Source organism: Schistocerca americana, chromosome 9 (assembly GCF_021461395.2).
Source record: "Schistocerca americana isolate TAMUIC-IGC-003095 chromosome 9, iqSchAmer2.1, whole genome shotgun sequence".
In the NCBI taxonomy this organism is placed as follows: domain Eukaryota; kingdom Metazoa; phylum Arthropoda; class Insecta; order Orthoptera; family Acrididae; genus Schistocerca; species Schistocerca americana.
In genome coordinates, this window is record NC_060127.1 from 73,356,425 (window position 1) to 73,644,782 (window position 288,358).

General features: G+C 44.7%; 1 protein-coding gene across 1 annotated transcript; it reads right to left on the reverse strand.

Moving 5' to 3' along the window:
• Positions 1-10,010: 10,010 nt before the first annotated feature.
• Positions 10,011-151,111, reverse strand: LOC124550663 (histone-lysine N-methyltransferase SETD1B-like). Its single transcript, XM_047125387.1, has 3 exons — positions 150,703-151,111; positions 10,385-12,839; positions 10,011-10,115 (listed from the first exon to the last, which is right to left on the reverse strand). The coding sequence occupies exons 2-3, from the start codon at positions 11,786-11,788 to the stop codon at positions 10,011-10,013; spliced, it is 1,509 nt and encodes a 502-aa protein (XP_046981343.1). The 5' UTR covers positions 11,789-12,839; positions 150,703-151,111.
• Between the last annotated feature and the right edge of the window lie 137,247 nt (positions 151,112-288,358).

Below are 288,358 nucleotides of genomic sequence, written 5' to 3' on the forward strand. Positions count from 1 at the left end.
CGAACTCGGTACAACTTACTCACTTTACTACCTGATTTTAGTTCAATTCACGAACTCTTCTAGAAAGACTGAGCACTGAAATGAGGCCTATTGAATTTTGATATTATATGTGCAACTGCAAAAAGGTGGGAATTTAAGGAGATGGGACCTGGATAAACTGACTAAACCAGAGGTTGTGGAGAGTTTCAGGGAGAGCGTAAGGGAACAATTGGCAGGAATGGGGGAAAGAAATACAGGAGAAGAAGAATGGGTAGTTCTGAGGGATGAAGTAGTGAAGGCAGCAGACGATCAAGTAGGTAAAATGACGAGGGCTGCTATAAATCCTTGGGTAACAGAGGAAATTTGAATTTAATTGATGAAAGGAGAAAATATAAAAATGCAGTAAATGAAGCAGGCAAAAAGAAATACAAAGGTCTAAAAAATGAGATCGACTGGACGTGCAAAACTGTTAAGCAGGGATGGCTAGAGGACAAATGTAAGGCTGTAGAGGCTTATGTCACTAGGGGTAAGATAGATACTGCCTACAGGAAAATTAAAGAGACCTTTGGAGAAAAGAGAACCACTTGCATAAACATCAAGAGCTCAGACGGAAACCCAGTTCTAATCAAAGAAGGGAAAGCAGAAAGGTGGAAGGAGTATATAGAGGGTCTATATAAGGGTGATGTACTTGAGGACAATATTATGGAAATGGAAGAAGATGTAGATGAAGATGAAATGGGAGATACGATACTGCGTGAAGAGTTTGACAGAGCACTGAAATATCTGAGTCGAAACAAGGCCCCTGGAGTAGATAACATTTCATTAGAACTACTGACAGCCTTGGGAGAGCCAGTCCTGCAAAACCCTACTATCTGGAGCAAGATGTATGAGACAGGCGAAATACCCATAGACTGCAAGAAGAATATAATAATTCGAATCCCAAAGAAAGCAGGTGTTGACAGATGTGAAAATTACCGAACTATCAGTTTAATAAGTCACAGCTGCAAAATCTGGGTGGACAGATAATTCGCTCGCATTGTCCAGAAAGTTCTTTAAACCAATCGCGAACAGCTGTGACCCGGAGACATGTCGCATTGTCATCTATGAAAATTTCGTCGTTGTTTGGGAACGTCCATGAATGGCTGCAATTTGCCCCCAAGTACCAAAAGACAATAATTTTCAGTCAACGATCCATGTGACCGCAATCGACACAATCATGGAGACACTATGAGCTTGCACAGTGGGTTATCGACAACTTGAGTGTACGGGTTTGTGTCGTCTGCACCATACTCGAACCGTACCACCAGCTCCGCGGTCGCGTGGTTCCAGACTGTAGCGCCTAGAAGAAATGACGTCCGACGCTGTATTAGGAGGTACACTACAAGGGACACGACACAGTGCATATCCAATGGCAGCGGTGACGGCGTCCGAAGTAAGAAGGCGCGGCCGTAATGATAGCAGTCCCTGTGGCCGTGAGCCCTTGTTTAGCGCTTAGCGCGACCTACTTGCTAACTGACGGCGCAAGCTCGAGTCCTAGGCCCTCGGCCCTGGGGCATCACGCGCCACAGCCCAGTTCCTACCAACAAAGCGAGCAGCTGTAGCAAGAAAGAGACAGAGAAAGAGAGAGAGACAGAGACTGCCCTCGCACTAGGTGCGTTTTAAACAGTGACAGAATTCATCAGGGCTCTGTAGCGGGACATTTGCTAGTTTTCATATTCATCCCAGTACACATACACTGAAGAACCAAATACCGCTGCGAGCACGCAGAAGTGCCGCAACACGACGTGGTATAGACTCGTCTAATGTCTGTGGAGGGAACTGACACCATGGATCCTGCAGGGCTGTCCATAACTCTGTAAGAGTGCGAGGGGATGGAGACCTCTTTTGAACAGCACGTTGCAAGGCATCCCACATGTGTTCAATAGTGTTCATGTCTGGGGAGTCTGGTGGAAAGCGGAAGTGTTTCAACTCAGAAGAGTGCTCTTGGAGCCACTCCGTAGCAATTCTGGACGTGTGGGGTGTCGCATTGTCATGATGGAATTGCCCAAGTCCGTCAGAATCCACAATGGACATGAATGGATGCAGGTGATCAAACAGGATTCTTACGTACACGTCACCTGACGCATCAGGGGTCCCATATCAATCCAACGGCACACGCCCCGCATCATTACAGAGCCTCCACCAGCTTGAACAGTCCCCTGCTGATATGCAGGGTCCGTGGATTCATGAGATTGTCTCCATACCCGTACACGTCCATGCGCTCGATACAATTTGAAACGAGACTGTTCAAATGTGTATGAATTCCTAACGGACCAAACAGCTGAGGCTATCGGTGCCTAAGCTTACACACTACTTAAACTAACTTATGCCAAGGACAATACACACATCCACGCCCGAGGGCGGACTCGAACATCCGGCGGGAGAGGCCGCGCAATTCGTGACATGGCGCCTCAAACCGCGCGGCCACTTCACGCGGCCTGAAACGGCACTCGTCCGACCAGGCAACACGTTTCCAGTCATCGACAGTCCAATGTCGGTTTTGACGGGGACAGTCGAGGCGTAAAGCCTCGTGTTGTGCAGTCATCAAGGGCACACGAGTAGTCCTTCGGCTCCGAAAGCCCATATCGATGATGTTTCGTCGAATGGTTCGCACGCTGACACCTGTCGATGGGCCAACATTGAAATCTGCAGCAAAATGAGGAAGCCTTGCACTTCTGTTCACGTTGAACGATTATCCCATTGTTGCAGGACCTTTTTGCAGCCGCAGTGATGTCGGAGATTTGATGTTTTACCGGAATCCTGATATTCACGGTACACGCGTGAAATGATCGTATGGGAAAATCTCTACTTCATCGCTATCTCGGAGAAGCCGTGTCCCATCGCTCGTGCTCCGACTATGACACCACGCTCAAAACTCACTTAATTCTTGATGACCTGTCACTGTAGCAGCAGTAACTTATGTAACAACTGCGCCAGACATCTGTTGTCTCATATAGGCGTTGCCGACCGTACCACCGTACTCTGCCTGTTGGCATATCTTTGTATTTGAATACGCGTGCCTATAGTAGTTTCTTTGGAGGAGGAGGAGGAGATTAGTGTTTAACGTCCCGTCGACAACGAGGTCATTAGAGACGGAGCGCAAGCTCGGATGAGGGAAGGATGGGGAAGGAAGTCGGCCGTGCCCTTTCAAAGGAACCATCCCGGCATTTGCCTGAAGCGATTTAGGGAAATCACGGGAAACCTAAATCAGGATGGCCGGAGACGCGATTGAACCGTCGTCCTCCCGAATGCGAGTCCAGTGTGCTAACCACTGCGCCACCTCGCTCGGTTTTCTTTGGCGCTTCAGTGCAATTTGTTGTCAGACTTACATTGTAACGTCAGCGCAGAAGTACCCACAGAATATCCAGTTTGTTCTCTAGTGTGTGTCAGATACCACCAGGACTAAATAATAAGTTGCGGGCTAGTATTTCATTTGGTTAAAAAAAAAGCGTTTGATGTATGGCAGAATAGTTTAGTAGAAATTGAAACATCTACATGCACATCTATAATCCGCAAGGCACTTTACCAAATACGAGTGTCGTCTGGTACAAACTTTTAATCTGCCAGTAAATTTCATCATCCCAGCAGTTTGACAGCTTGTAACGTATTATTATCTTTACGACGTTTGTCATCGAGCCATATACGTTATCTCGCATTTCTCGCTGCTTCTCTCACACAAATAATGATAAAAATTCAGAAATTCAGGGTCGCCACCAGCCCAAGCCCTTCCCAACCATTTAGAAAAAAAGGAGCTGGAAAATTATTAGTTTAATTACTTTAATAATTTAATTACAAGTATGCAAATTTCTTTAAGTAGCCAGATATATAACACTCCATGTCGTGCATGAAGCAAATTGATTAATTCAGGATTGGAAATCGGAGTAAGTGGGTAAGATCAACACCACAGAATTTATCTTTCACGTAGATTATTTATTGTAACGAAGTATTTGGTTGCACATCCTAACTAACATAACTGGTGCCTGACTAGAAATATTTAAGTAAGAATTACGTGAAAATGTAACAGAGAACAATTTAACTACAGCAAGAAGAAACACAGAAAACGGGGGTGGGAGACAATGATACTATCATCTCCTTTGCATTCATACCATAAAAATATCTCAGTGAGATTCACATTACGATTCTACGCATGCACTGTTCTGGACAGAGGTTTAACCAATGCACGAGGCTTTGCGATAATTATCCAACATACTAACTGCGTCTGCTGCTTGCAAACGGCCGAACTAGAGCACGTGGTGCATTCCGAATCAAACCGTTGTGTTGCTTTGTAGGAAGCACACGAAAGAACAGATATTCTTGCAGAAATTATAGCTCATTAAAGAAGCAAACTGTTAAACAAAGCCTATTGCGGTGCCGTGGTGGACCATAAGGGTCATTGATTACCAAACACGTGGCACAAAATCGACACACAAAGACAAAAGCAACTTCCAAAAAATATAAGATTAAAATCATTAAAAATCATACGCGCTTCACACGCTTCAGTTAATCTGAATTTCTTAAGTATTTCAACAGTTAAACATAACGAAGTACTAACTCAGCCTGCTTCCTATCACCTGAAACCCCCCTTAAGAGCTATGATCCGTACTTACCGAAGAGTGCCGCTTTCTCTTTCGAGATTACCTAGCTCCCCGTGCAGCGGAAGCTACCAGAGGGGTAGCACTCCGTCACCAACCTCACACACAAAAACAGCCTTCGACTAAGATGGGTAAACCTCTCTGTTCATGTATGGGAAACCTAAGTTGGTCATCCTGTGCCCTCCTTCGAACGAGAAGTAACATCGTCTGCTCGCAGAAGACGATGACCAACTCAGCGTTTCCCACAAATCAAAACCGAAACCCCACATTAAAACACACATATAATATTCAATAGGCCTTATTTGAGTGCTCAGTCTTTCTGGAAGAGTTCGTGAATTCAGCTAAAATCAGGTTGTTGTTGTTGTGGTCTTGAATCCTGAGACTGGTTTGATGCAGCTCTCCATGCTACTCTATCCTGTGCAAGCTTCTTCATCTCCCAGTACGTACTGCAGCCTACACCCTTCTGAATCTGCTTAGTGTATTCATCTTTTGCTCTCCCTCTACGATTTTTACCCTCCACGCTGCCCTCCAATACTAAATTGATGATCCCTTGATGCCTCAGAACATGTCCTACCAACCGATCCCTTCTTGTACTCAAGTTGTGCCACAAACTCTTCTTCTCCCCAATCCTATTCAGTACCTCCTCATTAGTTATGTGGTCTAACCATCTGATCTTCAGCATTCTTCTGTAGCACCACATTTCAAAAGCTTCTATTCTCTTCTTATCCAAACTTTTTATCGTCCATGTTTCACTTCCATACATGGCTACACTCCATACAAATACGGGTCTATACAAGGGCGATGTACTTGAGGACAATATTATGGAAATGGAAGAGGATGTAGATGAAGATGAAATGGGAGATATAATACTGCGTGAAGAGTTTCACAGAGCACTGAAAGGCCTGAGTCGAAACAAGGCCCCGGGAGTAGACAACATTCCATTAGAACTACCGACAGCCTTGGAAGAGCCAGCCCTGACGAAACTCTACCATCTGGTGAGCAAGATGTATGAGACAGGCGAAATACCCTCAGACTTCAAGAAGAATATAATAATCCCAATCCCAAAGAAAGCAGGTGTTGACAGATGTGAAAATTACCGAACTATCAGTTTAATAAGTCACGGCTGCAAAATACTAACGCGGATTCTTTAAAGACGAATGTGAAAACTAGTAGAAGCCGACCTCGGGGAAGATCAGTTTGGATTCCGTAGAAATGTTGGGACACGTGAGGCAATACTGACCCTACGACTTATCTTAGAAGCTAGATTAAGAAAAGGCAAACCTACGTTTCTAGCATTTGTAGACTTGGAGAAAGCTTTTGACAATGTTAACTGGAATACGCTCTTTCAAATTCTGAAGGTGACAGGGGTAAAATACAGGGAGCGAAAGGCTATTTACAATTTGTACAGAAACCAGATGGCAGTTATAAGAGTCGAGGGACATGAAAGGGAAGCAGTGGTTGGGAAAGGAGTGAGAGATGGTTGTAGCCTCTCCCCGATGTTATTCAATCTGTATATTGAGCAAGCAGTGAAGGAAGCAAAAGAAAAATTCGGACTAGGTATTAAAATCCATGGAGTAGAAATAAAAACTTTGAGCTTCACCGATGACATTGTAATTATGTCAGAGACAGCAAAGGACTTGGAAGAGCAGTTGAACGGAATGGATAGTGTCTTGAAAGGAGGATATAAGACGAACATCAACAAAAGCAAAACAAGGATAATGGAATGTAATCAAATTAAGTCCGGTGACGCTGAGGGAATTAGTTTAGGAAATGAGACACTTAAAGTAGTAAAGGAGTTTTGCTATTTGGGGAGCAAAATAACTGATGATGGTCGAAGTAGAGAAGATATAAAATGTAGGCTGGGAATGGCAAGGAAAGCATTTCTGAAGAAGAGAAATTTGTTAACATCGAGTATTGATTTAAGTGTCAGGAAGTCGTTTCTGAAAGTATTTGTGTGGAGTGTAGCCATGCATGGAAGTGTAACGTGGACGATAAATAGTTTGGACAGCAAGAGAAGAGAAGCTTTCGAAATGTGGTGCTACAGAAGAATGCTAAAGATTAAATGGGTAGATCACATAACTAATGAGGAGGTATTGAATAGAATTGGGGAGAAGAGGAGCTTGTGGCACAACTTGACTAGAAGAAGGGATCGGTTGGTAGGACATGTTCTGAGACATCGAGGGATCACCAATTTAGTATTGGAGGGAAGCGTGGAGGGTAAAAATCGTAGAGGGAGAACAAGAGATGAACACACTAAACAGATTCAGAAGGATGTAGGTTGCAGTAGGTACTGGGAGATTAAGAAGCTAGCACAGAATAGAGTAGCATGGAGAGCTGCATCAAACCAGTCTGTGGACTGAAGACCACAACAACAACACGACCGCCATCTGGATATGTGCATATCGCTATTCCATTACATTTGTCACCACTGTGTACGTTCCAGGGGAGTTGAGTGACGGTAGGTGAGGCCGTATTTTTTCCAGTGTTTTCATTTTACTAATATCTAAGCAATTAAGTAAACTATGTAACTGTGTTCACGTCATCTGTTTCATGGTGCTGAGCAAGGGCACAGGAGACGAGCAACGGGCCTGAAGGCGCCGGTCACAGGAGAGCTAAAGGGGTTGGACAAAAATATGTGAGCACCACGAGAAATGTACCACTGAACATAAATACAAATGTCAGCCAAACCTGCAGCTCCCGCTGCTGTATTGGATCTGTGATCACAAACAGCACGAGTGCAATTTTCTCAGTACTGTTTCTCGTAGTCAGGACAGAGTTCTGTGTTGTTCCGACTTCGTTATGTTGCAGCCAGGTGAATTCGAACGAGGGCAGATATTTGGTGCAAGTTATGTGAGTGCTTCCGCGTTCAAGGCAGCCGACGTGATTGCTGTTTCGAGAGACACAGTATCGGAGATCCATACCGCATTCAGAGAAAGCGGAGAAATGTCACCCGTTGAGTCACAACGCATACGAAAGCGTGTTTTGAGTTATCGTGGCAGAAGAGGATTTTTACGATAAATAAGAGGACGACAGTTGAAAAAGTTACTTCAAAACTGACTGCCGCATTCGCAAACACTGTCAGCTCAAAAAAAAAAACAGACCTGAGATTTGCAGGGAAATCGGCAATTCCAAAAGCACTCATCAGTGATGCAAATACCCGGAACAAGAAAACGTGGTGGCAAAGCCATAAAACCTGGACTGAGTAACTTCTGGCCGATTGTACGTCCCAGGAATTCAACATGGCGAGGGTTCGGTGATGATTATGGTAAGAATATAAGATGGTTCAAATGGCTCTAAGCATCATGGGACTCAACATCTGAGGTCATCAGTCCCCTAGATTTAGAACTACTTAAACCTAACTAACCTAAGGACATCACACACATCCATGCCCGAGGCAGGATTCGAACCTGCGACCGCAGCAGCAGTGCGGTTCCGGACTGAGGCGCCTAGAACCGCTCGTCCACAGCGGCCGGCGGCAAGAATATACTGGTGTCCCGTGGGTTCCACGGTTACTCTGCAAGTTCGCATTACTGACAACGAGTATGTGATCATTTTCGCTGATCACATCGTGGTACGAAGTTTGTTCCCCAGTCGTGATGCTGTGTTCCCAGACCGCAGGGTCCCTGCCCACACAGCTCGCATCCTTCGGTCACCAGGGCTACCAAATCTCAATATTGTTGTGCCTTTGTGGCCTATTTTGGAGAGGTGCGTGATCGCTACCCGTCATCATTACCTGAGCTTGTCTCTATTTTCCAGGATAAATGGTGCAAGATGCCCTGGAAAACAACACAGGATCTGTAGTTACACATCCCGAGAAGAATGGAAGCTATTTTTAGTGCTCTCGTATGGCGACGGCGCGAAAAACGTAATGCAGCCAGCAACTTTGACGAACATGATCGTTTTGATAGTGTGGGTGTTACTGTGTGGGGAGGCATAACGTTGTAATGTTACAAGTCATTCTTTTTTTGGTCATCAGTCTTCTGACTGGTTTGACGTGGCCCGCCACGAATTTCTCTCCTGTGCCAACCTCTTAATCTCACACTAGCACTTGCAAGCTATTTGCTCGATGTATTCGAATCCCTGTCTTCCTCTGCAGCTTTTACCCTCTACAGTTTTCTCTAGTACCGTAGAAGTCATTCCCTGATGTTTTAACAGGTGTCCTGTCATCGTGTCCCTTTTCCTTATCAGTGTTTTCCACATATTCCTTTCCTCTCGGATTCGGCGCAGAACCTCCTCATTCCTTACCTTATCAGTCCACCTAATTTTCAACATTCGTCTGTAGCACCACATCTCAAATGCTTCGATCCTCTGCTTTCCGGTTTTTCCACACTCCATGTTTCACTATCATGCTGTGCTCCAAAACTTGGTTCTTAGAAGTTTCTTCCTTACAGTAACGCCTATGTTTGATACTAGTAGACTTCTCTTGGCCAGGAATGTCCTTTTTGTCTGTGCTAGTCTGCTTTTGATGTCCTCCTTGCTCCGTCCGTCATTGGTTATTTCACTGCCTAGATAGCTGAATTCCTTAACTTCATCTACTTCGTGACCATCAATCTTGGTGTTAAGTTTCTCGCTATTCTCATTTCTGCTACTTCTCATTACTTTCGTCTTTCTTCGATTTACTCTCAATCCATATTCTGTACTCATTAGACAGTCCATTCCCCTCGGCAGATCATGTAATTCTTCTTCACTTTAAGTCAGCATAGCAATGTCATCAGCGAATAGTAGCATTGATACCCCTTCACCATGAAGTGCGTGGATGGGTCACTATCGATGTCCACTGATTGCTGTTGGCAAGTAGGGTGCACTCAGCCCTTGTGAGTCTAACTGAAGAGCTACTTGACTGGGAAGTAGCGGCTCCAGTCATGAAAGCCGACAACGTCTGACAGAGGAATGTGCTGATAATATGCCCCTCCACATCTGCGTTCAGTGATGCCTATCAGCAGAGGATGACAAGCTGTTGTTCCATACTTTTAGGCCTTACAAGGCCTGTTTAGTCAGAGAGACAGAGAGAGAGAGAATAGATGTCTGAATACTTTTGCTCAGATACTATAGATTACTATCCAGCATACAATTTTTCAGTGTACTCCTCATATATCTCGTACGGGCAAGAGGCAAATCTTTATGAGCCACATTGCATTATATTTGAGACCAATGTATTCTGAGCAATATTTACACAGTTTAGTCAAAGATACATGTACTATACAAAAAAACTACACAGCGCAACCATGTTCATAGGACCCTATGATGCTGATCAGTGCCCCTGTCATCTTGTATCGTATAGCATCATTTGGATGCGGTCTGGGGGGGAGGGGGGGGGGGGGGAATGGAGCCTGAACACTCCTCTGTCAGCCCCTGTCAGCTTTTCGAAGCTTCGAGCTGCCACTCCACTCAAGTACCTCCTCAGTTGGCCTCATGAATCTGCGTGGGGCCCATTTCTATCCCCTCCACCAGCGTAATGGTAATGGATCTTGAAACCTTATCCTTTGCAGTGCAGTGACTACCAATCTGCAGATGAGGACACATAATCAGTGTTATACTTCAGCGTCAATAAGCAATTTTGGGTCTAGTAATGGTTATGTCCGTTGAAAAGCCTTAAAATTTGATATTCGACCTGATACAGAGACTTACCATTCTTCCTGTGCACCACTCATGAGTGGAACTGGAGATGGGAAAAGTGACAACAGCACAGTTCTCCATCACACACCAAAGGTTTCTTGTGGAATATGGAGATAACGGTGGACTCAGATTTGTGAGGTATGAAGATCGTGACTTACCTTTGTTCCCTGGGCATCGGCAGCAGTCGAATCCGTCAGCGGCGTGTCTGAATCCCACTCCGAGCTGAGGTCGTCACTGGAGGCTTCACCGTAGTCGTGTGGACAGGGCACACCCAGCAGTGACTGCTGGTACATAGTGTAACCGGGCAGCCCACCCCCGATATAGACTGTGTTCTGCTCCTCCGTCTCCCAGGGTGGAGGCGGATCGTCTGGGGGTGGCGGCTCTACAGTCGGTGGAGGGGGCGACGGTTTGGAGCGTCCACAGGTGGGGAACACGTCGTCGTCCTCAGGTTCCGGGGGTGGGCGGGGCAGGCGCAGCTCGCGGGGCGGTCGGAGGCCCATCCGTGGTGCCTGGTTATTCTGGTGGCGGTGGCTGTGCCGCCGTTCTGGATGAAGTCGATGGTGACCACTGTCAGCACTAGCGACTGTTGAAGTCGATTCGCCGTCCACACTACGTTTGACTGGTCGTGCCTTCACCACTTCACTGTCCACAGAAGGAGACCTGGCTCCACTGTCAAGGGTGTCGTCACTGGCTGACTGGTACCTCGGGATTGCCATAGGCCGCTGCGATCGCTGCTCGACTTGAGCCGCTGTTTCCTCCCCAGATTCTGAACTATCACCCTTCTTGAGCTGTGCAGTCTTGGCGAGTTTGTAGCGATTCAGCTGCTCCACACCAAAGACAGGAGGGTCCCTGACGGAGGCCACTGGGGAGTCGTCACTGCCTTCCACTTCGTTCCCATCTTTGCTCCTGGACGAGGCTTCCTCCTTGTCACTGGAGCTGGAACTGTCATCAGCTGACGCCATCCTGTGCTTGAGCAGCTGTTTCCTCAGCTGCTGATGGCGGGGTAGTGAGTCTTCAAAACTCTCCGTGTCACCCTCGTCGAGGTCTTCGGTATTTTCTGGAATGGCGAGGGTGATCCTCGGGGGCGACGGTGGATCGTCACTGTGTTTCTTCTCCTCGTCATTTGCCTCAGTACTGTCCATCTGACCTCCCTGAAGCTTCTCACAATCTAGTACACCAGAAACCTGTGAACTATGTGAAGGATTTCCTGGAGCTTCGTGCTTTGACGATGGATCTCCTGTGAAATCAGAAGCAACCAGAGGCTCCTTGTCCTCTCTCGCCCCACTGAGTAGCATTTTCTCCTGTTCACTCTGCTCATCACAAGTCCTCTCTGTGGTCCCCACATCCGCGATTGCGGGTAAACCCTTAGTGGGTGAGACCCGCTGGTACGGAATGCAGCAGCAGCATCTGACGTCAGCCTCAGTATCAGTGGCTGCCACAGTCCGTGGTTCCATGGTGTTGGCTGAAGACCCTGGCTTCACTGCAGAGTGTGGTGGGGTCATTATCACATCGTCCAACAGGATCCTCGGTTGTCGATCACGGGCTCTCAGTGATTCCTCCATGTTCGCTCAACCACCTGGGGTTGGTGCCCATGGCGCTATCTGCAACACTTCTGCACGTTATGTACTAATATTCATAGCACACATCCTCTCTTCTCTCTACTATTTCGACAGGCTGTTAAAAAGGTGCAGATAATCTGTACGTTTGCGGCAAACAGATTCCTGCCACATATGATTCTAAGAAATAGCTGGCCGATTTCTTTTACTGCCTCTGCTAAAATCTCTTTTCCCATTCACTGATAATTCGAATGTATGTCACTTGAGATTTTTGGCAATCGCTTAAGCCGCTGGTTATTCACTGGAAATTTAAATGAAACAATAAAACTTTCAGTCAAAAAAAGTCCTGTATGTCACCATAATATACAATGAAGATGGATATTTATCCTCAAATGTTGTACACTGCTTACAATCTCAGATTCTCCTCCGTGCTACAACATATTTATGTCTCTCAAGAATCGAGCACTTCACGTTATTGGATATCCCTATTGCATCTCATCCTGTAGGGTGCTTTCGACGGAAGGCAGCAAGATATAATGTGGCACCTGTCAAGTTATCAGCTAGAAACAAGTCATGCACACTGCACAGTTATTTCCAGACTGCTGGCAGCGGCAAGCGCATCAATTTCGCACAAGGCTGATATGCAGTATTTATCACACTGAAGACGTACACGTAAACACACTTCTGTACACAAACACACTTGTACACGCCCGTCGGCAGAATGTCACTCCAGTGCGACGCACACTGTCTCACTGGCCGCTGGCAACGGCGCTCGGGTAGCGGTGGACAGAGACGTTGTTGCAGCCGAGTCAGCGTCCAGAGATTACCTACCATCCACGGCCAACGTCGCACCTGTGGCGCCAGTACAGCTGAGCTGGCGACGCACTGGCGCGCGGCGGAGACCGGGGGAAAGGGGTCACTCCGCCGGCAACAGGTGTTCTGCCCACGCCAATGTCACGGCTGAGCTCCTCGCCTCGCTGGCAGTCGGTGTACCGCGGTGACGTCACAGCCGTGCGGCAACAGGTTGGTGGGCGCCCCTCTGCCCGAAATCCACTCTCTGAAAACGCGCACGCGTCACCAACACACACACAAGGGGTCTACACAACCGTGCTGCACGATTTATGGCCTATACCGCGCAACGACCAAAGTAAACAATGCCGAAATTTCAATGTTTCATCAGCTACATGTTATACAGGGTGGTCCATTGACCGTGACCGGGCCAAATATCTCACGAAATAAGCGTCAAACGAAATAACTACAAAGAACGAAACTTGTCTAGCTTGAAGGGGGAAACCAGACGGCGCTATGGTTGGCCCGCTAGATGGCGCTGCCATACGTCAAACGGATATCAACTACGTTTTTTTAAAGTGCCTATACTTCTACAAATAAATTCATAAAACTTTGTCAGCATGACCAGGAAGGATTCAGGATTCACACTCATAGCAGTGGAAGTTCAAAAACATAACAAAATAATTTTCTTTTACACGTGAAATTTCATCATTTTTTCACTTACTATTGACTGCATTTGTTGCTATAGGTACATTTTTCTTCACAAGTAAGAGAGAATTTTTTTATGAATTTATTTGTAAAAGTATAGGCACTGGAAATTAAAATGTCCTGTGGTGCCTCTCCTGCTCCAAGTCGGCCCGTTTGAAGTCCTACCCCCCCTTAAATAGGAACCCCCATTTTTATTACATATTCGTATAGTACGTAAAGAAATATGAATGTTTTAGTTGGACCACTTTTTTCGCTTTGTGATAGAAGGCGCTGTAATAGTCACAAACGTATGAGTACGTGGTATCACGTAACATTCCGCCAGTGCGGACGGTATTTGCTTCGTGATACATTACCCGTGTTAAAATGGACCGTTTATCAATTGCGGAAAAGGTCGATATCGTGTTGATGTGTGATCAAAATGCCCAACGGGCGTGTGCTATGTATGATGCTCGGTATCCTGGACGACGTCATCCGAGTGTCCGGATCGTTTGCCGGATAGTTACGTTATTTAAGGAAACAGGAAGTGTTCAGCCACTTGTGAAACGTAAACCACGACCTGCAACAAATGATGACGCCCAAGTAGGCGTTTTAGCTGCTGTCGCGGCTAATCCGCACATCATTAGCAGACAAATTTCGCGAAAATCGGGAATCTCAAAAACGTCGGTGTTGAGAATGCTACATCAACATCGATTGCATCCGTACCATATTTCTATGCACCAGGGATTGCATGGCGACGACTTTGCACGTCGTGTACGGTTCTGCCACTGGGCACAAGTGAAATTACGGGACGATGACAGATTTTTTGCACGCGTTCTATTTAGCGAGGAAGCGTCATTCACCAACAGCGCTAACGTAAACCGGCATAATATGCACTATTGGGCAACGGAAGATCCACGATGGCTGCGACAAGTGGAACATCAGCGACCTTGGCGGGTTAATGTATGGTGCGGCATTATGGGAGGAAGGATAATTGGCCCCCATTTTATCGATGGCAATCTAAATGGTGCAATGTATGCTGATTTCCTATGTAATGTTCTACCGATGTTACTACAAGATGTTTCACTGCATGACAGAATGGCGATGCACTTCCAACATGATGGATGTCCGGCACATAGCTCTCATGCGGTTGAAGCGGTATCGAATAGCATATTTTATGATAGGTGGATTGGTCGTCGAAGCACCATACCATGGCCCGCACGTTCACCGGATCTGACGTCCCCGGATTTCTTTCTGTGGGGAAAGTTGAAGGATATTTGCTATCGTGATCCACCGACAACGCCTGACAACATGCCTCAGCGCATTGTTAATGCCTGTGCGAACATTACGGAAGGCGAACTACTCGCTGTTGAGAGGAATGTCGTTACACGTATTGCCAAATGCATTGAGGTTGACGGACATTATTTTGAGGATTTATTGCATTAATGTGGTATTTACAGGTAATCACGCTGTAACAGCATGCGTTCTGAGAAATGATAAGTTCACAAAGGTACATGTATCACATAGGAACAATCGAAATAAAATGTTCAAACGTACCTACGTGCTGTATTTTGATTTTAAAAAATCTGCCTGTTACCAACTGTTCGTCTAAAATTTTGAGCCATATGTTTGTGACTATTACAGCGCCATCTATCATAAAGCGAAGAAGGTGGTCCAACTAAAAAATTCATATCTCTTTACGTACTACATGAATATGTAATAAAAAATGGGGGTTCCTATTTTAAAAAAAACGCAGTTGATATCCGTTTGACCTATGGCAGCGCCATCTAGCGGGCCAACCGTGGCGCTGTCTGGTTTCCCCCTTCAAGCTAGACAAGTTTCGTTCTTTGTAGTGTTCTTGTTTGACTCTTATTTTGTGAGATATTTGTCCCGGTCACGATCAATGGACGACCCTGTACATAAATTTTATTTTCTTGGTGCTTGATATTGATTCTTCCATGAAACGCAGGAAAAATTAAAAGCCAAACTGCACACTATTGTATTATTCGTCTTAATGTGTCGACTCTACATGGAAAACGTTATTATTTTTTTATACATCACATATGACTAGTCGCGAAAGTTGCCAATCAGATCCACACGATGTCAAACATGTGACACAATCTTACGACAGTGATGTGCTTTGCTTGTAGGTGGTTACAGCCAGGTGCGCCATTTGACTGTCAGTGTACTGTGTTTAGCTTTTAACTTACATGTGGTTACAGCAGGATGCTCCATTTGACACCCACATTACCATGCTTACATTACAAGTGGTTACAGGCAGACGCTTCATTAACTATCATAGTACTGTGCTTATTTTATAAGTGTTAACAGCCAGGTGCGCAAATTTACTGTCACAGTAATGTAATTAGGTTATTGATGTTTACTGTCAGGCACTGCTGATGCTGATGAAAGTACCATGCTTAACCTGTAGGTGGTTACAGTCAGGTGCTCAATTTGACTATCACAGTACCCTGATTAGATAACAGGTGTTTCCTGTCAGTGCAACAGCTGACTGTGACAGTACCGTTGTACATTTTACAGGTGTTTACAGTCATGTGTTCTACCTGACTGTCACACTACTATGCTTCTCCTATATATATGGTTATATACAGGTGTTCCACTTGAGTGTAACGTATGCACCATTATAAGAGAGTCTACTAGAGCACCTGGTTATAACCGGTCCTAAGCTAACCACAGCACTGTGATAGTCACGTGAAGAACGCGACTGCAAACACCTGTAACGCCTGCTGTGATTACGTTGCATCACATGTTTCACGCCGTGATGATCTGTTTGCCAAAACTAGCCAGGTGTGAAGTACAAAAAAGTTAAATTATTTGCTACCAATAATCAACACGTTAACAAATGTGCTGAAATTATCATTTCCGCTTATGTAGACCTTACGTCTTCTTCCGTTACGTGTAGTATTTCCTGACAAAAAGAAACGTCTCACTGGAAACTCAGGTATTGAACAAGCTGCTGAAACATTTAATGTTCTGAATGTGCGTGTTGCTCGTTGAAACTGGCAAGAGCATAGGATTACCTGGTGACTGTGTTGGCGAGTAAATATTTTTTGAAAAATTGTTAATCTTTGCTTTAATTTCAATCTATATTTCGGTATGATCCACATTTAGTTCGTACAGTGCTAAGTTCTACTGTTGCACAAACAGTCCAGGGACTACAGTCTGCTGCTTCAATTATTTGGCATCCTTACCTCAGCAATTTTCCATGTGGTTTTCCACAATCATTAACTACATATTTCGAAATCCTAAATGGAATTTGCAAGATATGAAATACAGAAAATATGTACTTGTGAAGCTGTTTATAATCTCTAAACAGACTTCGGAATTTAGATGCAAGGAACTGTTCAACCCCGTGTTCACTAGGCTGACCAGACGTTCCCGTTTTGCCGGCGCAATTTCGGTTATCACGTAAATGTCCTGGTGTCTCGAGAAAATCCTTCGCGACACACAATTGTCCCGGATTTTCACTGAGAAAAAATGTGCATGCAATAATCTCAATTAAATAAACATTTTTGAATACACATGTTTCCTAGGAGTAGAATGTTACAGAAATATATATTTTCGCAATATATTAGCTCTCCGCATTGGGTTTAACTAGTCTTATGCCAAGACAAAGAGTAAGAGAATATGTTGAAAAGAAAAGTGGGCACGGTATTAGCTACCCCCGTCTCTAACTTGCCGACCTTCCACTTTATGGCCCTCGAAACATGTAAAACCAAAGCCAAAGGGGGTATAAAGGAGCATCACTTAAACCATCTCTCCTAATGGGACTGCAGCCATATGGAAGTTAATTTTGTGAATAATGTGACCGATGCGGCGTGTGTTAGCAGTGCTTATTGAATACTGTTTGGCATGTGTGCATGTTTGCCCAAACAATCTGCAGTCAAACGGAATCATTAACGATAGTGTGAAACGTATATTTTGTATCTGCTTACTGATTACTAATACTACACCAAATTTAGGGCTATAAAAGTGTACCTAGTTACCTAGTAAGTGACTAAACATTCCAGAAAATATATCCAGCCCATTACTCTAAAAAAAGTATGTATTAGTCGTTTTTATTTCTGAACAAAATAATTTTGTTTATGTGTGATGCACCTACATATTCCTTTCCAATGCACCAAATGGAGATATATTCTTCCTGTTTCTTCCTGTTGGTCTTTCAGCTGCTGCTTCGCCATTGACGTAATATCGATTTCAAAATATCACGATAACTGACGAGAAAGGTAAGCATTAGTATTCTGATAAAGTTAAGTCTACTAAAGTACAAACAGAAATGTCCCGGTGTTTTTCTTTTTTTTTTTTTTTTGTCTTTGAAATATGGTCAGCCTAGTGTTCACGCATGTAAACGACCTGCAGTTATCTGTTTCCCAATACAACGAGTTTTTCGAGCTCTACTACATCTACAATCACGAAATTATCGTCTATGTTCGGTTAAAGCGGATGACTGACATCGGTTTCTTTGGCACGAAGATGTTCCTTGCTGTTCGAAACGTGTTGTTGTAAATGCAGTGGAATATAGCGGTTTTTAACCTGCCTCTTAATGTTCTTTATGTATTGAAAATTAAATACTCAAATGATGCAACAGAGAACGGTATGCTTGAAAATAACATTCTCTTGGTGTACAAGCAGATATTCTGTGCTACGTTCACTCCACTCTTTACAGAACATTCAATTTCATAAATCCTGCAGCAAACGGTATGGTATGGCGATGTAATACAAAAAGTAGGAAGTGACTTCATTCTTGGATAATCATGGGACGCAGGTAGTTTTTTTCATTTCGGGGAGAAAAAAAGAAAAATCTGAAGATGTTACAAAAAAAAAAAAAAAAAAAGAGTTAAAAGCCCTTCGTGACATATGGAACATTATTTGAAAATGACTCAGCGCTTCTGCCAAACTTACATGCCCGTTTCTTGCGACGCCGATTGCAAAGTCGTGTTTCCCGCTCCACTGCCGACTGTGTTTCACTATTTAGCAGAACTGCTCTAACCACTTGTAGCTGTCATATAAGTTTATTTTTGAAGAATATATGGCTCGAAATCGAACCATTAAAAGGTGAGATAAGTTATCAGCTCCGTTTACAACCAGTTAACAACTCATGTTTCGTATGTACCGCTTAAGAGCTGTTCATGATTAAAGTTTTCCATTAGCTTACCACTTATCTGGATATCGGTGACAGGCAACATATGACTGAATGGGGATAAATTTGGGTCTCGTTCTCTAAAATGGGATTTTTCTGACCTTGGGCGCTGAGTGAAATCTCCAGTCGTTAGCTAGGACACGAAAATAGTGTCTGAGAAAAAGTGGATCATAAACCTGTACCGACCATTCTGATTTAGGTGAACGTGGTTTTCTTAAGTCAGGCGTAATTCCCTCCACAACACCGTAGCTAGACCACTTTTTCTAGCTGGGCTAGTGACGCGTCAGTAATGACTTTGATGTCGACGGGACATTAAAGTCTAATTTTACCTTCATTTGATTTTTTCTGATCTCTTGTCGCTGGGATGTTGGAATTTGTGGGTAATGAGAATTGTTGTCACAGGAGGGTACGGCTACATGAATTTTGTTCTCCCGTGTCTGACCAAAACTGAGAATTTCTCTCAGATCTTGTAAATAGCGTTATCAGGAAATTAAGCAACACGTGTAAACGTAAATATTAACGAAGTTCGTTTGCTACTTTTATGTAAGTTGTTATCAATGAAGGTGCAAATGTTTCCGCACTTTCTAAAAATTAAAAATATGTAGAATGAGAATGGAATTGGACTACAGAAAATGACAGTATAACAACCGCGAGTGGTATGCAGAACTTGTGGTGCTATAAAACGAAGGCCTCTACGGAGTAGCAGATGGTAGTTAAGAAAATTTTTACAAAATGGTATAGCAAATTATAAACTGTGACAAATATTAACGCGAATGTGCAAATGGTTCAAATGGCTCTGAGCACTATGGGACTTAACATCTGAGGTGATGAAAAAAAATGGTTCAAATGACTCTGAGCACTATGGGACTTAACATCTGAGGTCATCAGTCCCCTAGAACTTAGAACTACTTAAACCTAACTAACCTAAGGACATCACACACGTCCATGCCCGAGGCAAGATTCGAGCCTGCGACCGTAGCGGTCGCGCGGTTCCAGACTGTAGCGCCTAGAACCGCTTGGCCACCCCGGCCGGCATAGGTGACTTGTTCTCAGTGGGAATTCTATGGTGCACTAACGGTGTAGCAGGCAATCGTTCAGGAAGGCTCACCAGTTCCGTGTATTCCTAATATTCTCTCCATGTCCACTTTATCACATTTGTTCAGATACGACGCTCTTTTCCTTAGAGAAGTTAAAGCGACAAACTGTCCTGGCTTTATGTAGCCTACATTGAAATCCCTGTTCAACTCATCTTCCTCTAAGACTTCAAAGTCAGCTATCAGTGCAATTTTTATAGCCTTACCTCTTCGAAACTATAGTTACATTACAACATTACAACAAATAAATTTCTCTCGCCGCTTCTTCCACTGTTCGAGACATAAACTGTAGTGATCTTTAGAAACGGTTGGGAGTCCCTCTCTCGTTTTTCTTGACTTCGTCAATGTTGTCAACTCGTTGCCCTTTCATTCCCCTTTTCATGTGTGAAAATAAGAAAAAGTGGCACGGAGCCAGGTCAGGCCGGTAAGATGAGTGGGGCAGCAAAAAAAGCCATTTTTAGCAAAAAACTAATAGACATGGCAGTGAGTTCAGGTGCGTTTTCGTGGTTGAAGAACCATTCTCCTATCGGCCCAAATCTTCCGTTGAAATTCGTAGAACCGAGCTCCAAAATACGAGGTGCGTTTGAAAAGTCCGTGCAAAGTCCGAGAGATGGCACCACCGGCACGTATCGAGGTCATGTTTAGTTCAAATGGTTCAAATGGCTCTGAGCACTATGGGACTCAACTGCTGAGGTCATTAGTCCCCTAGAACTTAGAACTAGTTAAACCTAACTAACCTAAGGACATCACAAACATCCATGCCCGAGGCAGGATTCGAACCTGCGACCGTAGCGGTCTTGCGGTTCCAGACTGCAGCGCCTTTAACCGCACGGCCACTTCGGCCGGCTCATGTTTAGTTAATAGCATCTTTGGAAAGAACACACACCAAATTTTTAGCAGTATTGGTCTATTTCTTTCCGTCTGGCATTCGTGTGAATCAAAGCAGTCGAGTAATTGTCAAAAAATGGACGAAAAAGAATTTCGTGTGGTGATTAAACATTACTTTATGAAAGGCAAAAACGCGCCAGGAGACTAAAGAAAAGCTTGACAAACGTTACGGTGACTCTGCACCTTCGATTAGAACAGTTTATAAGTGGTATCAAAATTTTCGGAGGGGCCGTATGGGCACAAGTGATGCTGAACGTTCTGGATGCCCTGTGCAGGTTACGACTCCAGCAATCATTGATAACATCCATGATGTGGTGATGGACGGCAGAAAAGTTAAGGTGCGTGAGATTGCTACTACTGTAGGCATCTCAAATGAACGGGTACATAATATTTTGCATAAACATTTGGACATGAGAAAGCTATCCGCAAGATGGGTTCTCCGAGTGCTCACGCTTGACCAAAAATCGAATCGTGTGAAGTGTTGCAAGGATGGTTTGCGGCTGTTCAGGAAGAATCCGCAGGACTTTAAGCCTCTTTTCGTCTCTGTGGATGAAACATGGATACATTACTATACTCCTGAGACCAAACAACAATGTAAACAATGGGTTACCAAGGGAGAATCTGCACCAAAAAACGCGAAGACCATTCCTTCGGCCGGAAAGGTTATGGCGACTGTCTTTTGGGATTCGCAAGGGATAATCCTCATCGACTATCTGGAAAAGGGTAAAACCATTATAGGTGCATGTTATTAATCGTTATTGGACCTTTTGAAAACCGAGGTGCAAGAGAAACGTCGGCGATTCGAGCGCAAAAATATCCTTTTCCATCACTACAATGCACCAGCACACACCTCAGCAGTTGTGGTCGTAAAATTAATGGGAACAGGATTCCAACTCGTTTCACATCCCCCCTATTCTCCAGACTTGGCCCCCTCGGACTACTATTTGTTCCCCAATTCGAAGAAATGGCTGTCAGACAAAGATTTTGTTGAAACGAGGAGGTGATTGCAGCAACTAATAGCTGTTTTGCAGACTTGTACAATTCCTATTATTCGGAAGGGATCAACAAATTAGAACAGCGTTGAACGAAGTGTATAAGTCTAAGAGGTTTACCCATAACACGTAAGTACTTTTTATTTTTGCACGGACTTTTCAAATGCCCCTCGTAACCCATTAATCTCTGACAGTTGACCAACTGTCTGTCCACGGTCTGTGAGCACAAGCTCTCGAATTGTTTCAATATTTTCGTCGATTTCGGCAGTTGATGGATGTCCAGAACGACGTTTGTCATCAGTCGACATGCGCCATGTTTAAATCGAGCAAACTACTCGAACACTTGAGTTTTTCCCACAGCGTCATCTTGGTAAACTGTTTTCAACATTAAAACAGTTTTAGAAGCAGTTTTACCGAGAAGAAAATAAAATTTCACAGCTGCACGTTGTTCGCTCAAACTTGCCATCCTAAAAAACGAAACAACAAAAAAACGGGGCTAGGAGAAACAATGACTGCGGATGAACAGAACAAGCAGGGTTGACAAAACAGGCGGTACATGCTTCAGACATTAGTGTTTCAGAGCCGCGCGGGGTAGCCGTGCGGCATAAGGCGCATTGTCACGGTTCGGAAGGTCACTGTTCGCGCGGCTGCCCCCGTCGGACATTCGAGTCCTCCCTCGGGCATGGGTGTGTTGTCCTTAGTTCAAGTTAGATTAAGTATTGCGTAACTCTAGGGACCGATGACCTCAGCAGTTTGATCCCACAGTCCTTACCACAAATTTCCAAAAAAATTACTGTTTCAGAGAATGGGTTAGGGGGTTTCTTTGACTAAGAACTGAATGCGTATCTAAAGGAGAAAATGAAACAAGTACAACAGAATACCTCCAGTGGTCACAGACTCCATCCTCTGTCGCATTACATCACATTTAGACCGTCATTTGTTGTAAACAAAAAAATGGTTCAAATGGGTCTGTGCACTTTGGGACTTAACATCTGAGGTAGTCAGTCGCCTAGAACTTAGAACTACTTAAACCTAACTAACCTAAGGACATCACACACATCCATGCCAGACGCAGGATTCGAACTTGCGACCGTAGCGGTCGCGCGGTTCCAGACTGAAGCGCCTAGAACCGCTCGGCCACAACGGCCGGCTGTTGTAAACAAGGATGGCGTCTGGCGACTACTAGGTCCAAAGAACATATAGCAAAAGAGAAACATTATCCACCAGACCGTGCCATAGGTTACCCCAGAATCGTAACACAACACACACATATGTCATACTAACACATGTAAATCCACCTGATGATGGAGGTTTAAACCTTCGAGATGCGTTGTGAATATAAACTATCAGTGACGCAAAAGCTAACTTGTTGTTCCATTCGGACACTGATACTACTAAACAGTACGTACAGGAGCACTGTTCACCACCGTTAACGATCAACTGATGGCGAATGTTCCTTGGAACAGATGACTCATACGCCGACGGGACAATTCACTATCAGAAGTCACTGAACACAGCGCTGGTACACCTCTGGAACTCAATACGGCAACCATTCTGTCTTGAATGGATTCGACGGGTCCTCGGCAGATTCCAGAAGTGTATGGCACCAGCCACCTACCCACAGGTCACATGATACCCGTGAATTACGGACAGGTGGTTTGTGAGCGCAGATGTTGATGTGTTGGTAAATGTGCCAACACCTTGTAGATAGAGGAGGCCGAAATCTAACGCAGACGGGCGTGAATTCTGGAACAGGATAAGTAGTGAATTCTAATAAGAAAAGTATGCATCTCCTCGAATACTTAACTTTATTCTATCCTTGTGGTACATCGCTCTTGATAATAGAAATAAGACTATCTTCAGATACGGTTAATGGCGCCTTGCTAGGTCGTAGCCATGGACTTAGCTGAAGGCTATTCTAACTGTCTCTCGGCAAATGAGAGAAAGGCTTCGTCAGTGTAGTCGCTAGCAAAGTCGTCGTACAACTGGGGCGAGTGCCTGTCCGTATCTCGAGACCTGCCTTGTGGTGGCGCTCGGTCTGCGATCACACAGTGGCGACACGCGGGTCCGACATGTACCAAATGGACCGCGGCCGATTTAAGCTACCACCTAGCAAGTGTGGTGTCTGGCGGTGACACCACAGATGTCTCCCGTTCGCTTCAGCTCAGGAGACTTTGGTGCTCGAGACGTCAACGTAAGTTCACCATAAGGAGCACGCAAATTAAATAAAGTACACTACTGGCCATTAAAATTGCTACTCCACGAAGGCCGGCCGAAGTGGCCGTGCGGTTAAAGGCGCTGCAGTCTGGAACCGCAAGATCGCTATGGTCGCAGGTTCGAATCCTGCCTCGGGCATGGATGTTTGTGATGTCCTTAGGCTAGATAGGTTTAACTAGTTCTAAGTTCTAGGGGACTAATGACCTCAGCAGTCCCATAGTGCTAAGAGCCATTTGAACCATTTTTTGAACACCACGAAGATGTGCTACAGACATGAAAATTGACCGACAGGAAGAACATGTCGTGATACGCAAATGATTAGCTTTTCAGAGCATTCACACAAGGTTGGCGCCGGTGGCGACACCTACAATGTGCTAGTATGAGGAAAGTTTCCAATCCATTTCTCATACACAACCAGCAGTTGACCGACGCTGCCTGATGAAACGTTGTTGTGATGCCTCGTGTAAGGAGGAGAAATGCGTACCATCCCGTTTCAGTCTTTGATAAAGGTCGGATTGTAGCCTATCGCGATTGCGGTTTATCGTATCGCGACATTGCCGCTCGCGTTGGTCGAGATCCAATGACTGTTAGCAGCATATGGAATCGGTGGGTTCAGGAGGGTAATACGGAACGCCGTGCTGGATCCCAACGGCCTCGTATCACCAGCAGTCGAGGTGACAGGCATCTTATCCGCATGGCTGTAACGGATCTTGCAGCCACGTCTCGATCCCTGAGTCAACAGATGGGAACGTTTGCAAGACAACAACCATCTGCACGAATAGTTCGACGACGTTTGCAGCAGCATGGACTATCAGCTCGGAGACCGTGGCTGCGGTTACCCTTCACACTGCATCACAGACAGGAGCGCCTGCGATGGTGTACTCGACGACGAACCTGGGTGCACGAATAGCAAAACGTCATTTTTTCGGATGAATTCAGGTTCTGTTTACAGTATCATGACGGTCGCATCCGTGTTTGGCGACATCGCGGTGAACGCACATTGGAAGCGTGTATTCGTCATCGCCATACTGCCGCATCATCTGGCGTGATGGTAGGGGTGCCATTGGTTATAAGTCTCGGTCACCTCTCGTTCGCATTGACGGCACACTGAACAGTGGACGTTACATTTCATATGTGTTACGACTCGTGGCTCTACCCTTCATTCGATCCCTGCGAAACCCTACATTTCAGCAGGATAATGCACGACCTCATGTTGCAGGTCCTTTACGGGCATTTATGGATACAGAAAATTTTCGACTGCTGCCCTGGCCAGCACATTCTCGAGATCTCTCACCAATAAAAAACGTCTGGTCAATGGTGGCCGAGCAACTGGCTCGTCACAATACACCAGTCACTACTCTTGATGAACTGTGGTATCGTGTTGAAGTTGCATGGGCAGCTGTACCTGTACACGCCATCCGGGCCCAGGCGTATCAAGGCCGTTATTACGGCCAGAGGTGGTTGTTCTGGGTACTGATTTCTCAGGATCTATGCACCCAAATTGCGTGAAAATGTAATTACATATCAGTTCTAGTATAATATATTTGTCCAATGAATACCCGTTTATCATCTGCATTTCTTCTTGGTGTAGCAATTTTAATGGCCAGTAGTGTAAAAATAACATTAATAGAAAATCGCGCTTTTTCCCGCGGACGTAACCGTCACAGGAGGCCGCTATCAATTGTTCCGGTGACTGCGAGCGCTGGAGTCGCGTCACCACATATTGTTTACTAAGCAGTAGCTTCAACCCCCCGCCTCCCCCCCCCCCCGCCCCCCTTGCTGAACCACTGTCCCGGATACGCTACTTCGGGACGATGCAGTTTACCCCAGACAGAGATTTTTCTCTCCTATTTTCGGCGGCTTCGAAATAGATCCGATAGCAGTGGGTGTAAGCTGTGAACAGAGGCGCGCAAAATTTATCGCGCGCTTTCGCGGTTGTTGCCTCAGCTGCCAAACATCGACGGGACACCCCGGGGAGATTGTGTGTGTGTGTGTGTGTGTGTGTGTGTGTGTGTGTGTGGACACAGAGTAACGGCTCGGTTTACAAAGCTAGCAGACTCCAACTATAGGCTGGCAACGTGCCTAGGAATAATTTTCTTTTCCCTCTGCACTCTTACCGCCATGTTTCATGCCCACTAGAAAACCGACATTCTTTGCTTTGGGGGTGTCAGCAATTTTACAGTATTCTGATAATGGTCACAAACATTTATTTGTGCATACGAAACTCTTTCCTGGCCGCTCACAACTTTAATAAAGGGGTAATAAAGGGCATTTTTTTACTCTAGTGTTGTAGATATCTCTATCACTATTCCTCTTAAACAGAGGTGAATTACTTATGACTAAATTCATTAGCAGATATACAGGGTTATTACAAATGATTGAAGCGATTTGATGGCTCTACAATAACTTTATTATTTGAGATATTTTCACAATGCTTTACACACACATACAAAAACTCAAAAAGTTTTTTTAGGTATTCACAAAAACGTTCGATATGTGCCCGTTTAGTGATTCGGCAGGCATCAAGCCGACAATCAAGTTCCTCCCACACTCGGCGCAGCATGTCCCCATCAATGAGTTCGAAAGCATCGTTGATGCGAGCTCGCAGTTCTGGCACGTTTCTTGGTAGAGGAGGTTTAAACACTGAATCTTTCACATAACCCCACAGAAAGAAATCGTATGGGGTTAAGTCGGGAGAGCGTGGAGGCCATGACATGAATTGCTGATCATGATCTCCACCACGACCGATCCATCGGTTTTCCAATCTCCTGTTTAAGAAATGCCGAACATCATGATAGAAGTGCGGTGGAGCACCATCCTGTTGAAAGATGAAAATAGCTCCCTGCTTGCTTTATTCGTCGAATTCCGCGGGCGACGCGTGAAACTTGCCCGCACGCGTTGAACCGTTTCTTCGCTCACTGCAGGCCGACCCGTTGATTTCCCCTGACAGAGGCATCCAGAAGCTTTAAACTGCGCTTACCATCGCCGAATGGAGTTAGCACTTGGTGGATCTTTGATGAACTTCGTACTGAAGTGTCGTTGCACTGTTATGACTGACTGATGTGAGTGCATTTCAAGCGAGACATACGCTTTCTCGGCTCCTGTCGCCATTTTGTCTCACTGTGCTCTCGAGCGCTCTGGCGGCAGAAACCTGAAGAGCGGCTTCAGCCGAACAAAACTTTATGAGTTTTTCTACGTATCTGTAGTGTGTCGTGATCATATTTCAATGAATGGAACTACAGTGAATTTATGAAATCGCTTCAGTCATTTGTAATAGCCCTGTACATATTTTCATGGTGCACAACTCCTTGAAGATATATCTACATAACGACCACACGCGCGACACGACATATTATTCTTACTGCTCGCTTTGGTGCACTCAGTACTTTCTTTCTAACTGGTGAGTTACCACGGAAAATTAGTCAGCCAGTCAGTCACGCAGCAGTAGTCGACTGAGACAAACGCAGCAACAGGGAAGTAACCGCTTTTGTGTCATTTACGAGTTCCTAACCCGGAGAGAATTTTATTGTATCATCTGTGTGCTTTAATATACTACTGGCTATTAAAATTGCTACACCAAGAAGAAATGGAGGTGATAAATGAGTATTCATTGGACAAATATATTATACTAGAACTGACATGTCATTCCATTTTCACGCAGTTTGGGTGCATAGATCGTGAGAAATCAGTACCCGGAACAACCACCTCTGGCCGTAATAACGGCCTTGATACGCCTGGACATTGTCTCAAACAGAGCTTGGATAGCGTGTACAGGTACAGCCGCCCATGCAGCTTCAACACGATACCACAGTTCATCATGAGTAGTGACCGGCGTATTGTGACGAGCCAGTTGCTCGGCCGCCATTGACCAGACGATTTCAATTGGTGAGAGATCTCGAGAATGTGCTAGCCAGTGCAGCAGTCGAACATTTTCTGTATCCAGAAAGGCCCGTACAGGACCTGCAACATACGGTCGTGCATTATCCTGCTGAAATGTAGGGTTTCGCAGGGATCGAATGAATGGTAGAGCCACGGGTCGTAACCCATCTGAAATGTAACGTCCACTGCTCAAAGTGACGTCAATGCGAACAAGAGGTGACCGAGACGTGTAACCAATGGCACCCCATACCACCACGCCGGGTGATACGCCAGTATGGCGATGACGAATACACGCTTCCAATGTGCGTTCACTGCGATGTCGCCAAACACGGATGCGACCATCATGATGCTGTAAACAGAACCTGGATTAATCCGAAAAAATGACGTTTTGCCATTCGTGCACCCAGGTTCGTCGTTGAGTACACCATCGCAGGCGCTCCTGTCTGTGATGTAGCGTCAAGGGTAACCGAACCCATGGTCTGCGAGCTGATAGTCCATGCTGCTGCAAACATCGTCGAACTGTTCGTACAGATGGTTGTTGTCTTGCAAACGATCCCACGTGTTGACTCAGGGATCGAGACGTGACTGCATGATCCGTTACAGCCATGCGGATAAGATGCCTGTCATCTCGACTGCTAGTGATACAAGGCCGTTGGGATCCAGCACGGCGTTCCGTATTGCCCTCCTGAACCGACCGATTCCATATTCTGCTAACAGTCATCGGAACTCGACCAACGCTGGCAGCAATGTCGCGATACGGTAAACCGCAATCGCGATAGGCTACAATCCGACGTTTATCAAAGTCTGAAACGGGATGGTACGCATTTCTCCTCCTTACACGAGGCATCACAACAACGTTTCATCAGGCAACGCCGGTCAACTGCTGTTTGTGTATGAGAAATCGATTGGAAACTTCCCTCATGTCAGCACATTGTAGGTGTCGCCACCGGCGCCAACCTTGTGTGAATGCTCTGAAAAGCTATTCATTTGCTTATCACGGCATGTTCTTCCTGTCGGTCAAATTTCGCGTCTGTAGCACGTCATCTTTGTGGTGTAGCAATTTTAAGGGCCAGTAGTGTAGTTTAGTTTCTTGAGTTTGTGCGTGTAAATTTAATATCTAATAGCCACAAGTCTGTTAATTCGCATCGTGCGGGCAATATGATGTCAGAAATGTTTTCGCAGGAATCAGCTGAGAGGAAATGAGAGCTCCGGGAACGCACTGTCGTCTTATACACTGTGCACGCGATACTACCGCCATATGTATATGTGCAAATCGCTATGCCGTGACTTTTGTAACCTCAGTGTGTGCTGACCTGCCGAGTACAGCTGTATATGTACACTCCTGGAAATTGAAATAAGAACACCGTGATTTCATTGTCCTAGGAAGGGGAAACTTTATTGACACATTCCTGGGGTCAGATACATCACATGATCACACTGACAGAACCACAGGCACATAGACACAGGCAACAGAGCAAGCACAATGTCGGCACTAGTACAGTGTATATCCACCTTTCGCAGCAATGCAGGCTGCTATTCTCCCATGGAGACGATCGTAGAGATGCTGGATGTAGTCCTGTGGAACGGCTTGCCATGCCATTTCCACCTGGCGCCTCAGTTGGACCAGCGTTCGTGCTGGACGTGCAGACCGCGTGAGACGACGCTTCATCCAGTCCCAAACATGCTCAATGGGGGATAGATCCGGAGATCTTGCTGGCCAGGGTAGTTGACTTACACCTTCTAGAGCACGTTGGGTGGCACGGGATACATGCGGACGTGCATTGTCCTGTTGGAACAGCAAGTTCCCTTGCCGGTCTAGGAATGGTAGAACGATGGGTTCGATGACGGTTTGAATGTACCGTGCACTATTCAGTGTCCCCTCGACGATCACCAGTGGTGTACGGCCAGTGTAGGAGATCTCTCCCCACACCATGATGCCGGGTGTTGGCCCTGTGTGCCTCGGTCGTATGCAGTCCTGATTGTGGCGCTCACCTGCACGGCGCCAAACACGCATACGACCATCAATGGCAGCAAGGCAGAAGCGACTCTCATCGCTGAAGACGACACGTCTCCATTCGTCCCTCCATTCTCGCCTGTCGCAACACCACTGGAGGCGGGCTGCACGATGTTGGGGCGTGAGCGGAAGACGGCCTAACGGTGTGCGGGACCGTAGCCCAGCTTCATGGAGACGGTTGCGAATGGTCCTCGCCGATACCCCAGGAGCAACAGTGTCCCTAATTTGCTGGGAAGTGGCGGTGCGGTCCCCTACGGCACTGCGTAGTATCCTACGGTCTTGGCGTGCATCCGTGCGTCGCTGCGGTCCGGTCCCAGGTCGACGGGCACGTGCACCTTCCGCCGACCACTGGCGACAACATCGATGTACTGTGGAGACCTCACGCCCCACGTGTTGAGCAATTCGGCGGTACGTCCACCCGGCCTCCCGCATGCCCACTATACGCCCTCGCTCAAAGTCCGTCAACTGCACATACGGTTCACGTCCACGGTGTCGCGGCATGCTACCAGTGTTAAAGACTGCGATGGAGCTCCGTATGCCACGGCAAACTGGCTGACACTGACGGCGGCGGTGCACAAATGCTGCGCAGCTAGCGCCATTCGACGGCCGACACCGCGGTTCCTGGTGTGCCCGCTGTGCCGTGCGTGTGATCATTGCTTGTACAGCCCTCTCGCAGTGTCCGGAGCAAGTATGGTGGGTCTGACACACCGGTGTCAATGTGTTCTTTTTTTCCATTTCCAGGAGTGTAGTTGCACGTCAGCGTTGACGTCGCTTGACAGGCCGTGTCAACCGAGCTTTTGAACCGAAACGCGCCGTGGCTGCAAGCGAGCACGTAGCCGCGCCACAGCGGTGCCGGAACACAATGCGGCCAGGTTATTTGGCATGCGAGCCGACTCGTCGCTCATCCGCAAAGGCTCGCACCTGCACGACGGTAATGGTACGGCACGTTGCGACACTTAGGGGCCTCGCGGACGCGAATGGGCGCCCGACAAAAGCTTTGGCCAGCGCCTGTCGCCGAGACATTCGCGTCTACGGCTCATTCGTCTTCTGCTAACGTTTACCCTTTCGTGGGGTAATCGCAAGGACGCGAGAGTGGGCAGAGTGTCTAACAACCCTACCACAACAAAGGTCAAAATTTAACAATGATTGTGGTGTTGCTCACGCTGTTAAATACTGCATTTTCGGGCAACAACAAAGTTATTGTGTGGCAGGTGTCATTGGAGCACAGTTAATAAAGTCATTTCATGTAATAATGAATGAACTAGGCACTCATCTTTTCGTTGTAAAATCGTGGCTCAATCGTCGAAAATCTAGGTGATGATTCCAAGCTCGGATGCAAAGAGGCCTAGGTTTTATTCTGCGATATTCAAAAGTTTTATAGATGTGTTTCACAAACCAATCTTGAAGATTACACTTTTGCAGAACAATGGCGATGTAAAAAAGTAATCTGCACTCCGAATTTAAGTTACACTTCTTATTTATTACTTTTGTTGCAACAGCACGTAACACACAAAACATCACTTCACTATACAAAACATACTTGAAAACATCTTTCTCACTGTTTAAGTTCACATTTTATAAAAATGGCTCTGAGCACTATGGGTCTCAACATCTGAGGTCATCAGTCCCCTAGAACTTAGAACTACTTAAACCTAACTAACCTAAAGACATCACACACATCCATGCCCGAGGCAGGATTCGAACCTGCGACCGTAGCAGTCACGCGGTTCCGGACTGAAGCGCCTAGAACCGCACGGCCACCGCGGCCGACTCACATTTTATAAGCTGACTACAATATGCGTCTTTCCAACATGACGTCCAAGACTTGACTTTCTCAAGGTCCGACTCTCTAATAATCGCTTTCGCGACCAAAAATCAAGAGTTACAAGTACGTCAAAGATCATAGTGACGAAAGAAAGAATACACATAAGAATAATATCATTGCAATACAAACATATCGATGTATCAAAGTACCTCTACATTAATGAAATCAAATCTGAATGTTGTCTCAGAAATATGTTAACTACTTTACAGAAACACAGTAGAATATTGCTGGTATCGAGAGGTCCAAGTGAGGTGGTTGCGTAATTCAAGTACCATTACAAGTGGTTCGGACGGCGTCGTCAGTGCAAGTAATAGACTGGAGAGCCAAAGAAACTGGTACACATGGCAAATACCGCGTAGGCTCCCGCCAGCATGCAGAAATGCCGCAACACGACGCGGCACGGACTCGTGTCTGAAGTAGTGCTGGAGGGAACTGACACCAGGAATCCTGCAGGGCTGTCCATAGATCCGTAAAGGTACGAGTGGGTGGAGATCCGTTCTGAACAGCACGTTGCAAGGCATCCCAGATATGCTCAATAATGATCTTGGCTGGGGACTTTTGTGGCCAGCGAAAGTGTCTGAACTCAGAAGAGTTCAAAAAATGGTTCAAATGGCTCTGAGCACTATGGGACTCAACTTCTGAGGTCATTAGTCCCCTAGAACTTAGAAGCAGTTAAACCTAACTAACCTAAGGACATCACACACATCCATGCCCGAGGCAGGATTCGAACCAGCGACCGTAGCGCTCTCGCGGTTCCAGACTGCAGCATCTAGAACCGCACGGCCACTTCGGCCGGCCTCAGAAGAGTGCTCCTGGAGTCATTCTGTAGCAATTATAGACGTGTAGGGTGTCGCATTGTCCTGCTAGAATTGTCCACGTCCGTCGGAATGCACAATGGACATGAATGGATGCAGGTGATGAGGCAGGATTATTACGCACAAGTCACCTGTCAGGATCGCATCTAGACGAATCACAAGTCCCATATCACCAAATGCACATGCCCACATCACTACAGAGCTTCCACCAGCTTGTACAGTCTCCTGATGACATGCTGGGTCCATGAATTCATGAGGTTGTCTCCATACCCGTACACGTCCATCCTCTCGATACAATTTGAAACGAGACTCGTCCGACCAGGCAACATGTCTCCAGTCATCAACAGTCCAATGTCGATGTTGACGGTCCCAGGCGAGGCGGAAAGCTTTGTGTCGTGCAGTCATCAAGGGTACAGGAGTAGGCCTTCGGCTCGAAAAGCCCATATCCATGATGTTTCGTTGAAGGGTTCGCCCACTGACACTTGTTGTTGACCCAGCATTGAAATCTGCAGCAAATTGAGGAAGGGTTGCACTTCTGTACGTTGAACCACTCTCTTCAGTCGTCCTTGGTCCCGTTCTTGCAGGACCTTTTTCCGGTCGCAGCGATGTCGGAGATCTGACGGGAAAATCCCAACTTCATCGTTGCCTCGGAGATGTTGTGTCCCATTGCTCGTGCGCCTCCAATACCACCACGTTCAAACTCAGTTAGATCTTGATAACCTTCCATTGTGGCAGCAGTAACCGATCTAACAATTGCGCCAGAAAGTTGTTGTCTTATACCGGCTTTGCCGACCGCAGCGCCGTTTTCTGCCAGTTTACATATTTCTGCATATGAATACGTATGTCGATACCAGTTTCTCTGGCGCTTCAGTGTACCTTGGTCCGCACAAATTCGTGCGTTCCTGGTGGAAGAGGCTATTCTAAATGTCGAATCTGTGGTCAACACACAGCTCGCATGTCGTATGCAGTTGCTCTTGATCGCCATGACCGCTCCCATTGCATCCACAATTTGGAACTGGGCTTCTTATTTTGGATCGACCTCTTCCGCAATGAAAAGAAAACTCGGCCGATTCAGGATATGAATGTCAGCGGGAAAGGTGGATAAAGTGCGTGTTTCAGTTCAAGAATCCTCCAAGCGTTCTGTTTGTAAGCACGCCGATTCACTTGTATGTCTGCCACTAGTTTAAGAAGAATTCTCCATGGAGACCTTAAATTGCACGCATACAAGATGCAGATAGTGGAAGAATTTAATGAAAGAGACTTAGAAACGCGAACGAATTTGTGCTGCGACAATCTCCAGAGTATTCCTAGCACTGCTGTTTTGATCTGTAGTGACCAGGCCAATTTTTACTTGGCCAGAACTGTTAACTAAACAAAATTTAAGATACTGGACTGACAATAACCACGAGAATCTTCACTATCGACCATCCCAGAACCCTCGAGTGACAGTGTGGTCCACTGTATCAGATTTTGGTGTCTGGGCACCTACTTCATCCAAGAAGATGGTCAGGTCGTAACAGTGATTTCTGCTCGGTGCTAATGCATGTTTGAAAATTTTCTGCAACTGAAACTGGATGAATTATTGCAAGGCCACGACAAGGAAAACGTCTGGTTCGAACAAGATGGTGCCACAGTTCATATATCGCATCGTTGAACGAAATTCTAAGACGAATGTTTCCAGATCAGCTCCTATGTTTGCCATGTAACACTGGGAGGCCACCAAGATCATTTGATTTAATCCCATTGTTTTATTTTTCTTTCCACTTACCCCAAGAAAAAGGTGTATGCATATCGCCCCGAAATATCGATGTACTGAAGGCTGCCATCCCTGGAATATGACTCGCATACAGTGATGATAAACATCCGGTAAAGGCTGCGTTAGTGTGTGGACAATGGATGTGGGCATTTACAAGAACTTTTATTTTCAAAACGAAGTAAATTAAAACCGCATTCTGTGTGCTTCCTGGTAATAAAATAATTTTCAAATAACTTGCTGGAATGCAGTCGAGTAACGTCGTCGATAACCGCCGATATTTCGAGAAGGGACCGCCATGTCGTTCTCGAGGCAAAACTGCATGAAGTAAGCTCCGGACGGTTGCTACACAAAGTTTTGATAAGCAACCCAGCTCCGGATGTGTGCCATTTGGATAAAAAATAATTTTCAGTACTGCATTACTTAAAAATCTCCCTCTTCACGGTGCGCATACAATCTGAGAAGAGGTTTCTGTTGTAATTATGACGTCACACGGCGTTTTCGCATGGTTACAACAGCGGCTGAGAGAAACAATACGTTCGCAACGTGCAGGATTGGCTGTGGTTCCCCACGGATGCATCGCTCTCTTCAACTTTAAAAGAGGACTCCTTCGTCACGTAGAGCACAGCCTGATGAAGATGAATGCTCGAAATATTGCCCGGAGCTCAGGCCTGCACTGTGTGCGTACCGTGAAGCTGGAGATTTGAAACTGATCCGATCTTCAAACCTATACTGTATCCAGATGGTACATTTCCGAACATGGGTCCCCTCTACATCCTGTAGAGGTCCGTAACAGGAATTATGAAACACGCTTCCAGAGATGTGACTCCCAACTTCTTCCTTTGACTAATCTCTGTTTACGATTGACTGCAGTTCTCCTTCACTTGTGACTCTAGTCCTGTAAGATTAGTTTGTTCACAAGATGCGCCACGTAAACAAACAGTTCTTACAGCAAAGTCATCAGAATGGTCGCAGTATACATTAGAAGCTATTGCCACATCAACATTATACAGCATTCAGTTAATTGAAAACCAAATGTGGAAAGAGAGAGAGATTTCTACGTGAATATGTTGCGAACTTTCTTCAGTGTAGTGGCAGTGGGTCTCCTAACGTATGACGAAATGAGAGGAAACATACACTTTGACAGCCGCTTCAGTCCGGAACCGCGCGACTGCTACGGTCGCAGGATCGAATCCTGCCTCGGGCATGGATGTGTGTGATGTCCTTAGCTTACTTAGGTTTAAGTAGTTCTAAGTTCTAGGGGACAGATGACCTCAGATGTTAAGTCCCATAGCGCTCAGAGCCATTTGAACCATACACTTTGACAGAAAACACAAGTAACAGCGTAAACATTTTATTTATACAAAAAATATGGCATGAACTGGTTCGAATCGTATGTAAATACAAAACTGCGTATCTCAAAATAAAAAAAAAGAAAGAAAGAAAAAAAAAGAAAGCAAGTCCCCTCGAGCTACAAATCATGATTCTTAATCAATACACAACGCATTGTTTTCTTCCTCGCAGTCGAATGTAACGAAAAACCTGTATGCTGGGAGAGCTGTATTTATGGCTAATCGGCTTGTGATTAGAATAGTACTTCAGAATTGCGGTCGTCCGAAACAGTGTAAATCCTAGACATTCGCAGATGGAAACTATCTGGAAACTGTCATTGAAGCTGCTATTCTCAGAGATCCAACAGCTGCAGAGGTCTTTCTCGTATCCTATACAACACTGATCTCATCTGTCTTACTCATTCATTTAAGCGACTTTATTCCCCATCAAGGTTTCGTTTGCAAAAACAGTAAACAAATAAACATAGTTCAACGTCAGACAGAGGGAGAAAAGAAAATATCGCCAGTGAGAGAGAGAGCTAGTGGGAGAGGGCGGGGGTGGGGTTAGAGAAACAGACATACAATGGAGGCGGGGGGGCCGACTTGTAGCAGGAGAGGCACCACAGGACATTTTAATTTGCACTGTCTATACTTTTACAAGTAAATTCATAAAACTTTGTCAGCATGACCAGGAAGGATTCAGGATTCACACTCGTAGCAGCGGAAGTTCAAAAACATAACAAAATAATTTCTTTTAGATGTGAAATGTCATCATTTTTTCACTTACTATTTGCTGCATTTGTTGCTATAGGTACACTTTTCTTCATAAGTAAGAGAGACTGTTCGATGAATTTTGCACAGCATACAAACCATACTTACAGGTGACTGAAATTCTAGAATCTATTTAATTTATGAAAAAATGAATGAGCTGTTCCTTTTTAAACTTTATGTTTGAAAAAAAAACAAATTTTGTAGTTAATTATCTCAATTTTTACCACAGTTTTTAATAGATTTGGAAAATTCTAGAGTTTCATACACCTGTAAGTATGGTTTGTCTGCAGTGCAAAATTCATCAAAGAACCTCTCTTGCCTGTGAAGAAAAATGTACGTATAGCAACAAATGCAGCCAATAGTAAGTGAAAAAATGATGAAACTTCACATGTAAAAAAAAATATTTTGTTATGTTTTTGAACTTCCACTGCTATGAGTGTGAATCCTGAATCCTTCCTGGTCATGCTGACAAAGTTTTATGAATTTATTTGTAAAAGTATAGACAGTGGAAATTAAAATGTCCTGTGGTGCCTCTCCTGTTCCAAGTCGGCCTGTTTGACGTCCTACCCCCCTTAAATGGTATATGACTATCTGTCAGACTTTTGATGCTATCATCGGGTCATCCAGAATCTCACTATTCGTCTGCGCCACGTCATCTCCAATGATGAGAGGCATATCGAACATGTCAGGAAGTAAATTCCGAATACCTGTAGTGACGTTTACATGTAGTACGCCGTAGATTTTTTTTCATATAGTTCAATAATTGTCGCCCTGTATCGCCCGATCTCCCTCTCCTTTTTCAACTTGCGTTACCAAGTGTCGCTTGCTGGCCGCTTGGGGCGCTGCTATCGCTGTAACAAGGCGTGGCGGAGTGTCGCGACTGTTCTGTCAGACTGTGGTATAGCGCGTCGTTCTGCAGAGAGGACGGGCTCTTTGTTCCTCCGTGGAGGGAGGAGGAGGCGACCCTCTGAGGCTGGGAAAGCGGCCACGCATCCGGCATCCGCAGCGCCTCACACGTCACACCTCCTACTGCCACTGCCGGCTCCCAAGTCCAAAGGGCTCCCGCATCAAGGACAGAGTGCGGCGGCGCCCTCCCACTGTACAGAGCGTGGGATACCCGCACAGTGAGAGCCGTGTCTCGGTGTTACTCACGCGCCACACTCAGGCTGTGACGGCACCGCAGGGTAAACTCCACTGCGGTGGCAAAACTAATGCGATACCTCCTAATATTGTATCGGACATCCTTTCGCCCTGCATAGTGCAGCAACCCAATGTAGCATGGTTTCAGCAAGCCGCTGGAAGTCCTCTACAGAAACAGAGAGCCACGTTGCCTCTAAAGCCGTCCACAACTGCGACAGCGTTCCCGGTGCAGAATTTCGTCCACACCTCAACTCTCGATTGTAATTGTTGTTGTGGTCTTCAGTCCAGAGGACTGCTCGAGTGTTTGGGATCCATACCAGGTCTAATTAAAGGAAACAGTTCAGAGACGGGCTACTGGACTTGTTACCGGTGGATTCGAACATCACGTAAGTGGTACGGAGATGCTTCAGGAACTCAAAAGGGAATCCCTGGAGGGAAGGCAACGTTCTTTCTGAGAAACACTATTGAGGAAATTTAGACAATCGACATTTGAAGCTGGCTGCCAAGCGATCCGACTGCCGCTAACACACATTGCGCGTAAGGACCGCGAAGATGAGATGCGAGAAATTAGGGCTCATACGGAGGCGCACAGACAGTCGTATTTCCCTCGCTCTATTTACGAATGGAAGAGGAAAGGAAATGACATGTAGTGGTACAAGGTACGCACCGTACGGTGGCTTGCGGCGGATCTGTGAAGATGTAGCTATACCTTTAAAAATTGCTCCAAAAATCTTTTCCATTAATAAAGAGAATGAAATATCTTTGTTGTTGTTGTTGTGGTCTTTAGTCCAGAGACTGGTTTGATGGACCTCTCCATGCTACTCTATGCTGTGCAAGCCTCTTCATCCCCCAGTACCTACCGCAACCTACATCCCTCTGAATCTGTTTAGTGTAGTCATCTCTTGGTCTCCCTCTACGATTTTTACCCTCCACGCTGCCCTCCAGTACTAAATTGGTGATCCCTTGATGCCTCAGAACATCTCCTACCAACCGATCCCTTCTTCTAGTCAAGTTGTGCCACAAATTTTCCTTCTCCCCAACTCTATTCAATACCTCCTCATTAGTTATGTGATCTACCCATCTAATCTTCAGCATTCTTCTGTAGCAACACATTTCGAAAACTTCTATTCTCTTGTCCAAACTATTTATCATCCATGTTTCACTTCCATACATGGCTACATACAAATACTTTCAGAAACGACTTCCTGACACTGACAATCAATACTCGAATTTAACAAATTTCTCTTCTTCAGAAACGCTTTCCTTGCCATTGCCAGTCTACATTTCATATCCTCTCTACTTCGACCATCATCAGTTATTTTGCTCCCCAAGTAGCAAAACTCCTTTACTACTTTAAGTGCCTCATTTCCTAATCTAATTCCCTCAGCATCACCCGAGTTAACTCGAGTACATTCCATTATCCTCGTTTTGCTTTTGTTGATGTTCATCTTATACCCTCCTTTCAAGACACTGTCCATTCCGTTCAACTGCGCTTCCAATTTCTTTGCTGTCTCTGACAGAATTACAATGTCATCGGCGAACCTCAAAGTTTTTATTTCTTCTCCATCGATTTTAATTCCTACTCCAAATTTTACTTTTGTTCCCTTTACTGCTTGCTCAATATACACATTGAATAACATCGGGGAGAGGCTACAACCCTGTCTCACTCCCTTGCCAACCGCTGCTTCTCTTTCAAGCGACTCTTATAACTGCCATCTGGTTTCTGTACAAAATGTAAACTGTAAATAATTGTAAATTTACATCTCTCGATTATGTCCCATAAATGTTTGATGGGATTCATGTCGGGCGATATGGGTGGCCAAACCATTCGCTCGAATCGTCCTGAATGTTCTTCATACCACCCGCGAATAGGTATGGCCTGGTGACATATTTGGGAACATGTAGTCCATGAATGGCTCCAAGTGGTTGAACACAACCATCTCCGATCAATGATCGGTTCAGTTTGACCAGAGGAAGCAGTACATTCCATGTAAACACAGCCCACACCATTATGGAGCCACCAGCAGCTCGGACAGTGCCTTGTTGACAACTTGGGTCTGTGGCTTCAAATGGCTCTCAGCACTATGGGACTTAACATCTGAGTCATCAGTCCCCTGGATTTAGAACTACTTAAACCTAACTAACCTAAGAACATCACACACATCCATGGCCGAGGCAGGATTCGAACCTCAGACCGTAGCGGTCACGCGGTTCCAGACTGAAGCGCCTAGAGCCGCACGGCCACACCGGCCGGCTTACAGTTGGAAGAAAGCAATTAGACCTTTGCTCGAAGTAACCGAAGGAGTAACTCGTCGTTCACAGCAACGACGACGACACCTCTGTTAATGTCTTCAGAAATCAACGCGGGTGGAGTTTGTTTATTTGTTCGCGCTGACTCAGGGCTGGTCTAGCAGCCGCCCGTCGCTGGTGCTGAAGAACGCGTCCAGTCACCGGCCAAGAGGCGGGGAGTGCGTGTGGGCTGACTCAGAACGAGAGCGAACGTTGCGTCGCACGCGTAGCTTATCGCTACGCACTTCGAGGTGGAGAGTTGGATCGCTTAAAAGAGATAACGCGTGTGTCGAAACCGCAGTTGTGCGAGAAGAAGTAATCGTCGCCGGCGTACGTGGTTGCCCAACCAGCTACCGCCTTCGATACTCACTTTATCCGGCTATTGTGGAGATGGATACACCTTTCACAACGTCTCGTTGCTGTGTCGTGGTCCGCAGTTCGAGGACTGGTCTGAGATAATTCTCCACACTGGCCTATCCTGTCCGATGCCCTTCGTCTCTGCGCAACTATTCCAAAGTACAGGGTGAAAAGTATTTAAACCGACAAACTCTGGGAGGTTGTAGAAGACATCAAAACAAATATTTTTTCCTAATGTCGTTTTTTCCTATGAGAAGTGTTTAATCCAGTAGAGGAAGATTTCTCTGGCGGCGAATTAATTAAACCAACATACACTTTTCCACTTTTTATGACCAAGAGACAACACATTAACACAATCCAATTTCAATTACAGTAGATTTTCAAAAATGCCTCCATTGACACGTAAACAGAGGTTACACAGTCGGATCATGTTTTGTCTGACACGGGCAAAAACCCCAGGCGTATCCTGAATTGTTCCTGCTGCTGCTACTATCCGGGCAACCAGATCCTCTTCTGATGCAACAGGAGTTGCGTAAGCAAGGTTGCGCATCTCTCCCCACACAAAAAAGTCTAGAGGGGACATATCTGGGGATCTAGCAGACCATGCTACAGGACCACCTCTGCCAATCCATGTTTCCGGGAACCGTCGGTCCAGGAATCGACGCACACGACAACTGAAATGTGCCGGCGCCCCTTCATCTTGGAACCACATGCGTTGTCTTGTAGGTAGCGGGACGTCTTCCAGCAATTCTGGCAATACTCTGGCGAGAAAATTGTAATAGTGCCAGACATTTAATGGCCTAGGTAGCAGATACGGCCCAATTAAACAGTCCCCAACAACACCGACCCACACATTAACGAAGAACCGCTTTTGATGAGCGCTAGTAACTGTGGCATGTGGGTTATCCTCACTCCAGACATGCGAATTGTGCATGTTCAAGACACCATCACGCCCGAACGTTGCTTCATCGCTAAACAATACAGAGGATGGAAATGTAGGATGCATTTCATACTGTTCCAGGTACCACTGCGAAAACTGTCCACTGGGTGGGTAATCAACTGGTTCCAGGTTGTTGAAACGCTGTAAGTGAAATGGACATAAGAATTGCTCTCGAATGACTGTTGTTACATTCGCTGATTCGTCCCCATGTTAAGTGCAATTGCACGAGTGCTGATGAAGGACCCCGCTCCACATGTTGCAAGACAGCTTCCTCAAATTGCAGCGTTCTGACCGTACGACGGCGTCCCTGTCCAGGTAATCTGCTAAATGACCCGGTCTCACGCAGACGTTGGTACACAACAGCAAAGGTCGTATGATGCGGGATACGGCGATTAGGATATTGTTGTTGATAAACCCGTAATGCAGCTCGTCCGTTGTGGTGCGCTACGTAGTACGCACCAACCGTATCAGTGTACTCACTCCAGGTGTATCGCTCTATTAGTAAACAGAGACAATGCACTACTACACTGGTGGACAGCAGTTGCCTACAACTGAAGATCGTAATACGGCCTCTAACAACAGAAGAGCGTAATACGCCCTCTACCGGGTTTAATAATCCTCATAGGAAAAAATGACATTAGGGAAAAATATTTGTTTTGATGTCCCCTACAACCTCCCAGAGTTTGTCGGTTTAAATACTTTTCATCCTGTACAGTCTGATTAAAATTACTTGTCACTCCAGCGTTGCCACATCGGCTGCCAGCTACCGCCCTGTTATAGGCGTCAGATAAACACGGAAAGTCACTTCACAAATGCTGTTAATGAATAACACAGAACAACGTTGAAAGCGGCCGGAGCGGGATATGACAGAAGTCAGAGATACCACTGTCAACAGCTGATTTTAAATGACCAATGACCGAACAGCGGCAGACGACGCGTTTTTTAGGCCTCAATATAAACTCGTGTCCCAACATAACCATTATCTTATGATGTGTACTGTATCCAGGAAAGCGGCAGTCAACAGTCTGCAGCAGAACTAAAATCACAATCGCGTTGTTCGTTACGATTAAACTTAACATCTACGAGCAAACTCCAGACAGAAAAAATTCAGTTTTAGTGCTAAAAGCAGATTCTAATTTCTCGCCATCAAGGGTTACCTGAAACTATCCTCGCACTGCCTACGCGAGCTGCTGCGTTACCAATCGATGAGCAGTGCTGGTTGGCACTTGGTTGCAGACTGTAGGCGACACAAGTAGAAGGTGGGGCACGAAATGTGTTACCAATCGTTTCTTTCACAATTTACGACGCACATTAGATATCTCGCTGGGATCTCTACAGCAGTACCAGCAGAGCTTGGAAAAACAAATGAGTTACAAAATGACGTGTAATTCACGATACTGCCGCTAGGAGACTAGTAAGCAGCAATGGCTGACAATGGAAGACTGACGACGCAGCAACGATCGGCAATTGTGTTACTTTTTCATGAAACGAAAAGCCTTGTTGTGGCTCAGAGGCGCTTTCGACAACAGTTTAATACACGATGTGTCTCTTGCACGAAGACCATCCACAGGTTGTACGATAAATTTGTACAGGAAAGAACAGTATTGGAAGCGAAGCGACCTCAGCCTAAGCCTGTTTGTTCGCCGGAGAATATTGAAGCTGTACGAGTTGCTGTACAGAGAAGTCCCGGGAAATCGTGTAGAAAGGCAGCAGTGCAACTGGGAATATCCAGACGCTTCGTTCAACGCATTCTTAAAAGTGACCTCCATATGTACCCATACAAGATGGCCTGTGTACAGAAGCTCACTGAAGAACACAAGCAGCAGAGACTCAGTGGGCGGAGGATAGGGAAGAAACTCTCAACAACGTTTGGTTTTCAGACGAGGCGCATTTTCATTTAGGCGGAGTGGTTAACAAACAAAATGTACGCTTTTGGGCCACTGAAAACCCACAAGTGCTTCATGAACGACAGAAATATGCTCCGAGGATTACAGCGTGGGCAGCAATTTCCAGTCACGGACTTATTGGACCCTTTTTCTTTGAAGAAACTGTGAACAGCGAGCGTTATTCGAGCATGCTCCGCAATAGCTTCATTCCACAGCTTCTTGCTACTGCCTTGCCCTTCACGTTTCGGCATGCGGATCATTTTACTCAGGTTTCCAGGTCGCTTCAATGACGGACAAAATTGCCCCCCCCCCTCCCCCCCCCCCCAATAGTCCAGACCTCAATCCATGTGACTCTATTCTTTGGGGGTACTTAAAGGAAAAAATTTTCCCGAAACGTCCACGTGATTTAATGGACGTCAGAAGACTTATTCTTCAAGCTTGCAGTGAAATTACGGAAGACATGTGCCGTAGGGTAATCACTAACTTCAGTGTTCGTTTGAAGGAAGTTAGGAAACGAAATGGTGGACATATTGAGCATGTGCTGAGTTAGAACAAATCTTCATGGACGGCTCTTCATTGTAGTATAGTTCCTTTCAGATTGTATTGACAATAAAGTTTACATTCAAAAACAAAATGGTAACACATTTCGTGCGCCACCCTGTATATTACAAACGAAAAAGCAATGCTAAGAAGAGCAATGATACAATAATGAAAAAGATGCGACGAAGTATTAGAAATAGGAAATATTACGTTTGAACCAATTAATTGAATAAAAATAATACCGCCATTGTCGCGTGGATCCAGCAACAATGCAAACCCCTCCCTTCTCTCAAACTGCACGGACCGCCATCGTTCGTGGATCGGAATATGATTGCTTGAAATGAATTTTATCACTTTGTTTTTAACACTTCCAGCACGCAAAACTACCTTACGTTAAATTCACACCACTCTTTAATCTGTTGACATAGTCGTATCATATGCGTGGATTATGAGCAAGATAGTAGTTACGCATGTAGGGGAAGTACAGCATGCTGTCGACGTCTACGTCATTAGAGACAGGGCTGTAGTTCATTTTGAAGAGTAAAGAATGGGCAATCGTTGCGCTACAAGCAAACTGGTAGTGCTGCGAAGTAGTCAAAAGCAAATTTGAAAAATGTAATATCAAAATATTACTTAAAACTCATAAACATAAATGTTGGTCCGTTAATATAGGTAGGTAACAATGAAAAATCCGTCATTGTTCTTTGCGTCTGCACGTGGATTCTCCACATAGATTGCCATCTGACGGCATCATCTCAATGCCACAATATAATGCCTTTTTTTCTTTACCTCTTGGTACCAGTAACGCTATTGGAATTTTCTGCCATTATCTATCTTACATCCTTTACTTATGGCTGCATCCAGTATTGCGCAACTGAATACTTCTGCGAGCGTATTGTACAATACGTTCCAGTGACTGAAAGTATACATGACACACGACAACAGGCAAATGGGAATGTTCTCTCTGTATTAGAGAGTTTTGCTCTCTTCTCCTCCCCCCCCCCCCCCCGCCCCCCCCTCCTCCCCCGCCCACGGTGTCGAAACGAGTGTCGTTGTCCACATTGGAGGTACAGGCAGAACGTTCCCATTTGCCTCGTGTGTTCTCACGTGTGCTAACAATCATTGGAACCTACACTGTTAAAGATCTTTTTTCTGCACCTTCAAGTCGGTGTACCTCCCTTGGAACGCATTTTCGGTCATATGTCCGTATGACCTTTTTCGCTCCTTATTCTGTCAGTAGTAGTTCCCAGCGATTTCTTCTCATTTAGGAAAATCACCTTGTATATACAGGGTGGTCAGAAAAGGTCTGAAAAGCTTGCAAGTGTATTATAGGACAGGCTGTGCGGAGAAATAACTCTTAAGAAAAAAAAAAATAAATACGCTACGTTGCACCATTTTTCCGAGTTAATTAGCATCGAAATTAACCAATCAGGCTGATGCTCGCGAAAAATCGAGACAATGTCAACAAACGTAACCTACATTTGGTTTCCTAAAAGCGAACAAGAGAGCGATACAAAAATTGGACCTGGGACGGTATCAAGGGTCGAACCCGTGCCAAAGGCTGACTAGTGCTGAGCCCTATCACCAAAGCCACGGGTTCTCAAACTTCCTCCGTAGCACCCCCCACCCGAACCATAAGTTTTTTTTTTTTTTTTTACAGTTGCAGTGTGCGCATACACGTGCTTTGCGTTTGATGAAAGCGCATACCCTGCGAATTACGTTGGGCTGGGTTGTTGTTGGGGGAGGAGACAAAACAGCGAGGTCATCGGCCTCATCGGATTAGGGAAGGGCGGGGAAAGAAGTCGGCCGTGACCTTTCAAAGGAACTATCCCGGCATTTGCCTGGAACGATTTACGCAAATCACGGAAAACCTAAATCAGGATGGCTGAACGCGGGTTTGAACCGTCGTCCTCCCGAATACGAGTCCAGTGTGCTAACCTAGCTCGGTCGAATTACGTCTCTCGCTTTCTCGTGTAGAATTTGTCCCTCACCACCACCATCGGCCATGACAACTCGCAGCAAATGAAGTAAAAATTCACTGAATAACTCGCTACGATCGCGTGTAATGCTCGCACTGTGTACACAGTTCACGGCAGGGCGTTCGGAACACTACTGAATAGACTTGGCCACTGTTTCTATGTTTCGGTACAGTGTATCAATACGAGGAACTGTTTCAGTGTTTCAGAACGGCTATAGTTCACTGTTTCGAAACAGTAGTGTTTCATGCCGCCCCTGTCTCGGATAACCGGACCAGATTCGATCCAGAGCCAGACACAGAAACTGTATCGTGGTTTCAAAATAAGACCGTTTCAGTCCACCTGTGCTTGGAACGGACTAATTGTATCGAAACAGTGATTTTTCATTCCGCTCTGTGTCGGACGAGATTCGAGCTCGGCACAGGTAGTGAAACACATTTAACATGAAACACTTTCAAGAGTGTCGAAATCTTTTTGACAAGCAATAGCATGAAGCTTAAGCTCTCCGAAAATAAAGCTTCCTTTCTAGCTGACTGCCCTATTCCGAAATGGCGTAACATCTGCTTTATAAACATTAAGTTGTGTAGAGGCAGATCTGCCATGAGGTAGGTATCACAAGGGCATTGCACTGAATGAATTGTTTTAAATTTTAGTCTGGATTTTATACTTTAGGAAACATACCGATCTCTGCATTTCAGTCGCCTTGAAATATTTTAACATGTTTTCCAGTTCTATCGAGTGTACATATTAAGAGCTGTATTCAGCTGACTTGTGAATGTTTGATGAAAAACTGCCATACTTGACCACTGCGTTATATGCTCCAGTCTGTTACGGTAATGTTTTGATCTGTGTGCATCAGTCGCTTTGCAGGCCTGCTCTGTGTGGCGAACAAAGGAAAATTTAACGGTAAGAAAAGTGTGAGTGGTAAACGCATATATGTTAATTCAGTGCCTCGCTTCCCAGAATGCTATCTCAAGAAATTACATCTCACGATATGCCTTTTCAAGAGCATATACGCATTTTCACTCATAAAACCTATCAAAATTAGGAGCTAGAATACAGGGAAACGAGTTTGGCAAAATCTATTATGTCAAACATACATACTCTGTCCTCAGCCATTTTAAAATTATGGAAGTCACACGACACGAAAGCAGCGCATTTGCTGCAGGAAATACGAAACTGCCAAGACACCTAAATGAAAGTTTCATATTTTCTGCCATATGATTAGCGCTCTCGCACCTCATTTGTGTTTACATGGACACACTTATACAGTAGACATTCAAGATGATAAAATGTGCAGTCTATTCCATTACGAAATAGAAACTGTTTCACTGTTTCGAAACAACGTATCGAAACATTACATTGTCCTGTTTCATTTGTTTCGAAACAGTTACGTGTTTCAGTTTGCCCATCTCTACTACTGAACGCTCGTTGGATGTCGGAGAATGCGTGACGTAGGTACTCAGAAGCTAAAGTCGACCGCCACCGTTGGTGACTCCGACTATGGTTCTGGGCGACATTTTTTGCCTGGCGCAGTCAGCTCTGTAGCCTCGACAACGAGCTAATTACGGCCCGACAACACTGAGATAAGACGACCAGCATTTAGGATATAAGCTGGAGACCCTACCCACTCGCCCATTGTTCTGCTGCCATGGACAGCACTCGCTCAAAACATATCGCTTTTATGACTCGAGTGTGTGTGTGTGTGTGTGTGTGTGAAAGCGCGCTTAACTAGTGGTTAGGGCAATTCTTCGCGTTCAGGAAACTCTCGCTAAAGCCTGTTACCAGCTAGTGATTTCCGTCCAAGGACGCCACGAAACGCATAGCTGTTAGTGAAAGCTTCTAAAAATTTGTGACAGCATACAGTCCATAGGATAAAATAATTAAATATTACTTATCCACTAAATAAATGTCTGGATATCGGTGTATCAATATCAACAGTTCAGATGTCAAGCCAGTACTACGCAAAGAAGGGAAAACTGAAAGGTGCAAAAAAGAAACAGAAGGGCTATGCAAGGGAAATGATTTTGGAGTGAATACTGTAGAAAGGAAAAAGGAAATAGATGAAGATGAGACGAGATGGGAGATATGATGTTACGAAAAGAATCTGACGGTCACTGAAAAATGGAAGTAGAAACTACGTTCCTGGAGGAGGCGGCATTCCCTCACAACTATTGACGCTCTTGGGAGAGCCATCCGTGAGAAAACAGGTCTATCTGGTATGCAGGATACATGAGACATGTGAAATAGTCTCAGACTTCAAGAAAGAATGACATAACCTCAATGCGAAAGAAAGCAGGTCCTGACTGCTAGAGGTCTAGCTCGGGGGACATCACATTGGATTCTGGAGAAACATTAGGACAATGTGAGGCAACACTGACTCTTCAACCTCTCTTACAAGATACACTCCTGGAAATTGAAATAAGAACACCGTGAATTCATTGTCCCAGGAAGGGGAAACTTTATTGACACATTCCTGGGGTCAGATACATCACATGATCACACTGACAGAACCACAGGCACATAGACACAGGCAACAGAGCATGCACAATGTCGGCACTAGTACAGTGTATATCCACCTTTCGCAGCAATGCAGGCTGCTATTCTCCCATGGAGACGATCGTAGAGATGCTGGATGTAGTCCTGTGGAACGGCTTGCCATGCCATTTCCACCTGGCGCCTCAGTTGGACCAGCGTTCGTGCTGGACGTGCAGACCGCGTGAGACGACGCTTCATCCAGTCCCAAACATGCTCAATGGGCGACAGATCCGGAGATCTTGCTGGCCAGGGTAGTTGACTTACACCTTCTAGAGCACGTTCGGTGGCACGGGATACATGCGGACGTGCATTGTCCTGTTGGAACAGCAAGTTCCCTTGCCGGTCTAGGAATGGTAGAACGATGGTTTGGATGTACCGTGCACTATTCAGTGTCCCCTCGACGATCACCAGTGGTGTACGGCCAGTGTAGGAGATCGCTCCCCACACCATGATGCCGGGTGTTGGCCCTGCGTGCCTCGGTCGTATGCAGTCCTGATTGTGGCGCTCACCTGCACGGCGCCAAACACGCATACGACCATCATTGGCACCAAGGCAGAAGCGACTCTCATCGCTGAAGACGACACGTCTCCATTCGTCCCTCCATTCACGCCTGTCGCGACACCACTGTAGGCGGGCTGCACGATGTTGGGGCGTGAGCGGAAGACGGCCTAACGGTGTGCGGGACCGTAGCCCAGCTTCATGGAGACGGTTGCGAATGGTCCTCGCCGATACCCCAGGAGCAACAGTGTCCCTAATTTGCTGGGAAGTGGCGGTGCGGTCCCCTACGGCACTGCGTAGGATCCTACGGTCTTGGCGTGCATCCGTGCGTCGCTGCGGTCCGGTCCCAGGTCGACGGGCACGTGCACCTTCCGCCGACCACTGGCGACAACATCGATGTACTGTGGAGACCTCACGCCCCACGTGTTGAGCAATTCGGCGGTACGTCCACCCGGCCTCCCGCATGCCCACTATACGCCCTCGCTCAAAGTCCGTCAACTGCACATACGGTTCACGTCCACGCTGTCGCGGCATGCTACCAGTGTTAAAGACTGCGATGGAGCTCCGTATGCCACGGCAAACTGGCTGACACTGACGGCGGCGGTGCACAAATGCTGCGCAGCTAGCGCCATTCGACGGCCAACACCGCTGTTCCTGGTGTGTCCGCTGTGCCGTGCGTGTGATCATTGCTTGTACAGCCCTCTCGCAGTGTCCGGAGCAAGTATGGTGGGTCTGACACACCGGTGTCAATGTGTTCTTTTTTCCATTTCCAGGAGTGTAGGTCGAAGAAAGATAATGTTACGTCCGTAGCATTACCAGATTTACAGAAAGATTTCGACAAAATTGACATGAATACACTTTGAAACTTTGAAGACTGCTGCGATAAAATAGAGGGAGCGAAAGGTTAGATACAGCATGTACAGAAATCAGACGACAGTTACAGGAGTTGCGGGGCACGAAAGGGAAGCCATAAATATTTCCCAGACGTTATTCCATCTTTACATTCAGCAAGGAGTAAACCAAATCACGGAGAAATTTGAAAATGGAATTAAAATTAAAATAAAAAGAAACAAACGAAACTTCGAGGTTTGGCAGTGTTAGTGTAATTCTATCAAGGACGAAAAAAACGTGAAAGACCAGCTGAACGGAACGGATAGTGTCTTGAAGATGAACACCAACTAAATTAAAACAATGTTAACGGAAACACGGTCGAAATAAATCAATTGATACCGAGGAAATTAGATTAGGAAATGAGACATAGAAGGAAGTAGATGTCAGTTGTGTCTCGGTATTTCATCAGCAAAATAACTGACGGCACTGGAAGTAGAGAAAATATAAAATGCATATTAGCAATAACACAAAAGGCACTTATGGAAAAGAGGAATTTGATAGCACCAAACATAAAAATGTTAGGAAGTGTTTTCTGGAGTTAATTTTACTGTAGAATTGGTCGGAAGTGAAATGTGACTGACAGGCAGTTCAGACGGAGAGAATGAACACTTTATAAGAATGTGGAAGATTAGATGGATAGTTGTGCATAGGAAGCACTGCATCGATTTCGGAAGAAAAGAAATTTATGAGACAACCGGACTTAAAGACGTGATCTATTTACACAACATGTCCTTGGACGTCAACGAATCGGCAGCTTCGCGTATGTGTGTGGGTTTGTGTGTGTATGTGTGTGTGTGTGGGGGGGGGGGGGGGGGATAGAGTACAAATTGTAGAGGGAGAATACATTAAGATTGGCTCAAATACACACTGTCGCTCTAGCTATGCGGAGAAGACGCTTGCACAGGATAGAGTAGCATGGAGGGCTGCAACAGACCAGTCTTCGGCCTGAATAGCAAAACAACAACAAAAAAATGGCTCTGAGCACTATGGGACTTAACATCTATGGTCATCAGTCCCCTAGAACTTAGAACTACTTAAACCTAACTAACCTAACGACATCACACAACACCCAGTCATCACGAGGCAGAGAAAATCCCCGACCCCGCCGGGAATCGAACCCGGGAACCCGGGCGTGGGAAGCGAGAACTCTACCGCACGACCACGAGCTGCGGACAAAACAGCAACAGCACGACAAAATGAAAGAGCACTAGTTATCCACTGAATAAATGTTTGGATATGTTCAGATCTGCTGTTGTCATATTTATGGCTAGTTTTTTTTTTTTCTAAAGAATGAGTTATTTGTCACCTATGTACTTGGGATGATTCCGTTATCGCAACATTAGGCAAAGGTTTGTTTGGGGGGAAATAAGCTAGATACAGAGTGTTTTTAAAAGCTTCATCAGATTTGTCAATAGTAAATCTTCTACATTACTGAAGAAAGAAACTTGGGCTGGATTTTAAGTTACGCATGGAAACTAAGAATTTACATTGGAGGCAGTTGCGAGATGCAAATTCAAGTGGTCACTGCTAGGGTGAAACTAACTCACTCTGTTGTTCGCACGTTCATCTGGCCTTTTCGACAACTGTCAGAACAATTTCTGTTGACCCATCGTGGATACGGAACAGCGGCCGGTCAGATCTTTACCAAAGAAAAATCGCCGAACAGCCGTAAGTTTTCAGAAGTTGTTTTACTTAGCCGACTAGTTTCGGCGCCACTTGAATGCCATCTTCAGCTCCTATGAACTCCATGTACAGACAACCAGACACATCGATGCATGCATAACTGGTGCCGTCTATATCTAGACTACATCAATTTTTTTTTTTTTGCCAAGTACGTATTTCGAAGACTTGTAGTTGCTGTTGAGCCTTCTAAGTGCTCACCCCACAACAAATTCTTAGAATACAGATATTGATGGCACCAGTTATGCATGCATCGATGTACCATGATTGTCTATACATGAAGTTCATAGGGGCCTGAAGATTGCGTTAATGAGATGCCGAAACTGATCGTCAAAATAAAATAAAGGCTGTTGGTGATTTTTCTTTGGTGAAAACTGTGAGAACATGCCGAAAATTTCATTTTTTTGAGGAAGACGCACCAGCGCTCTAGCATCTGCATGTAAGAGCTTTCCTTAAGTCGTGGTTGTCAGTGAGGCGATAGGATATTCAGTGCTACTAGTGATACGACGTAGAGGCAAGCTCTTTCGGTACAGCACGAATGGCTCTGAGCACTGTGGGACTTAACGCCTAAGGTCATCAGTCCCCTAGAACTTAGAACTACTTAAACCTAACTAACCTAAGGACATCACACACATCCATGCCCGAGGCAGGATTCGAACCTGCGACCGTAGACTGTAGCGCCTAGCACCGCTCGGCCACCCCGGCCGGCAGCTGAAGCGACTTATGTGGTTCACAGTGGGACGAAACTACACTGACAGAATCCTCTGTCGTATCGCCCAGTGCAATACAGGGTGCCAGTAGCCAACGCAACTATACTGTATACGATACACGGGGAGGAAAGTTACAAATAATTTGGTGTGTCTAAAGAAAATTGTTTTGTACGTATGAAGCAAAGCTACGTTGTCCCTGTAATTAATTTCTCAGTAAGTCTTTGACTTATCGTGTAAAAAATTAAAACCCACTGTCTTCGGATTCTCTCCTGTTCTTCACTGTGCACTCTTCCTCATTCGATTTACACCGGACTATGTGGTAACGAAAAATTGGTTTTTGATAAGTTCAGCCATACGAATAGTCAGGGCTAAAGGGTGTAAACTGACTTAGAAGAACTCTGTTTTTCGTTTTAATTTGTCTGTTTTCAAGGGCTAGAAGCAGAGAACAACATGTTCTTTAGACACAGGCAGCAGATCAGCCACTCTGTTTTTATTGTATACTATGAATGAATCGTTAAGTTTTTAATTTATTTCTATTACCATGCATGCCCATGCATGGTATGAGGAGGATAATGGAATGTAGTCGAATTAAGTCGGGTGATGCTGAAGGAATTAGATTAGGAAATGAGATACTTAAAGTAGTAAAGTAGTTTTGTAATTTGGGGAGCAAAATAACTGATGATGGTCGAAGTAGAGAGGATATAAAATGTAGACTGGCAATGGCAAGGAAAGCGTTTCTGAAGAAGATAAATTTGTTAACATCGAGTATTGATTTAAGTGTCAGGAAGTCGTTTCTCAAAGTATTTGTATGGAGTGTAGCCATGTATGGAAGTGAAACATGGACGATAAATAGTTTAGACAAGAAGAGAATAGAAGTTTTCGAAATGCGCTACAGAAGAATGCTGAAGATTAGATGGATGTATCACATAACTAATGAGGAGGTATTGAATAGAATTGGGGAGAAGAGAAATTTGTGGCACAACTTGACTAGAAGAAGGGATCGGTTGGTAGGACATGTTCTGAGACATCGAGGGATGACCAATTTATTACTGGAGGGCAGCGTGGAGGGTAAAAAATCGTAGAGGGAGACCAATAGATGAATACACTAAGCAGATTCAGAAGGATGTAGGCTGCAGTAGGTACTGGGAGATGAAGAAGCTTGCACAGGATAGAGTAGCATGGAGAGCTGCATCAAACCAGTCTCAGGACTGAAGACAATAACAACAACACTGTTACCATGATTTCCTTCCTTTTTTATTGTTTCACAGAAATGGCAGACAAATCTTCATTCTTCAACGTAAAAGAAGCATCGTACTTCATTGCCACATCAGTTCGTAAAATATTGCCAGATTAGTGTTGGTGCCGCGCGGGATTAGCCGAGCGGTCTTAGGCGCTGCAGTCATGGATTGTGCGGCTGATGCCGGCGGAGGTTCGAGTCCTCCCTCGGGCATGGGTGTGTGTGTTTGTCCTTAGGATAATTTAGGTTAAGTAGTGTGTAAGTTTAAGGACTGATGACCTTAGCAGTTAAGTCCCATAAGATTTCACACACATTTGAACATTTTTTTTAGTGTTGGTGCCATTCTGCAACATAACGGATGTCCAGGGACGACAGCGAAACACTGGCGTATAGACCAGGTTGGGGCAAGTCCCGCACAGTGCACATACACGCGCACCGTAAGCCACGACACACGGCAACAGGGGCATTATTGTCTCAGCAATGCTGTACACATTCTTTTGCCAAGTTCCTGTTGCCAGTTTCCGGCGGCACTGTTGTTAAAATACTACTGATCTCTTTTCTCATTAAAAACAACAATATTAGAAATTGAGTCCATCTCGATGCAAAACACCTTGTTGTTTGTTTACTTGTTTATTTTCCCAAACTAGTTGTGTTTGTGTAAGCATGCTATTTTCTGCATGTTTTAGATTAAAAGAAACCACTGATGATGGTGATATTTGACGACGAAACTAGTTTGGAAAAATAAACAAGTAAACAAACGACAAGGTGTTTTGCATAAAGGCGGACTCAGTTTCTGATATGGTTGTTTTTCTACGCAAACACGCACCAAATGGAAGAGTTCCAAGATAAAGTTATTGCTTTGCTTATTTTCTATTATGACGCAATACTTCAAATCAACGTAAATTTCACGAATAAAAATTACTCGTTTTTAAAAATGGCTCTGAGCACTATGGGACTCAACTGCTGTGGTCATAAGTCCCCTAGAACTTAGAACTACTTAAACCTAACTAACCTAAGGACAGCACACAACACCCAGCCATCACGAGGCAGAGAAAATTCCTGACCCCGCCGGGAATCGAACCCGGGAACCCGGGCGTGGGAAGCGAGAACGCTACCGCACGACCACGAGATGCGGGCGTTTTTAAAAGTGTCTTTTTGAAAACGAAAACTTTTTGCACTGCTGTAACGGCTAATGTCGGTTTTTTTTACCCAGTTATTAGTAAAAAAGAAAACGGCCTGTTATAACCGAGACGAAATAAAGACCGAAAAATACCGGTTATTGAGAACTAAAACAGCGGTATCGGTTTTAACTGGTCGGTTTTTCCCGTGCCTATATGGAACACACCTTTGACCAGGTGCCCACAGATCTCAGGCCAATCATTTACGGAGAGGGCGTGACGTGCGCCGGGACACCTGTTGCCACACACCTCCGAAAAGCCAGCAGCCACTTGTCGAATCCCTGCCACGCGCAATGGCTGCTGCGCCGCGTTCCAGAACGCTATTAACCCTCCGGTACTCGTGCGATAATTCCTCATATGGTTACCCGTGCGAATGACGGGTGTCACGCTTTCAACGGTGTGTATGAATGATTTTAGGAGTATTTCGTTTAAATCTAGATATAAAACACTTGATACGCAAGTGCAGTAAGGTATACACTCTTGACAGTTGTTTGGAAATAGCAACCTGTCAATATCTCTGTGAACACGTCTCTCAAGGATACATTCAAACCTCAGGTATGTGAAGTACAAACTGAAGCTACTTCACTCATGCATAAAAAATATGATCCACGATTAAAACTGTGTGCCCGACCGAGACTCGAACTCGGGACCTTTGCCTCTCGCGGGCAAGTGCTCTACCTTCTGAGCTACCGAAGCACGACTCACGCCCGGTACTCACAGCTTTACTTCTGCCAGTACCTCGTCTCCTACCTTCCAAACTCTACAGAAGCTCTCCTGCGAACCTTGCAGAACTAGCACTCCTGAAAGAAAGGATAGTTCTGCAAGGTTCGCAGGAGAGCTTCTGTAAAGTTTGGAAGGTAGGAGACGAGGTACTGGCAGAAGTAAAGCTGTGAGGACCGGGCGTGAGTCGTGCTTCGGTAGCTCAGATGGTAGAGCACTTGCCCGCGAAAGGCAAAGGTCCCGAGTTCGAGTCTCGGTCGGGCACACAGTTTTAATCTGCCAGGAAGTTTCATATCAGCGCACACTCCGCTGCAGAGTGAAAATCTCATTCTGGAATATGATCCACATCCGTTATCCTATGAGTTATCCCACAACTCTTGAGACGTAGCTCCGTATACCGATTCTGCCTTGAAGGTGGTTAAGTGGGAGATGTGTCTCAGAGCTGGATAGTGACAGATGGTGACGCGAGACTGGACGCGCACGTAGTTTATGTATTAGCCGATAGAGGACAGTATTCGATAGGGGACTGTGATTTAGTTTCGATTGTGCCCACTAGAGTGCACTAAAGTAATTGAATGTTTTTCATAAACTGCTCTAGTATTTTCATAAAGTGTTATTATGTCTTTTTGTGTATGTAAAATGTTATAAATGTGTTTTAGCAGTATGAATGATGCGTGGGTGTGATTTAAGGTTAATATGAAGGTTATTGTTTAACGAGTTATGTAGTGGGATTTAGTGTGGGAACATTTCGAAGAAGTATGGCTGTGGACAAAGGGGATTTTTGTGGATTTGTAAAGTAAGTTTATGGTAAAGGGAAAGTTAATTCAACTATAAATAACAATAGTAAATAACTTTATGCATAAACAAAACTTCAGCATTTAGATAATTACGTCGGTAAAAGTGCAGTCATTAGGTTTACTATTTTGCAATTGGTTATGGATGAAAAGCGCGGACTGACGCGGGAGAATGTTGTTTTGCTATTGGCTGTTGAGTAAACTGACCAATGGTAAAGCAATATTCTTCTCGCGCCTTTCTCTTCCGGTAGAGAAGACTGAGAGTATTCTAGAGAAGAGTGGAAGCCTAGCCATGAAACAGTTCGGACGTGTGTAGGAGTAGTTCCGATGGAAACAATAAGTTGCCGGATCTAGCAGTGTTTCATACATCAAAAGTGTTGTAAAGTGACGGCATAATTATTCCGATGGGTGTGTACAAATTTCGGAATTTTTAAGCCAATTTTGTGACGAGAAAAGACAAATTCCTCGTGGCGTATTGAGCAGACCGGTGGCTAAAAACTGTGACTGCATTAGGTACGGACAGACCCAATATTTGTCAAGCATTCTCAATCAAAAACAATCCGTATTTTTGTAGCTATTATGCTTTCGGGAAATGCAACACCATAAACTTGCTACCGTGAGTGAAAGGGATTGTGAGTGACTGTGTTAAGACTAGCACGGGCTTGGCAGTGATACTTGTTCACCCAAGTTTCAAAATATATTCATTAAGGACAAAATTTCCAACCTTTCATTTCGTGTGAAAACTTTCTCTCGAAACGTAGATTAGTGACTTTATTGCAGCCTGGTTCACGTCGGCGTACAGTAGGTCTCGCTTGGCTTCCCTAGTGATGATATGCTTAGACAATGTTCACAGGTAGGTGCAGGTCTGTCGTAAAGTGACGGAAGGAACGGCGCCGACGCACTCTGACAAACTCTTTTTAGAATGACCCAGAGATCCACGCAGATATTACAAACTAAGGGAAGCTCTGATTCTATAATATCTGTTTCTTTAGTATTCCTTTCCATAGAAAAACTACCACGAAGTTCATTGATGTAAATATTGCCCGCATCTCGTGGTCGTGCGGTAGCGTTCTCGCTTCCCACGCCCGGGTTCCCGGGTTCGATTCCCGGCGGGGTCAGGGATTTTCTCTGCCTCGTGATGGCTGGGTGTTGTGTGATGTCCTTAGGTTAGTTAGGTTTAACTAGTTCTAAGTTCTAGGGGACTGATGACCATAGATGTTAAGTCCCATAGTGCTCAGAGCCATTTGAACCATTTGATGTAAATATTAGTAGATGTTGCAATAATGGGTATTATATTTTCGTCCACAAATAACTTCGCAATATCAATTTCTGTCTTTGTTATACGAGCTTCAATTTTGTGTCCAGGTAAATTCGTAATAATATCACGAGATCCTTTTTCTAACATTGGTAGGATATTTACTTTTCCTCCATTTAGCTATTCCGCCTTTTCCTAAGAGAAATACGCCCTTTTGAATTACTCCCTCCTGTGATGGGTTCTAGGCGGTTCAGTCCGGAATCGCGCTGCTGCTACGGTTGCAGGTTCGATTCCTGCCTCGTTCATGGATGTGTGTGATGCCCTTAGGTTAGTTAGCTTTAAGTAGTTCTACGTCTAGGGGACTGATGACCTCAGACGTTAAGTCCCATAGTGCTTAGAGCCATTTCAACCATTTGTGCGTTTGGTATTCAGCATTTTCTAACACTTCTTGGTCCGTTCGCGAATCCTCACAGGTTTCATGCACATAATCCTCGTACTAGGAGTCAGCTCATTGTACCAATCTAGCTATACGCCGGAAGCTCTGCTAAACTCTGTCCTAGGTTTTTCTTTTTTTTTTTTTTTTTTACATTTCTTCCGCAAACTACTAAAAGCACTGAGAATTCAATATCCAAAACGAAATACGAAAGTTATGTTTTTCTGTGTATGAAAGAAGCTGTAAGGCGTCCAACGAACTCGCAAATGACATTATGTATTCCGAGAAAAAAGGAAACAGAAAAACACAGAAAATATGCCGCAAACAACGACAACAATCTTAAACCATGTTGTGACGTATAGTAAATAACAATTAAGGAACTCACTCATGATGGGGATATTTGTCTCTGAAACTAATCTGCGGAATAAATAATAAATAACAAAAGTGTTTTGCATCAAGACGGACCCACAATTCCCATATTGCTGTCTTTTTTTAAAAAAAATTACGCAGATGAAAGTTAGATTGAACTTAGGAAAGCAGTGAAGTAACATACGCTTTGTTTCAGATTGTAATAATAGTGCTCACGCGGATGACCACTGTCCTCCAAGCTATAATAATATTTCATAAACGACGCAACTATGCGTAACTGAAACCAATGATGGCTGAAACTAATGGATGGAGAGTTAACGGAAAGGCACCGAAAATGGCCCGAACTCAGTCTAACCCAGTCCAGAGCTGGTTCAAACCTGTCTTAAGACAACGACAGAAAGCGTAAAGATGTAAAAGTACCTTTAACATCCAGTCAGTTACGTGTAGGAAGGACTGAAGGTTCAAATCTAATTTCACATCTACATCACAATCATTAGGGTCTGAGCGATAGCTAGCGTGGAGCAGTTTACAAGAGAATATTTCGCCGGAATGAAAACACTATATTGCGAATTACAGCCGACAGGAAGCGAATCAGGTTACAGATAACGTGTTGCGCGGCTGCAAATTGGAAAATGACGGAAGTGTAGCCGCAGTGTGGTTTCCGGACCGTTTAGCCGGTACACGTGTCGTTGATTCCAGAAATAACCACGCAACCTATGAAACCACAAACCGCGAGTGTAGAACTCGAAGATGTGGAAACCAAAACACTGACCCGCTTGCATCAGCAGCAAGTGAATAAAAAAAATGCCTCCATACCTCCAACTGTGTACTACGAAATAATGGAGGTTTTGTATCTGCATCTTAACAATACTGTTTGTTACACAGTAACAAAAATTAAAACTAAGACAGATTCGTATTAAAGGCACGGTCAATTCAGATTGTATATACCGTTTAGAAACAACCACGTGGTACTATTTAATGTATACCGGAGCATCGATTGGAAGTACACATAATATAAAAATGTTCAATTTTTTTAAAAACTTTATAGGGTTGGTAGATAGCTACCCTTGGTCTCACGAACGACACCTCCATTTCATGCCATACATTCGCAAGTTTACGTCGAGTCATTAACACCGGCAAATTAGAAATGCGCACCATGAGATTCGAAGTGTTTTCAGCAAACAAGGCACATACAGCAGATCTTTCATACAACCCTCCAAAAAGAAATCCGTGGAGATTTAGATGGTCAAGGGCAGAAAACAGTGTCATCTTGTCCAGTACGATTGGTTCAACGGTTTAGGTAGTGACAGAATGAAGGCTTTCACGACCGCATGACATTGCCGCTGGTAAACATTTCTCGTTATAAGGTCCTGGCCAACGAAACTCTTCTGTTCCTAGCGTTTCGTCCTGAACTGCGCTGGACATCTTGAAAGGCGTTGCTCCTCCGTTAATAGTTGCTGATCGGATGGCTGGATGGTGTTGTTTTAAAAATCCAAACTCCAATCTACGGGCGGGTCTTGAATATTCGTGAAATATATAATCCCTGGAATCCATATCAAACTGTTGCTCAAGTATGTCGAGTTACATGTGTGCTGAAACACTTGGTTCAGTGAAGAAAAATGGGGCGTACAGTTTTTGTGCTTACATCGCACAGAACGCTTTAACTTTTGGTGAGCCAAGTTCTTGTTAAACTGCATACAAAGATTTTCCCGCATACGATGTAGCAATGTTGTGCCGTTAACTCTTACCACTTATGCGAAAGATTGCCGCGTCGTTAAAAATGAAACGATGTAACAAATGTTTCTTCTTCAATGGCTTCCAGAACTGCCGTGTCATAATTCGTACGCCTGACATAGTGTCTTACGTTTGGTATCATTTACAGCTACGTTTTGAGAACACGCCAAACCTTTGTTTTATCTACATCTACATGATTATTCTGCAAATTACACTTAAGTGCCTGGCGGAGGGTTCATCGAACCACCTTCACACTAATTCTCTATTATTACACTCTCGAACAGCTCGCGGAAAAACTAACATCTATATATTCCCGTGCGAGCTCTGTTTTCCCTAATTTTATTATGATGATCGTTTCTAGCTATGTAGGTGTGTGCCAACAACATATTTTCGCATTCTGCAGAAAAAACTGATGTTGAAATTTCGAGAGAAGATCCCGCCGCACGAGAAACACCTTTGTATTAAGGTTGTCCTTTATCATGTCGATGACACTCTCTCACCTATTTCTCGATAATAGAGAACGTGTTGCTCTTCTTAGATCTTTCTCGATGTACTCCGTCAGTCCTACCTGGTAAGGATCCCACAGCGCGCAGCGATACTCCAAAAGAGGACGGGCAAGAGTACTGTAGGCAGTCTCTTTAATAGATCAGTTGCGTCTTCTAAGCGTTCTGCCAATAAATCGCCTTCTCCACAACATTTTCTGTGTGTTCTTTCCATTTTAAGTTGCTCGTAATAGCAATTCCTATGCATTTAGCTGAATTTACGGCCTTTAGGTTTGACTTATTTATCGCATAACCGAAGTTTAACGAATTCCTTTTAGTACTCATGTGGATGACCTCGTACTTTTCGTTATTTACAGTCAAGTGCCAATTTTCGCACCATTCAGATATCTTTTCTAAGTCGTTTCGTAATTTGTTTTGATCTTCTGATGACTTTATTAGTAGATAAACAAAAGCGTCATCTGCAAACAACCTAAGACGGCTGCTCTGATTGTTCCCCAAATCGTTTATATAGATAAGGAACAGCAAAGGGCCTATAACACTACCTTGGGGAACGCCAGAAATCACTTCTGTTTTACTGATGACTTTCCGTCAATTACTACAAACTGTGACGTCTGACAGGAAGTCACAAATTCAGTCACATAACTGAGACGATATTCCATAAGCACGCAGCTTCACTACAAGCCGCTTGTGTGGTACAGTGTCGAAAGCCTTTCGGAAACCAAAAAATACGGAATCGATCTGAAATCCCTTGTCAATACCACTCAACACTGCATGGGAATAAAGAGCTAGTTGTGTTTGACAAGAATGATGTTTTCTAAATCTATGTTGAATGTGTATCAATAGACCGCTTTCTTCGATGTAATTCATAATGTTCGAATACAGTATATGTTCCAGAATCCTGCTGCATATCGACGTTAACGATATGGGCCTGTAATTTAGTGGATTACTCCTACTACCTTTCTTGAATATTGGTGTGGTCTGTGCAACTTTCCAGTCTTTGGGTTCGCAACTTTCGTCGAGTGAACGGTTGTATATGATTGTTAAGTATGAAGCTAGTGCATCACCATATTCCGAAAGCAACCTAATTGGTGTACAGTCTCTACCAGAAGACTTGCTTTTGTTAAGTGATTTAAGTTGCTTCGCTACTCCGAGGATATTTACTTCTACGTTACTCATGTTGGCAGCTGTCCTCTATTCGAATTCTACTTTATTTTTCGAAGCGAACTGTGGGCGCCGGCCGGTGTGGCCGAGCGGTTCTAGGCGCTTCAGTCTGGAACCGCGCGACCGCTACGGTCGCAGGCTCGAATCCTGGCTCGGGCATGGGTGTGTGTGATGTCCTTAGGTTAGTTAGGTTTAAGTAGTTCTAAGTTCTAGGGGACTGACGATCTCAGATGTTAAGTCCCATAGTGCTCAGAGCCATTTGAACCATCTGAACTGTGGGCTGACTACGCTTTCCTTTATTTGCCTGTTTGACTTAATATTTCGTTGCTGTGTGTCTCAAAACTGAAGGAGTCAAAACTTTTCCAACTTTTTCGATTTCTATGTTTATTACAGGAAATAAAAGGAACAAAAAACCGAAAAACCGATCATTTCAGAAACGGATTATTTAGAGTTCAGGTCAAGCTGGCGTTGAAAAAAAAAAAAAAAGATATAACCGAAAACCGGTTGTTTCAGAGATAACCGCCATTCTTAGTTCGTAACACCCACGAGGGTAGAGGAAAGATGCGTAGGAAAGTGATTAATTCTAAAATGTAGACTTTCACAGCCGGAAAGATCATGGTCAAGCTGGCGTTGGAAAAAAAAAAGAAAAAAAAAAAGATATAACCGAAAACCGGTTGTTTCAGAGATAACCGCCATTCTTAGTTCGTACACCCACGAGGATACAGGAAAGATCCGTAGGAAAGTGATTAATTCTAAAATGTAGACTTTCACAGCCGGAAATATCATGTCCAATATAATTATCCGCGCTGTTATGCCGTGGTCGGTTGGTGAATTCTGCGTCAATTCCCAACGTTTCGTCTCCAACTGCGAGAGATATCTTCAAGGGGGTCCGTCGCTCGATTGAAGGTCCAACACACCCACTGCCTCGCTACTGACAGTCAGTAGCAAGCCAGTGGTGTGTTGGACCTTCAATCGAGCGACGGACCCCCTTGAAGATGTCTCCCACAGTCGGAGACGAAACGTTGGGAATTGACACAGAATTGATCAACCGACCACGGCATGACAGCTCGGATTATTATAATGGAAGTGATTAATTCACACGGATTCAGAACGCTGCTAATCCAGTCAAGCCACTCAGTACCCTCTGTTCACAGCTCGGCGTCCGATTAGTATGCCGACTGCCGACCTTTGCCGGGTGTAATTACAGGTATCCGCTTTCACGTCCTGGTCCAGTGACTGATTCTCGTGCGAGCGACGTACATCACCGTCCCGGATTCCTGCTCCGCGTTACGGCGCCGCAGGTGGAACAGTGCGACGTGAGAAAGTCAGCCGACGCCAGCCTCTGTTGTCCGGCCGTCCGTAGCCAAGAGGCCGCAACCTTGGCATTCGCGCTCGCGGAACAATACCCACACCCAGCGACTGCTGAAGCCTTACCAGATGCACGCGGCCAGTTGTGCACTGCCACCAACACCAGGTGTGTTTCATGCTGCCAAAGGCACAGTCGGATGAAGTATTGTATTGTACAATACTGGCCATTAAAATTGCTACACCAGGAAGATATGCAGATAATAAACGGGTATTCATTGGACAAATATATTATACTAGAACTGACATGTGATTGCATTTTCACGCAATTTGGGTGCATAGATCCTGGGCACTGAGTCAAACAGAGCTTGGATGGCGTGTACAGGTACAGCTGCCCATGCAGCTTCAACACGATACCACAGTTCATCAAGAGTAGTGACTGGCGTATTGTGACGAGCCAATTGCTCGCCATTGACCAGACGTTTTCAGTTGGTGAGAGATCTGCAGAATGTGCTGGCCAGGGCAGCAGTCGAACATTTTCTGTATCCAGAAAGGCAATTACAGGACCTGCAACATGCGGTCGTGCATTATCCTGCTGAAATGTAGGGTTTCGCAGGGATCCAATGAAGGGCAGAACCGCGAGTCGTAACACACATCTGAAATGTAACGTCCACTGTTGAAAGTGCCGTCAATGCGAACAAGAGGTGACCGAGACGTGTAACCAATCGCACCCCATACCGTCGTGCCGGCTGATACGCCAGTATGGCGATGACGAATACACGCTTCCAATGTGCGTTCACCGCGATGTCACCAAACTCGGATGCGACCATCATGATGCTGTAAACAGAACCTGTATTCATCCGAAAAAATTACGCTTTGCCATTTGTGCACCCAGGTTCGTCGTTGAGTACACAGTCGCAGGCGCTCCTCTCTGTGATGCGGCGTCAAGGGTAAGCGCAGCCGTGGTCTCCGAGCTGATAGTCCATGCTGCTGCAAACAAACGTCGAATTGTTCGTGCAGATGGTTGTTGTCTTGCAGATGTCCCCATCTATTGACTCAGGGATCGAGACGTGGCTGCACGATCCGTTACAGCCATGCGGATAAGATGCCTGTCATTTCGACTGCTAGTGATACGAGGCCATTGAGATCCAGCACGGCGATCCATACTACCCTCCTGAACGCACCGATTCTATATTCTGTCAACAGTCATTGGATCTCGGCCAAGTCGAGCAGAAATGTCGCGATACGATAAACCGCAATCCCGATAGGCTACAATCTGAAACGTGATGGTACCTCCTCCATACACGAGGCATCACAACAACGTTTCACCAGGTAACGCCGGTCAACTGCTGTTTGTGTATGAGAAATCAGTTGGAAACATTCATGTCAGCACGTTGTAGGTGTCGCCACCGGCGCCAACATTGTGTGAATGCTCTGAAAATCTAATCATTTGCACATCACAGCATCTTCTTCCTGTCTGTTAAATTTCGCGTCTGTAGCACGTCACCTTCATGGTGTAGCAATTTTAATGGCCAGTAGTGAATGTTAACCGGGCCTAGAAACGACAACCGGCTCCGTCTCTGCCGCAGCCGCAGTGGTCCACAACTCCACGACGAGTACCGCAGTCCACTTCACCCCTCCGCCGCCCCACACTGAACCACTCTGTCAGGGTTATTGTGCGGTTCGGCCACCGGTGGACCCCTCAGGGAACGTCTCACACCAGACGAGTGTAACCCCAATGTTTGCGTGGTAGAGTAATGGTGGTGTACGCGTACATGGAGAACTTGTTTGCACAGCAATCGCCGACGCTGAGGCGGAAGAAGGGGAACCAGCCCGCATTCGCCGAAACAGATGGGAAACCGCCTGAAAACCATCCACAGACTGGCTGGCTCACCGGGCGGATTCGTGCTGGGGGCCGGAGGATGTGTTACTCGAGGAACATTATTTTACATGATGAGTCTTAGAGAGTAGCTTACGTGCACGAATCAGCGTGATTTCAGCAAGCATCGCTCATGCGAAACTCAGATTGCCGCTTTCTCACATGATATACTGTGAATTATGGATGAAGGGTAACAGGCCATATTTCTAGATTTTAGGATGGCTTCTGACATGGTTGCCAACTGCAGAGTGTCAACGAAGTTACAAGCATATGGAGTAAATTCACAGGTACGTGAGTGGCTAGAGGACATCTTAGGCAATAGAACCCAGTATATTGTTCTAGACGGCGAGTGCTCATCAGAGACAAGGGTATCGCTAGGACTGCCCCAGGGAAATGAGATAGGACTGTTGTGGTTTTCTTCCTTTCTTTCTTTCGCTTACGCCATAGTCCCGCAGCGATCGCAGGGTCTTTGTAGTTACAACGGATTTGGCAATGTTAGGGATGGCCGGATGCCCTTCCTGCCGCCACCCCGCACCCCCGAGGACGAAATCAGTGTACCCAACCTGTCTGCGTCTAGTGTAAATCGTGAAATAGTGCGGACGTGTTTCAAATGTCTGAGACGCGTGTAACTGAGGCGGAACGTGGGGACTAGCCCAGTATTCATCTAGCGGGATGTGGAAAACCCCCTAAAAACCACATCCAGGCTGGCCGGATCATCGGCCCTCGTCGTTTATTCGCCGGGCGAATTCCATCAGGGGCCCGCACGCCTACCCGAGTCCAGGAAGCAGCGCGGTAGCGCTCTCGGCTACCCTGGAAGGTCGTGGGGTTCTCTACGTACATAAGTGGTTTGGCAGACAAGGTGGGCAACAATCTGCGGTTGTTTGCCGATGATACCGTGGTGTGCGTAAGGTGTCGAAGTTGACTGACTATAGAAGATACAAGACAACTTAAACAAATTATCTGGTTGGGTTAATGATTGACAGCTATCCCTAAATGTAGAAAAATGTAAGTTAATGGCAAAACATTTTTTCAGATGTATCCAGGTTCTGTTTACAGCATCATGATAGTCGCATCCGTGTTGGCGACATTGCGGTGAACCCACATTGGAAGCGTGCATTCGTCATCGCCATACTGGCGTATCACCCGGCGTGATGGTATGGGGTGCCATTGGTTACACGTCTCGGTCACCTCTTCTTCACATTGACGGCACTTTGAACAGTGGACGCTACCATTTGAGATGTATTACGATCCGTGGCTCTACCCTTCATTCGATCCCTGCGGAACCCCACATTTCAGCAGGGTAATGCACGACCGCGTGTTGCAGGTCCTGCAAGGGCCTTTCTGGATACAGAAAATGTTCGACTGCTGCCCTGGCCAGCACATTCTCCAGATCTCTCACCAACTGAAAGCGTCTGGTTAATGGTGGCCGAGCAACTGGCTCGTCACAATACGCCAGTCACTACTCTTGATGAACTGTGGCATCGTGTTGAAGCTGCACGGGCAGCTGTACCTGTACACGCCATCCAAACTGTGTTTGACTCAATGCCCAGGCGTATCAAGGCCGTTATTACGGCTAGAGATGTTTGTTCTGGGTACTGATTTCTCAGGACCTATGTACCCGAAGTGCGTGAAAATGTAATCAAATGTCAGATCTAGCATAATATCTTCGTCTAATGAATACCCGTTTATAATCTGCATTTCTTCTTGGTGTAGCAATTTTAAAGGCCAGTAGTGTACTTAACGTAAAAATGAAGATTTGGCCCTGTCTGACTACTCCCTGAAGCACATCTTAGGATCTCTGAATGGTGATATCATCTCCTTCCTCTCGCTCTTTAACATATAAATTACAACATAAATGAATAATTAAGGGAACTAGTAACTACAAATGATAAATACTGATTCTGCTTATACATTTATTGTGCATTAAAACCCCTTTATATACACTCCTGGAAATTGAAATAAGAACACCGTGAATTCATTGTCCCAGAAAGGGGAAACTTTATTGACACATTCCTGGGGTCAGATACATCACATGATCACACTGACAGAACCACAGGCACATAGACACAGGCAACAGAGCATGCACAATGTCGGCATTAGTACAGTGTATATCCACCTTTCGCAGCAATGCAGGCTGCTATTCTCCCATGGAGACGATCGTAGAGATGCTGGATGTAGTCCTGTGGAACGGCTTGCCATGCCATTTCCACCTGGCGCCTCAGTTGGACCAGCGTTCGTGCTGGACGTGCAGACCGCGTGAGACGACGCTTCATCCAGTCCCAAACATGCTCAATGGGGGACAGATCCGGAGATCTTGCTGGCCCCAGGGTAGTTGACTTACACCTTCTAGAGCACGTTGGGTGGCACGGGATACATGCGGACGTGCATTGTCCTGTTGGAACAGCAAGTTCCCTTGCCGGTCTAGGAATGGTAGAACGATGGGTTCGATGACGGTTTGGATGTACCGTGCACTATTCAGTGTCCCCTCGACGATCACCGGTGGTGTACGGCCAGTGTAGGAGATCGCTCCCCATACCATGATGCCGGGTGTTGGCACTGTGTGCCTCGGTCGTATGCAGTCCTGATTGTGGCGCTCACCTGCACGGCGCCAAACACGCGTATGACCATCATTGGCACCAAGGCAGAAGCGACTCTCATCGCTGAAGACGACACGTCTCCATTCGTCCCTCCATTCACGCCTGTCGCGACACCACTGGAGGCGGGCTGCACGATGTTGGGGCATGAGCGGAAGACGGCCTAACGGTGTGCGGGACCGTAGCCCAGCTTCATGGAGACGGTTGCGAATGGTCCTCGCCGATACCCCAGGAGCAACAGTGTCCCTAATTTGCTGGGAAGTGGCGGTGCGGTCCCCCACGGCACTGCGTAGGATCCTACGGTCTTGGCGTGCATCCGTGCCTCGCTGCGGTCCGGTCCCAGGTCGACGGGCACGTGCACCTTCCGCCGACCACTGGCGACAACATCGATGTACTGTGGAGACCTCACGCCCCACGTGTTGAGCAATTCGGCGGTACGTCCACCCTGCCTCCTGCATGCCCACTATACGCCCTCGCTCAAAGTCCGTCAACTGCACAACGGTTCGCGTCCACGCTGTCGCGGCATGCTACCAGTGTTAAAGACTGCGATGGAGCTCCGTATGCCACGGCAAACTGGCTGACACTGACGGCGGCGGTGCACAAATGCTGCGCAGCTAGCGCCATTCGACGGCCAACACCGCGGTTCCTGGTGTGTCCGCTGTGCCGTGCGTGTGATCATTGCTTGTACAGCCCTCTCGCAGTGTCCGGAACAAGTATGGTGGGTCTGACACACCGGTGTCAATGTGTTCTTTTTTCCATTTCCAGGAGTGTATTACAGATGTTTATATACCAATGTCCAGTAATCATAAAGAGATAGAAATGGATTTGCTAACCAATATTATTGATCAATTGCACAAATTTGCCCCTTTTATGGCTACGCGATCTAATATAAATAAAGCGAATGACTGACATCACCTACGTACCAAACACTAGAAGACGCCGGCCGGAGTGGCCAAGCGGTTCTAGGCGCTTCAGTCTGGAACCGCGCGACCGCTACGATCGCTGGTTCGAATCCTGCCTCGGGCATGGATGTGTGTGATGTCCTTAGGTTAGTTAGGTTTAAGTAGTTCTAAGTTCTAGGGGACTGATGACCTCAGATGTTAAGCCCCGTAATGCTCAGACCCATTTGAAGCATTTGAAGTCTAACCGTATTCGCAATTGAGGATACGTTTATGCTATTTCGTACAGCTATAAATCGTAGCAGTGGGTACAGTACACCGTAAAACAAAAGACACTGTAAGCCAGTAACTGCAGCAGTGTGGGAGTCGTGTGCCGCAGTGTGGACGCGTGAGGCGCACACCGAATGTGCGACCACCTGTACCGGCCCATTAAAGCCCAACACCTCGCCGCCTCCCAAAAGAAAGATGGCCGTTTCTCTACAGGACAGGCCCCACCGCCCTCGGGCTGGCGTGCAAGTCCGGTTCTCCAGATCTGGAGAAAGCCGGTCCAGGGCGCGCCATCTGTTCTGCTGGAGCGGCGCTATTAGAAGCCCCTTCGTTAGCGCGGCACGTCTGCCGAACAGCGATAAGGAACCGATTTCGGTTCCGCATTTCAGTCACGGAAGCATGTACAAGGTTGAAGATAGCCCCAAGACTCTGACTGGTTCAGAATGGGATGTAGTGTATGAATACGTGATGTCTGTTCTCTTGGACACCACGCAGAATCCGCAGCTGCGAAACATTATAGGTATATTGAAGGTCATCACTGCTGTCAGCTGCTGCGGGATTTTACACTCAATCAGGGCAAGCAGCGAAAATGTGTACCGGCCCGGGATTCGAACACGGAATCTCCTGCTTACTAGGAAGGTGCGTTAACAACTGCGCTATCTGCGACACAATACGAGGTATGTTCCGTTTGGTTATAAAAAAACAAACGTGTACAGATACAGAAAAAATATTTATTGTACAAAAATCTACAACTGTTAAAGTAATTTTCTACATAGCTTCCGAAACTTTGTAGGCACTTGTCGTAGCGTGGCACAAGTTTTTGTATGCCTGCTTCATACAAGGATGCCGCCTGTGTATACAACCATGTGGTTCAAATGGTTCAAACGGCTCTGAGCACTATGGGACTCAACTGCTGTGTTCATCAGTCCCCTAGAACTTAGAACTACTTAAACCTAACCAACCTAAGGACATCACACACACCCATGCCCGAAGCAGGATTCGAACCTCCGACCGTAGCAGCAGCGCGGCTCCGGACTGGAGCGCCTAGAACCGCATAGCCACCGCGGCCGGCTCAACCATGTGGTAACATGTACTTTCCGCTCGTCACCATAGCTGAGGTGTTGACCACCAAGGACAGATTTTAGGTGTAAGAAGAGATGACATGGGCTAGGAGCGAGGTCCGGGTTGTACGGACGATGATCAACGCGTCCCAGTGAAATTCCCGTAAGAGTTGTTTGGTCATGTGAGGTCGGGCATTATCGTGGAAAAAAACAGCACCATTTGACAGTAATCCTCGGCGCTTGTTCTGTATTACGCGGCGCAATTTCTTAATGGTCTCGCAGTAACCATGTGCATTGATAGTTTGGCCTCGTGGTAAGAAATCAATCAGCAAAATGCCTTTTCTGTCCCTAAAAACGGTGCACATGACTTTTCGAGGTGTCAAGATTTGCTTAGGCTTAACCTTCTTTGGGGATGAAGTGAGGCTCCATTCCATTGATTGCCGTTTTGTTTCAGGGATGTCGCACGATACCCAAGTTTCATCCTCTATGACTATCCGAGAAAGAAAACCATCGATTTCTTCATTGTACTGCGCAACGCTGCGCGCTGTTCACATCCCACTGCCCAACACTACACAAGCAAATATTCCAACAATGAGTCCAACCAGCCACAGACTGCACACAGCGCAGTCAGCGATTTTCATACACAGCACTATGTGGCGTTACCAACGTAAAAACCTAAACAGCCTACTTCAAGACCTTCATCCGAGTTGATTGCAGGTTTCTTGAGCTTTCTATCTAGTTCATCCAGTAAATGAGAGAAGTTAGAATCTGACGACTGAAGTGATATGTGGAATAACTTTGAGACAGTTACGAAGAAGAAATTCTTTGCAAGGCATGATTTATGCTTCGGGTTGTGATCATTTGACTTTGCTTTACCACAGCACAATTTTTCAGATTCTGGCGGAAGAGGGCTTCGGCGTAAAAGCCGAAACCCGCGGTAGGTTACAATAAAGAACTTTTTGGCACTACGTACAGCCAGTTCGGTTTGCCGCGCCGGTTCGAGTTTGCAGCTACTATCTGAGACTTTATAGCCTCTGATAATGTGTCCAGTATTTGGAGAGGTGACGTTAGTCACAGAAACCTGCCTCAGACAACCGCCTGATGCAAGTAAAACAGAAAAGTGTGAATACCGGCCACGAAAAACTTCGATTATCAACCAGCAACTTTGAAGTAGACTGCGTGAGAATATTCACGCCAGCTGGGGCTTAGTGCGTTGAAGTACATTTCACGTGGTAATCCTCTTTGAAAGCTTAAAAAAACCTATTTTTTTGGTTAAAACCTTGTCTGGGATGTCTAATTTACTGTAATGTTCATCTCAAGTTCGTGAGAAACTCCGTTATCTAGTTACAAGGCGATTTGTAAAATAGTCTCTCCGGAAACCATTCACTGCGAGGAAAGAAACAATCGACATCGCAGTGAATGTGGCAGCGTGTAATTACAGTGGCGGCGTAACAGGCGTTATGGAAATTACGAAAGTGCTCGAACTTAAGATCGGATCAGCCTGTTACAATATCTATACAAAAGCGCACGAAAAGCATTCAGAATGAGCAGAGCAACGGATAACAGAAGCTGCTCAAGAGGTGGAGGAGCTTGTTAGGGAACTGCAAGCATTACTGTATGGACCAGGGAGCACTGGCCAGAGCGTGTTTAAAGTAACGACAAAAAATGTACCCCAAAAGTTTTTCTCGAAACTCTATTTTCCAAATAGGCTCAAAAATGGTTCAAATGGCTCTATGCACTACGGGAGTTAACATCTGAGGTCATCAGTCCCCTAGAACTTAGAACTACTTAAACCTAACTAACCTAAGGAGATCACACACATCCATGCCCGAGGCAGGATTCGAACCTGCGACCGTAGCAGCAGCGCGGTTCCGGACTGAAGCGCCTACAACCGCTCGGTCACAGCGGCCGGCTCCAAATTGTCGAGAAACATAAATTCAGAACGGATCATATGATTTTGATCGGAATTTAATGCCGGTATTCTAAACTGAATTCTCTATCAGCGTACCCAGGCGTCTTGCAATAGCTGGTGGAAACTTTTTTCTCGATGTTTTGGGCGAAGAAAATGACATTTGTTTCAACACGACACTATTTTGTTAGGACTTACTATTTGTGAATCATCCTACCTAAGGTGATAGAAAATATGCTGAAGATGAATTACACAAAATTATTGTTTCGTTACAGTTACAATAGGAGGGCTTCGGGAATTCCCATCGATGACCGGTTGCAAGCGGATCTCCCGCCTGGTGCAATGTTTACAAGGAGCGTCCTCAGTGCCGCAGAGACTAAGACTCTCTGAATCCGTTACGGATTGGCAAATCACACCAATGATCTTTCTTGGTGGTATCTGGCGCCGTCTGTGAACTATTCAGTAAGTAATATGATCCACATACCTCGTCACGACGAATAGAAAAATATTCAAATCATTTCCAGTAGTCACAGCATACGTCACGTGCCTCCTAGCTGCTTTTAAATTTTACCAAAATTTGAAAGCGATTGTCCTTGACACGGCGTGACGCGCATGTGCGAGCTGTGTAGGTTGGCTTAGGATCTTCTTACGACCACTGCTCTTACGCTGTGTTACGTGGCTCTGAGTGGAACATCTTTTCTCGTAGATACTTTGGGCAGTTCATGTTCATTGGGTTATTCCATTCACGGTCTGCTCATGGCCATGTCCAAATACGATAGTCCTTTATGCCATTCTGTCACCCATCTCCGTATACTGATTCCATACACCTGCCTGACACATGCAGAGCACTTCACTAACATGACTTCCGTCAATGGTCGGCCGTCACATCAACGCCTGGTTCCAGATCTACAACTACCTGCAACGCTCCACAGGCACCAGTACGCTCAATTAAAGCGGTGACTAATGCGGCCGAAGATCCGAAAGTAACGCACAGTAATCTTATTACCAAAAGGTGTTAATAGGTAACAAAACAGAAAAAAACGCAAATGAACTTACATCTTTTACCTACTTTGCTGCATAGTCGCCAAGGTTCTCAACCCATTTCTCCCACCGTGGTACTAGTTTCAGGATACCAGATTCGTAGATGTCCGTTATGTTGGAATATAGCCATCTGTGGACTGCTAATTTGACTTCCACATCTTCCGCAAACTGTTGGCCGGCCAGGATTTTCTTCGTGGAACCACAGAAGTGAAAGTCCAATGGTTCAAGGTCCGGACTATATTGTGGGTTATGGAGCACCTCCCACCCGAATTTGGCGATTTTCTCACGAACACAAGCAGCAACATGGAGGCGAGCACTGTCATGAAGAAGTCTGACACCGTCAGCATTAATGTTGTGGCGTTTGTCACAAAGGGCACGACGCAAACTAACCAAAGTTTTAATGTAGGCTGTGTTGTGGATTGGCCAGAGCGCCAACCCACAATGAGAGGAAGCCGAAAGGCACGCGTTTAGCTCACGCAGGCTGGCGTGAGGTCTGGAAAATGACAAGGTATTGAGACTAGCAAAAAAGGTACGTAGCTTCTGGAATACTTAACTTTAATCCATAATTGGTGAACATCGGCCTGACGGTACATGCATCACAAGATAAATAGCAATTGATAATGGCGCCTTGTTAGGTCGTAGCAAATGACGTAGCTGAACGCTATGCTAACTATCGTCTCGGCAAATGAGAGCGTAATTTGCCAGTGAACCATCGCTAGCAAAGTCGGCTGTACAACTGGGGCGAGTGCTAGTAAGTCTCTCTAGACCTGCCGTGTGGCGGCGCTCGGTCTGCAATCACTGACAGTGGCGACACGCGGGTCCGACATATACCAACGGACCGCGGCCGATTTAAAGGCTACCACCCAGCAAGTGTGGTGTCTGGCGGTGACACCACAGGCTGCATCATTCACTTTGGTCCCGTGTTCAGGAAAGTCCACCAATAACACACCATGCATATCCCAGGACACTTGTCACCAGCTCTTTTCTATCAGACTGAGTCACTCTGAATATTTATTTATTTATTTATTTATTTTATTTTTATTTTTTTTTTCGTATTGAGGAACCAGCATGTTTCCATTCCACAGAGGCTAGCGCGGTTTCGCGTGTGGAATGATGCCCCCACCTCATCACCAGTGACGATTCCATTCAAAAAGTGCCGGCCGCTGCGACCGAGTGGATCTAGACGCTTCAGTCCGGAACCGTGCTGCTGCTACGGTCGCAGGTTCGAATCCAGCCTCGGGTATGGATGTGTGTGATGTACTTAGGTTAGTTAGGTATAAGTAGTTCTAAGTCTAGGGGACTGATGACCTCAGATGTTAAGTCCTATAGTGCTTACGGCCATTTGAACCATTCAAAAAGTCGCATCTTGTGGAGCGAAACGCGTTAAGTGATCCAATCCTGTAATCATTCGTTGGCCCTTACGGTTGTCTGTCGGGTCCTAACTTTACGAAATTTGAGCGATTCATAAACGTTATCGTACACCGCAGTATAGGAAATGTTGAGATGCGAGAGGCCGGCATTTTCACACATCGGTCGTTCAAAATTGCTGCCTCAATGGCCCCGACATCCTGCGGGATCGCAGCTGTTGCCGACCGCCCGGAGCCTGGCGAATTACTAAGGTTCACACGGCCTTTCTGGCCGGCCGTTCTGGTCGAGCGGTTCTAGGCACTTCAGTCCGGAACCGCGCTGCTGCTACGGTCGCAGGTTCGAATCCTGCCTCGGGCATGGATGTGTGTGATGTCCTTAGGTTAGTTAGGTTTACGTAGTTCTAAGTCTAGCGGACTGATGACATCAGATGTTAAGTCCCATAGTGCTCAGAGCCATTTGAACCATTTGTTGAACGGCCTTTGTGGAAGATTGTTACGAACCACACACGTCACTCATGTCGCTGTGAATTTCACTCCGTTTGTGCCCCTTGGCCTACAAATACCGACTACACTACACTGCTCTTCGCAAGTTGACGACAATAACATGAGCGCCATTTTTGTTTCGTAGTTGAGGCTTATCTCGCCAGAGCAGCACACGGAATATATATATATATTCTTGAACTTACATCTTTTACCTACTTTTCTGCATAGTCGCCAAGGTTCTCAACCCATTTCTCCCACCGTGGTACCAGTTTCAGGATACCAAATTCGTAGACGTCCGTTATGTTGGAATATAGCCATCTGTGGACTGCTAATTTCACTTCCACATCTTGCCTCTGTAGCGCAAACTTCAAATTCCAACATTTCGGCTACAATACCAGGAAAGAAAAAAATTATCGTGCATCACTATCCCGATTCTTCCATGCATTTTATTTGGCGAGCTTAGCGCAAAAAGAAAAAAAATTCGCGAAGTAGTAAATTTAGTTGGAAGTATTTACACAGATTGTGTGAAATGTTGATATTAATGGCCTGTATAATGGTAGTATATTTGTATGTAATCTTGTTACGTCCGTCTCGATACAGGCATTGTGATCATTATATGCGACCAACACGTTTAGATTTGCCAGAGAGCAGTAAAAGAAAAATCAGTTATGTCTAGTTAGGGGGGAAGATGGAGAGCGGTTGGGAGGAAAGGGACTGGAATGCAGACCGTCCGGATTAACAGCGGCAGCTTCCTGGCGACACCACCCGACTGCAGCCAGACATGGATTAATGGCCCGCCGGAACGGCCATTTAAAAGGACGCGAACTCGCCTTTAACGGTAGCGCAGAGTGGGCACCCTGTTGCCAAACTAGTTTTATCATCGCCACTGCAGCGAGTGGTCCCATTACTCAGGGCGCAGACAGCTCTTCGGAGGACGATACTGCTAATGACCCACCAGAGACCCGCCTTATTGGGCACCGAAGGCGAAGGCCCAGGCGTGGGAAGCCAAGCAGGTCTGGGAGCCGCCGACTCAACGCCGGCGCTGGTCGGAAGTCCGTTTGACTGTACGGCCTGGTGAAACTACACTGAGGCGACAAAATATCTTCAGGAATATGTGGATAATATTTTTCCGAAACTCTGATGGTATCTTACAATGCTCCCGACACTGTATGAAATTGATGGTATAGGAAACCAACGGATGTTGTACCTAACCAAAAGAATGCCGGGAGTTTTACTCATTAACCAATTTAAGCAGGTTGATGTATCAGACGACGGACACTAGAATACACGGCAAGGATCGGATGGCGAGGCAAATGCGCGGTAGCAAGCTTCACTGCTGACGTCACAGTGAACCCAACCAGCGTGTGACGGCCGGTGTGGCCGAGCGGTTATTCTCTAGGGAATGCTGGTCATTTCCCACGCCGGACATTTGCCACACTTGCCCCTCCGCCAGTTAGCGAAATACAGAGCTTCTTTTCCGAAATCGAAATATTTATATATTTTGGGAAACGAAAGCAATTCCGACGATTATGTCAGTATGTAATTAGTTCTGCCAACTATAAATATAGATCTGTCTGTACGGCAGCTTCCTTTCACGCTTACTGATTACGATAGAAACAGTCCATCGCCATGGGAGCAACAAGAAAGGAACGATGTAAAGAGAATGCGAATGTACACTAATCATTTCTTTTTGATCGCTGCATTTGTGCCTACTTTAATTACTACAATTACGTGCCCAACAGACAGTAAGGAAAGAAGAAATGGGTATGTGAATGTTTGAAAAGAAGAACGACATACTCCATGTTAATTTACTCTCTAAAATCCGATATCTCTTGCGGCGAAACATTAGCTAATAAAGTGTAGCGGGACAATGTTCAAAACATGACTAAAAGTACGTTCATAAACAGAGATAAGAACATCGATGATTGACGTGTCATCAAAAGTCGAAGTACAATTTTAAAATGTTAGAAATAAGGAAATGAAGTAATTCAGAATGCTATACTTGTAACGTACATTGCTGTTCTACATTGTTTAGCTCTGGTATTTACAGGGTCACAGAGAAAGCATCCTTGGTTTTGGAGGGAAAAGCCGTAATTGTAATGATCTCCATTAAAACAGAAACAAGAAGCGCAACTTAAGGAAAAATAATGTAATGTGTGTTCCAGCTCACAAGCGACATTGAAGCAGATAGTTCCTGTGACTTAGTATGGGTAGAGGTTATATTCGACAACCGGAATAAATTAATAACTGGCTCCTCTTACTGACCCCTGGTCTCAGATGAAACAGTTGCTGAACATCTCAAAGAAAACTCCAGTCTCATCACAAATAGGTACGCTACTCATACAATTACAGTTGGCAGTGACCTCACTCTACCTTCTGTATGTTGACAAAAATACATTTTCAGACCATACTGTAGATAAAAAAAACTTCCATAATTGTTCTAAATGCTTTTCATAAGATTATTTTGATCAATTAGTTCATGAGGCCATTCAAATTGTAAATGGTTACGAAAACACACTTGACCTCTTAGCCACAAATAATCCTGAGCATCACGACGGATACAGGAATTAGTGAACACACAGTCGTAGCGAGGCTCAATTCTGTGACAAAAAAATTCACCAAAACTAAATGCGAAATATTAATATTTATAAAAGCGACTGAAAATTCAGTTGACGTCTTTCTAAGAGACACTCTCCAATCCTTCCAAATTATGTAAGTGAAGACCATATGTGGCTTAAGTTCAAAGAAATAGTATCAACAGCACTCAAGAGATTCATACCAAATAAATTAATATCAGACGGAACTCATCCCCGATGGTACACAAAACACGTCAGAAAGCTACTGCAGGTGCACCGAAAAAGGCACGTATAATTTAGACGAGCGCAAAATCTCCAAGATTGGCGAAGTTTTACTGTGGCTCGAAATTTGGTGCGGATTTCGATGCGAGATGCATTTAATAGTTTCCGCAACGAAACTCTGTCTAGAAATGTGGCGAAAAATCCATCGAGATTCTGGTCCTATGTTAAGAAAATCAGTAGAAAGGCTCAGTGAGTACCTTTACTGCAGGTCGGGCGGTGAGTGAAGAGGAGGAGGAGGAGGAGGAGGAGGAGGGGGGGGGGGGGAGAAAAGGGACCCAACCCTTCGGGGCAGGTAAAATCGTGGCAAATGTCCGCCGTGGGAAATGTCCGCACACCGCTGATACAACGCCGGCGCTGGTAGGAAGTCTGTTTGACTGTACGGCCTGGTGAAACTACACTGAGGCGACAAAATATCTTCAGGAATACGTGGATAATATTTTTCCGAAACTCTGGTGGTATCTTACAATGCTCACGACACTGTATGAAATTGATGGTATAGGAAACCAACAGATGTTGTACCTAACCAAAAGAATGCCGGGAGTCGTACTCATTAACCAATTTAAGCAGGGTTGGTGTATCTGACAACGGACACTAGAATACACGGCAGGGATCGGATCACGAGGCATATCCGCAGTAGCAAGCTGCGCCGCTGACGTCACAGTGAACACAACCGGCGTGTAATAGCAACACCTACTCTATAGAAGGCCCTAGCGCTACATCATCAGTCGTTAGTGACGTCACAACGCCTAGGCATGCCACATGGCGTATGATCGTCGTGTTGGTTGTGCAGTGCCGTTCTTTTTGTGTTACTTATTGTATTTTTTCGACTACAGGAGTTATAGTGAGAGTTTTCACCATGGTGTACAAGTGTTGTGTTCCTCGCTGTAACGGGAATTGTCCAAATGGACCTAAGGTCCAAGTGTTTTCGTTTCCTAACGACGAAGACCTTCGTCGCAAGTGGATTGCCGCCATTCACAGGGATGCATTTTCACCAACCAAATATTCCAAAGTAAGTAAATCTGATACTGTTCCATGTATTCAGTTTTTGTAGTTCTTTATTCTTTATTCATACCTTTTGAAGACCTGTACGATATTGTACCCAGGTACCACTACTGGTTTTGTGTCGTCAGGCTTACGTAGTAAACAAATTTTGACCAGTCAGTTCAGCAACTAGTATTCACACCTGAATAGACGAAATCGCGTTTTCTACATTATTTTTTTATTTACTCGAAGGAACTATTTATTTGACCTGCATGTAGGCAAAGACTGCTTTTCAGAGTAAAGATCATACAGTTAGCTGTGTTGTGACAAGTCAGGTTTTAGCAAAGATTTCCACTGAAAATAATAGTACGATGTGTAAATTCGAAGTTATGAGCTCTAATACAAACAAATTAGTGTACAACTTCAGTCATTATTTTCGAAATTATTTTCAGGTATGTGAACTACATTTTCCAAAAGAGAATTCAGTAATACAGAACTATGATCTTCATTTGTAGCTCTACGATACTAAGAAAATCTTTCATCTAAATAAAATTGCTGAATCCAAAACAATAACAAACATTTTGTCCAAAAATAAGAGATTTATAGTGATAAGCACGCCCAGGCGTTTCTGCCTGCAACAGACCTGGCGTTCGCCGTGCCTAGCTGACGTGACGTCACGAACAAGCGCCAAGGCCTTCCCTTGAGTCGGTGTTGGTAATAGCCCGCAACTGTCATAACCTACTGTGTTGTAATTGCGTTTACGAATGAAAACAAGGTTCTATACGAAAGTGTAAATTTTTATTAGTGACTGGCGATTGAGTACAGAGAGACGCGATAAGTAACAGTGTATTGAGGTTTTTATTTAGAGTGGGTCTTGAAGTGAAAAAATAGTTTACTGTGTGATTGCCAGTTGTAATTATCACAGCAGACAAATAAACAAGTCAGCAATCAAGTTTCACATATTTCCTAATAACAACGACACAAAACGAAAATAAGGATTCGTTCTCAGCTGAAAACGCTCGTGTCTAATTGAAAATGCTCAAGTCCGCTCAAATTATTTTACTCATTTGGATTATGGAAGGCATTTGAAAATCACACTGTTGAACACTCATTCGAAATGGAAGTTGACGATTGATGCTGTTTCAACTCTAAATTTACGATCCTTCGGTGCAATGAGACAAATAATTAATCACAAAAACGAAGCAAGAAGAAAGAACATAGAAGTAGAAGATATTTCATTTTTATATTTTTTAATATTTTTTTATTTTTATGTTTTATATTTTTTTTATTTTATGAACTACTGAAGGCATTACTACTAGACAAAACGTAAACTGTGAATGTGACAATGCGTGCTTACGCCAACAGTTATGGAAACAAAAATAAAAGGAAAAATTTTGGAAATTTGTGGTAAGGTCTTATGGGACCAAACCGCTGATGTCATCGGTCCCTAAGCCTATACACTACTTAACCCAACTTAAACTAACGTACGCTATGGACAACACACACACACCCATGTCCGAGGGAGGACTCGAACCTCCGACATGGGGAGCCGCACGGACCGTGACAAGACGCCTCAGACTGCGCGGCTACCCTACGCGGCTTAAAAAAAAAAAAAAACACTTTTGGCAAAACAACGCAGATTTACAGGATTGTCTTCCTGATTGTAGTGAGGAGTTACTGAAATTAAAATGTGTTCAAAACGTGCGTCGCGGCTCTTTTTCTGTCAACAGGTGGTGGTTATGGGAGGATGGAGTACTAACTGGTCATATGAAGATATTTGTAAAGGCTGCGCCCTTACATTGCCTATCTTATAAAGAAAACCTGTTAAAACAGTCAAAGAATTTAAAATAACATTATTCGAGGCTTGTCCGTACACAGGTCTATGAGGCGTATGCCTGTGTGAGTCTATTCTCCCAGAAAAAAAAGAAACTGTGCCTCCTTGATGGTGAAAGAGGTTGATGTCCTTCGGAGTCTTCATACTAGCAATTCCCTGACTGTAGTAAATATAGTCTGACTGATGTGAAAATGTTAACAACACTAAATACGCTAAAGCCCGGAAAATGTCGATAACATTCATACATGCATATCAAAGACGTGTGCCAATAAGTTCCAATGCAGGGCGGTGTGGCGAGAGGGTTCACGGTGACGTCACAGCTCACAGCCAGCCACAGCGTCAACAATACCGCTTATTTTGGTATCCGTGTATTTGAGTGAGGAGAGATGTCATATATGGTGTACCACAAGATTCAATTCCTGATCCACTATTGTTTCTAATACACCGAAGAGCCAAAGAAATTGATGCATCTGCCTAATATCGTGTAGGTCCCCAGCGAGCTCGCAGAAGTGCGGCAACATGACGTGACATGGACTCTACTAATGTCTGAATTAGTGCTGCAGGAAACTGACACCATCAATCCTGGAGGGCTGTCCATAAATCGGTAAGACTAGGAGGGGTGGAGATCTCTTCTGAACAGCACGTTGCAAGGCATCCCAGATATGCTCAATAATGTTCATGTCTGCGGAGTTTGGTGGCCAGCGGAAGTGTTTAAACTCAGAAGAGCGTTCCTGAAGCCGCTCTGTAGCAATTCTGCAGGTGTGGGGTGTCGCATTGTCCTGCTGGAATTGCCCAAGTCCGTCGGAATGCACAATGGCCATAAATGGATGCGGGTGACGTACGTGTCACCTGTCAGAGGCGTACCTAGTTGTATCAGGGGCCCCATATTACTCCAACTACACATGCCCCATACCATCACAGAGCATCCACCAGCTTGAACACTTACCCCCTGACATACAGGGTCCATGGATTCATAGGGTTCCTCCATAACCGAACACGTTCATCAGCTCGATACAATTTGAAACGAGCCTCGTCCGACCAGGCAACATCTTTCCAGTCATCAATGGTCCCAGGCGGGGCGTAAGGCTTTGTGTCGTGCAGTCATCAAGGGTACACGGGTGGGCCTTCGGCTCCGAAAGCCCATACCGATGATGTTTCGTTGAATGGTTCGCACTCAGGCACTTGCTGATGGCGCAGCATTGAAATTTGCAGCAATTTAGGAAAGGATTGCACTTCTGTCACGTTCAAAGATTCTCTTCAGTCGTCGTTGGTCCCGTTGTTGCAGGAGCTTTTCCAGCTGCAGCGATGTCGGAGATTCGATGTTTCAGCGGATTCCTTATATTCACGGTACACTCGTGAAATCGTCGTTCGAGAAAATCCCCACTTCATCGCTACCTCGGAGATGTTCTGTCCCATCGGTCGTGCGCTGACTATAGCACCGAGTTCAAACTCACTTAAATCTTGGTAACCTGCTATTGTAGCAGCAGTAACCGATCTAACAACAGCACTAGACACTTGTGTTACGTAGGCGTTGTCGACTGCGGCGCCGTGTTCTGCCTGTTTACATATCTCTATATTTGAATACGCATGCCTATACCAGTTTATTTAGCGCTTCAGCGTAATATATTATATAAACGACCTTTCATCTACAATACTGGCCATTACAATGGCTACACAACGAAGATGACGTGCTACAGACGCGAAATTTAACCGACAGGAAGACGATGCTGTGATATGCAAATGATTAGTAGCTTTTCAGAGCATTCACACAAGGTTGGCGCCGGTGGCGACACCTACGACGTGCTGACATGAGAAAAGTTTCCCACCGATTTCTCATACATAAACAGCAGTTGACCGGCGTTGCCTGGTGAAAAGTTGTTGTGATGCCTCGTGTAAGGAGGAGAAATGCGTGCCATCACGTTTCCGACTTTGATAAAGGTCAGATTGTAGCCTATCGCGATTGCGGTTTATCGTATCGCGACATTGCTGCTCGCGTCGGTCGAGATCCAATGACTGTTAGCAGAACATGGAATCGGTGGGTTCAGGAGGGTAATAAGGAACGCCATGCTCCATCCCAACGGCCTTATCCGCATGGCTCTAACGGATAGTGCAGCCACGTCTCGATCCCTGAGTCAACAGATGGGGACGTTTGCAAGACAACAAGCATCTGCACGAACAGTTGGACGACGTTTGCAACAGCATGGACTATCAGCTCGGAGACCATGGCTGCGGTTACCATTGACGCTGCATCACAGACAGGATCGCCTGCGATGGTGTACTCGACGACGAACCTGGGTGCACGAATGGCAAAACGTCATTTTTTCGGATTAATCCAGGTTCTGTTTACAGCATCATGATGGTCGCATCCGTGTTTGGTGACACCGCGGTGAACGCACATTGGAAACGTGTATTCCTCATCGCCGTACTGGCGTATTACCCGGTGTGATGGTATGGGATACCATTGGTTACACGTCTCGGTCACCTCTTGTTCGCACTGACGGAACTTTGAACAGTGGACGTTACATTTCAGATGTGTTACGACCCGTAGCTCTACCCTTCATTCGATCCCTGCGAAAACCTACATTTCAGCAGTATGATGCACGACCACATGTTGCAGGTCCTGTACGGGCCTGTTAGAATACAGAAAATGTTCGACTTCTGCGCTGGCCAGCACATTCTCCATATCTCTGACCAACTGAAAACGTCTGGTCAATGGTGGCCGAGCAACTGGCTCGTCACAATACGCCAGTCACTACTCTTGATGAACTGTGGTATCGTGTTGAAGCTGCATGGGCAACTGTACCTGTACACGCCATCCAAGACTCAATGCCCAGGCGTATCAAGGCCGTTATTACGGCCAGAGGTGGTTGTTCTGGGTACTGATTTCTCAGGATCTATGCACCCAAATTGCGTGAAAATGTAATCACATGTGAGTTGTAGTATAATATATTTGTCCAATGAATACCCGTTTATCATCTGCTTTTTAGTGTAGCAATTTTAATGGCAAGTAGTGTATTATGTAAACGACCGTTCATTTGATATTAGGCAGTAGAATTAGTTGTGTAGCTGACACTAGTAGTGTAATGGGTACAAAAATACGTACAGTGATAGAAGAAATGGTAAACAATGTCGTTAAACGTGGTACTGAACCTTGCTACTGTGCAGCGCCGTTGGTGGTCCCGCAGGTTAAGGCAGACAGACAGACAGAAAGACAGACAGACGGCAATCACGGCCGCGTGCTGTCCACGGCTGCTTTCGCCAGTGTGCGGTGCAGCCGGCTTCGGCCCTTTGATGGCGCCGCGGCTCCCTGTATGGCGGAGCGCCGTCGCGGTCGCGGTTTCCCAACCGCACAGTGAGTGCCATTGCCGCACGGCTCACATTGACTGAATAACAGGCCAGTCTCTCTGACGGCTGCACACGTCGCGGCATCCCACAGCGTATTCTAAACTACAGTTTCATCCTGTTGATGGAGTGTTCTTTACTTCAGGAATGCATTCTTGGGTCCTCTGCTGTTCTTAATATATATTAATGACTTCTACATCTACATCCATACTCCGCAAGCCACCTGACGGTGTGTGGCGGAGGGTACCTTGAGTACCTCTATCGGTTCTCCCTTCTATTCCAGTCTCGTATTGTTCGTGGAAAGAAGGATTGTCGGTATGCTTTTGTGTGGGCTCTAATCTCTCTGATTTTATCCTCATGGTCTCTTCGCGAGATATACGTAGGAGGGAGCAATACATTGCTTGACTCTTCGGTGAAGGTATGTTCTCGAAACTTTAACAAAAGCACGTACCGAGCTACTGAGCGTCTCTCCTGCAGAGTCTTCCACTGGAGTTTATCTATCATCCCCGTAACGCTTTCGCGATTACTAAATGATCCTGTAACGAAGCGCGCTGCTCTCCGTTGGATCTTCTCTATCTCTTCTATCAACCCTATGTGGTACGGATCCCACACTGCTGAGCAGTATTCAAGCAGTGGGCGCACAAGCGTAGTGTAACCTACTTCCTTTGTTTTCGGATTGCATTTCCTTAGGATTCTTCCAATGAATCTCAGTCTGGCATGTGCTTTACCGACGATCAACTTTATATGATCATTCCATTTTAAATCACTCCTAATGCGTACTCCCAGATAATTTATGGAATTAACTGCTTCCAGTTGCTGACGTAGCTAAATGATAAGGGATCTTTCTTTCTATGTATTCGCAGCACATCACACTTGTCTACATTGAGACTCAATTGCCATTCCCTGCACCATGCGTCAATTCGCTGCAGATCCTCCTGCATTTCAGTACCATTTTCCATTGTTACAACCTCTCGATACACCACAGCATCATCTGCAAAAAGCCTCAGTGAATTTCCGATGTCATCCACCAGATCATTTATGTATATTGTGAACAGTAATGGTCCTATGACACTCCCCTGCAGGACACCTGAAATCACTCTTACTTCGGAAGACTTCTCTCCATTGAGAATGACATGCTGCGTTCTGTCATCTAGGAACTCTTCAATCCAATCAGACAATTGGTCTGATAGTCCATATGCTCTTACTTCGTTCATTAAACGACTGTGGGGAACTGTATCCAACGCCTTGCGGAAGTCAAGAAACACGGCCTCTACCTGTGAACCCGTGTCTTGCCATTCTATGTTCACGAAGATGCAAAGCTGGCACTTTTTGCCGATGATACAAGATAGCCATCACACCCGACAGACAAGAATTAACTGGTGAAATTGTAAACGATGTTTTTCAGAAAAACATTAAGTGGTTCTCTGCAAATGGGCGCTCTCATTAAACTTTGACAAAACACAGTACATACAGTTCCACACAGCAAATGGAATGACCCCATTAATAAATATAGACTTGGATCAAAAATTGGTAGCTAAGGTAGAATATTCAAAATTTCCAGGTGTATGCATTGATGAGGGGTTGAATTGGAAAAAACACACTGAGGATCTGCTGAAACGTTTGAGTTCAGCTTCTTATGCTATTAGGGTCATTGCAAATTTTGGCGATATACATCTGAGTAAATTAGCTTACCACGCCTATTTTCATTCTGTACTTTCGTTTGGCATCATATTCTGGGATAACTCATCATTGAGTAAAAGAGTGTTCATTGCACAAAAGCGTGTAATCAGAATAATTGCTGGAGCTCATCCAAGATCATCCTGCAGACACTTATTTAAAGAGCTAGAAACCTTCACTGTAGGCTCACAATATATATATTCAGTTATGAAATTTGTTATTAACGATCCGAACGAATTCAAAAGTAATAGCAGTGTACATGGCTACAACACTAGGAGAAAGGATGATCTTCACTGCTCAAGGTTAAATCTAACTTTGGCTCAGAAGGGGGTAAATTATGCTGCCACAAAAGTCTTTGGTCACTTACCCAATAGCATCAAAAGTTTGACAGATAGCCATATAGCATTTAAAAGGAAGCTAAAAGAATTTCGTAATGGCAACTGCTTCTACTCATTAGATGAATTTTTGGATATAGTAAGTGGGTAATTTTCCAACCCCCCCACAAAATAAATAAATAAATAAATAAAATTTAAAAAATTAAAAATATTGAGTGTCATGTAATATTTTGTCTAATGTAATATCTTGTATAGACACATTTTATTAACCTGACACGTTCCACATCATTATGAAGTGTCGTATTCATGATCTATGGAACAAGTACTAATCTAATCTAATACAGCTTCGGGCTGTTGTTCATTGAACAAAATACGACGTTACCGAGCACTGATTCAGGATTTCTTTGCACGGACACTGACCTGGCAAATGTCATGGGATAGGCGCATTCGGCCTGCTCTTGTGTTGGGGACGGCTGTGAGACGCCGCGGCAGTGAGTCTAAAAGTCCCTGGTACTCCTCTGGAAGCAGCTGACACCAAACCGTTTGCAGACCGATAGGCAATTCTGGTCTGTTTGTGGGTGCAGGATCCTGTGGTCCGTGACATCCCAGATGTGCTCGATGGGGTACAAATCTGGCGCCTAGGTGGCCTTCTCAGTCTTTGAACCTCCCCTGCATGTTCCTGGAACCATTCTCGGGGATGGGGGAGCGATGTGCCGGCGCAGCATCAGCTTGAAACACCGCAGAACCGTCAACGTGTCGGAAGGTAAAAAATGGGCAGAGATAATCCGCAACATACCGGTGTTGAAACATGTAAAAATTACCGAACTATCAGTTTAATAAGTCACGGCTGCAAAATATTAACGCGAATTCCTTACAAACGAATGGAAAAACTGGTAGAAGCCGACCTCGGGGAAGATCAGTTTGGATTCTGTAGAAATGTTGGAACACGAGAGGCAATACTTATCTTAGAAGAAAGATTAAGGAAAGGCAAACCTACGTTTCTAGCATTTGTAGACTTAGAGAAAGCTTTTGACAATGTTGACTGGAATACTCTCTTTCAAATTCTAAAGGTGGTAGGGGTAAAATACAGGGAGCGAAAGGCTATTTACAATTTGTACAGAAATCAGATGGCAGTTATAAGAGTCGAGAGACATGAAAGGGAAGCAGTTGTTGGGAAGGGAGTGAGACAGGGTTGTAGCCTCTCCCCGATGCTATTCAATCTGTATAGTATTCAAATCCATGGAGAAGAAATAAAAACTTTGAGGTTCGCCGATGACATTGTAATTCTGTCAGAGACAGCAAAGGACTTGGAAGAGCAGTTGAACAGAATGGACAGTGTCTTGAAAGGAGGGTATAAGATGAACACCAACAAAAGCAAAACGAGGATAATGGAATGTAGTCGAATTATGTCGGGTGATGCTGAGGGAATTAGATTAGGAAATGAGACACTTAAAGTAGTAAAGAAGTTTTGCTATTTGGGGAGCAAAATAACTGATGATGGTCGAAGTAGAGAGGATATAAAATGTAGACTGGCAATGCCAAGGAAAGCGTTTCTGAAGAAGAGAAATTTGGTAATATCGAGTATAGATTTAAGTGTCAGGAAGTCGTTTCCGAAGGTATTTGTATGGAGTGTAGCCGTATATGGAAGTGAAACATGGACGATAAATAGTTTAGATAAGAAGAGAATAGAAGCTTTCGAAATGTGGTGCTACAGAAGAATGTTGAAGATTAGATGGATAGATCACATAACTAATGAGGAGGTATTGAATAGGATTGGGGAGAAGTTTGTGGCACAACTTGACTAGAAGAAGGGATCGGTTGGTACGACATGTTCTGAGGCATCAAGGGATCACCAATTTAGTACTGGAGGGCAGCGTGGAGGGTAAAAATAGTAGAGGGAGACCAAGAGATGAATACACTAAGCAGATTCAGAAGGATGTAGGCTGCGGTAGGTACTGGGAGATGAAAAAGCTTGCGCAGGATAGAGTAGCATGGAGAGCTGCATCAAACCAGTCTCAGGACTGAAGACCACAACAACAACAACAACCGTGAACCATTCAAGAACAACTAGGGTGCCCATTACTTATCAGGAAAATGTACCCAAGACTATAGCAGAGACACCACCGCCCTGGACCACACCTTCTTGGCAGGCGGGACCCGTCGATTCGTTGGTCAGTGCCACACGCAGTGCCTCTCATCGGCACAATGCAGACCGTGATTACGTTACGCCATTGTTCCAGTGTCCATCCCGGGTGACTGACGACAAATGCAAGCCGTTGTTCCCGATGACGTCGGCGTAACAGTAGCAAATGAGTGGGGCGTTGGCTCCCGTACCCCATGGAACCCGTGTTCCGATGGATTGTCCACTGGCAGACGTGTCTAGTACGAATTGTGTTGAACTAAAAAACTCCTCCCGAACAGGCAATGAAGGCCCAACGGTACCGACCGGCCGCCGTGTCATCCTCCGCCCACAGGCGTCACTGGATCCGGGTAGGGAGTGACATATGCTCAGCACACCTCTCTCCCGGCTGTACGTCAGTTTCCGAGACCGGAGCCGCTACTTCTCAATCAAGTACCTCCTCAGTTTTCCTCACAAGGGCTGAGTGCGCCCCACTTGTAACAGCGCTAGGCACATCGGATGGTCACCCATCCAACTGCTAGCCCAGCCCGACAGCGCTTAGCTGCGGTGTTCTGGAACAAACCGGTGCTACCACTGAACCGTGATTTGTTGCACTTTAGCCCTTGTGTCACTGTTGACAATCCGTCTCAGAAATCGCCGATCACTTTCTTCGTTGGCGACTGGTAGTTAGTCTGTTGTGGACTGTGGCACCCTCATTCAGCCACTCACGATACACCCTGAACATGGTTGAACATGTGAAGGCGAATTCATGTACCACTGCCGAAATCGAAATTCCTGTTCATCGGTCACCGACCACTATACCCCGTTCGAACGCCGTCAGCTCACGATGACGTTGCGTGTTACACAAATCACCTCCACTACTACTTCTCAGAAGGTCTCCTGGACAACTGCAACTGGCATAAGGGGAGTGTGGGGCGCATACAACACACCTGCACCATCACTGTGTCCTATAGTAAGACATTTTCTAAGTCAGTGGAGAACCCACCTACCATTCATAGAGATACAATACACAGACATATCAAGCTACTTACAAGAGCGCCCCAACGAAGTGTCACCCGACCCTTATTGTTTACAATATGTACAGGGTGAGGCAGAACACATCCAACGAACCTTCAGAGGTGATACTATGGACCAAAACAATATATATATATATATATATATATATATATATATATATACGCACTAAGCGCATACCTTAAGCCGGCGGCTGTGGCCGAGCGGTTCTAGGCGCTTCAGTCAGGAACAGCGCGACCGCTACGGTCGCAGGTTCGAATCCTGCCTCGGGCATGAATGTGTGTGATGTACTTACGTTAGTTAGGTCTAAGTAGTTGTAAGTTCGAGGGGACTGATGACCTCAGATGTTAAGTCCCATAATGCTCAGAGCCATTTCAACCATTTTTGGCATACCTTAAGAGTTACGTGCATTTGTTCATCTTCGGTACTGTAAAACGTACGTCTTCACATGCAGTCTCTACATCCACTTCTGCATCTATATATATACTCTACCAGTGTACGGTAGGGGATACGTCCCATTGTACCAGTTATCAGGATTTCTTCCCATTCCATTCACATGCGCAGCGCGGAAGGAACAGCTGCTGAAAAATTCCTGTGCATTCGGCAATGAATGTAATTTTGTTCTTTTGATAATAGAGGTTGCAATATATACCTTGAGTCGTTATTTAAAGCAGATTCTAGAAACTTTGTAAGCAGGCTTTCTCGCAATAGTTTTCGCCTGCCTTCAAGAGTCTGTCAGTTTCTTCAGTATCACTGTAATACTCTTCCACGCATCAAACAAACCTGTCACCATTCGTGCTGCCCTTCTCTGTATTCAATATCCCCTGCTATTCCTATTTGGTACAGGTTCCGCACACATGAGCAATATTCTAAGACTGGTCGCACGAGAGATTTGTTAGCAATCTCCTTTGAAGACTGAATGCATTTCTCCAGTATTATACCAATAAACCCGTCTGTCAACTGCTCTACACATGACTGCATCAACGTTATTGTTTCATTTGATATTCCTACAAAGTGTTACATCCAGGAGTTTGTATGAGTTAACCACTTCCATTTGTGCCCTATTGATATTATAGTCAAAGGATACTACGTTTTTTCGTTTTGTGAGGTGCAGAATTTTACATTTCTGATCATTTAAAGCAAGTTGCCAATCTTTGCACCACTTTGAAATCTCGTCAAGATCTGGCTGAATATTTATACCACTTCTTCCATACTTCATGTAGGTAATTACATTATCTGCAATGAATCTGAAGCTACTATTAATATGGTCCCTATTAACATTGTCCGCAAAATTATTAATGTATTACATGAATAGTAGCGGTACAACACACTTCCCTGGGCACACCCAAAGTTACTTCCACATATTCTGTCGATGAATCTGCAGCCAAGATAAAGTTTCTGCGCCGTCCCTACCAAAAAATTCTCAATGTGGTCAAAGATTTGACTTGATAGCACAGGTGTTCGCATTATTGACAATAAAAGTATGTATGGTACTGAGTTAAAGCTCTTCGGAAATCTCTACTTGACTACATCGATTTAGATTTTCAATAGGTCATTTGAAAAATACCCGATTGTATGTTTATGCTGCATCTATGCTTTCAGTGTTTTGGGAGGATGTAGTTTGGATCAAAACAGGAACAAAATGTTCAGTGAGCGAGGGCTCTGTAACACATATCTTAAGAGCTATATAACTCTTATTCAGTATAAAATATGTGACGCACAGCAATGAAGATGAGCAAGTGGTCGTAGCTCTTAATTTATGCATTTTAGAGCCCATCTTTACTATACATTTTTTCCTTGTTTTGGTCCATACTAGCCCCTCTGGATGTTTATCGACGGCGTTCTAGTTCGCCCAGAATATAGCGTGATTAAACTAAATCTGTTCAGCTCAAACATTCTCTGAGCCTTTTAATGTAGCGTAATTCCATTTTCACCCAAATGAATTGTGAGGAAGTCCTCGCCAAATGAGGTACAGCCTCCTTTCATATTTATATTAATTACAGCTCGCGGTCTTGCGGTAGCGTTCTCGCTTCCTGCGCACAGGGTCCTGGGTACGATTCCCGGCGGGGTCAGGGATATTCCCTGCCTCGAGATGACTGGGTATTGATGTGTTGTCTTCATCATCATCATTCATCCCCATTACGGTCGGAGGAAGGCAATGGCAAAAAACGGCCTTAATACGCCCAGGCATTCAGTCAAACAGAGCTTGGATGGCGTGTACAGGTACAGCTGCCCATGCAGCTTCAACACGATACCACAGTTCATCAAGAGCAGTGACTGGGGTATTGTGAGAAACCAGTTGCTCGGCGACCATTGACCAGACGTTTTCAATTAGGGAGAGATCTGGAGAATGTGCTGGCCAGGGCAGCAGTCGAACATTTTCTGTATCCAGAAAGGCCCGTACAGGACCTGCAACATGCAGTCGTGCATTATCCTGCTGAAATGTAGGGTTTCGCAAGGATCGAATGAAGGGTAGAGCCACGGGTCGTAGCACATCTGAAATGTACCGTCCACTGTTCAAAGTGCCGCCAATGCGTACAAGAGGTGACCGAGACGTGTAACCGATGGCACCACATACTATCACGCCGGGTGATACGCCAGTATGGCCATGACGAATACACGCTTCCAATACGTGTTCACCGCGATGTCGCCAAACACGGATGAGACCATCACGATGCTGTAAACAGAACCTGGATTAATCCGAAAAAATGACGTTTTGCCATTCGTGCACCCAGGTTCGTCGTTAAGTACACCATCGCAGGCACTCCTGTCTGTGATGCAGCGCCAAGGGTAACCGCAGCCACGGTCTCCGACCTGATAGTCCGAGCTGCTGCAAACGTCGTCGAACTGTTCGTGCAGTTGTTTGTCGTCTTGCAAACGTCCCCATCTGTTGACTCAGGGATCGAGACGTGGCTGCACGATCCGTTACAGCCATGCGGATAAGATGCCTGTCATCTCGACTGCTTGTGATACGAGGCCGTTGGGATCCAGCACGGCGTTCCGTATTGCCCTCCTGAACCCACCGATTCCATATTCTGCTAACTGTCATTGGATCTCGACTAACGCGAGCAATAATGTCGCGATACGATAAACCGCAATCGCGATAGGCTACAATCCGACCTTACAAGAGGCATCACAACAACGTTTCACCAGGCAACGCCGGTCAACTGTTGGTGTGTATGAGAAATCGGATGGAAACTTTCCCTCATGTCACCACGTTGTAGGTGTCGCCACCGGCGCTAACCTTGTGTGAATGCTCTGAAAAGCTAATCATTTGCATATCATAGCATCTTCTTCCTGTCGGTTAAATTTCGCGTCTGTAGCGTGTCATCTTCGTGGTGTAGCAATTTTAAGTGTCAGTAGTGGAGATAATTCTCCCATTGATCTGCTCGTGCTGTCTTCTGGTCTGTATGGATGAGATTCTAAACGATAATCAGAGTAATAATATTCTAATGAGCTGTAAACGAAATGGATACACACAGAATTTTTACATCTGAACACCACATCTCCGTCCGGGAATACCTTTGCGCAATCGTACGTATAGAATATCAGTTTATGTGCACCTAATGGACCAGTCCGACAACGTTCTAGAACGATTACTGGAGCCGTGGCACAGTATAATGAGGTGTCTGGTATTCTTCCACTCCGGCCTCACAACACAGTAAAGCTGTCGTGGACACATCACTGCTTCTTGTGCTACTCTCCTTCATCTACAGCCTGGTCCTATTCGAGGCAGGTGTCCCCAAACACTACAACTGGTAGCGAAAACTGACATGACTGGAAATACGTGATAAAAGAAGCGAAAATGTTCCAGTAAACTCTCGTCCTCTAGCCAGCCGCTGCGAGTGTATGGCTTTGACCCGCTGCATACATCAGTACGAAGTACTGTCATGGTACAAAATGTAATTGAAGTTGAAGTTTTTTCAGGATAAATTCCAGTCATTAGTTGCATATACATTTTTATTATCTTTACTGGTCTCGGCAACTTAATTTGTCATGTTCAGAAGCGTACAAAATTAGGCATATTATAAATTTGTACAACTTGGCTATACATTTAGGTGAAGTAAAAAAGGATTTTATAAAAACTTTGTTTAGCAGACAGTTAATATCTTCTTCATAGGAGGATGATATGTTTAGAAATTTACATATTGTACTCGTATATGAACATATTAAACACTGTTTGACAGTTTACAACAAATGAATCACACCTATGTATTTGCTGAAGTGCAAGCTTTCTCATATAGTTCGCACGTAGTATCAATCTTGAGAATTTATTTATTATAGCCTGGACAGAAAGTTACAAAAATAATTTAAACAATGCCCTCGTTAACTACAAGATATTGTTCTTTGCTCCTAACTTAAAGAATGGAACTTCTGAGAAAAACAAACATGCTACACTTAATTTTCTAAACATCTGTGATTTCGTACTATCTATCATTGACTGTATAAACTGTCCACTGTTACAAACCATGTCCCTCAACATGAAGATATGTACTTGTCTAAGTTTAAGGAAATGTTCCATATTCTAGTTCTCACATCACTATTTTCCGGCATTACAACATAACTCCTCCACGCCTTTCATCACACTTTCCATGACTTCACATTCTGCACTTCATGCATCCGATTATTTTATTCATTCAGTCGTCCTTGAACAAATAACAGTACCCCTCTTCTCTATACTGTCTGCAAGACACTTCCTTTTCACAGGTGAAGTAGTTGTTCTAGATATTGTCTCCTTTGCAAGTAAGACTAAATGCTATTCATTTGTACCGCACTTTCCACAACGGCTTTTTCCGGCCGTACTGCAGCAAAAATAATTACTTAATTAATGACTAAGGATAAAGAACGCATTAGAAAATTCACCACACCCTTTCTAAACTTTATATAGCACTAATAACACTTAACACATTTTTAAAGTAAAGTACGAGCAGGTTTCTTAAATTGTACTGGTACAGTATCGGAAACTTACAGCGGTACGTTATAGGCAACTTTCTCTTTGTCAGTTCCCTACAAACGACTCACAACGATAATAGATTCATGACTGTGTGAAACGTAAGGTTACTTCATGTATATCACCAGTAAATGAAACATTGTGTTGCCACTTACCTATAAAAATAAGTCTGATCTCCAAAGACACAAAAAGTTACATGTAAGTTAGACACAAATCGACTTTGTCTTCAGACGATCTGTTCCCAAGGCTACACAGCTCACATCTGACAATACGACTCCAAGAAGCAGATGTGACCCGAAAATACATTTTCATTAAAAATCTTCTGTGCAACGCTTATATCAGTAAAGTACACCAACTCCAGTACGTAAAGCAGTTCTAGGAATGAATTTTTTAAAGGAATGCTCCTTGGAAGAGTTAAGACTTAAATGAATAAAAAAATGGCCTGAACTGTTGCTTCCTTTCGATAAATCCAAGTCAGATCAGTAATGTGCCATGACAGGTGAAGGAAATACATACTTCTTCCTTTCGTGTTTCGCTGTCTTGCTTTACTGTTGTTCTATGCTCCAAAATAAATAGAGTATCACTATTAACAGAGAAAGCTGACCTCACTATATGTCAGATCTGCTCCCCAAGACACAGAACACACCAGAAAATGTCAGATACTAGAAGAAGTACGAATTTTATGGTGGTGATGCAAATCAAGAGACGGTACAAAGAGGCAACTTTCGTCTAACTGAGCTCATCTTTCACCCATGTCTTACCTTCACAAGAAGTACAATAATGTCTCAGCAGGTGACAAGTTAGGATGTGCTGTTCGCCACTATCTGTTAAAGGATGTGTTGCCGCGCGGGATTAGCCGAGCGGTCTCAGGCGCTGCAGTCATGGACTGTGCGGCTGGTCCTGGCGGAGGTTCGATTCCTCCCTCGGGTATGGGTGTGTGTGTTTGTTCTTAGGATAATTTAGGTTAAATAGTGTGTAAGCTTTGGGACTGATGGCCATAGCAGTTAAGTCCATAAGATTTCACACACATTTGAACATTTTTTGAAGGATGTGTTCCTCGTTTACCCCTGCGTTTGGTGCAATACTGAGCTCGCTTCTGGGGTGATTTAAGAATTTGTCCAAACTTCCCCGTATAGTCTCGTAATCTGTAGGACTGTACGATTCGCTGTTATCGACGGGATTACGGTACAATGGGCTTTTCAGATGACTCCAAACAGAAAAATCTGGAAGGGCTATCGTCAGATGCTCTTGTACGCCAAGGTACCGTCTCTGCTCTAGGCTATCCGTCTTGAACCATACTGGCGTATAGGATGTCACCTTACATCAACGGTAGAATGTCCCGATACACCATCACGCATCTACAACCATCGACCATGGTTGACATCTCAGCCAGAATTAAACAGGAACTTGATTAAAAAGTTTACGTTACAGATCAATATGTACTAATTTGAGCCACATTTAGTTCTGAACTGGAAGACAGCTGGTAGCAATCCTCAATTACCGCGCAATCGGATGACCTTCCGAACCCTTTTCCCATGGAACGGTTTTGCTTCTGTTTCTCTGTTGCCGGCCGCAGTGGCCGAGCAGTTCTAGGCGCTTCAGTCCGGAACCGCGCGGCTGCTACAGTCGCAGGTTCGAATGCTGCCTCGGGCATGGATGTGTGTGATGTTCTTTGGTTAGTCAGGTTTAAGTAGTTCTAAGTTCTAGGGGACTAATGACCTCAGATGTTGAGTCCCATAGCGCTCAGAGCCATTTTTTTGAGCTTTCTCTGTTAATTGTGTACATACCGTATTGTGGCGCATAGAATAACTTTAAAGGAAGATCGCGACACACGAAAGAAGTGCGTAACTTCCTTCACCTGTCACAGCACGTTAATAATTTGACTTGGATCTCTTGGTAGGAAGCAACAGTTTTAGAGTTTTTTTTTGTTTAAGTGTTAACTTATACATTCCTTTTAAAAAATCATTTATAGATCTACTTTGCATATTGGAGCTGGTGTACTTTGCTAACATAACATTGCACAGACGAGTTTTAATTAAAAAGTATTTTCAAGTTACATTACTTATCAAGATTACGATCGTATGGCATATGAAACAAAATTGCAACAGGATTGGGTATTTTTTTAGTATGGAAAATGCACCAGGTTATTTTGGTTCCAGAGTCATTGACAGATGTAGGAATAACTTCGGGTGTACCCCAGGGAAGTGTGTTGGAAAGTGGAAATCTTTGGTAAGGACTATGGGACCAAACTGCTGACATCACCGGTCCCTAGGGTTAGGCACTACTTAATCTACTTAAACTAACTTGCGCTAAGGACAACACACACACCCATGCCCGAGGGAAGACTCGAACCTCCGACGGGGGGAGCCGCGCGAACCGTGACAAGACGTCCCAGATCGCACGGCTACCCCGCGCGGTGAGGTGTGTTGGGTCCCTTGCTGTGCGAGTTGTATATCAATGACCTTGCCGACAATATTAATAGTAATCACAGCTTTTTCGCAGATCATTCAGCTATGTGAAATGCAGTCTCAAAAGACCTGCACACATCCGCACTCAGATCGTGATAACGTAACCTGCTTTAAATGCTCAGAAATATAAAACTGTACACTTCACAAAACGATAAAACGTAGTAGCCGAGGACTATAATATCAGTGGGTCACAGTTGGAATAGATCAACACTTTGCAGGGATATGAAATAGAATGATCACACCAGCTCAGATATGAGTTAAGCAGGTAGCAGATTCTACATCTACATCTACATCTACATTTATACTCCGCAAGCCACCCAACGGTGTGTGGCGGAGGGCACTTTGGTGCTACTGTCATTACCTCCGTTTCCTGTTCCAGTCGTGTATGGTTCGCGGGAAGAACGACTGCCGGAAAGCCTCCGTGCGCGCTCGAATCTCTCTAATTTTACATTCGTGGTCTCCTCGGGAGGTATAAGTAGGGGGAAGCAATATATTCGATACCTCATCCAGAAACGCACCCTCTCGAAACCTGGCGAGCAAGCTACACCGCGATGCAGAGCGCCTCTCTTGCAGAGTCTGCCACTCGAGTTTGTTATACATCTCCGTAACGCTATCACGCTTACCAAATAACCCTGTGACGAAACGCGCCGCTCTTCTTTGGATCTCCTCTATCTCCTCTGTCAACCCGACCTGGTACGGATCCCACACTGATGAGCAATACTCAAGTATAGGTCGAACGAGTATTTTGTAAGCCACCTCCTTTGTTGATGGACTACATTTTCTAAGGAGTCTCTCAAAGAATCTCAACCTGGCACCCGCCTTACCAACACTTAATTTTATATGATCATTCCACTTCAAATCGTTCCGTACGCATACTCCCAAATATTTTACAGAAGTAAGTGCTACCAGTGTTTGTTCCGCTATCATATAATCATACAATAAAGGATCCTTCTTTCTATGTTTTCGCAATACATTACATTTGTCTATGTTGTCAGTTGCCACTCCCTGCACCAAGTGCGTATCCGCTGCAGACCTTCCTGCGTTTCGCTACAATTTTCTAATGCTGCAACTTCTCTGTATACTACAGCATCATCCGCGTAAAGCCGCATGGAACTTCCGACACTATCTACTAGGTCATTTATATATACTGTGAAAAGTAATGGCCCCATAACACCCCCCTGTGGCACGCCAGAGGTTACTTTAAGGTCTGTAGACGCCTCTCCATTGAGAACAACATGCTGTATTGTTATTGCTAGAATACTGGGCAAATACAATCAGTCTACAAAGAAGACTGCTTACAAAATGGTTCAAATGGCTCTGAGCACTATGGGACTTAACATCTGAGGTCCTCAGTCCCCTAGAACTTAGAACTACTTAAGCCTAACTAACCTAAGGACATCACACACATCCATGCCCGAGGCAGGATTCGAACCTGCGACCGTAGCGGTCACGCGGTTCCAGACTGAAGCGCCTTTAACCGCACGGCCACACCGGCCGGCCAAGACTGCTTACAAATCACTCATGCGACACTTTCTAGAATACTGCTCAAGTGTGTGGAACTCGTACGAAATCGGAATAACAGGGGATTCCGAACGTATCCGGAGAACGGCAGCACGAATGGACGCAGGTTTGTTTTGTTCGCTCACAGAGATGCTGAAAGGACTTAACTGGCAGATTCTTGAAGATAGACGTAAACTATCTCGATAAATCTACTAATAAAGTGTCAAGAACCGGCTTCAAAGGGTGACTCTACACGAAAGTGTCCATTGGGATCGTGAGGACTACATTAGATGCGTTTAAGCAGTCAAATGGCTCAAAATGGCTCTGAGCACTATGGGACTTAACATCTGAGGTCATCAGTTCCCGTAGAACTTAGAACTACTTAAACCTAACTAAGTATATCACGCACATCCATGCCCGAGACAGGATTGGAACTTGCGACCGTAGCGGTCGCGCGGTTTCAGATTGATGCGCCTAGAATTCTCGGCCACACCGGCCGGCCTTTAAGCAGTCATTCTCCGCGCGCTGCATACGTGAATGGAACGGCGAAAGCCATAATAACTGGTACAACGGGATGAATCCTCTGCCATGCACTTTACAGTGGTTTGCTGAATATGGATGTATATGTAAATGCAGAGTACCTGCTATAGTCATTATGATTCAGAAGAAGTTCAGAATTATATCAGAATCAGCTGCTGGGTAACTCTGTACTGAAGCTTCAAAAATAATGTAACCACGCATTTCTATTAACTATCGAACTTCTTTCGCTTACCTATAATGTCCATAATTAATGTGTTGGTCTTAGCAAATCACTCATCTTGTACGTTGCTTGCAAAGTAATTTATCTTCCGGTGACGAGTAAGAAGTGCTGCAGCTTCTAAACAAGAGGAGGGGGTCCTTTACCCGTGTCATGATTAACGGGGAGAATTATTACCCAATTTGTACCACGTGACGGAAACTCATTTTGTCTTTCATTAACGGTTAGACCGGTTACTGTGTTAATGCAACCTCCTGCTCATGGCCGGGAGACAGTATAAATAAATTATATAGCTAAGGGGCTACAAACCTGTTCCGGTATTGAGCTTACTCCGTCCTAAACAAACGCTGGACCACTTAAGAAGCACTGCGTGTAAACGAAGAACCGCGGTGTACCCGAACATCACAGCAATGGATAATTTTTTGTGGAGTGTGCTTATTAATCCTTTCGTGATTAAAATTCATTTTCCTCATGTCTGAAAAATAACTGTTCGAAAACTGTCTTGCTTCATGGTCGATATTACGCTTTCAGTGACAATTTTTTTAAAGCTAGCTTTAAAAAAGGTTTTTAAGGTCAGTGTGGTGGGAACATCGTGTTCCATGAAAGTAAACTGATGAATGTTTTGATCTCAGCCTAACATCTTCATAGTTAATTTTTTTATGGAGAGACTTTCACGATGGTATGTAAGCAGAAGTGTGACAAGCCAGCACCAATACACGTTTATTACCATGAAAATGGAAAACATGAATTATTGTGCAAAAAATTTCAAGATAAAATTTGAAGTTGCGTTTGATGTATCACGTACTGATGCCATTTTTTTATTTCATTTTGTAAAGTTCACTGGGTCATACACGTCCAACTAAATGCAAATGATGCTCAAATCAGGACATTTACTGAGGAATGTAGTAATGTTTCAAAATAATGTCTATAAGTATTTTTTTATGTTTTCTGTTTGATAGTTACATCTATTTATTATTCTTTGAGATGTGGTCTGCAATTGTAATAAAGGCGCTCTAGTTTGTGTCATATTTGTTAGGTTGGTGCATAAGTTCTTAGTGTTTTTGTTTTGCATGTTGGCATTCCGGCTGCTATGAGTTTATTTACAGATTGTCATTTTTTATTTGTTATCGGAGCTGTGGATGCTAGGAAATTGAGTGACAAGTGGAGAAATCGGAATATTTACGACATATTCTTCTGTCAGAGTGACAGAAGCTGAGTGAGGCAGCCAGAAAAATTTGAGGCGTTATGGGGAATGATGCCATTGGACAGATGAACGGCAAGAAAATGGTTTTTTCGTTTTAAAGAGGATCGTTTTGACATTAGAGACTCTCCACGTTCAGGAAGACATTTGGGATTTGATGAAGATCGTTTAAACGCAAAAATCCACAATCATCCACGCCAGGGTACTCGAGAACTGGCAAATGTGATGAACTGTGATCATTCCGCCACTGTGTGACGTTTGCATGCAAAGGGGAAGGTTCAAAAATTGTATGTACGATTTCCCCAAGATCACAAAAATCAGCAGGTAGCCATATGTGCATCTCTGCTTGCTCGTTATCAACTGGCTCGTGAACAACACCGACCATTCCCGTATTGTATCGTTACTGGTGATGGGAAATGGTGTCTTAATCCTAACGGAAGGAAAAGAGATGAATCGTTGTGCCCAAACAAAGCAGCAAGTTTCCATACAAACACTTGCGCGCATCCACAAAAGATAATATTGTGCATCTGATGGAATAGCGACGTTGTGGTGTATTACGAACTGCTTCCTCGAGGTGTAACAATCACTGGTGATATTTACTGTCGACAACCGAGACGTCTTGCAGACGCAGTCCAAGAACAGCGAGTGGGAAGACTGCGTGAAGTGGTGCTATTACACGGTCGCGCCGGCTCCATTCTACTCTAAAGCAGTTGGGTTGGGAAGTCATTCCGCACCAACCTTATTTACGTCATGTTGGGCAAGATCGTTTAAACGCAAAGACTTTCAAGGAACTTCCTTTGCAATGAAAATGTGCTCCGAACATGGATCGACGAGTTCTTCGCCTTAAAAATACGTGATTTCTACAGTCGCGGAATCTAAAAGTTACTCACTGTTGGCAGACTGTTTTAAACTTATTTATTTGATGTTGGTCAAGATCGTTTAAACGCAAAACCTTTCAAGAAACTTCCTTTCCAATGAAAACGTGCTCCGAAGATGACTCGCCGAGTTCTTCGCGTTAAAACCACGTGACTTCCACGTTACCCAGCGTTGGCAGACTGTTTTAAGTAGTGAAGGAGAATACCAGTACATTATTGGTGACTAAAGTCTCCATTGTGTGTAGCCTACCTGTTGTGTCTATTAAATTTGTGGAAAGACGCTACGAGCCCATTTTTCGCGTCTTTTTGTTTATGAACAATCTTCAATGGCGATTTTATAATTTTGTTATTCCATATGTCTCGTCTTGGGGTTGCAGGCCTACTTAGTTGTCCTGCGTGCACTAGGATGTCCGATTTAAGGCGTTTTCGGTCACATTTCACTTCAATACTTCACTTTCGCAAAAAAAAAAGTCGTGTGACTACGGTCTCCCGTCGGGTAGACCGTTCGCCGGGTGCAAGTCTTTCGATTTGACGCCAGCGTCGATGGGGATGAAATGATGATGATTAGGACAACACAACACCCAGTCCCTGAGAGGAGAAAATCTCCGACCCACCCGGGAATCGAACCCGGGCCCTTAGGAGTGACATTCTGTCGCGCTGACCACTTTTTAAAAAAAAAATCTCATTTTGTTCGCTTTCGTTCGTTGCATCTGCTCGGGGCGGGCGTCATAAGACATCCGTTTAAGTTCGTTGTTGATCGATTAACTCAGTTTTTTACTACAGAGGGCTGCTAATCCTCTGACTAAACACGCTGACCACTCAGCTACCGGGGTTGGACTTCACTTTCGCTGTGTGTTCGTTGTGTGTTTTCGTTGTGTATCTTTATACAGGAGATGCATAGACCGACCGCGGCTCTAATAATAATAATATATTAAGTCGAATGTCTTTCTACAAGTACACACAGCAAGTAAATGAGCTATTAAAACGATGCAATGCTGTCTTACAGGTACAGCGGCCCCCATAGTCCATTTATGTTGTTCATGTTTAGTGTTGTTTCCAGACCAGGTGGGGTATCTAAGGGACGTCAATAGCGTCGGATGTTTAGTGATTACTTTTAAATACACAGAGATGACACACTCGGTGAGACAGATCAGCAGAGTTTGAGTGCGGCCTTATTGCGTGCCTCCATATAATCTACAAGAAAATACCATTACTGCGTTCACACCTGAAACTTCCTGGCAGATTAAAACTGTGCACACAGTTTTAATCTGCCAGGAAGTTTCATATCAGAGGCCACTCCGCTGTAGAGTGAAAATTTCATTCTAGAAACATCCCCCAGGCTGTGGCTAAGCCATGTCTCCGCAATATCCTTTCTTTCAGGAGTGCTAGTTCTGCAAGGTTCGCAGGAGAGCTTCTGTAAAGTTTGGTCGAATCCGCCTGGCGGATTAACTACGAGGGCCGATGTGCCGGCCAGCCTGGGTGTGGTTTTTAGGCGGTTTTCCACATCCCGCTAGGTGAATACAGGGCTGGTCCCCATGTTCCACCTCAGTTACATGGTCCACACGGGGTTAGCCGAGCGGTCTCAGGCGCTGCAGTCATGGACTGAGCGGCTGGTCCGAGCGGAGGTTTGAGTCCTCCCTTGGGCATGGGTGTGTGTGTTTGTCCTTAGGATAATTTAGGTTAAGTAGTGTGTAAGCTTAGGGACTGATGACCTTAGCAGTTAAGTCCCATAAGATTTCACACACATCTGAACATTTTTTTAAATTCCTATTATTATTATTACACGGCTCTCAGACATCTGAACACTTCCACAATATTCCATGGATTACACTCGACGCAGACAATTGGGGTACACTAATTCCGTCCTAGGGGGTACGGGGTGGCGGCAGGAAGGGCATCCGGCCACCCCTTAAACATTAACGTGCCAAATACGATTAACGATGGCTGACCCCGCGTAACTGCAGAACAAGGCTCAAGCAATACATAGATACATAGTATAAAAACCAATAGCATTCTGAAACTCCCATAAGAGCGGGTGGAACGAACAACGGAATACCACTGGAGTGAAAGTGACTTTCGGACCCAGGTAGAGCAGCACTAGAGATACTGGCCGGTGGGCCACTCAGACAGGGAGAAGCAGCCTGAATTACCAAACAGAAAAATTGGCGTCAGTTGGAATCGCCTAAGCCAGTGTGTGAGTCAGACGAGGTATTTCTGTTCCTAGCCTCGCAGAAGGCAGGAAATGGATGCCGCCTGTCTCGGTGTGGCTGAGCTGCTGTCCGAAACCAAACAGCGGCTACTTTGAGGCGGTGCTCTGTCGCAACAGGAGGACTCAGCGCTGGCTGCGGTGGCGGCCCATTCGAGGTTCCGCTGATGGGATCGCCCCGAAGTACACGGCGGCCGCTGTTTCGTAACTCTCTGACACTCAGACTGAAGGGGCCTGGCTGTTCACGAGCGCGCGTGTGTAGGGGCCGCCCGACACTTACGCAGCCACTTGCCAACAAATTCGTTTCCTCAAAGTTCTGTGTTTATACAGGGTGGTCCATTGATAGTGACCGGGCCAAATATCTCACGAAATAAGCATCAAACGAAAAAACTACAAAGAACGAAACTCGTCTAGCTTGAAGGGGGAAACCAGATGGCGCTATGGTTGGCCACCTAGATGGCGCTGCCATTGGTCAAACTGATATCAACTGCGTTTTTTTTAAAAATAGGAACTCCCATTTTTTATTACGTATTCGTGTAGTACGAATGTTTTAGTTGGACCACTTTTTTCGCTTCGTGATAGATGGCGCTTTAATAGTCACAAACGTATAAGTACGCGGTATCACGTTACATTCCGCCAGTGCGGACGGTATTTGCTTCGTGTTACGTTACCCGTGTTAAAATGGACCGTTCACCAATTGCGGAAAAGGTCGATATCGTGTTGATGTATGGCTATTGCGATCAAAATGCCCAACGGGCGTGTGCTATGTATGCTGCTCGGTATCCTGGACGACATCATCCAAGTGTCCGGACCGTTCGCCGGATAGTTACGTTATTTAAGGAAATAGGAAGTGTTCAGCCACATGCGAAACGTCAACCACGACCTGCAACAAATGATGATGCCCAAGTAGGTGTTTTAGCTGCTGTCGCGGCTAATCCGCACATCAGTAGCAGACAAATTGCGCGAAATCGGGAATCTCAAAAACGTCGGTGTTGAGAATGCTACATCAACACCGATTGCACCCGTACCATATTTCTATGCACCAGGAATTGCATGGCGACGACTTTGAACGTCGTGTAGTTCTGCCACCGGGCACAAGAGAAATTACGGGACATGACAGATTTTTTGCACGCGTTCTATTTAGCGACGAAGCGTCCTTCACCAACAACGGTAACGTAAACCGGCATAATATGCTCTATTGGACAATGCAAATTCCACAATGGCTGCGGTAAGTGTAACATCAGCGAGCTTGACAGTTTTATGTATGGTGCGGCATTATGGGACGAAGGACAATTGGCCCCCATTTTATCGATGGCAATCTAAATGGTGCAATGTATGCTGATTTCCTACGTAATGTTCTACCGATGTTACTACAAGATGTTTCACTGCATGACAGAATGGCGATGTACTTCCAACATGATGGATGTCCGGCACATATCTCGCATCAAACGTCGGTAAAGCAGATGCCAGACTGAGACTCACTGGAAGAATCCTAAGGAAATGCAGTCCGAAAACAAAGGAAGTAGGTTACAGTACACTTGTTCCCCCACTGCTTGAATACTCAGTAGTTCGGTACGGGCTTTTGTTGAAGTTTCGAGAACATACCTTCACCGAGGAGTCAAGCAGTATATTGCTCCCTCCTACGTATATCTCGCGAAGAGACCATGAGGATAAAATCAGAGAGATTAGAGCCCACACAGAGGCATACCGACAATCTTTCTTTCCACGAACAATACGAAACTGGTATAGAAGGGAAAACCGATAGAGGTACCCTCCGCCACACACCATCAGGTGACTTGCGGAGGATGGATGTAGATGTAGAAGTAGTGTGTAAGCTTAGGGACCGATGACGCCAGCAGTTTGGTCCCTTAAGATCTTACCACAAATTTCCAATATTTCTGATTTCTCTTATTTTGTTGGTTGGTTGTTTCGGGGAAGGAGACCAGACAGCGAGGTCATCGGTCTCATCGGATTAGGGAAGGACGGGGAGGGAAGTCGGCCGTGCCCTTTGAAAGGAACCATCCCGGCATTTGCCTGGAGCGATTTAGGGAAATCACGGAAAACCTAAATCAGGATGGCCGGACGCGGGATTGAACCGTCGTCCTCCCGAATGCGAGTCCAGTGTCTAACCACTGCGCCACCTCGCTCGGTCTTATTTTATTATGATGATCATTCCTCCCTATGCAGGTGAGCGCTAACGCAATATTTTCATATTCCGAGGAGAAAGTTTTTGATTGAAATTTCGGAGAAGGTCCTGCCGCAGCGAAAAGCGCTTACGTTTTAATGACTTCCACCCCAATTCGTCTATCATATCCATTGCACTGTCCCGCCTACTTCGCGTTAATACAAAACGGGCTGCCATTCTCTGAACTTTCTCGATGTGCTTCGTCAATCCTGTATGCTGCGGATCCCACACCGCACAGCAATACTCTAAACGATGGAGAAGAAGAGTAGTGTAAGCAGTCTCTTCAGTAAATCTGTTACATTTTCTAAGAGTTCTGCCGCCAAGTCGGAATCTTTGGTTTGCTTTCTCCACAACGTCATCTATGTGATCGTTCCAATTTATGTTATTCGGAACTGTCATTCCTAAGTCTTTAGTTGAATTTACAACCTTTAGATTTGTGTGATTTATCCTGTAACTAAAATTTGGCGGATTCTTTTTAGCGCTCACGCGAATGACTTCACAATTTTCGTGATTTAGAGTCAAGTGTTTGTATCATACAGATATTACAATTCGTTTTGATTATTTGATGACAATACATGACGGTAAATGACAGACTCATCTGCAAACAGTCAAAGGGGACTGCTCGCATTGTCTTCTAAATCGTTTACGTAGATCAGGAACAGCAGAGGGCCTCTAACTCTTTCTTCGGGAACTCCAGATATTACTTCTGTTTTACTCAATGATTCTCCGTCAATTATTAAGAACTGTGCTCTTTCTGAGAGGAAATCACGAATCCAGTCACACAACTGAGGCGATACTCCGCAAGTACACAGTTCAATAAGAAGACGCTTGTGGGGAACGGTCTCAAAAGTCTTTTGGAAACCTAAGAATTAGGTGTCAGTTTGATGTCCTCTGTCGATAGCACTCATTACTTCGTGCGAATAAAGAGTCCCACAAGAACGATATTCCCTGAATCCTTGTTGGCTCCGGCCTCGGGCATGGATGTGTCTGATGTCCTTAGGTTAGTTAGGTTTAAGTAGTTCTAAGTTCTAGGGGACTGATGACCTCAGCAGTTAAGTCCCATAGTGCTCAGAGCCATTTGAACCATTTGCACCTTGTTGGCTATTTGTCAATAAATCCTTTTCTTCGAGGTAATTTATAATATTGACGCACAGTATATGTTCCAGAATCCTACTACAAATCGATGTTAGTGACATAGGTCTGTAATTAAGCGGATAGCTCCTATTCTTTTCTTGGATATTGGCGTGACTTGCGCCAAAACATGAAGAGAACAAATAAATTTAATTATTTCAAATGGTTGAAATGACTCTAAGCACTATGGGACTTAACATCTGACGTCACCAGTCCCTTAGGCATAGAACTACGTAAACCTAACTAATCTACGGACATTACAAACATCCGTGCCCGAGGCAGGTTTCGAACCTGCGACAGTAGCAGCCGCGTGGTTCCGGACTAGAGCGCCTAGAACCGCTCAGCCACAGCGGTCGGCTAGTCCTCTAGACTTAGAACTACTTAAACCTAACTAACCTAAGGACATGACACACATCCATGCCCGAGGTAGGATTCGAACCTGCGACCGTAGCAGCAGCGCAGTTCTGGATTGTAGCGCCTAGAACCGCTCGGCCACAACGGCCTGCTTTATTTATTTAAAAATTGTGCGGTGAACATCACGTTGGAGAGGGGGGGGGGGGGGGTGGGAGGTCCTACCACATCTCTGCAACTCTCACCAAGAGAGAACAAAATAAAAAAAAAAAGCACATACCACTCCGAAATTATAGGACGCCCCTGCGACTATCGACGTCAGTTTCTATTTGCCCTAAAATCTCCCCAGGCGCTCCGACATATCCGCTCACCCTATCCATCCATCACCTCTCTGCCTCTCTCTTTCTTCTCCGAATCTAATGGCTAGCGTTGCTACCTCTGGATCACGGGGTTGTTGTTGTTGTTGTGGTCTTCAGTCCTGAGACTGGTTTGATGCAGCTCTCCATGCTACTCTATCCTGTGCAAGCTTCTTCATATCCCAGTACCTACTGCAGCCTATATCCTTCTGAATCTGATTAGTGTATTCATGTCTTGGTCTCCCACTACGATTTTTCCTCTCCACGCTGCCCTCCATTGCTAAATTGGTGCTCCCTTGATGCCTCAGAACATGTCCTACCAACCGATCCCTTCGTCTAGTCAAGTTGTACCACAAACTCCTCTTCTCCCCAATCGTATTCAATACCTCCTCATTAGTTGTGTGATCTACCCATCTAATCTTCAGCATTCTTCTGTAGCACCACATTTCGAAAGCGTCTGTTCTCATCTTGTCTAAACTATTTATCGTCCATGTTTCACTTTCATACATGGCCACACTATTTACAAATACCAGGTTCGATTCTCGGCTGGATTGGGGATTTTCTCTGACCGGGGACTGGGTATTTGTGTTGTTCTCATCTTTCCATCATCATTCATGAAAAGTGGCGAGATTGTGCTGCGTTCAGATTGGGAAACTGTAGGGCGCTAATGACCGCGCAGTTGAGCGCCCCACAAACCAAACATCATCATCATCATCATCTTCTCCGACAGCTGACCAGCGGCTGGTAGACGTACTGGTATTGTGTAGGTTTAGACGGCGAAGTCGGCGAGCTGACGCTCAGCAGTAACTCGCTCGCGGTACGAGAGGCCAGGCTGAGCGGCTTATGTCACGCGAGACAGAGGCGGGCGGCGTGACGTCATAACCAGTGTGCGTGGCTGAGGTTACTGAGGCCAGCGGGAAGTGGCGGCGGCCCGAGTGGGCGGCCTCGGCCGCACAGTCCGCTCCTCCTCCTGGACTGGAGGCAGCCGTCCAGCGGCCGTGTCTACGTCTGTACTGCGCGCGTCACCTTACGGTGTGTGGCGGAGGGTACTTTGCTAACCACAGCCAGTTTCTCCCCTTTCCTGTCGCAGTCGCGAGTGCTCTGCGAGAAGAGTCGTTTGTTGGTAGGCCACGATGTGCGTTGCTTAATTCCTTTGGCCCCTATGGGGGCATAGGGCATCCAGGAGAACTCGCCATCCGTCTCTGTCTTTTGCCATTTGCCTCAATTCTGCCCAGGTCTGTCCAACTCTTTTTGCTTCCCCTTCCACTGTCCTCTTCCATGTGCCCCTAGGTCCTCTCTTCCTTGTTCCCTGGGGATTCCATTCCAATGCATTTTTCTCGATGCCTCCATTCGGTTTTCTCAAGGTGTGCCCCAACCAACCCCACTTTCGTATCTGGTCTTCTGTAGGTATTTGATTTGTTATTGGCCAGAGCTCTTCATTACATTTTTTTTTTTTTTTTTTTTGGCCACCAGATATTCAAGATGCGTCGAAGACATCTATTTATGTAGCTTTGTAACTGGGATGTTATCTTTTTATCCATTTTCCAGCTTTCACTGGCGTACGGAAGGACAGCCTTCACATTTGTATTGAAAAGCCACCGTGTGACCTCGAGTTTTTTTACATGTTACCTTCACAACCATTGCGCCGACGCAATGTATTTGTTGACTCTTCTAGGAAAGCACGATGCCGAAATTTTAACTTATAAAGCGTGAATCACCTAAAACTTGCACTGCAATTATTGCGGAAATGGAAAGTGATACTGAAGTGCGGTTCTCACAGAACACATTGGTAGTCAGGGGCTCATACTGATAGCCAATAAGGAGATTGTAATCATAATTATAACGGAGATGTCTTGTGCAAACACACACTTTTTTGAGTGGAACAATACCTGTTGATATCTACAAACCAAAAGTAGCGTAAATTACAATGTCAGTGGTGTTAGGTGCAGGATTCTAGTGCCAGTTGTTTACGAGGTATGGTATTTTGAAAAATTTCCACATCGAGACTTGTTGGTGCCATTCAACCTGCATAGTTGCTACGTACGATACTGTTTGCTTACTGTGTGGTTATGAGTTCTTTGAGGACACTGCAACTTACTAATCAGTTAGTGTCTGATAGTCTAAGTAGTAAGCCTGCATCTACATATCTACATATATACTCCGCTACCCACCAGGCGGTGTGTGGCGGAGGGCACAATTGGCGCGAAAGTCATATTGGCCCCCCCCCCCCCCCCCCCCCCCCCCCCGCCGCCATCTGTTCCACTCGTGGATCGCGCGAGGGATAAACGACTGTCCGAACGCCTCACTACAAGCTCTAATTTCCCTTATCTTTGAATCGTGATCATTGCGTGATTTGAAAGTTGGTGGTAATAATACATGCTCTACATCCTCGGTAAAGATCGGAATTCGGAATTTAGTGAGCAGCCCCTTCTGTTTAGTGCGCCGTCTATCTGCAAGTGTGTCCCACTTCAAACTTTCTATGGTTCAAATGGCTCTGAGCACTATGGGACTTAACTTCTGTGGTCATCAGTCCCCTAGAACTTAGAACTACTTAAACCTAACCTCAGGACATCACACACATCCATGCCCGAGGCAGGATTCGAACCTGCGACCGTAGCGGTCACGCGGTTCCAGACTGAAGCGCCTAGAACCGCACGGCCACACCGGCCGGCAAACTTTCTATGAGATCTGTAACGCTCTCGCGATGGCCGCTCTTCTTGCCGCTCTTCTTTGGACCTTCTCAATCTCTTGAATCAGACCCAACTGGTAAGGGTCCCATACAGACGAACAATACTCCAAGACTGGACGAACCAACGTATTGTAAGCTATTTCCTTTGTTGAAGGACTGCATCGCTTCAGGATTCTACCAATAAGCCGCAATCTAGAGTTCACCTTATCTGTTACTTGTGTAATCTGATCATTAAAAAAAAAAAATGTTCAAATGTGTGTGAAATCTTATGGGACTTAACTGCCAAGGTCATCAGTCCCTAAGCTTACACACTACTTAACCTAAATTATCCTAAGGACAAACACACACAGCCTTGCCCGAGGGAAGACTCGAACCTCCTCCGGGACCAGCCCCACACTCCATGACTGTAGCGCCTGAGACCGCTCGGCTAATCCCGCGCGGCCTGATCATTCCATTTGAGATCATTTAGAATAGTCACACCCAGATACTTGACGGACGTTACCGCTTCCAAAGACTGGGCTTTTATTTTGTACTCGTACTTTAATAGGGATTTTCGCCTTGTTATACGCAGTAGGCTACACTTATTAATATTGAGAGGTAACAGCCAGTCTTTACACCACGCATTTATTTTCTGTAAATCCTCATTGATGTGTTCACAACTTTCGTGTGATACTACTTTCCTGTAGACTACAGCATCATCGGCCAACAGTCTAAGGGCGCTGTCAGTACCATCAACCAGATCGTATATGTGAATCGTAAAAAGCAGCGGACCTATTGCGCAGCCCTGGGGTACACCTGAAATTATGCTTGTTTCTGTTCACAACGTAGGTCGTAGGTCATAAGTAGACGATGGGAAACCCTGCATGCTCATGATGTATAGAGAGGTTAGGAAGAATGCATTTCGTCCTTGTACGGAGTGTGCAACAAGATATCCCAATATACGTGAACCATCTCTTCAGTTATTTCTCACCCTCTTCAATCAGTTTCGTGAAAGTGGTAGTTTAACACCTAGCCAAGGTAACAGAAGGAAACAAGTGACGACAGAAGAGTGAAGTGCCACGAGCGAGGCAAATGTGCTAGGCATTCTCCATTCCCATAGGTTCCATCCCTATCCCATCTCTCAATCACGAGCTAGATGGAGACGATTATGAGAATCGTGTTGACTTCTCTACATGGGCATTGAGACAAGATACTGCAGATGTGTCGTGTATCTTCTTCAGTGAAGAAGCCACATTTACCAATCACGGCAAGGTAAACCGCCGAAACGTGCACTATTGGCCTGTTGACAATCGCCGTTGGCTTCGTCAGGTGGAACGCCAGCGTCCATGGAGTGTAAACGTGAAGTGTGGGATAGTGCACCATCAGCTCTTAGGTGTGTGTTCCATAGCTGTAACATTACACGCGCTCAAGTATCACAGTCTCCTAGCAGACCGTCTTCCGCGGTTGCTGGAAAACCTCTCTGAGCATCTCGTTGACGTTTTTTCGCTTGTCTGCTCTGGATATTCTCCAATATTCTCTATTTTAACGTGTTTCGGTGAGATCGTTTTCTTGTCTGACTCTTCGGTACAAACTTAGCAATTAATTTCAAACTAACTTCCCGATGAGCTTTAGATTCCGAACGTCCACCATAGCTCAGAACTTTACGACACTGCAATATTAACTCGCTTTCGTGTCTGATGAATGGCAGAGGGTACTTCGTTTTTCACTCTGTTTGTCTATTCGGTACAAATGTTGCAAATGATTTTACACTAACTTCTCGAAGAGCTATATACTTGCAACTTTCTACATAGCTCATAACTGGATGACAACGCAATGTTAACTCGCTTTCTTGTCTGGTGTGTGGCTGGGGGTACATTGTGCACCACTGCTATTTTGTGCTTTTCCTGTTCGAACCGCGAATGGTTCGTGGCAAAAACGATTGCTGGTTAGTCTCCGTGACAGATCGATTCTCTTTACTTTTTGGCTTCAGAGCCTTTCCGAGCGACGTACGTTCCAAGAAGCAATTTATGTCTTGACTTAAATAAACCTAAAATGTATCACGTATCACTCTTGTAATTTTATCAAAATGTTTGAAATCGATTGAAAAATGTCGCATACATAAGACTAAAAAGCAGAGAATAGTTATTTAAATATAAATTTTTCCGAGATAACACGTTTTTAAAAGGGTCTGAAAATTTAAAATAATGTCTCCTAACCCCATACAAAAAGTCCTGAAACTTCGTGTTTGCAAAATTGTAATAGCTGTGACAAATATAACGAAAATTTAAAATCGAAAAAGTGGGGCGCACGGAGTAAATAATAGTAGGGAATGTAGACAGTAGCTGTCATTGAGAAAAATCACACAATAGCAGTGCAACAAAATTTTTACTGACTTGGGATAGTGAACCATAGGCCCGATTTCCATAGACTGAACGCGCCCAACTAGCGAAGCCTCCTGACAGAGGCTCTTCCACGGAAGCTAGAAGACATTCCACTGCAGACTAGTAGGCCCCTTTGGTACCAACAGGATGACTGTCCAGCCCATAGTGCACGAAGCATGTACGTAACATGTCTGCGCGAGTCGTTTCCTAATCGTTGGATTGGACTCGGAGGACATATACATTCGTCTGTCCGTTCACAGGTTTTGACGCACGTAGACTATTTTTGTGTGGGGACAGCTAAATGAAGCTGCCTAAAAGGACATACTAATTACAACCGATGATGGACAGCAGCTCGGAAATCTCCGGTGAATTACTTGCACATGTGCAGCAGCCGTTCCATACCAGACTGGAAGCTGACTTTGCCGCTGCCCTTGGTCATTTTGAACACATCTTGCGATGGTCAGTGTTTCCGAAACACTCGTGTGATGATCAAACCTACCAGTAACAAATCTAGCAGCCCACCTCTGAATTGCTTCTATGTCCTCCCTCAATCCGACCTGATAGGGATCCCAAACGTTCGATCAGTACTCAAGAATAGGTCGTATTAGTGTTTTATAAGCGGTCTCCTTTACAGATGAACCACATCTTCTCAAAATTCTACCAATGAACCAAGACGATTATCCGCCTTCCCCACAACTGCCACTACATGCTTGTCTCACTTCATATCGCTCTGCACTGTTACGCCCAAATATTTAATCGACGTGACTGTGTCAAGCGCCACACTACTAATGGAGTACTCAAGCATTACAGGATTCTTTTCCTATTCATCTGCATTAATTTACATTTATCTTATTTAGAGTTAGCTGCCACTCATTACACCAATCACAAATCCTGTCCAAGTCATCTTGTATACCCCTACAGGCACTCAACGACGACACCTTCCCGTACATCACAGCATCATCAGCAAACAGCCGCACATTGCTATCCACCCTATCCAGAAGATCATTTATGTAGATAGAAAACAACAGCGGACCTACCACACTTCCCTGGGGCACTCCAGATGACACCCTCACCTCCGATGAACACTCACCATCGAGGACAACGTACTGGGCTCTATTACTTAAGAAGTCTTCGCGCCACTCACACACTTGGCAACCAATCCCATATGCTCGTACCTTAGGAGTCTGCAGTGGGACACCGAGTCAAACGCTTTCCAGAGGTCAAGAAATATGGCATCCGTCTGATACCCTTCATCCATGGTTCGCAAGATATCATGTGAAAAAAAGGGCGATGCTTTCTGAAGCCGTGCTGATGCATGGACAGCAACTTCTCTGTCTCAAGGAAATTCATTATATTCGAACTGAGAATATGTTCGAGAATCCTGCAACAAACCGATGTTAAGGATATTGGTTTGTAATTTTGAGGATCCGTCCTTCTACCCTTCTTATATACATGCGTCACCTGCTCTTTTTTCCAGTCGCTCGGGACTTTACGTTGGGCAAGAGATTCGCGATAAATGCAAGCTAAGTAAGGAGCCAATGCAGTAGAGTACTCTCTGTAAAACCGAATTGGAATCCCATCAGGACCTGGCGATTTATTTATTTTCAACCCATTCAGCTGCTTCACAACCCCAGCGATGTCTATCACTATGTCCTCCACACGGGAATCTGTACGAGACTCAAACGGCGGTATCTCTGTACGATCCTCAATGCTAAATTTAAAATTTCAGCTTTCGTTTTGCTGTCTTCCGTTGCCAGGTCAGACTGGTCAGTGAGTGACTGGATGGAAGCCTTCGACCCGCTTACCGACTTTACGTAAGACCAGAATTTCCTTGGGTTTTCAGCAAGATCTTTTGCTAAGGTATGACGGTGGTAGTGGTTGTATGCTACGCGCATCGCTCTTTTTACAGCAGCACGAATCTCTACTAACTTTTGCCTGTCCTCATTCTCCCGATCTTTCTTGTAGCGCGAGTGCAACTGTCTTTGCTTCCTAAGCATTCTCCGAATTGCGCTGTTCAACCAAGGTGGGTCTTTTCCGTCCGTTACCAACTTTTTCGGCACATACTTGTCCAACGCGTGATTTACAATGTGTTTAAAATTTGCCCATAATTTTTCCACGCCCATCGTACAGGAAGTAAATGAAGTCGATTCATTTACTAAGTGGGATGCTAACAACTGCTTATCTGCTCTTTCTAGTAAGAATACTCTCCTAGCCTTCTTGACAGACTTTTTAACTTTCGTAACCATAGTCGTAATGACAACATCATGATCACTAATCCCTGTTTCAACACTGACACCGTCGCTGATGTCTGGTCTGCTCGTGGCTACCAGATCTAAAATATTTCCATTACGCGTTGGCTGTCGATTTAGCTGCTCAAGACAGTTTTCGGATAATGTGTTCAAAAGTAATTCACACGACGAGTTGTCTGTGCCACCTGTAATGAATCCATAGACATCCCAGTCTATACTAGGTAGGCTGAAGTCGCCTCCGACTAATATAGCATGGTTCGGGTACTTCTGCGATACAGAATGTAGACTCCCTTTGAATTATTCTAGAACTGTCCCGGCGGAACCTGGTGGCCGGTAATAACACCCAACAACTAACTTTATTTCCCCTAGCCCTGTTAAACGTGTCCATATAACTTCACAATCACACTCTACTTCGACCTCAGCAGACACAATATTTTTGTCAACTGCAATGAAGACACCACCTCCTACGGTGTCTAATCTGTCTTTCCGATACACGCTCCAACCCTCACTAAATATTTCAGAACTTCCTATCTCAGGGTTCAGCCAGGTCTCAGTCCCGAGAATATTTTGCGCGCCACACGCTTCCTGGAGGGCAGTAAATTCAGGAACTTTATTCCGAACACTCTGAAAATTTACTGCTAATATCTTGATAGCTGAAGTGTCTTTACACTGAGCGCGTCCTGATTTCTCTGCCTGCACGTCGAGTGGCGAGTGTTCATTAGAACACCTCGCACTATTGCCTAACCTAAAAAAGACCCATGTTCACGCCACAAGTACTCTGCTACCGGAGTAGCCGCTTCCTTATTTTGTACAGTCAACGGCGACTATGATGTCTCTTAAGAAATACACTCCTGGAAATGGAAAAAAGAACACATTGACACCGGTGTGTCAGACCCACCATACTTGCTCCGGACACTGCGAGAGGGCTGTACAAGCAATGATCACACGCACGGCACAGCGGACACACCAGGAACCGCGGTGTTGGCCGTCGAATGGCGCTAGCTGCGCAGCATTTGTGCACCGCCGCCGTCAGTGTCAGCCAGTTTGCCGTGGCATACGGAGCTCCATCGCAGTCTTTAACACTGGTAGCATGCCGCGACAGCGTGGACGTGAACCGTATGTGCAGTTGACGGACTTTGAGCGAGGGCTTATAGTGGGCATGCGGGAGGCCGGGTGGACGTACCGCCGAATTGCTCAACACGTGGGGCGTGAGGTCTCCACAGTACATCGATGTTGTCGCCAGTGGTCGGCGGAAGGTGCACGTGCCCGTCGACCCGGGACCGGACCGCAGCGATGCAGGGATGCACGCCAAGACCGTAGGATCCTACGCAGTGCCATAGGGGACCGCACCGCCACTTCCCAGCAAATTAGGGACACTGTTGCTCCTGGGGTATCGGCGAGGACCATTCGCAACCGTCTCCATGAAGCTGGGCTACGGTCCCGCACACCGTTAGGCCGTCTTCCGCTCACGCCCCAACATCGTGCAGCACGCCTCCAGTGGTGTCGCGACAGGCGTGAATGGAGGGACGAATGGAGACGTGTCGTCTTCAGCGATGAGAGTCGCTTCTGCCTTGGTGCCAATGATGGTCGTATGCGTGTTTGGCGCCGTGCAGGTGAGCGCCACAATCAGGACTGCATACGACCGAGGCACACAGGGCCAACACCCGGCATCATGGTGTGGGGAGCGATCTCCTACACTGGCCGTACACCACTGGTGATCGTCGAGGGGACACTGAATAGTGCACGGTACATCCAAACCGTCATCGAACCCATCGTTCTACCATTCCTAGACCGGTAAGGGAACTTGCTGTTCCAACAGGACAATGCACGTCCGCATGTATCCCGTGCCACCCAACGTGCTCTAGAAGGTGTAAGTCAACTACCCTGGCCAGCAAGATCTCCGTATCTGTCCCCCATTGAGCATGTTTGGGACTGGATGAAGCGTCGTCTCACGCGGTCTGCACGTCCAGCACGAACGCTGGTCCAACTGAGGCGCCAGGTGGAAATGGCATGGCAAGCCGTTCCACAGGACTACATCCAGCATCTCTACGATCGTCTCCATGGGAGAATAGCAGCCTGCATTGCTGCGAAAGGTGGATATACACTGTACTAGTGCCGACATTGTGCATGCTCTGTTGCCTGTGTCTATGTGCCTGTGGTTCTGTCAGTGTGATCATGTGATGTATCTGACCCCAGGAATGTGTCAATAAAGTTTCCCCTTCCTGGGACAATGAATTCACGGTGTTCTTATTTCAATTTCCAGGAGTGTATTATATGACTGTGAATCCCAACCATGAGAAGTTAATCAAATGTATGGTTACAATCTGTTGCTTGGCTAAAATACGTGCCCCTTGGCACCAATCCATCCTGTGAAAACCGAATATCAGTAGCAGTTTACGCTTCCTCAGTATTTACGGTGCAAGTTTCAGGTGATTCACCCTGTATGAATATCGCGCCATAAGAATATCTTCTGTGCTTAGTTACGGGCGGGATTGAGAAGTTTTTATAAGACTGCACTTGGAGAGAGAAGACGTCAGCGTGCATGCAGTGCGTCAGCGGGAGGCACTTGGCGTCTCGCCTTACGTTACGTTACACACTGGGGAGCCGTGGTGAACGTCTCGCGTCAGGTAGCCGCGTGCTGGTGACGTCAGCAGACCGCCGCTGTCGTGGTGGACCCGGCGCTGTGGGCGTATCCACACCTCACACTCCGCACACATTGGAACAATATTCCAGGATAGGTCGCACGAGTGTTTTGCGAGCAATCTCCTTTGTATACTGAATGAATTTCCCTATTATACCGCCTGCTTTCACTGCAACTAAATCTTCGTGATTGGTTCAAATGGTTCAAATGGCTCTGAGCACTATGGGACTTAACTTCTAAGGTCATCAGTCCCCTAGAACTTAGAACTACTTAAACCTAACTAACCTAAGGACATCACACACATCCATGCCCGAGGCAGGATTCGAACCTGCGACCGTAGCGGTCGCGCGGTTCCAGACTGTAGCGCCTTTAACCGCTTGGCCACCACGGCCGGCTCTTCGTGATTGTTCCACTTCACATCTCCAAAAAAATTTCGCATCTCGTATTTGGGTACCAGTCGACCGATTCCAGCAATGACTGACATTTCTCAACATCTAAAGTAAGTTGTCGTGCACGGCACCACTTTGAAACCTCAAGGTCTGACTACATATTTTTGGAGGTTTTGTTCAGGCTTTAGGGTAAGGTGTCCTATTTTCGGATGGTGGCTAGTTCCGGATGGGTGAATATTTGATCACTGGTCAGCGCTGACGATGCAGAAACTAGCGTAAATGCTTGTGCTTGCGCCATATTAATGTCCTGCTATCTACCAAGAGCATCAGACGCATTCTGTGCTCGCCGACGATTTTTTCTTAATATTTCAGCTGCGTGGTAAGTAGTTTGATATTTTAGTTTCATTTAATAGTGATGTATTGTACTCAGTGATACTTGTGAGCAGCTTTTAAATGGAATAATTCATTACAGCCGGCCGCAGTGGCCGAGTTGTTCTAGTCGCTACAGTTTGGAACCACGCGACTGCTACGGTCGCAGGTTCGAATCCTGCCTCGGGCATGGATGTGCGTGATGTCCTTAGGTTAGTTAGGTCTAAGTAGTTCTAAGTTCTAGGGGACTAATGACCAAAGAAGTTAAGTCCCATAGTGCTTAGAGCCATTTGAACCATTTGAATTCATTACATATTTGGATAGTTCAGCCATGTTTGTCAAATGGTACAGGTGCCTAATTTCCGATACTGCCAGTGTGCCTAATTTTGATCATCTGACAATTGCGCCCCTTTATAGGTTTCGGTTTTTATTTATTTTCAAGAGGTGCTCGGGAAGAAAAAAAAGTATTGGGCAGAGGAAAACATGAGAAAGGCAATGGAAGGCATTAGAAATAAATAAGTGGCCTTCTTAAAGGCGTCCAAAGTGTCTCAACTGCCTAATCCTACACTTTGAGATTGCGTAAAGGCAGGGAACTTGCACGAGAAACTAAGCTCTAGGATAGGCAAAAATGTGCCCTCTACTCAAGCTAAAATTCAAGGGGGCAATTTTAGAAAAAGTAGGAGAATCTTCAAAGAGGGGAAAACGTTAAATGGTTCAAATGGCTCTGAGCACTATGGGACTTAACATCTTTGGTCATCAGTCCCCTAGAACGTAGAACTACTTAAACCTAACTAACCTAAGGACATCACACACATCCATGCCCGAAGCAGGATTCGAACCTGCGACCGTAGCGGTCACGAGGTTCCAGACTGAAGCGCCTACAACCGCACGGCCACAGCGGCCGGCGGGAAAACAACAAAGCACGCGAAAGGCCAGCCAGAAGAACATAAAGATGGGTAAAATGATTAGGGGACAAAGAAAATCTATATGTGGGTTGTCTTCGTCTGAAGATTCCGAAAGTTCTGTTTCCCTCGACACGACAGATGATGAAGACAGCAGACGAGGAATACATCTATTGTTCTGTCCCATACCGGGAAGATAAATCTGAAGAAGACTGGGTAAGGTGTCTAGGGTATCTGCGTTGGCATATGAACTGTGTGTTGCGACTGAAAAACACAGATGAAGACGTACAAATGTGAAAATTGCAAATGATAGTCTCAACGCAGTTAAAAGTGTATAATTTTTGCAAATCAAACTGGAATATCTAAACGTTACTTTTTGTAATAGAATATAATCCATTAGGCATGCAATCTTCATTTTTACTTATGAAATAACACTATTCGAAACTAAGAACCACACTACCTGAAATTGCGCAACCTTTTAGTACACTCTGCGAAATACACAAATATATCTGAGATGTAATATGAAATTTAATCTGTTGACTTGCGCTATAAAAGGTTATATACCGCCATAATTTATTATGTTTTACATACGTCACTTATTTTCTGGAGCTTTCAGCTGATTGTCAACCACCATATGCTTAAATTTCCTTAGCTATCCGAAAAATAGGGCACCTTACCCTACTTTATTATACAGGGTGTCGCAGTTGGACTGGTCGGTGTTGAGCGATATGACACGAGCGATCATTGGAGACAAAAAGGTGTAGTAAACATGCGATCTAAAAGCTATGAGCACTTTCATCTTCGCTACTGTGAAAGACATCTCTTCTACTGAACAAATGCTCGTACCTCTTAATGTAGGCATTTTTCTTGTTTCGGTCCATACTTCCTCTTCCCAAAATATGGAAAGCGAAGAGCTCGCAATGGAAGGGATGTGTTTTCAGTATCGAAGACGAAGAAATGTTCATAGCTCCTAAGGTACGCATTTTAAAGTCCATGTTGACGAGACTTTCTTCCTTCGAATGATCGTTCTTGTCACATCCCTGAATACTGACCATTACTCCTGGGACAACCTGTACAGGGTTGCCAACAAATTAAACCTACTGAATTTTCGAGTGTTTAGAGGAGATATAAATTAAAAAATACCTTTTTGTGCGACAAAAATCCGCAACAAGTTTCTTATAAATGAAGGAACGCTTACACATTCTGGAAAGTCGCTAACCGCACCTCGCATCCATCATCAGGGTTCGAACTTGCTAGTTCAGTGCTGAGCGTGGTTGAGGGTTGTTTGCTGCAAAAACTAGCGCACGCAAGGGACTGTAAACATGTAAAAACAGTCATTTTGTACACGTATTACATCGTTTAATTATTTTATCTGAAATGGCGTATACAATAGTTTCGATGACCTCGGTTAGTTTTTCTTATTCTTCCAAGTCGATTAAGTCGTCTTCTGGAGTCCCAGAATTTTCCTTTCCTTCTTTTCAAGTTCTTCAAACTGTCCCTTTTTCTTCAGTATGAGACGCTCCAAAGCACAGAGTCCTTCCGGTTTTGTAAATGAATTATAGTGTCTGATTTTCGCCTTGTAGTACGTCGCTCGGTTTTTGCACCTGTTCTGTGTTTATCTGTAAGCAGGATATCTTTCTGGCTCTTCCTTTGATTGCCTCTTTATCCAGTCAGTTGGGCTGGATACATTCTCCTAAGTACTTGAATTCATCTGTCCTTTTATTCTCCCCATATTTTACCACAAACTATTTCTCCCCTTGATGGCTGCGCTCCATATATACAATTTCCATACGAGACTTGGTGTCAGGTTTTTTCAGCGATTCCTTGCGAGACTTCCAGTATTCTTTGCATATCCTTCCGGTTTCTGGCTAAAAGGTCACTGGCAAAAATTTAACGTCATATTTACAGGCTGATTCCTTTCTTCCCAAGGAGTATCCCACTTATTCTTTCCATCTTGAGAGCTTCTGTTCAGATTTCCATTATTTTCTCCAGCTAGATACTGAAGAGAACTGAGGTACCCCGTCTCCTAGCCTGACTCCTCTCTTTATCTCAAAGAGCTCATAGATTTCTCCAGAATATTTAATTTTCGAGATGGTGTCTGTCAAGATTTGTCTGTCAGTCTGCATCTTGAAATAATACACTGCGCCATAACGAAAAGCATTACTTCCACACATGTAGAATACGTGCGCTTAAAAATGTAACGAACCATGCCTAATATAATAAAAGCAGATTGTTATCTTCGAGAGATACTAAAAAAATCATCTGCGCGTCGTTGAACAGAACTGGAAACTTGGTGCGAACTAGGACACGGTACTGGCTAAGTCGTCATGCCAGTGGCTCTGCTGTTCACAATAAACTGGGCCACAAAAACCATGTTTGTGTCGTAAACCCGTTATTTGTTGCTACTGACCAACGTACAGTTATACAAAATGCACGTAAGTAGAGAACTGCAGTGAGGTAAAAACTATTCTCGGTTTAGAAAGCGTGTAAGTTTCCAGAGTAATAAAATGGAATTCATTAAAAACGCAAATGAAATTAAATTTTAAAATGATTAAAGTTAAAATTTGTAATCCTCGTATCTATGTTTCAGAGATGAAAGTTAGCACGTCTTTCATTTCTTTTAAAAGATCTGAAGATGTCCGGAATTTGAATGAACTTGGTAATAGTTATTAACACAAATAGCCTGCGTAAAAATTATTACAATAAAAAACGTGTCTATTTTAGATTATCAGCGTTTTTCGGTTTCTCGGGTCTGCGGGTCTGTATTAACCCAGGATACAGGGATACGTGGGTTCGAGTTCCGGTCGGGGCACAAATTTTCAGCTGTCCCCATGACACCTGTCGGCAGCTGAGGGTTTCAATTAATTATCATTTATTTGATATTTAGTTTTTTTTTTACCTGGTTATTGGTAAAAATTAAAAAAGCACCTGTTATAAGTGAGACCAAACAAGTACCGATAAATACGGGTTATTCAGAACTAAAATACCGGTTTTTCCCACCACTAGCCAGGGGCAGGGGAGGGTTTAGGAATAGGGCCGTGCCAAGTTGAGGCGTAGCGCCTTCGCATCGCTCCGGTCACTTGTTAGGACGATATCGTTATAGGGATGAGTCATCGACAGATGTCACCAGCTGACATGGACCTGAGTTACAGAGCTGCACGTAGTTGTACTAGTAGGCGACAGAGGTCACCAGTTGACGGACAGTGCTAGCAGTCGTAGTCAAAACAATGTTGTAAAGTTATGTTTGACTAATATTTAATGTATTTGCATAATTATAATTGTTTTATATGTGTAATAATTAGCAGTGTGAGTGTTGTATGAGTGAAGAAGAACAGAAGTAAATGAAAATTGTTTTGTTGATTCACGAAGTACCAGTTAAACTAAACAGGGGATTTGCTATAGTTAAATGTGCAGTCAGTTTATGGTACTAATAAATCGTGAGTAGAACACAAATTAATCGGTAATTTCAGAAGGAGTAATTTTATATCTGATACTTTTCTAAATTTATTTATTTAGCAATTGCCATAGAAAGAAATGTTTTACTATGATTGGTCATTGAAGTAAAGCGCGGGTTGGCGCGGGATAATACTGCAACCTGATTTGCTGTTTGTGATATCAGCCAATCAGAAAAATGCAGGCTCGGGCCAATCTATGCTGGGACCAAAGCCTCTGGTGTGATCTAGGAGTCAGTCGGGGCTGAGGGTTCGAACTTGAAACATCTCACCGAAAGTAGCTCCGACGAAAGTACTGTAAAATCGCGGAAAAATGCTAATTACGAGTTCGCGAAGTAGAAGAAAGTGTATTTAAGCGAACAGTATAGTTGAAGTCGTGTGGAATTTTGGACGGAATATCAAAATTATTGCTTTTGACAGTTAGTTAAAACCGCGTGACGTGTTGTGCGATCTAAGACTGGAACAGGTGTTACGTGTAGAGCAGAGTGCACAACATTTGAGCGAGCATTTTCATAACTAAACGATCCGCTGAACTCTATTAACTTCGGTAACGGGTGTAAATACCATAAACTGGCTACATGTATGATTGTGGTGTGTGCGTGTGAACTTTACATTGTGTTTCCACTTAGTACGGACTTGGCAGTATTAAGTGTGATCTCTATCGTAAAAATACACCTGAAAATTTACATTGCCAAGTTAAAACTTTTATTTCAGTAGCGAGCCACATCCCGTTTACCGGACAATTCTAACAAGGGAACATCCCCATCGCACCCCCCTCAGATTTAGTTATAAGTTGGCATAGTGGATAGGCCTTGAAAAACTGAACATAGATCAATCGAGAAAACAGGAAGAAGTTGTGTGGAACTATGAAAAAATAAACAAAATATACAAACTGTGTAGTCCATGCCGGCATAGGCAATATTGAGGACACTGTGTGCTTAGGAGCGCCGTGGTCCCGTGATTAGCATGAGCAGCTGCGGAACGACACGTCGTTAGTTCAAATCTTCCCTCGACTGAAAATTTTACTTTCTTTGTTTTCGCTAAGTTATGATCTGTCCGTTCGTTCATTGACGTCTCTGTTCACTGTAATAAGTTTAGTGTCTGTGTTTTGCGACCGCACCGCAAAACCGTGCGATTAGAAGACGAAAGGACGTGCCTCTCCAATGGGAACCGAAAACATTTGATCGCAAGGTCATAGGTCAACCGATTCCTCCACAGGAAAATACGTCTGATATATTCTATACGACACTGGTGACGGCATATGCGTCACATGACAGGAATATGTTGTCGACCCACCTAACTAGTACACTTGGCGAATGGGTAAAAACATTCTTCTACCTTTCCCGATTTATGTTTTCTTGTGGATGTGATAATCACTCCCAAAAAAGTGATGAAAACATAAGAGTTTGTCACATAAAGTGAAAATAAAAAGTTAAAACTTTTCTCTTGAGGGAAGACTTGAACCAAGGACCTCAAGTTCCGCAGCTGGTCACGCTAACCACGGGACCACGGCGCTCGTGAACACGCACTGCCCTTGTTATTGCCTATACTCCACATGGACTACTCAGTTTGTATATTTTGCTTATTTTTTCATAGTTCCACACAACTTCTTCCTGTTTTCTCGATCGATCTGTGTTCAGTTTTTCAAGGCCTATCCACTGTGCCAACTTATAACTAAATCTGAGGGGGGTGCGATGGGGATGTTCCCTTGTAAGTATGTTACGACCTGCAATAGACAGTAGTGGTCTAGTATTTTCTACTACAGCTTTTAGCTAGACAAATAAACATTGCAGGGCGGTAAAAAAGTAGCGTGCCGCGCCGCAAAGTGAAGCACAGTACTGTCGCAAGCAAGCTTCTAGATTTACTTTTCGCCTAGCGACGTATATTTAGGAACAGGATGTCGCCCTGTGGGACGTAACAGCGCGATAAATACTGGTGGAAGAGGGCGTAGCAGTGTTCGCAGCCTGCTCCGCTGCCAGAGCGCCGGTCATTAGTGTCCGGGTTTGTGGAAACGAACGCCGCCCTGGCACCGATTCCCCAGCCGCTGTTTCGCCACCTCTGGCAGCAGCAGCTACTGTGGCGGGCCCCACGGCGAAGCCAGGGAAGCGTGGCAGAGAACGTATCGTGTCCTCAGTATACAGTGGTACGCAAACTTAACGACGAAAGTAAATGTCGCATAACGTTTCACTGCTAAGTAACATAGCTCGATGCAACTCTGACCACACGATCACGATCGACAACGCTGGACTTTGAAAACAAGTGTCACCAGCTGTTTTTCTAAGTTATCTGTCTTCAGCTGTCTGCAGCTTATTGCAGTCAGCTCAAGACAGATAACGAATAATAACAGATTCAATCGATTCCGCTTGGTATAATCCTGCATAATTGTATAGGGCATATGTAGGGAGACAGGCCGGCCGTTGTGGCCGAGCGGTTCTAGGCGCTTCAGTCTGGTTCAAAAATGGTTCAAATGGCTCTGAGCACTATGGGACTCAACTGCTGAGGTCATAAGTCCCCTAGAACTTAGAACTACTTAAACCTAGCTAACCTAAGGACATCACACACATCCATGCCCGAGGCAGGATTCGAACCTACGACCGTAGCGGTCGCGCGGTTCCAAACTGTAGCGCCCAGAACCGCTCGGCCACTCCGGTCGGCGCTTCAGTCTGGAACCGCGCGACCGCTACGGTCGCAGGTTCGAATCCTGCCTCGGGCATGGATGTGTGTGTCGTCCTTAGGTTGGTTAGGTTTAAGTAGTTCTAAGTTCTAGGGGACTGATGACCTCAGAAGTTCAGTCCCATAGTGCTGAGAGCCATTTTTTAGGGAGGCAGACATTTCTTGTTATACAGAGATTGAGAAACTTCTTTGTAACCATGACTACATGAGGCAGCTACCGGCGTTGCATTAATCCACTCAGCACAATGTGGGGTTGTCCAATGTAAGGGTCCTAATGAAGTGTCTACGATGACCAGGTGTTTGATGATTATATAGTACGATTGTATTGGTTTGCTTCGGGGATGCAATTGGGTTTTAACAAACTCTTTTATGCTTTTTATCGTTAATACTGCGGCAGCTGTTTGTCGTAGCACACATAATACGACCTAGACTACACATAAGTAACCTTGTATTCTGACATGGTTGTCACATTTTCTCGTATTTTAATTTATTTTATTGTTATTTATATTAGTTAATTATTATTAAAAAATTCTTCCACTCTTCCACTGGACATACGAATGTATGCAGTACATCTGATGTGTTGCATGGCCTGTTACAACTGTGTGTTACGGTTTTATGAATAATAGCGTACACATGTGTTCATATATCATGCGTTATTTGAGTAAAACAGGGAAAACTATTAACAACAGCATGACATAGGCAGAAGCATATGTGCCCTAATGTTACATATAGTTGTAATGACATACAACATATCTCTTTGAGCCACTTACATGGTTAACATGATACCTGTCAATTGTTAACGTATGTTCTATATTTTTTATAATAGTACATTTCATCCACTCATTGTACAGGGGCCTGAAGATGGCATCAGTGTAATGCCGAAACTGGTAGCACATAGAAGTTCATAAAATAAAATAAATTTCTACAATACATACGGCTGTTGGTACATTATTGCATTAAGAAAGAAAAAATATATAATAGCAGATGCTGCAGAAGATGGCCACACAAACAAACATAAAATGTTACCAGTTCCGGATGGAATATCAGTTTGGCTTTTCAAAGAACACTCTTACAGCATTGTTTCCTTACCTAGTTTGCATTTATCGCGAATCTCTCGCCCAGCGCAAAGTCCCTAGCGGATGGAAAAAAGTGCAGGTGACTCCTGTACGTCAGAAGAGTAACACCATGGACACGAAAAAATACAGACCTAGTATTCCTAAGTCCGCAGCTCGTCGTCTTGAGGTAGCGTTCTCGCTTCTGCGCGCGGGGTCCCGGGTTCGATTCCCGGCGGGGGCAGGGATTTTTCCTGCCTCGAGATGACTGGGTGTTGTTGTGTTGTCTTCATCATCATCATTCATCCCCATTACGGTCGGAGGAAGGCAATGGCAAACCACCTCCTTTACGACCTTGCCTAGTCGGCGGTGCGGGTCTCCCGCATCGTTTCCTACGCCCCTCGAAGTATGGGACCTCATCATCAGTATATGCTTCCTGCAGAATCCCTAAATGCATTCTTATTTCGAATATAATAAATTTTCTTGAGACCGAGAATTTTATGTCCACGAATTAGCATGGTTGCAGAAAGCATCGCTCGTGCGAAAATCAACGTGTCTTTTTCTCACATGATACACTGCGAATTACGGATGAAGGGCAAGAGGCAGACTCCATTCTTCTAGATTTCCGCAAAGCATTTTGACGCGGTGCCCCATTGCAGGCTACTTACGAAGGTAGGAGCACATGGAATACGTTCACAGATATCTGACTGGTTCGAAGACTTCTTAAGTAATAGAACTGAGTATGTTGTTCAAATGGTTCAAATGGCTCTGAGCACTATGGGACTCAACTGCTGTGGTCATAAGTCCCCTAGAACTTAGAACTACTTAAACCTAACTAACCTAAGGACATCACACACATCCATGCCCGAGGCAGGATTCGAACCTGCGACCGTAGCGGTCGTGCGGTTCTAGACTGTAGCGCCTTTAACCGCTCGGCCACTCCGGCCGGCTGAGTATGTTGTCCTCGATGGCGAGTGTTCATCAGAGGCACGGGATTTGTCAGGAGTGCCCCAGGGAAGTGTGATAGGATGGTTCAAATCGTTCAAATGGCTCTAAGCACTATGCGATTCAACACCTGAGGTCATCAGTTCCCTAGACTTAGAACTACATAAACCTACCTAACCTAAGGACATCACACACATCCATGCCCGAGGCAGGATTCGAACCTGCGACTGTAGCGGTCGCGTGCTTCCGGACTGGGGCGCCTACAACCGCTCGGTCACAGCGGTCGGCGTGCGATAGGACTGCTATTATTCTGTTTATACGTAGATGATTTGGTGGACAGGGTTGGCAGCTACTTGCGGTTGTTTTCTGATGGTACTGTGGTGTACGGTAAGGTGTCGAAGTTGCATGACTGAACAAGCATACAGGATGACTTACATAAAATCACTAGTTGGTCTGACGAATGGCAGCTAGCTCTAAATGAAGAAAAAAAAGTAAGTTAATGGAGATGAGTAGGAAAAACAAACGCATAATGTTCGGATACAGCATTAGCAGCATCCTGCTTGACACCATCACGTCGTTTAAATATAAGAAATGGAACAAGCATGTGAGGATTGTAGTGGAGAAGCCGAATGGCAGAATTGAGAGACTTCTAGGAAAGTGTGGTTCACCTGTAAAGGAGACCACACGTACGACGCTGGTGCAACCTATTCTTGAGTACTGCTCGACTGTTTGGGATCCGTACCAGATCGGATTAAAGGAAGATATCGAAGAAATTCAGAGGCGGACTGCTAGATTTGGTACTGGTAGGTTCAAACAACACGCAATTGTTACGGACATGCTGGGGGAACTCAAATGTGAATCCCTACAGGGAAAGCGACATTCTCGTCGAGGAAAGATACTGAGAAAGTTTCGAGTACAAACATGTGAAGCTGATTGCAGAACGACTCTGCTGCCCCCAGCATACATTGAGCGCAAGGATCATGAGGATAAGGTACCAGAAATTAGGGTTCATATGGAGGCGTACAGACAGCCGTGTTTCCCTCGCTGTATGTGCGAGTGGAACAGGGAAAGGGAATGGGGTATCTTCTGCCAGGCACCGTATGGTGGCTTGCGGAATGATTATGTAGGTCTAGATGTTGCTGTAACGTCATATGGCGAAAGGAGGGAGCATGTACTGTGCCCAGTAATACTGTCGAACGTGATGGTTTCGATGGTCCATGTGTTACAGTGTGGGGAGACATAATGTTGTATGGTCGTTACTGACCCTCAAATCTTTGAACACGGTACACTCATGTCGGTCTCTGTTACTGTGACACTATCCTCATTCCACGTGTGCATCTCCTCAGGGGTACATTCGACCCCTTGTATTGTATTGTATGGAACCGGGGACCTTGAAACGACAGAGAGGCTTCGTCCCCGCCGCAGCTCTCAGTGGTTCACAACCCCACAACAGGCTACAGCAGTCCACTCACCCCACCGCCGCCCCACACCGAATCCAGGGTTATTGCGCGGTTTGGCCCCCAGTGGGACACCCCGGGAACTTCTCACAGCAGACGAGTGTAACCCCAATGTTTGCGTGGTAGAGTAATTATGGTGTACGCGTATGTGGTGAAAGTGTTTGGGCAGCAATCGCCGACATAGTATAACTGAGGCGGAATAAGAGGAACCAGCCCGCATCCGCCGAGGCAGATGGAAAACCGCCAGAAAAACCATCGACAGACTGGCCGTCACACCGGACCTCGACACTAATCCGCCGGTCGGATTCGTGCCAGGGGCCGGCACGCCTTCCCGTCCGGAAAGGCTTGTGTTAGACCAAACGGTTAACCGGGCGGGCTGCATTCGACCCTTGCTTAATTTTTACGGATGACAATGCGCGACCGCATCGAGCAGTGCAGGTAGAGGTGCTCTCTGAAGGGAAGGAGCTACAGCCAGTGCACTGGCCTGACCATTCGATCACGCATGGGCTGCGTTGAGGAGAGGATTGGACATGCACAAACACCAGCGACCATCTAGCAGGACTCAACCGCGTTGGTGGAGGAATAGAACGCCCTACCACAAGAGCTCCTTACCAACGGAGTGGCCAACTTGGGGCACGTTCCAGAGAATACATTGCCATCCGCAGCGATCATACACGCTGTTAAGAACCATGTCCCGCCTCTTCTGACGTACAGAGGACCATTAGAACAACGCAGTGACTTCAGTACAATTGTATCACCTTTGGATACAAAGTCTCATTTCTGTCCATTGCAGTGCCAATTTCTAGCAGTTATCTTCCTTCTATACTATACTGTACCAGTGCTTTCCATGTATGATTCAAGTGTCATAGAGTTATCTCTCTTGCTAGTATACCCCCGTCAGAGGTTCGAATCCTCCCTTGGGTATGGGTCTGTGTGTCGTCGTTAGCGTTAGTTAGTCTAAGTTAGATTAAGTAGTGTGTAAGCCTAGGGACCAATGACCTCAGCAGTTTGGTCCCATAAGACCTTAGCACAAATTTCCAAATTTCTTGCCAATAACACATCATGCTAAAATTACTTTCGTCCTTAAGTTTTGCACACAGATGTACTTAAACGAATTAAGAGATAACAAGTTTCTTCTGCTCGCCACTTTTGCAGTAGCTGTATATAAATTATGGCAGTTAAAAAAACGCCTTTTGCACGTTGCACATTAAGTTTCGTATTTATCTTGTGCACCCAGAAGCGTTTCGCCTTAGTTACGATGCATCTTCAGTGGGTGTCCTGAAATACTATACGAATTTTCGTTTGCACATATAGGTTATCGTGTGTACGTTGAAACGTCCCCACGTCCCCTTTGGAAAATTATGAATTACTTTGCTGGTAAACCTCTTACGTTATTTGATTTTCAAACAGCTGAGCAAAGCTGAACGTACTCAAACAGTTTTCACTTTACTTATTCTGATCATTAGTAAACTGACACACAATATTTTTAGCGCAATGCAATATGACTTTCAATAATCCCTACAAAAGAATGGCCCTGACTAACAATAACCTATACCTTTCATGAATCACTAACCTCACAAAAATGTTCGTTACTCGAACTACTGCAATTCAGCGAGCGCCAATACTGCCACCTACATAAAATATTCTAACTACTGAAGGCACTAACTACTGATAGGTATAGTTAGCAAATGAAAGATTTTGATGGAGAACGAACAGTTAATTTAGGTTAATAATGTTCAAAAGTCATCATATATATCAATTCATGACCTCCATCTGTACAAATTTGCTTTTTTTGGTGGACACACGTCCAGATGTTCCGCTTATAGCAACCTCTCAAAACTCTGGCATCTCTCTCTCCCACCACTGCTGGCGCCGAGCGAGGTGGCGCAGTGGTTAGACACTGGACTTGCATTCGGGAGGACGACGGTTCAATCCCGCGTCCGGCCATCCTGATTTAGGTTTTCCGTGATTTCCCTAAATCACTCCAGGCAAATGCCGGGATGGTTCCTCTGAAAGGGCACGGTCGACTTCCTTCCCTAATCCTATGAGACCAATGACTACGCTGTCTGGTCTCCTCCCCCAAAACAACCAACCAACCACTGCTGGCGGCCCACCTCCAACTGCGCAACGCTACGCGCTGTTCACATCCAACTGCCCAACACTACACAAGCGAATATTCCAACAATGAGTCCAACCAGCCACAGACTGCACACAGCACGGTCAGTGATTTTCATACAGGGCGCTACGTGGCGTTACCAACATAAAAACCTAAACAGCCTGCTTAGAACGTATAGGATATAGACTTAAAACAGTTCGTTGACGTGTTTATAATAAAATAGAGAAGTACTTACAAATAAGCGTCTCATTCATCATCTTTAAGTCACACAGGTTTCTCTCAGGTGGCATACTGGTCGAAAGTCGGCAGTTTCCCTTTTTGTCACTGTTTCCAACTCGCAATTTCCAAATTGCAAACTTTGAACCACTATGCCACCTGAGTGAAACCTGTTTGGCTTAAAAATAATGAATTAGAAAATGGCTCTGAGCACTATGGGACTTCACATCTGTGGTCATCAGTCCCCTAGAACTTAGAACTACTTAAACCTAACTAACCTAAGGACAGCACACAACACCCAGTCATCACGAGGCAGAGAAAATCCCTGACCCCGCCGGGAATCGAACCCGGGAACCCGGGCAATGAATTAGACTCTGATCTGTAAGTACTTCTCTATTTTATTATAAAAACCTCAACCAACTGTTTTGAATCTATATCCTCTCCCTGTAAACAATAATTCGTGTTGAATTTCAGGACGCCCATTGAAGATGCCTCGTAACTAGGGTGAAACGCCTCTGGGTGTAGGAGAAGAAATAAAAATCGTAATGTGCAGATTGCAAAAGCCGTTTTTCTTTTGAGCGTCTGTAATTTATGTATCAGACGGATTCGAACTTGCGACCGTAGCAGCAGCGCGGTTCCGGACTGAAGCGCCGAGAACCGCTCGACCACAGCGGCCGGCTGGCCCAATAACAGCTAAAGCAGTGATGAGCAATACAATAGCAGAAGAAGTCAGACATTTTACTTACTGGGATGTGATATTGTCACGTCGTAATCAGAATTAAGTCAAAATCCGAAAACAGGGTCGTCAATAAAGTCCGCACTTACTACTGAAAGCACATTTATTAAGAACACCAGTGCAGGGTCAGAATAGAACATAGCTTCTGGAGGTAGAGAGCTGCTATTCAGAAAAATATATCAGCAACCTAAGAAATTTCGCGAAGTTTTGAGAAATAGTAAATACTCAGCAAGAAATAACTTTTTGTCGAGTGTGAAGCGGCGATCCGCATACGCCGCCAGAACATTAACCGCTACGTCACACTGCACACGCCGCAACTAACGCCAGTATCACGAAGTATTTAGGGATGAATGCCGACTAAATCACAATTACACTACATCGGAGGTCACACGTCACTTACACCTAAATAGAAATTTTTCCGGTATTCTTCTCCCAGGACTGGAGAGAACTCCCCCCTCTTTTCTCTGTATCTGCGTCAGTTTTCTTGTTTACTGATCCGCAGTTTCCTTCCCCCCCCCCCCCCCCCCTCCCCTATTCTTTATTATTTTAGTGTCTGCATCATGCACTGGACGTTGCATTCAACAGGTCTAGTGTATTGTAGACACGTGGTGGATTGTGCCGTATACGAAACGTAGCACTGACGTGTATTCCCTCTTCACCTTTTATCCCTCTACCCAAGTTCTGTCTCCCTTACTTGACTGCTTCTTCGACGTAGGACGCAAGCAACGACAGTAATAACACTGCACACAATCGTATCAACAGCGCGCCGCTCTTGACATTCCACGTCAATTGAACTTGCCTTTTTTGCGGGCGAGCGAAGCGCATTTGTGTTTGCAGCGTAGTTTGCCGTGAAGGACGATGACGTCATACTGCCACGCGTAGCCTGCGTGGGAATGCGACGATTTCGTACACGGAGTCAACTCCGCGACCGGTCAACTACAAAGGGCGAATTCCAGTTGAGACGTATTAAGCCAGTTATGTAGGACAACTGGAAATGTCTCCTTACAACTACAAAAAATGCTTTTGGTTTTACTAATTCACGTTGTTGTTGTTGTGGTCTTCAGTCCTGAGACTGGTTTGATGCAGCTCTCCATGCTACTCTATCCTGTGCAAGCTTCTTGATCTCCCAGTACCTACTGCAGCCTACATCCTTCTGAATCTGCTTACTGTATTCATCTATTGGTCTCCCTCTACGATTTTTACCCTCCACGCTGCCCCCCCCCCCCAGTAATAAATTGGTCATCCCTCGATGTCTCAGAACATGTCCTACCAACCGATACCTTCTTCTAGTCAAGTTGTGCCACAAAATTTCTCTTCTCCCCAATCCTATTCAATACCTCCTCATTAGTTACGTGATCTACCCACCTTATCTTCAGCATTCTTCTGTAGCGCATTTCGAAAACTTCTATTCTCTTCTTGTCCAAACTATTTATCGTCCATGTTTCACTTCCATACATGGCTACACTCAATACAAATACTTTGAGAAACGACTTCCTGACACTTAAATCAATACTCGATGTTAACAAATTTCTCTTCTTCAGAAACGCTTTCCTTGCCATTGCCAGTCTACATTTTATATCCTCTCTACTTCGACCATCATCAGTTATTTTGCTCCCCAAATAGCAAAACTCCTTTACTACTTTAAGTGTCTCATTTCCTAATCTAATTCCCTCAGCATCACCCGATTTAATTCGACTACATTCCATTATCCTCGTTTTGCTTTTGTTGATGTTCATCTTATATCCTCCTTTCAAGACACTGTCCATTCCGTTCAGCTGCTCTTCCAAGTCCTTTGCTGTCTCTGACAGAATTACAATGACATCGGCGAACCTCAAAGTTTTTACTTCTTCTCCATGAATTTTAATACCTACTCCGAATTTTTCTTTTGTTTCCTTTACTGCTTGCTCAATATACAGATTGAACAACATCGGGGAGAGGCTACAACCCTGTCTCACTCCTTTCCCAACCACTGCTTCCCTTTCATGCCCCTCGACTCTTTTAACTGCCATCCGGTTTCTGTACAAATTGTAAATAGCCGTTCGCTCCCTGTATTTTACCCCTGCCACCTTCAGAATGTGAAAGAGAGTATTCCAGTCAACATTGTCAAAAGCTTTCTCTAAGTCTACAAATGCTAGAAACGTAGGTTTGCCTTTTCTTAATCTTTCTTCTAAGATAAGTCGTAAGGTTAGTATTGCCTCCCGTGTTCCAACATTTCTACGAAATCCAAACTGATCTTTCCCGAGGGCCGCTTCTACCAGTTTTTCCATTCGTCTGTAAAGAATTCGCGTTAGTATTTTGCAGCTGTGACTTATTAAACTGATAGTTCGGTAATTTTCACATCTGTCAACACCTGTTTTCTTTGGGATTGGAATTATTATATTCTTCTTGAAGTCTGAGGGTATTTCACCTGTCTCATACATCTTGCTCACCAGATGGTAGAGTTTTGTCAGGACTGGCTCTCCCAAGGCCGTCAGTAGTTCTAATGGAATGTTGTCTACTCCCGGGGCCTTGTTTCGACTCAGGTCTTTCAGTGCTCTGTCAAACTCTTCACGCAGTATCGTATCTCCCATTTCATCTTCATCTACATCCTCTTCCATTTCCATAATATTGTCCTCAAGTACATCGCCCTTGTATAAACCCTCTATATACTCCTTCCACCTTTCAGCCTTCCCTTCTTTGCTTAGAACTGGGTTGCCATCTGAGCTCTTGATATTCATACAAGTGGTTCTCTTCTCTCCAAAGGTCTCTTTAATTTTCCTGTAGGCAGTATCTATCTTACCCCTAGTGAGACAAGCCTCTACATCCTTACATTTGTCCTCTAGCCATCCCTGCTTAGCCATTTTGCACTTCCTGTCGATCTCATTTTTGAGACGTTTGTATTCCTTTTTGCCTGCTTCATTTACTGCATTTTTGTATTTCCTCCTTTCATCAATTAAATTCAATTATTCTTCTGTTACCCAAGGATTTCTATTAGCCCTCGTCTTTGTACCTACTTGATCGTCTGCTGCTTTCACTACATCATCCCTCAGAGCCACCCATTCTTCTTCTACTGTATTTCTTTCCCCCATTCTTGTCAATTGTTCCCTTATGCTCTCCCTGAAACTCTCTACAACCTCTCGTTCTTTCAGTTTATCCAGGTCCCATCTCCTTAAATTCCCACCTTTTTGCAGTTTCTTCAGTTTCAATCTGCAGTTCATAACCAAGAGATTGTGGTACTAATTCATACCAATCACCAATACACGCACGTATTCCAGGTATTTAGGAAGAAATATATATACACCAACAAAATTTCGGAAGTTGTTCGTGAACGCTTTCTCAGTATTTTTGTATGATGGGTCAGTTGTTTCTTCTGGCTCGTTGCCGAGTAATCGCATTTCGCTTGATTTTTCACCATTATTTATCTTTGTACTGACATTGCACTGATAATATCTGCCGGCCGCGGTGGCCGAGCGGTTCTAGGCGCTTCAGTCCGGAACCGAGCGTGTGCTACGGTCGCAGGTTCGAATCCTGCCTCGGGCATGGATGTGCGCAATGTTCTTAGGTTAGTTAGGTTTAAGTAGTTCTAAGTTCTAGGGAACTGATGACATCCGATGTTAAGTCCCATAGTGCTCAGAGCCATTTTGGTAATATCTCTAAAACAGTGTAAATATGGGCGGTATGCGCTATGTGGCTCGTTTGGAAACAAGATTGTCCCATTTAGTCACGGCCCTTGCGGCTGACAACAGTAATTGCCACTTTACCCTCAAGTTTTCTACATCTACATACATACCCCGAAAGGTGCCACTACTATTCATTTCCTTTCCTGTCCCACCGGCAAACAGAAAGCAGGAAAAACCACTTTCAATATACCTCCGTATGAGTCCTAATTTCTCGAATCTTTCATTCGTGGTCCTTACGCGCAATGTATGTTGGTGGCAATAGAATCGTTCGGCAGCCTGCTTCAAATGCCGATTCTCTATATTTTCTTAACAGTGTTTCTCGAAAACAACGTTTCCTTCCCTCCAGGGATTCACATTTGAATTCTCAAAGCATATACGTAACACTGTCCGCAGCTCGGGGTCTTGCGGTAGCGTTCTCGCTTCTCTGCATGAGGTCCCGTGTTCGATTCCCGGCGGGGAGCAGGGGTTTTTCCTGCCTCGACATGACTGGGTGTTGTTGTGTCGTCTTCATCATCATCATTATTGATCCCCATTACGGTAGGAGGAAGGCAATGGGACCTCTCCTAGTACAGCAGTGCGGGTCTCCCGCATCGTCCCCTACACTCTTCAGAGTATGGGACATCATCATCATCATCATCATCATCATCATACCTACGTGTTGGTCTCTCAACTGCCTCGGTGTCCTGCCGCAGTTGACCTAATACGGATCCCAAACACTCGAGCAGTAATCAGGAATAGGTCGCTCCAGCGTCCTATATGCAGTCTCCTTCTACAGGCGAACCACTCTTTCCTAATATTCTCCCAATAAACCGAAGCCGACCTTTGGCTTTCCCTACCAAAATCCTCAGATGTTCGTTCCACTTCAATCGCTTTGCGACGTTACGTCCATGAGTCATCTTGTATCTCCCTGAAGAAGTCACTCAACTTCGACACCTTACCGCACACCACAACATCATCAGGGAACAGCAGATTGCTGCCCAGCCTGTCCGCCAAATCATTTACGTATACAGAGAACAAGAACGGCCCTATCACACTTCCCTAGTGCACTCCTGATCATACCCTTCTCTCTGATGAACTCTCACCGTCTAGGACAATTTACTGGATTCCATTACGTAAGAAGTCTTCCAGCCACTCACATACATTTGAACTAACTCCATTTACTGGTACTTTCGTTAATAGCCTGGAATGGGGCACCGTGTCAAATGCTTTGCGGAAATCTAGAAGTATGGAATCTGTCTGTTGCCCTTCATCCATAGTTCGCAGTATATCCTGTGAGAAAAGGGCAAGCTCAGTTTCGCACGAGCGATGCTTTCCAAAACCATGATGATTCGTGGACATAAGCTTCTCAGTGTTAAGAAAGTTTATTATATTCGAGTTTACAATATGTTCAAGGATTCTGCAGCTAACCGAAGTCGGGGATATTGGTCTCTTATTTTGCGGGTCCACTCCCTTACCCTTCGTATATGCTGAAGTCACCTGCGCTTTTTTCCAGTCGCCTAGGAGATTCACGATAAATACAAGCTAGGTAAGTGGCCAATGCCGTAGAGTACTCTTTGAAAAACCCAACTCGGATTCCATCCTGACCTGATGACTTATTTGTTTTCAAATCTTTCAGTTGTTTCTCTACGCCAGGGACACTGAAAGGAGTATACTGGGACACACTTGTGTGTGGCAGCAGAATAAGATAAGAATATTAATAAATTTAAACTAGCGTACTGTAAACAATGAATGATAATGTGGATCGCTGATTGCGTGCGACCAGAGAGCCAAAGATACTGTACTGTTGGGGGCTCAGTTGCAGGTAGCTGTCTGTGAGGCTCAAATGGTTCAAATGGCTCTGAGCACTATGGGACAAGACGTCTGAAGATGGATGTTACGTTATGTTATGTTAACCGGGGACCTAGAAACGATGGAGAGGCTTCGTCCCCGCCGCAGCCGCAGTGGTCCACAACCCCACGACGACTACCGGAGTCCACTTGACCCCTCCGACGCCCCACACCGAACCTAGGGTTATTGTTCAGTTCGGCCCCCGGTGGACCCCCCAGGGAACGTCTCACACCAGACGAGTGTAACGCTTATGTTTGCGTGGTAGAGTAATGGTGGTGTACGCGTACCTGGAGAACTTGTTTGCACAGCAATCGTCGACATAGTGTAGCTGAGGCGGAATAAGGGGAACCAGACCGCATTTGCCGAGGCAGATGGAAAACCGCCTAAAAACCATCCACAGACTGGCCGGCTCGCAGGCGGATTCGTGGCGGGGACCAGGCGCTCCTTCCCGCGTGGAAAGCCGTCCGTTAGACCACACGGCTAACCGGGCGGGTCTGAAGATGGATACTTAAATTCCAAACACGTTCGATAATAAAGTAAACCTCAATCCGATTCTAGCTGGTTGCTGCAGCGAGCTATAACCGTTCTATATCCAAATTAGATAACTGAAACGGAAACGGCAGTCTTAGAGATTAAGACATTCAGACGGCAAGGAAAATAAACATAATGGTCTCTCATAAGTGCAAAGAAAAAAAAATGAAGACGATAAAGACATGACGACTTAGTTGCAACGAATGCTTAAGAACGTTTCATAAATGGAGCAAAAGGTAGTTACTATCTCATGTACAGGGCTATTACAAATGATTGAAGCGATTTCATAAATTCACTGTAGCTCCATTCATTGACATATGGTCACGACACACTACAGATACGTAGAAAAACTCATAAAGTTTTGTTCGGCTGAAGCCGCACTTCAGGTTTCTGCCCCCAGAGCGCTCGAGAGCGCAGTGAGACAAAATGGCGACAGGAGCCGAGAAAGCGTATGTCGTGCTTGAAATGCACCCACATCCGTCAGTCATAACAGTGCAACGACACTTCAGGACGAAGTTCAACAAAGATCCACCAACTGCTAACTCCATTCGGCGATGGTATGCGCAGTTTAAAGCTTCTGGATGCCTCTGTAAGGGGAAATCAACGGGTCGGCCTGCAGTGAGCGAAGAAACGGTTGAACGCGTGCGGGCAAGTTTCACGCATAGTGATGTGAAAGATTCAATGTTTAAACCTCCTCTACCAAGAAACGTGCCAGAACTGCGAGCTTGCATCAACAATGCTTTCGAATTCATTGATGGGGACATGCTGCGCCGAGTGTGGGAGGAACTTGATTTATCGGCTTGATGTCTGCCGAATCACTAAAGGGCCACATATCGAACATTTGTGAATGCCTAAAAAAACTTCTTGAGTTTTTGTATGTGTGTGCAAAGCATTGTGAAAATATCTCAAATAATAAAATTATTGTAGAGCTGTGAAATCGCTTCAATCATTTGTAATAACCCTGTAACTCACAAGCAGCAAAGTGGTAACTACGAGTACCACATCACGTCAGTAAAAACGTGTTTTTAATAAGCAGTATTTTGATTATAAGTGTTTCCCCAACCCTAGGGAGAATTCTGATAATAACGTTTTGCTTTAAATTACAAGAAAAATCAGTGGTCACATTCTCCATTTACATCGCTAGAATGTGTTCTCCCAAACAATGGAGTTCATTTAGTACACATAATTACAAGTAAATCTACATCGTTGCATTGTTCTGATATAGAATGTTTCTAAACACATACAGTAGACTGGAAACAAAATGATGAAGAAAAAAGAGCACTTTGCTGCTCGGCTTAAGTCGGTGTTTACATTTAAACAGGATACATCTTCAGCTAATTACTCGCTCGAGTTGCGGCGACAGACGTAAGGTAACAAAAGCAAATGAATGCATGTAATCTGTGGAACCAAGGTGCCGCTCCACGTCGTTACTTCGATTACACAGGCACTTAAAAATACGTACTCGGTTCACGTGGCGGAAAGAAACTGAAATAGGCTATTGTGTCCGTTAATAGCCGTGAAGCGACACGCAATACTCGATAGGGGAGGGGAAAAAAAAGCCTAGCGTTATTTTGCTTCAGCTAACATTATGTTCTCCTTCAAACGCACGTCAGTACACACAATACGTTTCCCATTAAAGCGGCTGACAGGTAAAATGCAGCGCGAGTGAATTCTAACAGCCGAGTTACGTGCCAGTCCCTGTGACTCAGGTATTACCGACCAAACGTCAGACCGCGGTAGAGAAGGCTTATCTACAGCTGTGAAGATAACTCCGATAGCGAAACGCCGCTTCTGAGCGTTTGCACTGCCGGACACATCTGAGGAGTGAATCGCTTAATATGATGCACAATGATATTAAGAAAGATTCTGGGCAGTAGGGAATGAATGAAGTCACTTCCTAATAAAAAGCATTTAAGATAAAATGGGTGCAAGAAGCACAACAAAAAAGACAATACAACAAGGAATTACAAGTAATGTAAACCAGAGCGACCATCTCCAACAGCTGATGTACTCGAATTCTCACAGCATTATGTACCGTATTTTAATCTACTTATGCGAGCCGTATTCATAAAGTTACAATTACCACCACGAAAAACATAGTTAGGTGTCGTAAAAGTGGGCAACTTTGTGACGGCCTTATCTTTTTTTGTGTCATAACCATATCAAAATACGTGCTGCAGAATTTATGTTGTAAATTTATGGAATTTTATAACATTTATCCGTTAACGTTGCTAGAACTAAAGTTCAATGAGGTATCCGGAATATTACGCAGTGAAAATGATTGGACTATATGAAAAAAACGTAAATTAGTTACAAACTACGGCATTTTATTCAACATATAAACGTCACTGATGATGGTCGAAGTAGAGAGGATATAATATGTAGACTGGCAATGGCAAGGAAAGCGTTTCTCAAGAAGAGAAATTTGTTAACATCGAGTATAGATTAAAGTGTCAGGAAGTCGTTTCTGAAAGTATTTGTATGGAGTGTAGCCATGTATGGAAGTGAAACATGGACGATAACCAGTTTGGACAAGAAGAGAATAGAAGCTTTCGAAATGTGGTGCTACAGAAGAATGCTGAAGATTAGATGGGTAGATCACATAAATAATGAGGAAGTATTGAACAGGATTGGGGAGAAGAGAAGTTTGTGGCACAACTTAACCAGAAGAAGGGATCGGTTGGTAGGACATGTTTTGAGGCATCAAGGGATCACAAATTTAGCATTGGAGGGCAGCGTGGAGGGTAAAAATCGTAGAGGGAGACCAAGAGATCAATACACTAAGCAAATTCAGAAGTATGTAGGTTGCAGTAGGTACTGGGAGATGAAGAAGCTTGCACAGGATAGAGTAGCATGGAGAGCTGCATCATACCAGTCTCAGGACTGAAGACCACAACAACAACAACATAAACGTCACTACAGATATTCGGATTTAGGATGTTCGATATGCCTGCCATCATTGGTGATGATGTGGCGCAGACGAATAACGACATTCTGCATGACCCGATGAAGTGTTGGGGCATCGATCCAGTGGATGACATCCTGAATGGCTGTTTTCAGCTTAGCAATGGTCTTGGAGTTATTGCCGTACATCTTGTCTTTAATATAGCCCCACAAAAAGGAGTGGCATGTGTTCAGATCCGGAGAACATGGCGGCCATTTGAGACCCATGCCCGAGACCTCTGGGTACTCCAAAGCCAGAATGCGGTCCCCAAAGTGCTCCTCCAAGACATCAAACACTCTCCTGCTTCGATAGGGTCGAGCTCCGTCTTGCATGAACCACGTCCTGTTCAAATCAGGGCCGCTCTGGACAATGTGGATGAAATCATCTTCCAAAACCTTCACGTACCGTTCGGTAGTCACCGTGCCATCAAGGAATATCGCACCGATTATTCCTTGACTGTAGATTGCACACCACACAGTCACCTGCTGAGGGCGAAGAGGCTTCTCGATCGGGAAATGCGGATTCTCAGTCCCCCAAATGCGCCAATTTTGCTTACTGACGAACCCATCCAAATGAAAGTGGACTTCGTCGCTAAACCAAACCATGCATGAGCACGCTGATTCCCATCATGCCCCCTGGTCAACCGTGCCGTTTGGACGCTCTAATGCAAACCGTTCAGAAGTTATGACGATTTTATTTCGTATAGTTCAACAATTGTCACCCTTAAATGTCAAAAAGATACTTCCCAGCGCAAGACATCATTGTGACATGAAGCCTGACCCAGGCAAAATAGAATTAATTCTTCTGTCGCATCTCTGGGTTTACCTAGTGTCCCTTTATGACACATGGTTATAACTTTGTTACAAGTTTGCCCAGTTGTGTGAGTTCTCCTACACCCATACACAGACAAACATTTGTCATAAAATTTGCCAATTGGCAGGTGAATAAGACAGACAACGATTTGGAATCAATGGTGGTATTCAATTAACCTTACCGTTTTTTTTTCCTCGTGTGGTTTCACTTAACAGACGCGTGAACCAGTGTGTGCAACTTTGGTTTAATTACCGTGCTTAATGGAGTTTTCTTCGTTTTTCACTATTATTATTTTATTTTAATGATGGCAAGTCTATAGTTACCCCGATTTTAAGAAAGTCTGAAGGATAAATCTCACCAAATTGGCAAATGTTTTGAACATGGCTTCACTTCAGCAACAGTTACAGGATAGCAAGTGAATAAGGCAGCCAACAACAGTCAACAAGATGCAGTATATGGTGGTATTCAATTAACGTTAACCATGGTTTCAACGGATTTAAACCTGACTTCCTCAGAAGGACAAGAAACCTGCATAATTGCGACATAAATCACAATCAAAACATCATGGACCAGCATCACTTGTCGTACAGAAACTACTACCTACAACACAGTGCGACACGTAATACTGGTTCATGATGTTTTGACCGTAATTTAATGTATGCAGGTTTCTTGTCTTTCTGAAGAAGACGGGGTTAAATCCGTTGAAACCATGGTTAAGGTTAATGGAGTGCCACCCTTTATTGCAACGGGTTGGCTGTCTTATTCACCTGCTGTTCTGTAACCGTTGCTGAAGTAAAGTCACGTCAAAAATAGATTCGGTAGGATTTATCTTTCTAAATTTCTTCAAATCCCAGTACCGATAGCTTTAAATGAATAATGATGAATAAAGAAGCAGACTGCATTAATCACGGTAATGAAACAAAACTTACGGACACTTATTTACGCGTCTGTTCAGTGGAACCACATGAGGAAAATCAGGAAAGGTCACAACATTTACATTTAGCCCAATATTTTCTAAGCAAGGTTCCAACTGTTACACACTAACATCCTGGGTCAATGGTATATAATAAAACAATGTCATAACGCCTTGAATACAATATTATGCGTAATGGCTTGTTATCTTTAGAAACAAAGTTATAACGCGAAATAAAATTTTGTGTATTTATAAAATATTCACGGATGTCTCTAATTCCACTAAAGAGACTTGTTTTCTGCAATGCCAACCGCTACACTCGCTTCTTCAGGAGTGTGTTGTGTTACAAAGTTACCCCTATAACATACGGAAATAAAAGTATCGCTTTCTAACGACTGAAGAAAATTTTTGTAAAATTCGGCTCTTTTATAGTATGATCTGTACATATAACTTATTTATATCGACTTACGGCCCGTTAGTCAGTTCTTCAAAGTTATTGGCAGTAACATAAAGTTTCCGAGAAGTCTGCAAACGCTTTTTCACAACGGGCAACAAATTGGCTTTGTGACCGCGTCCTTGCAGTTTAAATTAGTAGTGGTAACAACACACTGCAGCAGGGCTATATGTTGAATGTAGACGCAAGTTACAGCATTTAAGAATAAAAAGTTTGTCGTCGTTGTTGTCGAAAAGTAATACCTCGGTCCCAAAGTTGTCCACTTTTACGGCAGTTAACTTTTTGTTTGTTTGCTGATACATGTCATCTTTAAAAAGAAAATAATGCAAGGACATAAAAATGCGTGAAACCATTCGTAGACATTTTTATAATTAATTTTGCGCTCCACGAATATTTCTAAGCTTTACAATCTGCAATAACTAGTCATCTGGTGGTGCAATACAGAAAATATTTTATATGTCATTAACTACGTTATATGACGGAAAATGGTGTATTGGAAAAGTTTTACATTACTCATAATTCCTTCGAAACATGTAAATTGATAGATTATACTTATTAACTACGAATATGCATAAACATTAAAATGACAATACTGTGGAAAACTTAAGAATAAAATCTTTCTACTTTGTTTTGAGTAGCAGCTTCACTTCTCCAGTGTACATTTCGAAGCCACACAGCTCCATCATGTGGCTTCAGCTGTTTTTTAAGAACCTTTACTGCGATGCCGAGTCACCATAAAAGCGTATGAACCGACTTCCAAATTTTGATTATAACACCGTAAACAGCAAGTCCAAATTACCTCATTGTGGTGTCATACACTCCTGGAAATTGAAATAAGAACACCGTGAATTCATTGTCCCAAGAAGGGGAAACTTTATTGACACATTCCTGGGGTCAGATACATCACATGATCACACTGACAGAACCACAGGCACATAGACACAGGCAACAGAGCATGCACAATGTCGGCACTAGTACAGTGTATATCCACCTTTCGCAGCAATGCAGGCTGCTATTCTCCCATGGAGACGATCGTAGAGATGCTGGATGTAGTCCTGTGGAACGGCTTGCCATGCCATTTCCACCTGGCGCCTCAGTTGGACCAGCGTTCGTGCTGGACGTGCAGACCGCGTGAGACGACGCTTCATCCAGTCCCAAACATGCTCAATGGGGGACAGATCCGGAGATCTTGCTGGCCAGGGTAGTTGACTTACACCTTCTAGAGCACGTTGGGTGGCACGGGATACATGCGGACGTGCATTGTCCTGTTGGAACAGCAAGTTCCCTTGCCGGTCTAGGAATGGTAGAACGATGGGTTCGATGACGGTTTGGATGTACCGTGCACTATTCAGTGTCCCCTCGACGATCACCAGTGGTGTACGGCCAGTGTAGGAGATCGCTCCCCACACCATGATGCCGGGTGTTGGCCCTGTGTGCCTCGGTCGTATGCAGTCCTGATTGTGGCGCTCACCTGCAAGGCGCCAAACACGCATACGACCATCATTGGCACCAAGGCAGAAGCGACTCTCATCGCTGAAGACGACACGTCTCCATTCGTCCCTCCATTCACGCCTGTCGCGACACCACTGGAGGCGGGCTGCACGATGTTGGGGCGTGAGCGGAAGACGGCCTAACGGTGTGCGGGACCGTAGCCCAGCTTCATGGAGACGGTTGTGAATGGTCCTCGCCGATACCCCAGGAGCAACAGTGTCCCTAATTTGCTGGGAAGTGGCGGTGCGGTCCCCTACGGCACTGCGTAGGATCCTACGGTCTTGGCGTGCATCCGTGCGTCGCTGCGGTCCGGTCCCAGGTCGACGGGCACGTGCACCTTCCGCCGACCACTGGCGACAACATCGATGTACTGTGGAGACCTCACGCCCCACGTGTTGAGCAATTCGGCGGTACGTCCACCCGGCCTCCCGCATGCCCACTATACGCCCTCGCTCAAAGTCCGTCAACTGCACATACGGTTCACGTCCACGCTGTCGCGGCATGCTACTAGTGTTAAAGACTGCGATGGAGCTCCGTATGCCACGGCAAACTGGCTGACACTGACGGCGGCGGTGCACAAATGCTGCGCAGCTAGCGCCATTCGACGGCCAACACCGCGGTTCCTGGTGTGTCCGCTGTGCCGTGCGTGTGATCATTGCTTGTACAGCCCTCTCGCAGTGTCCGGAGCAAGTATGGTGGGTCTGACACACCGGTGTCAATGTGTTCTTTTTTCCATTTCCAGGAGTGTATAAGCAAGAAATCAGTACATTTCGCTAATACGTGTTTCTACCGTGTTGACATCACGCATAAGGTCCTTACACAACAACAGAAATCTCCGACGAGGCAGCTGTGGCTTCGAAATGTACACTAGCATAGAAAATATACTATAAAGACAGTGGACGAAATTTATTTTTGAGTTTTCTATTCATTTCAGAGCACCTCATCTCTGTCAAGAGTTATCTCTATGGACAGCACGAAAAACAGGAGGCTGCTACCCTTGGCTAAACAGAATAAATTAATTTTTTTCAGTTATGAATGACTGCCAACATATACGCTCGACGCATTTCGACAGAAGGTTGCATTTGCCTGATGTTTCTCATTTTTGTGTCTCGCTGACGTGCAGTGCGGCGCAAGCAACGGAAGTGCACTGTTTGAAGACTGTAGGACTATTATACAATGGCGCTGTCTGAGGGTCACAGAAAGTCGAACGTATTTCCCCTCCTACAGGTATTGACGGAAGCAGATGTGTTGCTGATAGAAGCTGGCAGTTATCGGGTTATTCCAGGGCGTGGTCTTGCTGATACCGCAGTGTCGTCAGTTAAAAGCGTTCGCTCTCTTAGCGTCACTCAGACTTGCGGTGATACCGTGAGAGAGAGAGAGCACCAGCAATCGCTTAAAGAAAGATGCGCTGACCACGTGGTAAGGCTAGAAGGGTGTTCAAAGGTTGCTTCAACTACAGTGGTTTGTATGGGCTCTTTCGAAATACTGTAATCTGACACACTTGTTTTCTCATTTTTACCCACGCATTTTGACCTTGCGCTTTGCTAAATAACTATGGGTTAGAACAAACTTAAAAAGTTACAGTAGCAATAACATACTGTAAAAACTCACAGGCGCGCTCAAGATTACTCAAATCAATTGGACAAAGCCATTCTTTTATATGCATGAAGACCAAATTACCATAACGTCTTAAACAGCGTGGAATTTTCTCATAAAATTGTCGAAAAGAGTGGTGAAAGTAATGTGTGACAGTTCAGATGTTACAGAATTGCTACCAGACAATGGTTACGAACTTAGTTCTACATATCAGATTTCTATAAAATGTTTGTTACTTTAGGCTTTCTCAGATTCTGTTTAATATCAATTTTATATTCGGCACTTACTTCTTTCTCGTCTACGTATTACAGCAAGATTTCGGATGTTTTCATAAGGATATTTGAATTATTGCCTCCGACGGAACTAGACTGGATTGAAAAAAAAAAAAAAATTCAGATGTGGATAATGGAACGTGAAATACTGAAGCACAAATGCACAAGTGTGCCTTTTTTATATTATTATACACTGAAACGCCAAAGTAACTGGTATTCAAATACATAGACATGCAAACAGGTAGAATATGGCGCTGGGGTCGGCAACGCCTATACAGGGTGTAAATTTTAAGTTGACAAACCAGAATAACTCGAAAAATAAGCTTTACGAAAAAATGTGTAGAATCCAAAGTTGATGATTTTCGAGGTGGACATCTGCTAGTGCTAAAAATCAGCCCGCCACCCCAGCCCCCTGGGGGTGGGGAGGGAGGCAAATTTAAAATTTCAAATGGGAACAAACATTTTTTATTGCAGAATCAGATTCTACATAAAAAACAACGTACATTTTGTCTCAAACATTTGTTTTGATTCTTGCTAGTGGGCGCTGTAATTCAAGAAAATCCACGTTCTCATTTTTGCGTGGAAAATGGTTACGGGTGAATAAAAAATACTTATTTACTTCGTAAATTTTGATTCGCTGAAACTAAAACTCTCCCTCTCTCCCCATAGGGTGGGGTTTGAGAGAGAGGAATTAGAGTTTTACAAATGTTGACCCAAATATGGACCCTGCACGTCATCAGGGAACTGTTCAAGCTGGTGGAGGCTCTGTAATGGTGTGGGGCGTGTACAATTGGAGTGATATGGGACCCCTGAACCGTCTAGATATGACTCTGGCAGATGACAAGTACGTAAGCATTTAATCTGGCCTCCTGTATTCATTCATGTCTATTGTGCATTCCGACGGACTTGGGCAATTCCAGCAGGACAATGCGACACCACACATGTCCAAAATTGCAAAAGAGTGGCTCCAGGAACACCCTTCTGGGTTTAAACACTTCCGCTGGCCACCAATCTCCCCAGACATGCGAAATTATTGAGCATATCAGGGATATCTTGTAACGTACTGTTCAGAAGAAATCTACTCTTACGGATTTACGGACATCCCTGCGGGATTAATGATGGCAATTCCCTCCAGCACTAGTTCAGACATTAGTCGAGTCCATACCACGTCGTGTTGCGGCACTTCTGCGTGCTCGCAGGGGCCTACACGATATTCGGCAGGTTTACCAGTTTCTTTGGCTCTTCAGTGTATATGCTTGAATAAAGCTTTTGTTATGAAGAGGAATATGCCTTGTTATGAAACTTGCTGGTAAATTAAATCTGTGTGTCTGACTTAGTACACGAACCAGCAACCCTGTCTTTCACGTGCAATGACTTTATCAACTGAACTATCTAGACACAAAGACAGCTTCAGTTTTGCCAGTACTTCTCAGCTACATCTCGAAATGAAGCTATGAATGTGAGTTGTGTGTCGTGAGAGGGTAACTTAGGCGGCAACAGCAGGTGTGAAACTGAGAACTCATTCTAGCATAAATACGTCGGTACATAAAAACATTAGAATCAACATTGCTATGTACTAAATTACTGGCCTTCCTTGTAACTTAATCCAGCAGAAAATATTGTCGCGATATTTTCAAAAATCCTGGAAAGAACGAAGTTAACATCCTGAATGATCCATCGCTGATAGTTCATACTAACTTTGCAACCAATAAATGTCATTCTCTTGTACGATAAAATAGAAGAAATCTAATGTTCACTCGATGGCGATAGAGTGCTTTCCCACACTGATATGATTACGGAAAAATCCCTTGCCGATCACTGCTGTTAACAAATGTGCAAGGAGAAAAGATCAGGAAACATTTTCGAGCTGTACCCGCGCCTAGAAGTTGGGTTGTAAATATAAACATCCTGCATCTTTCGCATTTCGAAAGCGGAAATTTATATCTCTGGGTTCGAAAAGTACGCTCCCAGCTGGTAACAAACAAAGAAAATATGTGATGTAATGGGGGTCGGGGCATGGCATATGTCTGTTCTACAATTAGACCGTGGCTCGTAGTAAACACGCTTGGAGATAAGGTATCCCAAGTATCAAACTTCACTCCCAGCGAACTCACTTCTTCATCAAAGCCAACAAACAGTACAAATCTGTGGTAGAAACGTCCACCAGAGCACAAGTCGCTGTACTGTGTTACGCAGACAGAGTGAAATGAAGGGAACAAGTTACAAATAATGTGTACACAGTCGAAATGTTTTGAGCGCATATGTAAGGCAGTCGCTGTTGCTTTTTGCGTAACTGTCAGAAGACTAATGTTACGCTGTGGTTCTGTCTTTAAGGTAACATTTGTTTATTCGATTACTTACCGTGGTCCGACCAGTTTCCTATGATGGTGAAATTAAAGGAAAAAATGCGCGTATTATGAAACACGTCTTTCAATTACTCTATTTAGTACACGTGAGGAGTGGTTTTTATTTGGAGTGTGAGAACTGTGTACCGTGCCTAACCTAGGAAATACATGTGTCCCAGTTCATACAAACGAGAAACTTAGCACATGAATTTGTAGGAATTTCAGTGAGGTAGAGCGAATCTCACATGAAAGTAAAAGCTGCGGTAGACAGGGACGTAGAAGCTGAATGGTCCCATGGGTGTAACTTAATTCTAACAATCAACTGATGCTTTCGATCCTTTTCACTGTTTTGTGACACAGAGAAAAAAACTACTGAGGGCAATTTTTCAGAAACCGATCACTGTATAGGTTTTCAAATTAACTTTGTTATCCTTGTTAGATTCCGAATGCTCTCACATCCGCCTTCGGCAAATTCATATTGTGTGTAATGGTGTAAAAAGCTAGTAGAGCTGAAACCGGCATATATAATAGACCTTTTTAACGTTACTGATCATCATGGTCTTTATAGACAGCTCACGTTCACGTTTAATGCGGTGTATTCATTTTTTTTAACTTACAAGTCGCTGTAAACGTCTTAACAAACAATACTGGAGAATGATATACGATTATAACGTGTGACTTACAGAAATAGCGGGCGTACGAATTGTACTTATTACGCATTGCCATACGAATTGCATAGTCACTCTAACAGAAAGAATGAATAATTCTCGAGTAAAGCGAGAAAAGTACATCAAGGTGGTTGTATGTGTATAAGATATACCTAGGACACTGAGGGAGTTCTTGACAAAATGAGACACTGAAGATAGCAGATGAGTTTTGTTATTTGGGCAGCAAAATCACCGATAATGGTCGAAGCAGAGAGGATATAAAACGCAGACTGACCATAGAAGAAAATAGTTATGAAAAAGAGGATATTGTCAATATCAGGTAGAAATGTAAGGTTAGAAAGTGAATATTTTTGTTTGAAGTGCAGCCTTGGACGTGGACGATAAACAGTTCAGATAAGAAGAGAGCAGAAGCTCTTGAAATGCGGTGCTGCAGGACAATGCTGAAGATTAGATGGCTAGATAGAATGAGTATTGACAAGTTACTGAAACGAAATGGGACGAGAAGAAGTTATGGCGGAGCACAACTAAATGAAGGGATCGGTCGTTATGATGCATTCTGAGGCATCAGGATAGTCAGTTTGCTAATAGAGGAAAGTGTGTGTGTTTGTGTGTGTGTGTGTGTGTGTGTGGAGGGGGGAGGGGGGATATTTTAGAGAGGGAGACCACAGCAAGCGGGTTCAAATGTATGTATGGTGCAGCAGTTATGCAAAATGAAGAGAGTCGTACAGGATAGAATACTGTGGAAAACCGTAACAAACAAGTCTTCTGACTGAAGATAATAATAACAACGTGAGAAAAATACAATCAGGTTCTTACGTGTTGTGTGTAGTATTTATGTAAGTCTCGCAAGTCCCAGATGGATACTAAGATATCCGGAACAATTTAATGGTAATAACAACCTGAATTTAGAAACGGAAATTGCACCTGTTTTGCTGTAGATGCTTCATCAACAGTATATTTCACAGCCATCTGTTATTGGATAATCCGTCAGGGCGAATGAAGAATAGAGAGGATAGAGATTGGGGTGTGATTTGGTGGGGGGGGGGGGGGGGGGGGGGAGAGGGCACGAGGAAATAAAAGCGTTGTTATGCAGAAAAATGTTGGTTTCAGAAAAGTCGGCTACTGGCTTATGATAGCAGGTCTCTTTTTGAATAGAGGTACTGTTTTGCAAATGTAATTCTGACTTCCCCAATCAATGAAGCACTATGTGTCTTGCCTGTGTTGAGTAATAATAGATAACGCAATTATTTCCGCCATGTGATGAGAGAGAGAGCAAGAATCGCTAACACATAAAGACTGCATGAATGGTGGTCATTCAACTGTGCACTTACAAACTCATTGGTAAGGATTACGTTACGCTGACGTAATAGTATGTAGCAGAAGAAGGCGGCAGTGTGCTGTCAAAACACACACGTACATATACGGGAAACAGTGTGAACAGTGCAGATGGGAAGCAAAGTGAATAAAAGGGCAGGCCGCAACTAGTATGGTGTGAAGAGAGAATTGAGGCAGAGTAGGAAATTGAATTTATACAAGTAGTTTGTTGAATAGTCAAGGCCTCAACAGAACAGGTACAGAAATTTAATATTTTCATCAAATGAAAATGAATAAAATGTTTTTGCTCGTACGATGTAGATCGCCCTTTGTAACGATGATAATGACACGCTTCTGCTTGTGTTAAAAAACCTAGCTTGCTGTACAGTTACCCTTTTATTTACTTTTTCAAAGTCATTGTTTACATGTATAAAATATTTTCTGTCTTGACAGGCACTAACAGCGTTTTACATATTTTGAAGTCTCACTGATGTTTCGTCTCAGAAAGTGTTGGCAGCAGAAATCACGGTCAAAAGCTCGGTGTAAATAATATGGCACCTACTACACGTTTTACACTCAAGTATGGTGTTTACTTATATACCGGTATATATTACGTTTTATTTTATTTTTTTATTGTTAGACGCACACTGTAGCCATGGGAAACTATTTTCAGCTGTCCACCCTTCACACAATATCATGTTTTGTCATGCTAATAGGTTTTCTGTTAGTAGACTGTGTAGTACTTTTGTAGGTATGGATTTAATTTCTACATATTGCAACTTATTTTATGTTTGGACATGTACTTCAGCCATGTGAAACCATTTTAATTAACGACTAGAGATATTCAGTTCTAAGTTACTGTGTCTATGAAGCTGATTAATTACGTATCCTGAGGCTCAAACATAAGTATAGGCCACTTTCAGGGCATCACAAATACTTGTTATGCATCTGTGTGAGCAGCAAATTTGACGTTGATTCTTGTATCACAACGGTATGTGATGGCTGGCTGCCTCGTTATCTTTTTTATGAATTCTTAGATCTTCTGTATATCTGGCCTTCAGCCAATCTGAGTCACTGTTTTGTCACTTTGGCGTTTTTGTATTTTTGTGACACATCTCGTAATGGCAGTATGCCGAAATCGTTCTCGAGAATTATATACAGTAGTCAGTCATACGAGAGCGAGAATAAAGTTCCAAACAGGATCAAAGATCTGTTTGCAGCCTTCATGTCTTCAATTGATAAAGCCGCACCGCGCGGAATGGGTGCGCGGTTTGAGGCGCCATGTCACGGATTGCGCGGCCGCTCCCGCCGGAGGTTCGAATCCTCCGTCGGGCATGGGTGTGTGTATCGTTCTTAGCGTAAGTTAATTTAAGTAGTGTGTAAGTCTAGGGACCGATGACCTCAGCAGTTTGGTCCCTTACGAATTCACACACATTTGAACGTTTGATAAAGCCGTCTTATCTAGTGATCAAAACGATCTACTGAAACTTCTGTATGTCCATCCTTTATTTTTTGTCACGATCTACTGAAAAGGTTTGTCATAGCAAAACTTCTACGATGCAGTGTTGTTTGATTCGTTCTTAATATATGAAAATTTTGCTTCGAAGCTGAGTTAGTGGTGTGGCTTGCAAAACAGTACACGCCTGCAAAGACGAGACGCATTGAGAACTTAATGGAACAAATATGTATGGGAACAATATTATTACGTGAGGAGTAATTGTTGTTTATAGCAAAGAAAAATGCAAATTCGGTATTTACGTTAAAGGCAGAACCACTGCGAAACATTAGCTTGGAACAGCCGATATTTTAATTAGGTAAGGATAATTATATTAAATCACCTTTGACAGGAAGGTAGATGGTAGATTCAGGCCAGATATGTCGTAACGACGATCTTAGGAATGTGGCGGGCTCTTCCCGGTAAACACAAGCCAGAGAGAAGCAGAGGTGACGTCATCGGACGGTGTCTTCCCAGAAAAGAGAATCACTTGTTACAGCCTGCAGACACCTATCGCAGCAACCTTGCGATGCACACTCGCATAATTCCACGCACACCACAGACGCACATAGAAGCTCGCACTGGTTGGCGACCGCGAACGACCCAATTGCCGGATGCCCGCAGCCCGCTTTCTCGCTGACGGCCGGCAGCAATTCAAATCACACGCGTGTAAACACGCACTCACACACACACACTCGCTCACTCACCGACGCCACGCGTGTTACACAAAACGGCGTTACGTCCAGTCGGCCGCTATCTCAGCACCGAGCGAGAAGCAACAAGTGCCTTCGGGCCGCGCCGGCTTTCTGCGCATGCGCCGTGGGTCCACACACACACACACACACACACACACACACAAAAGGGGCCCGATGCGGCCGCCGTAAAACTCGCAGCAAGAGTCGGCGACGATTGCGTCTCTGCGCATGCGCCGCGGGCACACACACACACACACACACACACACACACACACAAACACACACACACACACACACAAACGCTCGGGCGGCACGCGGCACGTGGAGCGACGGAGACAGAGAGACGCAGGCGCACCGCAATTACGTCTATCTGACGTCATGTGCGACGTCATTACTGAGGGCGTGGACTGGTTTGTCCGGCTGCGGAACCGCGTCGCTGTCGCCGGCGAGTTCGAACGACCGCTGCACTGCTGAACGTGCGTGTACAGCATTTTATAACAACACTCCGAGAAACCAGACTCTGTCTACGGAAGCACGCGATCTGATATTCACAAGTGTTTTTATTTGTAGTGTTGCAGAACAGGGACCGTCACACGGACATTCCTAACTGCGCGATTTAAAGGCGAGCCACGCAGATCCACGAGCAAGAATGCCCGTGTGAACGCAGTCCCAAAGCAAGCACGCAGACGCGGCCGCAAGTCGCTGGTGAGGTTGCGAGGGTGCTGGGGTGGAGAAGAGTTTGTTCCTCTTTAATACAGACGAATTTTGCATGAGGACTGGACATGCACTCGACCCCATCCTTACATACCACCTAATTATGTGCTCATCGGCAACGGAAGAAAATAATGGTGCACCCTGCTAGTTGGTAAAATAAGGAGTGCACACTCACAATAATTTAATAAAAATCGTAATCTACTCAGAAAAAAAGACTATCATAATAAACAACAGGAAATGGGATTCTGCATATATCTACGAAGCGGATTAAATATTACAATGAGATTTATTATACAACAGAACATAAATGTACATGATTATCGACACAAACACTGGGGTTAAAGGACAGGGTATACTGAAATATTATGAGAATAAGAGTTGGCTCGAAAACAAGGGGCTCCTACTCTCTATATCTACATCTACGTCTACATGACTACTCTGCAATTCACATTTAAGTGCTTGGCAGAGGGTTCATCGAACCACACTCATACTATCTCTCTACCATTCCACTCCCGAACAGCGCGCGGGAAAAACGATCACCTAAACCTTTCTGTTCGAGCTCTGATTTCTCTAATTTTATTTTGATGATAATTCCTACCTATGTAGGTCGGGCTCAACAAAATATTTTCGCATTCGGAAGAGAAAGTTGGTGACTGAAATTCCGTAAATAGATCTCGCCGCGACGAAAAACGTCTTTGCTTTAATGACTTCCGTCCCAACTCGCGTATCATATCTGCCACACTATCTCCCCTATTACGTGATAATACAAAACGAGCTGCCCTTTTTTGCACCCTTTCGATGTCCTCCGTCAATCCCACCTGGTAAGGATCCCACACCGCACAGCAATATTCTAACAGAGGTCGAACGAGTGTAGTGTAAGCTGTCTCTTTAGTGGACTTGTTGCGTCTTCTAAGTGTCCTGCCAATGAAACGCAACCTTTGGCTCGCCTTTCCCAAAATATAATCTATGTGGTCTTCCCAACTGAAGTTGTTCGTAATTTTAACACCCTGGTACTTAGTTGAATTGACAGCCTTGAGAATTGTACTATTTATCGAGTAATCGTATTCCAACGGATTTCTTTTCGAACTCATGTGGATCACCTCACACTTTTCGTTATTTAGCGTCAACTGCCACCTGCCGCACCATACAGCAATCTTTTCTAAATCGCTTTGCAACTGATACTGGTCTTCGGATGACCTTACTAGACGGTAAATTACAGCATCATCTGCGAACAACCTAAGAGAACTGCTCAGATTGTCACCCAGGTCATTTATATAGATCAGGAACAGCAGAGCTCCCAAGACGCTTCCCTGGGAACACCTGATATCACTTCAGTTTTACTCGATGATTTGCCGTCTATTACTACGAACTGCGACCTTCCTGACAGGAAATCACAAATCCAGTCGCACAACTGAGACGATATCCCATAGGCCCGCAGCTTGATTAGAAGTCGCTTGTGAGGAACGGTGTCAAAAGCTTTCCGGAGATCGAGAAATACGGAATCAACCTGAGATCCCCTGTCGATAGCGGCCATTACTTCGTGCGAATAAAGAGCTAGCTGCGTTGCACAAGAACGATGTTTTCTGAAACCATGCTGATTACGTATCAATAGATCGATCCCTTCGAGGTGATTCATAATGTTTGAATACAGTATATGCTCCAAAACCCTACTGCAAACCGACATCAATGATATAGGTCTGTAGTTCGATTTCTCCTACTATCCTTCTTAAACACTGGTGCGACCTGCTCAATTTTCCAATCTGTAGGTACAGATCTACCGGTGAGCGAGCGGTTGTATATGATTTCTAAGTATGGAGCTATTGTATCAGCGTAATCTGAAAGGAACCTAATCGGTATACAATCTGGACCTAAAGACTAGCCCGTATCAAGCGATTTGAGTTGCTTCGCAACCCCTAAGGTATCTACTTCTAAGAAACTCATGCTAGCAGCTGTCCGTGTTTCAAATTCTGGAATATTCCATTCGTCTTCCCTGGTGAATGAATTTCGGAAAACTGAGTTCAATAACACCGTTTTAGCGGCACAGTCGTCGGTAACAGTACCATCGGCACTGCGCAGCGAAGATATTGACTGCGTCTTGCCGTCTGTGATGCAAACGATTGACGATAATGACTGGAGGTCCTAATGAATCAAATATAGCAGTATCGCAATTAGTAGTGAGAACTCAAATGGGATCACATGGAGAAACAAGCAAAATGGACTTGTAGCAAAGGGAGCGCGCGTGCTGCTGAGGGATTCAGTACAAACTTTATAAGGTCCTACAATGCCGGAGCCGCAAACTACTGTACCAGGAGTTATATCTGCAGCGCGTCGTCGGTAGACAGCGTCCTGATGACGTAGGTGCCGACTTCTGCCGTGCAGCAACTGTGTGTCAACCCCTGGCCGCGAAGGCTGTCCGAGAATTCTAAGTTCTTCCGAAAACGAGCGACCAAGTCGCAAGACCGACTCCGAGGAAGATCAGATCCCGAATCCCTTCTGTGATCCGATGCAAGAGCGAAGCCAGCATTGCTCAACTCCCTACTCTCCTCGAAAACTGTGGATCAGCATTCAGTTCTGATTCCAAAATTCCCCCACACTGTCTCAGAACATCAGTCGCGCCAATAGCGACCGTTCCCTCCAATTTCGAGGCTTTATGACGTCAACTAGCCTCAGTTTAAGTTGACCAGTCATGTCTCTGCTATTCAGCTGAGGGCACTGAAGCTGCCGTCTCACTGGCCACGAAAACAACCTGCCTAGACCACCGGCCATCGGGTGCCAGACAGTCGCAGCGCACGGTCCACAAGTATGCTCAGAATCAAGAGGACAATGCAGTCAGTCAGTGCCAGGAATCTTCGTTCCGGACGCACCGGAACGGTAAACACATAAACTCAGGCGTCTCGCAGGTCGTTTCGCCCTGCATACAACAGGCGAAATTCGACCGACGTCTGTCGTTCCGCCAGGTGCTTAAGGGGCTCCGGAACGCCCTATACTTGCAATGTTAAAATAACGCTTATAAATTACATCTTTCCTCACAAAGTATTTGAGGTAGGAAGTTGAACATTTTACAGATTATTTATTGGAATATGGGCTACAACTTACCACAGAGATTTTACAAAATTTTAGTTCAGTTATTAAAGATGATTTTTTTTCAATTGTAATGAAAATTCACAACTTTTTTTGCAATTTTTTATTTATATATTCAAAAATATACAGTTTTTTGGAAAAAGGCTGTGTTAAATTATGCAGAAGGTACTGTGTAGCATTTACTGAAAGTTTGAAACAAATATGTTTGGAAGATCCTTAGAAAACATGTAATTAGTATGAGAAAATAAAAGTTTTGGGAATCGAGCGACGAAGATTGGATTAACTTTTTAGTGCATTCCAGGTCCATAGGATGGATTATCTTCATCCTCTGCAAACTCCTCCTCCAGCTTCCTCTTGTTCCTCCTCCTGTTTACTCTTGCTTGTATTTCTAGACTCTTTACAGCCCTGTCTGCAGCCCGAAGGCGTTCCTTGTCTAAAGCAAGCATCGCTCGTTGTTGTGTTCGTAGATTTTGCTACCATTTTCTTCAGTTGCAGTTACTGCAACACTGTTCCAAAAGGTGGTCATGTATGAACACTTATCACATTTCAGTTGTATTTCACTAGCAAGTCCTACGTGCTTTATTATGGAGAGTTCCAGACCAACTTCACTACAATGAATACATCTTACACAGTTTGAAAAAATTCCTTTGAGAACCGACATATCAAATATTTCATTCACATCCGATTCGCCCATAAAACATTCATAGTTTTCACTCATTGAACCAAGCTGCTTCTGTGAAGTACTTTCTTTCCCACTTTGACTGCTATGGGCAGGTGTACTTGAGAGGTTAGGTTCACTCACTTGGTTATCGTCTTTATTGTTTACAGTAATAACACATACCTTTGGCTTTCCAACATTTCTCCTTTTCTTAAAAGCCTTCAGAGGATTTCTAATAACTTTACTTTTACTCATTATTATACTTCAACAAAACAGAGACTCAAGAAACAGAATAATTTGACGAGATAGCGACAGAGTAAATAAACATGAAACAATCGACAATCACACCAGCGATATATATTGAACCATCACAGGTTAGCCACAACACATACTTTATCTCACATCACTAAAATGTACCTGATGAACACGGACGTTAACAATAACACCATTTGACAGCAGTTTAATAGCGCCACAGTGGGTCACGCCCATGTAGAACACATTTCAAAAAAAATTTAAAAATAGTTGTAGTCTTCGGAATTGAATAAATTATATATCTATTAAAAGGTAATAGTCTGCAGATTCAGAAAACGCAAAAAAGTAAAAATTGAACTTTTCATGATTTTGAGCCATTCCGGAGCCCCTTAAGTCTGTTGTACGATCCCCTCAGAATTAAGGGATTTGCAGCACCCAACCGGAAACGCAGTGAGCCGCGTCCTCCGATGGTCGCCTTGCACAGGCCACCCAGGGAAGTAACCCAACATGTTTAGGAATCAAGTGAAAAGTTCCTTTTGAGCTCTCAGTACAAATCCTCTGATTACAATAACCTTATTCGGTCTGTTACTTCCGTGCAATGACGTAGAACATTAATAAAATTGACGAAAACGAGAGGATACATGCAAAAGAGGGCATGCAACCTCTCAAGATGCGCCGCGTACCTGCTCGCTAGCACATTTAAGACGTACATGGAAGGCACGTGGCATTGTCACCCGTACTGTTGTACGCTCTGTCCCAGATTTTTTCTGTCACTTGCCTACAATATGCGACTGGATAGTTGTGTACTAGTTTGCAGATTCTTATCAGTAACTTAGCACGCGACACGATCATGGCGGATTTCCGTTGCTATACCAAGGGCTTTCTGATGGAATTAATAAATATGTTGTAAGAGCAACAGCAGTTCCGATCCAAACGCTATACAAATAAGAACATAAACACTGAAGCTTATGACAAACTGACTGCATTTTGAAAACTAGTTACTTTGTCCAAAAATAAATAAATAAATAAATAGAAAGCTTGTTGTTGTTGTGGTCTTCAGTTCAGAGAATGGTTTAATGCAGCTCTCCGTGCTACTCTATCCTGTGCAAGTTTCTTCATCTCCCAGTACCTACTGCAACCTACATCCTTCTGAATCTGCTTAGTGTATTCATCTCTTGGTCTCCCTCTACGATTTTTACCCTCCATGCTACCCTCCAATACTAAATTGGTGATCCCTTGATGCCTCAGAACATGTCCTACCAACCGATCCCTTCTTCTAGTCAAGTTGTGCCACAAACTCCTCTTCTCCTCTATTCTGTTCAATACCTCCTCATTAGTTATGTGATCTACCCATCTAATCTTCAGCATTCTTCTGTAGCACCACATTTCAAAAGCTTGTATTCTTTTCTTGTCTAAACTATTTATCGTCCACGTTTCACTTCGACACAAATACTTTCAGAAACGACTTCTTGACACTTAAATCTATACTCGAATTTAACAAATTTCTCTTCTTCAGAAACGCTTTCCTTGCCATTGCCAGTCTACGTTTTATATCCTCTCTACTTCGACCATCATCAGTTATTTTGCTCCCCAAATAGCAAAGCTCATTTCTTACTCTAAGCGTCTCATTTCCTAATCTAATTCCCGCAGCTTCACCCCATTTAATTCGACTACATTCCATTATCCTCGTTTTGCTTTTGTTGATGTTCATCTTATACCCTCCTTTAAAGACACTCTTCATTCCCTTCAGCTGCTCTTCCAGGTCCTTTGCTGTCTCTGACAGAATTACAATGTCATCGACGAACCTCAAAGTTTTTATTTCTTCTCCATGGATTTTAATGCCCACTCCGAATTATTCTTTTGTTTCCTTTACTGCTTATAAGGTTCATTTAGAATGTAAATGAAGAAAATTTGTGATCGTAACCGTAGTGGCAGGTCTCTTCAATTTCAAATGGCTCTGAGCACTATGGGACTTAATATCTAAGGTCATCAGTCCCCTAGAACTTAGAACTATTGAAACCTAACTAATCTAATAACATCACACACATCCATGCCCGAGGCAGGATTCGAGCAGGTCTCTTGATTACATTTATATACATACATTGTGGTACTGGGAATTGCTTTTATTTACTATGTATCAAAATCTGCCAAGGGCTGTTGAAAATGTTGACTACACATACCGAACTGTGTGACAAGAGTATTGATGGTAGGCAATGAAAACCTCGTAAACCCATCTGCCTGTGAAAACTCGTAATTACTGAAACTAGTAAGTCAATAATAAAAGATCTGAACATGCATGGATTTGTCTAATACACAGCTACACATGTGGCAACTTTCTGTATTGCTTTATACTGTTTTTTAAGAAACCGTTATTGCTTCATCTGCAAGATTTAACAAAATGGAGTCAAGAGGTTTTCATTGTTCACCATCGTTATATGGAAATCCAGGCTGTTACCAGCACTTTTCCATGCTTCCACACTCTTTCTCCTTAGTCTCCTTGTGCATCTGTAGGGTCTCAGATTAATTCTGTACCATACCAAGGTACGATGTACCTTAAGAAATTTTATGACATGTATTGTAATGGGAATACTGGAAACGAGCGTTTGGCGTCATTGGCCGTGAGACCCCTTACTGGGCAGGTCCGGCGGCCTTGGTGCACGTCTTATTACATTCGACAGCACACTGGGCGACCTGCGCTCCGGATGGGGATGAATTGATGATGAAGACAACACAACAGACAGTCCCTGAGCGGAGAAAATCCCCGACCCTTGCCGGGAATCGAACCCGGGCCCGTAGGACGGCCATCCGTCACGCCGACCACTCAGCTATCGGGGCGGACATATTGTAATTATACGACCACAAATAGTGGAGAGGTTTAAACTTGTTTTGAAGCAGTAACATCATTAAACACTTGTCGGAAGTTCCATGCGGCTTTTTGCGGATGATGCTGTAGTACACAGAGAAGTTGCAGCATTAGAAAATTGTAGTGAAATGCAGGAAGATCTGCAGCGGATAGGCACTTGGTGCAGGCAGTGGCAACTGACCCTTAACAAAGACAAATGTGATGTATTGCGAATACATAGAAAGAAGGATCCTTTATTGTATGATTATATGATAGCAGAACAAACACTGGTAGCAGTTACTTATGTAAAATATCTGGGAATATGCGAGCGGAGCGATTTGAAGTGGAATGATCATGTAAAATTAATTGCTGGTAAGGCAGGTACCAGGTTGAGATTCATTGGGAGAGTCCTTAGAAAATGTAGCCCATCAACAAAGGAGGTGGCTTACAAAACACTCGTTCGACCTATACTTGAGTATTGCTCATCAGTGTGGGATCCGTACCAGGTCGGGTTGACAGAGGAGATAGAGAAGATCCAAAGAGCGGCGTGTTTCGTCACAGGGTTATTTGGTAAGCGTGATAGCGTTACGGAGATGTTTAGCAAACTCAATTGGCAGACTCTGCAAGAGAGGCGCTCTGCATCACGGTGTAGCTTGCTGTCCAGGTTTCGAGAGGGTGCGTTTCTGGATGAGGTATCGAATATATTGCTTCCCGCTACTTATACCTCCCGAGCAGATCACGAATGTAAAATTAGAGAGATTCGAACCCGCAGGGAGGCTTTCCGGCAGTCGTTCTTCTCGCGAACCATACGCGACTGGAACAAAATGGTTCAAATGGCTCTGAGCACTATGGGACTCAACTGCTGAGGTCATTAGTCCCCTAGAACTTAGAACTAGTTAAACCTAACTAACCTAAGGACAACACAAACATCCATGCCCGAGGCAGGATTCGAACCTGCGACCGTAGCGGTCTTGCGGTTCCAGACTGCAGCGCCTTTAACCGCACGGCCACTTCGGCCGGCGACTGGAACAGGAAAGGGAGGTAATGACAGTGGCACGTAAAGTGCCCTCCGCCACACACCGTTCGGTGGCTTGCGGAGTATAAATGTAGATGTAGATGTAGATATCAGTCTGAATTTTCTTATGCAATTTTCAGTAATATCTTAAATAAAAATAACAGTACAATAACCAACACTTTTGGCCGAGCGGTTCTAGGCGCTTTAGCCCGAAACCGCGCTGCTGCTGCGTCGCAGGTTCGAATCCTGCTTCGGGCATGGATGTGTGTGATGTCCTTAGGTTAGTTAGGTTTAAGTACTTCTAAGTCTAGGGGCCTGATGACCTCAGATGGTAAGTCTCATAGCGCTTAGAGTCATTTGAACCATAACCAACACTTTTCATTGTTACCTTCATGACCTTCACCCGCATGCATTCTAAAGCACTTTGGACGTCTTTGGAATTATGTTACACTGCGACGACGTGGAAACGGCTGAGGGACATTTGAAGTGTTTCGAGGGAGTGATCCGTCGCTAAAAACCTGAGAGCAGCTCTATAGAAATGCTTCGTTTGTAATTCCAACTAATTTCGTCCTTGACGAGGTCCGGCAACATATTATTCTTAAATACGCTACTGGCCATTAAAATTGTTACACCAAGAAGAAATGCAGATGATAAACGGGTATTCATTGGACATATATATTATACTAGAACTGACATGTGATTACAATTTCACGCAATTTGGGTGCATACATCCTGAGAAATCAGTATCCAGAACAACCACCTCTGGCCGTAATAGCGGCCTTGATACGCCTGGGCATTGAGTCAAACAGAGCTCGGATGGCGCGTACAGGTACAGCTGCCCATGCAGCTTCAACACGATACCACAGTTCATCACGAGTAGTGACTGGCGTATTGCAACGAACCAGTTGCTCGGCCACCATTGACCACACGTTTTCAATTGGTGAGATATCTGGAGAATGTACTGGCCAGGGCAGCAGTCGCACATTTTCTGTATCCAGAAAGGCCCGTACAGGACCTGCAACATGCGGTCGTGCATTATCCTGTTGAAAAGTAGTGTTTCGCAGGGATCGAATGAAGGGTAGAGCCACGGGTCGTAACATATCTGAAATGTAACGTCCACTGTTCAAAGTGCCGTCAATGCGAACAAGAGGTGACCGAGACTTGTAACCAATGGCACCCCATACCATCACGCCGGGTGATATGCCACTATGGCGGTGACGAATACACTCTTCCAATGTGCGTTCACCGCGATGTCGCCAAACACGGATCCGACCATGTCGATGCTGTAAACAGAACCTGGATTCATCCGAAAAAATGACGTTTTGCCATTCGTGCACCAAGGTTCGTCTTTGAGTACACCATCGCAGGCGCTCCTGTCTGTGATGCAGCGTCAAGGGTAACTGCAGCCATGGTCTCCGAGCTGCTGCACACGTCGTCGAACTGTTCGTGCAGATGGTTGTTGTCTTGCAAACGTCCCCATCTGTTGACTCAGGGATCGAGACGTGGCTGCACGATCCGTTACAGCCATGCGGATAAGCTGCCTTCATCTCGACTGCTAGTGATACGAGGCCGTTGGGATCCGGCATGGCGTTCCGTATTACCGTCCTGAACCCACCGATTCCATATTCTGCTAACAGTCATTGGATCTCGACCTCTGCGAGCAGCAATGTCACGATACGGTAAACCGTAATCGCGATAGGCTACAATCCGACCTTTATCAATGTCGGAAACGTGATGGTACGCATTTCTCCTCCTTACACACGGCATCGCAACAACGTTTCACCAGGCAACGTCGGTCAAGTGCTGTTTGTGTATGAGAAATCGGTTGGAAACTTTCCTCATGTCAGCACGTTGTAGGTGTCGCCACCGCCGCCACCCTTGTGTGAATACTCCGAAAAGCTAATCATTTGCATATCACAGGATCTTCTTCCTGTCGGTTAAATTTCGCGTCTGCAGCACGTCACCTTTGTGGTGTAGCAATTTTAATGGCCAGCAGTGTAGTTTCGATAGATGAGTAAGTGTCTTGCAGCTCTGTAAGCAAAGAAGTATAGTTGTGACGGTAATTGTACCACTTTTTTGTTTTCGTTCATAGCTACAACATATACTGTTGTAGTGCCGATAATAACACGCGCTGTATCAGTTGACGCATGGAACATGGTTGCACCTGACGTGCTTCATCAGCACACGCCACGCAAGATTTCAGAAGTGACGGATTTCGACACGCCGCGGTTACGAGCTTATCTGCGAGCAGGTTTCAGCACGTGTGTGGGCCCGCATTGACAACCGCGCCTTGCTTCTGTATGTTACCATCTGAGCGACGTCAGATAGATATTTATACGGTTGTAAGTAGGCTGTTCAGGTTTTTATAATGGTAACGCCACCTCTGTATGAAAATCACTGGCTGTGCTGTGTGCAGTCTGTGGCTAGTTTGCATTGTTGTCTGCCATTGTAGTGTTGGGCAGCTGGATGTGAACAGTGCGTAGCGTTGCGCAGTTGGAGGTAGAGATGGGTCGAACTCGTTCATTACCGTGAACTACTTCATTCATTTCACTCTTTGCCGTGAAGCGTTCAAATGAAGTAGTTCATTCATGAAGTACGGAAGCCTGGCGAACTTGCGCAGTTCGCCGTTCAGCCGCGGCTGCGCTCGCTTCGCCTTGCTCGTACAATAAAGCTTCGTAATACTTCATAATTTTACCAACAGATGGCCGAACTATGCAGTAACGTGCACGCAACGTTTTACGCTCTTACAGCGTCTGAGTTAACTTAAGTAGAGCATGGTCGAGGGGGACAAAGGAAAGATAAACAGAGGAGCCTGTCACATATAAAGAAGATATTACATTTAATCTTGCTCGACATTTTCTCATGAAGCGCCCAAAAAAGTCTTTATCTGCCAAATTAAACATTATTTGTTGTATTCATGGACTGAAAACTAGGGCTACCAATTTTATGTTCCTTTTAAAACTTAATCCAAAATAGAATGAGTATTTTTACCACTGTCACAAAGTCTATACACCTACGTTAAGTAATTATTCAGAAGTTTTCCTGTACATTTTATTTTTGTTGAGAATAATAACCCTCCAGATTCAAAACGTAAACTGTCACCTGTATTCATTGGTACGATTTCAGGTAAAATCCCTCTTTCAGTGTTATTAACAAACCTTTTATTTTCATGTTGGCTGTGCATGCTCTCACAACCAGCCTCTTCGCTTGTATCTTTAATATTCATTTGTCTGCAAGCGCTGCCAACGGTAGGCTACCCGTAAACGCGAAGTATAACTGCACAAATAGTCACGGGTAATGATGTCAGCACTGCAGGAAGCAGCTGACGCTGCATTCTCCTCGCCCCTCACCTCCCCAACCCCACGTAAACCTATCGTTCCCCACAAACACCGCGCGATTCGTCGACGGGCAGTGGAGGGAGGACTGAAGTGAAGGGAGGATGAGTGACGTAGCGCCGATGTAGTGGGAGAGGGAGAGGGGGAGAGAGTGAGTGAACTAGAAAAAAAGTGTGGAGAGTGCTATCTGTGAAGAGTCTGAAGTACCAGTTCATTGAAATTGAGTGGTTAGTTCACACTTCACTGGGGTGAAGCGTTCATTTGAACGACTCATTCACGAGCTCCCCATCACTAGTTGGAGGTGAGCCGACAGCAGTGGTGGATATGTGGAGAGAAATGGCGGAGTTTTGAAATTTGTAAGACTGCATGTCATGAACTGCTATATTTATTATGACTATTAAGGTAAATACATTGTTTGTTCTCTATTAAAATCTTTCATTTGCTAACTATGCCTATCAGTAGTTAGTGCCTTCAGTAGTTTGAATCTTTTATTTTGCTGGCAGTAGTGGCGCTCGCTGTATTGCAGTAGTTCGAGTAACGAAGATTTTTGGTGAGGTGAGTGATTTGTGAAACGTGTAGGTTAATGTTAGTCAGGGCCGTTCTTTGGTAGCGATTTTTGATAGTCAGATTGCGTTGCGCTAAAAATATTGTGTGTCAGTTGAAGCACAGTCATGTACAAATTTTCAAAGGGGACGTTTCACGGTTATTTTGAACGTATTCTATTAAATAGATGAGGGGATCGTACAACGGACTTAAGGGGCTCCGGAATGGCTCAAAATCATGAAAAGTTCAATTTTTACTTTTTTGCGTTTTCTGAATCTGCAGACTATTACCTTTTAATAGATATATAATTTATTCAATTCCGAAGACTACAACTATTTTTAAATTTTTTTTGAAATGTGTTCTACATGGGCGTGACCCACTGTGGCGCTATTAAACTGCTGTCAAATGGTGTTATTATTAACGTCCGTGTTCATCAGGTACATTTTAGCGATGTGAGATAAAGTATGTGTTGTGGCTAACCTGTGATGGTTCAATATATATCGCTGGTGTGATTGTCGATTGTTTCATGTTTATTTACTCTGTCGCTATCTCGTCAAATATTCGTAATTAATTCTGTTTCTTGAGTCTCTGTTTTGTTGAAGTATAATAATGAGTAAAAGTAAAGTTATTAGAAATCCTCTGAAGGTTTTTAAGAAAAGGAGAAATGTTGGAAAGCCAAAGGTATGTGCTATTACTGTAAACAATAAAGACGATAACCAAGTGAGTGAACCTAACCTCTCAAGTACACCTGCCCATAGCAGTCAAAGTGGGAAAGAAAATACTTCACAGAAGAAGCTTGGTTCAATGAGTGAAAACTATGAATGTTTTATGGGTGAATCGGATGTGAATGAAATATTTGATATGTCGGTTCTCAAAGGAATTTTTTCAAACTGTGTAAGATGTATTCATTGTAGTGAAGTTGGTCTGGAACTCTCCATAATAAAGCACGTAGGACTTGCTAGTGAAATACAACTGAAATGTGATAAGTGTTCATACATGACCACCTTTCGGAACAGTGTTGCAGTAACTGCAACTGAAGAAAATGGTAGCAAAATCTACGAACACAACAACGAGCGATGCTTGCTTTAGACAAGGAACGCCTTCGGGCTGCAGACAGGGCTGTAAAGAGTCTAGAAATACAAGCAAGAGTAAACAGGAGAAGGAACAAGAGGAAGCTGGAGGAGGAGTTTGCAGAGGATGAAGATAATCCATCCTATGGACCTGGAATGCACTAAAAAGTTAATCCAATCTTTGTCGCTCGATTCCCAAAACTTTTATTTTCTCATACTAATTACATGTTTTCTAAGGATCTTCCAAACATATTTGTTTCAAACTTTCAGTAAATGTTACACAGTACCTTCTGCATAATTTAACACAGCCTTTTTCCAAAAAACTGTATAGTATTGAATATATAAATAAAAAATTGCAAAAAAATGTTGTGAATTTTCATTACAATTGAAAAAAAATCATGTTTAATAACTGAACTAAAATTTTGTAAAATCCCTGTGTTAAGTTGTAGCCCATATTCCAATAAATAAAGTGTAAAAAGTTCAACTTCCTACCTCAAATACTTTGTGAGGAAAGATGTAATTTATAAGCGTTATTTTAACATTGCAAGTATAGGGCGTTCCGGAGCCCTTTAAGCACCTGGCGGAACGACAGACGTCGGTCGAATTTCGCCTGTTGTATGCAGGGCGAAACGACCTGCGAGACGCCTGAGTTTATGTGTTTACCGTTCCGGTGCGTCCGGAACGAAGATTCCTGGCACTGACTGACTGCATTGTCCTCTTGATTCTGAGAATACTTGTGGACTGTGCCCTGCGACTGTCTGGCACCGGATGGCCGGTGGTCTAGGCAGGTTGTTTTCGTAGCCAGTGAGACGGCAGGTTCAGTGCATTCAGCTGAATAGCAGAGACATGATTGGTCAACTTAAACTGAGGCTAGCTGACGTCATAAAGCCCTGCTCGAAATTGGGGGGAACGGTCGCTGTTGGCGCGAATGATGTTCTGAGACAGTGTGGGGGAATTTTGCAATCAGAACTGAATGCTGATTCGCAGTTTTCGAGGAGAGTAGGGAGTTGAGCAATGCTGGCTTCGCTCTTGCATCGCATCACAGAAGGGATTCGGGATCTGATCTTCCTCGGAGTCGGTCTTGCGACTTGGTCGCTCTTTTTCGGAAGAACTTAGAATTCTCGGGCAGCCTTCGCGGCCAGGGGTTGACACAGAGTTGCTGCACGGCAGAAATCGGCGCCTACGTCATCAGGACGCTGTCTACCGACGACGTGCTGCAGATTTCAGTCCTGGTACAGTAGTTTGCGGCTCCGGCATCGTAGGACCTTATCAAGTTTATACTGAATCCCTCAGCAGCACGCGCGCTCCCTTTGCTACAAGTCCATTTTGCTTGTTTCTCCATGTGATCCCATTTGAGGGATGCGGCGCATCTTGAGAGGTTCGATGCCCTCTTTTGCATGTCTCCCCTCATTTTCGTCAATTTGATTAATGTTCTATGTCATTGCACGGAAGTAACAGGTTATTGTAATGAGAGGATTTGTACTGAGAGCTCAAAAGGAACTTTTCACTTGATTCCTAAACATGTTGGGTTACTTCCCTGGGTGGCCTGTGCAAGACGAGCATCGGAGGACGCGGCACACTGCGTTTCCGGTTGGGTGCTGCAAATCCCTTATTAATCCCATATTTATAGAATCTGAGTGTTCTTTTGTTCTTTGTCGAGCTCACGAGTTCGTGACTAGGTGGCATTATATTTTTCTGCTGTACAGTCCACTGCTACATCCTTAGCGACGGCCGGCGCCAGAGAGAAGACGCCGGCTGCATTGCCTACTATTATACTGAAGAACCAAAGAAACTGGTACACCTGCCTAATATCGTGCAGGGCCCCCGGGAGCACCCAGATCGCCGCAACACGGCCTGGTATGGACTCGACTCCCGTCTGAAGTAGTGCTGGAGGGAACTGACATCATGAATCCTGCAGGGCTGTCCATAAAACCGTAAGAGTACGAGAGGTGGAGATCTCTTCTGAACAGCACGTTGCAAGGCATCCCAGAGATGCCCAATAGCGTTCATGTCTAAGGCAGACTGGTGACCGGCAGAAGTGTTTAAAGCCAGGAGAGTGTTCGTGGAGCCATTCTGTAGCAATTCTGGACGTGTGGGGTGTCGCTTTGTCCTGCTGAAATTGCCCGTCGAAAAGTACACTCCTGGAAATTCATTGTCCCAGGAAGGGGAAACTTTATTGACACATTCCTGGGGTCAGATACATCACATGATCACACTGACAGAACCACAGGCACATAGGCACAGGCAACAGAGCATGCACAATGTCGGCACTAGTACAGTGTATATCCACCTTTCGCAGCAATGCAGGCTGCTATTCTCCCGTGGAGACGATCGTAGAGATGCTGGATGTAGTCCTGTGGAACGGCTTGCCGTGCCATTTCCACCTGGCGCCTCAGTTGGACCAGCGTTCGTGCTGGACGTGCAGACCGCGTGAGACGACGCTTCATCCAGTCCCAAACATGCTCAATGGGGGACAGATCCGGAGATCTTGCTGGCCTGGGTAGTTGACTTACACCTTCGAGATCACGTTGGGTGGCACGGGATACATGCGGACGTGCATTGTCCTGTTGGAACAGCAAGTTCCCTTGCCGGTCTAGGAATGGTAGAACGATGGGTTCGATGACGGTTTGGATGTACCGTGCACTATTCAGTGTCACCTCGACGATCACCAGTGGTGTACGGCCAGTGTAGGAGATCGCTCCCCACACCATGATGCCGGGTGTTGGCCCTGTGTGCCTCGGTCGTATGCAATCCTGATTGTGGCGCTCACCTGCACGGCGCCAAACACGCATACGACCATCATTGTCACCAAGGCAGAAGCGACTCTCATCGCTGAAGACGACACGTCTCCATTCGTCCCTCCATTCACGCCTGTCGCGACACCACTGGAGGCGGGCTGCACGATGTTGGGGCGTGGGCGGAAGACGGCCTAACAGTGTGCGGGACTGTAGCCCAGCTTCATGGAGACGGTTGCGAATGGTCCTCGCCGATACCCCAGGAGCAACAGTGTCCCTAATTTGCTGGGAAGTGGCGGTGCGGTCCCCTACGGCACTGCGTAGGATCCTACGGTCTTGGCGTGCATCCGTGCGTCGCTGCGGTCCGGTCCCAGGTCGACGGGCACGTGCACCTTTCGCCGACCACTGGCGACAACATCGATGTACTGTGGAGACCTCGCGCCCCACGTGTTGAGCAATTCGGCGGTACGTCCACCCGGCCTCCCGCATGCCCACTATACGCCCTCGCTCAAAGTCCGTCAACTGCACATACGGTTCACGTCCACGCTGTCGCGGCATGCTACCAGTGTTAAAGACTGCGATGGAGCTCCGTATGCCACGGCAAACTGGCTGACACTGACGGCGGCGGTGCACAAATGCTGCGCAGCTAGCGCCATTCGACGGCCAACACCGCGGTTCCTGGTGTGTCCGCTGTGCCGTGCGTGTGATCATTGCTTGTACAGCCCTCTCGCAGTGTCCGGAGCAAGTATGGTGGGTCTGACACACCGGTGTCAATGTGTTCTTTTTTCCATTTCCAGGAGTGTAGAATGGACATGAATGGATACAGGTGGCCAGACAAGATGCTTACGTACGTGTCATCTGTCAGAGTCGTATCTAGACATATCAGAGCTTCCATATCACTCCAGCTGCACACGCCCCACACCATTACAGAGCCTCCACCAGCTTGAATAGCTCCCTGCAGACATGCGGGGTCGATATATTCATCAGGTTGTCTTCGTACACGTACACGTCCGTCCGCTCTATACAGTTTGAAACGAAACTCGTCCGACAAGGCAACAAGTTTCCAGGTATCAACAGTCCAATGTCGGTGCTGACCGGCCCAGTGGAGGTGTTAAACTATGTGTCGTGCAGTCATCAAGCCCACCCATATCGATGATTTTTCGTTGAATGGTTCGCTCGCTGACACCTGTTGGTGGCCCAGCATTGGAATCGGCAGCAATCTGGGGAAGGGTTGCACTTGAACGCTTCTCTTCAGTCGTAGTTGGTCCCGCTCTTGCAGAATCTTATTCCGGCCGTAGCGATGTCGGAGATTCGATGTTTCACTGGATTCCTGATATTCAAGGTACACTCGTGAAACGATCGTACGGGAAAATCCCCACTTCATATCTACCTCGGAGATGGTGTGTCCATCGCTCGTGCTCCGACTATAGCACCGTGGTGAAACTCATTTAAATCTCGATAACCTACTATTGTAGCAGCAGTAACCGATCTAAAAAAGTGCGCCAGACACTTGTTGTCTTATATAGGCGTTGCCGACCACAGCGTCGTATTCTGCCTGTTTGCATATCTGTGTATTTGAATAAGCATGCCTACATCAGTTTCTTTGTCGCTTCAGTGTGTAGGTTATCGTTCACAGGTAGAGGATATAGATTCAGAACTGTTGGTTGGTCTATTTGAATACGCGTGGCTATACCAGTGTAAAAAATGTATAGAAAATATGTAAAGAAACACGTATAAGGACTGTGAATTACTCAGCAGCGTGTTCTTCCTGAGTCTATCGATCGCTGAGACGATATAATATTGTTCATTGTTCTGAGTGTAATACACTTGTATAAAATCGATATTACTGACCAAGAATTACTGAAATTTAATTTGAGTGGAAAACTTTTTTTATCTAGAAATCATTTCGATATAAATCAAGATAAATATTTTTCAATAATGGAATAGGGAAATACCTTAAAAACATGAAAAGAATAATATGCTGCGACATTAGGAAGGAACATAAGGAAGTATTATCATTGAAATACTCTGTCATATTGGAGTTCTGAGCTCATTTGCCATGCTTGCAGAAAAATAATGATGCGTTAAGGATGGTTCCTCATTTTTGTAAGTACACGAATTATTGTTTCGTGTTATCACCCAAATACGTATCACTACAGCTGTGGCATCCTGAGTGTTTTTTGTTTGTTTGTTATTTTCCTTATATTTTACATTGTTTGCGTGCTGTGGCTAGGTCTAGTTCAGTACACCATGTCATCATAGTAGCATTTTGCTAGTCCTTAGCTGTGACAAGTTTGATTTTATGTATGAAACGTGTCTTTTCTTTTGTAGTTGGGCTGTAGGTTCTCTCCTGTTCGTTGTAAATACTGCCTTGTGCTACGTTGCTGTGGCTTGAGCAAACGTTTCACTCACTAGTTTTACGTCTCTGCAAAACGTGTGTCCGACTCAAACCACAGCAACATAATACAACGCAGTATTTACAAACGAGCAGGAGAAAGCTCTTAAGTTCAACTACAGAATAACACGTTTGACGCATAAAAACAAACTTGTCACAGCTATGGACCAGCAAAATACTACTATGAGGAGGTGGTGTACTAAAGTAGACCTGTGGCTGATTTTGGTTCACAGCCACAGAACGCACACAATGTATAATATAAGGAAAATAATAAAAAAAACCACTGAGGATACTACAACTGTAGCGAAACGCATTTGGGTGATAAAACGAAACAATAACTTCTGTACTTGCAAAAAGGCGGACCCATCCTTAATTGACATACTCTATGGTGAATTACTCCGTGCCTTAGCTTTCAACTAATACCAGTTAGAAGAAATCAAATTTTGCACCTCACTGGTGTTCAAGACTCTGCAACAAAATAAACAGTAAGACATTTAAATTTTCAAATTACATTTTTAAGAGAGAGAAAAATGAAAATTTTAGCAGTTTTCGTGGTGTTGTCATTCGCCACACAGTCATTCACGTCGTAAAGCGAAGTCAACGTCATATGACTCCACTAAAATGTGATGAAAGGAACTTTAAGCTATAAAGAGGGAACACTGCAGACTGGAATTGTCTTGACCGCAAAAATGACGAAGTTGGCCGTTTCAGCTGCTACCACTCGCAAAACGTTGTCACTGAAAATTTGCAAATTACTTATATTTTGGTCATCTACATGTAGTTAGATACAATATAATAGAGCACACATTAAACGAAATGCTTAGCTCCAGCTTCAGTAATACGTACCGTGTTTTATGCCACCAGTACACATGTTTATTTATGTAGCAACATATCTTAGAAATATTTTGTACAGGAAACCTGTTAATTGAATCCCTGAGTTGAAGAATGCTTCGAAAAAATATTAATTTATAATGAATGAAGAAGATAACAGTAGATACCGCCAGAGTACATAATACTGAGTACAAACAGTTTAAAGTTCTGACCTGACACTTTGAAGAATTCAGGTCGGAGTATAAATTAACCCCGTTATCCTGATTGGTTTGTCACTTAACGAGTTACATCCGGAGTATTCCTGGCAACAGTGCAGCAGAAGTCTGCTGAAATAGCAGGAGTTCTCTTTTCTGCATCCATCTTCTCCACGACTGCAATATCCTGTTAAAATCGCTCGCCATGTCCGTCATCACATGTTCACGGAAGAAGTCGAAGTGGACACGAAAGAACTGTATTCCAGAGCCAAGTCACGTTTTGCCAGGCAGCGTTATCATCACTGTTTAACATCTCGTCAAACGGCCCTGTGTCTGGAATCGCAAAAGGCATGACGTCGATGAGCTCCCAAGCAAATATATTAACAGATCTTCATAAAACATGTTTGTAAAGACTTTTATATTTCTTTTGTACTAAAAATTTAGTGGATCACTTAACCACTATGATATTACTGATTACGCTTTTGACAAATTTCAAATTGGTATACAACTGTGTTTTATCAAGACGATCCTCAACAAAATCTTTATAGTTTTTAAGTTCTATTTATAAAGTGATGTAGCAATTTTGTATAGGATAGTGGTATGTACGTATTAATGATCCTTTGCATAGGTTTTTGTGGATGGCTTCGCCACTAAGATATAAACAAGAACGTTGTAAGATGGCATTTGTCAAATATTTCAAAGTGTATGATAATCTGCTTGCTGCTTTCAGATATTAAAAAAAGGGTTTTAAGCTACTGTATTGAAATGAAACACTCTTATTTAATTTGCACTATACAGGGCGTTACGTGCACTGAATGACGTAAACTAGGGCTGCTGCACTTGATGTAACCACACGTCTCAGTTTCTGTCTATGCACCCGTATGATCGTATGGTGGCATGTACCGCGGCGAGTTTCATGGATTGTAATTCAAATGGTATGTTGACAGGAATGGATTGCTGCTAAAGTAATCCGATTTTGCGATTTTCTTGAATTTCGGCACTGAAGACGGCGATTTACTGGTGAAATACAGATATGCAAGAGTAATAAAAACATATTGCGACTAGTTGTTGTGTGCCTCTCCTCCTTTGTACACTGAGGAGTCACAGAAACTGTTACAGTTGCCTAATATCAGAAAGGTCGCACCACGACGTGGCATGGACTCAACTAATGTCTGAAGTAGTGCTGGTGGGAACTGGAACCGTGAATCATGCAGGGCTGTCCATTATACCTTAAGAGTAATAGGGGGTGGAGATTCCTTCTGTACAGAACGTTGCAAGGCATCCCAGATATGCTCAATAATGTTCATGTCTGGAGAGTCTGGTGGCTAGCGGAAGTGCTTAAACTCAGAAGAGTGTTCCTGGAGTCACTCTCTAGGAATTCTGGATGTGTGGGGTGTTCCATTGTCCTGCTGGAATTGACCAAGTCCGTCGGAATGCACAATGGACATCAATGGATGGAGGCGATCAGACAGGGTGCTTACGTACGTGTCACCTGTCAGAGTTGTATCTAGACGTATCAGGGATCCCATATAACTCCAACTGCACACGTCGCACACCATTACAGAGCCTCCACCAGCTCGAACATTCCCCTGCTGACATGCAGGGTCCATGGATTTATCAGGTTGTCTCCATACCCGTACACGTCCATCCACTCGATATGAGCCGCGAGGGATTAGCCGAGCGGTCTCAGGCGCTGCAGTCATGGACTGTGCGGCTGGTCCTGGCAGAGGTTCGAGTCCTCCCTCGGGCATGGGTGTCCTGTTTGTCCTTAGGATAGTTTAGGTTAAGTAGTGTGTAAGCTTAGGGACTGATGACCTTAGTAGTTAAGTCCCATAAGATTTCACACATTTTTTTTTGGAACTCGATATGATTTGAACCGAGACTCGTCCGACCAGGCGACATATTTCCAGGTATCAACAGTCCAATGATGGTGTTGACAGGCCCAGGAGCGGCGTAAAGCTTTGTGTCGTGCAGTCATCAGGGGTACACGAGTGGGCCTTCGGCTCCGTTGAGTGATTCGGACGCCGACACTTGTTGATGGCCCAGCATTGGAATCTGCAGCAATTTTCGGCAGGATTACACTTCTGTCACGTTGAACGATTCTCTTCAGTCGTCGTTGGTCCCGTCCTCGTAAAAACTTTCTTCGGCTGCAGCAATGTCGGAGATTTGATGCTTTACCGCATTCCTGATATTCACGGTACACTCTTGAAATGGTCGTACGGGCAAATCCCCTCTTCATCGTTACCTCGGAGACGCTGCATCCTATCACTCGTGCGTCGACTATAACAGCACGTTCAAACTCTCTTAAATCTCGATAACCTGCCACAGTAGCAGCAGTAACCGATCTAACAACTACGCCAGATGGTTCGAATGGCTCTGAGCACTATGGGACTTAACTTCTCAGGTCATCAGTCCCCTAGAACTTAGAACTACTTAAACCTAACTAACCTAAGGACATCACACACATCCATGCCCGAGGCAGGATTCGAACCTGCGACCGTAGTGGTCACGCGATTCCAGACTGTAGCACCTAGAACCGCCTGGCAACACCGGCCGGCAACTGCGCCAGTCACTTATTGTCGTATATAGACGTTTCCAAACGCAGCGCCGTATTCTGTCTGTTTATTATCTCTGTATTTGAATACGCATGCGTATACCAGGTTCCTTGGCGTTTCAGTGTAGTTTACGACGGATGTGCACAACAACAGTTCCTTAGTGAATTAAAGTGGGTAAAATGGAATCTATTATCTATTGTAGAGATGTGGTGCTATAGACGAATGTTGAAAATTAGGTGGACTGATAAGGTAAGGAATGAGGAGGTTCTACGCAGAATCGGAGAGGAAAGGAATATGTGGAAAACACTGATAAGGAGAAGGGACAAAATGATAGGACATCTGCTAAGACACGAGGGAATGACTTCCATGGTACTAGAGGGAGCTGTAGAGGGCAAAAACTGTAGAGGAAGACAGAGATTGGAATACGTCAAGCAAATAATTGAGGACGTAGGTTGCAAGTGCTACTCTGAGATGAAGAGGTTAGCACAGGAAAGGAATTCGTGGCGGGTCGCATCAAACCAGTCAATAGACTGATGAACAAAAACAAAAAAACAAAAACAAAAAAAACGCTTCGCCAAGTGCTAGACGGTGGCTCCACGGTCAGCTCTTCCCACAGAGTCCAGGCACCCCCTCTGAAACGGCGTCACTCGCAGAGAAATCCACCAGTTTGAGCGGAGCTCAACGCCGCGTGCCGGAATGCACTGACTGGGTCTCCCCAGTACTTCTGCGCAGGCTGGACGGCTTGAGTAGTCGCTGAGGATCACTCCCTCCCTCCAGATCAGTGCCACGCGATTCAAGTGTCTAGTTTCCTAATCTAAGTCCCTCAGCGTCACCTGATTTAATTCGACTACATTCGATTATCCTGGTCTTGGTTTTGCTGATGCTCACCTTATACTCACCTTTCAATACATTGCTCTTCGAAGTCTTTTGCTATCTCTGACAGAAGTACCTCAAATTTTTATTTCTTTTCCCTGAACTTAAATTCCTACTACGTTATTAGGCTTCTTCATATAAATTGGTAGGTATCTCGTAATGGAAAAAATGTAAAAAGTTTCTAAACACTCATTCTGGAACTTTGAGTATGTTACGACATGTCTGTAAATTTCATCAAAAGTTTCCTCGCTCCACAGATGTTTTGAAAGTGGACAAAGACTTAGTGGCTGACAAATGTGTGGAAAAATATGTTAGAGACTTAAGGCCATTTAGCAGTACATAGGCTTCCAGTTTGAAATTTTCACTCTGCAGCGGACTGTGCGCTGATATGAAACTTCCTGTGAGATTAAAACTGTGTGTCGGACTGAGACTCCAACTCGGGACCTTTGCTTTTCGCGGGCAAGTGCTCTACCTGCTGAACTACCCAAGCACGACTCAGGACCCGTCCTCAGAGCTTTACTTCCACCAGTACCCCGTCTCCTACCTTCCAAACTTTACAGAAACTCTCCTGCGAAACTTGTAAGACTAGAACTCCTGAAGAAAGGATATAGCGGAGACATGGCTTAGCCGTAGCTTGGGGTATGTTTCCAGAATGAAATTTTCACACTGCAGCGGTCTGTGCGCTGATATGAAACTTTCTGGCAGAAGAAAACTGTGTGCCCGACCGAGACTCGAACTAGGGATCTTTGCCTTTGACGGCCTTACGCGGTCTATCAACCCAGAAGATTTTAACTTTAGTGACGACGGCCATAAAAGGCGGCAGACTTATATAAAATAAATACAGCTGAAGTGGTAAAACGCCACGTTCTTTTAATAAATTTCTTGCTGAGGTATCCACTATGGAGAAAACAGCAAACAAACGCTTGAGCGTCAAAGGGGAGTGCGTCGCCCGTGGAGGGCACGGGTTCGATACCCGACCCGGCTCGCAGCTCTATCAAAGGCTGCATTCAGCCGCCTGCGCGTTCGCCGGGGATCCCTGTAGCGGCTGCAACTTAGGGATGGCGGTTTTTGCCGAAACAACCGGTTGTAGGTTATATCAGCTTTTTACACACCAGCTTAACCCGACTGTTAAAACGGCTCAAAATAACCAGTTTCTTAAGTAACCGATTTTCTGGTTTTTTTTTAATTCCTGGTACTTCCTGTAATAAACGACGAAATCGAAAAAAATTGAAAAATTTTGAGCCTCTCGGTTTCAAGATATGTAGAGCCAAAGTATTAAATGAAACATTGAGAGTTTCCATGCACTCTTTTGCATGTCTCCTCTCAGTTTCATCAATTTTATTAATGTTCTGTGTCATTGCACGATAGTAACAGACCAAATAAGGTTATTGTAATGAGAGTTTTTGTACTGAGAGCTCAAAAAATACTTTTCACTTGATTCCTTAACATGTTGTTTTACTTCCCTGGGTGGCCTGTGTGAGGCAAGCATCGGAGGACGTGGCACACGGCATTTCCGGTTGGGGGCTGCAAATCCCTGAATTCTGAGGGTATCGTACAATAGACTTAAGCACCTGGCGGAACGACTGACGTCGGTCGAATTTCGCCTGTTGTATGGAGGGCGAAACGACCTTCAAGACGCCTGAGTTTATATGTTTACCGTTCCGTCGCGTCCGGAACGAAGATTCCTGGCACCGACTGACTGCATTGTCCTCTCGATCCTGAGAATACTTGTGGACCGTGCCCTGCTGGGTGCGACTGTCTGGCACCGGATGGCCGGTAGTCTAGGGAGGTTGTTTTCATAGCTGGTCAAACGGGAAGTTCAGTGCCCTGAGCTGAGTAGCAGAGGCATGATTGGTCAACTTAAACTGAGGCTAGCTGACGTCATAAAGCCCTGCTCGTAATTGGAGGGAACAGTCGCTATTGGCGCGAATGATGTTCTGAGACAGTGTGGGGGAATTTTGGAATCAGAACTGGATGCTGATTCACGGTTTTCGAGGGGAGGAGGGAGTAGAGTAATGTTGGCTTCGCTCATGCGTTGCGCAGGCAGTGGGATTCGGGATCTGATCTTCCTCGGAGTCGGACGGTCTTGCGACCTGGTCGCTCGTTTTCGGAAGAACTTAGAATTCTCAGTCAGTCTCGGACTGGAGGGGGTCCAGTGCATGTCTAGTTCTCATGCAAAATTCGTTCTGAATTAAAGACGTACAAACTCCTCTCCACCCCGGCACCTCACAACATGCAAATTAAAGAAAACTAAGTCCGTCCACCGTTCGCTGCTTTTCTCGAAAAGTGATAAGTGACAGGATACCACAAAAAGAATCACCAGTATTCTCCTACTGATTCTAATTTTTTCAAACTACGCTCAAAAACAATGTTGTAATCGGGAACCATACCACAATTTGGGCTCTATCAATAGTCACAGCTAAAGGGTGAGAACTGAGGCTGATTCGGTTTTTTTGTAAAATAACTGCGTAGGCTTCCGCCGATACCGTCACTTAACAGAAAAGTTTTCTCAGTATTGCACGGCGTAATACCGCAAAAAACACAACTATACCGGAGAAACCAAGTTTTCGGCCACAGTTACACTGAGATTCTCCTGCATCGGAGGTTCGAGTCCTCCCTCGGGCACGGGTGTGTGTGTTTGTCCTTAGGATAATTTAGGTTAAGTAGTGCGTAAGCTTAGGGACTGATGACCTTAGCAGTTAAGTCCCATAAGATTTCACACGCATTTGAACATTTTTTTCTTCTGCGTCTACTGATGACCCAGACGCATTAGATCCTGAAGAAGACCACTGTAATCGTAGCCGAAACGTTGCTTTCTCAACCATAGCTTTTTGCATTATGACGCGGTACGGTACTGATGGAAATAAAAGAAAGGTTCAGGAGTGGAATTAAAATACAAGGTGAAAGGATATCAATGATACGATTCGCTGATGACATTGCTATCCTGAGTGAAAGTGAAGAAGAATTAAATGATCTGCTGAACGGAATGAACAGTCTAATGAGTACATAGTATGGTTTGAGAGTAAATCGGAGAAAGACGAAGGTAATAAGAAGTAGTAGAAATGAGAACAGCGAGAAACTTAACATCAGGATTGATGGTCACGAAGTCAATGAAGTTAAGGAATTCTGCTACCTAGGCAGTAAAATAACCAATGACGGACGGAGCAAGGAGGACATCAGAAGCAGAGTCGCTATGGCAAAAGCATTTCTGGCCAAGAGAAGTCTACTAATATCAAATACCGGCCTTAATTTCAGGACGAAATTTCTGAGGATGTACGTCTGGAGTACAGCATTGTGTGGTAGTGAAACATGGACTGTGGGAAAACCGGAACAGAAGACAATCGAAGCATTTGAGATGTGGTGCTATTGACGAATGTTGAAAATTAGGTGGACTGATAAGGTAAGGAATGAGGAGGTTCTACGCAGAATCGGAGAGGAAAAGAATATGTGGAAAACACTGATACGGAGAAGGGACAGGATGATAGGACATCTGCTAACACATGAGGGAATGACTTCCATGGTACTAGAGGGAGCTGTAGAGGGCAAAAACTGTAGAGGAAGACAGAGATTGGAATACGTCAAGCAAATAACTGAGGACGTAGGTTGCAGGTGCTACTCTGAGATGAAGAGGTTAGCACAGGAAAGGAATTCGTGGCAGGCCGCATCAAACCAGTCAGTATACTGATGAAAAAAAAATAAATACCGGTACTGATAAAAGTTCTAATGTCATCTATTCTTCGTATTAATTTGTCCGTTGTAAAGAGCTACGGGTAGATAAAGGCGTATTCTGTAGACACAGGCATCAGATCAGCTACTTCCTGCTCTTACTGTACACTTTCCCTTCCGGTTTTTTTTTTATTTCGCAGAAACGGCAGAAAAATGTTTAATCTCTTAAAGCAAAAGAAGCATTGCAATTCACTGATATGTCACTGCGTAAGAATGTTTCCACACTAGGTTGTTGCCATTCTCACTGCAATGGATGTCCCTTGAGACAGCAAGAAACCACGGCATAGATAAGGGGGGACGGCCAAGTCGTGGGCGCTGCCTGTGGCCGCACCGACTGCGACACACGGCAACAGGGGCATTACTGTCTCAGCAATGCTATACCAGTTGTTATGTCACTTGTTTGTTGCTCGTTTCTGTAGGTGTCGTTATTAAAGCAGCACTGGCTGCTTCTCCCATTTTCGGTAATAGCGCAATATATCAAGCCAATGCAAATTTTACGAATAAAAACCGGAACCGCGCTGCTGCTGTGGTCGCAGGTTCGAATCCTGCCTCGGGCATGGATGTGTGTGATGTCCGTACGTCAGTTAGGTTTAAGTAGTTCTAAGTTCTAGGGGACTGATGACGTCAGATGTTAAGTCCCGTAGTGCTCAGAGCCATTTGAACCTTTTCTTTCTTTTTTTTTAAAAAAAAAGATTTACTTAGAAATGAAAAATTTTAGTAGTGCACCTATGGCTAATTCTTGTTTAGGTTTTTTATTCGGCTGTTAGGAAAAAAAAGGAATACACCTGTTGTAACCGCGACCAAACAAATACCGAGAAATATTGGATATTCAGAACAGAAATACCGGCATCGGTTTTAACCGGTATCGGCTTTTCCCACCCCTGCTGGAACTGGAGCGCGGCGCTGCGCTGTGACCGTGTCAATTGGGCCGTCCGTCAGTCGGTCAGCTTAATGACCTCGCTGACCCGGCGGCGGCAGCTGCTAATGCTGCTGTGCCCTGTACGCCCACGCACGCGTTCAGCGTGTGATATCGAGCGTCAGCTTCGTTTATCGTACGCGGCCAGTAATTAGCAGGCTAGAAGTCTTCACGGCCTGTCACGGACCCATCAGAAGCGTGTCAAGCAAGTATGCCAGCGGAAAGTTTTCTGCCACTTCTACACTACTGGCCATTAAAATTGCTACACCACGAAGATGACGTGTTGCAGACGTGAAATTTGACCGACTTGAAGAAGATGCTGTGATATGCAAATGATTAGCTTTTCAGATCATTCACACAAGGTTGGCGCCGGTGGCGACACCTACAACGTGCTGACCTGAGCACAGTTTCCGATTTCTCATACTCAAAACAGCAATTGACCGGCGTTGCCTGGTGAAACGTTGTCGTGATACCTCGTGTAAGGAGGAGAAATGCGTACCATCACGTTTCCGACTTTGATAAAAGTGCGATTGTAGCCTATCGCGATTGCGGTTTATCGCATCGCGACATTGCTGCTCGCGTTGGTCGAGATCCAATGACTGTTAGCAGAATATGGAATCGGTGGGTTCAGAAGGGTAATATGAAACGCCGTGCTGGATCCCAAAGGCATCGTATCACTTGCAGTCGAGATGACAGGCATCTTATCCGCATGGCTGTAACGGATCGCGCAGCCACGTCTCGATCCCTGAGTCAACAGATGGGGACGTTTGCAAGACAACAGCCTTCTGCACGAACAGTTCGACGACGTTTGCAGCAGCATGGACTATCAGCTCGGAGACCATGGCTGCGGTTACCCTCGACGCTGCATCACAGACAGGAGCGCCTGCGATGGTGTACTCAACGACGAACCTGGGTGCACGAATGGCAAAACGTCATTTTTTCGGATGAATCCAGGTTCTGTTTATTACTTCATGAGGGTCCCATCCGTGTTTGGCGACATCGCGGTGTATGAAAACTGGACATGATTGTCTCAATGGGAATTCCGCGATCGTTCATTAAATAAAATATGGCATTTCAGTCTTCGATCGCTATTCTTTATTTTCAGTTACCGGTTTCTGGCAAGCTGCCCATCTTCAGATCTGTTAGACAAAGTTAAAAATATAATTAATAAGAGAGATACAGTTAGTGATAGAAATATCTTAGTTTACAAAAAGAAATTTTCGAACGTATCAAATGCCAACATACAGTATATTGCAGTTACAGAGTAACTCGTCCGTACAGAACACTCGGTCGCTGTCATAAGTAAAGTAAATTTCAATCTGTTAAAACCTTATATCGCAGTTTTTAAGAGTAACCTGATTGGTAACAGTCAAAAAGTGCCCTCTACCTATAATAATTGTGCATCTGTTATTATTTCACCGTATATATTAATGGCGAATATTCTTTTTAAAAATACAATTTTTAAGGTAATAACATATGAATAATCTTTTTTGAGTGGACCATGAAACGAAAAATTTACACTACTTTAAAATTTTTTTATAAAGAAACATAAAATATAATTAAAACGTAAATATTGTTTCGAGAAAGTGCGATTCCTCTTCTTTGTTTTGATTGGTGGTGGAGTGGATTTCCCTACGTCAGAACGTATACAACGCCACGCCGAGTCCTCATCCGCCGCGCCCAATTCACCTCGCCGCCAGTACGCTGAGGGCCGTTCCGCTGTAGCTGTTTCTTACTGGGGCGTGCTGTTGCATTCAAGAGTAAGCCTGAAACAGGTCTTTAAAAATCTCATAATAACTCCTGTGCATAAAATCACTTTGCTCATTAAGTAGTAGGCCTGGGTTTTTCTTTGATTAGCGTATATTTCAATCTCGCGGTGAACACACGTTGGAAGCGTGTATTCGTCATCGCCATACTGGCGTATCACCCGGCGTGATGGTATGGGGTGCCATTGGTTACACGTCTCGGTCACCTCTTGTTCGCATTGACGGCACTTTGAACAGTGGACGTTACATTTCAGATGTGTTACGAGACGTGGCTCTACCCTTCATTCGATCCCTGAGGAACCCTACATTTCAGCAGGATAATGCACGACCGCAAGTTGCAGGTCCTGTAGGGCCTTTCTGGATACAGAAAATGTTCGACTGCTGCCCTGGCCAGCACATCCAGATCTTTTACCAATTGAAAACGTCTGGTCAATTGTGGCCGAGCAACTGGCTCGTCACAATACGCCAGTCACTACTCTTGATGAACTGTGGTATCGTGTTGAAGCTGCATGGGCAGCTGTACCTGCACACGCTATCCAAGGTCTGTTTGACTCAATGCCCAGGCGTATCAAGGCCAGAGGTGGTTGTTCTGGGTAGTGATTTCTCAGAATCTATGCACCCAAATTGCGTGAAAATATAATCACATGTCAGCTCTAGTATAATATATTTGTCCAATGAATACCCGTTTATCATCTGCATTTCTTCTTGGTGTCGCAATTTTAATGGCCAGTAGTGTATTTACTACTACCTTAACGTCCGCTGCTTCGCTCGCATAGAACGTATGGTCTGCACGCAATTTTTTAATATTTTTCTTTAATCGAAATTTTATGTTGCACACAAATTGAAACACCTTCTAACCTGGAACGCCAAAGCCGGCCGGAGTGGCCGTGCAGTTCTAGGCGCTAAAATCTGGAGCCGAGCGACCGCTACGGTCGAAGGTTCGAATCCTGCCTCGGGTATGGATGTGTGATGTCCTTAGGTTACTTAGGTTTAATTAGTTCTAAATTCTAGGCGACTGATGACCTCAGAAGTTATGTTGCATAGTGCTCAGAGCCATTTGAACCATTTTTGGATCGCCAAAGAAACTGATATAGGCATGCGTATTCAAATGCAGAGTTACGTAAACAGGTAGAATACGGCGCTGCGGTCGGCAACGCCTGTATAAGACAAGTGTCTGGCGCAGTTATTAGGTCGGATACTGCTGCTACAGTGGCAGGGTATCAAGATTTAAGTGAGTTTGAACGTGGTGTTGTAGTCGGCACACGACCGATGGGACACAGCGTCTCCAAGGAACTGATGAAGTGGGGATTTTCCCGAACGACCATTTCAAGAGTATACCGTGAATGTCAGGAATCCGGTAAGACATCAAATCTCCGGCATCGCTGCGGCCGTGCGAGCCATTCAACGATACATCATCGATATGGGCTTTCGGTGCCGAAGGCTCACTCGTGTACCCTTTCTGACTGCACGACACAAAACTTTACGCCTCACCTCGGCCTCTCAACACACAGGACTGTTGATGACTGGAAACGTGTTGTCTGGTCATTTTCTCGTTTCAAATTGTATCTAGCAATGGAAGTGTACGCGTATGGAGACAGCCTCTTGAATCCATGGACCCTGCACGTCAGCAGGGGACTCTTCAAGCCGGTGGAGGCTCTGTAACGGTATGGGGCGTGTGCAGTTGGAATGATATAGGACTCGTGATACGTCTAGATACCACTCGGAGAGGTGGCACGTACTTAAACATCCTGTCTGATCACCTGCATCCATCGCAGGTTCGAATCCTTCCTAGGGCATGGATGTGTGTGATGTCCTCAGGTTTGTTAGGTTTAAGTAGCTCTACGTCTAGCGCTCTGATGACCTCACATGTTAAGTCCCATAGTGCTCAGAGCCATTTGAACCATTTTTGAACCTGCGTCCATTCATGTCCAGTGTGCATTCCGACGGACTTGGGAAATTCCATCATGACAATGCGACACCCCACATGTCCAGAATTGCTACATAGTGGCTCCAGGAATACTCTTCTGAGTTTAAATATTTCCGCAGGCCAACCAAACTCCCCAAACATGAACATTACTGAGCATATCTGGGATGCCTTGAAACGTGCTGTTCAGAAGAAATTTCCGACCTCTCGTACTCTTGCGGATTTATGGCCAGCCCTGCAGTATTCATGGTGTCAGTTCTCTCTAACACTAATTCAGATATTAATGAGTCCATGCCACCTCGTGGTTCGGCACTTCTGCGTGCTCGCGGGGGCTCTACACGATATTGCGCAGGTGTACCAGTTTTTTTTGGCTCTTCAGTGTGAAATATGCACGCTAATTAAGGCAGCAGAAGCATGGTGTTTTCCCGGTTCAAATGGTTCAAATGGCTCTGAGCACTATGGGACTTAACTGCTGTGGTCATCAGTCCCCTAGTACTTAGAACTACTTAAACCTAACTAACCTAAGGACATCACACACATCCATGCCCGAGGCAGGATTCGAACCTGCGACCGTAGCGGTCACGCGGTTCCAGACTGAAGCTCCTAGAACCGCACGGCCACTCCGGCCGGCGTGTTTTCCCGGAAGGACGTCTGATCAAAAAGCGATTCTGGCAGCCAGAGACCAAGGTTTTAATCACTCATGCCTCTTGCGTCCTTGTGGTGATATATCCATAGGAACTGTCATCCATTATTTCTTTTTGTCTAACCGAAAAGTGAAATACCAATTTACACAGATTTTCTTTTCAAACTTTTTTAGTATACCGAAATATTTTCTTAATAATTTTCGTCCCCCATTTCGCTCACTTGTGGTAATCCAGCTTTCCATCACCGAAGTTAAGCGTCGTCGGACTTGGCAACCACTTGGATGGGACACTGTATGGACCTGCCGAGTACTGTTGGCAAGCGTAGTGCACTCAGCCCTTGTGCCGCCTATTGAGGAGCAACATGAAGTTGCTAACAGCGGCCGGGGGAACGGCGTGCTCACGACATTTCTCTCCGTATGCGCATCCAGTGACGCCTATGAGCTGAGGATGACACGGCGGCCGGTCGGTAACGTAGACCCTTCAAGCCGTGCTCGGACGGCCTTTGTTCGTTTGTTTGTGCATTATGCTGTGAATAGCCATTGATTTGGCGGAGGATGGTGCCTGATTAATACGATTTTAGCTGAGAAAGGCAACGCCTCCAACGAAAGGAAAGTGTGACATTTTAAGCGCATGAATGTACTGAGAAGAAATGGCCCATTTGTGTTGTGACTGACAATTTGCAATTTTTCACAAACACGAGTTTTATTTATGTAAGTTTACAAGGTTGATGACTGAACAACAAAAGAAAGGTAACAATAACGATGCCAGTAAATGTCTCCTAATTGAGGCAAACAACAGTTCACTTGTAATTTTCCACAAAGGTTCCCGGTAACACACAGACACTAGTAAAAGTCCAGTTCAGAGATGAAGACGTAATCTTCAGCGGTCGACGTCCACGAGGTTGGCATCCGCAGTGTACTGCACTTCGGGTCTGGTTCTAGCCCCTATGTAGCTGTCTCCAGCCAACCATATTTTGGCGTAGTGACACTTCCTGCAGGCCGTGGCTCGAGCTCCCCCTGCAGGAAGTAGTGCTTGGAATGTCTGTTCCCTTTGTCTTGTATGTAAATAGCCAGTGTTTAGCACGGTGCTTTTGATACGCCTTGGACATAGACAACCCTGTCCTCAGTGGTGTAATATGGGTTGCCGGCCCTCAGGGGCTACCTTGCCTCGTGCATAACAATGACTATGTTCTGTCACACACACCCTGAGGCACTGGAGTCTTCAAGCAATGAACTTTTGATTGTTTTGTTTGTATATTCAGTCAACTACAGATATGAATCCGACATGTTCTGCTAGGAATACCTCGCATACTGGTCAGCGGTCTAGTATTACCTTGGATGCTAATTTGATAGTAATGTAATCATCATTTAATGAAATGGCAATTAAATCTTTAAGGGGGTGAAATAGGGCCACACTAATTCTGTGACTCATCATCGCCCAGCCCAAACCGCAACGAGTAGCGACTTGAAATTTTGAGAGGGTGTGCATCTTATACTGTAGGCATCGTATAAAGAGGGACTGTTCGAAATGCCACTCAAAAAGGGGGTAAAATAGGAGATGAAAGGCTTTTTGAAAATATGTCGCCATTAAGGCAAATTTTGAAGCTGTAACTACGAAAATTGGTATTTAGTTTCTCAGTCATAAAGAAAAAATACATGTTTCAACATTTTTGGAAATTCAACCATTAGGGGGTAAAATAATGAGTGAAAGTTTTTTGGGTATAATTCATTATCAAAGAACTGCTAAAGCATTTAAATGCCACATCTTCGAAGATTGGTATTTCTCGTCTCGGGTGGAAAGAAAGAGATAAGTGTTTCGGTGTTTTTGGAAACTCAGCCCTCTAAGAGAGTAAATAGGGAATGAAAATTTTATGAAATTATTTCATTATAAGAGCATTTTTAAAGCTGAATTTATGAAAATTTGTATTTGTCTTCTGTGTTAGAAATTAAAAAAAATGTGCTTCCATGTTTCCTTAGTGGAAAATACTGTTTTCAGTTTTATGTTCACTCTTCCGTGGTACAAGTAGGTTCAGTCTGCATCTTGTTCCACGGTCACGGATGGGGTGTTTTTGCGCCTCACCAACGGTGAATTTCATGCAATAATTTACCAACAGCCGTATGTATTGTAGAAATTTATTTTATTTTATGAACTTCTATGTGCCACCAGTTTCGGCATTACATTGATGCCATCTTCAGGCCCCACTCGTCATAGTCGTAAAATCGCTGTACACTGAAGGAGCCATATAACTGGCCTAGCCACCAAGAGCTGTTGCAGGACGATTTGATTCACGGATCCAGTTATATGGCTCCTTCCGTGTATAGCGTCTTTACGACTACGACGAGTTGGGCCTGAAGATGGCATCAATGTAATGCCGAAACTGGTAGCACATAGAAGTTCATAAAATAAAATAAATTTCTACAATACATACGGCTCTTGGTAAATTATTGCATCGAGAAGTTCGTGCCAGCCGTCGTCCCACGATCCATAATGGATCAACGAAGAACGGTGAATTTGGTTAGCTGGTCGTGAGCATCTGTGGAAAGTGGCTGAGGGCAGGTGAAACCACGAGAAGGTGACAAGGTGCTGTACTGTGAGCTGCTTGTTCCTCAGGCGACCGGCCTTAACGTTCTGCCCTTTTACAAAGTCGTTAATGTCAGACGACTTCCTCATATGCGACCCGTATCATCGTGCAGTGATTCCCCTCTTCGTGCGATGGAGTTGTGGCTGATTCTCCGGCTATATACTGGAGTTGGCAGCGTGTATATGTTTTCCTCCTATTTTTTGTCGATATTTTTTCTGTACATCATATACGACTGCCCTCTTGTTTACTCAGTTTGCCTTGAATGAGTGGCAGTTGCAGCTTCAGTCACCACTGAAGACAGTTCTGCTCCATTCAGTGAGTCTCCTGTCCAACGACATGTGTGGGTATTCCCCGGACAGCGGTGGATTATCAACCTCACTGTCACCCTCCATACGGCCGACAATCGGGAGACATGGTCTGGGATGAGGTTTCTTTTCACAGAACAACCTTTGGTTGTCATAAGCGGCCGCTTACAGAACAGCGGTACGTGACGATACTCTACGCCCCGTTTTGTTGCCCTTCGTGGCAATCCATCCTGGGATTATATTTCAGCCGGATAATGCCCGCCAGCACACGGTGAGGGTGTCCAAATGGCTCTAAGCACTATGGGACTTAACATCTGAGTTCATGACTCCCCTAGACTTAGAACTACTTAAACCTAACTAACCTAAGGACATCACACACATCCATGCCTGAGGCAGGATTCGAACCCGCGAGCGTAGCAGCAGCCCGGTCCCGGACTGAAGTGCCTAGAATCGCTCGGCCACAGTGGCCGGCGGCGAGGGTGTCTACTGCTTGTCCTCTCGCTTGCTAAAACCTGCCTTGACCAGTAAGGTCTTCTCGCATCTACCCATTCGAGAACGTTTGGAAGATTATGGGCAGGGCCCTCCATCATCTCGGAATTTTGGCGATCTAACTCGCCAGTTGGACAGAATTTGGCACGGTATCCCTCAGGTTCACATGCTACAACTCTGCCAACGAACGGCAAGCCGAGTAACAGCTAGCGTAAGAGCCAGAAGTAGACCAAGACGTTACTCACTTGCTCGATTTGTGAAACTCTTTCTCTTGAATGAATCATCCAAGTTTTTTTGAAATGATAGTCTTTTGTTTGTCTGTACATGCACATAACATATACCGATTTCCATTCCATTCGGATAATTCCGTCGTGGAGCATTGCTTTTTTTCCTTAAAATGTAATTTCATGGAAAATTTACATCCCATCAACCATGAAACGGTTACGTGTTGTGTTTTAGTGTGTCACTTTCCTTTCTGACTTCAAACAGTTATCTTGTTTTGGTTTCAGGGGAGATAATCAGCAGGGTTTTCTACAGGTCGGTAGCAGCATCTGTAGTCACTGTTCGCGGTGCTCATTTTTCTGTGAAGTGGTCGGATGTGAGAGTTCTGAAAGCACAGAAGATTCGATTTAGTCTGTTACTGGTCTACGAAAGGAGCAACGGGACTATTCAATAAAGACAAATTCTACCATTCGTGATAAGAAACTACAAGTGAGACAAACTCAATAATATGAAATTACAATGAAACGAGTACCCCTATTTGCCGATTCCCGTATGAGTTCGGGCACTGTTTGTTGTTTGTGCATCGGCACAGAAGAAGATGGTCAAATGGCCGGTGAGCCTTATATATATATATATATATATATATATATATATATATATATATATGAAGATGGTACAGATACCATCTTCATATAAACTGAATGGTATCTGATGTCAGTACCTGTTTTATGACTGCTTAGGATTCTGCTGACTAGCTCCACCTTATTCGTAAAACAGTCTCCGTATGTAGCTGTTACATAACCCCTGGCAGTAGCTGTTGCTTGAGGAATGCGGTAGTATTATACCATCAGGCGATGAAGCGGCGGAAACGTGCCCTGGATCACACTACGTCAGCAACTGGAATAGTGCTGAACTCACACGATACTGCCTCGATCTTTATTGCCCATTCAGTCCGACGTTTACGATGACGTTGTTACACTGAAGATGCAGTGGGTGGCTTGAGATTCACTTATGGGACGCTGCAAGCAGACTGGACCTACACTGATGTTACTCCTCGCGTAGTCACTCGATAGTGTGTCGGGACGGGTACTGTCTAAAAGTTAACTGCAGCAAGGGAAGAGGAAAGTCGAAACAACAGTCAAAACTTCGCTACAGTTCAGAAATGAACTAACTGTAATGCAGTGGATTACTTTCTTGTGAAAATAGCACTCATTCAAAGGTAAGGAAAAGCATGGCATTGCATTCAGAATGTCCACAGCTACAACTCATTGTAATGTCTGTGGCGGAAGGTACGGAGGTCTGGTTGTACGCTGACGACATTAACGGTTAACCTCTCCATCGAGTTGAGCTAATATCGAACTCTCGAGTGAGTTTCGCCAGAAAGATGCTACCTTTCCGTGGGTGTCACTCCCATCGTATTCCGGCGCAGAGAACCCGCTCGGGAGGAGTTTCATATTGCCTTTGTAATAAATATGGGAAAAGGAGTAAAAGTTCGTGGAGTCTTTCGTCAGCAACATTCGATAGGCTGATGATACATACAGTATTGACTGCCGATAATTTCGACGATCTTGAACAACCCATCAACCTCGCAGGAGATTACGTTACCTTTCTGCACAGGCAGCGCAGTGGGCACCGGCCTTCACTTAACGACCGAGAGCAGCGCCGTTTGTGTGGAGTTGTCAGTGCTGACAGACAAGCAACACTGAAATAACCGGGAAATCTATGTGGGACGTACGAAGAAAGTATCCGGTAACACAGTGCGGAGGAATGTCGCATTAATGGGCTATGGCAGTACACGAACAACGCAAGTGCCTTTGCTAACAGCACGACACCGCCTGCAGCGCCTCTCCTGGCTGGTGGCGATATCGGTTGCACCATGGATGACTGGAAAATCGTGGCCTGGTCAGACTGAGTCCTGGTTTCAGCTGGTAAGAACTAATGATAGGGTTCGACTGTGCAGCAGACCCGAAGAAGCCATGCACTCAAGTTGTCAACAAGGTACTGTTCAAGCTGGTAGTGGCTTGTAATGCTATGTGCTGTGTTTAAATGGGGTGTTCTGGTCCAGCTGAACCGATCATTGGCTGTACATGGTTATGTTCGGCCACTTGGAGACTTCAAATTCCCATAAAATGGAGGAATTTTTGTTGATGACAACACGACATGTCAGTGGGCCACAGTTGTACGTGATTGGTTTGAAGAACATTCTGGACAATTCGAGCGAATTATTTGGTCACTCAGATCGCCGGATATGAACCCCACTGAACACTTACGGGACGTAAGTGCGCAAAATCCTGCACCGGCAAGACTTCCGCAATTACGGACGACTATAGATCAATGTTCTTGTGAGGGAGTTCCGAGGACCTGTTGAGTCGATGCCATGTTGAGTTGCTACACTACGCCGGGCGAAAGGGTGTCCTACACGATACTGGGAGACATCCCGTGAGTTTTTTCGCCTCAGTGAGTAATAGCAGTTCTGGGGCAAAGTTTCTTTGATAACGGAGGAAGACGAGAATATCGTAAAAAATTGGACACATTTGTATTCTTAGAATACATGAAGGGCTTTTTTCAATAGTGGTACAAGTCCATTACCTCCACTTTTATATCTATAAAGCTTCTGAAATTAATATGCCAAACAAACACAAAGAAAGGTTCATCTCTAGCAAGAAGCCACATGCTTGAGTGTTTCTGGTATCTCAACTGCAGATTTTTCAGCGCTCATTTAACTTTAGGACTCTGTATCTCAATATGAACGTAAGTGGACTTGTACCACTACTGAAATAAACCCTTCATGTGAGACTATACATAAAATCATGATACATAGTGAATAGATTGTAATGGTGCAAGATGTTCGAAATCTTGAGAAACATAGGAACATACAGTACATACAAGAATCAAGGGGGAACAATAGCAATGGAAGAACAAACAGGAACTGCTCGGATTAAAGTGGGTGTAAGACTAGGGTGCACGCTTTCTTCCTTAATATTAAATCCGCACATCAAAGAAGCAATGCTAGAAATAAGTTTTAGATTTAGGAGTGGGATTAATATTCTTTGTGGAAGCAATTCGAGGATAAGAATCGCTAATGACGTTGCTACGCTTTATCAAAGTAAAGAAGTAGTTCAGAATTTATTTAATAGGACGAACAATCTATTTAACGCAAAATATAGATTGAAAGTCAACGAAAGATAGTCGAAATTGATGAGGAGAAGCAGAAATGAGATAAGCGGTAATATTAACATGAAAATCTGGGGCCACGAAGAAGACGATGCTAATAAACTCTGCAACTATTGAAGCAAAAAACACATGACAGACGAAACAAGGAGGACAAAAATTGTAGGCTGGCAGAGGCAAATAGGGCACTCCTGACCAAGGCAAGTCGACTATCTGACATCGAACTTGATTTGAGACAGAAATTTCTGATAAAGTACTTTTGCAATACAGCATTGTATAACAGTGAATTATGGAGTGTAGGAAAACAGTAAAAGAAGAGAATCGAAGCGTCTGAGACGTGGTGCTAGAGAAGGATGCTGAAAATTGGATGGACTGATAAGGTAAGGAATGAGGAAGTCTTCCGCACAAACAGCGAAGATAGGAACATATGGAACACATTGACAAGGAGGACACACAGAATGACAGGACTGTATTAAGAGATGGTACTGGATGGAGCTGTAGAAAGTAATTCGATCCAATTTATTGCCGCCAATTTTAGACCTGTTACCTGGAAACTGGAACAGGTCGTACATATTCGATAATCATGGTGGCGCAGCCTACAATGTTTTATATTATGTAGACAGTAATATATTACGTTAACAACAACCGTCGGTAATATTGGTGTAGAAATAAAACTGTATAGGCCTATTGATTTTCTTGGTGGTAAGTTCCTATGGGACCAAAGTGCTGAGGTCATCGATCCCTGGGCTTACACACTGCTTAATCTAACTTAAACTACTGTAACTTAAGTCAAGGACAACACACACTCCCATGCCCGAGGGCGGACTCGAACCTCCGATGGGAGGCGCCACGCGAACCGTGGCAAGGCGCCTAAGACTGCGCGGCTACTCAGCGCGGCAGTGTATTGATGATGATGATGATGATTGGTTTGTGGGGCGCTCAACTGAGCGGTCATCAGCTCCCGTACAAAGTCCCAATTTGTACGTAGTCCAATGTAGCCACTGTCACGAATGGTGATGATTATGAAATGATGAGGACAACACAAACATCCAGTCCCTGGGCAGAGAAAATCCCAAACCCGGCTGGGAATCGAGCCCGGGACCCCGTGATCCAGAGGCAGCAACGCTAGCCACTAGACCACGAGCTGCGGGACGCGGCAGTGTATAGAAAATAATAATCAATTTAAAAAATAAAATTAAAGGAATTAGCTCACGTTCCAAGTGAATAAATTCCAGGTTATATTTACAATATACCGGGTGATCAAAAATTCAGTATAAATTTGAAAACTCAATAAACCACTGAATAATGTATATAGAGAAGTAAAAATTGGCACACATGCTTGGAATGACATGGGGTTTTATTAGAACCGAAAAAAACAAAGTATTGCTAGACGCGTGAAAGATCTCTTGCGCGCGTCGTTTGGTGATGATCGTGTGCTCAGCCGCCACTTTCGTCATGCTTGGCCTCCCAGGTCCCCAGACCTCAGTCCGTGCGATTATTGGCTTTGGGGTTACCTGAAGTCGCAAGTGTATCGTGATCGACCGACATCTCTAGGGATGCTGAAAGACAACATCCGACGCCAATGCCTCACCATCAGTCCGGACGTGCTTTACAGTGCCGTTCACAACATTATTCTCGACTACAGCTATTGTTGAGGAATGATGGTGGACATATTGAGCATTTCCTGTAAAGAACATCATCTTTGCTTTGTCTTACTTTGTTATGCTAATTATTGCTATTCTGATCAGATGAAGAGCCATCTGTCGGACATTTTTTTGAACTTTTGTATTTTGTTGGTTCTAATAAAACCCCATGTCATTCCAAGCATGTGTGTCAATTTCTACCTCTCTATCTACACTATTCTGTGATTTATTCAAATTTATACTGACGTTTTGATCACCCGGTAGACTGGTCAGCAAGAACATTATGACACCGACCTACTATCGATATAAACCCGTTCAGGCGATAGCAGGGTCACGTGGCAAGGAATGACTGCTATTCAGAAACATGCACTGTGCATGTACAAGGGCAGTTCAATAAGTAATGCAACACATTTTTTTTCTGAAACAGGGGTTGTTTTATTCAGCATTGAAATACACCAGGTTATTCCCCAATCTTTTAGCTACACAACACTATTTTTCAACGTAATCTCCATTCAATGCTACGGCCTTACGCCACCTTGAAATGAGGGCCTGTATGCCTGCACGGTACCATTCCACTGGTCGATGTCGGAGCCAACGTCGTACTGCATCAATAACTTCTTCATCATCCGCGTAGTGCCTCCCACGGATTGCGTCCTTCATTGGGCCAAACATATGGAAATCCGACGGTGCGAGATCGAGGCTGTAGGGTGCATGAGGAAGAACAGTCCACTGAAGTTTTGTGAGCTCCTCTCGGGTGCGAAGACTTGCGTGAGGTCTTGCGTTGTCATGAAGAAGGAGAAGTTCGTTCAGATTTTTGTTCCTACGAACACGCTGAAGTCGTTTCTTCAATTTCTGAAGAGTAGCACAATACACTTCAGAGTTGATCGTTTGACCATGGGGAAGGGCATCGAACAGAATAACCCCTTCAGCGTCCCAGAAGACTGTAACCATGACTTTACCGGCTGAGGGTATGGCTTTAAACTTTTTCTTGGTAGGGGAGTGGGTGTGGCGCCACTCCATTGATTGCCGTTTTGTTTCAGGTTCGAAGTGATGAACCCATGTTTCATCGCCTGTAACAATCTTTGACAAGAAATTGTCACCCTCAGCCACATGACGAGCAAGCAATTCCGCACAGATGATTCTCCTTTGCTCTTTATGGTGTTCGGTTAGACAACGAGGGACCCAGCGGGAACAAACCTTTGAATATCCCAACTGGTGAACAATTGTGACAGCACTATCAACAGAGATGTCAAGTTGAACACTGAGTTGTTTGATGGTGATCCGTCTATCATCTCGAACGAGTGTGTTCGCACGCTCCGCCATTGCAGGAGTCACAGCTGTGCACGGTCGGCCCGCACGCGGGAGATCAGACAATCTTGCTTGACCTTGCGGCGATGATGACACACGCTTTGCCCAACGACTCACCGTGCTTTTGTCCACTGCCAGATCACCGTAGACATTCTGCAAGCGCCTATGAATATCTGAGATGCCCTGGTTTTCCGCCAAAAGAAACTCGATCACTGCCCGTTGTTTGCAACGCACATCTGTTACAGACGCCATTTTAACAGCTCCGTACAGCGCTGCCACCTGTCGGAAGTCAATGAAACTATACGAGACGAAGCGGGAATATTTGAAAATATTCCACAAGAAATTTCCGGTTTTTTCAACCAAAATTGGCCGAGAAGAAAATGTGTTGCATTACTTATTGAACTGCCCTCGTAGTATCAGTGAGCGTGCTGTCCGTGGGTAGAATGGGGAAGGCGCGCAATCTATCTGAGTTTGACCGAGGGCAGATTGTGATGGCCCGGAGGCTATGTACGAGCTTCGGAAAATGCACGACTCGTCGAGTGTTCGACGAGTGCCGTGGTCTTCAACAAGTGGAGAAACCAAGGTACAACTACGTTCAGACGTCGTGGGGTTGAATGTCCACCCCTCATTACAGATGTCGAACATCGTAGTGTGGGCAAACTGGTGAAACAGGACAGGCGGGGAAAAGTGTCGGAATTAACATCCGACTTTAATGCTGGGCACAGTGCAAGTGTGTCTGAACATCCTGAACATAAAGCGCCCCAAACATTCCTAACGATGTGCCTCCGCAGCCGACGACCCACGCATGTGTCAATGTTAACACCACGACACGGCAACTATGACTGAAATGGACACGCGCCACTGGACGTTAGAATATTGGCAGAGCATTGCATGGTCTGATGAATCCTGATACCTTCTTCATCGTGCCGATGAAAGGACGTGAATCCGTCGTCTTCCAGGGGGAACCGCTCTTTGACACCTGTACTGTTGGACAGCGACAAGCTGGCGGCGGCTCCATTATGCTCTGGGGGACATTCTCGTGGGCATCCATGGGTCCAGTGGAGCTCGTGCAAGGCACCATGACGGCCAATTATGCACTGGTTGCAGACGATGTACACCCCTTCATGTTGATCATGTTCCCTGAGAGCAGTGGCATTTTTCAACAAGATAATGCGCCATGTGACAAGGCCAGGAGTGTGACGGAGTGGTTCGAGAAACACAGTGGCGAGTTCCAATTGATGTAATTCCCCCCCTCCCCTCCCCCCCCCCCCCAAAATCACCAGATCTGAACCCGATCGAACACATCTGGGATAAGACTGAACGTATAGGAAGATGGTGTCTGTTATTTCGGATATGTCCGAAAGAACAGATACCATCAGTGACCATGCGGCTCTGTTAGAATGAAATGATAATTACATCAAGACCCCAAGCTGTCAACAGGCGTTGATATACATCAATGGGGACAGTTGAAAATGTGTGCCCCGACCGGGACTCGAACCCTTCTTCTTCTGTGCTGCATGCAAACGCATTGCCCCAACTCTTACGGGACTTGGTAAGAATGCCTGCCTCGAGTAATGAGTGTAATGGGCAGGGGCACTACGAATGTGTGTGGACATTAAGTTGGGAATGTGGGTCTCACGGGGAGCGTGTAAGCGATAAATCCCTGCAGTCGCACTATCCTCTGCCGTCGGTGGCTCAGATAGATAGCGCGTTTGCCATGTAAGCAGGAGATCCCGGGTTCGAGTCGCGGTCGGGGCACACATTTTCAGCTGTCCCCGTTGATGTATATCAACGCCTATCGGCAGCTTAGGATCTTGATGTAATTATCATTTCATTTGAACGTGGCGTCAGAGCTCATCCCCCCCCCCCCCCCCCCCCCCGCCGCCCACCACCGGAAATTAGGTAACTTGTGTGTGCAGATGTGGTAACAGCTCCCTCCAGCAACCTACCAAGGCCTCACTACTTGCATGCCACCATGTATCACCGATGTTATCCGTACCAAAAGTGGACTTACCGGTTATTAGGTAGGTTTACATGGTACTCTGACTGATGATTGTATGCAACTGGCGCCGGGCGGTGTGGCCAAGCGGTTCTAGGCGCTACAGTCTGGAACCGCGCGACCGCTACGGTCGTGGGTTCGAATCCTGCCTCGGGCATGGATGTATGTGGTGCCCTTAGGTTAGTTAGGTTTACGTAGTTCTAAGTTCTAGGGGACTGATGACCTCGGCAATTAAGTCCCATAGTACTCAGAGCCATTCGAACCGTTTTTGTACGCTACTGGCAGTCTCGGAATAACTCGATGTTTGCCAACATATAAACCTATTGTTGCTACACTATTCAACATCGCCCACACTGGTATGTGCGTGTCTCAGTAATCCTCGAATCCAAACCTACCCGTGTGGGTGGCAACAGCATTTTCCTTTCTTCTATTCAATATTTCATATTTATGTGCACTTTGAAGATTCTCTTCATTACATTTACATGTGCCTGTCATTATCTGTAACGAAAGAAACGCTTCTTGTGATCTGTTAAAGTTATTTTGATATTTAGAGCGCCTACTTGATTTTGTAGACTGAAATTTAAGCAGCTTCACAAGCTGCGACATTATGGTTGTTTAATATTATCCGGTGCACTATCAACGGTGTTTAATATTTATGTCATTATCTAGAATACTGAAACAAGAGAGTATGTCAACCACTGTTTCTTAACTCTTCCTCTTATTAACAATCTTACTTTTGTCGTGTTCTTCTTTTTATTGCTTTTTATTACTGTTCAAATGGTTCAAATGGCTCTGAGCACTATGGGACTTAACATCTGAGGTCATCAGTCCCCTACAACGTAGAACTACTTAAACCTAACTAACCTAAGGGCATCACACACATCCATGCCCGAGGCAGGATTCGAACCTGCGACCGTAGCAGCAGCGCGGTTCCAGACTGTAGGGCCTAGAACCGCACGGCCACCCCGGCCGGCCCCGAAGCAGGATTCGAACCTGCGACCGTAGAGGTCGCACGGTTCCAGACTGAAGCGTCTAGAACCGCTCGGCCTCACCGGCCGGCTTTTACTACTGTAATGTCTTTTATACGTTATAAGCTCATTACAGACTTCAACTATTGTATTCCCCTTTATTTTCGCTATGCAATTAATTATTGAAAACTAGTGTATGCCGACATTAGCGACATCTGGTGAACTTACAAACATGTTGTGGCTTGTTTTACACAGTAGTGCTATTGACAACATCACTCATACATATGATGTTATTCATATGTATTTGACGATGCTGGTGTTGATTCTGTATTTAACATTTGACGATACCACTATGGCTGCAGTACATTAGGACTTTGCTTTTATGAAACAGGTATGCCTCTTCATATTTAAAGCACACAAATGTGTATAGTGTCAGTAGTACTTTTCATTATGGTCTGTGTGTTGTTTTTAAGCTGTAGACAATCTGCGAGTGTATTTATGTTTTTTTCCCATTTTTGCTGCAGATCTAATGTTGGTCATTAAAGACCGAAACCGGTAATCTGTTAACAAAACGTTTGTGACCATAGACGTAAATTAAAGGAAACTTATTTAAGCAGCTGCCTTTTAGAAATCCTGCGTGCAATCATACTAACTGTAGTTCACAAGTTTTCGTCACTTACAACAACTGTTTGCAGATCACAGTCAAACTGTCGGCAGCCTCTCTCTACATGAAAAAGGGGACAACTGGAAACGACAAGATCAGTGGAACCTTCCTCTCCGCATTCAAAGATTGGCGCGTTACTACATCCTACTTGATGCAAATGTTTGGGATATGGACCGTGACCTGTTAATAGGTGCATCATACTTCAAGCAGGGGCAATGTGACGCAGTTTGAGCCTCTTCCTGATGTTTGGGAATATGCTGTAAACCCACCTTGCAGTGTTTCCAGTGCTCCGGTCAGACTGCCATTCATCTAACTCCTAGGCTCGTAAATGTTTTTTTATCAGTAACATCAGTTCCTGTGATCTCCTACACACGATCATACTTTCCACGCCCCAATCAATACAGCGGTGTCCTGTAACGTACAACGAGATCCATGGGACATATCCCGAGAATCACCAGGTGTAGTGCGAAAGCCACCGGTGAGCGTCAAAGTACGCTCCGCTGAATTCGTCTCAGTATTCTCTTGCAGCTCTCTAGTCTAGTAATCACCGAGCGAGGTGGCGCAGTGGTTAGCACACTGGACTCGCATTCGGGAGGACGACGGTTCAATCCCGTCTCCGGCCATCCTGATTTAGGTTTTCCGTGATTTCCCTAAATCGTTTCAGGCAAATGCCGGGATGGTTCCTTTGAAAGGGCACGGCCGATTTCCTTCCCAATCCTTCCCTAACCCGAGCTTGCCCTCCGTCTCTAATGACCTCGTTGTCGACGGGACGTTAAACACTAACAACCACCACCATCTAGTTTAGTAAGGCGACGCGTCCAAACGCTGGCAGCGAAACGCACAATAGCAACGAATATAGCTTAGTAATATGACCGCACCACATGCAGCAGTGCTAGCTCGGGCAGTCTTGTGCATACTGTCATCCGCTTTCTGAGTAACAGATTGCACACTTTCTAGAACGTTTATTTTCTCCGCCAGAAGAATGCCTAAACATCTACAAACAGAGCTGGGTTTTTCAGGGATTCCGCGTAGCCTCAGTGAAGGATTTCTGGCAAGAGAGAATCTTCCCTTCAGAAGTCCGTATGTGCTTTTATGAACAGCTACAGTCAGTTCGTTGCCCTTGCACCAGTGCTGCATCTGAGCAAGCACATCATTCGCCTTTTCCTCAAGTCTCGCCCTGGAGTCTGCAGACACAAGTAATAGGATATCATCTGCGTATCCAAGAACCTCTTCAGTAGCTTCTGCCCCATCTAATGGATGTAACTGGGGTTCAGTACTAAGAGTCCAGACCAATGGGTCACTTATGGAGCCTTGAGGACAGTAATCTTTTTGATTACATTTCTCTGACCTGCAAGCCACTCGCCGCTACGTCAACTAAAATAATCTTCAAATCTAATACGTACATGTGCGGACCTTGAGACCTCAGGATATCGTCAGGAGTGCCCCAGGAAAGTTTGATAGAACCACTGTTATTCTCTGTTATACATACTAGCTGGGTGATAACGTGCTCGCCTTCCATGCAAGCGGGTCCGGGTTCGATTCCCGGCCCGGTTGGGGATTTTCTCCGCTCGTCGACTTGGCGTTGTTGTGTCCTCATCATCATTTCATCCCCATCACCGGCGCGCAAATCGTCCAATGTGGCGTCGACCGAAATAAGTCTTCCACTTGGCAGCCGAACTTTCCCGCATAGGGGCCTCCCGGCCATCGATGCCATATGCTCACTTCCATACATACTAGGGCTGTTCGGGAAGTAAGGTTCGATCGGGTGCGAAACGGAGACGACTTTGAAAATGCAAAACGTTTTACTTACAACAGTTACCTACAGCTTCCAGCTGCTTATTTACATAGTACCCGATCCAACTTCCCAATACCCTCGCCATAGAAGGCTGCCACCAGTGCTTTCTGCAAATTCTCTACGCTGGTCTACAGCTCGAGGTCTGTTCCAAAACGTTGTCTTCATGGCCAGAGGTTCATTTGAGCACACATGAAACCCAGAGGGAGCCATTTACGGGCTGTATTGTGGGTGATCAAACACTTGCCAGCGAAAACGCTGCAGGAGCATCTTCATTGCCTCTGCAGTATGCGGCTGAGAATTGTTTTGCTAATGGAGATACCTTAGCGTTGTTTTGTGCTGACAGGGTTGGCGTTCTGCAGTGACTTTTGCAGCTGTCGTCCTCTTATTTTTCGTGAAAATCCTGTTCGATGACAGTTCGTGACGATCAATCAGCACTCACTTTCGTCCGTGTTGTGACGTAGGGGATGATGATTTTATTCCTTCCGTGTATGCAGGATAAATCTTCGATACGGGGCCTCTTGAAACACCTAGCCTGAAACACACTTCAGCTCCCTTGGTTGCGGAAGCAGCGACTATGCGAAAACGAACAATGTGCCTACTTTCGAATACACTGAGCTGCGACATGACGAACTCACAACAACACCAGCTACACAGAACACCGTATTGACCACGACTGACAGTTGCAACGTATTGAGGGTGCCTTTCGTGGTCAAACAGCGCCACCTTCACACTGCCACATCTGCGTTTATGTTCAGTCATGTCTTTGGCGTGATGTGGCACACAAAACTCCGAACGGTGTTGCAGAGGCAACGGAAAAAGCATGCGAAGTTCAGAAGAACGCGAAATCCCGAAGATTGGCTAAAATTTACAGACGCGCGAAATTTGGTACGGACTTCAATGCGAGATGCCTTTAATAGGCTCCACAACGAAACATTGTCTCGATATTTGGTAGAAAATCCGAAGAAATTCTGGTCGTGTGTAAAGTACACAAGCGGCAAGACGCAGTCAATACCTTCGCTGCGCAGTGTCGATGGTACTGTTACCGACGACTGTGCCGCCAAAGCGGAGTTATTGAACGCAGTTTTCCGAAATTCCTCCACCAGGGAAGACGAATAGAATATTCCAGAATTTGAAACACGAACAGCTGCTAGCATGAGTTTCTTAGAAGTAGACACCTTAGGGGTTGCGAAGCAACTCAAATCGCTTGATACGGGCAAGTCTTCAGGTCCAGATTGTAAACCGATTCGGTTCCTTTCAGATTACGCTGATACAATAGCTCCATACTTAGAAATCATATACAACCGCTCGCTCACCGGTAGATCTGTACCTACAGATTGGAAAATTGAGCAGGTCGCACCAGTGTTTAAGAAGGATGGTAGGAGTAATCCATCGAACTACAGACCTATATCATTGATGTCGGTTTGCAGTAGGGTTTTGGAGCATATACTGTATTCAAACATTATGAATCACCTCGAAGGGATCGATCTATTGATACGTAATCAGCATGGTTTCAGAAAACGTCGTTCTTGTGCAACGCAGCTAGCTCTTTATTCGCACGAAGTAATGGCCGCTATCGACAGGGGATCTCAAGTTTATTCCGTATTTCTAGATTTCCGGAAAGCTTTTGACACCGTTTCTCACAAGCGACTTCTAATCAAGCTGCGGGCCTATGGGATATCGTCTCAGTTGTGCGACTGGATTCGTGATTTCCTGTCACGAAGGTCGCAGTTCGTAGTAATAGACGGCAAATCATCGAGTAAAACTGAAGTGATATCAGGTGTTCCCCAAGGAAGCGTCCTGGGACCTCTGCTGTTCCTGATTCATATAAATGACCTGGGTGACAATCTGAGCAGTTCTCTTAGGTTGTTCGCAGATGATGCTGTAATTTACCGTCTAGTAAGGTCATCCGAAGACCAGTATCAGTTGCAAAGCGATTTAGAAAAGATTGCTGTATGGTGTGGCAGGTGGCAGTTGACGCTACATAACGAAAAGTGTGAGGTGATGCACATGAGTTCCAAAAGAAATCCGTTGGAATTCGATAAATAGTACAATTCTCAAGGCTGTCAATTCAACTAAGTACCTGGGTGTTAAAATTACGAACAACTTCAATTGGAAAGACCACATAGGTAATATTGTGGGGAAGGCGAGCCAAAGGTTGCGTTTCATTGGCAGGACACTTAGAAGATGCAACAAGTCCACTAAAGAGACAACTTGCACTACACTCGTTCGTCCTCTGTTAGAATATTGCTGTGCGGTGTGGGATCCTTACCAGGCGGGATTGACGGAGGACATCGAAAGGGTGCAAAAAAGGGCAGCTCGTTTTATATTATCACGTAATAGGGGAGAGAGTGTGGCAGATACGATACGCGAGTTGGAATGGAAGTCATTAAAGCAAAGACTTTTTCGTCGCGGCGAGATCTATTTACGAAATTTCAGTCACCAACTTTCTCTTCCGAATGCGAAAATATTTTGTTGAGCCCAACCTACATAGGTAGAAATGCTCGTCAAAATAAAATAAAAGAAATCAGAGCTCTAACAGAAAGGTTTAGGTGTTCGTTTTTCCCGCGCGCTGTTCGGGAGTGGAATGGTAGAGAGATAGTATGATTGTGGTTCGATGAACCCTCTGCCAAGCACTTAAATGTGAATTGCAGAGTAATCATGTAGAGGTAGATGTAGATGTTTCCATGCTTTTGTCCAACTCCTGTAGTTCAGTACTGTTTTGGCTTAATGGCAGCACCATTTGTCGAAGGCTGTGGTTCTGAATTTTCCTCTATCTTACGGTCATTAGGCAACCCCTAACGAGCTCCTGTGGTTGTAGCACAAGCAAGAGCATTCTGTTTCGATATGGCCCGTAAGAAAAACACCGTCTCTGGTTTTCGTAGCAGAAAAATCATGCTTGTTAAACACAAGGGTATACTGAGTTCGATTCCACTTTCTTTGAACCCATTAAATGCATTGCAGACTGTTAATGCTCAAATGTTCAACTGTGTGTGAAATCTTATGGGACTTAACTGCTAAGGTCATCAGTCCCTAAGCTCACACACTACGTAACCTAAATTATCCTAAGGAAAAACAGACACACTCATGCCCGAGGGAGGACTCGAACCTCCGCCGGGTTCAGCCGCACAGTCCATGACTGCAGCGCCTTATACCGCTGGCTAATCCCGCGCGGCTGTTACTGCTCTGAAGAAAGCACTGAATAAGAGCTGCCCCACTACTGACGAGCTCTTCTTGTCGCAGTCGGCTATAACAAAAGTCCGTCGTTTTGGATTGGGAAATAACAAAGGTAAGAGGCGTATAAATGACGAGTCAAATGGCTCTGAGTACTACGCGACTTAACTTCTGAGGTCATCAGTCGCCTAGAACTTAGAACTAATTAAACCTAACTAACCTAAGGACGTCACACACATCCATGCCCGAGGCAGGATTCGAACCTGCGACCGTAGCGGTCGCTCGGCCCTAGACTGTAGCGCCTAGAACCGCACGGCCACTCCGGCCGGCCGACGAGTGAAATGTCACGCATTATAAATGCTATTATTTTCATACAACGCGCTATTATTGCTGTTGTGTTCTTGGTACTCTTCCATGTAGCTAGACATTTTCCAAGTGCCAATCATGGAGAAGTTATTTGAGGCAGTTGTTAGTAGATGGTGTATGGTCTCTGTATCAAGCAGTGCATCCCTATGGCGGTCCAACTGCCAAGCCACAAGGTGTTGTCCGTTTATCGATGCACAATTTGTGTAGCAAACAGAGTGCATGTAAGCTTTCGTTTCTATGTATAAAACTTCATGGTAAAGGAAAGAGTTAGAGTGGCTTTCAAAAATAGGGAAGCGAAGAGAGAAAGCAGGGTCTGCCTGGAAAATGTACTGAAAAGCCATAACAGCACAAAGAGTTACGCAGTAAACCGTGCGACATCTGATGCCAAGATGTAGTTGTGTAAGAAACAGAAGTCAGTACTGAAAGATATTTTTCTTGAATTAATTGTTATTCTCTTGTAAAAAGTTTAAAAGATATGATATGTGCATTTTGTTGACAGCAGTGTTACTGGTTAAAACATTACGGTCGTATACATCTACTTGTACTACCACAAATAAAACGTAGAGCCCCCTTATTAATGACACGCGAAACAGAAACTCTCTTACTGGCACTTAGAACAAGTCAGTTCGCTAGTATGGCTCTTAGAACGTTCCTAACAAATTACTGAGTTTTGTAAGTTTGCTCATTATTTTTTGCATTGCTGAGGTGATCAGCATAAATGTGTAAAAATCTTGAATATTTAGTTCTCCGCAGTTGGCAAATATTCGTTAAAGGTCATCCTGGGAACACCATGTGCTCTGTTTAAAATGTTTAATAGTAAAACCAGTATTCGTCTGCATAACCCATCGTCAGCGGCTTACTTCATATATCCCTATACCAGTGTCACGTGTGCCAATTATAAATTTTTAAATGAATGACAATTAAGTTAATTATAAACTCTTGGTGCCGTTCAACTCGATATTCATCTAGAAACAAACGTGTGCATACCTGGAACCCAATTACAGCCATGTCTGTACTAATATGATAGGGTAGGAAACGTGTTCTAGCTCATAGTATGCAGGTCGTCTTGTATGTTACTGCTGTCATATCTTAAACGGCGACATCTTTACCGTGCATGAACGATGTGTCCAGTTCTTTCAGTGATTACAACAGAACTGTTAACGTTTAAGAATTAGCAGCAGTTTCATACACGAGAAACTGTTTACTGTGAGCAAGGACATATTTCGTATCATCATATTAACAGAGAAATGGTTTGATTCTTGAGTTTCTCCCGGCGTATTTGATAATCAAAATATCCACGGGTGTACTGCCGGTCTACAGTATCCAACGGGCACAATATTTCGGCGATCATACATGTCGCCATCATCAGGTGAACTGACGGACTGAGCTCCTGTGAACGTGCCGGCACGGAGATCCGTACGCTATGGGTGCTGAGAAGGAACTGGGTTCGGTCGCGGTGGCGGCCGATTTAAATACCCTCCGCCCGCGGCGCGCTCCCTCCGCTATCCGCGCCCCGCGCCATGGTCGCGCGGTGGAACAGATTGTGACGGCGTCTGAGATGACGTCGGAGTCATGGCTCTGTCCGCTGTGGTCGTCACAACTATACGTTTGCTCGATTTACTCTTGATTAACCCAATCGCTGGTTCCCAAGCCTTGCTAAGATTATAGCCACAGCCACGGTTTATGAGGTCGTCATTGGTGCGAATTTCGATGGCCTCTCTAACAACGCTGTCCCAGTATCTCGACGCCTGTACCAGAATCCTCGTGCGTTCATACTCCATAGCGTGATTTTCCGTCAAACAATGTTTAGCGACCGCCGACTTGCTGTATCCGAGCATATATATATATATATATATATATATATATATATATATATATATATATATATATGTGTGTGTGTGTGTGTGTGTGTGTGTGGTAAAAGTACTAAACAAGAACAACACTAATGCATTTTTCGGCCTGATCTACCTGTCAGAGAAAGTTGTTGAAAGTTGTTGGAACTCCAAACATTTACATATCCACCGATGGTGTGTACGTATGAGAAGTTGCGCTGACATCTGATCATGTCTTCTTCAGGCGTAATTTTTTTCATCAGGTTTTGTACTGCTCCATGTTTGAATTGTGCTATATCTGTCATTACTGATCCCGTGTGAAATTCGGTTCAAGTGGTGTTTCTGTTAACAAAATTACTCAAATGCATAAACTGTGACGAATAGATGGAAATTGGACTGGCAGACCATATTATAAATAGAGACAAAGGCTAACCCTTAAGTAAACTGTTGAATCCCTGCACACACACACACACACACACACACACACACACTCCAGTTGGCCAAATGGAGTTCCACAAAATTGGCCCGGTTGGACTTTTGTCAGGTGCTGATAACGCTGTCTCACACGCGTACACCATATCTCCGTTTCCCTCACAGTGATCACTCAACATCTGACTCTGTTAACACACACATATATATATATGTCACCTACTTCCAATGTTTTGGTGAGTACAGCAGTGTTACTCCTGGAGTCAATATGTGGGGAGTCTTCGGGAATGATTACCATCACGACTGAGGGATAGTGATTGAGGGAACTCTGACAGCACAACAGTACATCAGGGATGTCCTGTGTCCTCATGTATTACCTCTCAAGCGACGGTGGATGGTGCCATTTTTTAAGAGGACAATGCTCGACCACACATGGCACGTCAATCGATGAAATATCTGGGTGATGTCGAGGTACTCTTATAGCCACCAAGATCATTATACCCTCGGCGACAGAGCTAGGTCGGCCATCAACTCCGTCCCGGTGCGAGTATCCAGGATATAGAGCACCTGTTACGACAGATGTTGGCAACCTTGCCTCAAGAGTGAACACATCGGCTTCATGACACCTTTCCGAATCAGATCAGTGCGCATGCATCCGGGCCGGATGGGGTGCAACATCGTATGATAGTGAGCCGCCGCGTGAGATTAGCCGAGCGGTCTAGGGCGCTGCAGTCATAGTTTGTGCGGCTGGTCCCGGCGGAGGTTCGAGTCCTCCCTCGGGCATGGGTGTGTGTGTTTGTCCTTAGGATAATTTAGGTTGAGTAGTTTGTAAGCTTAGGGACTGACGACCTTAGCAGTTAAGACCCATAAGATTTCATACACATTTGAACATTTGAATAAAGTGAGCCAATATTGACAAGTTCGCTGAAAATGTGATTCGTTTTTGTAATCACTGAAATAACATCACATAATCTCTCAGCCAGTGAAATTTAATTGAATTAGCTTCTTTTTGTGGGTGCTTCACTTTTCTTGTCAGGTAGTGTAAATACTGGACGAATCCGGAGAACAGGACATAGGGCGAAAAGCCGCTCCGCTTGTAACGGCTCGCGCCTGTCACCGCCGGAATGTGACCCCTCTGGCAGGCGTGCTTGGCGGGTAGCCTGCACAGACGGCAGAAGGCGCGACTCGTCGACTTCACATCTCTGGACTCGCTCCCGCTGAAGCGCTAGCAAGTGTAGACAAGAGAACCACCATTGGCAGTCGTTTCGCCAGCGTTCGCAGCTGCTTGTGAACATAAGCGTTTATAACCGAGGGAACGACAGGGAACACGAGGTGACAAGAGTCTGCCAACCTAACAATGATGCGTTATTGTTTTTCTCTTCCCCTTTTTTCACTAAGAATCTATACACTCGTTTCACTCGGTACAACGCTAATTATGTCCTTGACGCAAAACTGTGATGGATAGGATTGTTTTTGCTTAGCGAGCATACTGACGTAGGAATAGAAAAAAGTATAAGTTTCTGAATTTTTCCTCAAGCGTGAAAAGCTTGGCGATAGTGATTCAGTTATTGTAAATTGTCAAACAGTGTTTAAAATAATAACATACAGCATTTAAAATTCTGAACATATCGAGGCATCATCCTTTTACCAAGAACTTACTGACGTGTGCCAAATTGAAACTTATGAAGATGGCAAATTAATTTGTCGGAACCGTAAAGTATAATCTAATTTATTTGCAACTGGTGACTGTAATTTATTCTGAAAAAATACTACATTTGCTAAAAATTACAGGCATGAATGAAACAATTAACACTAAGCTGACGAGCCAACTGTCTTCAGCGTTATTCAAAAATCTTGCACATATCTCGATTCGGGCTTTCCGCTGGATTCTCCATTGCAGTTGAAGAGGACGTATGAAAACAGTAGCCTACTTAGCTACGAATAACGTAATCTGAAAAAAGGGTAGGAGTCACGCTTTGGGTATTAGCAACTGGAGACGTTACATTAATAACTGTCTGACATTTCAATAGCTGATAGTTCTCATGTCTCCAGTGAATATACGAAGCACTCTAAGCATTTTATGAGACCATTTATAAGGAATACAATGTTGAAACGTATTATTAACGTAAGTGAAAATATACATACAACTTTCCATGAAGGCTACTTGGAAAAACCTGCTATTATACCGGGTGTTGGAAATTTGTGGTAAGGTCTTACACCACTTAATCCAACTTCAACTAACTTACGCTAAGGACGACACACACACCCATGCCCGAGGGAGGACTCGGATCTCCGACAGGGAGAGCCGCGCGGACCGTGACAAGACGCCCCAGACCGCGCAGCTACCCCGCGTGGCCATACCAGTTGTCATAAAATATCTGTACAAGTTAAGAGATTAATAAAATGAAAACTATACTAGTTATTAAGAAGTAGTGTATGGCATATGATAAAATAGCTTATAAAGTTTTTTGGCCTTCCTGGCGATTCAATTTTGGCACAATATTAACTCGAAAACCTGATAAAATGTGGACGCCACAGGAGGAGGCTCAGTGTGTGGCCTCGTTCATACACACGCCACTAGACTTCTTCCTGTGGGGTTCTGTGCGGGATCTGGTGTACCGAACCAGGGTTAGAGACCTACAGGACTTGAAGGCACACACCCGGAATGCATTTCAGCGTGGAACCTCGGTGATCTTGAATCGTACCTCAAGAGAAATGGAACACCGACTAAGGATCCACGCACTGACGTGTATCAAAGAGGAAAAAAATGGTTCAAATGGCTCTGAGCACTATGGGACTCAACTGCTGTGGTCATAAGTCCCCTAGAACTTAGAACTACTTAAACCTAACTAACCTAAGGACATCACACACATCCATGCCCGAGGCAGGATTCGAACCTGCGACCGTAGCGGTCGTGCGGTTCCAGACTGTAGCGCCTTTAACCGCTCGTCCACTCCGGCCGGCAGAGGAAAAAAAATTATAAGTTATCGTATCAACTGTTGAAAAGCATCTGTTAATAACGAGTATAGTTTTAAAGATATTAAAGTCTATGAAACTTCCTGGCAGATTAAAACTGTGTGCCGGACCGAGACTCGAACTCGGGACCTTTGCCTTTCGCGGGCAAGTGCTCTACCAACTGAGCTACCGAAGCACGACACACGACTCGTCCTCACAGCTTTACTTCTACCAGTACCTCGTCTGTGAGGACGGCGCGTGAGTCGTGCTTGGGTAGTTCAGTTGGTAGAGCACTTGCCCGCGAAAGGCAACGGTCCCGAGTTCGAGTCTCGGTCCGGCACACAGTTTTAATCTGCCAGGAAGGTTCATATCAGCGCACACTCCGCTGCAGAGTGAAAATCTCATTCTGGATTAAAGTCTATTTTCTAAACATAGTTTCAAGATTTTAAACATGGCTGAAACTGCAACTGTTGGGATTCTTCACGGTAAATGATGACAGCCAAAACAGTTGCACGATAAAAATTTGGTAAAATTCTTGACCACGGTTTCGGTATATCTAAATATACCTTCATCAGAAGTAAAATACACTAAAATTACATCCTGCAATGAAGATAAATAAAAGAATTGTGGCGACGCCTTTGGCACAATTGTTTTATTAATCTCCATTGCAGGATGTAATTTTAATGTATTTTACTTCTGATGAAGGTATATTTAGATATACCGAAACCGTGGTCAAGAATTTTAATAAATCTTTATCCTGCAACTGTTTTGGCTGTCACCAATTACCGTGAAGGCTAAACGTAGTTTATGGACACTCTGTACTGTGTTGGAGGGGAGAGAGCGTGATCGATGTATAATAGATTTTTATCTATTCCATAATTACATCAGAACTACTGACTGCCTTGGGAGACCCAGTCCTGATAAAACTCTACCATCTAGTGAGCAAGATGTATGAGACAGGCGAAATACCCTCAGACTTCAAGAAGAATATAATAATCCCAATCGCAAAGAAAGCAGGTCTTGGCAGATGTGAAAATTACCGAACTATCAGTTTAATAAATCACGGCTGCAAAATACTAACGCGAATTCTTTACAAATGGAAAGACTAGTAGGAGCCGACCTCGGGGAAGATCAGTTTGGATTCCGTCGAAACACTGGAACACGTGAGGCAATACTGACCTTACGACTTATCTTAGAAGCCAGATTAAGGAAAGGCAAACCTACGCTGCTAGCATTTGTAGACTTAGAGAAAGCTTTTGACAATGTTGACTGGAATACTCTCTTTCAAATTCTGAAGGTGGCAGGGGTAAAATACAGGGAGCGAAAGGCTATTTACAATTTGTACAGAAACCAGAATGCATTTATAAGAGTCGAGGGACATGAAAGGGAAGCAGTGGTTGGGAAGGGAGTGAGACAGGGATGTAGCCTCTCCCCGATGTTATTCAATCTGTATATTCAGCAAGCAGTGAAGGAAACAAAAGAAAAATTCGGAGTAGGTATTAAAATCCATGGAGAAGAAATAAAATCTTTGAGGTTCGCCGATGACATTGTAATTTAATTCTGTCAGAGACAGCAAACGACCTGGAAGAGCAGTTGAACGGAATGGATAGTGTCTTGAAAAGGAGGATATAAGATGAGTATCAAGAAAAGCAAAATGAAGATAATGGAATGTAGTCGAATTAAGTCGGGTGATGCTGAGGGAATTAGATTAGGAAATGAGACACTTAAAGTAGTAAAGGAGTTTTGCTATTTGGGAAGCAAAATAACTGATGATGGTCTAAGTAGAGAGGATTTAAAATGTAGACTGCCAATGGCAAGGAAAGCGTTTCTGAAGAAGAGAAATTTGTTAACATCGAGTATAGATTTAAGTGACAGGAAGTCGTTTCTGAAAGTATTTGTATGGAGCGTAGTCATGTATGGAAGTGAAACATGGACGATAAATAGTTTGGACAAGAAGAGAATAGAAGCTTTCGAAATGTGGTGCTACAGAAGAATGCTGAAGATTAGATGGGTAGATCAGATAACTAATGAGGAAGTATTGAATAGTATTGGGGAGAAGAGAAGTTTGTGGCACAACTTGACTAGAAGAAGGTATCACCAATTTAGTATTGGAGGGTAGCGTGGAGGGTCAAAATCGTAAAGGGAGATCAAGAGGTGAATACACTAAGCAGATTCAGAAGGATGTAGGCTGCAGTAAGTACTGGGAGATGAAGAAGCTTGCACAGGATAGAGTAGCATGGAGAGCTGCATCAAACCAGTCTCATTACTGAAGACCACAACAACAACCACAACAACAATTACATGAAGAACTCCTGAAATAACAGTGATACATATGCGATGTGATTAAAACCATTTGGAATGTTTGTCTCGTTTTGCATTAATCAGCATAACAGATAGGCTACCTTATTCATGAAACTTCCTGGCAGATTAAAACTGTGTGCCCGACCGGTCGTGTCTCGGTCCGGCACACAGTTTTAATCTGCCAGGAAGTTTCATATCAGCGCACACTCCGCTGCAGAGTGAAAATCTCATTCTACCTGATTCATGTTTCGTTACTTGCTAGAATACTTATCACGTTGGTCCTTTTCAATAGGAAGGAATACAAAATCTTGTGATACTCTATTCAGTTTCCGTTCACGTCTGTCGGAAACATCTAACAAATTTATCCTGCAACTAGCGTCCGATTTGGACCTTTGACTGCTTCGGCAAATTCCTGTCCAGCATGCCCCAATGCTTTGCCGACATTTGTGCTGTGGCTGTCTCGGAACCCACGAGCACTTACGATGGCCACATTCTTTTATTTGCAGAAGTGCACTCACGCCTATCGCTACTCGCATCAAAAACAAATGCAGTTGCCCTGCCGTGCCGCGATCACCGAAGCGGAAAAACATGTGAACTATTTTTGAAAGGCCGGTGACGAGCGCAGCGTGACAGAACACCTGCGAACCGAACGCGACCGAACGCTGCCGGCTCGCACCCCCCTCCCGGTTACAGCAGAGAGGAGGTGTCAGTCAGGTTTTACTGCAGAGCCGGCCACGTCACGTCAAACTTCACGTGGCCCGCTTGCGAGTCACGGCTCGGAATACCCCGGCAGGTACATCAGATTTGCTATGGAACGATGTTACAGTACTATGCAGGAAGAATTTAAAGATTTAGTTGGCAGGAAAAAGGGAAAAAATTACAACCGATCGACATACGGGATTCATTGTGCAGTATACCAAGTAGCACTTAGTGTTAAATTTGCAGGCATACATCACGTGTAGAAATTGGTGGTATGAATGGTGAAATTTCTGAAATCACACGAGTTGTTCCACTGTCAGTTCCAACGGTTTTAGAGGGAACTGAACGAAGAGTATGGAGACTTTATGTAATACTGCAATGTACGTTGGTTAAGTCAGATGGCAAGCCTGGAATGATTTTTCGACTTAAAAACCGATATTGTTGAATTTACAAGGCAAAAAGGTTTGTATCAACGAAAATTGGAATGGATTGTAAACCTCGAGTTTTAAGTGGACTTGATTCCACAGGGCCTTCAGTAAGACACTGCAAGGTGAGAAATAATTTCTTTTTGATTTGATGTGGATTCATTTAAAAGGAAAATCGTGTTGTAGAAGGCAGTCTAGGTCCCTAAACTCAATGTTATTAACGAAAAGACGGGGATTGAGGAATTTATTGTGATGCTGAAAGAATTACAAGGATGGTTTCCTAAACGTCTTGACAACACTGGCAGTCTTACAGCTGTTTTCGAGCTGTTTTCGAGACGGTTTGCCATTTTAGTTAAAAGCGATGCTATGCGTGTCCAGATTTAGCTAATTTACCAGCAAGGTAATTCCCGTTTTAAATGGAAATCCTTTTATGTTAAGCCTGTCGAGGACGTCTACTTTGTTTTCCTCAGATGATGTTTCCACCTTCTCAGTGCTACAATATTTCTGTCGCTAGAATTTTTCCAGTTATGAAACTAAGCCACGACTATATGGAAACCTGAGTGCAAAAATCTGTGGAACTGTTCACATCTGTTCACATCTGTTCCCATGCCAGTTCGTACCAGATAAAAATTATGTCTTCACCGTCCCAAAAATAATGAAATAATACTGAAATTGTTGTTTGTGATCTCTGTTGTTGAGAAATGTGACACATAAAACTAAGTTGTGCGACTGCACTGCTATTTAAATGCGGGGCGACTGCGCTGTCATTCAGATGCAGTGCGTCTGCCGTTTCTCCCTCTTCCCCTTTAAGGGCTTAGACGTCGTTTATACTGATGCCCAGTTATCAAATTTCTGTTGCACTCTTAGTGTCTCATTTCGTGATCCATTCCTCTGAACATCGCCTCCTTTAATTCAACTACATTCCATTAGCCTTGCTCTACTTTTGTTGACCATCTTATAGTCTCTTTTCAAGAGAAAGTTTATTGTCTTCAACTGATCTTCCAAGTTCATGCCTTCTCTGACAGAATTATAATGTTTGCCTCCAATTACACGGCGTCATCACGAATCAATTAACAACAGTACACGCTTAATTCTTATATACATACATGTCTTAGAGTGGTTAAGAGTGCAGTGTATAGACACTATGTAATTAAAAGTATCCGGACACCCCCAAAGCATATCATTTTCATATTAGGTGCATTGCGCTGCCACCTACTGCCAGGTACTCCATATCAGCGACCTCAGTAGTCATTAGACATCGTGAGAGAACAGTACGGGGCGCTCCGCGGAACTCACGGATTTCGAACGTGGTCAGGTGATAGGGTGTCACTTGTGTCATACGACTTTACGCGAGGTTTCCACACTCCTAAACACCCCTAGGTCCACTGTTTGCGATGTGATTGTGAAGCGAAAACGTGGAAGGACACGTGCAGCACAAAAGCGTACGGGCCGACCTCGTCTGTTGATTAACAGAGACCAGCTGAAGAGGGTCGTACTGTGTAATAGGTAGACATCTATCCAGACCATCACACAGGAATTCCAAACTGCATCAGGATCTACTGCAAGTACTATGACAGTTAGGCGGGAGATGAGAAATCTTTGATTTCACGGTCGAGCGGCTGCTCATAAGCCACACATAACGCTGGTAAATGCCAAACGACGTCTCGCTTGGTGTAAGGAGCGTAAACATTGGACGATTGAACAGTGGAAAAACGTTGTGTGGAGTGACGAATCACAGTACACAATGTGGCGATCCGATGGCAGGGTGCGGGTATGGCAAATGCCCGGTGAACGTCATCTGCCAGCGTGTGTAGTGCCAACAGTAATATTCGGATGCGGCGGTCTTATGGTGTGGTCGTGTTTTTCATGGAGGAGGCTTGCACCCCTTGTTGTTTTGCGTGGCACTATCACAGCAAAGGCCTGCACTGATGTTTTAAGCACCTTCTTACTTCCCACTGTTGAAGAGCAATTCGTGGATGGCGATTGCATCTTTCAACACGATCGAGCACCTGTTCATAATGCACGGCCTGTGGCGGAGCGATTACACGACAATAACATCCCTGTAATGGACTGGCCTGAATCCTACCGAACATCTTTGGGACGTTTTGTAACGGGACTTTGTCCCAGGCCTCACCGACCGACATCCTCAGTGCAGCACTCCGTGAAGAATGGGCTGCCATTCCCCAAGAACCTTGCAGCACCTGAGTGAACGTATGCCTGCTAGAGTGGAAGCTGTCATCAAGCCTATGGGTGGGCCAACACCATATCGAATTCCAGCATTACCGATGGAGGGCGCCACGAGCTTGTAAGTCATTTTCAATCACGTGTCCGGATACATTTGATCACATGGTGTATCAACAAATCTCTAAGTTTTTGTTTTTTCTCCTTTAACTTTAATCCCGTTCCCAAATTTCTGCCTGGTGTCCTTCGTAGCAGGTTACAGTTCTGTCTCAGTCCCTTCTCAACCCCTGGTCCCCTTTTATGTCCTTCCACTGTTATAACTACAGTCTGGCTTCTGTACAAGTTTCAGATTTTTTTTTCAATTTCTCTAAAGCCACATACCCCATAAACGTGCTTTTCCTTTCTTTAGACTACCTTCTACATTATCTCGTAGGATGCATATTGGTTCGCCGGCCGCGGTGGTAGTGCGGTTCTAGGCGCTCCAGTCTGGAGCCGCGCTGCTGCTACGGTCGCAGGTTCGAATCCTGCCTCGGGCATGGATGTGTGTGATGTCCTTAGGTTAGTTAGGTTTAATTAGTTCTAAGTTATAGGGGACTGATGACCACAGCAGTTGAGTCCCATAGTGCTCAGAGCCATTTGCATCATTTTTGCATATTGGTTCTCGCGGCGTGTAACGCATACTTATCTTCCCGAAGTTATTGCATTCTTCTGTGAATAATTCATGCCAATAGTTTGGACGAAGACTTTTAAATTCATACTTTGGTAATATTCACTCGTGTGCCTTCTTTGGAATTGTACTTGCTATATTCTGTGATTCTTTATTGGTTACAAAATTGTAGGTACTGGTAATGTGTGAAATAACGATGAAATAGCATCCAGCAGTTAGTAAGATTTCGTTTGATAATGGAGCAATCAGTAGTTAGCATCCCTAGTTTCTTATACCGGTCTCTGTTGGTCTACTGACTCCAAGTACACTTATAACTTAATGAAATTTGATCTAGTTATACATCTGTTTTACAAACTAATAGCTCAGTTGAAGGAATCCGTATTAAAAATGTCTTCATAAGAATTTAAAGTCACTTACTTTGGTCCAGGAACCTCATATTTTAAATAATATTAACTGCATTTTCCGTTGGTGCTTGGCGGAACATGATAATAATATTAAAAAGGAAAAATTTCCTAATGTTCTGCAGAACATTAGGAAGTGTGTTACTTTTTAGTACTAATGTTTTAAATGGCTTGCTAACTGCACTTAAGTATGCCTAACACACTGGCGTGACGAAAGTCATCTGACACCGACATGCACATATACAGACGGCGGCAGTATAGCGTACACAAGCTATAAAAGTGCCGTCTATTAGCGGGGCTGTCGTTTGTAGTCAGGTGATTCATGGGAAAAGGTTTACGAGGTCGTTGTGATCGCACGACAAGAATTAACAAACTTTGAACGAGGAGTGGTAGTTGGACAAAGGCGCACGGCGCATTTCACTTCGGAAATCGTTAGAGAATTCAATATTCCCAGATCCACGGTGCCAAGAGTGTGCCGAGAATATCAAAATTCAGGCATTACCTCTGGCCACGGAAAACTCAGTGGACAACGGCCTTCACTTAACGAGAGAGAGCAACGCCGTTTGGCTAGAATTGTCAGTGCTAACAGACAAGCAACACTGCCTGAAATAACAGAAGAACTCAATGCGGGGCGTACGACGAACGTATACGCTAGGACAGTGCGGCGAAATTTGGCGTCAATGTGTTATGGCAGCAGACGACCGGAAAACCGTGGCTGGTCAGGTGAGTCATGATTTCAGTTGGTAAGTGCTAGCGATAGGGATAGAGTGTGGCCCACCCCATGAAGCCAGAGACCGAAATTGTCAACAAGGCACTGAGCAAACTTCTGATGGCTCCACAATGTGGGCTATGTTTATGATCCTCTGATCCAGCTGAGCCGATCATTGACTCGAAATGGAACAACGATGGAATTTTCATGGATGAGAATGCGCCATGTCACCGGACCACAATTGTTTACGATGCTTTGAAGAACATACTGGTCAATTACGTCGAATGATCTGGCCACCGTGATCGTCCGACTGACATGAATCCTATCGAACATCTATGGAACGTAATCGAGCGGTAAGTTCGTGCACAATATCCTGCACCGGCAACACTTAAGCAATTATGGACGGCTATAGAGGTAGCACGGCTCAATACTTCTACAGGGATCAAAATGGTTCAAATGGGTCTGAGCACTATGGGACTTAACTTCTGAGGCCATCAGTACCCTAGAACTTAGAACTACTTAAACCTAACTAACCTAAGGACATCACACACATCCATGCCCGAAGCAGGATTCGAACATGCGACCGTAGCGGTCGCGCGGTTCCAGACTGTAGCGCCTACAACCGCTCGGCTACCAAGGCCGGTTCTGCAGGGATCTTCCAATGACTCCATCTCACGTCGAGATGCTGCACTGAGCCAGGCAAAAAGGGGTCCGACTGAATATGAGGAGGTATCCTATGACTTTTGCCACCTCAGCGTATAGTGTGTGTAATTTGCGCAAATATATAAAGCTGCCGCAAGACACAGACCCTGTTTCTAACTCTGATACTTGTCTAACTGTGTTAAATCGTTAACATCAGATTATGCCTGTTAATGAGTACATTATGACAGCAGTTAAAATTTTTAAATTCTATCAATAATATATGAAATACTGAAAATCAAATTTTTGTTGCCCCTTGAAGCTGTACAGGCGCAACTTGAAACTAGACCGGATCACTGGGTGACACGTTTTAGATGGCCGAAAGAGTCAGCCTACAGGAATTGTGAAACGAACCCTGTCGTCCAGCATCGTGTGCTACAAAGGGTGCAGATTCACCACGAGATGGGGAAATTCACAGGCGTCTGTTGTCTATTGAGGCCTAAGCGCTGTAGGGTGCGAGTGAGACAGACGAGAACCTACGTCATAGGAAACCCAGTAGAAGGCTTTTGTGGCCGAGCAGATGTAGCAGTGTTAAATATGGTGGACCTAAGATCGAACATAAAGGGAAACATTTACGAAAACTATTTAATTCTGTAGTAATGCAGGCAATCAAGCCACAGTAATTTTAATCTGCCATCCTCCATAAATTTTCATGGTGATCGCAATAAAACTTGAATATTGATCATATCTATAATAGTTTAGAATTTACTGTTAATGTGAAATTACCAAGTTTTGTAAGTAAGACCTGAACGCTAAAATGTGAACGCTTTGGTCGATGTTAACGATAGACATTTCATATAGAAGCTCATTATTAAAATGGCAAACGTTGTAAATATCAACACTGTAGCCTTATTTGTTTAAAAGATATAGTAAATTTAAATTATCAGTATTTTCAGTTCAGCATCAGATCATCGTTTCCCCCACACGAAACACATTGAACGATGACAGGATGACACCTTATTGAATCATTAGTTAATAGAGTACTTGTTGTAAAGTTTAGTGCATAATACTCACTTTTGTTCTTTATTTATTTATGAGAAAGCACATTGGTGTAAGGCTACTGGTCGTGGCATTTAAAGCTAATAAGGAAATTGTATTGGTTTTATGTAAAAGAATTTCTACATCTACATCTACGTCCATACTCCGCAAGCCACCTGACGGTGTGTGGCGGAAGGTACCTTGAGTACCTCTATCAGTTCTCCCTTCTATTCCAGTCTCGTATTGTTCGTGGAAAGAAGGATTGTCGGTATGCCTCAGAGTGGGATCTAATCTCTCTGATTTTATCCTCACGGTCTCTTCGCGAGATATACGTAGGAGGGAGCAATATACTGCTTGACTCCTCGGTGAAGATATGTTCTCGAAACTTCACCAAAAGCCCGTACGGAGCTACTGAGCGTCTCTCTTGCAGAGTCTTCCACTGGAGTTTATCTGTCATCTCCGTAACGGTTTCGCGATTACTAAATGATCCTGTAACGAAGCGCGCTGCTCCCCGTTGGATCTTCTCTATCTCTTCTATCAACCCTCTCTGGTACGGATCCCACACTGCTGAGCAGTATTCAAGCAGTGGGCGAACAAGCGTACTGTATCCTTCCTTTGTTTTCGGATTGCATTTCCTTAGGATTCTTTCAATGAATCTCAGTCTGGCATCTGCTTTACTGACGATCGACTTTATATGATCATTCCATTTTAAATCACTCCTAATGCCTACTCCCAGATAATTTATGGAATTAACTGCTTCCAGTTGCTGACCTGCTATATTGTAGCTAAATGATAAAGGATCTTTCTTTCTATGTATTCGCAGCACATTACACTTGTCTACATTGAGATTCAATTGCCATTCCCTGCACCATGCGTCAATTCGCTGCATATCCTCCTGCATTTCAGTACAATTTTCCATTGTTACAACCTCTCGATATACCACAGCATCATCCGCAAAAGGCTCAGTGAATTTCCGATGTCATCCACAAGGTCATTTATGTATATTGTGAATAGCAACGGTCCTACGACACTCCCCTGCAGCAGACCTGAAATCACTCTTACTTCGGAAGGCTTCTCTCCATTGAGAATGACACGCTGCGTGGTGTTATGTAGGAACTCTTAAATCCAATCACTCAATTGGTCTGATAGTCTATATGCTCTTACTTTGTTCATTAAACGACTGTGGGGAAATGTATCGAACGCCTTGTGGAAGTCAAGAAACGCGGCATCTACCTGGGAACCCGTGTCTATGGCCCTCTGAGTCTCGTGGACGAATAGCGCGAGCTGGGTTTCACACGACCGTCTTTTTCGAAATCTATGCTGATTCCTACGCGAATCACGAAAGCTTTACGGAGATGATAGATAAACTGCAGTGGAAGACTCTGCAGGAGAGACGCTCAGTAGTTCGGTACGGGCTTTTGTTGAAGTTTATTATGCAATGGATATTACTGTTACTTTATTTAGAACGTGAAAGTGGTCAAGCTTTGATTATTTAAACATGTTAAAATGTAAAATATTGTGGAATAAGCTGTAGCCAATCAGATGGACGGCTTCAGGAATGGGAACTGCGCTAGTCAGTTGAGCGAAGATATTCGGTGCGCGGGAAAACGCGGTCGGAGACGGACAGAGGGGTCGAGACACCAAAGGGGGGGGGGGTTACAGATGCGAAAGAGGACAGTTCGGATTGTGACGCGAAAGCGGACAGTCGGTGTTTACGCAGATAGGAAGTGAAACAACTCAGAAAATTTCGCATTGTGTGGTATCGCGGGACGTAGTCTCTGAGCGGAGAGCAGCCGCGCGCCTAGTGTGAACTCTTTAACTTTTCGTGTAAATGACGAGGTGGAGTATCGGACTTGTGTTTTGTGATGAGACTGTGAATGATCGAACTGTGTCAAATGGATACGCGCTCGAGTGTAACAGTAACTCTAAATACGGCCACTTTCGCTATTAGTTTGCTTTCTGAATAAACATTATTCTATCTAAATGGTAAGTGTGGCCTACATCATTTATGAGTCGTTAATTTAGTTTCCGATATTATTATTACTTGTTATTGTATGTTATGTTAACTTTGTATTTCGCAAACTTTCCATCAGCTAGACAATTTCACCGAAGAGTCACAAGTGTCTAATTTAGGGCGTGTAATGCGACACGTGCGGTTCAACCGGTAGACGAGTTTGAGCCAAAACATTTCGACGAAGAGGAACGGCATGTGAGCTGGAACATCTACGGGATGTTGGCTCGCACTGTCTAGTGATATAGATGAAATCGTGAGTCCAACACAGTTTATCAAAGCCACTCATCTCTGCACGGGTTGACAGTTCAGATGCAAGCCGTATTGTTTCCGTACAGCACCTGCAATTTCGCTACATCGTACAGATGTAGGTCACAATAAACAGTGCCCCACAAGTTTCCAACACTACTGTGTATACGAGGTGCGGCTAGAAAAAAACCGGACTGATGCTGGAAAAAACATTTATTTACAATTATTTACAATTTCATGTTATCTCCTTCAATGTACTCTCCTCCTCGGTCTCTACACCGCTCCATACGAATTTTCCACTGTTCATAGCAATGCTGCAGATCATTTTCGGTAACTCCATACATTACTTCCGTCGCTTTTTCTTTTACTGCTTCAACAGTCTCAAATCTAGTTCCTTTCAAAGCTGACTTGACTTTAGGGAAAATAAAAAAGTCACAGGGGGCCAAATCAGGTGAGTAGGGTGCATGATCTAAGATGGGAATGTTGTGTTTTGCCAAAAACGTCTTCACTGACAACGCACTGTGAGCTGGGGCATTGTCTTGGTGAAGGATCCATGACTTTTTTCTCCACAAATCGTTCCGTTTTCTCCGTACTCGCTCATGTAGGGTAGCCATGACGCTAATGTAGTAATGCTGATTCACTGTTTGTCCCTCTGGTACCCAATCAATGTGCACAATCCCTTTGATGTAAAAAAAAAAAAATCATCATTGCCTTGAATTTCGATTTTGACATTCGTGCTTTTTTTTTGTCGTGGAGAACCAGGAGTTTTCCAATGCATCGATTGGCGTTTAGTTTCGGGATCGTAAGTAAAAAACCACGATTCATCGCAAGTAATAACATTTTGTAAGAAGGTGGGATCACTTTCAATGTTTTCCAGGATGTCAGAACAAATCATTCTTCGGCGTTCCTTCTGTTCAATTGTGAGACACTTTGGAACCATTTTTGAACACACTTTGTTCATGTTGAAACTTTAATGAAGAATCTGCCTAACACTTTCCTTGTCAACTCCTGTTAACTCAGACACTGCTCTGATTGTTAAACGGCGATCTTGTCGAACAAGTTTACCGATTTTTTCAATGTTTGCATCAGTTTTTGCTGACAATGGTCTGCCAGTGCGAGTGTCATCACTGGTGTCTTCGCGGCCATCTTTAAATCGTTTAAACCACTCAAACACTTGTGTTCGCGATAAACAATCATCGCCGTACACTTGTTGTAACATTACAAACGTTTCACTTGCAGATTTTCCTAGTTTGAAACAAAATTTGATGTTAACACGCTGTTCTTTCTGTACACTCAACATTTTCCGACGCACAGACAAAACGTCAACTACTTAAAACAGACGCCACGGGCAGACTGAGTGCAGGAGGCAGATGAAACTCGAGCAGTAGGCGGAGCGAGAGTCACGTGACAGGCCACGCGACTTTCAGCCTTATTGCATTCGTTTTATTGTTTCACCAGTACTAGTCCGGTTTTTTTCTAGCCACACCTCGTATTCTGAAAGGGCTTCCCCTAAGTAGTCAGTTACACTGTATAAAATTCTATACATATCAATTCACTAGCGGCTGTGGTAGACTCTTCTTCAGAATAAATGGCACTACGATTTCTCGATTTGGACAACGTCAAAAACCAAAAACAATGATATAGTAATACATCGTCATATTGCAATAACTTATCTCGGAAACAGCCTCGGCCAAACTTCGCATTACGGCAGCAACGGATGTTCTACTGGAATTGGCTACAGCCTCGAGAGCGCATGCGCGATAGTGTGTCATGCGTACTTGTTAACACTGGTACCAACATGTACTCCTAAACTTAAATTTTTTTTTTTAATAACCAGGTGCGGCTAACGAAATTGATGTATGTGTTATCCTGTAAGGAACAAAGACATGTCGACTGTCTTAAAATATGTAATAATTTGTTGGGCTTTAATATTTAACAGTTGCTGACAGGGCCGCGAAATGTTGAAAATATTAAAATGCAAATTACATTGCAGGTAATTATTGAGGACAACATGAAAGCAAGTTTTCTCTGTGATGGATTGCTGTACTTAGCGGTGTAAAATATTACATGACTTCTTTCAAGACGCCATCTATCGTACTGGCGTTCTGGATGTGTGTATCTACTTCTTACTTTAGATCTATGCCGATGCTGTTTACATACATTCTGATGTAATCAAATTTTGCACTTGTCTCCAGTTACACTGCGTCATCATGAATCAATTAACAACACGACACGCTTAATTCATTTATACACTCATGCTCATAAATTAAAAATTAAGGATAATTGCAGAATGTGGTGCCACACAACGTAGCACTACACAAAACTGGAGGTAATAGCATAGGCACATAGGGAACACACACGACACAGATCTGTAGGTCCACAGTGTTGGTGATAAGTTGAGAAAACCGTCCCGAAACACATGTGCTACAAAACGCCACTGTTTCCTGTGCATGTACCCCGACATCAGTACGAGATATGATCACCATGCACACGTACATAGGCCGCACAACGGGTTGGCGTACTCTGGATCAGGTGGTGGAGCAGCTGCTGGGATATAGCCTCCCATTCTTGCACCATTGCCTGTCGGAGCTCCTGAAGTGACGTGTAGCGATACGTCTACCGAGAGCATCCCAGACGTGCTCGATGGGGTTTAGGTCTGTTTCTACTGTTTCAAGGTCCACGATGGTAGCTCGGTGCGGCCGTGCGTTATCATCCATCAGGAGGAAGGTGGGACCCACTGCACCCCTTAAAGGCGGACATACTGGTGCAAAATGACGGCCCGATACACCTGGCCTGTCACAGTTCCTCTGTCAAAGACATGCAGGGGTGTACGGGCACCAAACATAATCCCACCGCACTCCATCAAACCACGACCTCCATACAGATCCCTTTCAAGGACATTAAGGGGTTGGTATCTGGTTCCTGGTTCATGCCAGATGAAAACCCGGCGAGAATCACTGTTCAGACTATGCCTGAACTCGTCCGTGAACATAATCTGGGACCACTGTTCCAATGACCATGTACTGTGTTTTTGATACCAGGCTTTACGGGCTCTCCTGTGACCAGGGGCCAGTGGAATGCACCTAGCAGATCTCTGGGCGAATAAACCATGTCTGTTCAGTCGTCTGTAGACTGTGTGTCTGGAGACAACTCTTCCAGTGGCTGCGGTAAGGTCCCAAGCAAGGCTACCTGCAGTACTCCGTGGCCGTCTGCGGGCACTGATGATATCGGTCTTCTTGTGGTGTTGTACACTGTGGACGTCCCGTACTGTAGCGCCTGGACACGTTTCCTGTCTGCTGGAATCGTTGCCATAATCTTGAGATCACACTTTTTGGCACACAGAGGGCCCGTGCTACGACCTGCTGTGTTTGACCAGCCTCCAGTCCCCCTAGTATTTTACCCCTCATAACGTCATCAATATGTGTTCTTTGAGCCATTTTCAACAGACAGTCACCATTAGCACGTCTGAAAACGTCTGCACCGTACTCTGACATGCACCAACACACCTCTGCGTATGTGGACTGCTGCCAGCGCCACCGTGCAACGACCGCGGGTCAAAGGCACAGCATGGTCATACCCCGAGGTGATTTAAACCCGCAAACCGCCAACCAGAGCGTTGTTTCACCATGTATCAGCATTATCCTTAATTTATGATCATATATATATATATATATATATATATATATATATATATATATATATATTAAGCGTGTCCTCTTAGAGTGATCATATATATATATATATGTATTAAGCGTGTCCTCTTAGAGTGTTTTAAGAGTGTAGTGTGTATATATCTATAGCAGAACTGCGTTACTGTTTGTGTGTGTGTGTGTGTGTGTGTGTGTGTGTGTGTGTGTGTGTGCGAGAAAGAGAGACAGAGGCCAGCTTTGTAGATCTTCTCAGCGATACAGCAACGAGTACTAAGAGAAATAGCAACTCCTCTGTGTTTATTTACGACTGTGATCCACGCAGCGGAGGTAACACTTACATCATCGCCCGGTTCCACAGGCGGGCAGGCTAGGTACGGGAACTCTTTGTTCGTCTTCACGTTCCCCTCTGCCAGCAGCAGAACAGCGTATTCGAACAAAGAGGAAGTAACTGAGTTGATGTCATACAGGATGAAGTTTATGGGCAGCAAGTGCGCAAGAGCCGGTGCATCCGCAGAACAGCCCACGATACGCCCGTCGCCCCCACACTTACCTGCCGGCTGCAGTGGCTGCGCTGGAACTGGAGAACGGCAGTGAAGTTGCCTTACCTGCAACAGAAGAAAAGAATAGTTGGAATCAGATTCAGATATTACCTCTGCAGCAGCAAAGTATATCAATAACAAAGCGATCAAACAGTGAGCGATAAGTCGGAATAAAAATCAGATCAATTTCTGACGCTTCTCCCATACTGCTCTACGACTGCCCTTCTGCAAGTAACGCATACGTGGGAATGGGTTAAAGTTGTCGACGCCATTGCAGTTGATGGCGGCGCTACGTGGATGAAGCACAGGACACAACAGTTCCACTTAATTTTCAAACAGCTTACGGGAATTCAGCCAGGTAATATTTACAGCGAACACAGATATTTCGGCGGGAGTACACCCCGCCATTTTCAAGGCACAAACTGCAACGGAAAGGCGATGTACAGGCAAATTTAAAATCTCGGTTCTTGGCGTAATTCAGGAAAGATAACACACACACACACACACACACACACACACACACACACACACACTAAACACTAGTAACACCGAAGATGACCAAAGTCAGAGGTATCGATAGTGAAAGCCTACGAACAAGCAGAGACTTTGCCAGCTGAACGTCCCATCTTGAAGCTACACTTCGTCAAAATGGCCTACCATGCAGAGGGCCCGGATTCGATTCCCGGCCGCATTGGAGATTTTCTCCCCTCGTGGGCTGGGTGTTCTAGGCGCTTCAGTCCGTAACCGCGCTGCTGCTACGGTCGCAGGTTCGAATCCTGCCTCGGGCATGGCTGTGTGTGATGTCCTTAGGTTAGAAAGGTTTAAGTAGTTCTAAGTCCTAGGGGACTGATGACCTCAGATGTTAAGTCCCATAGTGCTCAGAGCCATCTGACTGAGTGTTGTGCTGTCCTCGTCGTCATCTCATCACCGACGCGCGAAGTCCCCAATGTGGCGTCACCTGAAATAAAACTTGCAACCCGGCGGTCGAACTTACCCGGCCATTATCACACGATCCAATAATTTCATTTTGTCCGTTATATTCCAGAATGGCACCAGCCGTAGTCTGGAAATATTTTCACGAAGTGACATAACAATCAAGTAAATTGCTTCATGTCCTTTAAAAGATTAGAGACCTGTCTGACATTTCAGTGAAATAATGAAAGAGGAAGAAGAGTGTGGTAACAGGAACAAATTAAAAACTTAACAATTATTCATTCATACTGCATAATAAAAATAGAAAGTAGCTGATCTACTGCCGGTGTCTACATAATATGTCTTTATCTGTTTATTACCCTTGAAAACGTACAAATTAACACGAAAAACAGGCTTCTGGAACCTCAGGTGTCACCATTTAGCACTGACTGTTCGTAATGCCTTAATATAAATATCATCCCTTATTGCAACATGATTGTTTAGCAAAGTTCCAAACAATTAGAATCAATACGAAATATCAGTAATTTTTTGTAGTATTCAATCACTTACCACTTATCTAATTTAATATTTCGATTCTATGTGTCTTGAAACAGAGAAAGGCAAAATTTTTCAACCTTTGTTCGATTTCTACGTTTATGACACGAGGGTCGTTCCGAAAGTAATGCCTCCTATTTTTCTTCCTGGTGACTTTGGGTGTCCGCACCAGATGTCGTTGGCGTTGTGCTAATGCTTGAACCTTTCTCTTTCCTTCGCAGGTGGTTTCGTTGTTCTGCGGTAGATGGTGCCAGCGGAGGAGTGTTCCGAAATGGAGTCTGATATGGAAGCGCGTCCTGCCTGATTATCTGCCCCCTCCCCCCAAATTCTATAAGTCCCTCCAGATCCTTGAGCGTCATGCACTCCGCCTCGCCTACCGTATACGCCTTCTGTCCCCCACGCGGATCCTCTATGACCTCATTCCCTTCCCCCATCTGTTCCTATTCCTCGAACATATCTGCATACTCTACACCTCCCGCCGCCTTGATCCCCCTCACCCCCTGGTTGCTCCTCTCCTCTCCCATCCCCGCCCCCTGCCGCGTCTCCACCATCGTGTCCCCCCAACCCTCCATCTCTACACCCTTCATCTCCTTTCCCAAGGTGGCTTCCGTCAACTCCCCCTCCCGGATGATGCCCTCTCTCCCTCCATCTATCCTCCTATCAAGTCTGATCCTCACCCCCCTCCTTTCCACCGTCCTTTCCCTGGGCTCCCTGTTCCCCCCTTCCATCCTGTTTTTTTCCCGCCAAACCTCTCCCTACGTCCCTTCTCCCCGCCCTCCTGAGTCCTTTTGTATTCCGCTCCTCTGCCTTCCCCACTCCCTGTCACGTCTGCCCAGCACCCCCCACCCCTCTTATGGGTCCTCATCCTCCATCGGCTCCTTTCCCCCCTCCCCCCTTTCGCTTCTCCTCTCATAACCCCCCATTTTTTATTTTTCCATCATCTGTCCTGTTTTCCCCCCACCTGCTCTCAGCTGTGGTATGTCACGTTTGTCAACTTTTTAGCGCAGTGTTCCAGTGAATGTTCAGTGTTGTTCGCCTTTCTAGTGTTGCGAACAGAAACCATGCAGTCGCTGGGTGTGACTTTTATGTCTTTTGCGAACAGACTGTCACCGTGTTTTTTTAATTGTCTGTCTATTATTTTACCTATCTGATTATTCGCATTATTACCCCTTTGTTCCATGTTTTAAATTCCACAATTTTTTTCATCCCTGTTATTATTTAAGTCTCCGATTTTATCGCCTGTTTTTGTTATTTATACTCTTATTCAAACAAAGTCTGTAGGGTGAAGAGCGGCATACTAAGCTGCTGCCAGCCCGCCCCCTTTGGGGGGAATCGAAATTCAATAAAGGAAAAAAAATGGAACTCCTCAATGCTGAAGAAATTGCGCCGATTGAAATCCATCGACTCTTGTTAAAGGTGTATGAAGACGATACAATAGACGTGAGCAATGTGGGACGATGGGTATAGCATCATTTTCAAGGTGGTGAAAAGGGTGAGCATGAGATGCCACCACCCGGTCGACCCTGCACAGCTGTTCTCCCTCGCAATGAGGGGAGTCTTGATCAACTCACCCGTGCTGATCTGCGGATAACGACCAGAGAATTGTCTGCAAAGCTGAATGTCGGCTGTAATGCCTTGTAAACAATGTTGGAACATCTGCGTCTATGCGAGATGGGTCCTGCGGATGCATACAGAAGAGCAAAAAACTCATCGAATGGAACTTTGTCGGGCCCTGCTAGAGCAATATGAAGCTGGAGTTGACAATTTTCTGAATAATATCGTCACCGGAGATGAGACGTGGTGTCACCACCACGAGCCTGAATCCAAAAGACAGCCCATGGAATGGCGAGATGCGAATTCTCCGTCAAAGAAGAATTTCGAAACACAACCGTCTGCAGGCAAAGTGATGTGCACAGTCTTCTGCGATAGCGAGGGTGCGGTTCTTTTGGGTGTCCTGGAGCCTGGAGAAACTGTCAGTTCAGTGCGTTGAGAAGAAGACCAATTTTCACCTGCAATATGATAAAACAAAGCCCCACACCAGTTTTGCGACCACGTGATTGACTGAAAAATTGCCGTCCGCTGTGGACGAGCTGTTCTAGGCGCTTCAGTCGGGAACCGCGCTGCTGCTACAGTCGCAGGTTCGAATCCTGCCTGGACATGGATGTGTGTGATGTCGTTAGGTTAGTTAGGTTTAAGTAGTTCTAAGTCTAGGAGACTGATGACCTCAGATGTTAAGTCCCATAGTGCTTAGAGCCATTTGAACCATTCTGAATGCAAAATTCGGCTGGACTGTCTTACCACATCCACCGTACAGTCCCGATTTAGCACCTTCAGACTTCTGTCTCTTTGGGTTTCTGGAAGATGGACTACACGGCGAACATTTTCAATGGCTCTGAGCCCTATGGGACTTAACATCTAAGGTCATCAGTCCCCTGGAACTTAGAACTACTTAAACCTAACTAGCCTAAGGACATCACACACATCCATGTCCGGGGCAGGATTCGAACCTGCGACCGTAGCGGTCGCGCGGTTCCAGACTGAAGCGCCTAGAACCGCTCGGCCACAACGGCCGGCGAATATTTTCAAAACTCGGATGCTGTTGTCAAAGCTGCAAGGAAGTGGTTAGCCTCAGCTGGTTGCGATTTGTACAGGCGCGGCATGCAGGCTCTGGTTCATCTTTAGAAAAAGTGCATAAAGAATGGTAGTGACTGTGAGGAAAAATGACAGTCTGTAGCTGAAATATTGCTCTAGTTAGCTGTGTTACTGTGATTATGAATTTCCTGCAGTTTTCATCAATAAAAATAAGGGGCGTTACTTTCGGAACGACCCTCGTAGGATATAATAATAACAAAAAACCGAAATTATTTAGATTAAAGTTCAGTCTTGATCACGTTATGTCTGTTTTAATGAGTAACCGGTTTCGGTTTTTTCTATAAAACCATCATCAGACCCAAGGGAGCCAATGGGTCTGATGATGGTTTTATAGAAAAAACCGAAACCGGTTACTCATTAAAACAGACATAACGTGATCAAGACTGAACTTTAATCTAAATATAACAATTAATTGGTCACTGTATTCCAAAAATGTTTACCAAAATTGTGAAAAAACCGAAAACCAGTTATTTCAGAAAGCGGTAATTTCGGGCGGTTTTAACATTCAGGATAAACTGGCGTGAAAAGAAACGATATAACCGAAAACCGGTTGTTTCAGGGATAACCGCCATCCCTTGTGCAATAAGCAAACTGTGACCATGGTATGTATGTGTCATGAGCACGTCGACAATCCTTCCGACCGTTATGACCAGTAGGAGAACCCTGCTGGCGTGATACTTCTTTATTCCAACAACTCTGCGTTGCAGAACTTTCTGCCTCGGAAAAAAATTTCAGGAGGTACTGGGAAGAGAACCCGGGTTATGGCGTACCAAAGACATCGCCGCTAACAATTTTCTTTTCAAAAATTTTGTTTGATGTTTAACACTTTCACATAATCGCATCACACAACAAAACACAAAGCTCATCTTTAAATAATTATAGTGTGCAACATACTTACGTTGCAGTCTTCAATACGGAAATCTCTAAAAAATGTTCTTTGCGTAATTTCTTTTGTGATACTTTATTTTTCAGTATCACAGTTCTTTTAAGGAAGAATGCATATTTGTCACAACTATTGTTAATTGTGAAGTCATTTGCAACCAGAAATCTTCTTCACTCCAGTCCGTTTTCCAGAATATGTAAAATACCGTATATCCCTTAAACCAGTTGACGGCATTTTCCTTTGTTCGGTCCGAAAGACGGTTCTCATGTGATTATGAATTAAAAACACAAGTATGTTGTTTATATTAAAATTATGATCCGGTACTCGTTAATTTACAAGTAGAAAAGAATGTTGCCACTTTATAATTATTAGACTTTTACACTACGCACTAACCTAGCGAGAAATATGTTTATGAAAGCAAAATATTTTGTAGTTAACAGCGGTGGGAAACATTCTGATTTTCAGATGCAACTTCTTTCGATTTTTGAGAATTGTGTCTTATTACCAAATTGATGTCTGAGCTCTGAGTTTCGAATCCTGTCAAGTGTGAAGAGAATCGAAGAGGGTCATTCGGTTATGTTCCGTTTTCATACATAGAGAGATAATGAGAAAAACAGAGGGAGAGAGAGAGAGGGAGAGAGAGAGAGGGAGAGAGAGGCATAGAGAGAATGATTCCCGTCCCAGCCACGCTTCATTACGTAGCTCTGCACTGTGGAAATGGAACTACAGCAGAAAGCATTGACGCACGGCTGTGGCGGCAATCAGCAGAACTGAAAAGCTCGATTGTTTGCCTAGCGACAGGCGCAACCTTCGCCCTCCTACTGAAACACTGTGCACACTATGTGACGCTGTTGACAACAACTTTCCTTCCACAACTGACACCTGAAGACAGAAAAATTCGGCCGGAACCACAATTAAAGTAAAAGATAATAACGATATCTTTACGTGGGCTGTGTTTTATTCACAGAAGACTCATGAACTCCGTTTCTAAGGGCCTAGTCGCCGGATGACGTAAGACAATCAGTTTTTTTTTTTTACCTCCACGCAAATAACTAGTCATTGTGCAGCGCACGGTGTAGGCAACACCGTACCAACATTAGCAATTATGTTCCTGTTTCGTTCGCACATCAAAAAATGACTATACGCCTGAATATGTGTCCTAATCTCATTCACTTCATTATCAAGTTCCACAACGAGATAAACGATGGTAGCACCGTAGTGGTCGTCCAGCCTCCTTCGAATACACGTTCTTGACATTTACGTCCCCTTTCTTCCTAGGAATATCATTTACATTCATAGTGTATTCCAATCCCTGTCTTTCACTGTAGTTTTTACACTCTACATCTCCTTCTAGTGACTGAAAAAATGAAGTCCCATGCTTCTTTACAGAGCGTAGGGAAACGATGCGGGAGACCTGCACCGCTTTACTAGGCAAGGTCCTAGTGGAGGTGGTTTGCCATTGCCTCCTTCTAGTACCATGGACATTATTCCCTGGTGCCTTAACGCACGCCATACCATTCTGTCTCTCGTTCTAGGCTGGTCTTCTCCTTGCAGGCGACCGCCTGATTTTTTACCTTATCACGTTCAAATGGCTCTGAGCACTATGGGACTTAACTGCTGTGGTGATCAGTCCCCTAGAACTTAGAACTACTTAAACCTAACTAACCTAAGGACATCACACACATCCATGCCCGAGACAGGATTCGAGCCTGCGACCGTAGCGGCCTCGCGGTTCCAGACTGTAGCGCCTAGAGCCGCTCGGCCACTCTGGCCGGCTACCTTATCAGTCCACCCGATTTTCCACAGCCTTCTGTGGCAGCACTTGTCGAAAGTTACTTTAAACCATGTTTTCTGATGAATAGAATGGTAGTACAAAAAATGATCCTGTACAGAAATTGTTCTTACAGAACCAAATTGCAGAGATTGCAAATCGTTTAACACAGAGAATCGCACAGCGTTTGCTGATTTTGAAAAGGACTTCATACGGCGAGATAGGACGAAGAAGTGGGTCATAACGAACGGCAGGGACTTTAAAAAGTTTTTTATACCGCTGACAGATGCTTTTATTTAAATACAAAAAATTCGCATAAAACTCGACACAGCAAACGCGAGTAATGCAGTGAACTAATCAACAAACGAACCGGTGTTATAACACTTTTCCGACTTATTTACCATTTATATCCATGATGTTCTTTAAGGCGGCGTTCACCGTGAGAGCGACAACGATCGATAAGACGCCGTTGCCAGAGATCGCCCGATGACTTGGTTACAACGCGCCTCCATCGCTAGTTTTTGACTGAATCAAGGAGTTTGGGTTAAGTTATGTTATGTTAGATTAGAATCCGTTATATTAAGGAGAATTTACATTAGCCTCCGTGAGCGGGACTGATGCCACGAAACCAGTGTGGTTGGAGTGCCGCAGTGAGGTTTTCGCTATTAAAAACACGCGGAATGCATGTGTGTGAGCTTCATGTGTCCAAAACGAAAGTGCCAAGTATTACACACTCCTCTGTTTCTCGAATAACCAGACAAGTTTTACGAATACATGAGATGAAGAAGAAAACGTTCTATTTCATACTGCAGATGGTTCGTGGTGACACTGGAAAGCAAGATTACAAACACTCTGCACAACGTTAAACAAATTCAGTAAAACAGACTGTTACATCTGCCACAGACAGCCCCTGCCAGGCACACTACACTCAAGACACCCATGTGTACCATATAACATACACAAACACTTGCAGGCGCAACCAAGAGGAATACAATTCTTCAAACCAAACAGAACTTGATAGGGACTAATGCGAACCTTTTTCTGCAGAGGTCGCCTCACAGATACAGGGAAAGCTGGAGTACTCCGCCGACTTCCGCCGGCTGTATAAGACCACCGCAGTAGCAGTACAGCCAGTTCCTCGACGAGCTAGGACGAGCTCCAACGGACCTCACCGACGCTCTTGATGAATGGTCGCCCACAAGTTATTTGTTTTTAAGTGTGTATATAGTGATTGTTCGAGAAGTGTAGTTTAGTTTCAATAAACGACATTATACCGAGTGTTCTACAATACTGAGTATTCTCCAGTGAGAATTGTTTTCCTCTTTGTTGCACGTGCAAGTGCTTGTGTATGTTATATGGTACACAGGGGCGTCTTGAGTGTAGTCTGCCTGGCAGGGGCTGTCTGTGGTAGACGTAACACAGACATCCGTCACTTATCATCCAAATAACTATTATTCAGCATGAGTGTGGACAAACATAAATTTTAGAATAAGATAATCTGAACTCTTAACGCAATGAGCATTGCGAACACGTAAACCCCATATAAAATAATTACCATCAATCTGGGATAAAAGCACCAGTACCAAGTAATAACAACTAGTATCCAGCTAACGCCCGACTACTAAAACCCAAAAAATTTCAGCTATTGAAGTTTTGGGAATCGAAATTAAAGTACATCACTTTTCTCACTTGGACACATAATGTTCTGAAGTTATAATTTAGGCTTAAAATTACCGATAAAATTTTGTCCTACTTTTGCTTTCCAATTAACCCATTATTTCAGGTCATAGATTCGGAACTATATCCGGATTATGATTTTTTCATTTTCAGCATGCTACAAACTGCTTCTTTGACTTATCAAAGTACATATTTCAGGTCGTTTCAGCTGATAAAATCGACGAAAAATACTGACATGAATTTCACCTTTTGCCGTCCGAAATCTGGACGTTCGGGCGATGAGATCGGCTGCATTGCGTCCGCGCGCGTACTGGCGGACTGATGTGGAAAGAGGGGTCTTCAGACGAGGTCGGCCGTCGGAGAAATGAACTGATGTCGGCGCCTCTGTGACTGCCGTCTAAGAATTATGTCTTAAGAAGAAAAGAGAGTATTAATTTGTATTCGATTACTGTGGAAAACGCCTAATACGAAAATAACAAAACGAGACAGAAGTGATGGCTATAATTCATGCTTGCAAAAAACTGATATGAATTATTTACAGAAAAACGGAGAAATTCCTTCCGGAAAAATGTAGGAACACGTGAGGCAACACTGACGATTCATCTTATTTTGAAAGGTAGACAGAAGAAAGGCATTTCTATCTTTGTAGCGTTTGCACTTTTTTACAGAGTTCAAAGGACTAGAATGTGCCAAATTCAGAAGGTAGCAACGTTAAAATATATGGAATGAAGCATTCTTTACATATTATAGAGATAACAGATTGCTGTTGCAAGAGTCGACAGGCATGAAATGGATGCAGTGGTGGAGAAGAGGTGTAGCCTATCCGCGATATTATACAGTCCGTACATTCAACAAGCAGTAAAGGAAATCAAGGAGAAATTTGGAAAGGAAATTAAAATTGATGGAGAAGAACTAAAATATTTTAGGTTTGCCGATGAGTTTGCTAATTTTGTCGGGAGTTGGAAGAGAGTAGCAGAATCGATACAGATTTGAAGACGTTATAATATGAACATCGACGAAAGGATAAGAAGAGTGATGGAACGTCGTCGAATTAAATCAGGTGGTGCCGAGAAAATTAGATTAAAAAATGAGGCACTAAGAGTAATAGAAGACTTTTGCTGTTTGGGCAGCAAATCAATGAACGACAGCTGAAGTAGAGAGCATATAAAATGCAGCCTGGCAATGGCAAGTAAAGCGTTTTTGAATAAGAGGATTTCTTGTCATCAAATATAAATTTACAAATTGGGAAGTTTTTTCCGAAGGTTTTTATGTAGAGTGTAGTCAAGTATGGAATGGGAGTTTTTGAAAAGTGGCGTTACAGAAAATGCTGAAGATTAGTTTGGTAAATTTAGTAACTATCAATGAGGTACTCAATCAGGCTGGGGAAAAAAAGAAACTTATTGCACAGTGTGATCAAAACAAGGAATCCGTTGATTGGACACATCCAAAGGCATTGAGAGATCAACAATTTCATAACAGATGGATATGTGGAGGGTGAAAATGGTAGAGGGAGACCATGAGATGAATACTGTAAGCAGTTTCAAATGACTATAGCTCACAGTAGTTAAGCAGAGAAAAGGCTTGCAGGAGATAGACTAGTATGGAGAGGTGGTGCAGACTAGAGATGGGCGATCCACTCCCGAACAGATTCAGAGATTTAGATCCGTTCACATAGTGAGAGACTGATCACCCAGGAAAAAATGAGCAGTTCTCTTCAGATCCAAAAACCAAACATCAATGTGTGGAGCGAAAATTCTAGGACAGGTCGCCCCAATAGTGTCCTGCCCAGAATGCTGAATCAGTCACTATGACATAGTCTATGCTGCAGCTTTACAGAGTGTGTTATTTATGTGTTTACGTTCATTACTATCGTGAACAAATTTTGTCAGTCATGAAAAGAATAGAAAGCAAAGAACGGTCACTTCCTTAGAACACTTCATTGACACAGAAAACACTTTCGTGCCTTCTATTTCTGCTTTTGATTTGAAAAGATAGCTTCCATAGAACTGCCACATCAGCCCATTCTACGCTTCATTACAAGAGACAACCCTCTGCAAAACAGAAGCGCTCGGCTCTCCTACCGCTTCTGACTCCGCACAGAGAGGATCGCAGATGACTCACAAGCAATAGGCTTATTTGGCCCCTGGCAGCCATTCACTGCTCTGGACTCTGCACGGAGCAGATCACGAAGCAACTCATGAACCACCCCGCTCTTTACGTTCTTGGTTCACTCACTGATTTGGCTCACAGCTCTCTTGGCTTGTTTGCTGATTCAGCTTACAGTTTGACTTGAATCTTTGACTCACCACTCTCCATTCATATTCAGTTCGCTGTGGATACTGTTCATTGTAATAATAATGGTATGTAGGGGCCTATATTAAATTATTAATTTCTGGATATACATGTTGACTATCTTATCTTGAGACAACGAAATATCTCAAAAACTAAACATTCGATTAAAAAATGGAAAAATACTCGTTCAATATTTAAAAAAATGCTGTGTGACGGTACCAATAATGACCCCCCTGCTCCACCCTCAGTGGGTGGGGTTGAGGGGGGGGGGGTTACTTTTAAATCATAAATGGAACATCCAATTTTTATTGTTGAACCGGATTACATGGAAAAAACGTAACTTTTGTAAGTAACACTTTCGATCCATAAAATTTCGGGCGAGCAGCCGCATAAATTAGACTTTTTCTTCTAATATTTCGGTATTCTCAATGGAGAGAAGACTTCTGAAGTAAGAGTGATTTCAGGTGTCCCGCAGGGGAGTGTCGTAGGACCGTTGCTATTCACAATATACATAAATGACCTTGTGGATGATATCGGAAGTCCATATAGGCTTTTTGCGGATGATGCTGTGGTGTATCAAGAGGTTGGAACAATGGAAAGTTGTACTGAAATGCAGGAGGATCTGTAGCGAATTGACGCATGGTGCAGGGAATGGCAATTGTATCTCAATGTAGACAAGTGTAATGTGCTGCGAATACACAGAAAGAAAGACCCCTTATCATTTAGCTACAATATAGCAGGTCAGCAACTGGAAGCAGTTAATTCCATAAATTATCTGGGAGTAGGCATTAGGATTGATTTAAAATGGAAAGATCATATAAAGTTGATCGTCGGTAAAGCAGATTCCAGACAGATTCATTGGAAGAATCCTAGGGAAATGCAATCCGAAAACAAAGGAAGAAGGATGCAGTACGCTTGTTCGCCCACTGCTTGAATACTGCCCAGCAGTGTGGGATCCATACCAGATAGGGTTGATAGAAGAGATAGAGAAGATCCAACGGAGACCAGAGCTCTTCGTTACAGGATCATTTAGTAATCGCGAAAGCGTTACGGATGAAGACTTTGAAAGAGAGACGCTCAGTAGCTCGGTACGGGCTTTTGTTGAAGTTTCGAGAACATACCTTCACCGAGGAGTCAAGCAGTATATTGCTCCCTCCTACGTACATGTCGAGAAGAGACCATGAGGATAAAATCAGAGAGATTAGAGCCCACCCAGAGGCATACCGACAATCCTTCTTTCCACGAACAATATGAGACTGGAATAGAAGCGAGAACCGTTAGAGGTACTCAAGGTACCCTCCGCCACACACCGTCAGGTGGCTTGCGGAGTATGGATGTAGATGTAGATGTAGAAGGTTAAAAGAAGTCAAATTTATGCAGATGCGCGCCAGAAATTTTATGGATCAGTATTTGCGCCGCGAAAATATGAAGATGCACAACAGTTTCGATGTTGTGTGATAGATGACACTGTAATCGACAAACAACACTCTATTGAGTTCCCAAACGGTATTATCTCGATAAAAATTCATCGAATAAAAAAAAAATAGCAGTAACTGCGAAAGAAGCTTCTTTGATATATGTCCTCTCACCTCTCATCAATAAAGTCCTCGTTTGAGGTATGTCCTCTCACCTTTCATTAACAGGGTGTTCGTTTATAAGAATTATTTCACAGTAAGTGCTTAAAAATTTCGCTGCCCACTTCGATGCACATATTTATCCAGACACAAAATGATTCGTCACAACTGAGAAGTGTTTCCGATGAAATCTACTAATATGCATCATTGATTTGCTGAATCATGTTATCGTACGTTGTAGGTCCCAGAAATAAAGAGAAGCATAGTAAGGTATGGTGATCTTGCAGGCCAAGACACTGGACCACCTCTTCCGATCCACCGATAAGTGTACACGTGATCCATTACTTCTAAAGCTGATACAGGGTAATGTGCTGGGCAACCACGATGGTGAAACCACTTTGTTTGTTGCAAGTCCAATAATATTCATGTCTGGGGAGTTTGGTGGGCAGCGGAAGTGTTTAAACTCAGAAGAGTGTTCCTGGAGCCACTCTGTATCAATTGTGGACATGTGAGATGTCGCATTGTCCCGCTGCCATTGCCCAAGTTCGAAGGCATGGGCACGAATGGATGCGGGTGATCAGACAGGATGCTTACGCACGTGTCACCTGTCAGAGTCGTATCTAGATGTATCAGGGGTCCCGTAACACTTCAACTGCACACGCCCCACATCATTACAGAGCCGCCGGCCGAGGTGGCCGTGCGGTTCTAGGCGCTGCAGTCTGGAACCGCGAGACCGCTACGGTCGCAGGTTCGAATCCTGCCTCGGGCATGGATGTGTGTGATGTCCTTAGGTTTGTTCGGTTTAACTAGTTCTAAGTTCTAGGGGACTAATGACCTCAGAAGTTGAGTCCCATAGTGCTCAGAGCCATTTGAACCATTACAGAGCCTCCAACAAGTTGAACAGTTCCCTGCTGACATGCTGGGCTCATGGATTCATGAGGCTGTCTCCATATCCATACACGTCCATCTTCTCGTTACAATTTGAAACGAGGCACATCCGATCAGGCAACATGTTTCCATTCATCAGCAGTCCATTGTCAGTGTTGACGGGCCCTGGCGAGGCGTAAAGCTTTGTGTCGTGCAGTCATCAAGGGTACACGACTGGGCCTTCGGCTCCGAAAGCCCATATGGATGATGTTTCGTTGAATGGTTCGCACGCTGACCTTGTTGGTGGCCCTGTATTGAAATCTACAGCAATCTGCGGAAGGGTTGTACTCCTGTCGCGTTGAACGATTCTCTTGAGTCGTCGCTGATCCCGTTCTTGCAGGATCTTTTTCCTGCCGCAGCGATGTCGGAAGTTTGATATTTTATTGGAATCCTGATATTCGTGGCACATTCGTGAAATCGTCGTACGGGCCACCTAGGAGACGATTTCTCCCATCGCTCGTGCGCCGACTATAACACCACGTCCTTATTCACTTAAATCTTGATAACGTGCTGTTGTAACAGCAGTAACCGATCTAACAGCTGGGGCAGACACTTGTATTATATAAGCGCTGCCGACAGCATCGCCGTATTCTGCGTCTTCATCTACACTCCTGGAAATGGAAAAAAGAACACATTGACACCGGTGTGTCAGACCCACCATACTTGCTCCGGACACTGCGAGAGGGCTGTACAAGCAATGATCACACGCACGGCACAGTGGACACACCAGGAACCGCGGTGTTGGCCGTCGAATGGCGCTAGCTGCGCAGCACTTGTGCATCGCCGCCGTCAGTGTCAGCCAGTTTGCCGTGGCATACGGAGCTCCATCGCAGTCTTTAACACTGGTAGCATGCCGCGACAGCGTGGACGTGAACCGTATGTGCAGTTGACGGACTTTGAGCGAGGGCGTATAGTGGGCATGCGGGAGGCCGGGTGGACGTACCGCCGAATTGCTCAACACGTGGGGCGTGAGGTCTCCACAGTACATCGATGTTGTCGCCAGTGGTCGGCGGAAGGTGCACGTGCCCGTCGACCTGGGACCGGACCGCAGCGACGCACGGATGCACGCCAAGACCGTAGGATCCTACGCAGTGCCGTAGGGGACCGCACCGCCACTTCCCAGCAAATTAGGGACACTGTTGCTCCTGGGGTATCGGCGAGGACCATTCGCAACCGTCTCCATGAAGCTGGGCTACGGTCCCGCACACCGTTAGGCCGTCTTCCGCTCACGCCCCAACATCGTGCAGCCCGCCTCCAGTGGTGTCGCGACAGGCGTGAATTGAGGGACGAATGGAGACGTGTCGTCTTCAGCGATGAGAGTCGCTTCTGCCTTGGTGCCAATGATGGTCGTATGCGTGTTTGGCGCCGTGCAGGTGAGCGCCACAATCAGGACTGCATACGACCGAGGCACACAGGGCCAACACCCGGCATCATGGTGTGGGGAGCGATCTCCTACACTGGCCGTACACCACTGGTGATCGTCGAGGGGACACTGAATAGTGCACGGTACATCCAAACCGTCATCGAACCCATCGTTCTACCATTCCTAGACCGGCAAGGGAACTTGCTGTTCCAACAGGACAATGCACGTCCGCATGTATCCCGTGCCACCCAACGTGCTCTAGAAGGTGTAAGTCAACTACCCTGGCCAGCAAGATCTCCGGATCTGTCCCCCATTGAGCATGTTTGGGACTGGATGAAGCGTCGTCTCACGCGGTCTGCACGTCCAGCACGAACGCTGGTCCAACTGAGGCGCCAGGTGGAAATGGCATGGCAAGCCGTTCCACAGGACTACATCCAGCATCTCTACGATCGTCTCCATGGGAGAATAGCAGCCTGCATTGCTGCGAAAGGTGGATATACACTGTACTAGTGCCGACATTGTGCATGCTCTGTTGCCTGTGTCTATGTGCCTGTGGTTCTGTCAGTGTGATCATGTGATGTATCTGACCCCAGGAATGTGTCAATAAAGTTTCCCCTTCCTGGGACAATGAATTCACGGTGTTTTTATTTCAATTTCCAGGAGTGTATCTCTGTATTTGAATACGCATAGCAATACCACTTTCTTTGGCGCTTCAGTGTACAACGGTTCACAGTAGCTGAGTCGTAATCGTAAATTCGAAAATCGTATAACACGTGGCATGAATTGTAACTGAAGATGTGTGTCCCAAAAGAACTCATTGTGTTTATATCTGTATGGTGCGCGCTTCCTTTCTGTCGCTTTGCGCCGACTGTAGATCGTTTCAAGAGATTTTTAGCGGATTTCGGACAAATTCAAAACTAGACATGATTTTTTTTTCAGTTTTGGAGATTAGATGCTAGTTCTCCTTGTAAACGCCCTCTTCGTATTGTACTTGCTTCTGAGCCTTGCTTGTACCTACAATGTTCATATTTCCTGCTTCCCAGGTATGAAGCTTTATTCTTATTTATGTGCGTATCTTTTACTGCTGTATGTCGGCTCTTCTCGTATTTATAAACCGCATGTTGCACCTGGTGAGTGAAAATAAACAATAACCTTATGAAGGAAAACTACAACGCATGGACATTAGACCACAAAACATTTTAAATTATCCGTAAAATATTTCCATTTATACCCAGATAATGTAGCCTAATGCAATACAGGATGTTTCCTGGCATTTATGAATTTCATATGACATGCTAAGTTTAACAGTTTTTTGACTGTTTATACACCACCATTGTAGTTACTTCAACAACGCTTTAATCAAGTAGATGGGTGCAAAAATATATCTGTAAGTATATTTTTGTGAAATTGAAGTAGGAAACTAAGTAGGACTTATTGAAAAAGTTATCGACTGCTTATCTGCAACTGGGAAACGTCCAGATATCTTCATACAATAGTGACATCATGAAATGGTGGATAAGATTTTGCGATTCTCGTTAAGAGCCGAAGTTCTGAACACGCTACGAGTGAATAGAAATGTTATACATTTTGTCGCATGTTCGAAAGTATAACTAGCCATCCCTAAAAATCGGCACATGTTAATGGTAGCATTATTGACTTACTCTCAGCATCCTTCGGATTTCGAAAAAGAGATGTTTCTGAATTATGTTTTTGATTGATGCCACAATTTAAAGCGCCACAGCAAGCGCCAAAACACGACCGCAATCTAATGTGCTTCTCCCCACCCCCTGTTCCATATGCGCACACACAATGGTTTCGCAGTCATGTTTATACAGGGCAGCAGTGCTGCAGTATCGAATTTGCAGAAAATCTCTGCGAGTTTCGTGGCTCGTATGTTAGACTCTGTCACATGCTCTCGCTTCATGATACACGACGGTGAGGTTTGGAATTTCATTCAGGAGACTGGCACAAAGTCTGGTGATCAGGGACTTCACGAGATGATCTCTCCTCTCCTTGCTGGACAGATATTGGTGTTGAAAGTTTCATCAACGACTAGGATTCGAACCCGCTACTACGTAGCCGGGAGCCACCGCACAAGACGTGTAATCTACCTCAGCTACCGAGGTGGGTAGTGTACTGAAGTGTGAACAGACACCTGCCTAATCGCAGCAGAAAATAATTCCATCGCTTGCTTTCCAGATAGAAACAAACCGTCGAGAAACTCTCCTTCCCCGTGGTCATCAAAGGAACGCGGATCAGGTCTCGTCCGTGTAGTCTGCGCCTGCCGGGTGAGCAGAATAGCGCCGTGTTTACCTTCTGTCTGCGGGAGCTGGAGTGGCCCCAGTGTCACTCAGCAAGTCGAAAGCTCTGAGCAAACACAACTCTCGCGCTTTCTCCTCCGTTTGCACAGTGGGCGAACTAACGGCTCCGATACAAGGTCGCCAGTACAGCACAGCAAATACGCCGTTAGCAGATTTACACTGTTTACTCGTAGAGAGAGAGAGAGAGAGAGAGAGAGAGAGAGAGAGAGAGAGAGAGAGAGAGAGAGAGAGAGCAACATGACACAGAAAAGCAACGTCTGTCGATGTCAGTGCTGACGGGGTGGCAAAGACACTGCAAGTCTCAGCAGAAACGCAGGTCACAGATATTACGAGAACTGTATTCCAATATACTGGGTGATCAGAAAGTCAGTATAAATTTGAAAACTTAAAAACCACGGAATAATGTAGATAGAGGGGTAAAAATTGACACACATGCTTGGAATGACATGGGGTTTTATTAGAACGAAAAAAAAAACGAAGTTCACAAATTGTCCGACAGATGGCACTGGACAGTAAAACTGTTACAGTGACGGGTGAGAGGTACGCCATATGTTACAGAATCGCATCATCCCCAGCCTGGCTGATAAACGCCTGCTGGAACATACGATGTTTATGCAGGATGGTGTTCCATCTCATATTGCTAGACGCGTGAAAGATCTCTTGCGCGCGTCGTTTGGTGATGATCGTGTGTTCAGCCGCCACTTTCGTCATGCTTGGCCTCCCAGGTCCCCAGACCTCAGTCCGTGCGATTATTGGCTTTGGGGTTACCTGAAGTCGCAAGTGTATCGTGATCGACCGACATCTCTAGGAATGCTGAAAGACAACATCCGACGCCAATGCCTCACCATCACTCCGGACATGCTTTACAGTGCTGTTCACAACATTATTCGTCGACTACAGCTATTGTTGAGGAATTATGGTGCACATATTGAGCATTTCCTGTAAAGAACGTCATCTTTGGTTTGTCTTACTTTGTTATGCTAATTATTGGTATTCTGATCATATGAAACACCATCTGTCGGACATTTTTTGAACTTTTGTATATTTTTGGTTCTAATAAAACCCCATGTCATTCCAAGCATGTGTGTCAATTTGTACCTTTCTGTCTACATTATTCCATGATTTATTCAGTTTTCAAGTTTATACTGACTTTTTGATCACCCGGTATAATGTACTATTCGCTGAAAAATATCCGGACACCCCCATAAAGGGTGTGTCAGGGAGAATGATCAGTATTCAGATATGTGACAGGAACACTAATTTCAATCAAAAAACTTCATATGGAAGTGTTCCTATTTCGCTTGTTTTCCGAGAATGTACATTGTTATTGATGGAACTGATAGCTTTACACTCAGCTGGTTCGAATCATACTTAACAAATAGAACGCAAAAGGTTGGGTTGAATAATTCAGACAGTGTTGGATAGTTAGTAAAAATTACTGACTAGGGAGAAATCAGAAAGGTAGTTCCACAGGATTTAATGTTAAGTCCACTCCAGTTCCTATGGTAGAAAGACATCCCAAGCAAGGAGGCTGAAAGCATCGAGGTATGTAGGGCTACAAGAAATGTGGATGTAGTTGGGTGTAAGACACGGATGTGCGTGCCATAAACACAAAAAGACATATACATTAAATGTGTTCTGTCTTGGAAACAACTCAAATAGGGATTACTCCCGGGACACCCTATAGCATGCAGAACTGTCTAGTGAATGACAAGAGCATAAAAAGTATATAAAAGAAATCGTGGAGTACTGTGTTGTCAGCAGAGAAGTAGTAGCAACAGAATGTGTGTAAGGAGAGCTTAGCAACTTTGAATGTGGACATGTCATTGGATCCATTAGAGACATCTCAATCCTTTCAAAACTGCCCAAGTGGACTGTTGGTGATATGATTGTGAAGTGGAAACGCGAAGGAACAACTACAGCTGAACAAAGACCTGGCAGACCTGATGTACTGACGGCAAACGAATCAAATGGGTGGAAGGAAGCACTCGTGAACTCAAAAGTGCTGCCAGCATTCCACATGGGTACGGAGTTGAAAACAATGGCGAACGAAGGTCTAGTGGCTCCTGGCTGCGCTTGAAGTTGGTGTAAATGACGACGCCACTGGACACATTATACACTACTGGCCATTAAAATTGCTACACCACGAAGATGACGTGCTACAGACGCGAAATTTAACCGACAGGAAGAAGATGCTGTGATATGCAAATGATTAGCTTTTCAGAGCATTCACACAAGGTTGGCGCCGGTGGCGACACCTACAACGTGCTGACACAAGGAAAGTTTCCCACCGATTTCTCATACACAAACACCAGCTGACCGGCGTTGCCTGGTGAAACGTTGTTGTGATGCCTCGTGTAAGGAGGAGAAATGCGTTCCATCACGATTTATACTTTGATAAAGGTCGGATTGTAGCGTATCGCGATTGCGGTTTATCGTATCGAGACATTGCTCCTCGCGTTGGTCGAGATCCAGTGACTGTCAGCAGAATATGGAATCGGTGGGTTCATCAGCGTAATACGGAACGCCGTGCTGGATCCCAGCGGCCTCGTATCACTAGCAGTCGAGATGACAGGCATCTTATCCGCATGGCTGTAACGGATCGTGCAGATACGTCTCGATTCCTGAGTCAACAGATGGGGACGTTTGCAAGACAACAACCATCTGCACGAACAGTTCGACGACGTTTGCAGCAGCATGGACTAACAGCTCGGAGGCCATGGCTGCGGTTACCCTTGACGCTGCATCACAGACAGGAGCGCCTGCAATGATGTACTCGATGACGAACCTGGGTGCACGAATGGCAAAACGTCATTTTTTCGGATGAATCCAGGTTCTGTTTACAGCATCATGATGGTCGCATCCGTGTTTGGCGACATTGCGGTGAACACACATTGGAAGCGTGTATTCGTCATCGCCATACTGGCGTATCACCCGGCGTGATGGTATGGGGTGCCATTGGTTACATATCTCGGTCACCTCTTGTTCGCATTGACGGCACTTTGAACAGAGGACGTTACACTTCAGATGTGTTACGACCCGTGACTCTACCCTTCATTCGATCCCTGCGAAACCCTACATTTCAATAGGATAATGCACCACCGCATGTTACAGGTCCTGTACAGGCCTTTCTGGTTACAGAAAATGTTCGACTACTGCCCTGGCCAGCACATTCTCCAGATCTCTCACCAATTGAAAACGTTTGATCAATGGTGGCCGAGCGACTGGCTCGTCACAATACGCCAGTCACTACTCTTGATAAACTGTCGTATCGTGTTGAAGCTGCATGGGCAGCTGTACCTGTAGACGCCATCCAAGCTCTGTTTGTGACTCAATGCCTGGCGTATCAAGGCCGTTATTACGGCCAGAGGTGATTGTTCTGGGTACTGATTTCTCAGGATCCATGCACCCAAATTGCGTGAAAATGTAATCACATGTCATTTCTAGTACAATATATTTGTTCAATGAATACCCGTTTATCATCTGCATTTCTTCTTGGTGTAGCAATTTTAATGGCCAGTAGTGTATGATCGGAAACGAATGATTTGGGATCGTAAATCACGTTATACCCTGCGGCAATCCGACTGAAGGGTTTATGATTGGCTAATGCCCAGAGAAAATTACCTACAATCGAGCATAGTCCCAACAGTGAAGTACGGGGCAGGTGATATTACGGTATGTGGAGACATTTCGTGTTTACACTGTGGTCCCCTTATTGCGCTTAACAAAACGCTAAATGCAGAATGATAGGCTCACGTTTTAGAGCAATGTATATTGCGTACAGCAGGGGAACCGGTCGGACAGGACGCCTGTTTTTACCTGCAAGACAGCGCACCCTGTCATAGAGGGGCTTCTAGGCGCTACAGTCTGGAACCGCGAGACCGCTACGGTCGTAGGTTCGAATTCTGCCTCGGGCTGCTTCTCTCTTCTCCACAGCTCTATTTAATTTAACGTTTTGTACTATCCATATTTCTCACAGTCATGTATTCTTCAATATGTTACTATTTGACATTGTCAGTGGGAAGATATATGCGCTCTTTTCATTTAAAACATGTGTGGATAAAGATCCTACATCAAGATTGCAATTTTCCTTTACTTGTTTCCGGTTTCGGGTCATTACCGAGAGCCATCTTCAGATCAGTCTAAAATACTCTGCAGTGTGTGACACTCTTTCACACCTTCATATTTTTTCGAGTCATGTTGCCACAGTTAAATAATTCCTAACGTGAAACTTAACTGGTTATGTTAATGGATAATGTTAATCACTAATCAGATGTTGTTATAGTGCCCATTTTGCCACTTACTCTGAAGCGCCAAGGAAACGTATAGGCATGCGTATTCAAATACAGAGATATGTAAACAGGCAGAATACGGTGCTACGGTCGCCAACGCCTATATAAGACAAGAGTCTGGCGCAGTTTTAGACCTGTTACTGCTCCTACAATGGCAGGTTACGAAGATTTAAGTGAGTCTGAACGTGGCGTCATAGTCGGCGCACGAGCGGTTGGACCTTCGAGATAACGATGAAGTGGGGATTTTTCCGTACGCCATTTCACGAGTGTACTGTGAATATCTGGAATCCGATAAAACATCAAATGTCTGACATCTCTGCGGCCGGAAAAAGATCCTACAAGAACGGGACCAACGACTGAAAAGAATCGTTCAACGTGACAGAAGTGTAACATATCCGAAAATTGTTGCAGATTTCAATGCCGGGCCATCAACAAGAGTCAGCGTGCGAACCATTCAAGGAAAGATCATCGATATGGGCTTTCGGAGCCGAAGGCCCGCTCGTTGCCCGTGGGGACTACACGACAGAAATCTTTATGCCTCACCTGGACCCGTCAGCACCGACATTGGACTGTCGATGATTGGAAACATGTTGTCCGGTCGGACGAGTCTCGTTTCCAATTCTATCCAGCTGATGGTCGTAAACGGGTGTAGAGACAACCTCATGAATGCATGGACCCCGTATGTCAGCGGGGAACTGTTCAAGGTGGTGGAGGCTCTGTAATGCTACGAGGCGTGAGCAGTTGGAGCGATATGGCACCCCTCATACTTCTAGATACGACTCTGACGGGTGACACGTACGTAAGTATCCTATCTGATCACCTGCATCCATTCACGTCCATTGTGCATTCAGACGGATTTGGCCAGTTCCAGCAGGACAATGCGAGATCCCGTAAGTCCAAAATTGCTACAGAATGACTCTAGAAACACTCTCCTGAGTTTAAACACTTCTGGGTGCTCGCGGGCGCCCTACACGATATTAGCAAGTGTATCAGTTTCTTTGGCTCTTCAGTGTATGTGTAATCGACAGCAATGATAGCTGCATCGCCCATGAGTGAATTTCAACAAGATGTTATTTCTACCATTCATATCAGGAACAAGGAAGTGTTAGTGAGACTGTTTTATGCATGTGTGTGGCAAAATGGGCGCTGTAACAACATTTGATTAACGTTTTCATAACTAAGATTTTCACTTTAGGATTTTATTTAACTAGAGCGATTTAGCTCTAAAAATATGGCGCCGTGTAATGAGTGTCATACAGTGGATAACATTTTGGATTGATCTGAAGATGGCTCAGTAATGAGCCGAAACCGTTAATTAGTAAAGAAAATATGCCACTTCGACCTAGGATTTTTATCCACATATGTTCTACTTTTCAATAGTTTTCTGTTTCTTCTTTAGCTACTTTGCGCCTCCTGTCGTTCACAAATTATGTAAGTACCTATTCCCTTTCGCTCGCTTCGTTTGCTGCATTTTAATATTTTCATCTTTCTTCAGTTAAATTCATTACCAGCAGGAGCAACACGCGACATTCCTGACAGGGTCAACGCGCGCTGACATTTTCTCCTTGGTCGGCCGAGACGCCAGACCGGTTTCTGGCGCTTCTGTGTGATGGACGGCACGTAGGTACACAGTGGATCCTGACCCGAGCGCGTCACGACTTCCCGCGAATCCGGGGCCTTAATGGGCGCGAAACCGCCGTCGCCTCTTATGCAACGAAAGCAGCAGCGGCAGCGGCAGCTGCTACTGTGGCCTCCCGCTGCTGACGTCACGCCCCCAGGCAGCATCGCGCCGCTGCGCCCGCGTATACTGTACCCGCAAACAAAGTTGACACTCGCCGCGGTGGCTGGTGGGAGCGACCGTAAAGGCATTTGCTATATACAGTCGCTCCCATTAGACACCGTGCCGAGTGTCAACTTTGTTTGCGCGTTTAACACCGGCGTATCACCCTAGCGCTTCTTGCTAGAGCTGTTTAACCTTTTGTGAATGAAAACCGTAAAATCGGTTGTTATTTCGACTTTCACTCAGTTCTAAATTTCTAGGACATTATCGGTCGTCAGTATCATTAATGCAATTGGAATTTATTTGTTTATGGGTAGAGATAATCTTTCCCACTATCACACTGGTTCGATGCGGCCCACTTCGAATTCCTCTTTTGTGCCAACCCCTTCAACTGACAGCAGCGCTGCACTCAGCTCCCTCAATTATCTGTCTTCCCACAAGGTTTTAGACCTCTAATGCTCTTTCTACTACTGCCCGCCAGGGTAGCCGAGACTACTAATGTGCTGCTTCCTGGACTCGGGTAGGCGCGCCGGCCCCGGATCGAATCCGCCCTGCGGATTAACGACGACGGCCGCTATGCCGGCCAGCCTGGACGTGGTTTTTAGGCGGTTTTCCACATCCTACTAGGTGAATACCGGTCTGGTCCCCACGTCCTGCCTCAGTTACATGACTCGCATACATTTGAAGCACATCACACTGTTTCACGATTAACACTTGACACAGACAGCTGGGGTACACCGATTCCGTCCGGGGGGCGGACAGGGTGGTGGCAGGAAGGGCATCCGGCCACCCCTTATACTTATCCATACCAAATCCGTACTTAACCCTGCCGACCCTGCGCACATTGCGGGATGAAGGCAGTACCAAAAGAAGAAGAAGCTCTCTCTACTTCTGTCCAAGTTATTCCCTGATGTCGTATTACATGTCCTATCATCCGTTCCCTTCTCCTTGTCAGTGTTTTTTATATATGTTTCTTTCCTCGCCAGTTATATGGGGCACTTACGAGCAGTGGTCCCCAGGGGAGGGATAGATTTTTTGAAACCATCTATATGGTGCTGTAGGTTAGGATCGTAGGTATCACACACTGCAGCCATTGACTCTGGTGGCTGTCGTTAGCTAGTTATGGACGAAAAAAACATTTTCGTCATTTCGTGTGATGCTCTAGAGTTTTAAAAATATGAGTGTTTTGCAGATCTTTAAAAACAGAAGTGTGTCACAATCTAGTGGCGTAGCGTAATGACTAAAGTTCTTTATTCATTTGAAGGAGATTGTGGGTACGAATGTCAACAGGTACCTTGAAATTTTTAATTTTTAATCCTTTATCGGAATTAATGTCATCAGTGTTATTCAACTAATCGGTTTAAATGAATTTTTTTTTTTATTTCTAGTCCTTTGTCACGTCATTTCATCATTGTTGTAACTTTTTGATATACTCTTCTTTTTTCTTCCTTTCATTATTTTTTCATTTGAAATCTATGTGCATGTATATTTTATTAGTTTTGTTTATCTATCATAATATGTAATCATTTGAAAATGTTGATCCATCCATTAAAAAAAAAGATATAATCCTTTTATATTGACTGTGTAGGGGTGCCAAAAAAGTATTTTTAATTACAAGACGTACACTTTTTTTGGATGGTAATCTTCATACTGGCATTTAAAACATACATTCTTATGGCACTATGGACAAGATAACGCAGATGAAGATTTAAACGAAAGTACGAAGTACAAGTAAACCAAAAATAGTGGACTGACAATGTATTGACTGATAAGAGACAAGCTTTTACTGTATGTCTGTCACAGGGTTTAAAAACTTCAACGGCAATATGGAAAAAGCTAATTGTAGTTCATATAGGAAGCAACTACGGTATTGTGGAAGGCGCTGAAATGCTTTTTGAACCAAAAAGGTTATAAAAAATGGCTCTGAGCACTATGGGACTTAACTTCAGAGGTCATCAGTCCCCTACAACTTAGAACTACTTAAATCTAACTAACCTAAGGACATCACACACATCCATGCCCGAGGTAGGATGCGAACCTGCGACCATAGCAGTCGCGCGGTTCCAGACTGTAGCGCCTAGAACCGCTCGGCCACCCTGGCCGGCTGGAGATTATCATAAGCACATGCATAATGAAGAGTTCCTAAAATTTTTCAAAGATTTTGTACCCAAATTAGAACTCAACAGTGTTATAATTATGGATACTGCTTCATATCATCGTGTTAAGGTTGAATACAGGCAACAAAATTTTTGGGGAAATGGAAGGCATCGTAAATTGGCAGACGGGAAAGACATTTAAGCTACTAGACCTCCTCACATTAATGCACTAAGCTCTGTCGCACGTCACTGCCGAACGCAGGTGGGATGCAAAACGACACGTAATAGAACAAGAAGACAAGATGTGACACGTAGATGGTTTCATAGATTGTGTTGTTGGCTGGCTAGTTATCAGTGTTAAAGATGGCAGTTCCACTGATGAAATGTCTTCTTCACATTCAGATTCAGAGATGGAAGGCGTTCGGAGGTCACCACGCGACTGAGGTAATACCTTAAGTGGCTTCAGTATTTCGTTATACAGCAATAGCTCTGCAAAATCACACAATGCTCTCGCAGATATATTATACTATGTTTATGCAAGCATTTTTTTATGATCTTTTTCTAAGCTAAAATTTGGGTCCTGCCTGGCCCTTAATAAGCGTATTAGCGGAGTCTTACTGTACATTAATTTATCCCTTATAAAATTTAAATGACATTTCAATTTTTATTAATTGTCTGCTGTTTGTCTATTTTGTTAATTATCTGCAAGGTAAGGTTTGGGCTAATCTGCTTCCAAATATTTTATTTTAATGCTTTTGACATGAATGGCTGCATTGTTCTAGCATTTTCAAATACCTATATGTGAGAAGCGTTAGAATAAAGCAATTGGAATAGATCATACGAAATATTGTAGACATTCAGTTGTGGAATGTCGAACAGAAACAACTAAGCTTCCACTCGATCATCTGCAGTTCAGCACATCACTGTTGACTTGATGGACCGACTTCCCTGCTTAAATGCGGCAGTAAAGCGTTGTGGGTTCGGTAATCTTTGCTGAGCAGTGCAGGCGAGCTATGGTGCTGCATAAAACGTAAGGGTATTATTGTACCCGACTGTACACAGCTGAGGCTCCGCAGGAGGTTAAATCGAATGAGGTAACAGCGATCACGGAAGAACATGCAGCGTAATGTTTACATCAGCACTGTTTTTACGACAAATAAGACCTCCATCCGTACACACGCCTATACAAATTTCTCATTTAATTTTGTTATCCTCCACAAAAGAGTGTAGTATTTCAAATAGGTCCGCTGATTTTGTTAAAAGAGTTATTTTCTTGCACGAAGTTTTAAATCATCTATAAACCGCAGCTGAAAATCAAATGCGCATCATTGCGGCTGTCTCCAGCTTCATGAATAACAAAATCCCCATTACCTCTGAGTTTTTCAACCACCAGGCCGTTAATGTCGTGAGATATATGAAGTGTTCAGCGAGTGATAGTGCTGTCTAACGAAGACACACTTGCTGACTTACCTATTATAGTGATTACCGTGTCGAGACACCTGTTATAATAGGTACCTGTCCACAGCAGCTGTAAAAATAAGCTCTTCCTCTATGGCATGCGATTTATTGCACTTGGTACACAGTAGGAAAATTTCTAAGACGAAACAAGTGCCTTCGTAGGAATTGTAGCTTCTTTAATGAAAGCTTTCTTTTTGTTCTGTCGTATTGTAGTGGTCTGCTTACCAAACTACCGTGATTTAACTCGAAATGTCGTTTCATTTTATTAGCAAGCATGCTTTCAGTAGGTAGGGCTTTGAAACAAGTTACGCATTGTGGTCGTTGATCATTTCCGACAGCAGTACATGTAAACTTGAAATGCAGGTAACTGAAACGTATGACAATTTATTACGTCATGATCGCTTAGGTATAAAAATATTCAGATTTTCAGTTTCGGCACGTAGTTGCCATCGTCATGTGTGATTCATCCACAAAAAAAATTTTATATCTTAGCAACCGTGACAGAAGAAATTGTTGTGCAAACATTTAAAAAGATCGCATAGTTCAAACTGATTATATGTGAATTAAAAAAAAAAGAAGTAATCAGGTAACTCCTACGATACACTCATGTTCAGAAAAAAACACACCATCTTGAACGACTAGAGACAAGATGTTGATATTGACAGGACACGTACATTTGTTTGTTATACAGAAATGATTAGCGTTTCAGTCACCTCGGTTCAGAATATGTCCTGTTGCCTACTAGGCACAGGGTCCGCAATGGCTCCTGATAACTTGTTCCATGGGCGATGGCATCGACGCGTATAAGAGGCGAATGGCGTCCTTTGGTAAAGCCATCCATGTTGCATTCATCTGGTTCCAAAGTCCATCTGTGGTGGTCAGCATTCAGCGACCTTTGTACCCTTCTTTTCACCATATACCACACATTTTCGATTGGCGACAAATCTGATGATCTGGCGGCCAGGGCAAAAGACTGACATCCTGTGACACTTAGAAGGCAATTGTTCGTGCAGCAACATGCGGTCGTGCATTGTATTGCTGAAAAATGGCGTCTGGTGTGCTGCGCAGAAAGTGTATGGCTGTGGGTCGCAGGATGTCATTCACGTAGGTAACACGCCCTGGATGCGCACCAACTGCGAGTTGTGGTTGTAGCCAATAGCAAATGGTTCAAATGGCTCTGAGCACTATGGGACTTAACAGCTGTGGTCATCAGTCCCCTAGAACTTAGAACTACTTAAACGTAACTAACCTAAGGACATCACACACGTCCATGCCCGAGGCAGGATTCGAACCTGCGACCGTAGCAAGCCAATAGCACCTCCCATCATAAGGCCTCGAGTTGGTAATGTATGTTTCGTGCGAATGCAGCCACAGTGATGCCACTCCCCCCTGTCTGCAGCGAACCAAAATTCGGCCATCATTTTCAAACAAACAGAGCCTGAATTCGTCTGAAAACGCTATCTGATGCCATTCCTGTCCGCAGTGACGTCGTTCCTTACACCATTGCTGTCTAGTATGTTTCTGCATATTTGTCATAGGTAGGTGGAGAATTGGACGACTCGCACGTAACCCATCCCGTAATAAACGGTGACAGACTGTCAGCCCTGACAGTGTATGATGTGTTACACAGTTCCACTGTTGCGCTAGAGCCGAGGAGAACGCAGATCTGTCCTGCAATGCCATTCGGATGAGGTGTCGATCTTCTTGGAGATAGTGCCACCTGACCCATGTCGTCGTTTTCTACGGCCTTCCGTGAACCAGTCTGCAAACGCCCGTTGCACTGCCGAAACGCTTAGTCCTACACAAGCAGCAATTTCAAGGATAGATACATCACTGTCTCTCATGCCAATGATGCACGACCCTTTCAAACTCACTGGTTTGACGCTTAGCGCAAACGTCTGCGAGGTATCCTGGACGCCTGCTAAGGTCACGCTGATCCGTTACCTACGGTTTATAGAGACAACGAGAGCCTCAGGCACATTTTCGCCGGTAGGTGATGTTGCACTGCGGTATCAATGTTGGCCTCTAACCCGCGGGTCAACATGGTTCAAATGCTAACCATTTCTGCAGAATATACTCGTACATGACCCGTGAATTTGAACGTCCTGTATCTAGTCGTTTAAGGTGTTCTGTTTTTTTTTTCCTCTGAACATGAGTGTACTTCCTGAATTTTCTTCATTTCATGATACCTTTGACGTGTTTTGGTAACGGCCTTGCCGCAGTGGATACACCGGTTCCCGTGAGGTCACCGAAGTTAAGCGCTGTCGGGCGTAGTCGGCACTTGGATGGGTGACCATCCAGGCCGCCATGCGCTGTTGCCATTTTTCGGGCTGCACTCAGCCTCGCGATGCCAATTGAGGATCTACTCGACCGAATAGTAGCGGCCTTGGTCAAGAACACCATCATAACGGCCGGGAGAGCGGTGTGCTGACCACACGCCCCTCCTATCCGCATCCTCAGCTGAGGATGACACGGCGGTCGGATGGTCCCGGCAGGCCACTCGTTGCCTGACAACAAAGTGCTTTTCTTTTACATGTATTCAAAAATTTGTCAGTGCTGACAAGGAAGCATAACTCACAGAGCACAACAATTGAAGACTATGTGAATTCGACAAAACTAACTTTTAAACGACGCTTTCCCAAACAGTATTCTGCAGAACGCTGGCGTTCCGTGGAAAATGACTAAGTGCGTCCCGAAAAACTATCAATAACTTGGCGTATTTTTCAGCATTTTTCGTATTTTTCTTGAAAACTTATTCTTTGTTATTCGTTGGTTGATTGGTGGGTGGGGACCAAACAGCAAGGTCATCGATTCCATCGGACTAGGGAGAGATGGAAAGGGAAGTCGGCCGTGCCTTTTCAGAGGAACCATCCCGGCATGTGCCTCAATCGATTTACAGAAATCACGGAAACCCTAAATTAGGATGGCCGGGCGCGGGATTGAACCGTCGTTCAAATCAAATAGTTCAAATGGCTCTAAGCACTATGGGACTTAACATCTGAGGTCATCAGTCTCCTAGATTTAGAACTACTTAAACCTATCTAACCTAAGAACATGAGACACATCCACGCGCGAGGCAGGATCCGAACCTGTGACAATAGCAGCCGCGTGGTTCCGGACTGAAGCGCCTAGAACGCTCGGCCACAACGGCCGGCTGAACCGTCGTCCTCCCGAATGGGAGTCCCGGGAGCTAGCCACTGCGCCATCTTTGTCGGTCTGTGTTCTTAATTATGATCTAAAATTGAAATAGTTTCTGAATAAAATAATGCTATCTCAATTTAAAATTTTGTTGATGTTACTGCCGTTCAAAATAAACAAGGTGTTCCATAACAATACCAGGACTCTCAAAGTGTTCTGTCAGAGGACAATTTTGGGGGTTCCTGCTTTAAAGTGATTAAAACCAATGTCGCAGCACGTACTTGCCGGCCCTATAGGTCTCGCTACTGGTGCACGAATTGTTCCTTTACTCAGAAACCAAATAAACCAGAGTACTAACAATACAATCTCGTATAACATTGTACACGTCCTACAGCATTTCAAAGAATGATCTGTCCGACATCTCCATTTGTCGAGCTGTCTTCACTGCTGCAATATTGGTGACAATCGCGCGGCATGTGCAGTCCTAGTGAGAGAGGGGCTGCGTTAGTAGCGGCGGGAACCGCACGTAGTGTCCATGAAATTATCACTATATGCAAATAGCTCTTCGGACCTCTCTGGTCTACTGCCCGGGTCTTGGTATATAGCGCTACCTGGGTGGTAGCTGACTGTACTAAACAACAAGCCAAGGTTCGCCAAATGGCAAAGTATGACAGTCTCGAACTCTAGATTGCGGTTTATTGCTAGAATCCTGAAGCGATGCAGTCCTTCAACAAAGGAAATAGCTTCCTGTCTAAGAGTGTTGTTCGTCTGTATGGGACCTTTATCAGTCAGGTCTGATTCAAGAGATTGAGAAGGTCCAAAGAAGAGCGGCAAGATTCGTGACTGGTACATTCAGCCATCGCGAGAGCGTTACAAATCTCATTGAGAATTTGAAGTGGGACACACTTGCAGATAGACGGCGCGCTAAACGGAAGGGGCTGCTCACTAAATTCCGAAATCCGATCTTCACCGAGGATGTAGAGCATATATTACCACCACCAACTTTCAAATCGCGCAATGATCACCATTCAAAGATAAGGGAAATAAGAGCTCGTACTGAGGCTCGTACTGAATCGTTTCTTCCTCGCGGGTGGAACAGAGGGGGAGGGTGGGAAGGGGGAAATATGACTTTGGCGCGAATTGTGCCATCCGCCACACACCGCTTGGTGGCCAGCGGAGTATATATGTAGATGTCGATACATGTAGATATAGAAAACTGAACTCAAGAAAAAACATACCACTACGCACCGTGTTTAATCTCACAGGTGACGCTCTGGACGGCTTGGTGGATCTGATATGCAGTACATGTTAGGAAGGGAAGGACAAGGAAAGCACCGCCTTTCTGGCCACAGCCGGGCCAATCCGCACCGACCGACCGCCGTTTCATCCTCGGCCAATCGTGTCACTGAGATGCGGTACGGAGGGGCGTATAATCAGCGCACCGGTCTCCCGCACGTCGTCGGTTTGGCTGCTGATAGGTCAACCAGCTCGTCGTCTTGCATCTCGAGGCTCGCTTTCCCGTCAAAACATTATGCACACGAAGAAAGTCGGCAAAGTAAATTGAGATAAAAAGGTCGATATGGAAACGAACGAATAGTTTCTGACAATTTTATCTAAAGGCCGAAAGTACCCGTTAATTTACATCGAAACCAACTACTATTACGCAAAATTTAGATTACAGTTTACAAAGGAGTTTTCCTCTGAAGGAATCGACTTTTAATAGATCTAGAAGTTCCAATAAGTCTGGAATTTATAGAAAGGGTTGTTAATTGTAAACGATTATATCACATTCGATCGACCGGTTTCTTGGCTATTACAAGTCATTTCGGGATTGCTGACAAGTGATATTAATAAAGCAGGTGGATAACGTCGCCGGCCGGAGTGGCCGCGCGGTTAAAGGCGCTACAGTATGGAACCGCACGACCGCTACGGTCGCAGGTTCGAATCCTACCTCGGGCATGGATGTGTGTGATGTCCTTAGGTTAGTTAGGTTTAAGTAGTTCTAAGTTCTAGGGGACTTATGACCACAGCAGTTGAGTCCCATAGTGCTCAGAGCCATTTGAACCATTTTTGGATAACGTCCTAAAAACATAGCGGAATCTTTCGTCACGAACATGTTCGAACCACTGCAGTGGCGTACGTTACGACAGGGGCGTTGTGAATTTACTCGAGGGTACGTCTCTAGAAGAGTCAAGTAAAATATCACATCATTCAAAATATATCTCCTGAAATAATCCTCCTAATAAAATCAGTGAAATGCGAGATGATTATGAGGCTTATCGACAACACTCGTGAATCTGTCTATGTGTCTGTATGTAAAAGATAGTTAGACAGAGAGAGAGGGAGAGAGAGAGAGACAGAGAGAGAGAGAGAGAGAGAGATTTGTCGCTGATTGTCTGTGGTAGATACAGTGGTTGCCCTTCTGACTGGAAATAAGAAATGTTTAGTTTCAAATTTGTAACGTAATTGCGTATACAAATCCATTACGCATTTTGCCCATATTTAATATCTGTGAAGGATATATTTGGGTTAAAGAAACAGGACATTTTCACTCTGCACATTAAAACTTTTTGAGGACCGAGCCTCGAACACGGACAAGTAGCAGATAAGGTGCTGACGGAAGTAAAGCTGTGAGGACGATCGTGCTCGGGTAGGGAAGTTCGAGACTACTTGCCCGTGAAAGGCAAAGGTACAGAGTTCGAGTCTCGGTCGAGCACACAGTTTTAATCTGCCATGGTGTTTCATATAAGAAGCTCCATCATAGGCTTCAAACCACCTTGGGTATTCCTTTGGAGTTCATCTACAGAATGACAACTTGCATACTATCTCAGCTGTGGAGTTCAGTAGTAAAGTAGAAGAAATGATAAATCAGAAGAAGGACGCCTCATAACAGCGTAGGGTATTTCACTTTTATTGGCAGCGGACGCGAAAACCTAATGTGTTATGAGTGGCTTTCTGAGTGGCTATCCCCTGCGAGTTTGAAACAGGCAACACGCCTTTCTAACTAGTATGTATGGCTGCCTATAAGCCAGGCGCTCCCTACTTTACTTGCTGGGACAGTGCAGAGGTTACTGCCGCGCCTCGCAGCGAATAGCACACGTATCGTGGCTAAATGCAGGTTGAGCTCAGTATCACACGTCGCGTGTGAAGTCTGCTACACACTTGACGTTGCCGTTTTCTGAACGAACTGCCTGAACAGAGAGTGTACCATCTACATCGACTCCTACTTTCTCTTCAAAACTACTGTAAAGTGGATGGCATCATTGCTAACTGTACAACGTATTCAGGTTTCTACCGTTCATTCCACTAATGACTGCTTAAATGCCTAGGTGCGCAATGGAGTTGCTCTAACCTTATCTTAAGGAAACAACCTGAGCGATATTCAGGGGACTGTAGAATGTTCCTTCTCTCGTCGGTCAAAGAAGTGTGTGACCATTCAAGTTGCGCATCTTTGTATATTTTCAGGACCAAAAGTTAGTCCTACCCGTACTCCCACAAATTTCAGTGTTCTAAGTTAGGGTATACAGGTGCTTCAGAAGCAGCGTCCTTTGTAGACTGAATAACGTCTCTCTCATCATTCCATGTCATCACAACCTGCTATACCTAGGTATTTTTATGAGTTAAATAATTCCACTCCTGAATAACCGGTATTGTAGCCACATTTTGCATTTTGTGAATTGCATAATTTTATATTTCTGAACGTTTGAAGTAAATTACCAGTCCTTGTACCATATAGAAATCTCCTCAAAATTTGACTGATTATTTGTCAAGCTTGCTTCCCCATACTACATTATAGACAACTTCACATCTTCAAAAAACTGAGGTTACAATTAACATCGTGTAGCAGTCATTAATATTCTGCATGAACAGTAAAAGTGCTAATACATTTACCTGGGACAAGATGACATCTTGGGGCCTCCCTACCAAGAAATTCTATATCAGTTTCAGTTCGTACCCAAATATGGTTAATAAATAATGCCTCTATCAGACTGCCTTGATCCAGAGAATTGAGAACGTCATGTGAGAAAAGTGAAATGTCTTCGGAATCAAGGTTGAGGTCATTCTATTCTATATATCGTATTTCATTTGAGCTCAGAGTATGTCCTAAGAGTGTACAACAAATGGATATCATACTGGCGGTACTTTTGTAGATCACTTCTGCTGCCTTTTTTTGTAGACGAGTGTGATTCGTGCTTTCGTCGAGAGTCTTAGTATCAGTTTTTTGCTGGAGGGATCTGCACATACAGATATGTTTTGTATGTAACAGTGAAAACATACGCGTTAAATAATTCGATAATGTAAGAAAAACCCTTGCAGTTAACACGGGGCCGCAAACGAGATGTTTTTTGAAATACACTGAAGAGCCAAAGAAACTGGTATAGGCATGCGTATTCAAATACAGAGACCTGTAAACGGGCAACATCTATGTAAGACAACAAGTGTCTGGAGCAGTTGTTAGATCGGCTAAAATCGCAGGTTATCAAGATTTCAGTGAGTTTTAACGTGGTGTTATAGTCGGCGCACGAGAGATGGGACAGAGCACCTCCGAGGTAGCGATGAAGTGGGAATTTTCCCCTACGACCATTTCACGAGCGTACCGTGAATATCAGGAATCGGTAAAACATCAAATCTCCGACATCGCTGCGACCGGAAAAAGGTCCTGCAAGAACGGGACCAACGACGACTGAAGAGAATCGTTCAACGTAACAGATAGTGCAACCTTTCAGCGAAATGCTGCAGATTTCAGTGCTGGACCATCAATAAGTCGGTCCATTGTGCATTCCGATGGACTTGGGCAATTCCAGAAGGACAATGCAACACCCCGCACGTCCAGAGTTGCTTCAGAGTGGCTCCAGCGACTCTCTTCTGAGTTTAAACACTCTCGCTGCTCACCAAACTCCCCAGACATCAGCGTTATTGAGCATACCTGGGATGCTTTGCAACGCGCTGTTCAGAAGAGAACTCGATCCCCTCGTACTCACGGATTTATGGACAGCCCTGCAGGATTCATGGTGTCAGTTATCTCCAGCACTACTTTAGACATTAGCGCAGGCGATGCACTTCTGTGTGCTCGCGGGGGGTCTACACGATATTAAGCAGGTGTACCAGTTTCTTTGGCTCTCCAGTGTATTTTCGAATGTTTGTTTACGATACGCCACTGAAATTAGTGGTGTACTACCTGGTAAAAACGTATTTGAAATGTACATTTTTCGTAGTCTTAACCTAGTTAGGCTCAAACGAGACATACATATACGTGTCGTTGAAGGATCACCCAGTCAGCAACATTTCTCGTTGAATGTATGACTAGGGGTGCCAACTGTTCGCTTCACTGGGCTCCGCAGTCTGCGAAGAACACTTCAGATTATGGGGCGGGGTCTTTCATGACTGCTCGGTGGTCCTCTGAGACCACGTCATTCATATGTATTTTTTTTTCTAGAATCATGTGAAAAGTGCAATGTTCAGCACTCCCGTTGATACGAATGAAGAACTGGAACACCGGATAGTAAACAGTCGTTTTTGTTACATTGAAAATGCGAATTACCGAAACTATCGATATCTTACCCTCACTATACCGTCGGCGTTGCATTCGACTTAGCCAGTGTGCCGGCTGGCACAGCCTATCGATAGGTTTATGGCGGTCGATGGGCTGCGTGTCGTGCGTAGCTTGGAGGATGGCGGCGGCAGTCAGTACGTTTGTTACCTGGGGGACGCGGAGCGACAACAAGAAAGTGTGAGCTGCGTGTGAGGCAGGACGTAACGGAACGCCTGTGTAACAAGTGGGGATACGGCGGTCGGTGTTCTGCCCTGTATATCTTATGGGAGAGATTACCTGCACATGTGTACCTGCACACTTTTGCCTGAACTTATTTGGCAGCACAGGTTTACCTGCACATGTTCACCAGCACATGTTTAACTGCACCGCTTTACCCGTAGACTACAGGTGAACCTGTACAGTTTTATATGCACAGGCTAAGCAGTACAGCACTGACCTCCTCTCCCCCCCCCCCCCCCCCCCCCCGCCCACCCACACACTCACTTATACAGTAATCATGAGCGGTTTTCAACTTCAAATGTGACTATGGCTTCAACTAATGAAGTGGTATATCGAGTGTTTCCTGAAAAGAAAACGATAGAGCCAAGTCATCCTGATACATTAGCTCAGGAATAAGCTAATGGAGCACGATATTTTAATATGTAGGTGAGACTGTATTCCTCAAGCTGTCCCAATCCTAACGCTCTTATAGAGAAAAGAAGAGATACTACGACAAGAAAATATGTGACCATCTACATCAGAATGCCTGCAACTGGAATCTCGCAATCCTTCTGAAAATGAGGTAAAAGCACCAAAAATAGCCCCCGCATATGTATCATATAACGGCGAAGTTTCATTTTATTTTTTCAGATTTTTAATTTTTTTGACAGTCTTTTTCTATCAATTCTATGTATGCTGTTTACCGCTTTCATTGATATTACTACGCCTTGCTTTTATTTTATGTAATCAAGGTTCCCAATTACAACACACATGAATACAAATATCAAAATAAATGATAAGATTTTCTGATGATATTGTTTCCTCATCGATGACGAGAAAAACTACGGGACATGTTTAATCGAACTGCTAGTCTAATGAGCACAAACAGTACACTGGAGAAACACAAAACATGTCAGGAATAGCGATAAACTTAACATTAAAATTAATAATCACGAAGTAGATGAAGTTAAGGGATTCTGCTACTTCGGAAGCGAAATAACCCTTGACCGGCGAAGCAAAGCGGACAAAAAAAGCAGCCTAGCGTAGTCAAAGAGTGCCAAAAGAAGACCTTAACTTGAGAAAGAAATTAGTGAGACAGTACATTTTGAACACGAGATTACAAGGAAGTGAAAAATGGAGCGTTGGAAAATCCAGAAAAAGAAGGGAATCAAAGAGTTTGATATGTGCGCTGCAGAAGGATGTTGAAAATTTTGTGAACTGATAAGAAATGAGGTGCCTCTCCGCAGAATCATCGTGGAGAGGAAGATGTGGACAACACGAGAAGCAGGAATAGGATGGTACTGCTCTGGACAGTGGAATATAATTACGTGTTTCTCTTGTGGCATTTATGACCCACGTCAACCGACATTTTATTAGATTTTATGACAGAATGTAGGAAGTTTATGCGGCTGCACGCCAGCAAGCACTCAGGATCGGTAGCGGGCCCCACCTCATAAAACGAATCCCATAAAACGACCGATGGTCATGGAGCTTGAGAACGGATATGAGAACGTGAGCTGTGTCGTATTGGAGCATACAAAGAATACGGCAATTTAAACTGTGAGCTGGGCGGCAAACGAACAACTTTGCTTATTAATGGTTCAAATGGCTCTAAGCACTATGGGACTTAACATCTGAGGTCATCAGTCCCCTAGAATTACTTAAACCTAACTAACCTAAGGACAGCACACACATCCATGCCCGAGGCAGGATTCGAACCTGCGACCGTAGCACCAGCGCGGTTCTGGACTGAAGCGCCTAGAACCGCTCGGCAACATCGGCCGGCTGTTTATTAATATTAGGTGTTTAAATGTTTTTAGATGCGCGTTTGTACCTGCACGTATTCACCTGCGTACGTTTACCTGTACATTATCCACACTGACAGCTTGTTAACCGTGATTTGACCAACTGCAAAATGAAACTGACATTTTAATTACAATTTTATTTAAGATCGTCAGTCGCTGGACGATTAAATCGATCAATCAGAAACGCGCCCCTTGCAGGCAGGAGCGAAACCCTGAAACTATCTCAGTACCCAGCCTAAACCTAGCTTCCAGAGAGGCACGAAACATGTGCAGTGAACCGAATATGTTTCCGCGTAAAAGTGATTTAGAGAGTTAAAAGTTCCTCGGAAAAGATGTAACAGCAAATTTTTGAATGTATCACTTCGAACTGTCACTCAGTTCGTGTGGAGATAATTTTAAGAACTTGAAATGGTGCTCCGTATGTGAAAACTAGAATCCGCGAGATTATCTTCCAGTGTTACCGCCAGACTGGCTCTGAAGACTTTTTTCCTTGATTTTTTCTATTAAAAAATAGGAACGGGCACGTTGCCTAGTGCTGATGGCAGGTGTACCTCAAGAGGAGACTGCGGCCACGCCCCTGCGGTCCACACAGCTGCCGCAGAATTCTCGCCGTCGCTCGACCACGTGAAACCAGCTGACATGGCGACGCCGAACATCCCGGCAGGGCTGGCTTCACAACGCCTGCACCAGGGACCACCGCACTACCGACAAGTCTTCCCGACGCAACTCAACACACTGGCGGCACGGCCTCGCAACACACTGGACCTGGACATTCCGCTGCTGGCCGCTCCTCCAGTGGACTCGGCGAACTCGGCCGAGGCCCAGCTAGACACGGCCAGCGAGTGTTTCGTCGGTGCTGGGGCCCCTGTTAGGATGGTGCGTGTGCACGTGACGGGCACGTGCGGCAAGGACTCCTTCCCACGACAGAGCTGCAGGTCCCGGAGTCCTCTGCGTTTTACGAGCGCGCGCGCGCGCCCACTGGCTTTTATGTGCCCGGTACCTTCGACGCGCTCGATTTACTGCCTGCTGGTTCCTGAGGACATCGTTGTTTGATTACCTCGACGTCAGCAACGAATGCGTGGCCTATCGTAACAGCACCAGGTGGCGATGTATAACAACAACATATCTGCATCTACATACATACTCCGCAATCCACCATACGGTGCGTGGCGTAGAGTACCTCGTACCACAACTAGCATCTTCTCTCCCTGTTCCACTCCCAAACAGAACGAGGGGAAAATGACAGCCTATATCCCTCTGTACGAGCCCTAATCTCTCTTATCTTTGTGGTCTTTTCGCGAAATGTAAGTTGGTGGCAGTAAAATTGTACTGCAGTCAGCCTCAAATGCTGGTTCTCTAAATTTCCTCGGTAGCGATTCACGAAAAGAGCGCCTCCTTTCCTCCAGAGACTCCCACGCGAGTTCCTGAAGCATTTCCGTAACACTCGCGTGATGATCAAACCTACCACTAAAAAATCTAGCAGCTCGCCTCTGAATTGTTTCTATGTCCTCCCTCAATCCGACCTGATAGGGATCCCAATCTCTCGAGCAGTACTCAAGAATAGGTCGTATTAGTGTTTTATAAGCGGTCTCCTTTACAGATGAACCACATCTTCCCAAAATTCTATCAATGAATCGAAGACGACCATCCGCCTTCCCCACAACTGCCATTACATGCTTGTTCCACTTCATATCGCTCTGCAATGTTACGCCCAAATATTTAATCGACTTGACTGTGTCACGCGCTACACTACTAATGGAGTATTCAGGCATTACAGGATTCCTTTTCCTAATCATCTGCATTAATTTACATTTATCTATATTTAGTCATCTTGTATCCTCCTACAGTCACTCAACGACGACACATTCCCGTACACCACAGCATCATCCGCAAACAGCTGCACATTGCTATCCATCCTATCCAAAAGATCATTTATGTAGATAGAAAACAACAGCGGACCTACCACACTTCCCTGGGGCACTCCAGATGACACCCTCACCTCCGATGAACACTGACCATCGAGGACAACGTACTGGGTTCTATTACTTAAGAAGTCTTCGCGCCACTCACATACTTGGGAACCAATCCCATATGCTCGTACCTTAGTTAGGAGTCTGCAGTGGGGCACCGAGTAAAACGCTTTCCGAAAGTCAAGGAATGTGGCATCCGTCTGATACCATTCATCCATGGTTCGCAGGAGCGATGCTTTCTAAAGCCGTGCTGATGCATGGACAGCAACTTCTCTGTCTCAAGGAAATTCATTATATTCGAACTGAGGATATGTTCGAGAATCCTGCAACAAACCGATGTTAAGGATATTGGTCTGTAATTTTGAGGATCCGTCCTTCTACCCTTCTTATATATATCACATGATACAAAATTTTCAGTTGTTTATTGTTTTGCCTGTTATTTCGTTGGTATGTATCTTTATTTCTGATTTAGTTGTTTTTTGAGTCATCATTTTGGTCCACAGCAGCCTGTGATAAATTCTCCTGCATCAACCTACTCATCTCACAGCAACACTTTCATCCAACGTCCTCAATTATTTGTTGAATGTATTCCTCCACAGTCTTTACCCTCGACAGCTCCCTCTAGTACCATGAAAGCTATTCTCCGATTCCTAGGATGCGTCGTATACAGTGAGGTGACGAACTCTTGGGACATATCCTAACAACGTGCTGGACCTCATTTTACCCGGCTTAGTGCAGAAACTCCACGTCTCATGAACTCAACAAGTCATTGGAAGTCGTCTGCAAAAGTATTAAGCGATATCCGTTCATATTCGTGAAAGTGCTCTCGGTGCAGTATTTTGTGCACAAATTGACCTCTCGATCTTTTTCTTTTTTTGGGGTCATCAGTCTTCTGACTGGTTTGATGCAACCCGCCACGAATTCCTCTCCCGCGCCAACCTCTTCATCTCAGAACAGCACTCGCAACGTACGTCCTCAATTATTTGCTGGATGTATTCCACTCTCTCTCTCTCTTCCTCTACAGTTTTTGCCCTCTACAGCTTCTTCTAGTATCATGGAGGTCATTCCCTGATATCTTAACAGATGTCCTATTATCCTGTCCCTTTTCCTTGTCAGGGTCTTCCACATATTCCTTTCCTCTCCTCTCCGTTTCTGCGCAGAACCTCCTCATTCCTTACCTTGTCACTCCACACAATTTCCAACATTCTTCTGTACCAGCACATCTCAATTGCTTCGATAATCTTCTGGTTGTCCCAAAGTCCATGTTTCACTACCAAACACTGGTGTACTCCAGACTTACATTCTCAGAAATTTATTCCTCAAATTAAGTCCTATGTTTGATACTAGTTGACTTTGCGTGGCCATGAATGCCCTTTTTGCCATTGTTAGTCTGCTTTTGATGTCCTCCTTGCTCCATCCGTCATTCGTTATTTTACTGCCTAGGTAGCAGAACTCCTTAACTTCATCTACTTCGTGCCCATCAATCTTGATGTTAAGTTTGTCGCTGTTGTCATTTCTGCTACGTCTCATTGCTTACGTCTTTCTTCGTTTCACTCTCAATCCATATTCTGCAGTCATTAGACTGTTCATTCCTTTCAGCAGATCATGTAATTCTTCTCCACTTTCACTCAGGATAGCAATGTCATCAACGATTGGTATTATTAATATACCGCAGCTCTTGCGGTAGCGTTCTCGCTTCCCGCGCGCGGGGTCCCCGGTTCGACTCCCGGAGGATTTTTCCTGCCTCGAAATGACTGAGTGTGTTGTTGCGCCGTCTTCATCATCATCATTCATCCCCATTACGGTCGGAGGAAGGCAATGGCAAACCACCTCCGCTAGAATCTTGCCTAGTACGGCGGTGCGGGTCTCCTGCATCGTCCCCTACGCTCCTTGGAGTATGGGACCTCATCATCATTTCATGTTGAATTTTAATTCTAATCCTGAAACATTCTTTTATTTCCATGACTGCTTCTTCGATGTACGGATTCAACATTAGGGGCGAAAGACTACCTCTCGATTATGTCCCATAAATGTTTCATGGGATTCACGTCAGGCCATTTGGGTGGCCAAATAATTCGCTCTCACTGTCCAGAATGTTCTTCAAACCAGTCACGAACAGCTGTGGACCGGTGACATGGTTCATTGTCATCCATAAAAATTCCATCTTACAAGGGGAGGCCGCCAATTGTGAAATTCAGATTCGATTCATACTGCGCATAAGAAAAGCTCATGGCCAGAGGTGTAATGTGGCAAAGCACCAAGATGCACTTCTCAGCCGTTGTCGAGAAAATCGACAGTTAAAAGAAACCGTTGCGGTGAAATACTCTCTACGATTAATAATTTTCTACAGCGTCGTGGCGCAGCGGTAAGCGCTAGGGTTCGTAATCCGAAGGTCGCCGGATAGAATCTCGCGCCATGCAACCCTTTTTTTGTATTTGTTTTTTGTAATTCATATATATATACACTCCTGGAAATTGAAATAAGAACACCGTGAATTCATTGTCCCAGGAAGGGGAAACTTTATTGACACATTCCTGGGGTCAGATACATCACATGATCACACTGACAGAACCACAGGCACATAGACACAGGCAACAGAGCATGCACAATGTCGGCACTAGTACAGTGTATATCCACCTTTCGCAGCAATGCAGGGTGCTATTCTCCCATGGAGACGATCGTAGAGATGCTGGATGTAGTCCTGTGGAACGGCTTGCCATGCCGTTTCCACCTGGCGCCTCAGTTGGACCAGCGTTCGTGCTGGACGTGCAGACCGCGTGAGACGACGCTTCATCCAGTCCCAAACATGCTCAATGGGGGACAGATCCGGATATCTTGCTGGCCAGGGTAGTTGACTTACACCTTCTAGAGCACGTTGGGTGGCACGGGATACATGCGGACGTGCATTGTCCTGTTGGAACAGCAAGTTCCCTTGCCAGTCTAGGAATGGTAGAACGATGGGTTCGATGACGGTTTGGATGTACCGTGCACTATTCAGTGTCCCCTCGACGATCACCAGTGTTGTACGGCCAGTGTAGGAGATCGCTCCCCACACCATGATGCCGGGTGTTGGCCCTGTGTGCCTCGGTCGTATGCAGTCCTGATTGTGGCGCTCACCTGCACGGCGCCAAACACGCATACGACCATCATTGGCACCAAGGCAGAAGCGACTCTCATCGCTGAAGACGACACGTCTCCATTCGTCCCTCCATTCACGCCTGTCGCGACACCACTGGAGGCGGGCTGCACGATGTTGGGGCGTGAGCGGAAGGCGGCCTAACGGTGTGCGGGACCGTAGCCCAGCTTCATGGAGACGGTTGCGAATGGTCCTCGCCGATACCCCAGGAGCAACAGTGTCCCTAATTTGCTGGAAAGTGGCGGTGCGGTCCCCTACGGCACTGCGTAGGATCCTACGGTCTTGGCTTGCATCCGTGGTTCGCTGCGGTCCGGTCCCAGGTCGACGGGCACGTGCACCTTCCGCCGACCACTGGCGACAACATCGATCTACTGGGGAGACCTCACGCCCCACGTGTTGAGGAATTCGGCGGTACGTCCACCCGGCCTCCCGCATGCCCACTATACGCCCTCGCTCAAAGTCCGTCAACTGCACATACGGTTCACGTCCACGCTGTCGCGGCATGCTACCAGTGTTAAAGACTGCGATGGAGCTCCGTATGCCACGGCAAACTGGCTGACACTGACGGCGGCGGTGCACAAATGCTGCGCAGCTAGCGCCATTCGACGGCCAACACCGCGGTTCCTGGTGTGTCCGCTGTGCCGTGCGTGTGATCATTGCTTGTACAGCCCTCTCGCAGTGTCCGGAGTAAGTATGGTGGGTCTGACACACCGGTGTCAATGTGTTCTTTTTTCCATTTCCAAGAGTGTATATATATATATATATATATATATATATATATAATTATGCATATAATAAGTTGTTGAAAGTCGTTTGTCGTGCAAAAACTGGCGACTTCGAACATCATTATGTTTTCCGCAAACAAAGTTGTATTTCACAAATGTTATTAATTGTCTTCATAATGTTAACCACGTATAGTCAACGGAAGACGTAGAAATGGTATTCCGAAACGAATACGTGTAGCGTAAGTCAAACGTTCGAATTAGAATAGAGACCCCACGAACACAAATTTGCTGCGGCATGTATGAAATATAAACTCCGTTACTCGCTCGTTACACTTGAAGGACAGATGTTGAATGGGCCGAAACGAGCCGCCGCATAAAAGCGTAGTTGCCTGCTAACTTCGAAAGAAGGTAGATGCGGTCCCTAGCGCAACTTATAACATCGTCGAAAATCAGTGCGGACGGGAGAGCTTTGGTACACCCTGTTATAGTATATATATATATATATATATATATATATATATATATATATATATATATATATGAATTACAAAAAACAAATACAAAAAAAGGGTTGCATGGCGCGAGATTCTATCCGGCGACCTTCGGATTACGAACCCGAGCGCTTACCGCTGCGCCACGACGCTGTAGAAAATTATTAATCGTAGAGAGTATTTCACCGCAACGGTTTCTTTTAACTGTCGATTTTCTCGACAACGGCTGAGAAGTGCATCTTGGTGCTTTGCCACATTACACCTCTGTCCATGAGCTTTTCTTATGCGCAGTATGAATCGAATCTGAATTTAACAATTGGCGGCCTCCCCTTGTTAGTTTGGGAACATGAGATCCATGAATGGAAAAAAATGGAAAAATGGCCTGCAAGCGGTTCAGATGCACCCTGCACCAGTTGACCCTGTGCATTGCCTGTAAACACAGCCCACACCATTATTTAGCCATCACCAGCTTGCACAGTGCCTTATTGACAACTTGGGTCCATGCCTTGGTGCCTGCGCCACGCTCTAACCCTACCATCAGCTCTTACCAGCAAAAACCGAGACTCAGCTGACCAGGCCACTGTTTTCCAGTCGTCTAGGGTCCATCCGATACGGTCACGAGCCCAGCAGAGGCGCTGCAGTCGATGTCGTGCTGATACGCCCCATTTTGGTTTCTGCTGTTATTTCACGCAGTGTCGCTTGTCTGTTAGCACTGACAACTCTACTTACTCGCCGCTGCTCTGGGTCGTTAAGTAAAGGCCATCGGCCACTGCGTTGTCAGTGGTGAAAGGTAAAACTTTAATTTTGGTTTTCTCAGCACACTCTTGACACTGTGGATCTCGAAAGATTAGATTCCCATGCGTCTAGCTCCACGTACCATTCCGCTTTCAAAGCGTGTTAATTCCCATAGTGTGACTTTAATCACGTCGGAAACTTTTTCATGTGAATCACCTGAGCACAAATGACAGCTTCGCCGATGCACTCGTCTTTTCTATCTTGGGTACACGATACTATCGGCATCAATGTACAGGGTGTAAGAAAAATGTACGGCACAAATTTCAGGACACGTTCCTCACACGTAGAAGAAGAAATGATGTTATATGAACATGGGTCTGGAAACGCTTTGTTTCCATGTTACAACTCATTTTCTCGAAGTCATTAATGATAGGAAACACACAATAGGCAGTTTGAGCAGACGCGAATCGTCACTGTAGCAAGTCACCAACAAAGATTTTCTGTCACTGTTTGGGCAAGGCATTGTTGGTGTCTGTTTGGTAGGGCCTCACTTACTTCCATCCAGGGTCAATGGAGAAACTTATCATAATTTTGTAGAGAATGTTCTACCTCATCTGTTAGCAGATGTGCCTTTAGTTGTGCGACAAAATATGTACGGTGGGGCACGATGGAGCACCTCTCCATTTTAGTGTTAACGCCCGTCGGCTTCTAAACAACATTACTTTTGAATACGTTGTGGGAGTGAACAGTGATCAATGTGTTACAACCCATGTACTGTCAAAACGAAGTTCATTTATCCTACATGTTTGAATATTTTTGACTCTGGAATGAGAATTTCACTCTGCAGCGGAGTGTGCGCTGATATGAAACTTCCTGGCAGATTACAACTGTGTGCACCGACCGAGACTCTGCCAGGAAGTTTCATAACAGCGCACACTCCGCTGCAGAGTGAAATTCTCATTCTGGAAACATCCCCCAGGCTGTGGCTAATCCATGTCTCCGCAGTATCTTTTCTTTCAGGAGTGCTAGTTCTGCAAGTTTCGCAGGAGAGCTTCTGTAAAGTTTGGAAGGTAGGAGACGAGATACTGGCAGAAGTAAAGCTGTGAGACCGGGCGTGAGTCGTGCTTCGGTAGCTCAAATGGTAGAGCACTTGCCCGCGAAAGGCAAAGGTCCCGAGTTCGAGTCTCGGTCGGTGCACACAGTTTTAATCTGCCAGGAACTTTCATTTTTGACTCTTCTTAATTGACAATAGCCGTTGAACAAGTTAAGTTTAGTGTGTGTTTATTTTCCTTTCTTGACAATGTTCTTTTAACTAAGAAATTTTACATTGTTATTCGACCTATCACCCATTGGTTTGTAATGGCATCATTCCGACAAATGTGGGTGGAGCCTCCATTATATATACTAAGACGTGCACTGGTTTCTCCAGTAGTGATGTTCTAGCAGGAGGAGGTTCTTACTCATTGGTAATTCATCGTTTTATAGCTTTATAACTTTAAGTATTTTCTTTAATGTATGTAGCCCTCTAATTAAAGCTTTGTATACGACTTGTTGGTCTGAAGATGACCACAGTAGTGGTCGAAACCGGTCACCGTAATACATAAATTGTGATCAAGACTGTTTTTGATAATAAATATTTCGAAATAACAGATTCGGCGTCTGGTGCATAGGTAGAGATGGACCAACTGCCTGGCCTCCACGGTCTCCGGACCTAAACCCACTGTGCTTTCATTTGTGGGGGCAGTTGAAAGCTCTTGCGCATGGAACCGCAGTACAACATTTTCAGAGTCCTCCTGTCTGTATTACGGAAGGCTTCGAACCCACGCGCAATACTCCAAGGATACGTCAGCGCATCCTACTACGACGGCGGGTTGATGCATGCATGTGTCAATGCCCACGGATGGCATATTGAACATCTCGTATGAGAAAGACGTGCATGTGCTATTCTGGTACGTTCTGCTCGTGTGTGTTTCCCATGGTCAATGTGTTGGAGAGAATGAATTTGAACATTGAAAGACAGCGTTTCCAAACCCATGTTCATATAACACAATCTCTTCGTCTGTGTGTGATGAATGTGCCCTGCAATTTGTGCCGTAAATTTTTGTCACCCCCTGCATGTGCATATAGCTATCCGATGACTTTTGTCACCTCATTGTAATGCTTTCACTCCTTCTCGTCAGCGTTTTCCTTATGTTCATTTCTTCTCCGATTTTACTTAGATTCTCCTCATTTCTTGCCTCATCAATCCACCTGAATTTCAACATCGATCTGGAGGACCACATCTCATACGCTTCGATTCTGTTCCTGTTTCTACACTGACGATTATTCACTAGCATACAATGCTTTGCTCCGTACACACATTCCCAAAAATTTCTTCTTCGGAATAAGGTCGATCTTTGATAGTAGCAAAGTTCTTTTGGCCGGGATGGCCTCGTTTGCATGTCCTATTCTTCTTTTTATGCCCTGCCTGCTTCTTCCGCCATGCCTCGTAGCAGAATTCAATAATTTCTTCTGTTCTCACTCGGTCCCAAAATTTGATGTTTATCACTAATATAAGTTCGGCTACTCCTCATTGTTTTTGTCTTTCTTCTGTTTGCTGTCACAAGGAAAGGTACACAGCAGTGTGATGGAGTTTTTTAAAACAAAAAGGGTGATGGAGGTTAAGATCCCAGGTGTTACCCCATGCAGCCATTCACCTTCGTGGGCCATTTGCGAGTAATTGACGAAAAAAGATTCGAAATTTAGCGTGGTGCTGAATAACATTGAAAAAGTCAACGTACAAGGTCTTGTTGCTTGGTGTAATGTCTAGAATAATAGATTCACATGCAAGAGATTGTAGGTTCGAATTTTGTCAGGTGTAATGAGCTTTTCTTCATTTTTAAATCGTTATCGAAAAACTTTCATCATTATGTTTATTCAGTTAATTGGTTTAAACGTAATTTTTTATTTCTATTGCTTTGCCACATTATTTTAATCTTCATATGAAGTTTTTTAATTTGTTTCATCTTTTCTTTATACCAATTTTTTTTTGTAGGAATTTTTGTGAATATTAATTTAATTACATTTATCTATTATAATACTAAAAATTCCGATTTGTCAGTTAACAAAAACAAGATACCAAATAATCTATTTATATCGACTTTGCAGTGGTGTGAAAAATGAATTTTTCGTTACCAGATGTGCAAGTTTTTTGCATGATAACCGTCATACAAACATTTAAACATAACCTAAATACCTATAGCACTATGGACAAAACAACGCGGCTGAGGGTTTAAATGAGAGAAGGGTTTATAAGTATAACGAATTTCGAACCAAATAAGAAATAGGTATAATGAACGTAGTAATGTGGACGAAAAAACATGGAGATAAAACGAAAAAATTAAGTCGAAATTAACTAAAATGAAAAGCATGCGAATAAAGATTTCAGGTGGAAAAAGAATGGTAGGAAGAAAAATGAAGTTGGTATTGCGATTAAAATGATGTGACAAAGGAATAGAAATAAAAATTATATTTGACTCAATTAAGTGCACAAAAGTGTCGATCAAAGTCATTTTGATAAAGATTTAAAACTAAAAAAACAAATTACTGCACTGGTAAGATTCGAATCCACAACACCTTGCTTGTGGAGCTACTGTCCTATCCATCACACCACGCAAACATACTATTTTTATAACTTTTTTATAACTTGAGTATCGCAGACAATTCCGAAATATTTCTTCGCCAATTACTCGCAAATGAGGGGTTACGAGGGTGAATGGCTGGGTGTGAGATGCCTGGGATCTTAGCCTACATCACGGTACAGACGGTTTCAAAAAGCCGATCCAATTGCTGGGGACCTCTCCTTGTCAGTTCACATTCTACATTCGTTAAATTGTCCATTCGATTCACCACGTCTTGTTTACTTCCACTGAGAACAGCAGTGCTATCAGGAAACCTTATGAATGAAATACTTTTCACGTCGGATTATAATCCCATTCTTGGACCTTTCTTTAATTTCACTCATTGGTTCCTGAATGTTTAGAATGGACAGCAGAGGCGAAGGACAGTGCCTGTATTTTACAGTCTTTTTAATCTCAGCACTTGGTTCTTGGCCTACCATTATTATTATTCGCCCTTCCTCCGTGTACATATTCTACATTACTCGTCTTCCTTATAGATTACAACAATTTTTCTGAGAATTTAGGCGATCTTACACCACTTTACATTGTCGACCGCTTTTTGTAGGTCGTCAAATCCTATAAACATGTCTTGATTTCTCTTAAGTATTGCTTCCACTACCAATCGCAACAACAGAACTGCCTCTATGATGCCGTTGCCTTTCTGAAAGCCACACTGATCGCCACCTAACACATCATCAATTTTCTTTTCCACTCTTCTGTATAGTATTCTTGTAACCAACCTGAACGGCTGAGCCGTTAAATTTGATTGTGCGACGCTTCTCGCACTTAACCTGCTTTGGTGTGGATGGTAATTATCCGAAAATCTGATGGCATGTCTCCAGACTGTCATTTTATACACAGCAACATGAATATCACTTGGTTGCCACTTTATCCAACCATTTTACAAATTTCGAATGATCGTTTTGTATCCTCTGTGCCTTATTTGATCGCAAGTGTTCCAAAGCTCTATTAAATTCTAAGACTGGATCCCCTATGTCTTCCATATCGATTCCCATTTGTTCCTTAATCACGCCATCTAACAGGTTCTCCCCCTCGTTAATGTCATCAATGTACTCTTTTCATCTAATTTAATGCCGATTATGAACCTTTTCCACATGTGTAATCTAATTCGTTGTCATATGACGGTCACATATCGCTGTGCGATGTTTGATTAATTTTTTGCTTGTTTCTTGGCTATTTTTGGAGAGAGTACGTGCCTTGATAATCAGGCAGATGGCTTTAAAATCAGGTAGCGAGCTTTAAATTTCCTTCTTAAACGAGGGGGCCCAAGCGTTGATCCCGCGGTCTTACCTGAGCAGAGGAGGCCAGTAATAGACTCTCAAGAGACAGAGGGTGGGATCCATGAGCACCGCAGTTTGTGGAACACGGTTGCGGTCAGCACCTGCTCCGGGTAACTGCGCGGGTGTCCACGGCCAGCTTCAATTGGCATTAATGTTTTCGGGTTATCGCACCGCGTCACTGCTTATATGCGGTAGGAGACATAAAACGCCAACGATATTCCTCAATCTGTTTTTGTTGCGAAAAACCAATTAACAAGAAAATGGCTGACATCGCCAAAGTAGTCGAAACAAAACACAATTTAAGCAAGAAGCGAAGTATGGATCATACTTTGAATCTTATAACAGAAGAACAAGAAAATAAAATGATTTCCTCACCTAGACAAAGTCCACCAAAGAAAAGATGGAAATAAAACTACTAGAAAGTGGTCGGCAAAATATTAGCACAAAGCTGTGCAGGTAGGCCAGACCACTGTTTCGCGACACTCTTCAGTCACAGTCCGAAGCTTCCACTCCTGACGGTACGGAACTGCCAGCACCCGAGCCGCGTGGAAGCAATCGGAATGGCAAACCCCTACAAGTCCGGGTGACTTGTCGAAATGCCCTCTGGCCGGCGGTAAGACGGCTTACAAGGCCGGCTGGTGGATGGATATTCAGGGACTACTTTCGACACGTTAGTGGCGTAGGAAAATAGTTCGCTTGTTGATCGCGACCTCTGGCGCTGCTGCCCATACGCGGTGCTCGGGTAGCGGGCCCTGGCGGCCGTTGGCTGAGACACAAGGCTGTGTTTTCGTCTGCGGCAGCGGCCTCGGTCGTACCGTAAACACCTGCTTTGTATGTAAATTGAGGGTGAAGGGGGGAAGAAAGGAAAGGAAAGGAAAGGCGAAGAGTCACTGCTATCAGCTGCATTGGCCACATTACGCGGAATCGGCGGCGACGAGTGAAAATGTGCACCGGACGGGGATTCGAACCCGGGATATCCTGCTTACTGGGCAGGTAAAATGGAAATGAGCGTTTGGTGTCATTGGCCGGGAGGCCCCTTACGGGGCAGGTCCGGCCGCCTTGGTGCTGGTCTTATTACATTCGACGCCACATTGGGCGACCTGCGCTCCCGGATGGGGATGAAATGATGATTAGGACAACACAACACCCAGTGCCTGAGCGGAGAAAATCCCCGACCCAGCTGGGAATCGAACCCGAGCGCCTTAGGACGGCAATCCGTCACGCTGACCACTTTTCTTTTTTTCTTTCCATTTTGTTCGTTGTTGATCTTTGTGGTTGGTCGTTGCGGACGCCACATGACATCAGTTCAAGTTCGTCTGTTGATCCTTCCACTCAGTTTTTTATTACAGAGGCCACCCACCTCTCTGACCGAGCACGCTGAGCTGCCATACCGGCATACCACTCAGCTAGCGGAGCGGACACTGGGCAGGTGAGACGAGCCGAGATAGTCCGTGTAATTTCGATACCATTGTGTCCCGGATGGCGCAGTGGTTACCGCACCTGCCGAGTATGCACGAGATCATGGGTTCGAATCCCGGTCCGGTACACATTTTCAGTCGTCGCCGCCGATTCAGTGTAATGTGCCAATGCAGCTAACAACAGCGATTCCCTCCACCTTCCTTTACTTTCTTCCCCTCTTCACCTTCAATTTACATATAATGTATAACAGCTGCGGATTCTGCGTGCTGTCCGTTCTTTCCGACATAACGGAAGCAACAGACGACGTACATTCATACAACGTCTGCTTTGGTTTCACTCGCTGTGATGAAGGCATCCCGCATCTCTGTTTTATCATGCGGGATGCCGATGTCGCAGGGGACTCGACGGACGCTGCAGTCACAGCGTAAAAAAGCTATATTGGAGAACAGAAAGTGTGCGCCACGGCTACAACGGCCGAACCTTTCGTTTCTGCAGCAAAGGTTTTTTTTATTTCTTTTTATTTTCTGTGTTATGATGCGGTGCGACTCAGAAAATATATCACTTTCTCCGGCATATGCGGTTTTCTTTCTTGAAGACAGCAGGCTTCTAATCGACTGCACGTCTCTACTGTATCACTGAGCGCGACGAATACCCCCCCTGCACACAGATCTAACAACGGAATACCGCGACGTTGGGATCGCAGATTTTTTTCGAATTTGTACACCTTTAGTAGGCCATTAAATTAATATAATGTCCAAGTTGTAATGTGCACTACAGTGGCGTTCCGAGAAAATTACAAGAGTGGTTTTACGCGTCTGTTATGCGGCTTATGTATGTGTGCGTAGATGCTGGACGTTACAGTTCACGGTAGTCAAGTAGTCAGGTGATTAGCGTTCGAGCTTCGTAAGAGGAAGATGTATGAGGTGACGGTTCGACTACCGCTCACACTTAATTATTAATCTACATTTTTTCATCACTAGTCATATTATTTAATTTACATGACATTTCGGCGATAATATAACGAAAAAACAGGTGTATCTGGATGAAGTATTTCCATTAAGTCTCAATTTATGTTTTCCATGTCTGTATAACAAATAACATCCTGCAACGTGAGATATTCAGAGCACACCCGACGAGTAATTGTACATTACTCTTGTGGTCTGGCACATTGTGACTTACTGTATTACCGATTGTGAATGACGTCATTCGCATTATTATCTATCAAGGTTTGGTCTGGGCTTCCCAAGTCTACCCTCGTCCTTGAAAATTTAATTACAAATAGTAAATAGCCAAATAAAATATGAAATTCATTACAAATTCGTGAAAATGCACGTGATTTTCTTTTTCATTATATTACATCTCAAATGACATATAAATTAAATAATGTGATGAGAGATGAAAAAAATATACACTAAAAAGTAAGTGGAGACTCAGACACGGGTTCACAGGTAGATGCCGTGTTTCTTGACTTCCGAAAGGCGTTCGATACAATTCCCCACAGTTGTTTAATGAACAAAGTAAGAGCATATGGACTATCAGACCAATTGTGTGATTGGATTGAACAGTTCCTAGATAACAGAACGCAGCATGTCATTCTCAATGGAGAGAAGTCTTCCGAAGTAAGAGTGATTTCAGGTGTGCCGCAGGGGAGTGTCATAGGACCGTTGCTATTCACAATATACATAAGTGACCTTGTGGATGACATCGGAAGTTCACTGAGGATTTTTGCGGATGATGCTGTGGTGTATCGAGAGGTTGTAACAATGGAAAATTGTACTGAAATGCAGGAGGATCTGCAGCGAATTGACGCATGGTGCAGGGAATGGCAATTGAATCTCAACGTAGACAAGTGTAATGTGCTGCGAAAACATAGAAAGATAGATCCCTTATCATTTAGCTACAAAATAGCAGGTCAGCAACTGGAAGCAGTTAATTCCATAAATTATCTGGGAGTACGCATTAGGAGTGATTTAAAATGGAATGATCATATAAAGTTGATCATCGCTAAAGCAGATGCCAGACTGAGATTCATTGGAAGAGTACTAAGGAAATGCAATCCGAAAACAAAGGAAGTAGGTTACAGTACGCTTGTTGGCCCACTGCTTGAATACTGCTCAGCAGTGTGGGATCCGTACCAGATAGGGTTGATAGAAGAGATAGAGAAGATCCAACGGAGAGCAGCGCGCTTCGTTATAGGATCATTTAGTAATCGCGAAAGCGTTACGCAGATGATAGATAAACTCCAGAGGAAGACTCTGCAGGAGAGACGCTCAGTAGCTCGGTACGGGCGTTTGTTAAAGTTTCGAGAACATACCTTCACCGAGGAGCCAAGCAGTATATTGCTCCCTCCTGCGTATATCTCGCGAAGAGACCATGAGGATAAAATCAGAGAGATTAGAGCGCACACAGAAGCATACGACAATCCTTCTTTCCACGAACAATACGAGACTGGAATAGAAGGGAGAACCGATAGAGGCACTCAAGGTACCCTCCGCTACACACCGTTAGGTGGCTTGCGGAGTATGGATGTAGATGTCGGCGTAGATGGAATCTGGATTCGAAACGTCGCTTCGTCCGCAACCCGCCTGGGAAAGGTGAGCGCTAACCTCTTGACCAAAATGGCTTCTCGCGGCCAGCACCTTCATATAGATACGTTAATTACATAATAGACACGTCAAACCTCTCTTGCGATTTTGTCGGAATTGGTAGAGTGGTGCACCTTGCTACTTGCTCGTTATGTTGTTTTAATGGTCCGCTAAGGTAGCCCCTGAGGGCCGGCAACCCATATAACACTACAGAGGACGAGGCTGCCTATCCCTAAGGCGTACCCAAAAGCAACAAGGTCAACACCGGCTATTTACATATAAGACAATGGAAACAGACATTCAAACCACTATTTCCTGCAGGGGGAGCTCGAGCCATCGCCTGCAGTAAGTATCACTACACGAAAACCTGATTGGCTGGAGACAGCTTTTTACTGGCTAGAACAAGGCCCGAAGTTCATTTCACGCCGAATGTCGACCTCGTGTACCGCGGCCGTTGAAGATTGCGTCTTCGTCTCGGAATTGGTGTGTTGCTAGTGTGCGAGTGTGTTACCACGAACCTTTGTGGAAAATTAGAAGTCAACTTTTGTTTCCCTCAATTAGGAGACTTTTTTCGTTATTGTTACCTTTCGTTTGTATGTTCAGTCATCAACCTTGTGAATGTACATCAATAAAAATTGTGTTTGTGAAAAGTTGCGAATTGGCAGTCACAACAAAAGGTGTACAATGTTTGAAGTAAATCCGTGGTAACAACGTCGTGGTCACCCATTTAAGGACAAGCCACCGCGGCTCTGCTCGGCTAAGGTGACAAAATTTGCAGCCTTACACTCCAGATTTTGATATACAATTAACTGCGTCTTACCCGCCACCGTACCTCGGCGCGAAGGGATAGAGCAGTGTGTGGAATATGGCTCCAGCCGATATCAAACTTTTGCGTGACAGGACCTCACTATCGGAACAGCAATGGAATTCCTGTCTCTTGGCTGTGAAACAAACATCAACAGTCGCTCATTTCCGAAAATACTCAAAAGTCTTTATTACAGATGCAAAACGTTACATCCCTTGGAGGAGACAGATATTTCAGAACCAAGTCGAATATAATATGTAGTCAAGACATTGTCAGGAAAGGAAAATAGAGCAACAATAAAACGGCTAATGTTACTGGCATTACTCATAAATGCAATATGTTCAGTGATCTACAAATAACCTAATAGGTCGGGCAACCACAGCTGAAGAACTTGTACATAATGTGAAGGACAATGAAACAATTTAAAGACAGAGATGGTAAAATGGTCTACATTAAACTGAGTGACAGTCCAAATCCGCAGTAGCTGTTATGACGGCCGGTTACACACCATGGAGGTATAACTTCAGGTCATATAAAACTAATATTTCATGCGGCACGACTTCCAAGGTTCAAGCGCCCATAACAACATGTTACTCATCGGCAAAACCTTGCATGAAACGGCAGAAGGCCATCCGAACCGAACCATGCGTGATCAGTAAAACATCTCCAAAACGCTGTCAAAAGACGAAGTCGGACAGCATATGACAGTCCACGTATGATATCATGAGGCCATCGTCAAAATCCGCAAGGGAAACAAAGAATTAAAAGACACACAATCTTTGGGAGTCGTCAACATACTTCACAGTGTGTGTGTGGCTAACGCTGTAACGAGCAGTTGTATTTGATGCCTGCCAATATTTTTTAGTATGTTGACAACCACCAAGGATTGTGTGTCTTTTAATTCATTGTTTCCCCTGCAGATTTTGACGATGGTTTCATCCTATTGAACGAGGACTGTCATGGGCTGTCTGGACTCGTCTTTTGACAGAGTTTTGGAGATGTATTACAGATCACGTATCGTTCGGATCGGATGCCCATCTGCCATTCCATCGAAGGTTTCACCGAAGAGCGATATCTTTTTATGCGCACTCGCACCTTGGCAGTCGTGGCACACGAAGTATTAGTTTTGCTTGAAATCCGTCGTCATACAGTGAATACACAATAAACAGCTGCTGCGGATTTGGACTATCACTCAGTTTCATATAGACTATTTTACACCGTTTGATTGTCCTTCACATTTTCTTGAATGGTCGTCTTGTATCTGATGTCGCTAAACTGAATTACAACTTCTTGTAAAACAAAAATTACATCAATTTCTTGCGTCTCCAAAGGAATAACAGATGTAGCTACTGAAAACAATTACCGACGAAACTGAAAAAAATTAAGTTTTTTGAGGGATAGTTGATTGGTATGTTTACGATCAGATACCATGCCAGGTGCTGAAGACAAATAGGCAGAATTATCTGTGAACGACTCACCACAGAATTCTTTCGTTCGAAGGAAACCCACTTGCCGCAACGTTCGTTAATTTTCATTTCACGTTTACATAAGCTAGCAGTTATCAAAGATTTTATCGCAACTACACATCAATACGAAAAAATAATATTTTGTAAGTGTTAGGAAAAGATATTTTAATTAGGTGTACTTACCTTCCAGGAGAAACGCATGTAACGTTTGGATGATGTGTAGCAGACGACTAGAATGCGTAAATAAATGTGGACACTTACCTCGACATCTGTTGAAGTAAGGCAGCGAGTTGTCTAAACAGAAGTTTATAGGACGAATGCTTAGCACTGCAGCAGAATGAGCATTGTTTCCAACCACTGTTACCAGAATACACGGTAGGGATCACGCGGAGCCGTGACGTTACCGTGAGCCGTGACGTCACCATGAACCCTCTCGCCACACCGCACTGCATTGTAGCTTGTACTGTATTGTATTGTATGGAACTGGGGACCTAGAAGCGACGGAGAGGCTTCGTCCCCGCCGTATTCCTCAGTGGCTCACAACCCCACAACAGGCTACAGCAGTCTATTCACCCCACCGCCGCCCCACACCGAACCCAGGGTTATTGTGCGGTTCGGCCCCTAGTGGATCCCCCCGGGAACGTCTCACACCAGACGAGTGTAACCCCAACGTTTGCGTGGTAGAGTAATTTCGGTGGACGCGTATGTGGAGAAAGTGTTTGAGCAGTAATCTCCGATATCATGTAGCTGATGCAGAATAAGGGGAACCAGCCCGCATTCGCTGAGGCAGATAAAAAACCGCCTTAAAAAGCATCCACAGACTGACTGGCACACCGGACCTCGACACTAAGCCGCTCGGCGCCTTCCCGTCTGGAAAGCAGCGCGTTAGACCGCGCGGCTAACCGCGCGGGCTTTCGTGTAGTTACTGTTATTATCGTTAAGGTTTACATCAATTAGACTACTTTTTCCAGTGTCCGAAGGGTCTCAACCTCTTTCAGCATCTAGGAGGACACTGCTGGTTTCCTGGGAGAAGAGACTTGCACAGGCTTCGGCCTCATAAACCTGTAGGTCGGAGAAACACCATAGAATCTTACTTTAAACCGTGCAACTGTATTAACAGGATTTCTTTTTTCTATTCTGAAAGATTATGCTACAATTTTTTGTCCGCAGCTAGTGGGCGTGTGGTAACGTTCTCGCTTCCCGCGCCCGGCTTCCTGGATTCGATTCCCGGCGGGGCCAGAGATTTTCTCTGCCTCGTGATGACTGGGTGTTGTGTGATGTCCTTAGGTTAGTTAGGTTTAAGTAGTTCTAAGTTCTAGGGGACTGATGACCATAGATGTTAAGTCCCATAGTACTCAGAGCCATTTGAACCACTTTTTCTACAATTTTTTCAGTTTTTGCGTTTGTTCAGTCTCAGCTCTGCCTTTGCATGTGTGTGTGTGTGTTTTTTTTTTTTTTTTGCCTTGTTCATAGTTTTCATTCTGATGAAAGTGCCTGTCTTTACGAAACATTACAGCAAACTCCTGACAAAAGATAACGCTCTATCAGTGACAGCTCTTACACTATCTTGAAATGATTAGTTAGCAGACCGTCCATTCATAACCACTTGCTGTTGACAGAAAGAGAGTCCTGAATCTCGTTTTGATCATGTTTCAATTTCAGTGACTCAGCAGTACACTGAGAGAGACGATCCCGTAAATCTGTGTTCTTTTGCCTAAAGCCCTTTATTTCTGTTTGCATAAGTTTTAACTGCTGGTGTAAGCACGCATTGTCACATTCACAGCAGTAGTTGTTTTCACGTTTAACCTTTTGTCTAGTCGTAGTCTCTTCATTAGCTGCTAAAATATTTTCCTGAAAAAAATATTCTGCGTCTTTATGGTGTCTTCGTTTTTCCGCCCAGATATTTCGCTCGTATTAGGCTCATTAATATGCCCTCAATCAGCGTCTAAGGATGGTAGATTCAGAGTAGGATAGCATCAGTCTTTGCGTCTGAATGAATGTGCGACATTCCACTTTTCAAATTCCTTTCATAACCCGAATCAGAAAAATGTGTTGAGAAGACATGAGCGTTTTCAATTAGACACAAGCGTTTTCAACTGAAAACGGATCTGATTGATTACAAGCATTTATCCATTTTCGTTTCGTCTCATTGTATTTAAGAAATGTATCAAACTTGATCCCTAACTTATTCATTTATCTGCTGTGAGTAGTACAATTGGTGATCGCACAGCGAACCACTACTTTTCACTCAAGAACTTACTCTAAAAAATCTCTCAATATACTGATATTTACGGCATAATTCTGTACTCTGTCGTTGGTTACTAATAAACATTCACACTGCAGGAAACACCCTTGTTTTCACTCATAAACGCAATTAGAACACAACACGTCATGACATTTTCGAGCTACGGAGCGCTGGTTGGATTCACTCTGACGTCAGCGGCGCGGTTTGCTACTGCCCATATACCCTGTGATCCCCACCGTGTTTTCTTAAAACTGCTAGCAGATTTGTACCTGAACACCTGGTCATGACTAGAAAACAAGTGCTTGGAAAACAACCCCATTTCGCACCTCGGCCGTATTGCGGCCACCGCCATTTATTTCACACGATCAGCTGATTTCAGTGATGTGCCATTTGCAAGAGCTCACACATATTGTTTCACAGTTACGCTGTGTGGATGTAAGCCCGCGCGGATAGCTGAGGGCACTAAAGTGCGCGTCATTTATGTTGGCGGCCGAGTTTAGGTTCGTTCTGCGCATCTGACGTCACAAAACACAGTCAGCCAATGAACAGAGAACGACGTTGCCAGATCTCGTCTGCAGAGCAGAGCACGGACGAGTGTCTTCAGTTTTAGAAACGTTCAGCCATAAATAAAGTAATAGAACAAAAGCAATGTCTTGATAGGGGACTTTCTTTTATAGAAAGTTTGGAAAAAGCATTCTTTATACCAATTGCTTCATATTCTATTAATTAATTAAACCAAACAAGCAATAAGACTCCTAATTCAGGCGATAGCAAGGAAAGGTGTTTGTATCAATCTCACGAACCGCTTTTTCGCAATAAAGAACAGCGGTAATTGTTTATTTCCTATTGTACTTCGACGAAGTGTGAGTAATTCATAGTCATACCAAGAGTGTTTGTCAGTATTTTGCGTGACATCTTAGAAGCCTCATAAAGTTACATTGTGTGACGAGTTGCGTTAGCGTAATGGTTAAGGCGTTTGATTGGTAATCGGAAGGTGACAAGTTCAATCCTTGGGCGGTGCTCAAAATTTTCTTCATTTAAAAACAATATCGAAGTATTTTACTTCACGAATTTCATTCGTTTGAATGCAATTTTGTGAAATTTCTAGTGCTTTGTCTCTTCATTAACCCTTTCGCCGCTGCAGACACGTGCTCCCCGCATTCCGCACTGTGCGCGATTTTGTCATCACTGCACTGCTCGCCTGTGCAGACACATGGTGTTCCCACTGCTTTGACACACTTATTCGACTTTACAAAAACTATTTGGCCCAAAAATTAGATTTTTACACATCTTCTTGACTGATACCTTCCCCTCATAAATGACTTAATTTTATTTCGATTGTTTAAAACAAAGCCAAACGCGCCTGGTGTAAATAAAACTTTTATTACAAACGCGAAAGACGGAATATTTCTCAATATTACATACGACACCTATGTGGTACTTAAATTAAATGAGATATTGTTATACAGTAAATTTTATATGAAATTTAGGTATCTTGTCCACATTTCATTCTCAACATTGTGGCAACTAAAATCGACCATACGGAAAGTATACGCTATGGACTTTTACCTCTGCAAACTCTTCAAAATTTCGTGCAATGGTTTACTACATTTAATGCTGCATAATAACTGCGTTGAACATCGAGACAAAATTGTCATTTATGGGGGGAAGGTATCAGTCAAGAAGATGTGTAAAAATCTAATTTTTGGGCCAAATAGCTTTTGTGGAATCGAATGATAAAGAGTGTCAAAGCAGTCGGAACACAATGTGTCAGCACAGGCGAGCAGTGCAGTGACAAAATCGCGCACAGCGCGGAATGCGGGGACACGTCTCTGTAGCAGCGAAAGGCTTAATGCAGTCGTGGTGGCTTTACTTCATGAACTGCGCGCTCCCCCCTAAACGTAACTATGCTATACTATGGCGCTGCTTCTCTTGGCGCGTGCGTCGTGTGCAACTGGCAACGCAGCAATCTCCCGCGTCTGGGCGGGCATGCGCGAGCCGCCAAGATAAAAGAATTGAACTATAACGCTCTTGCTTCTGGGACACAGGGAGGCGGGCCTGGTCAGCCGGCAGGCCTGGATGTGGTTTTTAGGCGGTTTCCCTCTAGTTAAATACTCGGCTGGTACCCATGTCCTCCCTTTGGTGGAAACGGATCGGTTAAATCCGATATCGGTAATTCACTTCTGAACAATCGGTATTTTTCGAAATTTCGTCTCGGTTATAACAGGTGCTTTTCATTTTTTGCGAATAACAAAGTAAAAAGACCGAAATATGAATTAAATGTGGAAAAGTTATAAATTTTCAAATTGTTTACAAAATAACCTTATCCCCTTCAAAATACTTTCCATTACAACTAATACGTTTGTTCAATCGGTGCTTCCACTATTAGAAACATTTTTTGTAGTCATCTTTGGAATTGGCTGACAGCTCGTCCCTTGGTTTTTTCCTTGACGTCTTCAAGTCGATGTACTTCTGTGCCCCTTTTCATGCGTGGAAATTAAAGTCACACGAACCCAGGTGAGGCGTGTAATACGCCTCGGGCAGCGGAACAACGCTACCATTTTTAGCCGAAAACTGTCTGAGATGGCTGTGTGTGCAAGAGCATTGTCTGCCCAGATCTTCCGTTAAAATTCGCTGAACCGAGCTCCAAGGTAGCCCACTAATCTCTGACAGTTGATCAAATGTGAGCACAGCCTCTCGAATTTTTTAAATAGTTTCGTCGATTCTGCAGTTGATAGACGTCCAGGACGATATTTGTCAACAATCGACACTTAAATCTAGGAAACCGCTCATACACTGAGTTTTTCCATAGCGTCATCTTGGTAAGATGTTTTCAACACTAAAACAGTTTCAAAAAATGGTTCTAATGGCTCTGAGCACTATGGGACTTAACATCTATGGTCATCAGTCCCCTAGAACTTAGAACTACTTAAACCTAACTAACCTAAGGACATCACACACATCCATGCCCGAGGCAGGATTCGAACATGCGACCGTAGCAGTCGCGCGGCAAAAAACAGTTTCAGCAGCATTTTTACTGAGTACAAAACAAAATTTCACAGCTGCATGTTGCTCACTTAAACTTTTCATCATAAAAAACGAAACAAGAACAAAACAGCTCTTGCAAAAGCAATCACTGCAGATGAACAGAACAAGCCAGGTCGACAACACAGGCGGCACTGAATGGGCAATGAGTTACACTATAAACGCCTAGCGGCAGAAATGCGTACTACAAAATCCTCGCTCACGACAATGCTGTTCCGTTATTTTTTTTTTTTTAATGGATATTCCATCGTACCAGCAGTGCTAAAATGTTTCGTTTTAGTTAAACCTTTTTTTTAAAAAAAGCAATTTTTGTTAGTAATATTTGCGTTTATCTGGAATATTGTTTCGTTCTAGACAATGAGAAAAGCGATCCGTTCTATTTTAATAACAATGCCGACGCATGGCACAAAGATTGCTACAGTATTACCGAGACAATAATGCCCTGTTGCCGTGTGTCGTGACTTTAGGTACGTGAGTACGTGCAGTATGCAAAACCTGCCTCCCCCCCCCCTTCCCCCCCCCCCCCTCCCCCCGCCCATCCCGTTCTGTTCGGTAGTTTCTCGATGTCGTCCCCAGACATCCGTTTTATTGCAGAATGGCACCGAGCCTAGTCTGGAAATATTTTTGTGAAATGATGCAGCTATGAAGTTCATTGCTTGATTTGTTTCGAAAGATTAAAGATTTCTGTGTCATTTCTATAAAATAATGATAAAAGAGGAAGCAAATTTTGGTGACAGTAATAAATCAAAACCTTAACAACAGTTGCGATAACTGAAAGGAACTTCACAACCCAAGAGCGCCAAAAACAGCATTTTATTGGATGATGGGCTTCGAAAGGGCTATGCTGTCACCAACGGATCTTGAGCTTTAAATTTTTTTTTAAAACGTAAGATCCGATGATGGCGGCATAGCTCTGTTTGACTCCTTGTGAAGGTCGTCGGAGTGCTCTAGAATAAAAGCAGCAACCTCAGCTGAAAAGGGGGGGGGGGGGGAGATGTGGGGTGTGTCTTGAAGCGCTACAGCCGGCTGTAGCAAGCGTACGACGTGACAGTTGAAGATGTGCGTATTCATTCAAATGACGCAGAACTCTTTTGCCTGTCTTGAAACAGAGATGTATTTCAGTGCATCGAATTCGTGTTATTGTTCCTGTACTCAGCAGTAATAAAAAAATTACTAGGACTTTTTGCTTGTTTTTCGTAACCACAGTATCACCTCAGCGATGAAATGGACCTCTGGACCTGTAGCCCTGGATAACGAACGACCACAAGGTAAGTACTGTATATCCACTCGAACTGTCGATTTGGGATTCTATGTTCTTATCAAGCAATACAGGATTTCACGGCCCATATTTGGCTCGTAGGCTATTCTTGTTGGGTGGGCAGTAGGTGATAGTTCGAGACATATTTCTCTGCCTAGCGTTTGGTTCCGTAGTGCTGTAGGTAATCATCAGAGACTATCACAACTCAGGAAACAATATCTAAGTCAAATGAGCTCAGGAAGGTGAATTGTTTATACGTATCTGTAAAACAACGGTTGGGTGTGACGTCATCAAACCGTTGTCTCCTAAGATCGCGGAGCTGTGCACACGTGTGTTATGGGGTAACAGTGCGCTGTTTGCTTGATTTAGTGCAAAGGACCACAACGCCTCTGACTTCAACGCTTCTTGAGAAAGTTTCCTGCCAGCTACGCAGGAGGGCTTCTGCGAATTTTGGCAGGTAGGAGACGAGGTACTGTCGCAACGGAAGCTGTGAGGTGTGTCGTGCCTGGGTATCTCGGATGGTAGAGCACTTGACCGCGAAAGGCAAAGGTCCCGAATTCGAGTCTCGGTCTGGCAAACAGTTTGAATCTGCCAAAAAGTTTCAACGCTTCTTCTTTAAGATGTTTCTCTCGTTTTGAATTTTAATGGCCTCTCTGTACACCATAGCATAGTAATGGTAAAACCATAGTATCGGAGAAACTAATTTGGTGGTTCACTGGTCACAGAGCAGGACTTACTACTGCCGCTTTATCTGTGTTGCTCAGATGACAATCTCTCTCGTGTTTCTTAATTCTGGGAAACAGGGGTAATTCGGTAGCACAATATCATGTGCTACGACCAGGAAACATCAAATTCGTTTCTTCGATACAATGGTATTATCAAGTTACAATCACTACTATACTACGATGTACAGAGAGACTGCCGAAATTTAAACGTAGTGTGGTGTACTGAGATACCACACAAGAAGAGTTTGTAACAATTGGTACCAGAACTTCTGTGGATGTCCGTCGACAGCAGCAACATCGCTGCGCGCAAACCAGTCACGCTGAATTCGAGGACCACGCCCCCTGGAGCGCGCTTAAGTCACCGTGCACGAGCAGAAGTTGGCGCTTATAAGCTGTACGTCAGTCCGAGTCTCCCTAGGGAGTTCCTGCAGAATATTCGTCGTGGCTAGAAATCTTCAAGTCGTTGAGAAAGACAAACAGTGGCCGATACACAATGGTTAGTATTCAGTAGAAACAGAACAGCGAATACAATTATCGTGTTCGGACAGAGACAGCCTGCATGGAGATTTAACTGAGTACTGTTCGAAATGGTTCAAATGGCTCTGAGCACTATGGGACTTAACTTCTGTGGTCATCAGTCTCCTAGAACTTAGAACTACTTAAACCTAACTAACCTAAGGACATCACACACATCCATGCCCGAGGCAGGATTCGAACCTGCGACCGTAGCAGTCCCGCGGTTTCGGACTGCGCGCCTGGAACCACTAGACCACCGCGGCCGGCTGAGTACTGTTAGTTTGGAACTGATCTGTGAATATTATATGAAGACAGAACGTCACTTTTCTTGCGACTTTAGCTCAGAGAACATTATTTAGTTTGTATTCATGGATAGGCTAAACAAGCATTCTACAATTGCTGTAAGCAGCGTTACTACAGTTGAGTAATATATTTCACTATTCCCTATTCTGTACTACTTTCTTCTACATCTACATCTACATCCATACTTCGCAAGCCACCTGACGGTGTGTGGCGGAGGGTACCATGAGTACCTCTATCTGTTCTCCCTACTATTTCAGTCTCGTATTGTTCGTGGAAAGAAAGATTGTCGGTATGCTTCTGTGTGGGCTCTAATCTCTCTGATATTATCCTCATGGTCTCTTTGCGAGATATACGTAGGAGAAAGCAATATACTGCTTGACTCATCGGTAAAGGTGTGCTCTCGAAACTTCAACAAAAGCCCGTACCGAGCTACTGAGCGTCTCTTCTGCAGAGTCTTCCACTGGAGTTTATCTATCATCTCCGTAACGCTTTCGCGATTACTAAATGATCCTGTAACGAAGCGCGCTGCTCTCCTTTGGATCTTTTCTATCTCTTCTATCAACCCTATCTGGTACGGATCCCACACCGGTGAGCAGTATTCAAGCACTGGGCGAACAAGTGTACTGTAAATTACTTCCTTTGTCCTCTTCAATAAAATTCTTCGGGGTATCAGACCGCATCGTCATAATTTAAAATGCGCCAACGTTTCGGCCAGCGTTGCAGCTAGCCTTCATCAGGGCCTTACGTTAACTGCTAAATGAACACACTTGATTCCTTAAATAGCTGCACGAGAAAACCGTGTCGTTGCTTGATTGGCTGTAAAAGGAGGAGGAGTGGTGAAAGGTATACTTTATTGGTGTTTCCTTTATTATCTGTCATTGGCTGAAATAGCTGTTTTCTATTGGTCTTTATATTAATCCACCCCATTGGAGGAGACGGACGAATAGCGAACAGGTGATGGCTGTGACGTCACACTGTTTCCATGCTGTCCAGAAGCCGGCTGCGGCGTGCCATTGCTTCGTGTACTCGCGACCACTACTGCGGCTCTCCGCGTGTCTGCATGGGCCAGTCATCTGGCCCCACGGAGAAGAGGAGTTACAGAACTTCCACAAGCACCTTAACCAACAGCATAGGAAAATTCAGTTTACAATGGAAACAGAGAAGAATGGGGTGCTGCCTTTTCTCGACGTGGAAGTTTATCGAAAACCTGATGGTAAACTTGGCCACAAAGTGTACAGGAAACCAACCAATACGGACAGGTACCTTCACGCCTCCTCCCACCATCACCCCACGCAGAAGAAGTCCGCCCTGCACACGCTAACGAAGAGAGCCTACAGGATAAGCGACGAAGAACATCTGAAGACAGAACTTGAACGCCTCAGGTCCATCTTCGGAACTAATGGCTATGGGAAGCAGATGATAGACAGCACCATGTCGACAAGGGAGAAGACTAATAGGGAAGAGGAGAAGGAGGCACAGAGCATTGCTGTGTTACCATATGTACAAGGGGTCACCGAACGTATTGGCAAAATTCTACGAAAAGCCGACATCAAACCAATTTTCCGAAGCAGAAACAAAATATCAGACATGCTCGGTTCTACCAAGGATGCAGTTGACAAACTACACACAGCTGGCGTGTATGAAATTGGTTGTGGGTGTGGATTAGTTTACATAGGTGAGACGGGACGTCCGATTAGCACAAGGCTCTCGGAACATGAAAGATATATCCGCCTGAAACAACACACTAAGTCAGCAGTGGCGGAACACCGAGACCAGTGCGGGAAACCAATATTTTTTCAAGAATCCCGCGTCCTGGCGAAACAGCCTCTCACTTTCAAAAGAAAGATTAGAGAGGCAATAGAAATAGCCAAAAGACCCGCCAACATGAATAGAGAGGACGGGTACAAGCTTCCGAGGTCTTGGCTGCCTGCAATAGCAGGGCTACGGAGCGGCGGCAGAGCCGTGGCGGCCCATGTAGGCACGCGGAGAGCCGCAGTAGTGGTCGCGAGTACACAAAGCAATGGCACGCCGCAGCCGGCTTCTGGACAGCATGGAAACAGTGTGACGTCACAGCCATCACCTGTTCGCTATTCGTCCGTCTCCTCCAATGGGGTGGATTAATATAAAGACCAATAGAAAACAGCTATTTCAGCCAATGACAGATAATAAAGGAAACACCAATAAAGTATACCTTTC

Excerpts from the sequence above, each read along its gene's own strand:
- LOC124550663 (XM_047125387.1), bottom strand. The coding sequence starts at position 11,788 with ATGGAGGAATCACTGAGAGCCCGTGATCGACAACCGAGGATCCTGTTG. Across the intron at positions 10,116-10,384 it reads CCGATGCCCAGGGAACAAAG|ATTGGTAGTCACTGCACTGC; the intron begins GTAAGTCACGAT and ends CCTCATCTGCAG.